Source organism: Spea bombifrons, chromosome 6 (assembly GCF_027358695.1).
Source record: "Spea bombifrons isolate aSpeBom1 chromosome 6, aSpeBom1.2.pri, whole genome shotgun sequence".
NCBI lineage: Eukaryota > Metazoa > Chordata > Amphibia > Anura > Pelobatidae > Spea > Spea bombifrons.
The window spans coordinates 38,412,440-38,691,752 of record NC_071092.1 but is presented as its reverse complement, the minus strand read 5'-3'; the positions used below and the strand labels follow the sequence as shown (position 1 = coordinate 38,691,752).

Sequence of the window (279,313 nt, the reverse complement as noted above, 5' to 3'; positions counted from 1 at the left end):
CGGCATTTTGCCTTGGGCCGGCCCTGTCCCCAGTTTCTAACAAAATCTAAATAGAGATGGAGAAAACTATCAAGGACCTGGCCCTGTCAGATGAGCCTGTGACAGAGACTGAAGCCCACGCTGCATGTCCACTTGATGAACTCCTAGGGCAGTGATTATAGTTGTGGTGATCTACATTCTTGGAAAAAAAGCTGTTGTCAGAACAGTTGTGATTTCAACTCCCTAACTTCACTTTTAAGTGAAAAAATTCTCATTGCTTTTAGTATACACTATACAGGGCCAGCTTAACCCTTCCTGAAGCAAAAGCTGGGGTTGGCCCTTCATGGTGTGTAATGAAGTCAAGGAGTCGAAACTTCTCCAAATCCAAACTCTTCTGCCAACTTTCCCTTTAGTGAACAGATCTCAATGACTATATAGAAAGGATGTTCCCCTTCTATCTCTTTATTTGTTATTGCTGTGTTCCAATGAGTCATATGAAGAATGCCATTGAAGAAGCCTGGCGCCTCATGTGTTGTGTTAAGGATGCCTTGTGGTTTGCTAGGAATGGCCTAATCTAGAGTAGGGAACAGGTCACTGTCCAAGACTGTCACAGGCTGATCCTCAGCTTGCTTAGAGACTATTCCTTCATGGACAATCTTGAGGAGGTGGAGGACTGGTCCCCTGTTGGACATTTGTCATATCCGTTTCTACCTACCTTCCTCACATCCCCAGGTGTTATTCCTAGTTATTCCTGATTTATTTTTTTTTGCTCCCCTGAAACTGTTTATTGTTTTTGCTGTTGTGTCATGATTACTGTTGCTCTTTTGTTCTGTATTTATGTCAGTGTATTATTCATTGTTTGATGTCTCAGGTGTACTGTTTCTGTTGTTGACTGTGCATATATGCAATGCCTGCGTAATCATGGTTAAATGATCCATGTATGTTTTCTGTGTTGAAGTCTTATATATGTAACAAAATGCAGCTTAAATAATTGTGTTTAAAAAAAATCTCAATTTAGCCAGGAACGCTTATAGATTGTTGCCATAGAAACTGAAGGGGCTTCTTTCTAGTTACTATGTTACTTTTATGTGATTAAAAGTTGCAGAAATCTGACAGCTCAACTAGTGTTTATTTGTGTAAAGAGATACTATAGCCGTCGTTTGCACTTATGCATATAATAACTGAGTATCCCCTTCTAAATTATTTGTTTCTGTCTCTGTGCAAATACCTAGATGTATTTTGCATTCTGAATTTGCTGTTTTCTTTACCATCAGCTTCTAGACATCTCCTGCCTGCTAAAGCACCTGCACGGTATACTCACCACCAACCAGCTCCAGCACAAGAGTTCTGTGCAGTCTAATGAGACCCCCCAACACACATACTTTAATACATATTTCAAGAGTAGCAGGAAAATAGGACCACAGAGGGGCTGGTGTGCCGCCGCTTCTCCTAAAGGTAATTGGTGTGACTGTATGGGGCACTTTTAAAATATAAATTCCTCAAAACATCAATAGTCAAAAGGCTTCTAAAAAATACATTCCCTGGGGCAGCAATGCTCATGATGCAGAAGTGCAGTATATTAACAACATGGACAGACTCTCGCCTTACTGTATGATTACAGCCTTAGTATTAGGCTAACGTATGCCCTATGGACAAATAAAGAGCTGGCTCGGAGTAATAGTGTCATACAGAATTAATTTGTTGTGTTCCAAGTTAAAGGAGCCATCTGGTCTGACGGATCCACAGCTATCCAATCCAGTCTGTGCGGCCAGGTTTTTAACAGTATATGTTTGAAGTCACAAGGTTAATTGCTTGCTTATGTGCTAATTAGAGATATTCCACAACTCTGGCAAGCTAGAGGACCTTAAGGATCAGGCTGGGCAGCCCTGACTAAGGATATTAAAAAAAAACAACAACATAGAAGTTTTCTTTTCTCTTGCTTTACCTATGTCTTCAGGGTAAGCAAAGAATTGAACAACCTTTTACACAAAGGGTTAAACAATAAAGTAAATATATATACATACTAATGTGAGTAAGTCGTGAAATATGCAGGACTTCCTCTAGGCCTCTCAGAGTTCGACATTCCAAGATTTTTACTCACCAGTTGTCTTAGAAACAGGTCCCTAAAGGTGTATGTCTGAGACCAGCAAAATGCTTGATATCTTTTCTCTACTCAACCAAACTACCCGCAGGAGGCAGACAGTGCTGTCGCTGTTTACATCCAGATCATAATAAGCCCCATAGCGAAATCTGTATGACTATAAAGACATGGCAATCTCCATACTACGGATAGCTAGTGTGCTCCTTGCCATACACTCTTAAAATGTGAACAATGCGGAATGTGTATTACCAGCAACATTGTAAGGCTTCGCGCTTTTTTCATAATACTATTAAAATAAACACAAAACACGACTTGGAATGTATAACTGTTCTAAAAGTCCTGCAATATAAAATTTTGTATTTTCTGGGCCAATACTCTTTAACAGAATTTCCTAACATGCAGTCCCTAGGGCAAGCAACAGTGTGTAGATTCTAGCAATATCCCTCAGTAAGGACAGATAGGCCAGTAAGTTTGGGTAAATAAAGATAGCCCTTTGCTAAGAAATGGAGGTCACTTACATGTCCCAGCTCTGAAACTGATCCTTTAGAAAGCCAGCTTTCAAACAGCTGAGACAATTTGTTTTAAAATTTAAATGAATAGTTAAGCATGTTTTTTCTTTGTTTTCATGAAAAAAATAAGCTTCTCTGGCCTTCCCTATAGCAAGAAACCAAGACGATTAGAAAATATGGAACCCAGCAACATGGAGAAAAGTGCTGGCACCTGGAAGCAGCTGCTGGGTATGTTACATAAAACATCCCTCATATTGGGTGGAGGAAGGATTGAGAATATTGTTACCACCTTTTGTTGCTTCCTGAACACTCTTTTAGAGGTTGCACCTGAGGGGGTGGCCATAGGCATGGTTCCAGCAGTGACAGCTAAAATGTTTGGTTTAGTTTAGAGAAACTAGAATGGTGACAAAAGAAAAGATACATGAGAGAAAGGAGAGGAGAGAAAATAAAAAAGACAGAAAGGAGAAGTGAGAAAAAGAAGAGGGTAGGAAAGAAAGAGGGATGAAATCAGAGAGAAAGGACAGAAGAGAAAAGGTAAGAGAGCAAGTCAAAGAATGAGAAGACAGAGAAAAGAGAGGAGACAATGGAGTGGAGAGAAAAGTAAGTCGGGTGAAGAGACTGAAAAGATTACGTCTTAAAAAAACAAGAGGAGTGTGGGTCATCTCCACAGTCTACAAATCTCTACCCCATGTACACCTTGATACTATAGTTCAACCTTACTCCTCCCCATCAACACAAGCAAACACATCAACTCTCCATGTGAACAAGCATACATGCTAGGTGCAAGAATCAGCCTCTTTTACTTGCCCAAAGGCTGCCCAATTAGACTAGACATGTGCAAATGGGCCAAAAACGATTCAGACAAACTTTTTAGTTCTTTTTGGCCCATTTGTTTTCGGCCAACGAAAACTAAGCTACGCTCCCTGCCCATTCGGTTTGGCCAGAAATTCAGGGGTATTTTAAATTCTGGAAAGAAATTGGTTGCCTGGTGCCCAAATTCACTCTCACTCTCTCTCTCTCTCACACACTCTTATTCTCGTTCATCATCTTCCTCACCCTCTCTAAATGTTTCCCTACCTTCTCTGATCACTTACGCTTCTGCCAACCACTTCTTCTTTATCTTCAATCTTTTATCTTCATCCGCATCTCCGTAGACATACCCAGGCGGGAACTTCCACCAAAATGATGTCATCTCCCCAATCGGAGGATTGGGGAGAGGACATCATCGAAAGCACCACCACATTGCCCTGAGTTCAAGTTAGGACAAAATGACTTCGGTGACACCCTCTCTCCCATTATAGGAGTTTACTTGGTGGAAGACAATACTGTTAATTTCTCTTAACTATGATATCTAGTAAAGGGAGGTCTATTTCACAAATAAATAACAAATGTATAACAAAACAAATCAACAAAAATAAGAGATATTGTACTGGGAATTCATTACATATGAGTGTCTACTGCCCAAATGAAAGATATGCCTCTCTTTTTTATTTTGTGAAACAGGCCTCCCCCTCTTGGACTAGTTCTGGCACGCTCTATAACATATACTGAAAAGTTTTGCAAATTACACTGATTGCAAAAATGAAAATGTTTACTAATAGGAGGATCTTTCTTGGAAACAATGTTGTTTAAATGCTCCCTAATCCTACATTTTAAAGGTCTGCTAGTGCGACCCCCATATAATACTTTTTAAAGTACATTTTTAAAGCTGATTACATAAATTACGCTTTTTGTATTGCAATTAGCATATCCCTTCCAAAAGCTGAAACAATATTATTGGAACTATGTATAAAACGACATACCTTGCCTATGTGATGGCCACAAGGATAAGTGCCATTGGCTTTCAGCTAGCAAGGTTTCTGTTTCTTGTTTTTAAAGTAAAATAACTTGAGGATAACTTATTTTATAGGGTCCTGACTCTTCTAGCTGTGAACCTAAAGCCTGACTCAATTGCTCTCCTATAGCCAGGATCTAAACGTAGCAGAGGTAAGTATTTCTTAACGATTTTGACGATGTTATAATATTCAACACTATATTTAGTACTGAAAGTGACAGGACTAGATGCAAAGTCATTATTTTCAATCCCATTATTTTTATTTTCAGCTCTTCTTGGTGTTATGGGATCTTGACATTTTTCCTTTTTCAAAATATTACTTGCTCTAGAAATCATCCATGGCTTATAGCTTCAATTTTCTAAGCAGTGTTCAAGTACGGCTGCTTGATTTTAAAAACATTCCTCTGTTGTACAATTTCTTTTAAGTCTAATGTATTCCTACTGGTTGATTTTGTATTATATGTTTGGGATGACAACGGGATGCATGCAATATCGTATTTTTAGCAGTTGGTTTTCTATTAGATTCGGTACAAATAGAATCAGTAGATTTATCTATGTACAAATTTAAGTCCGGGAATATATATATATTTTTAATCCTATTGCATGGTAAATGCAATGTCAGTATCACAAATTAAAGGAATTGTCTTGTCAAGAACGTTCTTTGACTTGATAGGTCCTTTTGCCTCATCTATCAGTTTCCCAATGCTCCCCCCTTGTTTTGCTGAGTGTTTCTATGTGAAACACTCCGCAGAACTGCTTGGTTCCTCCTCTTTACTTGGTATTAATTTAGCCTGTTTAACGAGCTAATTTATTGTTGTGTTGGACGCAAGCCATATGTGCATGATCAGTACAACTGGTGGTGCTATATGCCAGGAAGTAAGCAACAGCCGCTCAGAAAAGTGAATTGTATGTGAAACACCACTCAGCAGTAAGAACAGCTGTAAAGAGAAACATCAGTTGGCAAAGGATTACTGCCTCTTCATGTACATATACTTTATAAGCATTTCACTACCATACTCTGTTTCATGTACATTATGTTGACAGCCTTCATGGTACAATTTATACTCCAGCGAAGAATTCACAGAATTTATCTCAGCTGGTTGAAAAAAATGTCATGTCTATAAGTCTGACCTGTGTTGAAGGATCAAGGCATTCCATATGGGCTGGTGTAACTGACATATGCTGGATTTTTTTTGTTCATATGTGAGCAGGAAATTCTTTAGCGCTCAATGATGCCATTTAATTGGCCGAAAAAGCAGTGTTGATGTACTATCAAAAAGAACAGTTAAAAAAACAAAAAAGTTAGAATGCTTGCTATTTGGTCACTTTTGAGGATAAGCCTCAACAATTCTGCACTATATGACCAAATGTATGTGGACACCTGATGGTCACACCAATACAAGCTTGTTGGAATCCCATTCCAAAACCATGGGAATTAATATAGAGCCCCCCCTTGTGGCTACTCTTTTCCCATAAGATGTTGAAGTGTGTCTGTGGGAATATTTGCCCATTCAGCTTGAGGTTGGGTACTGTTTTTCAATTAGAAGGCCTGGCTTGCAATCAGCTCTACATTTTATCCCAGAGGTGTTAATGTCAGGTCTCTATACAGGCCACTTCACTCCAAACTCATCAAACCATGTCTTTATGGATCTTGCTTTGTGCACTTGGGCACAGTCATGCTGGAAAGAGCCTTCCCCAAACAGTTCTCACAAAGTTGGAATGCTACACCCGACAGTTTGTATGCTGTAGCATTAACATTACCCTTTACCGGAACTAAGAGGTCCCAACTCTGAAAAACACCCCTGGACCATTATCCCTCCTCCACCAAACTTTACAGTAGGCACTATGCATTCTGGTAGGTAACGTTCTCCTGGAATCTGACAAACCCAGATTCATCCATCAGACTTCCAGATAGTGACGTGTGATTCATCACTCCAGAGAACACGTGCTCCCGAGTCCAGTGACGATGGCTTCACACCACTCCAGCCGACACTTGGCATTGTGCATATTGACCTTTGGCTTGTGTGCAGCTACTTAGTCATGGAAACTGATTTCATTAAGCTGCCAACGAGCAGTGCTTGTGCTGATGTTGCTTCCAGAGGCAGTTTGGAAGTCTGTAGTGAGTGATGCTACACAGAACAGGCAATTTTTTTACGTGAAACGCTAAGCTTTAACATATGTTAATATAAATAGTTTTATGGGCCGTTGAACAATGTTTCATCTGTGTAATATTTCACCCCCATTTCAGTTCATCCATCCTTGCCTTTTTCCCCTTTGAACTCACTCTCTTTCCTCTACTGTTGTCCAAGCTTCTCATAGATAATATAGGTATAATGCTCAGAGAGCTATTTATCTACTTGCCTCGGTCTCTGTGCTTCTTCATTGAGTATGGGCAACTCAGTTCTTCCCCATCATCTATTTAGTGGTGGGCATCCATTCTGCCCTTGCACTGGTACGATTGCATATAAAATGCCTCAAAGTTAGCCATGGGATGACTCTATGCGGAAATTGTTTTTAATGCTCTTTGCATTGGGTTATATAATATCAATGATATTGCTTATTTTAATATGTGAATAACATTATGCAGGCTTTATTTTGTGTGTTAACATTTAAGTAGGCTTTGCTAAAGCATAATATGTAGATAATGCCAAAATACATTAAAAAATGCAGTAATACCCACCATCTTGGTTAAAACTTTTACCAAAAATGTTCTCTACAGTTCTTTATCATATTGTTTAAACAAATTTCCTTCACGGGAAGGTCATTTAGGGGAATGTTACCATCGCATACTGTCATAAAGTATGCAACTTCAGACCTACGAATAGTAGTTACAGATCACCATCCAAGTCTGAGAACAGCAGGGTGCCTTATCTCAATATCTTCAAATCAGCATAAGCCACGTAATTAGCTTCTTATTTAGAGATTCTAAGAAAACTTCTTGTGAGTTTACATCCCAAGAAAAGCAGACAATATGAGTTTGCCAACCTGCACGTACAGACAAATTTATCAGTTAGGTTGTCAGTGCATGCTGGATATGTTTAAGACTCAGTGACTCCAACATCGGGGGAAATGATGACAGACACAAAGGATTCCATCCAAACTAACTCAGCCCTTTTAAACCAATTAAATGTTCCTTTGAAATGTGAAAGCTAGAATAAATGTTTTCTCCCCCTTCATTCCAAGCTCGGTATTTAAATATATTCCCATCAAATTGTTTTTTTTTTAAATAATAGAATCAAATTAATAGTCTGTATTATATTCAACTAAAGCACTCGAATATTCAGCTACTAAATATTAAAATAATGTACCACAATACTATAAATGGAACCTACCAGTCTACAAAGAAACTGATCTCATCGGGCAAACCCTTAGTTTAACAGAAGATTCCGGCTGGCAAACAGACAGCCATAGATTTGGAAATGGAGAATCTCATCATGGGAAAATGGTCCAAAATCAGAAATACTTAAATATTGCACATGCAATATAGATGTGTTTTGTATCTACTTCTTGAGGGAATAAGTACCTTTGTCTGTATAGTTACATCATGGTTAGATCTATACTGTAAGAGCTGGCAGATTTAGCGAACAAGCATATGCAGGAAGTGCCAAGAAGATAGTTTGCCTATCACTAGAAACCCTAGGGGCCAGCCCTGTTTGTCTTTAAAATATATTTACATAAATAACATGAAATCCGCTATAGTTTTTCTCTGCATCTCTCTTTTCTTTGCAGAGCAATTCATGTTAGTATTCTAACCCGATCCAGTCCTTTTAGACTTTCTCCTTTTGCCCAAACACGCTGATCCAGATCCGTCATCTGCTCAAGCCAATAATTTATGTCCCTTTTTTCCCGGCGTTGTTCACCTTTGCGACTTGAGCCATTATCCTCTTTTCACTCCCCTCTTGCTTTTATCCCATGTCCTCATATGCCCATGCTTCTAATGACTTTACTCTGTCTCTTCTGTCTTATTTGACTACTTCCCACCAACCAGTTAAGATGTTAGATGAAAAAAAATCAATAAAACACACTTGCACACTTTACTTTGATTTTAAATTAATATTTTATTATATTCATTAAAAGGCAGATTACATTGTGTAATTGTCTTCTGTGTGCTATATATATATATCTATATATTATTAATTTAAAACCACCGTTCTGCATGTAATTGTCTTATATTGATTTTTACTTTTATCTCTCTCCAACTCTGATGCATGGTCTTATTTAACTCTTCCGTGCATATCCATGGTGGTGTTCCTTAATATTGGGCAATCTCATATACTATTGAGCTGTCTAAGCTATATCGAGGCCACAATACATTTTTGTTAATTTAAAGGGACTTTAATACCAATATTTTTACCCTAGTAAATTTACTGTATGTTTTAGTGCTGTATTATTTTTCACCGTGTGCCTTATCACAGTGTTTGTTGCAAACAGTCATTGTCTTTCCTCCCAGTCTTCCTTTTCAATGCAGCCAATGCATGTCATCTTCCAGCAAAGGGAAGGGTTAACCGAAAGGAAAAGTAATCAATGCCAAGGGGAAAGGATGCAATGCATAGCTTCAAGCTTCTGCTGTGTTGGCTGGTTCCTTTCTCCTTTTTTCTAAAGATTTTTGGTTTGGCTTAGCTTTGTGCCCCTATCCACCATACAAACTTTGGTGTGTTGGACTCTCAAAAGAGCACCATGATCAAGGTAACATGATGTGCAGACGTGTTATCAAAGGACTGATTGCTCAAAATCTTGCTCTTCCTTCATTAGACCTACAGAGGCCCATATATAATATTCTGGAGGCTGTAAGGTAAAATGAAATTTCATGGTCTGACCACACCGCAAAGAATTGTGCCTTCTCACAATTGATAGAGGAGAAGACCCAACCCTACTCTTTTTTTTTAAAAGCCTTTGCAGCGGAAACATGGGTAAGGATACTGTCCTGTTGGCCACCAGCCCATTGGGCATCTGACCTGTGTGCCAGATAGCCAGTCGGTGCCTGGCACCAACAAATGCATCATACAAACTATAAAAGTCTAATGAAGAGGAGGTACAATAAGTGGAACCGTTACGTAGATGGTTATGATAGTGGATCCAGTGGGTACTTTTACATTACGATATTAAGTGCTTGCCCAGTTGAGCTTACTTAAGTGCAAACTTAACACTGGACCAGAGTAGAACAATAGAGCCTCTCAAAACAAGTCAGACTATAGAGACATCTAGCAAATAAACAAATCTCTTTATTTTCCATGCAATTAATTAGAACTATCTATAACAAACACTGTCCCTTTCACGGTTAGATCTTTCAGGTTACATTGGAAATCCTAAAATCTTTGAAGCTGTCATAATTAATCATTGGACTTCTTTCTGTCTTTCTTGTCTATGCTTTTAGGGTTAATGTACATATGAATTATTAGATTAATACCGCGATTGTTTCAATTATGTAAATTAATTATGTAATGCCAGCATTTTTGCTTCATTCAGTACCATGGACAGGGAGACTTCTGTTATGTGGGGTGCAAATGACATTTTATAACTTTCATGAACATCTAGGTTAAAATATTGTTAAATATTGTTCAAACTTAGGACCCTGGAAGAAGAAATGTGTCTTTGATCTTCCTCTTGAGAGCACTTGCTGAAAACACCTTGAAGCCCGCAAGATGAAAGAGATAAAGAGATGCAGAACATGTAAATATATTTGGGGAAACTGAATACATTATGTGGTTATTTGCATGTTGATGTAGTGTCCTTCTTGACGCCCAAGACAATGAGATTTCTTCCCGGATCAGCGTCACCTATGATTAAGTTACCTAAGTAAGCTTCTAACCTTTTTTCATCTAACTTCAGAGGATGTTCCAGCGTCGTCAGCAAAGTTCTGTTAATGAAAAGATCCTCAGACATGGGATACAGTTTCTTTCCATGGTTTCACCAAGTTTTTATTTGATCAGGAATATATTTAATGCAAACAGGGTTACCCATGATCCCATACTTTTGGTTGCTTTGAAAATAAAGAGGAATATGGGTTCCCACGAATATTGTACATTTGTTGGCTGATGATGGCATTTGATAAATTTGACACCTGGGGTCATTTGGATGCATATTCACATTTTCCCTCCCCTCTCTGTATACCTTCTTGCCATTACCATTACGATTGATCACCAGAAATGGACACTCATTTGATTAGAAATGGGAATGAGCATCACATGTTAAGTTGCAGAATATCATATTGTTGGAAAAGTAGCTGTTTTTCCCCCAAAAAATACAAAGACATCCTTTACCAGTAAAACACATAGTACCTTTTCATCAACCTTATAATACATCAGTATGTTATATAGTATAACTGTTCTTCTTTAGAATGCTAATATAAACCATATGGCCAAGGAAACCAAAGTGAAGTTTAATAAATCCTGCAATGTATCGGGAACAGTCTACAGGACTCCTGAGCAACTACAAAAACACTCCCCGCAGACAATACATGTTAGCAGTGGAGGCTCAGGGTGGGAATAAAATAGCAATAGAATGGAATATTTGTGGGGTTATAACTCCACCGAGCAAAAACAAGATTTTGCCAAGTGAACTTCCTGATGGACCTCCCTACACACACAATTGTATTTCTTTTCTGCTAATGGAAGGCATGGGTCTCACTGTTCGGTGAATTGTTATGGTTTTCAGTGAGGTTTAGTGACATAGGACTAGAGGCTATAGCTAGAAAAAATAAATAAGTGGAAAACTCTGCACTCGCTTTGCTTCAGGTTATCATGCTTACAGGGACAGATGAATAAGGAGGATACATGCCGGATACAGCTTAACGTGTTTCGCGCCCGTGCTGGTGCTTACTCATAAGCTAAAGTGCAAATTGAGCTGTTTATATCGTATTCTCAGTAAGTCATGTATTATAAGTGAATGCACGTCATTAACAGAAAGAGACATACATACATTAAACATATTTTAAATTATGGAGAAAAACTGACTGTTGGAAAGCAACATACGAAAGAAAAAAATATATCGTCATGTGTTTCATAGTGGATATTCAGCCCTTTCTATATCTTACTTAGGAAAAATATGGGCTATTTCACAAAATATTTAAATGTGACAGAGCGAAAATGAATAAGGAACATTGATAATGTTCATACAGTGAATTGGAGTTAGTAATTTTAATTAATTCATTCACTTTTTGAAATATATTTGGAATTAATATTGCTCTGCTTGCAGCATGGATTTAGTAATCACATGATTTGCTAGAACGCAACACATTGAGGAGTTTTATATGAATAACTTAATGCACCATATATTGATAAAAGCACACAACGTAAATAGTTAATGGAGAAATGGAGATCAGATAGGATACATTGCTAGGCTATATTATGCGATATAAATAGTTCTTACAGCTTCCGACAGGAGAGAAGTGGTAAATGTGTTCTTAGATTTGATTATATTACGATTGAGAAGAGAAGTGGTAAATATTTTCTTATATTCGATTATATTGTGATTGGGTAAATCACAAATGTCGGTGAAATGAATAAGCCACAGAAGGATTTTGGGGCAAGCAAAAATAAAACATATCATTAGTATCCCATTTTTCTCCATCTGCATAAGTTAGCAAGATTTAAAATAAATAGTGTTTATCCAGAGTATCATGAAGTGAATGTCAGGTGTTTTACAGGGAAGACAAGAAGGAGGGGTAACGGGGCAATTTCCACCAAGGCCGCTTTGATTTAATATTCTCGGGCTACGGCCCAAAGCTGTTTAGCATTTTTGATTTGCAATTTCACACAAAACCACCAGGGTGCCTAGCGTAACAAGGATGCTAGGCAACAATTACATAATGACTGGATCTGCTTTTTTATGGGTTTCCGTGTATTAATTTTCTGTAGATGTGTGATGGACAGGACTGGATGGTGCACATATGCATGCTGACTGTCTTATTATTGGCCCATATAGCTGGCTTTGGTCCACTACTCAACATTTGCCATCACCTTCTTGTAGATTGTAGTGTACTAAATGACACCAATCAGAAAAAATGCTAAAACATGAAAAGAATACAAAATACATGCTAAGTTGAAATTGTATTTTCTGTCTGTCACGCTCAGCATACCAGAGGACACAAGTTCCCCAAAAGAGAGCCTGTGAATTCAGAAGAGTTCTTTGCCCTCATGTTGATCCTTTTGGGTTCGAGTGGCAGTGGGACTTCATGATGATCTTCCAAGACCGGGGACAAACTCCAAGGGAGCAGATGCAGGATAGCCAGAAACAAGCCATAGTCAGGAAGCCCGAGTTCAGGGTAGACATAAAACAGAACTGAGGTCATGGAGCCAGAGAGCAGAGTAGTCTCGGTCAACCTGGTCAAACTCAGAATCAATACTATAGGAACGCACTAGGACAGGATACACTATGACTTGCACAGGTTGGGGATCCCATGGCATTGGTGGGAGGCCTACCCAGGTGGCGGACCTGCTGGTAGATGACATTGTCCTGTGTACGTTGGGGTCATTCATATAAGGAATGCGTTTTTAAATTTGTTTTAATGCAAGGAGAGGTAAGAGCAGGTGCAAATGGCATCTTGATAAGAATGCCAGTTTTTGTTAGCATTCAGTATGAAAGTAGCAAAGTGCAAAACTAGATGCTACTATTTCCTAAACTGTTTTTTTTTCTTTCATTTTTTAATGCCCTTTATTATGTTTCATGCAGAAGTGGCCAGGATAAATTTATTAAAATATTTTAAAACTGCTGAACAATTTCAAAGCATTACAATAAATATAAACATGTATATTAAATTATTAAATTCTATTAACTTTTATTTTATAAGATAACTGGTCTGCTTTAACATATGTATGTATATGTATATATATATATATATATATATATATATATACACACACATTATCATGAACAATCTAATATTTTAAAAGACATTTTGACAGAAATACGTTTTCTGAGCTTTATTCAGAAATAACACTTTTTCTGAGCTTTATTGAGTGAAGCAATATTATATAAAAGTGGCGGGTACACTTTTATAGTACATTGCAGAAGAACTCAAGCGTACTGAAGAAGAAAATTAAAATGAGATTGCAAGAAAGGGTCATCTATATATACTGTTATACATAAAGTATATTGTAGGAGAGACCAGGACAGGCTGCAAATTCTCACCCACAGATGATCTTGTCAGGCAGTTGAAAAAATGATAGCCACAGGCAAGGAGAAAAAGAATATGGCAGTGAGTAACAAAATGAGGAAAAGGGTGAATATTCTGTATATTGTCATGTTTATCAGGATTTGTCAGAATGTTATGAGGTTATGGGGTCTCTTATGTCATTTCTGCTTATAAAGTCAGAGTCCTTGTGATGACAAAGTTGCAGGAGTTGCCATAATTTATCAGCTATGGGATACGCTGTATTTTTTTTATCACTTGGGGTGACCCTGAACTTACCGAGCAGGCAAGGTGATAAGCTGTTCATTTTAGAGGTCATATAGCAGACTTTATTACACGTGACCATAGGAGGATATGAATATTTTGAGATAGGATTTTAGAACGTAAGTGTTCTGTGAGAAGTGGGTATGGATTAGTTATAACATTTACTTATTAGATCATACTGTAGACATACCGTACTCAACTTGGATACATAGTAACTGTAATTTAGGTAAAAAAAAAGAAGGACCATGGCATTGATTTTGTCGCAACTGTGGGACCGGGTATGTAAGGAGTCTCTGTGCAGGGGCAGGGATCAGAACCATGCATGGGGCAGGCAGGAGTAGATACACGTGGATGCAGACGGCTGTCTGCTGCAGCTTTGCTCTTTTTCATAGGCCCCATCTACAGGAACAGGACTGACAGACTGGGGAGACTGGCAGATGGCAGCAGATGGACTGGGCAAACTGGCAGTTATAAAGGCCGTATACTGACTGATGGGCCTCAGCTGTGTCAGGAACCAGCGACAAACCGGACAGTGACATAGAAGAGACGGGTATCCTACTGGTACGTGCAGGGTCTGCCATGTTAAGGGTCACTGGTTTAAGTCCATAAGTCCCTGATAGATCTAAAGGAAGTAAAAAAAACCCCCTCAAAATTGTAGTGATTGCCAATTGTACTTCAAACAGGGGAAATATTCCTTCTTGAATCTTAAATGGCTGTTTTCTCATTGGGTCAACAAGTTGTAACTAACTATGGCCTTATAACTTGTTATATCCCTGGATATTCTTTGGTAAAAAATCTATTGAATTTGATAACATAACCTCTGTAGTTAATGAATTGCATACCTTTATTTATATGGCTAACGAGCCATTTTCGCTGCTTTAAGTGGAAATTGCTTAGTTCACATTTAAGTGGACGACCTCTTGTCCTTTGTACAGTCTTATTAATGAACAGGTCATTAGAGAGTGGTTTGTATTGTACCCGTATGTATTTGTACAATAAGATGCCTTTCATCCTTTTCCAACTGTTTGGATAGGTGCGCACCAATTGCTCTATATATTTTTTTCAAACCTGGACATTCTATCTTTGACCCCTCCATTGAAATCTATTGAAGGGCAACTTCAAAAACACACATTTGCCCATAGCCTACATCTTACCCCTGTTTCCTGCACAAACCTCAAACTGTGGGTTTAGCACATTTTGTATAATAAATCTGCGTTTCTGACTAGTGTGTGGATTTACATTCCTTAATTTGGATTTGAGTAACACTTTATCTTAATCCATCTAATCCCAGACACTGTCTGTTTTCTCTGTTTATGCCTCTTGAATTCATCACTCATCAGTTTGTCATGACATCTGAAGAAGGGATCCTTGAGGTCATCTGACTTTGTGAATGTTATTTCACTAAACAGTCTCACCAATTTCTTTGAACTGGCTTCTCTGGGATAAGTACGGCTATATCCATTTTTGTGTTCTCAAGTCAGAGGGACGGCCATGTCTGTTTCTTTTCCCTGAACCAGATAAGTTAACTTCACTGCCCAGTTCCTCTCTAATTTAAGCAGTGTTTCAATGTAAAATATACTCTATCCAGAACAAATAAACCTTTCGGATTTATGCTTTTTTAATTTCACACCTGGAAGCCTTCTGATATCACACATTTTTGGTAAACCAGTCAAACAACAAAGAAGAATTGGAGGTCCAGGCAGGTGGTGTAGGTAATAACAATTAGGTGACTGCCCTAAAGCATTTTGCACGAGTTCAGATAATTGTTGGCGCTGCTTATATCAGCTTATAGTCACACTTATTATCTATTTTACACAGGCACTTATAATGGAAGCTATTATGTTCTAGTTATTGATCATATAAAACAGTTTGTTCTTCACAAAGCCCTCTATATCTACACAAGGTTCTAAATGTATTAAGTATTTCATATAGATCCATGAATGCCTTCCTTCCCTGTGTCCTGAAAATACTCGGACACCTCAATACTACATACTTAGTCCGTACCCGTGAAACCTGCATCAACTAGATCGTAAACTGGCAAGAGCAGGACCCTCTTCTCCTTTTGTATCAGTTTGGTATTGTGTGTGATTATAGACTATTCTACTGACAAATAAATGTAATGTATCTATAAATATGTGTTTGTTCATCAAATTAACAGTTAGACGCTGTTTCAGTTTGTGCTTTTCAAATGCAATATCTTGTTAGAACAAACATTCCTTTCTTTTCAGCTGATTCTTTTAACTTGTAATATACAGATAATAATGGGAATCTGTCTCCAGAAATATTGATATTTTAGTAAGATGCTGTCCCTGGGTTTCATAAATGTTTAATTAATTTGCCTGAAAAAATGAAAGTGAAATCTTTGGTTAACCACTTCTCTGTTTTTTTCGAAGGATCTAGGGTTCCTTCTTAGACCTACACTAATACTTGTATGATAATAATAATAATAATTGTATAAATATTGATAAAGATGTATAATCTAGTTCCCTATAACTAGATGAGATATGAGATATCTCAGGGATGAAAATGAGGAGCTTCAGGAAGCCTATAAAAGACTCTCAGATTCATATGAATTTGAATTTCAATTAATTTGTATGAATGTCCGAAAGCAAGGACAACGAAACAAACAAAGGTGAATTTTTTGTTTGAATTTTGTTTTCCTCATTCACTTTCTGTCACCCTCTGTCACACTCTCTCCTAATGTCTCTCTAATTCCTCCTTCTCCTTTTTAACAGCTCCTCATCTTCTCCTTCGTTTTGTTCTACACATCTTGTTTTCCTCTCCGGTGATCCACTGCAATACTCCTGGAGCACTTCTGCGTCACGGCGGAGCCCCGGAGCACACCACGGGGACCACCTCCAATCGGGAGAGCTTGTCCCATTGGTGAGGGACGAGGCTCTGCCCTGATGCGGAAGTGCTCCAGGTGGTCAGGGTGATTGTCGCAACTGCCGTGACTCAGGAGCGCACACGCAGGAGTTCTTTGCCCTGCTACACCTAGCAAGGGGTTGATCCCCAAGATGACAGGGACTTTGATGATTGCAAAGAACAAGAAGTAGAGTAGAAGGTAGGGAGGCATTGAGTGTATGAGAGAGAGAGTGAGAAGGAGCCTGACATAGAGTGAGTGAGGGTGAGTGACAATGAATTTCTGTGAGGGTATGGGTCTCATCAAACCCCCCCAGGATGATCACCAAACAGGCGTTGGAGCTGATTGGCAGTAAGACTATCACGTGTCAGAAGATGTGTTCAGTAGAACACATCTTCTGCACTTAAAGTAGCTGGAGAGGGGAGAGAGGGGTGAGAGGGGTGAAATTAAAATAAACAATCAATATGTACTGAAAACCTACCCTTTGTAATGGCCATGTTGTAATCCATCTTTATGTTCTGGTCTCTGCATGATTATTCCTCCTGTTGTCACCCCCTATTGTGACATTGTCCTAAAAGGGGGGTAACAAGAAGACAATAACTACAGGACAAAAATACACTGTAAGCTCTTGGACACAGGGCCCTCTTATTCTTCTGTACCAGTATGCCTTATGTGTGTTACTGTTAATTTTATATATTGTTAATTTTGAATTCTCTCTCATTTTAACAGCACTACATAATCTGCAGGCACTATAAAGAAAATATAACAAATGTCACAATGTGGTTTTAAGGCTGAATCATGTTTAAGCGTTTCCTTTTAAAAAAAATTTTGTTTTCTGGGTAAATCCAGAGGAAAATATCTTAGTTACCCCAAATATAGTGTCTGTCAATATTTCTTAATTTTATACAAATTCCTGCAATTTAATTGAATTGGGTGCAAAATAGTTTCAACAGTAAACAAAGACCTAATAAATAATTTTTATTTGTAAAAATCCGAAATTTTATTCTACTCTAAACCAAACTTGATAGCGCTGTAGATCATTATACCCTGGCTATAAGCTAGGATAGATTTTGCGTTGTAACATTGTTGACAGGTTCTATTTATTTGCAAGCAAGACAAGCCTTAATTGTAAAACTGTGATAGTGCCAATCACAGCGAGATGACTGCGACATAAATTAAAAGAAACGTCCTTTGTCTTTCCTATGGAGATTGACAACGTAGTGGCTTAATGAACACAGCTCAGTGCGTGTCTAACCATCACTCACAAAGATAGAGTGTGTGCTGTAACAGCTATGGAAGGAACATTGATATTGGGATAATTCAACAAGTCCCTCCCTCACCGCCAAATAATGCTTTCTACTCTTTTTTTCAGGCAAATTGATAATTGTTATCTGATATAAAGACACTATAGCTCACACTTCTCTTTTGAGACCAACCAGACCAGCCTAAGGAATTAAGAGTTCCAGAGAAAAAAATACCGTTACAAAGTTAGTGACGACTTTTGTAACTACTGTTGATAAATACGGTTTTATCCTTTGACCCATCTTGTTAACACCACGGATAGCATTTTTGTGTTTATTTTTTATTTCATTATTTGCCTGTTTTTCTTTTCTTTTGTTTGTTTTACTTATGCTCGACATGCTGACATCATTCATTGTAGAAAGAATGCATACTTATTCGATTTCAAGGCCAAACGTTTCCCACAGTGCATGCTTTATAATCTTTCATCATCTTGTATTGCGCATTTTGCATTGTATTTCTTTACTTTCTAATCTAACAGTCCCACGTACATCTGGTCTGCTGTCAATACATTTCATGAAGGAGATGCGTAGAAATAATCATTATTACATTGTATCCTTTACTAACAATTCTAAATGAGTAAAACAAATTTCAACATCATAAATTGCTGTAGTCTTTCGAGACCAAACTATTACACTTCATAGATATCATATTTTTCTGTTATACAGCTCATAGGCATAATCCTAGATCTTTGCTTTTTATACAAAATTTTTCTATGCTAATCCTCTGTTCCATGGCAATTGGCTTCATCATTTCAGCAGTACTGAATCCCACTGTTATTGTAGAAAAGGCCAAGATAACTGTGCATTTTACCTGCCTACGATGTGAGTCAGGTAAACAACAGTGGTTAATAATGGCAACTCCTGCTGGAGACCCCTTTGAATCCTTAGGGTCACAGGTCCTAAAATATGTATGACAATGTAGCCCTTTATTCTTTAAGGTTAAATAGTTAGTCAGCTGAGGTAGATCTACCAACATATATGTTATTCCTCTTCATCAATGCCATTTATCATAAATACAGTAATACATGAATGATGAATACCAACTATGGGTAAAGAAGAAAAGCCCTATACAAGCGTTTAGACCCTGGGCACTGATTACATGGAGCCCAGGAGTGAAGTGTCAGATCGTGGCTGGTGTTGATGACGCTTTTCTGTTTTCTTCCTGATATAAACCTCTCATTTATATTATGTTTATATATTTGTTGCCAACTTTATTAGGGTGAGAAGCGCAGACAGTATTTTGTTTTTTGTATACATTGTACAGCCAACACACTGTATTTGCAGCATGCTTACACCTGTTTGGTAGGCCTCATATTATACATTTGTATTTTTTGAGCCTGAGACTAGCTTAGCGCACCGACATTTTTTCTTTTCTTCCTGATATAGCACAGAATTAGACCAAGTCAAGGTCAGAGATCAGGGCAGGTGAAAAAAATATAATTGGCTAAGATCAACTTATCATACGTGCCCTGTCTAAATTCCATGCGCGTCAAATTAAAAGCAGGATACAGAAATGATGCTTGAGCACAGACTCATGGAACGCCTTGCCTGAAATAGAGTCTGTAAAGGAAACCTTGCACCCAATGAGGGGCAGTGGTCACTGAGTCATCTTCATGTTATCTACGCTAAAATGATTCTTTCTACCCCTGTCCAGTGCAAATTCACAAAAAAATGACTAAACCCCTTAATGGAAACATACCTTCTCTTTGTGTAATTATTACTTCAACATGCATGGCATAGGCATGTGGTTATCCTGAATATGAGGCAAGACCAAGTACAAATTATGGTTTGAGTCTTTACATCAGGTTGACCCCATCACTAACTGATAAATGATCTAAAACTCTCATCCCTCTCGGCAAAATATCAGTTAAACAAATAAGAAGAGAATTCCCTAATTCAAGCTCTGCTCTCAGAGAAGTGAATGGAACTCAGAAATAGCTGTCACGCTATCTAACTAAAGGGCCAGACTAATAGGTGTCCAGGATCAGTATATGTACATACACCCTATATGCTATTTTCTCTGTATTTCATGAAAACCTCAACCGGCTTCCTTTGCGCTCACTGCCAGTAAATCCATTTGTTTTCAACTACAGGATTTTTGAAGCACAGGAAAGCGTGTTGCTTAAAGCTTGTAAGAAGTGCCACAGGGTCATGTTAAAATGCCTCTAGTTCATAGATCAGCAATATAATAGCAAAATTACATAGCACAGTTAAGACAAGAAAATGTATTATTTCTTTGAATATCTCACCTTGTATTTTTGCTTTCATCGCGATCCTATTTTTTGCCTTTCAATAGAAAACATGCACACAGTGTTCCGTTATAAATGTAACTGTCTGGACTACTTTGAATTCACTCCAATAGTCCTGGCATCTTATTCTCAGAATTCTAAATATTCTTTTTCTTTGAGGGTCAGAATGTGTCCTGACGAGTTATGCAGTTAGCACTTATTGTGTTTTGGGCTATTTGTTTTTTTACATTCTATATGCATTATTTTATTGCTTAGCCCAATGTAAACTTTTAAACGCTAGGTTACATCTGTGTTGCTTTTGATGAGTAATTTTGCTTCTTTTACAAGAAGAGCAGGACCTGTACCAAAGAAAAAGGCCTCCTAAGTTAACGCTTTTGGATTAAATGTGCTTTACATTTTACACAGAACATTAATCGCACTCTCTGCAGGGTAGGGCTGGCACCTTCTGGTCCTCTGCCCTCCCAGTAACGAACACACTAGCTCACACATACTTACTGTAAAACACACTTACACTAAAACATTTTCACTCCATCATCTCCCACACCCCTACATTGCCCCCCCATGCCAGCCCACCCCTGACTATACAGCAAATAAATATTAGCCAATTTTATTCCCTCATCTGAAGGTTTAAAAACACAACAATGAAGCAGAAACTTTTAACTTGTAGTGGAACAACCTACCCTATTTATGTCACATGACAAATGTTCTTAGAAAAATTATGAATGAGGCAAAATGTGGCATGATTAAGTAATTAATTCTGGGAAGGCGTTGGGCATTCGAAAATGCATAACAGTGTTAGATTCAGCAGAGGTGGAAAAGTGGGTACGCATTATGCGTACGCCAGAGGAAAGTTTGAGCTCAGTCTGTCCTTTGGGGCCTACAATAGATAAACATCTCATCGTGGCTCTGAAAGGATAACATAATGATTGTATTCTTCGAAGGGTTGGTCACCTTTGTTGCAGATCCTGGTCAAAAAGCCAACAAATTAAAGCTGGCAGCATGTTCCCCATGTGTTATATAAGTACAGGATACATTTACCATTCATATATTTACATTTCCATACGGAGTGCATTCAGTGTATTGTTTGCTGTGGAATATACTCAAGGCCACGGGCTACCAAATCCCATACATTTGCCTCTGACACTGTACTATAGTTTTGGCATTTCTTGATATAAACCGACTACAGTTTGTAGTACTTTTTTTTTTTTTTTTTAGGGTCAGCCACTATTGCATTGCTTTCATCATCCAGATTCCTTTGCTGAAGTGGAAACACTGTTCCTTGTGTGATTCAGTCCAAACATGTTGAGACATGTAAGATGTGCGTATGTTTTTCTTTTTCTCCACCTTGAGTGCATTTATCACCGTAATGGGGAAGCTATAGTTTTTTTTTTTTTACAAATAACATTTTCAAGATTACTATTAATTAACGAGCCAAGCAGGATCGTGGGAAGAAATAATAGTGCGGCTCATGCATTAGACACGGAGACGTTCTGAGCTCACACTCGACTGAGTGTTCACTAAACTGAATTTGTATTCAATTCCTCTAGGTTTGCTGACTGTAAGCCAGCATCCATAACGAAATTCAAAGGAAAATGTAATAAGATGCCGAAGGATACAGCAGAAGTCACTAAAAAGTTTCACCTAGTAAATTAACAGATTATTTTTAAACTTAAATCAAAAGAACCGTAGCCAAACTCAGCACTGTCTTTGAGGAACTTGATGCATAGGAACACATCAAACACTCATCAAACAGTGTGGCCAAATGTTCATGTTTTAGTTCCCTATCATGGTAGCTAAATATCACAGATCTATTACTTAGAGAACTACGCAATCTTTCACTTTTCAATTTCATCCAAGTTTGGGCATATTTTTGCCAGTAAACATCATCTCAGAAAATAAGTTTTGGTTAAAGGGAACCGTATGTGGCAGAAGTATGATTTCTTGAAGAGAGATTATCCTGTCTCCACTAAAACCAAGCCATTGGGCTTTATGGAAGCGGGCCCGTGTGGATCCAGTTGCAAACAAGTCAGTAAGAGGAGGAGATACACTTTAAATGCTCTTTGTAAAAGCTTCTTTATCTATCAATTAATTCTTGATGGTTCTATATAAATATATTTCTTCCTCTTAAGTGTTCCGGAAACCCTTAATGGGAACTGCTAGCATGGCGCAACACACTTTACCGTTAACTCCTTCATGTTTGATTTGCTTTGGCATTACACGAAAAACAAAAACATTTTAAAACCCTATTTGCCATTTTAATGCATAAAACCATCATCTTGGCATTAGGTAGTCCTTTCAATATAGAATGGTCATCTTCTCCTATTCCGCTTCATGCATTTCAATAATATGTAGACCTCACTGGCAGCCAAAGAGTTACATGGGTTTAATGACCACTTCATTAAGAGTGATTGAACATTTGACTAAAAGTGTGTCCTCTGTAGACATTTATCATGCTATCAGACTATGTTGACACCAAAGTGACTTTGAAAATGTCACTTTGAATTTGCTTCTCTTTGCATGCTTTCTGTGACTCTTTGCAGTGCGTCGTTTAGCTAATGGTATTGAAGGTTCTGTGCGCTGTTAAGAAACAAGACAAATTATGGGAGAGATTACATCATTTACATTATGGAGGTCATTTATCAAGGCTCCTTGGCAGCCAAGCTGGTAAGATAAAAAATGCAGCCGAATGGGATCTATAAAGTAAAATGGTTTTATAAGAATAACATGTGATAAGAATTTCATACTTTATCAAGTCTGACTTGTGTTAAGTGGTAAAAAGATATGACTCCTGGGATTCCCAACTAATATATTTAACTTAATATACTATAAATATATGACTTGAAGGGGTTCCCTTAGTTACCCATCATAGTTACACATAGAATCACAGCAATGGAACTTTGGAGGCTTCTGGGAGGTAATCAAGTTCTACAAATTTTCTTCCCATAATCAAGGAAGAGTCATGAAACTGAGCTTATGCATGGTATGGCCCATCTTTCTTCGGCCAGACAGTCATATAGAAGTTGGAGTTGTCTACTTTAATTGGGCTGAATGGCTGAGCCAGCATAGAAAATATACACATTTTGATGGATGCTTTTTGAGAATATTTTTTACGGAATCGAAAGATTGTTAGACCACCATCTAATGCCATATCAACAACATTTTAAGGTAGGCTTTCATTATGTGGTGTCTCTTTTGTGTTAAATTTAGTTTTACACATCCCCAGTTATATCTATTGTGTGTTCTTGGTCTACGGAAGCATTGGTACATTTGGTTTAGAAGGAGCATATCCAAGATATCTGAAGTGTTTGACAGAATGGGTCTCGCGTAACGAAAAACTAGCTAGACAGAGAAAGAGAAATACGAGGGAGATAGGCATGATGGGAACCATTGGGAATTAATGTTGTTTGCTTATATAGCCCTACAACCGATGACATATTCCACTTTTGTTTAACTACAACCCCAAACATTCAACACTGAGGCCTAACTTTTGGGGTCCAACAAATTGCACTCAATAGTAAACCTTAGCAGATCATTTTTGTTTTTTCTCTAAAGGTTTAAATGTATCAAAAAAAAAAAAACCTTTAAGATGTTTTCATTTCCATGGCAAAAGCCTATTAGTGCATACTTACGCGTCATTTGATTATTGCCTGTTTATGGAAAAATTATGAATGTGGCAAATTTTAGTTTAAAGGATTATTTCAGGGAAGGGTTTAGGTATTCAACAGGACCAGAAATATTGTTGCTAATGCTGCATTTAGTTACATAAGAGTCTTTAACCTTAAAATACCCCTTTATCACCTCTTTATAGCCTCTAATTATTTTTATTTATTGGTTTATAAAGCGCCATCATATTCCGCAGCCCTGTACGCTGGGTAAACAGGACACAACAAATAGTACATACAATTTCCACCCTTTATTCTTTATACCCTAAAATGCCATAATTATATAACATACATTAATCAGCAAGTCTTGCTTGATTGTAAAATACCGCTCTTTTCCTAAATCTCCAATTTAATTGGATCCACTTTAGCGATTAACATTTAAATGTGGTGATTAGCAGTCTGGCCCCCATATCTCTTCAATTCCCAAAGCAAATATTTTGGCAAGTGATAAATCTGTACCTGCGAAAATCACTGCAATTTACTAGAGATTAGGAGCCATTATGCTGAATGTTAAACCTATACTTTTGCCTTGTTACCCAAGTCGCATGATGCTCTTGCCTTCAGTATGTCCTTACTGATATTTTGATATAATATTAGATCCCTTCTTGATGAATGGGCCCATTAGGGCTTAAAATGCGAAACATCCTTTATTTGAATTAATCTTAAGTTATTTCTGTTATCTCATATTTTTTATAATAAAATAACAGTAGTCAAATGACTATAAAATGCTTTGGTTTACTCCTATCCTTATTAAAGTTAGCCAGGTGCCCTGGGATATGAATAATATAATAAGAAAAGAAGAATTAAAAAAATAATAATAATAATACAAGTTTGTGACCCAACATTTTTTGGCCACCCATCATGGAGAAGCGAGGGACTTAAAAGCTTGGGGGTCAAAACACTCAGGGAGCATAAGAGAGGAGGAAAGGAGTTACGCGACTCCTCCTTGGAGAGCCTCTGGGTACATGACTTGGAATGGGTGAGATCCTGTACCCTTGGATGTTCAAAAAATGTTTACCCGTTAATGACAAAGCCCGTACATGTACGGGCTCAAAATGCATTGTTTTCAATGGGTTAGGGACCGCCCATTGTCCTTAACACCTTAAGAACAATGGGCGGTCCCTAAACCCATTGAAAACAATGCATTTCGAGCCCGTAGATGTACGGGCTTTGTCATTAAGGCGTTAAGGGGTTAAAAATGTCTTTTTTTTTAACAATCTATTGATGTGTTGATATGCCCTTCCTCCGCAGATGCATCGCAGTAATTGTTGGTGGAACTTTAATTGATCATGTTCACCTGTGCTTCAGGTTGTTTAAGCAGTCTGTTGGCAGACCGACTTTAGCCAGGATGAAGCCGTTTATGTGGTGAAACGCAGGTTGACTTTGCAACAATTCATATTGAGAAAGGGATAGAGAATTTGCGACATTGTAGTAGTTTAGTTTTGTGAGATGCATTGTGGAACAAGCAGGTCCTCTATTAGCTCCAAGAGGTCTATGCAACAATGCCTAGTAAACATAGCCTGAAGATGGTGCGCGACGTAGATCTATACCGATTGGCACCAATGCTATTCAAGTGAGTGTTTCCCTTTCCTAACCCCTATTATCTGGATCATACATGGAAAGGGGGACAATCCACCTGGGAATTAAGCCCTCATGAGAAAGATTCTCTATGGTGGATGCCTTTGGTGAATTTTGGTAACTCTGGTAGGATGGGACTCAGCATTGGATATATTAATGACTATTACCTATAAGCATTTGGATGGGATTCTAATGTCCCAAGCACATTCCTTTTAGGAATATCATAACAGCATGAGGACACAATGCTTGTTTTAAAAGAATTTAGTGCACTTCGTTTTCCAGTGGCTATTCTGGTCTGTGCAATGTGAAGTCTGTTCACAGCGAGAGAGTATATGTTTATATACTTGAGTGTGATTGAATTATGACAAGATGTGTATTTTTTATTTTTTCATACATTGTTTGTACATTCCTTCAGTGCCATTTACTGGATTTCTTTTTTTTTTCTTCTTTTTTTCATCTTGGTTTTTACACTAAGATTTCCACAATACAATTCCTTGACCTTAACTACATTACATGCTATATTATATTACACACACGCGCTACTGTATTATGTGCTGCTATGTGATTTCTTCAGGCATATTTTAAAAAGACCTCACCATCCTAAAACCTCACAATTACCAATAATGACTAACAGAAAAATAGCAAAAAACTGTTTATTCTTTCAAACAACACTTCTCAGTATACAGTGGAATCCACCTCTTCCACGTTTTAATAATGTGTTATACTGTAGGTTTAATAGGCTATACTTAAAAAAGTAAAACATCTATAAATTTATGTATGTTCGTATCAATACGTTTGGGTTCAAACCACATTTTTGTAACTTAAAGTGTAAAATGTCCTGTGGGTTATGTTAATGTTGGCTTAGGATTCCAGGGTATCATAAAGAAACAGACCTTGCAATTTTCTGGTATGCAATCTATATTCTAAGTGTATTTTTTTCTACATATTTTTGGCCATAGTGGGATGACTGTGGATCCCTGGCTAGTTAGATGGGTCGTACTGGATGTTTAAGATGTGCCCATGGAACACAGGTGAAAACACAGACAGCCAATAAGGGTACAATTACAGCCGCTGTCCAGGGTGCTAAAAAAAAGGTCTGCCCATTGTCATCAGCAGTTAAAAACATAAGAAGAATGATTTACATCTTGTAAAGAAACCCGTCAAGCAGTGATGCGGAACTACAGCTGTCGTCTGTTTTAGATATTAAAGGGTTAAGTCCAATCTTCATATCCACCCCCACATTCCATATAAAATGTTAACCTTGACTTCTCTTGATTATAGGTTTTGTGCCAAACCTTTGTTTTCTTTCTCTCTCGTATTCTCCCCTTTCCTTTCTGTCTTGAGTTTATTCTTCAGGATATTGCCAAATCTGTGCCATATTTCATTTCACATTTGTTTTCTCCCTTCAGCTCCCTCTCTGGTTTATTGCCAGAAGAAAAATTACCAGCCCTGCCAAGCAACATTGTTCTCTGTGAATCTGGCTACAGAGTCACCTCTCTGTACTCTCCCAATTCTGAGCGCTTTCACTCACTTACTATAGTTTTTTTTCCCCTCCCTGATCCATATAACCCTTGCTATGCCATTAGGAGTGGCTACATATTGCAAGTCCTTATAGTAACTGGGATACCAATGTATTTTTTTGTTAATTTTACCTTTTAAGTTTTTTTCATTTGAATTCCATTCTAAGTTGTTTGTTTCTCATCTGATTTTGCCATCTCCCATACCATTCTTCCTCTAAAACCTAAATCACTCTAGAAATGTAATGTTTTATGCATTCTCTGTCTTTTGTTTTTACTCTTTCTCCCCTAATCTCTTTTTCTTGTTCTTGCAGTCTTGTGTCTCATTTTATATCCCTCTAGATTTTTCTTAACCACCCCCCTCCTGCCTCCCTCTCTCTTCTTTGTTACAATTCCTGGCCCCTCTTATTTTGTTGTATAATTTGTTCTCTATTTCTTGCAGCCCAAAAGAGACTTGATGGCTTTTGAGGTGGAGTCTGGGGTTTAAGATGTATGGAGCTGCCATATTTTGTTATGTTTTGGCAAATGCCTGGCCTTAGTATTAAAGGATAGTTAACAGAAACATTCTGCTTGATCCAGCCAAATAATAGCTGTCCAAACACACAGGGCTCAAAATAGCTTTGAGGCGATAGAGGGGTTTGACTGAGATTGAGATCTGCTGAGGGTGTTTGTGTCATAACACACGCAGAACATATTAATATTTAATAAACACAAATTATACTTCCACAGAGGATTACGGGGCAGACAAAACACTCCAACACATTGCTAATTATATTTATTAAGTGGTGCTAACATACAAGGTGCCCATTGATGCCAGATCCATTCCAACTCTTTTACTCGAACAAACGTAGGACATATTCTGGTCAAATCCGTCTCCTTTTATAGCAATCTACTTATTTTTATATTGTATTTTTTTTTCTTATTTCCTGTATGTGCATATGGTTTATGGCTCTATCCTTAGAACTGTGGTCCGTGCAGCTGATTTTGAAGGTCCCAGCTCCACTCAATAGAAAACTCTACTGGTTTGTTTTAAAGAATGGCAAACCCTTTTGTGTTGAGTCTTTTGCCGGTGATAATGCCCTATGTTCTATGCACTCCTAATGGTTTTAATGGAACTCTTACACTTTTGTGAATGCTTAATTCACATCTGACTCCAATCAATATATTTTTTATATATATATATAACATACCTCAAACAACAATGGTCTACAGGAGATCATATGATTTGTCATACTTTTAGCGGTACAAAAAAAGTATAGGGGGTCCAGCCAGTATACTCATTTTGGCCCATATATATTATTAATTAAAGGGGAACTGTTGCCATCATAGCTTTTAGAATGACTAACTTAAATTAAAACTGTCTCTAGCTTTGGTCTATTTTATTTGGAAAACAGTTTTATAGACATATAGTCTTAATATTAATGTCTTAAACGATAAGATCTGTGTCTCAATGTGGCAATGCAAGCATTATCTAATTGATTTCCTAAAGTTCTATCCCTTCTCCCCTCCTTATATTTACAAAGACTGTTTTAATCGTCAACAATCAGCAGCTTAACAACAGGTGAGATATAACATAATGGAAGGAACAGTCATTCTGATAGTGAGAAAAAGTAGCCAGGATGCATCTCTCCAATTTAGGTGGAGGTTTAATATGTATGCTGTATATTACTTACTCCATGGTGTAAACATCGTTAAGTGGGTTTATTTGGTATAGAACTATAAAACACAGAATTTAGGAATAATGATGTACTCTATCCTTATTTTCATATTAAAGGCATACTGGAGTATGTATGGTATTACGCAGTTTACTTTCCATGCTGTAAAACACATTGAAGTCCATGCAAAATGGGAAAAACATGGGAACTAGACTGTTACTTTAAGTGTAGCACTGCAAGCCTAGGGTACCTAGTCTGACACCCACCACAGGGTTTTGTGGAATCTTAATGTTATTTTCAAGAGGTCAAGAATCCTGTATGAGAAAACAAATCTAATCGATTTAAATGAAAACTGAGTAATAGTAATACAAATAAATGTAACAAATAAAACTTACCATAAGTTTACTGACAGTTTAGCTATTTTGTGTGTTGTGCTTTGACTTAGTTTTTTTTATATACGAGAGTAGGATATCTGATTCTGATTCACTTAAAAGAAGAATATGCTCTGAAGAAGAGTCAGTTCATTATTTTTAATTTCAGGTTGGCTCATGAAGCAAATCCTTCTTGCCAGACAGAGGTCTCCCTAACCCACCATAATGGGAGGATGTGTGTGTCACCAGTTCCTCGCGTTCCTCCACTAATGAAGAGCCGGACAAAGTATATGGCTGATGTCTGCACCCGCTCCTAGTGGGATGTAGTATTTTTTACCCTGGCCTCATGGTCCTGTTACAAGTTTAGGCTAATCATATTAGGACAAGCTCCAAAAGGTATGTCACTATTACCACATTTGCAGATTTATTCCCCTTTGTGGGGGTGAGATCTTCCATAAGGGTATTCACCAAAACCTATGACACTAAGAAACCCTGGCCATTGTAAGGAGCACCATAGGGCACCGCTTACTCACCATGGCTCCATATGTTGTGAATAAAGCATACCATAGGTTAAGGGGGCTTAAATTTGTACTGCATCTAGAATCTAAGAATCCAGTTCTATATCATAGCGGATGCTGCTTACAGAATAACAAACCCATCTTGAGCTTTTTCCTAATCAGATAAACTTTTGTCACCCTAATACAATCCTTAGAGTCCACACCATTGTTTTGGTTTGTTGTTTTTATACAAAACACATGGCTTGAAGATCTTGTTTATTGCATTGGCGTACTATAATTTTCTGCTCAGAATGTTTCCGTGTTTTTTCACTTGCATATTTTTTTGTACCGTGGATTATATTCTAGTTTGTTCAAAACGGGCCTTGCGTATGTTTACTGTTTACAGATGCCCTGGAAATGAATACATTTTTTTTTCTAATGTTAAGCGGTAGTATTGTCAGAGAAAAACAAGATAATCACTGATTATAGAAGACTACACATTTGTATCTTTCACAAGGTCTTCGCTTTTCACAGCAGACCTAATAAATCAAATGGGTGCTTTGCTTTTTTAAGCAAACCAACTCGGCATTGGTGGTTTAAGCGAAGACTCAGTTTAGGAGCTTTCGTGTCTCTTATGATCAGTGATCAGTTCAACAAACTTTGCACCACTTGGTACATTACCCACACCAATCGGGACAAATACATATGGAAAGATGGTCATTTTGACGGATTAAAGCCTTGTGGCTAGTAAGCGACGTAATTCAGAGCACACTGCAGTATGCTACTTGCTTCCAGTAGAGGTAGTCGGGGGATGAGTTTTATGCAATTCATTGTATTAACATGGCAAAAAAACAAAACTTCAAGAAAAGAACCTCCATATATTATTATGAAGTAAGACAAAACTAAATCCCCTCTATGCCGGAAGTCATAGTAAGAAAGGTGCTTTGGATATTTTGAGCAATAGTTCAGCTTTGCTGTTGGTTGTAATAGTTAAATAGATTGTTCGGTGGATTACCAGTCCCATCATTCACTTGTGGTCCACAACAGCCACCTTTCCATAAAGTGCCTGTCTGTTTGTTTGAGATCACTCGGCTAATTGCTGATGCAACTCGATGCAAAAAATCCTTTACACAAACATGTAAGACCATTACTCATAAGGATACATTTAAACATTTACTATTTTACCTCCCTAGAGATCACTAAGTTCTGGATAGGAAGCACATTTTCACACTGTTAATTCCAGATGGGTGTTTGTGTCTGGTGCATTAATGCTTACTGAATATCTCACCCTTTCTGATTAAATTGATTAGTAATTAGCCCCCTACCGGAGTCATAGAAGCTTTTACTACTGGAAAGCCATTGATCTTCCGATTTTGCATATCTCCAGAGACACTTAATGCTGGTGACAACATGCATTCTCTAAGCACTGCCAAAGACCTCTATCTATCACAAAGATTACACATTTCGGTAGCAGAGACCAAATAAAATTACGTCCCCCCCCGCCAAAACATCTACAGCAAATGACAAAATTATTTTTTATACGCTCATTTTACCAGAAATAAATGATTCCTTTTAATGCTTTAATAGCATAAATAAATTTAACCTCTTCCAGGTACTGATGGGTCCGGCATCCGTTCTAACGTTAATCTTGACTTGTAGCCAAAGTTGTCACTATCATTTCTTCAATTTCCATTAACCTTTCTGCACGTTACAATATATTCGCTTACCGAGTGTGTTTCGAATGGAGAATAAATTATGCTAAATTTTAGTAGTAAATGCTCTCAGCATCTTGATTGAAAGGTGTTTTGGTTGGTTTGTTGAAAAGCAAAGCTGACTTCAGATAGATTTGGAATTTCTCATGGCCTACAATCTGTGTTATTCTTAGGAACTCCTGTTTGTTCAAGTGCTAGTTCACTGGGGAATGGAGTTTCCAGTGTACCTAGTAGCTGGCAAGACACCAGTCTGATGTTTATGGAGTCCATTAGAAATCCCCAGTGAACTTTAGATGAGAAACGGCCTATATTTTAAGGTAGGAGTTCTTCAAAAAAATATAATATTCTACACAAAATAGCAAGTTCATAAAATTATATAAATATCTATGCATAACAGTTCGTTGGAAATGAAATACTTAGAAACACTCTTCTTGCAAAAAGAGTGTGCGTTTGTTCACCAAACCGTGAGTTGTACGTGGGTTTATTAACTCTGCAGTTTGAGAAGCCAACTTCGGCGGATCTCTTTGGTAGGGGCCAAGTTGGCCTGGTTAATTTCTCATCTTATGTCAGCTCACCTACAGTTCACTGTTTAGTGAACTAATACCTGTCTGAGAGATTTACAACTGAGTGTAGATTTTCCAGTAAGACCGGGACGAATCGAAGGTCGAATGTGACTTTTTTTTTACAAGGGATCACTGGTGGCCCTGCCTGCTTATTTGCCACTTTTGCTAACTTATGGTCCATGTTCCTTATGTCCCTCGCATTTTATATATAACCCAGGACTGTAAAGCATTTCAGAACACTGTCGGTGATGGGGGGCAGTGGTCTTTGTCCCTAGGTACATCTGGAATGTAAATCTGGTCTTGTTTACAGCTTCACTTAGCATTTACAAGACACACGAGAAATCCTTCTCCAGTGAAAAATACTATGCCTTTAATGTTCTAGATAAGTGTTGTCCATCTGCTGAACCATATGGGGCATTCAAGATTCGTGTAAGACCCACAGGACACATGAAAAAAAACATCTATTCAATTAAACCACAGATATAAAAAGCTCCTATGATGATGAATGATATACTGCCTTTCGGACTGTTCTAGGTCAACCAAAGATCTGTTCCATTAAAGTAACTCTGAACGGTATTTAGATCTCCCTAAAACTATATAACGTTTTTTTTAATCATATTTACTTGATTTTTTTAAAAATAAGCTTTTCAGGCAATCAGGCCCATTGAGCTTATCTCTAGCCTTCTAAGTTCTGTAAGAGGTCAAGGTTTTGGCCCATCTATGCTTAAACCAAGATGAGCAAATAAGTAAACCCTAACTGTGTGTCTGCAATGTCATTTTCAATGCTTTAAACCATTTTTTGGTTCTTAACAACAAATTCTGTGTTGCTTTTATGAGATTAATCCTAAAGAGGAAAGAATATAATGACAAATGTGCTAAAGCTTATTTACTTGATACTCTATAAATTACAATTAATGTCTTGTCTTAGTGGAACAGAACCCACAGAGTATTATTACAGTCTAAATAGTTTTTTTTACATACATAAATAAGGTGTTACAGAGTAATCCAGTTATCCGAGTCAAAAGGGGCTTGTTTTCATAAAGCACATCTGTTGTATGCTAGTTTAGGATGTGTTTAACACTATTGTCTCACCTGTTCTACTGTTAGGACTTTATACTACAGCTTAGACCTATTGATAAATCACGAGCTTCATTTTAAACGATACTAAAAGTGCTAAGGTACACAATACTATACACTTTCATATAAACATCTTTTATATTCAGAAAATGCCAAGCAAGTTCACTTGTACGTAAGGCCAGCAAATCAGCATATAAAATAAAGTGCAATAAAATGCAACTGTTTTATTAAAAGCTACAACCCACTGATCTACACCGCAATGAATTTAGTGCAAAACTTATCCCATGATAAATGGCATTTTATCGTTATGTCTCTTTTCCATGTACCACGGAATCCCTTGTGGGTCCAGCATTGTGGGTCCACTTTTGCCCATAAGCGTGTGTTTTTGGTACTTTTCACTGGCTGCGTTCCCTTCTCTACCATGAGATAGCGTTAGCCAATTAGGTATACGAAGCAGAAACACATTAGGGAATCGCTGCAGCCAGCCGTTTAACCCATTCCCACCTGAGGCGAAACATGTCATGCCTGTGGTTATCGTTTTGTGTATCAACTGGTTCTGCAGTGCTGAATGGGTTAAACACATGCTTTGCGTTCGCTGTACCCTATATAAGCAGAATATAGCTCTGATCATAGCAAAGAAGCCATTTTTCCTTTGCACGGGGGCTATGTCGTCTTTTAAGTTGTTTAATGTCTAGAGTCATTAGTGCCCGCAGTCCCCCCTCCCTTATTAAAATCCTCTCCAGATCTTTCGTAGTGGCCTCGAATCCTCCCCTCTCTCCAGCATGCGCTGGTGGAAGAGCTACGACTGGTACCCTGCAAAGGGCCCCTAGCACTTGCTGGCAGGTCTGCTCTGCTCCGATCAGTACAGATAGTGCTTCAGAGAGGGAGAGAAAGAGAGAGAGAGAAAGGGGAGGGGGAATCCAGGAAGAGAGCCCAAGATGAGAAGTGAAAAAAAGGGGGGAGAGAAAAATAATTAAAAGGGTCTCATCGGGGACATCCTGGCCCACCATCCTCTGTGGACTCCAACTCCTATCAGGTGCAGCCTTGTAACGCTTTATAGGAGTTGGAGTCCACAGAGTTTGCCAGTGCCTGGGTTTTTCATAGAGGGACATTAAGCAGTCAATATAGAGAGGAGCGCAAAACGGAGAATGAAATGAGAGTTGAGGGGAAAACATGTTTTCTACGCGTGTTTTTTGCACACATGGAAAACCAAGGAGGCACGGGGAAAGAAAGGATACATGACACGTGCAATGTGTTAGGTGTAAAGTATGTACGGCAAGATGGGTGAGTGACAAAAAAAGTGCAAAATAGATCCTACGGACGAAGACCTGATTTTAAATAATTGTTATAGAAGGGGTTCCGGACCTAAATACACGCCATTTTATTTACAGAGCGCCAGCAGTTTCTATCGCCGCATTACAAGAGGGGAGAGCGAAAATTATGAATAAAATTAAAATTTACAATAACATGAACACAAGGTCAGAGTGGGCATTTCCTGAATAGAAAAATAAAGGTGGTATACGTGAAAATGTGAAATACTCAAGAAATGTAAAAAAACAACAACACACTAATTTAACGAATTGATTCGTCACATGACATTTACATGTTTACCCTCGGAAATTTTCCTATACTGCAGCATTTGATTTTTTTTGGGGGGTTAACAGCTATTAATGGTTGGTTTTCACCTATAAAACTCTTCCTGGTGCCTTCTTGTTGCAAACGCTGTACAAATATTCACTTACCTGTCCTTTTTATCATTTCTCTATAATGCTTAGGAAAAGATGGATAATCTTTGGGAGGGTGACAAATCCACTTTATGAAAGTTCTACGCCAGGGGATAAGCAAAGTAAAATAATGGTAAGAGTTTAAATATATCACTTTTTGGAGTATAACAAGCCCTTTTTTCTTAAATTACCTCAGACTTGTCAGCAAACACTTGTCAGTTCAGTGGATTTGTTCCAGTCATATTTTTATCACATGGACGATGGATCTTTTTCTCCAAAACTCATGGCCTAGAATGTTAAAGTTGCACCCAAAGTCGTAAGACGCAAACTGAATTTACCTCACAACGGAAGAATTTGCGGTTTGATTGGGGTGTTGAATAGTTTTGTTATTTTCAGATCTTTGCTGACATGACCATTAAGAACTTTTTTTGACTCCATTTATTTTCTAAATGTACTAATAAAAACTACTAGCTCCCTTCCCTATACAGTTTTTATTTCCATGGCCTTCACCAAACAAGTAAAAAATCGTGTGGTTTCTATGTACATCCCAGTATTGTAAAACTAAACTTTTATTAGGATAATATCAAAATGGAAACAGTAACCAAGAAAATAATCTCCCACGGATACCTCTAACTAAACCAACAAAACAAAAGAAGAATGGCTTTAGAATTAGGGCATTTTCTCCATTAAAAATGCAATGGCTTTATTATAGTTCAGCCATACTGAACACCAGGCAAATGCCCAGTGGGCTACTTCCAATATGGCTTTATACACACTCATCTGCCCCTCCAGCAGCAGATTGGGTGCAGAACTGTGTGGACACTAGCCTTGGGCCACAGTGATTGTGCCCACTGGCCTTAAAGTGCCGGAGCTGCCTCATTGTCCCCAGGCGGGCACTCTTGAAAGAAGGAGTACCTTGATTAAAAAAAAAAATAACTGGAAAAACCAAGGACCTGAGAAGTGTTTTGTTGATGTCTAAAATAATGTTTCTTAGGGAAACCAGAATATCCCAAGGTTTGAATACTTGGAGAAAATACCACCGAGAGGGACAAAAGAACTCAACTGGTTCTCTGTCAATCACCAACCCATGTTCTTCCTTCTGCAAAACTTGTGTTTGTACTGAATTTTGAGATCAGAACAGCCTCAAAACAGGCAACCCATTGAGGCATGTGGGATATATGGTTTCCAGTCCCCGGAGAAACAGTTCTTCTCGGCTATAATCCAAAATGGGCATTCAGCATTGTTGTGGACATTCCAGAATGGCTGCTATCTGGCACCATCTACAGTTGACCTAAAAATGTTCCTAAACGATGCTCTGTAAGGAGATAGGAAAATGATTTAAACCAACAGGTGTATTTTCTTTTCATTTTGAGTTGGGCGTGCTTCAGAAACATATAATTATCCACATTGTATCAACATTTTAGACTTTTTGGTAGCTGTTACTGTGCGAATTGCATACTTCTAGATCAAATCTATATTTTAGGCTTAGATCATGACTATATTTATGACAAGTAAGCAAAGAGCCAGAGGTTCGATACAGTATAAAGAAATATATCATTTCTATCTATATTCTATGAAATATCATTAGTAACAAAATACAGTACAGACTAGCATCCTACAAAGTAATAAAATGCACAGAGATACACAAAAGGGAGTGAGATAAATCTCCGATGGTCGTCAGGCATCCAGGGTGCCAACATTTTACTTATTCTAATCTTTAAATTTATTATATACTTGGACTATTCTATTTTAGCAAAAGTGACCATAACTAACCACAGTTTATCATGACACCACTAAAAGTAGAGGCTTTTCTGTCACAGCGACCTTGTTTTTTTGGTCTTTTATCACAGGGTGTATGAGTTGCATTTTGACACAAACCAAATTGATGTTTTAATGCAGCATCAAACTACCTCTTTTTCAAGGAATGCTGCTGGGTATTATAGAAGAACATTCTCCTAGGTTTTCTTGAAAGGATGAGGAATTGTTGGCAAATGCAATATCTGCATAAAGGAACATAATGTATAACAAACATACACAATCTGCGACTCTCATCTAGAATAGAGAAAGCAAGCTGTAGAGGGTTGACATTTCTGGGGCTTAGTAGATGATCAACAGTTGAAGGCTTGGCTCCTGAGTATGGCTTACAAATGCTGATCTCTGCAGGACACTCCGTAGCTGCAACATGTAGTTTTATGGTTGAGAATGTTACAACTTCCTAACAGAGCTGCTAAGACTGGCCGTGGAGGCCAGTACGTCTCTGTAATGCAGTTAAGGGAAGCGATGTCATGCATGACATCACCAGGAAGTGCACTTGTGCACATGACACTGATCAGTTACTTCTGCTTCCTGGAAACAGCAAATGTGGTTTAATGTTTAATGTGAGCTTTAACATTCTAAAGTTTACGCCATCCAGAGTTTTGTTTTTGGCTTACGTTACTCTAATTCAGCTACCTCTAAAAACATAGTTTTTGAAGACCAATGTTCCTTTACTAAATTTAGTTTCTACCTTTTATTTTATTTGATATAGTGTTATGTATAGTCTAATATTTAATGCTATTCATTCATGTTGCTTCTTATTTGACACAACTGAACAGAACAATAATTAAATTAGATACTGTTAGACTATCGTGATGTTTCTTTGATAAATAATCATACTCTGTCTGCAACGTTTTTTAGCAATATAAGAAGGATCTGATTTTAACTTTTAACAAGAAGTAATTTTCTCTTCTAGCATAGACCTTTGAAGCTCCAGAGCTGGAACCTCATGGCACGAACACTATGATAGTCCAACCTTAGGCCTGGCAGGCTCAGTAGACTCTAGAAGAAGAACGGCATTTTGACCTCTTAATAGATAATTGTTTTGTTAATCACCACATTGTGTGGCAGAATGTTCAGCATTGCTAATGTCACAGGACATTAACGTGCTGCTCAGGTCCATGTACATATAGTGAACATCAGACATTAGCACTTGGTGTAGCTGCCTACGTACATCAACAGAAAAGTAGAAAACCTAGAGACCAGCTTAAAAAAAACTGTAATCCAGCTTATTCTTTGAACATGCTGAAGCCATTTGCGTATCTTACTTTTGAATTATATGTTCAACGCAGATTTCCTTGCAGAAGAAATACTTTTCTACCAAGACAAATAGATACAGAATAAGGAAACAAGCTATCCCCAGCCATCACAATTTATACTTTGGTTACATTTTCACAATTTTACTCCCTGTCGTTCACAACAGCGCAGCAAACCTGATTTACACATCAGTAATTGATTATTCTCAAGGAAACAAAAAGTGCCTACAGTTCCTGTCCATAAAAAAAACATTTACGCTGGGATGCATTAGATGTGTCCGCACTGCATTTCTTTTAAAGGCACAGTAAATTTCAGGCAGTATTGATCGCTATTTATTAATAGTGGCTCGTTACGCGGCTTTACATAGTAGCCTTATCTCCACTCGAAAAGCAAGGGGCCATTGGTTTGTTAAATTTTCAGTGTGCACATTTGTCTCCAGTAGTGCACAGTTACGGCACAACTCCTGTTTGGGACAATGTCACCAGGTTTAAAAATAATTCAGAAATGTGGGTTATCGTTTACACTGTTGTTAATAGTGTCAGCAATGGATATTTCTTTTACGTTTTATAATTTGTGTAAGATTACATATTTTTCTCTTTCTATGCCATTTAACCTACAATTAATAATTTTACTACCTGTTAAATAAACATAAAATCACATAAATAAAAGTGACTAAAAAGAGAATAAAACCCGAACAGTCATAATTAATGTATCTACGTAACATATATATATATATATATATATATATATATATAATTAGCACTTTCTATTGCCGAGAAGTGTCTACGCAAAAAAGCAAACATCTACTAAATTTATTTTCCTAAGAGTAAATATTTGATTTATGACCTCAAGTGTGCTTCGATGGTTAGCAGAACAGCAAGACTAGACAGTGGCATTAGATCAACACATTAGTACACACGTCCTCTCGTTTTTTGTTTTTTTTCCACCTTAAGGTCCACTGTTTATTTATTTTAGTAATTTAAACTGCCAAACTCATAAGGATCCGAAGGGAAAATAGCTGTTTAAAAAGAACACGAAAGGGTAAGGCATTAACAGGGCTAATTAAATAATGTGTTCCGTAACGCTTAGTAAGATTACACTTACACTTAATAAGTGTATTTCTGATTTTAAAATCAGTGCTGAACGGGAAAAATCAAAGATCACTCAAATAGAAAAATATCTTAAACAGATAGAAAAAGGGAAATAAAAATCAATAAAATAGGGCAATAAAAAAGGCTAGACAGGGAGGGAGGGAGGGGGATAGATGTGGCGTATTGGTGGGCAGGATTATGATGTAAGAACTAAATTACTAGATGAGGAAAACACTGAAATGGTTCAACATTTTTTTTTGTTGTTCACTTTGGGCTGCCAAAATTTGAAGTGAAGAGTGGTGAGCTAAGGAATGAAAGAGAGAGAGAGAGAGGGAAGGGGGTGGAGAAAAAGACAGGGAGAAAGAGTCAGAGTCAGGGAAGAGACTATACAAGCCCGTGATCTTGATGTGGAGCGATAAAACTTGTTATGAATGGATTAACAGCACTTGCAGCAGAAGAAGCTGTTTCGGAGGACAATGTGCCAACGTAGGTAATCTAAGTGCCTGCAACACTAGGTAGGAAGCATGCTGTTGCTTTTATGAATGAGGTGCTGTGCATACACATGTAGCTGACTGACTGTGTCTGTGAACTGGTGACCCTGCATCTATCTTCTGTGTCTTTATTTTCCAGCTCACCACTTTATACAATTGTTTTCGCTCTTCCCTGGCTTATGTTTTTTATCCATCTAATCCCCGTATTTCCTCTCCTATATTTTTCACTACCTGTTTTCTTTTTCTGTATTCTATTTTTATTTTGACTTAAGAAACTACCTAGTAAATTTGAAATCCAAGCGCCGAGGTCCTGAATTGACCCTGGACAAGTCACTTTAAAGCTGTGTCTAACAAACACCAATAATATACTGTAAGCTTTTGGGTTCAATAACTGTTTTTTTCATTTTTTTTAATACATGTGCTAAAATTCCAAAATAAACATGACTTGTAGTATAAATTAATTTTACTACTGATGAGTCTAGAATTACATTGTATTGCTAAACAGTTATTGTTTGCAGATGATTTATGTTGAATTTTTTTATAGTTTTATTTTTTTTTTGCGGAATGTATCATTGTATTTCATTAAAATATACTTTAAAAAATAGAATTTCTGTCTTTTCCAGAAACATGTAATTCTTCTGTATTTTTTTTTTTTTTTAAGGAAAGCGAATTATATAGTACAGTATGTACAGACCTGAATCACAGCTTAGAGTGGGGGGTCTGTTCAGGGGGTAAAGAGATTTTGTTTTAAACATTTCTAACTGTGTGATGTCCTTGACAGGGCAGGCAGGTGTGAAAACAGACATGTTCTCTGAGATTTCAAAAGCATGCAGCAAAAACAAGGTCAGGATGAACACACAGTAAATATGCTCGCTCTCTCTCCTTTTTTTTTGCCTTTTGCAGATAAAGGCAAGAGGGCAACATTTCTTCTTGTATTAAGGAATGCCTACCTGAATAAGGACCTGCAAGCAGAGAGGGGGTTTCACAGCAGGCAAGGAGGAGCTAGAAACCGAAAAGGGGGGAAAGAGATGAAAGAACCAGAGGAGATTAAAAGCATGAATAGGAGAAGGGGGGCAAAAAAGGGAGCCAAGAAGGGGGGTAAGAGAGGGGGTCATAGATAAAAGATGAGGGATGAGGCTGGTGAAGGGACAAAGAAGGAAAATAAAAAAGGTTTGCAAGAGATAAACTAGAAGTTACAGGTAGGTCACTGGACAGATGGAACTTGTGTGCAACATGATGCCCTTGCCGTTGAGTCATTTTCCAAATAAATAGAGGCAATAGTGGTTATTCATGGGGAGCTTGTCTGTACTCAGATACATTGTAGTCCTCTTACTGAGAAAATGTTAGGAGTTGCGAGATACCTGACATTAAGAAGATCTGTTTCGAGAAACATACACCCACAGGTATGTAGACAAGCATTCCAGAAAAAAAGAACCGTAGATAAGTTGTAGTAAGACGGATGGACATAAATAGACTGGTGATATTGTATAGAGAAGCGTGTGCTGCTGATAAACAATACTATTATGTAATAATGTAGGTAACTCTGAGAAGACACAAATAATAAATAAGGTATGGAAGATGCTTCAGGAAGCTCTGGTTGATAAAATAATGCACATAAAGATAGATTCAGAAGATTTGATGGTAAAATAAGCTGTTTTTTTGTAACCTGCCTGCACCTTGTCTAAAACGCAAACTTACATTCTGATCATATTATGCTTACCCCAAATAATCAAGAACGTGGCTATCGCATTGCAAACGGCAGAGATATAAAGATAAGATACCATAGGTCAAATATTATACAATATTGCGTCATGGTATACCTGGGTGAAACATTCATTTTTATGTTATGTGGTATGAATTTCCCAAAGCACATGTTTGACTAATATATTATTTTAGTCAATAATTTGAAGGAGTATTTGAAGGAGTATATAAAAGTATTTGGATAGAAAAAAAACCCAGAGATTTTACAAGCAAAGCTGAGAATATATTGAGAAAAGTGTGAGGCAAAATATACAGTAATTAAGAAACTAACAAATTAGATGACAATTGTAAGATCACGATGCTAAGAAAATACACTCCAACCTCTGATACTTCCCGTAAATTGGCCAGGATTTTGTTGTGTTAATAGTTGTTTAACTTAACGTGTGCCAAAGTAAATTTTGCAAAGTATTTCCATATAGGCATCAGTGTATGGGTTTGTTAGCAATGCTGTAACATTGGTGGAGCGGGATATTAATGACTGACCAACGAAGCACACATTTTTCTAAATGAATGACCTCAGATACTGAACAACCTCTTGGGGACTATTGATGATCCTATTCCAACTGTGGATTTCCATCCACGCACTATATTAGGTCTTTATTCATTTATGTCACTCCATTCCTTAAAATGCAGTGGGCTACAGCCATATCGTTATGGGTCTAGGAACCCATGGGGGGATGGGATGGCACAATGCCTCCTTGATTACTCAGGGGGTTTGGACACAGTAGCGGCATTCCCAGCTGAAGTACTGATTGTATCATAAGATAACAGAATGGGGTAAGCTTTAAACACCCCAGAATGCTTTGGATTTCCTTATTCCTTTCCTGTTGGCTACAAATACTAATTTGTCAATTAGTCAGAGAGATGCCAATTTGTTCCAATGCCAATGCTTAAATTTTGCAGTGGTAACCAATATATCTGGAAAAGTACACCAAGTCTGAACCTATACTAAATAACATGAAATACAAAGTAATGTGAATGAAATGTGCAGGAACCACTGGAACAGAGAGTCCAGGGCATTATTACAATCTGATTGCTTGTACGTTCTGTAATGATAACAACAGTGACAAATACAGCATTTTAGTGAGTTTATTTTCCATTTATATGTGTTGCTCCTTTCTCCACACTCGAGACCAGACATCCTGTTTTTATATTTCTTGTAGGGTTTTGAAGATTCTCAGATCCAAGTGAGAAAGGAAGAAGAAGGAGGGACTGAACAACATTTACCTTCCACCTTATCCCAAAATTTAACCACACCAATGACCACTCAAGGAACTAAAAGAAGAAGATAAACTACAACTTAATCCAGAAACTCCGGTGCCCATTCCAATTCCAGATTGTCATAAAAACCTAATATGGAACTTGAGCTCATATAACGTTATCTATATATAGAGTCATTAAGAAAGAGTTGGGCTTTGTTATGCCAGCATGCAACCTCTAAGATGATGATGCTCTCTTTCTCCAGTCAATGTTTGCATCCACAACTATACTTTACAATGGCGCTTTGCTACAATTCATGTTTGCTTCCCTGCTGGTTCACTCCAATTCCCTATTGACTTTAGGTTTACACTATTTGCTTTGTTTTATTACTGTCACCTGTATATACAACACATAGTACTTGTCTTTTTTTGTACTTTGCTTCCACTTTAGTGTAATTCCACTTTCAGCGCTTAAGTATCAATGCCCCTTCAGCACACTCCCCGCAGCATAAATATTCCTACAAGTTTTGTCCTGTACGGCTTGTTTCACTGGTTTATAGACCATTCCCAGTGTTCCCGTCAACTTACAGTTTCTTCCCATATATCCATTTGTTGCTTCTTCTCTGGGATTTCTTCCCGTAATTATTGAACTCCGGAGCCAGCAGCCTAAAAGTGCAACTTCTAGTTACAGTAGGAATGGGGAGGTAGGACTATTAAGGAGAGAAAAGCTGGAAGAGACTATGTGAAGCCTGTAAGGTGGAAAATATGGCAGCAGAAAGCATGTGGTAAACATATGATACACATGTGTTAGTTTAACATCTGGCCGAGAACATATGTTAGGAATCCATCGGGGGCTGTAACATCACACATCCAAAATTCTGGACTTTTTTTTTAGCCCGTGGCTCCTGCAATACGCAGGGAGACGGATGGTCAGAGTATTTGTTAGCATAGACCGAGAAGAAAAGGCTACGCTAGGAGCTACTATGTAGAAGAGAAGGGCTATCAGATCTGATAAAGGAAGAAAAAAACAATTAAAAGGAAAATACTTCTTGAGAGATTTGGTGGCAGTGGGCAAAGTCCATGAGACAAAGAACGAAGGCAAGAAACAAGACTTCAAGAGACATTATAACTAAAATCCATAGCCCTGAAACATGAAGGAAAAGGATATATATTTTGTATATAAAAAGAGATGAAATATTAAGTACATTAAGTAAAAATAAGGCTGCTATCAAACAGCCTTATATGATCACACAGCCAGCTTCAAAGTAACATCAGACATTGCTACATTGATCAGCTGGAGTGCCTATTTTCTGGTTTAATCATAGGCGACTTAGATTAGTAAAGCCAAGATGGAATGCTTGTGGATACCTCTTTTGACCATTTTCTTTCTGTCGTGTCGGGGCAGACCCCAAAGAGAAGATTCTGCCTTCCAGCGGAAGCAGGAACTGATCTTAAAGGCCGAACAGTTGAGGGCACTTTCTCTGCAAGAACCTTGTTGGCTGGGTAGAGATCGCAGGCCTATAGTTAATCCTCAAAACCATCCCCTTGGGGCCTACCCTATAAAGCATCAATGGCACAGGTACAAAACCACACAAAAGGAATTGGACTGCCAGGCCCATGGATCGGAGACCTGTGGTGTGGACAATCAAAAAAAGGAGAAGAACAAACACAGGAAGAGCTTAGGTGTCATATCCCAATTGAAGGGTAGAGCTGCTTGGGAAGCTAGGCACAGTTCTAAGAACCATATCTTATTTAACAAACACATGCCTAAAAATTCTAACAAATACAAGAGAAGTGCTAAGAAAACAGCAGAAATATTTAATCCAACAGCAAAGAAAGGACGATACCCTCGAGATGCTGATTTTAATGTCTCAGGAAGGATTTTACCTAATTTCTCTTTACCTGCGTTAAAACACCAGAAGTTGTCCAGTTATGGCTCCATCTATTTTTCCGGGGTCCGAAGTCAATTGGTGTTAAATCCAGACGGAGAGCTGCGAATCCCCCGTGAAAGGTTCACTCTGGAGCTGTGGGTGAAGCCTGATGGAGGACAAAATGATCCGGCAGTCATAGCAAGTAAGAACCCAGACGTTCCCCATGTTTACGTTAATTTCTATGTCTCGACAGTTTGGTTGCCATCTGTTAGTTGTAAGCTTAGAACTGATAGTTCCAGTAACAACTCAATGTTTTCATCATCGTATGGTTGTTAATGTGTGTCACCAATTATTCATCCTTTCTCTAAGAATTCATGAAAGACACGGATTGTGTTGACAGTGCCTGTGGGGTGTATTCCCTAAAACAGATGTTTTTAAGTAAGTAGCATATTATGAAGGGTCAACGGTAGACCTCCAAGAAGGGCTGAGCTGGCCTTGTATAATGCATAGGACAACTTCACCAGGGTAATAAATAGTTAAAATAAGCTGAAATGTTCAAATCAAAGTAAACTCCGCATCTAGTGAATGCACCCCTATTCAATAGGATTGTAGACACCCAGGTCATGTTTGGCTGTCCGTATTAGCCACTAGGCGTTGAAGTAAACTTCAAAGGATTTCTTGTATGGTAGGTCCCCATTCTGCAAGACAAGCCCATAGCTTCTAGTATACATCACAAAATGAAGGGGCGTACCTGCCTTTTAATGATACCACTGGAGTAATTAATGTAAGTTGTTTTTTGTAACGTTCAGAGAGACCGCTATAAACTGTCTCCATATGCCCTACTTTTTTGAGAATTAGTAAGTCTACAAATGGAGACATAAAATAAACTATACAGAGTATGCCCCACATACAGTACAGCTGCCTGTGGACACAAATAAGCAATGTTTTGAACACATGCAGCTCCCACCATGTTGAAACTTTTGGGTGCCTACAGCGACAAATATGTGTTTCTTGCACACACAAACTTATCCATATTGATCCAGGTTATGGAGTACCTCGTTTCTGCCTAAACACAAAGGAGCACAAGGAGCTAACCACAATCTCCTATTGTACCTACAAACTGTGACAATGAAGGGGGTATGCAGTCAATTTTCAGTAATTTAGAAAATAACTGTTCTCCCGGGACTAACAAGAATACTTATATGCATCTTACCCTATCCAGCTGAGCATCTCTTATACAGAGGCTACCCTAAAGGAGCATGATCTAGGCTGGACAGCGGTATCAACCTAGGCGGGGTAGTTAGAGTGAAGCAAGTCTACAAATGGATGCAGAAAATGTAAGGGAAGAGGAGGGACTAAGTAGGGGTTGGGGTTAAAAGGACTAGAAAGATGTACAGACTAATGAAACATTGAAGCTTTTTTCTCCCCTTCCTTAATACTCTGCTTCCAGAATACTGCCACTGTCTGTATTCTGCTTCACATGCCTGCCACCTATGGCTTCCATCGAATTACTATTTTACTATAGCATAGCTCCCAAGTGTCCCTGCTTGGTACCTACCCCCCCCCCAATGTCCCTCTTCTAGGATTCAGATCTCAGAATGCTTACTAGGTTTGAGTGTGTTCCATGGTTCTAAAGCCCTAAAAGACACAGTAATGCGTATTGAAACAAAAACTAATGTATTTATTAATATATTCTATAATATAAGTAAGAAATGATATATTTTCAAACACAGAGATCCATGTATTTGCTTTAAAATAACTATTTCTTTATCCTGAATTGAATTGTGAAACACTGCATAGCTGCTTGGTTTCCTCCTTTACATAAGCTTGCCTAGCAAGCAAGACAGAGAAATACTCGACCAATCTGTATCTCTTTCTCTGGTGTTAGGCTGCAACATCAATAAGCGAATTTGAATATTTAGATTGTGCAGCTCTGACAAAGTCATGGGAGCCAGTGTGTGTGTGTGTGTATGCGCGTGTGTGTGTGTACGCACGTGTGTGTGTGTGCATGTTGTGTGTGCATCACCAGTGCCTGCACAACACAGATGCATTAATTCCTCCCAATGGCCTTAAAGTGGCCAATTTTAATCCCCAGTGCGTTTGTGCCTTCATTTCTAGGATCTCTGAATGTTTGCTGAGTGTATCAGTATGCTACATCCCTAAAAATCACAATATAGAGTGTGTAAATATATTTGTAAATTAAACGGTGTGAATAAAAGCATGCTCTGTGGTTTAAAACACAACAATAAAATCTTAACTACTAATGAACGCTAGCTTTAATTTTTGTGCATTCGCCTTTAATTTAGACGGTGCATAGTGGTACTTTGTTGTGACATGGAAATACAGGAACACATAGAGTCAAGGTGAAACTTGTATTGGTTAACTGGATAGAATTGTAGTTCAATTGAAATACCACCTTTAAAGAAAACTAATGTATTTTCTTTGGGGAAAAAATATGAATGAAAGACACTTTAATTTTACCTAAAGAAAAGACCTGAGTTGTCCTTCCTTGAAACAACAAAAGACTGTTAAGTGGGTAAATATCTGATATTCACCAAGGGATGATCACTGTGTGGAGATAGATACTTTAAAAGTGATCATATCACTAGGTTGCTATGGTGATAGGCAGGGGCTTAACTAGAAATCACAGGGCCCCAGTGGAAACAATTGCCCTGGGGCCCCCAGCCTCACAAAGTCCCACAGTACCACATTTGTCCCCAAACAGCTTGTGAATACCACATCTGCCCCAAGCAGCTTATCAGTGCCCCCAAACAGCCTGCCTGTATCATCTTTGCTCTAGCTTGTAAGTGCCCCCAAACAGCTTGACTGTACCATCATTGCCCCTTCTTCACCCAACTCTGGTACAGATATGTAAACATACTTACACAAATTTACTCATGCTAACACACACTTACTCACACTTACTAACACACACGTACACACTCATTCTAACACCACTCATGCTAACACACACTCCATTTCACACCACTTGCACATCTATGCTCACACACACATTTACACATCCACATCCATGCTCACAAACACTTAAACATAGATATTCACATGCTCACATACACTTTACCATAAACATACATGCTCTCATAAACTTATGCATGGACATCCATGCTCTCATACACTTATGCATGGACATTTATGCTGACATACATTCATACATGCACATTCATGCTCACATACATACAAACATATATACACCCCTCCCACACCTCTTTTCTTCTACTTGATTTCACCGCAGGGTCATGTCACATGACGTAGCATAACGTGATCTTACTACTTTCCTGTCTCTCCGTGCCGGTTTCAAATTGTTAGAAAGGGCCCTTGCAACATGGACCTTAACTGCCAAAGAGGAAACTGAAAATAGTCCTTTTGGGTATAGAGGATCAGAGGTCACTTGTTAGTTATGATCCTATCCCAACTACATACACACAGGAGAGTGATTTAGAATGGTGTAAATTCTGCCAAAAACCCCAGAACTTTTTGTTGAGCCGAGTAAAACTTCAATCCAACAGAACTGGAAAAATATCTTACTTTAAAATGCAGTCTTGCTGCAGTCCTCCTCATACATGGTCTGACTATTCCTGTCACTGGTTGCATGAACCAGTCAAATAGTGGCAGAGAAGTGCTCTTATTGAAATCAAAGGCAGCACGTTACACGCATACGCACTGGGGTCTGAACAGGTGTCCCTGAGACCGTGCTGGACCTGACTAGGCGAGTATATCATCCCAACTCATCTCCTGCAAGGCATTTAGCTGGAGAGTGTGGAAGGGACCAACACATATGGGTGATTCTGCAGAATCCATCTTTACAATGGCAAACCAGACAACATGAATTCAAAGGCTATAAAATATATATGATGACCTGTTTTCTCCTTGTGCTGCAAACTCACATTTTTGCATGGAAAGTTCTGCGTTTGATTTCACTGGGATCACTTTCCAACCCACAAGCACTCACAGTTTAGTGAATAGACTCCATCGTCTATTGAGTAAATAAGTAAGTAGATTGAGGGTCCCTAAGCATCATCATTGATTCTATAATATTCCCATACCACTGACCACCAACAACATTAAATTTGATCCTAGTTTTGTCATATAATTTTTTTTGCTTTAGTGGGTCAGGGAGTGTACAGGAATATTTGACTTTAAGAGCAGCCAAAAAAATAGTTTTAAGCATACACGTACGTGCCTTAATGAACTTAATGGCCAGCTCCTGGGAAACAGCCTGCTGCAATAATTCTAATTACACTTGTTTACTTGTACCTATCGACTGATTTGATCTGTTGGGCTTTCTCACGGTATCCCACGGGGAATATATCAGGCCCTTACTGATTGAACCTTTATGCCATTCATTTGAAACCTTTAGTGGGCACGTCCCATCTAATGTGAAATACCTGTGTGCAGAACTGGTATTGATGTTCATCATAACCCTTTGTATTCTGGTGACATCAGAGCTACCTGTAGTTTGTCTTTGCTTGTTTGTCAATTTGTGTAATTCATTTGAAGACATTAAGGTTACAAGTAAAAGACTATAGTTAGTGGTGTGTTCTAGGGTGTCGGGTCTAGGGGGCAGATGCAGCACACAGTCATGTTCACCTGGTGATGTGCATCTTAAAAGTGTAGTGCCGAGATATGACATCATAGGCCAGCGCTCAGCTGTAAGGATGGCGGCGTGAAGGGGGACGACTGGTGGTGCTGCCCTGGGATAGACCTTCAGGATAAGGTTAATACACTGACTTTTTTTACTTCACATAAGTGGCAAAAAAGTGGCAATGCTAGCATCTAATCCTGAACTTATTTCCCTTATCTTTACCACAACTTTACTAAGGCTGCTTTAACCAGGTCCCAACAATGAGCAACTTAACAAAAGGAATTGATAAACATTATTGGAAGGAGTAATCATGAAGATCCTAAGAACGGGAAAGTATAGGAATTAGGCAAACAGACACATTCACGCCAATCCAATAGATTTGAAATGTCAATGAATGAAGTAAGGACATCTTTGCTGTATAGTTATTAATAATCTCTACACCCAATGCTCTGTAGTTCTATATAGATGAGAAAGCGGTTCTAAATCTCTTTTTTTCACTATCATTGCTAATCAACTTACAGGTTAGTTTACAATCATGCTGCTTGTTCCTCGTCTTACCATTCATGTTCTTTTCAATTTGTCTTGCTCTCCTTGACAATCAATTTTTCATTTTCTAGCTTAGTTAATCTGATTGCTGTTTGAAGATTTTCTTTGCGCCTGTGAAGTCTTTAAATCAAGCCGTTTAAATGGACCATTTGCTTTATACATTTTAAACACCCTTGTCTTACCTTTCTGCTGCTTTCTGTTAATAAAACACAGATGACAAAGTGGGATTACTTTCACTCATCTGGATACAACCTTAGATTTCTTTTGAACAGCTGATATTTAAAAAGTCCAAATCAAGTAGGGGACTTATTTTGCTCATCGGTTGCAGCTCTCATGTTGCAATTTTTTTTCTTGATTTCTTTATGATGTCATATCCACCGATCATTCTCAGAAAGGATAGAAGAAAGCGAGGCAGAAAATTTTAAGTCCCAAAGAGGGACTGACCCTCCTAGGTACAGACACATGGGAGGTATTGTTAAAAGACGTTCATTTATATAGACTTATCCTGTAAAGATGTTCTCAGTGTGTTAAAGTTAGTTTTCTAAAACTAGAGGGGTTTTAAACCAAGCTCCTTTATCCTGTGATATGAGCAACTGAGCCTTCCAAACATCCCTAGACATTTCTCTAATTAAGAATATTTTGTTGATCTGACATGGTTTTTTCATCTACATAACAAAAAAAAAAAAAACAGACTTGCTGTGGTCCCTGTTCACTAAATGCTTTCGGACTTTGTAGTCTGATCCCATTAATCCAATTAGTTTCACGGTCATTTAAATCTCCTATAATTAAAATCTGACACAATTATTTTTTTTTTCCACGCAGTGTTTTTGGAAGTATGGTGGAGCAATCACAGCTGTGGTCAGGAACAGACCTATTTACCTTTGGTATTGTTCTAGGACTGACCCAGGGCAGCGCTCCCAGCCTCCACTATCCCCAGTACAGAGCACCGCGATATAATGTCATATCCTAGCGCTCTGTGTCTCAAAATATATAAAGACCTGTGTTGGCTCTGCACAGTCCTCCATATTGTAAATGGGTTGGTTGGAGAGATCAGATATCTCTCCTGTGAACGTCCCATTGAGCAACAGCTCTCTGCAGTGCCTGATTGCCCAAGAGGGTGATCAGCCCCTGGCTTTTGCTAACACCCTGGACCTGCCAGCCTTGGGCAGAATATGAGACCCCGCTGGTTGCCTCAGTTACTGGGGCTCCAAGGTGTCTTGCATCCACTTCAGCCACCCTAGGGCACCCCTGGCTTGGGGGTTAGCAGAAGAGCAGCAGGGCCCTGAAGGACCACCCTCGCAGGTGAGTCGGCCCTGCATAAGTTTACGTATTGGCCCCTAATGTTTTAATCAGGGCGGCCAAGGGAGCATCCCTTGGTGGACCTCTATGCTCCAAACTATCATACCTCCTCATTTTTTGTGCTTCGCTTTCCATCCCTTATGTCCCTTTTTTACAAGTTCAGAATGTTTGCTGTCTATAAGTAAATCATAGTGTTCCACGGCTCTAAAAGTGACGATAGTGTATCAACAACAGCAGAAAACTGATCTATTAATCCAACTGTGTAAATAAAGCACATTATTCTATATGTCTTCCTTATTTACATAAATATCTATAGATCCCACATATCCTATTTGAAATGCAGGGGCATGAAATTCAGAGTTAACTCAGGTCAACCCAGATTTTAGTGAAAAAGATACTCAACTGATTGCACACGTCTGTAAGTATTTACATATTTGGTATTAATGTGTGGTATTTATCTCTGCCAAGATTTTGGTTTATTGTGATAACCTAGTATTAGACACTATTGTGTAAATGTTCATTTCATTTGCAATTTATTAAAAAAAATTATTAAAAAAACACATTGCTTAACAAAAAAATGTGTGTCTGGATTATGTAGGTAAGAAAAACATGTTGACCATTTTTGTTGTACTAAGGATTTTCTACTTTAACAAAAGCATATAGTGTTACAATATTATTACGAGGTTTTGGGAGGAAGATTTACTCTCCAAGACTTGGATGTCCATTTTGAATGAGCAATTTCAAAAATATTTCAGCTTTTACAATTTTCGGTTATGTGGTGCTCATATATTTATGTGCATCGGTACATCTTGGTATTATTTTATTGTGCATTTTTACTGCGCTGGCCCACTTAGACAAAATATTAACTCTACTTTGTAGGATGTTTAGCAGATAATCCTTGACAAATCTTATTTCTTCTAGAAGTTTCACTACATAGGACCACAGACATTTTTAAGAATGTTTTCATTTTCTATAGCGACAACCTATAAGTGCCCTTTATGTCAAATAATGACAACTAAGAATTTCCCGAAAAATTATAAGTGATACTACGTTAAAACTGCTTGAAGAATAACTTTGGGCAATCAACAGGACTGGTAATGATATATAACTGCATTTAGTTATAAAAGTTTTAAATTCAGCAGAGTAAGTGGAACAGCACCTTTAATTTTCTTTCTTTCTATTTTATGATAGGGTTTTTTTGCATAAATGTGAATTTTTTAATCCATGAGTTTTTTTTAAGGGTCCAAAATGAAAAGGTTTAACGCAACACCATTAGAAGTGGAAGATGCTAATACAGTAAGGGAATTTAAAAATGCATGGGAAAGGCATATGGCTCCTGAATCTTATATGAGGCCGAGGACTAATTAAGGTCTAAATCTCTACATTAGGAAAAATGGCCCACATGATTATTATCTACTGTAAAATGCTATGTTTCTATGGACCCCATATTTAACACATGTAATTAAATAATTATATTGTTATTAATTAACACGTGCAATAAAAATAATGATATTGTAAATATTTAACATATGTAATAAAAATAATTATATTGTAATTATTTAACACGTGTAATAAAAATTATGATATTGTAAATATTTAACATATATAATAAACATATTTAAAGGTATTAAAAGTTGTGTTTATGGCCACAAAAGTATTTTAAAAATACATTGCAGGCATTTCTATTGCCCTTGTGCAGATGGCTCCTTTTCATTCTCTGAGGAGCCACGTATACTGCCCACTGTGATTATATGGTAGCAGCAGGCTTAATTGTAATATGTTTTCTCACTTAACCCAGGTCAGATATTGAGCCACCTGTTCACAATCAGGGTTCTCACAAGTTTTACTGAGAATTGATGAACAGAGGTGGAACAGAGATGAGTGGGGACAGGAATGCACCTTTCTCATTAGGGAGGAGTAAGGGATAAGATTTATTTATTAACCTCATGTCCATTTTTATATTTTTATATGTTATTCTTAGTTTCTTGTTAACAGAGCAATAGCATACTAATATGCAGCATGTAAGACAGCTTCTTTTAGCAGCAGAAGTCTTTTGTGCATTCTTTTCCACAGTAAGTGTTGTCCCAAGTGTAAAATGTATTAACTGGAGCATCTTAAATAAGGGGAAAGGGACATAGCACGTTTCCCAACATTTAACATAAATAATGAGTGTAATACTGGTATTTTTGGAAATAATAATCATTTTGAGGAAGCCAAGATCTGAAAGTGACATAATTAGCATGTCTAAGACCCATTCGGCACATCATGTCTGCCCATTTTTCCTGATATAGAGTATATACTCGGACCTTGATCTGTCCTTGGCTTAGATTCAGGATAGCATTATGCCTATCCCATGTATGTTTAAATGATGTTACCACATTAACCTCTACCACTTGTGATTGGCTATTCCATTTATCTATCACCTTCGTGATGAAGTAAAACATATATCCTGTCTTGAAGTTCTCTCCCTTCTCATTCCATTCTTACAAAGGCCTCCTGAACCAACGAACAACAACCAGCAACTTAACAACAGGGGAGAGATAACATAATATAAAGGAATAATGTAGAACGTGAAAACACAAAGTTCAGTTGCATGCTCCTATGGTATACATACTTTTTAATTTCTATTTGTTAATAGTAAGATTCAAACATATTTGAGGTTTCACGCATGAAGCCTATCCTCTCTCTTAACTGCATTTATCATACCATTCAACCAGCTTTTATATTCACTCAGCTGTGCAAAATTAGAGCGATAACCTCCTGCCACGGTTGGTAATGGCATATGATTAATTGTCGATCTATAAGTTGCCAGGTTTGTGCTGTTTAATGGAATATACAGATTCTTTGAAACTCAGTTTGCCCTTCCTGACACTTTTGTAACAATTGAATGGTACTGGTTATTTCAATTAACCCTTGCCAGTTAGCAGTACTCAATTTCTGCCACTAGAGGGGATTATTGTTTCAAGAAACACGGTTATTATATAGAGCTATTTAAAGGACATAAGAAAGAAACGCGCTTTGCAATAGTAATGCGAATAAAAGCAGAGCATTTTAATGAGTCTGTTGCTTTGCTTTGACCTTTTTTTCTTAATAGTCATGATTATATATGCTTACCATGAAGTCATGTTTCCTTGGATGTCAACAAAATCTAGTGTTCCATAATCTGTGGAAAACAGCCTTTGTATATATTTAAGGGCCTTATGGTCTTCATTGGGTTTTTTTAAATGCTTAAATTATACTTTCTTTTGCACATTTGCACTTTAATTGTTGAGTCTTTTAATCACATAAATATTATAGGAGCTTATTATTATTATTATCTTTTAATTATATAGAGCGCCAACAATCTACGCAGTGCTTAATACAATACATACCGTATATTCAAGGGGTATGACAGACCGATACATTAGGTGGAGAGAGCCCGGCTCGCAAGCTTACAATCTTATGTTTAGGATATTTATATATATATATATAGATATATATATATATATATACCATATTTTTCCATGTACATACAATATGTAGTACTCTATATTCCTAGAATAAGGAATGTTATTACATATAATTAATTACTTTAAATAAGTTCTGTATGGAATGAATACGATAAGGTATTTACTGAGAGCCGAGTAAAATATTATTAGGGTAAATGACTAGTTTTTGAATTTCTGGCAGCTTCAATGAATCTCATTTACAAAGTAATACTAACGTGACGCTGAAGGAATTGTCACATCTGAGATAAAACCATATCTAGAATTGGTTATTCCCAGTGTTTTTATTATTACCATTTTAATGTTATTGTAAAATAATTTAGATTCTCTGAAATCTTGTCTGTTAATGTATTTAATGCAAATTTCCCTGCTTTTCCTATGACCACATATCACTTAGCCGGCCACTTTGTCAAAGTACCCCAAGTATGGCGAGTCCTATGCACCTACGTAGTGGAAGCTAAGCAATATATGGCCACAAAGTGTGACAGAATTCCCAATGTTTATGACTCAGATTGGTGTTTTTTGAATGGTATTTGGTCAGTATGCACTGAGTGTTTGCTTTTTTTGTGTACTTATTGGTCATTATTAATCTAACAGCAACTCAGAATGTTGTATAAAGTACCATCTTGAATTCTGCATATTGTAGGAAACAATATTCTGCTCGGAGGCTGCCAGGCTGAATGAATGAAATTGTGGTGCTAAACTAAAAAACTTGTTTTATTTTTAGATCTTACTGTCTAACTCAGGGTTCGTTATTGCTCTATAGGGTCTTGTTCCTTAGTTCTTAGTGGAAGAAGTTTCTTTCATCTGACGATGTCTTTGATGCAAGTAGATGTGACACAAGAGATGACCCAGAGGATAGTTCTCATACTTGGAAGTGTGTCTCCATTCCCCTAAGTAACTGGATAGAGTTACAGTGGACCATTACCTTGTCAACCCGGATTAGACATCATTCCAGACTTGCTAGTGATAGTATTTATCACATAGGAGTTTAATTTCTTCCTTTTCTAGACATAATTGCACATTGGTACATAGATATTTCACAGGTGCACAGAAAATGAAAATCATTTTGTGTTATGCCCCCCTGTGTGGGTTGTTGAGTTTAAAAAGTAATTAGTAAATCATATACCTTCTAGATGATTAAGGAGGACATATATTCTTTTATTCTGTTCTAATCGGAACCCATTGGTTGCGATGGTATAATAAGGGTTTGTGACATGATCTTCTGTATTCCGTAAACAACCCCACCAGTGGAATTCTTCCTCACGTACGTTTCTGCTCTTATTACTTTTTCCAAAGCTTTCCTGAAATCTGGGATGTATGAAAAACTCCAGGTCCCTCTTTCAATTGCTAATAATTTGAAATAATCCATCCGTGTGTTGTAGACGCTTATTTTGAGAAAGGCAGAAAGCCTTTCACCTTGGGAGATGCCGTGATAAAGTACCACGCGTGTACCGCTTGCTACAGTCAATATGCCACGACATTTTCATCACCACACACAGATATGTGCTTTCATGGTTGAACTGAGTCTTCATAGAGCTGTAGTTCAGGAGAGAGTGTGTTTCTAAAGGCCATAACTTAAAGTTAGGGTATCTAGCTCGAAGGATTTAGAGGGTCTCTAGCACAATCAGTGGATTTAACTTTGCGTAAGCTTAGGGACATAATAACACAAGCTCAATTAGTTAAGATTGTAAGTGATTGCGATGTGACATTGTTATAAATCTCTTGCTCATTCCTCTCCACTTCATTCTCTGATAAGGGACCCCAAACAACTGCTTAATCTTCTTATGTGAATGCAGCCCCTATATGTTCCGTGTCTTAATGCATTTTCTCGGGTACAAACAAGCAAAGATCTACCATGCTCCAATGACTTTACGTACATGCGTTTCACATTTACGTCATTTCTTTCTCGAAGCAAAGATGTTTCTGTATTTTTTTTAAACACATCTGTTAACTGCTGATTTCAAGAGTGATCCTGATGTTGAGAGAAACACAACACCTGAAGCTTTTTTTTCTCCCCATTGCATCTTCAGTGTTCTTCTAATTCTTTAAAGACGTTAAGTGGTGTTTCTGCTTGTTAGACAGATCTTTGAGTTTCCCAGTCTGGTGTTTGGCGGTGACATAATATGTTAGTTTGTGCATGACTGTACTTAACCCCTTAAATACAAAGCCTGTACATGTACGGGCTCAAAATGCATTGTTTTCAATGGGTTTAGGGACCGCCCATTGTCCTTAAGGGGTTAAAAGTCAAAAATTTCCTTTACAACACATTTAGGTCAATGATTTTATTCTCTATGGCAGCGAGGGCATAAAGTTCAAACCGTATTAAATCAACAAGGGTCACACAATAGAGCGAAAATCACTGGTGTTCCTTGGCCTAATCAAGAAAAAAAGGGTACTTTAGCGTCGTTAGAAATGGTCATATGAGCATACTGGGTGTTTAACTTTCAGCTCATACTTGTTCGTAAGTCAGGGTATTAGCCTTCAACACAAATGTGTATCTTGATAAGTGAAACCACATTTGCAATTTTCGTATAATATTTTTAAAATTGCCTTTGTTTGGGGTTTTGGCTTGAGTAGCACTACTATAAAAGTATGTTAACAGCAATTGTAGCGCTGTCAACTGAGATATTAAAGGTTTTGTTTGACCTGGCAAGGGGTCTGTACTTTTTTTTTTTACAACAGCTGGTAGGCCTTTCTTTTTTACCTCTTAGTCCTTTACATAGGATGACAACATTGGCAACTTTTTGCTAAGACACATTTATTTTTGACAAATTCCTGGCCAGCACATGTATAGGGCTACCTTACAGTATATGGTTTCTAGAACTGTGTGAAGTTATACATACACATACTGCAGGGAGCAGCACTTTATAAGAACTTGTAAGCAGCTTGTGACATATATATATCTATATATATATCTATATATATTCAGGTTTAGACTGACAAGGCCCAGGCCTAGAGTGGCAGGTCCAGGTTTGCTGCATAACATTATTATTATTATTTTTTATTTATATAGCGCCAACAGTTTACGCATCGCTTAATACAATACATATACTCAAGGGGTCTGACAAGACAAGAATTTACAGACTAAGACAAACCGGCTTGCAAGCTTACATTTATGCGTGAACTCCCTGTTGAGTGATAAAGCCCCTACTCAATGAGCTGGTTGAAAGGGAGATACTGATCTCCCCCAACCCATGAATACTATGGAGGGATTTGCCGAGTCGGCACAGTGCTGCATCATTTCCTTCCACACCGCACTTCCTTTAAAATGAGAGCATCGAGATAAGATACCCCGATGCCCAGTAGAAAGGACAGGGGCATGAGAGGGGTGGCATGCAGCATAGATGGGCCTAAGATAAATACGCTACTATATATATATATATATATATATATATATATGTCCTAACAACCATAAAACATATCTAGTCATATGGGTTGTTTGTTTCATTTCATATGGCCTTGCTTTGAGGACATAACCTAGACAACACCGTGACAATAGCGTTCTGTATTACAAAGAGTAAGCTTTAAACGCTGTAGGATAAATTGCCTGACCAGCAGCTAACAATTACACGTGATTGTTAGGTAGATGTAATACTCAAAGGGTTATAAATTCAGCAGTTTGTATCTGTAATTCTATGTAAGGCAGGCAATGTATAAAGGAAAAAGTAATTTAACCCCTAAAGGACAATGGGCGGTCCCTAAACCCATTGAAAACAATGCATATTGAGCACGTACATGTACGGACTTTGTCATTAAGGGGTTAAACTGTTTTAGAAGCATATTGTGTGTATATATATATATATATATATATATATATATTCACAGTGCCGCTACTTTAAATGTTCAGTGCCCGGTGCATTCAAACAGCATCAAAATATCCACCATTAACTTGAAGCCCTCACGGGTCTTGTATCAATAATAATAAAAAAATATTTTATTCACATAAAAAAAATAAAGTTTCGGTCCCTTCCTTTGGTGGATGGATCGAAACATTGTTTTTTTTATGTGAAAAAATGTTTTATTATTGATACAAGACCCGGGAGTGCTTCAAATTATTGGTGAATATATATATATGTATTTAAACTTTGGAAAGCATATTCCATGTTTGTTAGCAGTATGACACGTTGTTCTTTTTCTGATATAATGTTTATTTTATTTAATAAAATGGAAAATATATGTTTCAGAGATGGAAACGTTTGTTTATTTTAAATGAGATGGTACCATAGTCAATTCGATTTGGAGATCTCTTTCTTCCTATCTGTCGCTTCCTCCTTTTTTCTTACTTTAATATTTCTGCTAAATGATTTGTAAAATTGCATTTGTTTGTATAACTAAAGATTCTAAGAATGCCGTAAATTTGCCTAAATTGCATTAAAAAAGGCAGTATGGAACTGCAAAGCTGGGTGGAAAATGCATAAAAACGTTCCAATTTCATGCTGTTTGGACATGCAAAGAAAAGGTTTATTAAAATCAGCAGAATGGAATTGCTTTTTTTTCTCTTGCTCTGGCAATGCATGTTTTAATAGTTTGTTGATTAGGTCCTTATGAGCGTTCTGATGCTATGAAATGTGGAAGCGGACTGCAAGTGCCTGATAATTGACAGAGAGGCAGTGTTATTATCTGCTTAATGTCTAACATGAAAATATGGTTTACTGAAAGTGGAGAAGTCTTCCTCCCTGTAGTTACTGGGTGGTCTGTCTTCCCATATTTCCCAGGTTGAAAACAAGGCTATACTGTATGTCCTTAACTAAAAAATAAAAGGTTGTTGATATTTTGTGATGCTTGCGTCAGTTTAAGTAAAGCAAGCTTTCCTACCCCATTGTTTACAACTCACACGTTGAGTGCCAGAAGTTGGTCATTCTCTATATAAGCAAGCGGTAAAATATTAAACCAGGTGGTTAGCTGATGTGCTAGCGCCACTTCAAAATCGGTACTGAAAGCATTTGGTACGAATACCTAGAGAGCTCAGTATCTTTTAGGGAATGGTAGGACGCTGAAGGATGTTTGCAGCCCACAATGAGTCCTGACATTGTCCACAAATATTGCGTTAGCTTTAATGAAGACCATTTCTCCACTGATATGTGGAAGAGCCGATATTTTTGGATATGTCAGCTTAACCTTTATTGTGTGTTTTCGTGGGCAATCTTTTGGATCATTTTTTTGTTCATCATCAGTCATGTAAGCTTTGTTATGCAATAACCTTATCCTTTGTGTTTTTTTCTTCAATACTAGGCATGTTTGACAATTGCTCTCATACAGTTAGTGACCGTGGTTGGTCTCTCGGGATACGTCCGTCTGTGTTTGGTGCAAAGAGAGAGGCACACTTCTATTTCTCACTTAGGACTGACCGTTCTCCCAACGCTACCATCTTGATGTCACCACATCGATACAAGCCAAATATTTGGACCCATTTAGCCGCCAGTTATGATGGGCATAAGGTTCTATTTTATATAAATGGGATTCAGGTTTCGAAAGCTCAAGGTCAATGGGGTTCACTCCATAGCCCTTACATTTCCTTATGCAGGACCCTCATGCTCGGGGGAGATAACTCAGAAGCTGGCCATTGCTTTCGTGGTCATATCTTCTCTGTGCGACTGTGGCCAGAACCTAGAACTCAAAATCAGTTGAGGGAAGAAGCCCTACGGAGATCGACAGATGGCTACTCAGAAACGCCGTTATTCATGAACTGTCTTTCCACGCTGCTAGGTAATCTCTGGATTCCTTTTAAAGAAGGTGGAACTACAGAGGTTGTACCAGAGCTTGTGCCCGAAATTCCCTTGACCTCTCCTCTTTTGCTTCCTCCTTGTGGAAGAACCTCTTGTGATTTGCCTGATGTGACTAATACTTACAGCCGGTCTGAGGGAAAATGGAAAAAAGAGGTACATTATCGTGTGGTTAACCTATGTGAGGATGATGGTTCCAGGCCACTGGTCAGTGACGAGCAAATCATGAGGCAGCATCAGGCCTTAATTGAGGCCTACAACCCTCATGGCATCCACTGGCAACTTAACATACAGCGGATACATAACTCCACACTAAGGACTCGAGTAGTTCTCCCAGGGTGTGAACCAGGAAGGGTAGGCAATGAGCACTGTGACCCTGAGTGTCGCCATCCACTTACTGGTTATGATGGAGGAGACTGTGGTTACTTCAGGCCTTGCAACCCACGGAAAAAAGGAGATGGAATATGCCACCTGGAATGTAATACAGCAAGGGATGATTATGATGATGGAGATTGTTGCCCACCTCAAGAATCCGGTAGGAGCTCAAAGACCTGTTTTGATCCAGATGCAAAAGGAAGGTAAGAACCTATATTCTGTGCGCTTTAATTGTAATTATTGCAAAAACCTAATAAGCTTGTACATTTTCATTGGGAATGAAGTCATTTTGAGATATTACTGAAATGGCTAAATTATAAGTAGATTGCAGGAGTTCTAAGTCATGTTATGGCAATATGAGAAGTTTCTGCTTACTGAACCATTCCATAGTTAATATGATGACAAGACTTTGAAATGTCTTTTTATATATAGCCTGCAACGTGTTCATTACATTTTGTGGATTTTTACAGGTTTAGGAGTTACTTCATGTGTAAATTACATTTATTCAAGCACGCCTCTCCAGGGCAGCCCTTAATTAGCTACACAGGTGCCCCAAGATTCCCTTAAACTATCTAAATATTTAGACAAAAATACTTTTCGGTCATGGCATACAGACATACCCAGGACCTTTAAGGCTCTGGCTACCTGGAGCCCTCCCATTGTGGGATACGGATGGGCGATCCCGCTGATGTCAGTGGGTGATCACACTGATGTTGTGTGTGGAGGTAGTCCTACACGCAGGAATAAAGCGTCATCTCCAGAATTAGCTGAGGTGTTCCAGGATGGATGAATATGGTTATAAAGTATTTTCCTAATGCATCCTGCAGAGAGAGGGTCCATCAGTTTATTATTAGCAGAACTAGATGGAGGATAACAAGCAAATACCAGTGGTTCAGTAGGGAAGATCACAATACCGTCATTTTAAGATCTCCAGCACAATCGGGTGGGAATGATGACACCTAGGTGCTTGCTTTGAGTTGTACAAGTTGGAAACAAAAGCTCTCTTCAACAGAGGGGCACACTGGAGATACCAAAGATGTTCTTCACTTTAGCATTGGGGACCAGAACCTGATAATATTTTTTGTTTCTTTGAAGGAACATTCCTTATTCTTAAAATACTGTTGCAAACCTATTAATATTCTTTCAACGGTAAAACCTTTTTTTCTCAATGTTTAAATCCCCCTATCTCCGTTTTGAAACATTATCCTGTTTAGATTATGGTTGTTTTTTGAAAAAAAAAATAGAACAGTATTATAATTCTAGCTCAAGCGACAAAATAAGTTAAAAGTCTGCTTAGGTTATCACTACTTAAGCAGCCTTCCATAAGTCTTTAGAAGTTAGTGATAGCATCATCTTCACAGGGAAACTGTAGAGTCTGGTAAGATCTCAGTGTTACCTTATTCAGATATAACAATGAATATTATTGTTTCCATTCAAAATGGAACTCCAGATCTCCTGGGGGGTTTTCACTTTACTAAATAGTGTCATTTTTGTATGAACTATATTATTACCTTACATTTATTTATAAAGTGCTAGCAGATTCCTTGGTGCTATTAAAAAAGAAGAGAGCAAAAATTGTCAAAATTGACAATTTACCACAACATTAACATATGTTTAGATATACTAGTACAGAAGGAGAAAAGTGTACTTCTCGTGCAAGCTTACAATTTTAAATGGGCTAAAAACTCTGTTGTGCCTATCATCTTATAAGCGATCAAATGGGTATTTGATACCAATAATGGAGTTTATGGTGGTTCTCCAAAGTTGGTTTCTTGGGATATTCATTATGTTTTCTTTACCTGGCATCATGAGTTCACAGATGTCACTTTTTTGTTTTTGGGGGACGGTTTTAAACCTCTCTGTAAAGCAGGAAGACTCACCTTTATTTTATTAAGGTGGCAACTCAAGCTCTTACTACCCCTTATAACATTTGATGTATGGGGGAAATGGGGGTTCCAGTGGGAACTACTATATCCCAATATCTAAAAAATGAATCCTTCTTTAGCCAGTCATCCAGTCCTACTGTAGTCCATCACCGTGCTTTTTGTGCAACACCTTAATACTACAACGTAGTGCATTGTTCATTAAAGCATGCCCTGCGTGATGAGATTCTGTGCCTATGGACCTCCTTGCAGGCTTTTCCGATAAGGAGTATGTCAGACCGAGGTATTTCTGTCAAATGTTGTCAAAGGTAACTGTCCCCAATAGATAATGAAATCTCAATCCATATTGCTAAATCATTCACATGGCCATTATCTAGCGCAGGGTCTTCTGTGATAGTGGGATGATTTATTGATTATAATACTTTTAAGAGACGTTGTTTAAGTCTAATATGGTAGACAACAATTCTCTCAAGTCTACCTATACTCTAAGTTTTCTATTTTTTATTTTTTGTTTTCGATAAACATCAATTCGAAAAAAAAAAAATCAGATTTTATATAGGTAATATCTTCGTTTATTTAGTTTTATATGTTGTTGCTGTTGTTTTATTATCAGAAACCTAATTTTAAGTTTAACTTTAAGGGGTTTTCATTTCACTGAAGAAACTGGTGCTGTGATTAATATTTTTGTCTGTTTTATAGCAAAACAGAACATCATAATAAAATTAAAAAATAAAATATAAAACACCCTGACCCTAACATTAACATCCAACAAACTTGAACTCCGTAGCAATACAATATATAAATGCAATAATTCAATTTTTATTTACTTTATATTAATTTTGTAAACTGTATTGCATACACCAACTTGTAGCTATAGTGTTCCCTCATAGTTACAGTTAGATAGCCAGGTGAATAATACCCCCCAAACATGAAAATGAACCCCATCAGGGCACTCAATGTTGCCCCCTATGGGCCATTAGTCAGACAGTTTGTCTTTTTATGGATATCTTCAATGCCAAGAGTAACAAACAGCCACTTTTTTATTCATATAGTGCTTTTTTCAATAGGATGCCTGATCATTAATGATGTCAGACACAATGTGCTATACAAGGAGCTACAGATAAAGGCTCTCCCATTACACAGTAAGCCCCATTTGATTACATCACACCAACTCACAAGAGTACACGCGGTGAGAAAGCAGACAGCATTTCTACCTTGACTGTAGATAATCACCTGGCTTCCATGGATTTGAAAGTGAATAAGGTCTAGGGTGTCCAGAGAAGAAAGGTTTGAAGGGACTTTGGATGAGAGTTTGAAAGCTGGGGCTTTTTCTCTAAGGACTTGAGGTTTTTTTTTTTATCATTGTTACACCATTATTCCCCTTTTCTATATTTCATCAACCAGCACAAAATATACATTGTTTTGTTCAGGGCAAGTAGGACTTTCTTTTAAAATCATAGAAATACATGAAGCATAGTAATTATTAGTGGTAATAGGAAAAAAAAACCCGAAATAATGCTAATAATGCCTCTCTCTATAGAACCCAGCACCCTCGCTATATTTAGATGCCACAGGTTTCCTCCAAGATAACATCTCATATTGTATCTTCATCAATACAACATCATTGCACATTGCACATAGTGGGTAAATCCCTAAAACAGGACAAACACTCCAAAATTCTATACCCCTAAATAATGTAAATATAGCACTGGTAACCTTCTCACTTTGTATGTCTTTCCATTGCACTTTTGAATGGGTGGTTCTTTAGACACCACTTGGTGATACTACAAAACTATCACCATAAATATATAGTGTACTTCTTCTAATATACATCTCCATTTATAATCCATTCTCCTTTTATGTGGCATTATATCAATACAGGTATTTATACTTACACATTGAGATATAAACACATGATTTGCAATGCTAATTTACACGTACTATAACTGAACTTCAATCTAGCATGAAATGAATATATACGGCAAATATGCTGATGCATGGGTTTTCGTTTCATGCCAGATGCGATTTCACTGACTTTTCATATTTATTAAATGTAAGGCTTTTTGAAAATTTAGCTGAACCAGGAAAATTATTAATCAAGTCAGTGGTGGTTTTCAGCCAATTGCTGTGAACTCAACAGTTTATGAATGAGAATGAGGTCTTTGGGTAAGGTTCACTTTAGGGAACACGTTCCGTTTCCAGCTAATTGTCCTTAAAGTGTTTTTTTTTTATGGGTAGGGCGGATCAATGCAAGAAAAAAAATCTTTTTATTTAAACAGCTAGGGTTTTTAGTTCAAATGTAGAACCTGTTAAACACAATTTCAGCTCTCCGTTCTATGTTCCACAATACAAAGCTTCTTGGCATACTATTTAAAGGGATACTCCAACCATCATGCTCTTTAATGTATTTGATGACTGAGAGGTCCCTTTAAATTTACAGGGTGCCCTCCTTGCAAATGCAATGGCGAAATCTGCAAAATCCCCATATGTATTTGCACCCCCCCCAGTCACAGCCATTTATTTAGCTGTGTTGTATATTTTTTACCTTTTTCAAAGAATTTATATGAAATAATTAATATTTAGTCCCTGTCCCTTAATTAAACTGTCCCTTTAAATAGCATTTAGTATTGAAAAGTTAGTGCTTTAATTAGCTGGTTATAGTTATAATTATATTAGTTACAATTGTTCACCAGTCTTCCTCGAAATGCATTTAGGCATTAAATCTAATCCAACACTCCCTATCGCTTATTAAAATAAAGTTCACTAAAAGGATTTAATATTAAAGAAAATCACATCTGTGAACCTTACTGCTTATTTCAGTTTACCCTTGTGGTGATATTTGGAACTGCAAGCAAATGGAAAAGAAGACGGATCCTTGGCCAATTTAACAGTTGTTCACAAAAGAAAATGACCGTTTCTGGCTAGGAAAAAGAGCGTTTCTTTACCCCATTTATGCATTTTATTTTAATTTTCCGGCAAATGTGAATGGATCAATTATTTATGTTCTGCAATCAGGCTTCCCGTATTTCAGTAACTATCTAAATTTAAATAGTCATTTTCTTTCAAAGGAAACAGCTTTGATTAAGAATAATTGCTAGTTTCTGACCTTTACAACAAACTGTAATTATCCAATTCACTAATGAACACACCAATAAACAGTGAAAATATCAGTGGCCAGGAGATTTCTCCTCAGTGATATTATCATTGAAATGGTTGGGTGGGATTTGTTTAACAAATTATTCAATGCTGCATGAAAACTCTGTACTATATGAAAATTACGTTCATTGATTTATTTAATGATTAAATGCTGATAGCACAAGGCATTCTTGTCTATACAAAAATAGAAAAAAATCCTGTTTATTAACATATTATTATTTCATAAAAAATGTCCTATGTCTCCTTACATTTTTCACCCTGACAGAGCATACATGAGCGTGAAAGAACTTAGAGATGCCCTGCACCTGAACGGCTCTATTTTCCTCAACATCTATTTTGCCGGCTCTGCGGGGGAGGAGCTAGCCGGAGCAGCCACCTGGCCCTGGGATAAGGAGGCCCTCAGTCATCAGGGTAAGTCGTAAACTTGTCGCACAAGGGTAGTCAACTGCAGATCTTTTTATACTTCACTAATCTGACTTGGGGATAATGGGGGCCAAGGTCCAGACCCTGAAAAATATCTATTTATTAGCCATTCTTGATTATGTGATTACATTTATTTAATTGTGTGTCTATTTAACCTGTTTGCATATAAACATCAATGGAGTCTAAGATCTTTTACTCCGCTGTAGGGCACAGGGGAGCCTAAAGGATACCTATACTGGGAATCGGAAATGGTATGTGTCAGGCTCCCAGGCTCCGCGAATGCTCCAGAGTTTCCTACCTTCCGTGGTTACCCCTGCTGCCTCCACCACACACCATGCTGCCGCTCCATCGCGAGTTAGGCAATCCGCGAGCACCTCCGTGTTAGTGACGGCAGGGGGGGCTTGTCCTGACATCCGCAGACACTGCAGCATTGGTAGATGCGGGGGAGGCAGGGAAAGAGGCTGGCAATCCCTTAGGGGATTGGATAGTGTAGTATGGAGGAGACAGAATCACTCTGGAGCTGGAGGGAGGGGCTTTACCTGGCAGCCCCTATAAAAACCCTGCACACCATTCATTAGGTGCTTAGTTATTGAGCTGACTAGCTGGGTTTTTTCTGCTCAGTCCCAATTCCTCCTGAAATCTACCTACTCTGCTCGAAGTACTTCCTGGCATCCGACCTTGGCTTGTTTACTGGACTCTGTGCATCTCTCGTATCCTGCCCCGGCTTATTACCCGTTTTGTGCCTACCTGACTTTGGCTTTTGCCTTTGGCCCTTACCTTTCGGACTCCCTCGAATACCTGTTGTCCTCCTAGCTCTCCACCCTGCTCTACGCTCCCAGCACGTCCCGACAGTCTCTATCACAGCTGTCTTGGCTCATTAAGGAAACTCACTTCTGCACCAGACACCAGGAACTCACAGAATTAGCCTTCGCTCCTATCATAAGAGATAAAAGGAGATATTTATGCTGGAACACACATCTAAGGAGTTTGCTTGGAATGACACATAAATATATAATTATTTTCACCCTATCAGCGCCAACTTTAGGACAATACCAGACCTTTACGTTTAATCAGCACATGCTCTCGCTGTGAGTTCACGCTGTGGTCTCCCCACCGTCCCACATCACTGTAAATCTATTTCAGGATTCAGACAGATCCACAAACCGGTCCTATTTGTTCTGCTTACTTCCTTCCTTTTTTTTTCTTTTTTTTTGCAACAAACCTATTCAAATTACATCCACTTTGTTTAATTTTGTATTTCCGAAACCATTGCAACCCGGCTCTGCTGTAATTATGACTGCTTGAAAGGAAGTTATTGGAACATGACCAGATCGGTGGGCAGTGCAGATAAAATTATAATTACATCAACTGTGAAATGCAGGACACATTAATCATTTCATTTGTGTGCTCAAAAATCACTTTACCTGGTCACATGTGATAATACTACATGGGAATAAAGTGCATTGTGCTGTATTTTTCATCATTACCAGAGAAGTGATTTCGGAGCATTCAGAAACATCTTCCATATCACACAATATGGGATTGGTTGTCTTCTAATAAATGATATAGAGAGGTCCTAAGATGCATTGATCGGATGTATCTATCTCAGAAAAACATCACAATATAGACCCCGGGGGGATATATAAGCTCTGGAACCAGCTAGTAGCAATAGCAGAACGTGTTTCATAGAATTTGATGGCAAATAAGACCCATTCAGCCCATCTCGTCTGCCCACTTTCCATGATGTAAAGACTCCGACCTTAATCAGTTTTGGATGGTGTTATGCCCATACTGTATGTTTAAATTCTCACACTGTATAAGACTCTGCCACTTCTGATGGGAGGCAGTTCCATTTATTTGCCACCCTCTCAGTGAAGTAAAGAACTGAATTTAACACTTTTCTAACTAAGTGCATCTGTTACCATTGAAAGCATCCCCCAAATTTTAATGTTCATTTGATAACTTAAGCTAAAAAAAATACTTGTCATGTGACTGTGTCGTTGTTGCTATAGAAACAGGAAAATGTCCTTAATCATTTTTTGTTGAATTTGTGTGATTAAGCCGTGAAAGAAAATGAAGAAAATGGTTTAAAGCTTATTTGCTTAACATACTAGAGAGAGAGCAATGTATACCAGACCGCCTCCTCTGGAAAGGATACTTCTCAAAGTGCTTTGTATGGTAAAAAAAAATAGATTACTTAACTTTAGAAGAAGCTGCAGCTCTAGAGCTGTAGTGGAACACCCGCACCCCACTCTGTGTTTGAGTAGCCACTCAGTGGCAAAAAAAAGTCCCATTGACAAGAATGTCTCACTGAACTTTCCCAGATCCGTGAGGCTGATATTTGGGATCTGTAGCAGAGCTTGCACTCGGTTGTTTTCTGGGGTCCTCCGTTTGAGTTTTTCCAAGAACTGCATTAAATCTATGCTTGCTCCTGATTAAACTCGCAGGCATAGACACACAATAACAGCACAAATATCTTCTACGACACCATTGTTAGCAGTCGGTTCTAGCACCAATGTGTGTTCCAGGCTCTGTCCATGGTGCTGACAGTAGTTGGGACATGGGATGCAAAAACCTTTATCCCAATAAACTGAATGGATGCACCATGGATACGACCCTTTTCTGTAAGTAGTAAGATGTAGCTGCATTGCGCATGATCTACATACCTGCATGTATACAAAACAGGATATTTCACATTATCACATTGTTTGCTTTGTAGATTGGTTTATTCTTGTATTGCTCGATTAGTTTATAAGAGTACATTAAGATAAGTTTTTTTGGGGGGAAAACAAAACATTTTTTACAAATGTTTAAAAAACTTTTATATTCTCATAAATGCATACATAACGCTATATGAAGGGCGTCAGATGATCTGTCAATATGACTTACCATATTCTTTGCAGGTGGCGTAGTGTTGAACCCTGCTTATTACGGCATGCCAGGCCACACCAACACCATGATTCATGAAGTGGGGCATGTGTTGGGTCTTTACCACGTTTTTAAAGGTGTAAGTGAGCGTGAATCCTGCGACGATCCATGCAGTGAAACGGAGCCATCCATGGAGACAGGGGATCTGTGTGCCGACACAGCCCCTACACCGAAAAACAAGCTCTGCCGAGACCCAGACCCAACCAACGACACGTGTGGGACCATGTTTTACACAGGGACACCCTATAACAACTACATGAGTTATTCAGGTACGTCTTCACTCAATCACACTTAGCATCTGTAGCGCAGGGGCATAATGCAGAAATGGAAATTAACAAAGCTTACATAAGTTTAGAAGGACACATTGAAGACACCCAATAAGATCTAGAACCTCTGCTTTGATTATCACTCATTGGGTGTACTTGGAGCTCTCATATTCAGACAAAGACATCTGTGTTTATAAAGGCACTATGGGATTTCCGTAGGTGCATATATTGAATGAATTACACCAAAACCACTCTTCCTATGAGCTTTCTTAACCATAACAAAATCATCAATTAGAAATTCACAGAACAAAAGCTAATTTCCAAATATAAAATGCACAAATCTTCCATTTATTGACCCTGGAGATATTTCAGGAGTGCATTCAAGATCTGGATGTTTCATTTGATTATACAGAGTATCGTCTTTTCAATAGATAACGCTTCTTTCTTAACTTTCAGATGATGACTGCACTAATAGCTTCACCCCAAACCAAGTGGCCCGAATGCATTGTTACCTTGACCTGAAATATCAAGGCTGGACTAGAAGTCAGAAACCGTCACCTATTCCCCTTCCACCTATTGTGGTTAAACAGAGCTTAGATTCCCTTACCATTCACTGGCTTCCCCCGATAAGTGGAGAACTGTTTGAAAGGTAGGACTTACACCATAAGAACTCTCTATGGTAAGAACAGGCTAATGGTTGAGTAGGCTCCTGATATAATGTGCAATACATAAAAAAAAAGTTTTCACCCCAAAGAAACATTTCTTTTAATGTTTGCATTATTTTATGGATTGTGTGTACTACACTGCAAGAAACTGCGAATGACAGAATAACCAAGGTAATGTAATTACGGATTGGCATGGAACATTTACAAACAGTCAGTAAATACAGTGAAAGAAAGGCAACTTGGAAACATAGAATAGAAGCATGGAATCCCACTGCAGATGGGAACCATTTGGCCCATCTCTTCTAACCATTTTTGTCCTGCTGTAGAAACCTTAAACATGATTCCGACCTTGATCTTATACTCATGATAGCCTTATGTTTGTCCCAATCATGTTTATTTTCCTACACTGTTTTAACCTCCACCACCTCTGCTGGAAAGCTGGGACTCCTACCCACCACCCTTTTCTTTCTGTTACACAGGGAACCAGGATCGGTTTGTGCATTTTGTGCGGCTGATGGGTCATTTCAGCAGTATGCGTACCAGGCGTCCTCCTCCCGTGTCTGTGATTATTCTGGGTACTGGACACCTGAAGAAGCAGTAGGTACGTCATCACTTTTTCCTGCAGGACGCTTGTAGCCTGTGTCCAGGCTACCCAGGTATTGTTTATTTCACAGGAGTATTCACTAATACTTCATTGCATGTAATTATAGAGCATTAGCAGATTCTTTAATGCTATTACAGTAGGGGAAAGTGAAAATTAACAATTACATTCAAACTGATATAATTAGCTATAAAGTTGACACATGTTAAACTAGTACGATACGGGTAACAAGAGCGGAAGACAATCTATTAACCCCTTAATGACAAAGCCCGTACATGTACGGGCTCAAAATGCATTGTTTTCAATGGGTTTAGGGACCGCCCATTGTCCTTAAGGGGTTAAGAGTTTGCCGGGGAATGAGACAGAAGATGAGGGACTGCCTCTTTGAACCGGTGGGTTTGTAGTGAGCATTAACATTTAGAATTAGAAAAGTGTGTAAGAAAACAAGGAATTCTAGAGAATAAGTTCAGCCCAGGTAATATCCTGAATGTGTGAGTAGGAAGAAGTGATAACGATTATGGAGAGCAGAAAGGTGTGGGCAGAGGGTGGTTAATAAAGCTTTTGGAGACAAGATCAGGGATATAGGGGGCACAATGGTGTTAGGGGCTCTATAAGTAACCGTTTAAATTGTATCCTGGAGGGTATGTGGAGACAGTTGTGACAGTACTGACATAGTGGGGCAGCAGATGAGGAATTACGAGATAAGAAAATGAGTCTGGTAGAACAGATTGGAGTTTTGAAAGAAGGAAGCTGGTTAATAGGGAGTTGCAATAATCCATACCAGAGATCACACGGGAATAAATTAGTGTTTTGGTAGTGTCTTGTGTAAAGAAAGGGTGAATTTGAAATATATTTTGCAGGTGAAAGAGGCATGATTTGGTGAGCAAATGGATGTTAGGAGTAAATGAGAGAGCAGAGTTGAGTATAATGCCAAGACAGCCAACTTGGGCTGCTGGGTATATTGTGAAATTCTCAACAGTGATGGAGATCAGTAATCGGGGAGAGAGCGGCAGGGTAGTAAATAAAAGCTTGTTTTGGAGATGCTGAGCATCAGATAATGAGATGCCATCAAGGGGGAAATTTCTGAGAGACAGTGAGGCGAGCTAGAAGAGAGTGCAAGAGGCCATGAGAGGAAAGGTTTATTAGTCACTATTAATTAGTGTGTTATCAGCGTAGAGTTGGTAATGGAATCCAAATTAAGAGATTAGCTGTCTGAGATAAGAGGTATAGTTAGAGAAGAGTAGAGACACCCAAGCCGAGCACTGGGGAACAGACAGCGGTAAATCAGCTAGGTATCGTCATTCCAAAAGATACTTTGTGTCTGCCCTTAATAAATAACATATTTAGTTCATTACAAGTTCATATCTTATTGATTATGATGTATGGAAACATTTTTATTCAGCTCATTGTTTTCTTTAGAGAAATACATAATCCTTGGCTTTTGGAACAGTCTTAGCCATTGAGACATAATAAGAAAATCTGGTAAAGATACCTGTATTGGTTGACTAGCATTAGATTGTATGCTTTCACGACTGCTTAGGTCTAAAGAAAAAAAATCATAATTCATTTAGCCAATAAAGGTATCATCTTTACCAACAAGAGATACAGATTTAAGGTCACGACAACCGAGAGGTACAGATGCAGTAAAAATAGTATAGTGCTAGTAATAATACTTTTATGTATTTTTCCATCCAGGACCTCCAGATGTTGATCGGCCCTGTGAACCAAGTCTACAAGCTTGGAGCCCGGAGCTCCACCTGTACCACACCAACATGTCTGTTCCATGTCCCCAGCCCCAGGGATGCATGTTGGAGCTCAAATTCCAAAAACCTGTCTTGCCTCAGACCCTCACTATATGGATAACATACCTCTCTCACAATTTAGCTGGTTCGGTGTCAGACATTGAGGTCTTGCTGGACCACGGAGAAACTATTCACATGGGATCTATGGAAGCTTTCTGTGACATGCCTTTAACCATCCGGTTGGCCACGGAACAGAATGTCTATGGAGTTCGTATTTTTACTTTTGATGAGCTAATGGAAATAGATGCAGCTCTTCTTGTATCTATGCCTCATAGTCCATTTTGTTCATCTTGCAAACCTGTGAGATACAGGGTGCTCAGAGACCCACCTTTCCAAAGAGATCGCCATGGAAAATGGACTCAAACCCACCGTATATTTACAGACAGGTGAGTAAAGACCAATATATCAACATAATCTTTGTGCATTTGAAGCTGTGGAGCAGGTAAGTACTTTAATGTTCATTCATTGTTGGTGTGGCTGTTTGGAGCTGTAGATAGTCCATATAAAGGACCATAGTCCATAGTTGGTTAGTTTCTTCCTGACACATAAAATTATCCTCAGATAGAACATAGTTCAAAAACTATTGAAACATAAAATATATGACAAAGATAAACGCATGATTGTTATTAGGGTTATATGTGAGTAATGTGCTTGTGCGTGAGGGATAGAACACGACACAGTGGGTGGAGATCTGGGATGAGCGTAATAAGTCATTATCTTTGGTATTAATGAACCATACTGAATGTAGGTGGTTTCATTTTTAATATAAACACTATGATTTATTTCACCTTAGCAAATGATTGCTCATTGTGTAAATAATCCAAAGTGCAGGCAAGAGGGAGATGTTTTCTAAGTTGTGCTATATTTCAAAATGTCTTGAAGAATGCGATACTCAAATATATTGTGGAAATCACTTTAATGCTCAGAACGTTACATGTTGTAACGTTACACTAATCAGTGAGAGTGTTTTCCACACACAGGGGTCTCAATAAACCTCTGAACACCATATACCTTTAAGAAATAAAACATGGTATTGTCTTGTAAAATATAGATTGTTCTGTCGTTAATAATTTTGGACAAGGCAAGGAACAACACGTTACAGATTTAATCCCTTTTTTTAAAAGATTATGCACTTCAGGTCCTATGGGGTTGCCACATCTTGCGTCTATAAAAAAAAAAATGCATATTTACTTGGCTAACATTTTAGGACACCATAAAACTTACAGCATTTGGCGTTATTGATTGACACGTAATTAATGTTTAAAGGAAATTAACAGCAAAAAAAAAAAACCCCCTGAGAATTCAGCCCATTCCGTAGTAAACAAAGCAAGTTTGGAAAGTTTACCCTAACCGCTAAAATATCATATTCCCTTAATGACATCTGTTGCCAGTTTCTTAATCCTTTACAGCTCGAAAAAAATCATGCTGTCTACATGCAAATCGTTCACTGTACACTGACTCCCTGACAAATTAATAAAGGTATATATGTATCTATAAATGCATAACCTTACATTTTTTGCAGTTAAACCTTGTAATATAACCTTATAAAATATTAGTAGATAGATAGATAGAGCCAGAGCCCTAGATAATAAAAAAATAATAAAAAATAATAAACAATCAGTATACTACCCTAGCTCGACAAAACCTATACGACCTTATCACCTATATAAATGTCGATTTACCCTTCATAGTAAATTTAGAAGTGGGTTATGGGCAGATCCTTCAATGATGAATCAGAAAATCTTCAGTTGAAAGCAACTGTCGGCTGTCTTTTTCTAAAGAGTTACCTAAGCAGAGTTCAATTACTGCAGCACCCTTTGTGGTCTATACTTCTGTGTATTTATCCAGAGAAAGCAAATAAATTAATTTTATATGATCTTTTACTCAAAAAGCTCGCTGACTCCCACTAATGATATTGTTGTATAAAAAGTATTCCTCAAGAATATCCCTTAATAATAACCTTTCCAGTAACAGTCCAATTATAGATGTTAAGCATACACATCTATAATTTCCACCATGAGATGGTATTCGTTTTTGAACTATTGCCTACATCTGCTTTCTCTCAATCCAGTGGATTTCTCCAGATGAAAGCAAATCCTTTATTGAAAAGTTAAAAAAGTGGCCTGGTTATTATTGAGCTAAGCTCTTTAAGAACCCATGGGTATATCCGGTTTTGTACGGGAACTATTATTTTATCTGTATTCAATCACTTTTAGACTTTTTTTCTGGTGTTAACCAAGGACATATTGAGGGTTCTATTCTTCTGTATATATTAATTGATTTTGACCTCTTATTTTTGACACCTCTTCCCTTACTCGGTTTACTCATTTCTGTGTTTTGTGGTCCAACCTTTTCTTTCCTAGATTTCTATGCCTTTTTATTTGGAGGGTTGTCTTACCAGATTTTGCAGTCCAACTAGTAAATTAATACATTTTCCACACTCTTGCTTTTTTGTCACATTTTTTGCCCTTTCTATAATATTTTTCTTGTTCATTTTTTTCCCATTTGTGTATTTTATGCTAATGCAAATTCAGCTTGTGTCTTGTGTCATTCTTATGTCTTGTGTCCCGCGTTAGCAGGTACTTGCGTTGCTGAGATATCGCTTCATATCAGTGGTTCCCATGGAATTCTGCACAGCCATGGAACGGGTTACAGATAGAGAGACCTGGACCAATTGTGTTGCCTAAGAATAAGCTCAATATATACACCTCCTTCCCTTTTGCTTAGGAAACACATAAGAACACATTCTTTTTATTAGTATAGTATTCTTATATGGGGTGACATCTGACATTATAGAGCACACTCTGTACACCTGGCCACGAAATGACGGTGGTGTAGAACACGTATGTGTATTAGGGTTACAAATGATCCATCCTTTAATCCGTAGATTCTTTTTCTATATTTCAAGTCCAAATTGTTATGTTCAGAGCTGGCCTTAAGTGTTCTGGCGCCCTGTGCGGACTACTCCTCTGGCGCCCCCCCCCCCCTGCCCCTTCTCACTGCTCCTTCTCCCCGCTCCTTCTCCCTGCTCCTTCTCCCTATCCTTACTTACCTCGTTGCCAGAGTCCTGCGGTGGAAGCGGGAGGCATCCGTCTTCCCGATCTGCCGCGGTGCGCGCTTCACAGCTGAGCGCTGGAATAATTCCGGCATTCAGCATGAAACGTCGGCACCGGGACTTAAATTGAAACATCGTTTTTTGTTTTTTTGTTTTAACTTTATTTAACATCCTCCATGTTAAATAAAGTTAAAACAACTTTATTTAATATGGAGGATGTTAAATAAAGTTAAAAAACAAAAAAAAACAAAAAACTATGCTTTAATTTAAGTCCCGGGCAGGCACCCCTGTTGCCATGGCGCCCTGTGCGGCCGCACAGGTCGCACACCCCTAAGGCTGGCCCTGGTTATGTTACACACTACTGTTTACCCATTGTACGGGGCCAGAGAATATGATGGTCCTATGTAAATCAATAAAAATAATAATATCCAACAATATTATACCATCTTCATCATAATTCTGTGCATCTCATTCTCTTTTTATTTATTTTTATTTTATTTTAAAATGATTTCCCTTTGCCAATAAACTCTTTTTTTTTTTCTTCATCTTCAACAATTTGCATTTGAACAGTTATTTTAATTACAGACCACAACGTATTACAAACTACACATATTGCATATCAATTTCCTCGGAGGACACAGTGGAGAACGTTAGAGAGTGCAGTTTAAATGAATAATAAAGAATGTTATATATTTCCGGAACATATCTAAGGGATGCAGTAACGTTTTCATTTTTAACCACATTTGCAGGATTGTATCTTAAATAAATCATGCATAATCCACTCAAATAAATAAATAACTACATAAAACAGCTTGCACTGGGGAAAAAAACAACAACAAATAGAAACCAAAATCTGCAAAGTTTGCTTTACGGTTTGTTCAAATGAAACATTGATTTCGATATACATTTTATAAAGCCAGTGATAAGCGCGTCGATGCAGCAGGTAAAACATTAACTGTTTCAAAGTATGAGAGATGAGCAACGCATTTGGGTCTATTCTCTAAATGATGAGAGACTGCAAATTGGCTGCCAAGTTGACTTGCAAGGGTTCAGAGGCATTGGCTTTGCCACTCGCATCGATGCATAAGTAATTGCATCCACTCCAAGGCAACTTTTTGAAATTGGGAGCTACCATAGTGCTTGGGTTTTGTGAGTGCTTGGCATGTAAGTCGAGTCACATCAGTTGAGCTAACCCTCTAGCACGACGAATGATCTGAGTTTTTGGTAAATCAACTCCGATATGTTTCATGTCCTTTTGATTTAGATACAGGGTTATCTTTAAGACGAGACAAAAAAGGAGGATCTCTCTGGACCCAGGCTAATCTTAGGGACCCACTGCTCGGGATCAGGAACCAGACGGACAGAAAAAGTATAGTGCATTTTATTGTAAAACAAAAACAAGCAAACAAAGCCAAATTGTGATCAAGGAGCGTTTACCATGCCAGGGTCAGGAACCAGAACATGTAGTCATTTGGGCCTCCTCAGCAGCCACCATACTGGAGACGGAGGTCTCTGTAGCCGCCAACAGACCTCCATTAATGCTTCCTTGTGGTTGGTGTATCACCTGGTACTGTGGAGCGCTGGGATATGAGGTCATATCCTGGAGCGGTCTGTGTTGGCAGGTCTAATGTACCCTCTTTCACGGTCTGCATGCCTCTTGCTGCTGGTATGATTGGGCCTGGAGTGGGGCATGGGGCAAGATTACCCTGTGTCTATTAGTTGTAAAGATTGCCCTGCTTCTATAGAGTTAAATAATGGAAGCCATGGGATAGCTTTGGAAAAGTAAACCACATTCAACAGCCATAGCTGAGAATTTCAGTTTTATCATTCCACTTTCAGAATGATAATTGATGGATAGTTGAAGTTGCTCTCAAAGCTTCAAATGCATTACCAAGTTGTTTGATGTTGCTATGGAAACTTCAAATGATTTATGAGGCTGTTTGATATTACTATGGAAAATAGCAAATAACTTGTGATATTTTCAAAGAACTACTCTGTTTGATAAACCTCTTTGTCCGACACCATACGTTTCTCAGATATAGTCAATCTCACTTAGACGCCATGGAATATGAGCTGAATTGAGCAGATTTTTACAAATATCGTACCATTTCTTTTGATTTTACAAAATTCCAAAGAGCGCTTTGACTGAACTCGTTCTATAAAAATGTAATCCAAAAATTAAATAGAACCTAATAAGTTGTGTGTATGTGTGTGTGTATATATGTGTATATATATATATGTGTGTATATATATATATATATGTATATATGTGTATATATATATGTGTGTATATATATATATATATATATATATATATATATATATATATTGCTATTTTGTCCTTATGTGAGTAGCATACTACTATTAATACTTTTGTGATTATGTCACTATAAAGCCTTTCTCTTTCATGTTACAATTCTGTGTTGTCTGAATGGGGAACTCTTGCTAGCTAAAATTTAGGTGTTAAATAGACCCAATCACTCTAAAAGCTAAAACTTTGCGGGGATGTGTCTTTAAAGCAAACTTAGATTTTAAAGCTGAACGTCATGAACAGCATTTTAGGAAAATATCCTACTACATACAAATAACACTACTTTACTTTCAGACGTGTGTGTAAAATAAAGGGCTTTCTGCAAAATGTTTAATGTAAATGGCCTCTTATATCTGCCTGTCTGTCTGCACAGGGAAGTCACGCCGGGGCACAGATACCATTATCAGGTACAGGTGGTGACTGGGACCGAGGCCGGGGAGCCATCACCCCCACTTATCCATGTACATGGAGACCCCTTTTGTGGAGACGGAGAAATCCATGAGTAAGTTGTTTTTTTTTATATGCGTTTATATGAGTCATAAAGGTAATAATACTAGAGGTAATATTATTAGAGGTGCAAATATGGCATGAATATGCAAAACATATGAAAATGTATCAATATCCTGCTTCTTGCATGTGATTCTCCTTGATGATGTCATCAAATAAGAAGCCATCATATACCACCCATTTTTTTTGTTGTGATCTGTACAATTGCTTCCACTTCTATATTTTAACATTCACAAAAAAATATTTTTAATTAGAATATATTCTTATATTCGGTTTTTATTATGTTTTTTTGTTCCTGAAATGATGTCTTGACTTGAGATATATATATCTGTAATTATGATGTCAGTTAAGATACCACGTAATAAAGATACGTCGTGTAAGCAGCAAACAATCATTTTAACAAAAAGTAAATTAAATGTAATTAAAAACTGAAACAGGGCTGCTGATCTTATCTTGTTTGTTTTTTTTTTGGAGCATTTAGAAGCAGAATAAAAATAGTGTGAACGTCCCTACAGAAGCTGTATTAGTTCAGCTAGTCACATCATTATAAACGATAGCCACCTGACCCTTTATTTCAGATTTTCAGTAACTCTAAAGACTGCCCGGTCGACAGGAGCTTCAGTTAAACACCCAGATTTATTACTAGAATTATTTATGAAGACCCAATATATTTTCCAGTCAATTATAATGATGAGATTAACGGTTACAATGTCACCCTTCTGATTGAACTTGCTGTTCCATTGATTGTAGTATGTATAGCAAATACTGTCACAGATCAGTCCTTTAATTTGTTCCTCTGTTGATTTCATAATAGAAAGCTGTGTAAGAAGCCTTTTTGGTTGCCATGACAACAACTTACACCAACTATCCCTGGTTTTGTATCACATGGCAGTTCATATCAGGGCCAAGGAGCCCAGTTGGTTGTAGTGGAGGCCACTTGCAAGGAGACACTCACTTGTGCAAGTGACTGAGGAGGTGTAGAGAAAAGACCTCCTAGACGGTAGACCACTGCGCAGGGGCTGTTCTGGTGCGAAGCACAAAGGGTTAAGGCAAACAAGTAGTTAAGAATCAGGAAGCCAGAGGACAGAGTAGTAAGGATGCAAAGCGAGAGTTGGCAGCAATAATGAAAGCAGATAATGGATAGCTTGGTTGCTGATGCAGGCTAAATAGAATAAGTGAGCAATGATCGGGGATGAGGCAGGTTTATATATCCTGTAAACAGGCAGCAGGGGAAGGTATTTTAGCGATCATTCTCAACAAGTTTTCCAGGCATGCAGGTAAAGCAGCATAGCTGGTGGAATAGTGCTGCGGAATATCTGCCGTACAGACAGGTGGCAGACAGACAGCACAGGTGGCCCCCGGCTGCATTGTCTTAGCGTGCGGACAATTAAGTGTTGCCACTAAAAATAATATTGAATGAGGAAAAAAGTACTTTAATAAATAATTATTTCTGGGAAGGTTTTAGAAAAGTGTTAAATTCACCAGGGTAAGTGATATAATAGGATGGGGTGATGGAATTTTTGCACATTAGGTGTATTTCCTTAAACCCCCAAGGCTGTGGCTGTGGTGGGTACCGTAGAATGCAGCTGGGAACGAAATATTCATATTCTGAATGAGTATTTGATGATTGATATATTACATAGAAATAGGGAAATAACTTGAAAAAAAGACCGAGCCTCAACCTGTAAACTCTGGAAGCTTCCTAGGAAGCCGTAAAGCCTTCGAGAACTCTTACTCCTTGTACTATAGTTTTTTTTAATGTTGTGTCCTGTTTTCTATGACATTCATTTAGTCGTTGAAATAATTCCCCTAACCAGCTGCAGTTTACCAGCAATAGTCTACCTAATCTTTTCCAGCCACTGCACTCCTATTCACACAGCTCTCCACTCAATCTGGAGGTTGTTCAGGATTTTTGGTCTGATATTACATATTTCTAGGACGATACTAAGTGTCATGCAATGTAAAGTCTCATGAAATGGTTCTTATGTAAATATTGTCTAATACTGTGTCTGCAGGGAGCTGGGAGAAGAGTGTGATGACGGAGCACTGCATGATGGAGATGGTTGCTCTGCAAAATGTCTTCGCGAGCCAAACTATAGCTGCCATGGTGAGTTTTATATTCTTGAGACAGTCAAGCTATATGTCTTAAGGCACCTTCTTTAAAACCTTGGACATCTGCTGCTAATAAAGAGCCGGTTCATGTCACATTTCCATATTTCTGCTTTAACACCACAAAACTTATTTGGTCCATGGCTTTTCCTTAAATTCAGGATGGCCTGTTCACGCAAGCTTTAATTTACTGGGTCTTTTAACCTCTACCATGTTTGCTTGAAGGTTAGTCCATATATCAACCACAACCAAGTTCAATTGTTACAGGGGCCAGTTGTGAACACCTGAAATTTGTTGGCCTCTGGTTTTTGCCTATTTGGTGCTCATTGGGAGTATACATTGTCGATAAGGCATATTTCTGATAGTCCGTCTGGTTGTTTGAATCTGATTGGTATGGACAGAATCTGATTTTCTTGGCAGGGGAGCCTAGCTTGTGCTTTTTACTCAACGGCGACAGTACCACTGAACTTGCAGACAGCAGAATTGAAGTATCAGCTAACTATCTTGGGCAAACCTCGCATAGATATATTGATCAATGGGCTTTGCAGGCTACATCTTCTCTCCAGGATTCCAATAAATGTCCAGTGTTGGCTTTATCTCACGATCAAGTCCAGAAGGTAATTAAGGGTACTTTTTTTGCTTTGCAAGCTCTTACAATTGCTCTTTTTTGTAGAGCCACTTATTGGTTGAAATAAAATGTTTTGCTGCCATTCTTTTCAATATATGAAGAACATTGTTCCCTGTCTGGCAAAATGGTGCAATTAGATTAACAATATTACCTTTTCTTGTAAGGTGAAGTTTATAAGAAAAGGCATAAACTAAATGTTATCAAGTTAAGATCTTCTACTCTTTACTACTTTCATTTGTTCATTTTTTTATTTTTTCCTGTGTATTATTATATTCATTGGTGGAAGATGCCGTTTATATTTAATGACTGTATTTTAATCTTAATTCCAGGGCTGTAAACCTCTTAGAACATTATCTGGAGCCAAGAACTTATCTGCATGGTTTCTATGTTCAGGAAAGGTCAACGTGTCTATGGAGCAAGACATATGGTTAAAGGTAACACCACATCTGAGTATTTCAGAGGCAAGCAGCAGAGTAGGTGTCAGGTAGCTGAAGAATTTACATGATCCATTGGCTGGGTGGAAATTTTTGTATTAGTAGATTATAAGAAGATTTAGAAATTTGTCTTTATGTTGTAATCAAATACAAGGTAACAGATTTGCTCCTTTGTTTTTTGACAAATGTTTAGGTGAACTTTGAAAAACCAAGTCTTGCAGACATGTTCTTTGTCTACCTGGCTGCAGATGGTTCCATCCCAGGTAGTGCTCACAAATCCACAGTCACCGCTCATCTGACAGATGTGATGGGGCATAACCACTCGCTTGGTAAGTGAAGCTGTTGGCAATAGGGCCTCAAGCTGGGGTCCTGTTATAGGTCAGAAACATTCTGCTGTTCCCCTTCCACAGATTGCTCAGTGTTTTAGAGTGTGCCTAAAAGGAATGTCTTACAATTTCTACCGACTGTTTCATTTATGTCAGCTGCTTTACTAATTGCTTGTGGTTTCCCTTTAACAATGTAAGAATGCAGGATTGTTTAATTGATGGACCCAGGCATGTGTGAAAACATATGCTTTATTTATGATTTCTGTTGATGATATACAATTTATAGACAAAAGTATTGGGACACCTGGCCATTACACCAACAGGGATTTTGATGACATCACATTCTAATTACATAAACATGTAGTTGGTCCCCCTTTTGCAGCTGTAACAGCTTCCACTCTCCTGTGAAGGCTTTCCACAAGATTTTTGGTGTTTTTCTGCGGAATTATTTACCCATTCATCCAGTAGAGCATTTTTGAGGTCAGGCATTGATGTTGGACGAGAAGGCCCGGCTCGCAATCACCATTCTAATTCATCCCAAAGGTGTTCGATGGGGTTGCTTTGTGCACCACTATATGGACAAAAGTATTTGGACACAGCTCTTAATTATTGAAATCAGGGTTTAGGCTAGGCCCGGTCAAGGAACTTTACTGGCCACAAAGTACCCTGACCTTAACCCAATCGAACATGTTTGGGATGAACTAGAATGGAGATTGTGAGCCAGGCCTTCTCGTCCAACATCAGTGCCTGACCTCACAAATGCTCTACTGGATGAATGAACATCTAAAGTTAATCCTGCTTGAAGTAACAAAAGTGAAAAGTTAAAGCCATTTAGAGGGTACTTTAATATGTGGGTATTTTAATATATATGAAATTTTGCATAAATAAATGACTTCCCTTATGGAGAAGCTTCAGCTCCAGTGCAGTAGGAGAATCTCTCTATGGTCCAACGATTGGCTACTTTGTGCCACTGATTGGTTGAAAAGAGCTCCTGCACAGAAAATAGCTGCAGGTGGGCAAAGTGGTAAATGTGTATGGGGGGGAGGGGTCTGCAGAATCCCTCCATGTATTTGCAACAGGGACACAATGTAAATGGCCCCTTTTGATTTCTTCAGTCTTTTTTTTTGGGGGGGTGCATTTTTTCTTTCAAACCTAACTAGAAAAGAATTTTGAAAACTGGATAAGAATGCTTGAGTTGATGATGAGGATTGCTAACCTGTAATAGGGTTAATTGACTTCATCGAACCATCTGGTGAAGCTATTTTGAGTTGATTTTTGTCATGCGTATTATAACTATCTAACAGTGTTGTGAAAATCGCTTATGGATATATCAGTAATAGAATTTGTCATTGTCATTAAGAAGCTAATACTTGGTAGCATCTGTTCTCTCTGATATGAATGCAGTGAATGCTGCAAGTCACTTGCATTCGTCAAAAAAAAAAAAGCTTTTTATTATATTTATGCAGATTAAGTATGTCCCATTATGTTGTTGTTATCACAACATACTCATATTAATAAGGCTTTTGACTTAATTAGCCAGAGACGTCCAATGAAATGTGGGTGCCTCGGATCCTAACATGCAACTTTACAGAGAAAACAACATATTTCTGTCATTCTGATCTGATTAATTAGTTGAAGCCTAGAAAGTCACCAAGCATAATCTAAATAATATCCTCCTGAAATTTGCATCTCTTGTATCAGTGCTGGAAGACATATGTTAAAGGAATAAGCATCGAATGCTGGTACTCGTTAAGTCTTTTGTTATGCATTTGTTTTTGTGTGGATGTGTGAATGAGACTTTTCTCTTTCTCCTTTTTTCTCCTCCCTTTCATCATTACACATTCTTCATCTCCTATTCCTTCCCTGCGTCTATTTATTGGACAAAGGGAAGACCACAGCTTACGTTTTGAAAGGAGCTTCACGAGACGAGTGTGAAAGTGCCGATTATTAATTAGTGAGGACGGTTGACAGGGGCAGCACCGTGTCTGTAATAATTGTAGAATAACAGATATGGTGTGAAAGTAAATTTGAGAATCTTTTAGGTGTCACTTTCAATGTGTTTTTAGACCAGTATCTCGGTTAACATTCCCTAAGAGATTAAATGTACAACCTTTAGAACCGTGGTGTCGAACTCGAGTTCTCTAGAGCCAAACACAGTAGGATTTCATCAGGGTGCAAGCCAATTACGCAAACAAAATGTTAATTTTGTCATTACATGCTAATTAGACAAGACTAAGCATCAAATAAGGTCTGAAAGTGTAAAAGTAGGGAAAAAACTCCATTTCATATAACAGCAGCCCTCAAGAACCAAGTTGGACAAGTTGGATTTTAGACTGTAAGCTCACTTGATCAGGGCCCTCAGTTGTTCTATTTTCAACTGTTCTGTTTAACATTCACAAAATGCCCACTCATGTGTAACCTCTAAATGTTGCACAACTCTTTCTGATGTGTTGGTTGATCATTCTGCTCTAAGACTTTCTTTTATCTAGAAAAAGCACTATAACATTGTCTTCTTCTGAGCACTGCGGAAACTCCGTGAATATTTTTATTCAAATGTTTAGCTTAACAAAATGTTAACTTTGTGTCAATGAAATGTTTCTACCCGTTACAGACCTACCTAGTGCAGGTCCCACTAGGAGTAAAGTTTTTAGAAAGACTCTGCTCACAAATATGAAGAGCAGAGAGCAACACATCACCATGGGGCTTGCTTACCTCCAAAGTTGTGACAGCACTGAAATGTGTGTATCTGCCTTCCCTAACACAACCATTTTTACATATTTTATTTTTTTCCCATCAAAACACAGCACACCTAATGCTTTGTACATTGTATTTCAGGAATTTCAGAAATGTAAGGGATATTGCGACGTTAGGAAGCTCATCTTATTCTTTTAATACAATAAGAACATATCGATTGCCTTAGATATATGTAAAATACATTTTAGGAAGCGTTGTTAAGTGCATTTCATTGTGGTCTGTTTTTTTTTTTCCCAAGGAACCCACGAGCTGAGTTGTCAGAAGAATCCTCTGGTCTTGAATAGGACAAGTGACCCCAAGAACCCAATGTACAACACTGCGTCTGTCACACTGAGGTTCTCGTCACCACTGGTGGGGGTATCTGGAGTAGCAGTGAGGTCACGAGCTAGCAGCCAGCCCCGAATGGGATATAGAAGCAGGTATGGACTAAAGTGCCTAATTCTGGCCCAGTGGTATGTTAACAAACAAAACAATCAGATACATGTCTAAATATAAAAGCCTGGGAGTTGAGGTTAGTGAATACACCCTAAAGTCTCTCTAAGAAGCTATAAAAAGTTTTCATTAAAAAAATATACAGTGATTAAGCATGTTAAAGAATGTTACTAAACAATACATGTGAATATATTTGACATCTATAAATAAAATAGATTTACATTATTTCACATTTTCATGTTATTTCAAATAATTTAGCAATACAGAGCACTAGGGTGATGGTCAAACAGTTATATTGGGAATAAAATGACTAAATGACTCATGCATGTATAATCTGTTTATAGTACCAAGGAAAACTTAGATCCATACACTAAATTGTTAGCACATACAAGTTGGCTATAAATGCAAGATTTTAGCAGCAAACATAGTGCAAGCTACAAATTCACTAAAGCCAACTGACATATACGCAGGACTCAAGCTGGTACGAGTTGACTACATAAAGCTACAGATTCAGGATAGAAAGGGGTAGCATTTTCCTTTGAGAAGTGGGAGCCCAGAACACGAGGACTGTGCCTCAGGGACTGATCCATTTTCCCCTACATCTTTTTTAACAGCTCATGCCCTACTTTAAATATTCTACATGGCTCGGCTCATTGCTCCCTGGATGGGGATGGTGATACTCAGTGTACAGTCACATGTGACAAAGGATATGCCATACTTGCTGTCAGCAAGAGGGAGTCTAACGTCATGCAGGTGAGGGATTTTAAAAAATATATTTGTCATACATCAGTGTTTACATCAACACATACACAGAATAATACTGTTATAGGAAAAAAGTGTTGTATAACAAGGAATATCCTCAAATACTGGATGAAAGGAGAGCATAGGAAATATTCTCAAATCTCAACAGCACTATGCGGGGACAGCCCCATGTCTCCTCTCATATTTGTCCCAGGGTTGATTTCTTTCCAAGGTAGAGAAGATTTAGCAACAAGCCAATTTATCGAATGCATTGAAAGCATACTAAAATATACCAAGTGTACAGTACTACGGAATATGATGGCGGTATATAAAACAATAAATAATAATAATAATTATAAAATGGATTGTGGACAAGGTCAATTATACTTGCCAACCTCTCCCATCTATAGTGTCTTCCGTCTATACACAGATTTCTTGTCTCATTCCATTTTCTTTATCATGGAGAAATGTAAAGAAAGTCGGCTAGGCTGAATGGGAAAATGTACCCGACGCCAGCTTTTTATTTCTTGAAGGGGTTTTGAGTTATGTGATATTTTTTCTCACGCTCCTAAAACAAGCCTTGCACCGTTACTGTCATAAAGTACAAAGGGTAATCTCATGCCTACAGAATAGAATACATTGATTATGTGGTGTGAAAATAGATTCCACATTCATAGAGTGCATGGAAAAAAAAATAAACTTGACATACTGGCTACAGCAATAGTAAATAATATTAAAGGGTGGAAAAGCAAAAATGATAGATTTCAAAAGGTGCTAGATTTTAAATAAAAATAAATAATACATGAGAAAATCACTAGTATAATGGGTTTGAATAGATTATTGTAATGTATGTATGTATACAATGTATATTTTGGGAACATGATTATACATTTTATGTAATGGAAATACACTTAGCATATTTTACTCAGGCGTTTGCAAAAGAGCTCATTAACGTAAATTGTGTCCCGACAAATGGTTAATTTAATTTATTTGTACATGAAAGGTTGTTTAAATGCAGTACATAGTTTTGAATATGTCTACCTATTGAATCATACCATTTAACCCCTTAAATTAAAAACCTACTTAACCTCTTAAATTACAGTTGATGGGGAAGAAAATGTATTGCCTAGGTAGTGAAATGGCTATAAAATGTGATTTAACTATGAGTAGCATTGTCATTTTAATGGGATTTTTTTATTATTAGACCGCAGTGTTAAAATGCTCATTCGGGCACTGGAACATGTCGGTGACTTGTGAACCTTTGGATTGTGAGTCCCCATCTCCTTCTCTTGTGTTTCATGCCACCTTCTCATGTCCTGATGGAACAGGATTAGGCAAACGCTGCTCCTTTCATTGCCTTCCTCCTGCGAAGTTCCAAGGTACTTTGCCAAAATAAGGTGCACCATAAGGTTTATTGGAGTGACATCAGGAAGAAACTGCTGTGACTTCATGGTAGCTCCTTACAGTTTCAGCAAAACAGACCTTTAGAAATTGTATAGAGGCTTCTGTAAAACGTTTTCCACATCTAGGTTATGTCATATATAATGTTGAATTACATCATTGCTCACCAGCTTTTGCAGAAAGCCAAGAACCTCAGTCAGCTCTTCATCGTACAGTACTGTACTATAAAATACAGTATACAGAGATGTTATATGGTCATATATAACCGTAAATAATTCAAAGAACTGTGTAGGAAGTTATTATAGAACTAATAGATTAAAAAACTAAACTATTCTCTCTCCTCTCTGTTGGGTTATCAGGAATGAGTCAGTGGGTGACTTGCATGTGGGATGGACTTTGGTCTCTTCCTGAGGGCTACTGTAAGCTTGAATGTGAAGCGCCTCCTGCCATTGCCCATGGCAAGCTTCTCACACCCCGTTGTCTTCTTGACCACCACGATGTGGGATCTATGTGCCGATACAGGTGTAAGCCTGGCTACCATGTAGCAGACACTGTTGAGCGTCGGACAAAGAGGTCAGTTAAAAGTTCAGTGCCTTGTTATTTCAATGGTTACTCTTAATGTCTTATTTTCTACATGTGCATTTTTACTATATTAGGACAGATTCTACAGTTATTTTGTTTTTATTGTTGTGAAGCATCAACATATGGGGTGAAAAACAAAATGCAAAATATAATAAATATATTATCAATGAAAATATTTACCAGTTTGCTTGGATATTGTTGTCAATCTTAGTCACAGATTGCCTACTTCTATAAAAGACTGACGATGCCCACGAATTAAAATAAATACATTGCATTAAATGCATTTGGGGCAAGAAACATTGGTATCGTATTACCTCATTGATTTAAAAGCCTCTAGCATACTTTGTTGTATGAAGTCCTTAGTATTAAATGGTTGGACAACACGGGTTTACAAAAATGCTAAAACTCACTTCTGAACAACTAAATTTCTTCTGAAAATCTGCGTAGAAGAAAAGAGAGAAAATAATTAAAAATAATAATTAAACTTAAATCTTACAACAGATAACCAATAATGTATCTTAATAATGAATCTTCGATTAAGGGCAAATATTAACATACAGTCATACAGGGTATAGCAAGCACCACAGGTCAAGTAAAGAAGCAGAAAAGTTGAGTTCCCTTTTAGACAAAACTGTTGTTATATAGAAAATCATCAACAAAAATTAAAAACAAACATTGAAACAAAACAAAAAGACACTGATGATCAGAAACATGTCTTCCTTTGGCATACCACATGTGACCTTATAACAGGTTTTTTTAAATTGAACATGATCAGTGTAATGTTTGGTGTACGTCTACACAGACTTAGAGATGGCCCCATAAATGTGATGTATATACTTCTTCATCCATGGAGATATCTGGAGTAAATAGTATCAAAAACTCAAAGGATTGTCACATTTATATGAAATTAACCATTTTTCATAGTAAAGATACCGTGAACAACTTTACTTGCAAGACTTGTCAATGGAAAGCCTCTGTACACACGGTCAAATCATTTTGAGAAAGGCAGGTATAACAAAGGAGATATTCATGTGTCCTTGGAGGGGATATGAATTAAACACCTCTACTCAAGGCTGACATATCTTTGGGCCATTCTAGAGAAATTACCACTGAGACCATATAATAGACAATGACGGCTCAGGCTAGAAGACACATTTTTGTTATCTCTGGGCCATTTAGGGAGAAATTACATTATGTAAACGATCCAGCTTGGAATAAAATTGTGTATCTCTGGGCCATTATAGAAGAAGTTAACTTTGAGACTTTTACGGGAACAATGGCAATTCAAAACAGAAATCAAATAAACTAAGCCAGAGCATCAATATAAAATTTCATAACTAAGATGGCATGGAACTCATAAACTGTCAGTGGTGACGGAGTCCTACGTTAAAGTGTGAAGCACTATCCAAAGAAATGTCATTAGCCGCATAGTTTAATGGTTAAGGTTGGGAACAACTAAACTCTGAAAACTAAAGAGCTATAAATATCTCTGACTAATCTTTGCCCATAAAGCTACTGGATTCATTTCATGAGCGTGATCAACGGGACACAAGTAACAAGATTTGGAACAAGAACTGACCTGTGATCAGCAAGTTGGAGCATGGCAGGGAAATCATTGAGACTATCCAAAAGCTCTGGACTGACAAAACAATATTATAGCGGGAGAATGATCCAAGTTGCGCAGGCAGCACAGCTTGGAAGCAAGTTACTAGTAATCTGGAAAGCAGAAAGACACGGAATCACAACTAGGAATTTAGATATTGTATTTCTTAATGGGATGCATTTTTGCCTGTTGGGAGTTAATGGTAAATGCTACCCTGTAAGTGGCACCATAAGGGGTTACAATCCCCCAGCCCCAATCAAGTTTTTCACAAAGGCTTACGCATTCAGTCTCATTACAGATTTCAAAGGAAAAAAAAACACTTCAACTATTCAACTGCTAGTGCATTTGTGGTCAAGTTGAGTGCTATTGAGTGAGAAATTATGAATCACAGTTGAGTTACAGTTGAGGTCAGCCCAGATGCTATCGGGTTCCACTCAGGAGCTGTTGATTTGGCTTTCTAGTCTGTAACATTGTCATGCAAATCTGAAGTTGGGTTAGTCAGCAAAGTCATCATACAAGACAGCAGTTGAGTCTATTGCTCCAACTCAATTTAAAGGGGGTTCCTCCTGAACAGTTGACTTTGGGTAGTTGGGAGCTATCTTTGCTCTTGAGTGCCACAATTACTCAACATGCTTCCTGTTAATAGGCAGGTTCACATCCCGTGAATTGGTTTTTAACTTCGGGAGTAAGCACATTAGTTGAATGGGCCATGGAGAGTTGAGCTGAGATGGGTTTTTAACTGACACTTTTCCCTATAATAATAAGTCAAAAATGTACAAAAAGATCCTTATTTGATCCCAAGTATCTGAAGCTTCCCAATTCAATGTAATAGATCATCAAAGAACAGAATCTGATTAGTTTGAGGAATTAGTACAGAATCTAAATCTATGTAACCACGCATCTTCCATAATTTCTTGTATTTAGATATACAATTCTGATATCTAAATGGTAAAGGATGAAATCGGCATATAGCATTTACACGAGCCTGGCTCATCATGTGTGTTAAGGGGTTTCCTATCAAATTTTAACTTGAACACCGCTATGAACTTGATAGAGTACAGATGATAGTTGGGAGCTAAAGAAGAGAGCATCCTGTATTCCTTTCAGGTCACTTACACCTTGGCGCAATTATCAATGCAAGTATTGTTTTTTAATATATACCAGCATTGAATTATTTTAAATATTTCCTGTGGCATATAAATTGATTGTCTTAAACGGTGGAGGAAAAACAGATTGGGACAGGTTACAGCATTATGCTGCTGAAATGTGCATAAGCCAAGAGGAAAGCATGAATATAAATGATAAATAATGCACCGCTACTTTTGTCTGCTTGTGGTTCTCTGCAATAAATAATCTTAGCTGAAAAAAAAAGTTTACAATAAAACATGCACTCTGCCACAAAACAGAATCAAACAATCAACCATCCAGAGTCGCAACAAAGGAAACAACGGTTGTGAAATCCGAGTGTTGGATAAGGAACAGAAACAGGGAATTTGATTCCATTAAGACTAACGCAACTCAATGTTTAGTATTTTAATTTTGCTTATATTCATGAAATACTTTTTTTTTTCTTTTTAACATTGATGGAAATGTGATTCTTCCTCTGTGTTGTAATATTGTGATTGCGGAGGAACACCTGCTTATTGTGCAGAAGACAGCAGATGGTCCTAGCAGTTTTCTAATTCAAGTGACTTTGTTAACCAGGTGTCACATCTTGAGTTGGGTAACTGCAGACAGTTTCTCATATATACGTACATGTGTATACCGTATATATATATATATATATACAGGGGCGTAACTATAAACCTCAGGGCCCCGGTGCGAGAATCTGTTAAGGCCCCCCCAACCCATCTATCCCTTTCTCACTATCTCCCCTCTCCCTCCCTTACCCCACTTCTCACGATCTACCCTCTCCCTCCCTACCCCCCTTCTCACGATCTACCCTCTCCCTCCCTACCCCCCCTTCTCACGATCTACCCTCTCCCTCCCTACCCCCCCATCTCACGATCTACCCACTCCCTCCTTACCCCCCTCTTCTCACGATCTACCCACTCCCTCCCTACCCCCCCTTCTCACGATCTACCCACTCCCTCCCTACCCCCCCTTCTCACGATCTACCCACTCCCTCCCTACCCCCCCTGTTCTCACGATCTACCCACTCCCTCCCTTCCCCCCTTCTCACGATCTACCCACTCCCTCCCTACCCCCCTTCTCACGATCTACCCACTCCCTCCCTACCCCCCCTTCTCACGATCCACCCACTCCCTCCCTACCCCCCTTTGTAGTTCACTTACCGTCAACTCCTGTGTTGGAAACGTGAGGCGTTTGTCTCGGGTGCCGGCGCTTCACTGCTTATGCCGGCGGTCAGCGTGAAGCGCCGGCACCCGAGACAAACGCCTCACGCTCCCAACACTGCACTCTGGGCAGCGCTGAGGCAGGCAGCAGTAGCAGCCGCGGGGAGCAGAGGAGTCCTGGATTTCCGTCAGTCAGGGGGGCCCAAGAGGTGCCGAGTGGTCGTTTTCAGCAACTGCTCGGCACCCCTTGGGCCCCCCTGACTGGCAGAACTCCAGGGCCCGGTCGCAGTCACGACCCCTGCGACCCCTGTGACCCCGGTAGTTCCGCCACTGTATATATAGCATCTTTTTCTTCAGGTCCAGAGACATAACAGCAGTAATTGCATAGCATATTATTGATGTCATCAGGAAGCACCATAAAAGTATCCAAAGTATTGGTTTGATAAATATTTATGTTGTGTGTGTTAGAGGAGACACCCATTCCCACTTTTGGACCGCAGTGCATTTTACTGAACACATTCTTTCTTTACAGGAGTTTGAAAATAAGTTAGTACATATGCTGGAGATCTCCCTTTGAAATGAATGGCAGTTCTACTCACATACTTTCTATTAAATGTATTGCATGTGTCATTTTCTAACAGGCATAAAAAAGACAATGCTTGCACCCGTAGGCATGCAGTAAAATGTATTGGAGTTCGTGTGAAATGGACTTCAATATGCATTAAAAAGATAAAAAAAGAAATGTTTGGGGACTGGAGTGTCCATTTAAGAAAGCTAACTTAGTAGATATTTGTCACTAAAAATTCTTCAACCACTTAGTTAATAAACCCAGTTTCTTTTCAATTGATTAGACAATGTAAATGACATCACTGAGTTCATACGTTATACGGAGGCATTATTAAATAACGCCAGAGAATTCGCTGTGCTCAGAGAAGAAGCCAGATGATTAATCCCGTTACGGAACATAGCAGAAACAATAGATTTTAGAATGTAATATATTTTTAATGGTTAGCTGCTACAAAAATCAATTTATGTTTCCTTTTTAAAATATTTAAACTATAATAAAAACAAATGTTAAAGAGGCAGAGTAATAAAAAAAATTATCGAGAACAACAGATAGTTTATTGTAAGCGAGACGGTGGCTTTCAGGATAATTGCATATTTATCTTTTTTTTTTTTTGTATGTGAAATCTGTTTGCTTTGCAGGAAGTTCCTGAAAATACAGTGTCTCCAGACAGGTCTTTGGTCCGTCGGTCGCTGCATTCCTGTAATGTGTGACCCATTACCACCCATCTTACAAGGGATGTACAACTGTACCCGGGGACTAGAAGTGGATAGCAAATGTACCCTGTACTGCGGATCTCACACGGTATAGTATATAGGGCATGCCATAATTAAAATAGACCCCTTATATTTCATATATCTATCTATATAGATATATATATATATATATATATATATATATATATATATATATATATATATAGATATATATACTGAGCCAGTTTCTGGAATGCACTCATCCAGTAATACCATTGATTCAGTTGACGATGCTATTGCTAGCAAACTAACCACTCACACCACAAACCGGTCTTAGTGCTATTGATATCAAGCCGGCAAGCCTGACCTATCTGCGTTAAAGCTTGCTAAATTAATCTCACCCAAGCAATAGCAGATGATTTAATACAAGACCTTATTTCCACCAAGGCACTGTAGGACAAAAGACGCATTATATTAAAAAAAATAATAAGTATGATTATTTTAGGTGGAGAAAAGGCCGGTCTATAAAATGATTAGGTTAAAATGTTACCTCTTGAGACATGCGTATTGTTCGGTGAACATGTTCAATTTAGTCTCATGTTTAGTGAACATGTTTTCCTTAAGCAACAAAAAAAAAATCGCAAACTCTATTCTAATGATGTTTTAACCCTAGCAGCTTATTTAATATTCTTCCCTATCTCGTGAACCATTTAAGTTCTATGAGCTTATCTAAATGGCCCCTGGGTTTTTCAATTCTGCAGGTGCAGAAAATAAAATAATACAAAAATGTGTTCTTTCTCTGAATTGCTCATCCAGCACAAAATATTACTTTTTTCATATTCGGAAAATGATCCTTTCGAATGTCCTCGATGTACATCACAATTTAAAAATAGCGCATGGAAAACTTGAAGCGCGATATTCCTGTGCTTCTGCAAAATGAGTAATTTTGATTGTGTGCCGTTATAGTCACATTTCATTTTAACAGTGAAACATAATTAACACCTAATTAAGTTGATTATCTGTGACAGTGATGAGACTGTTGGAATAAATTTGTTTTTCACACCTTTGCTAGAAGTGCTTAGTGCACAATGTGCCGAACGAGATTTTTAATTGAACTTTGTGTCCCTTGCCTGGTTTAAAACCATCAGTCATTTAAATCTTTAAATTGGATTACAAATGCTTGTTATTCACAAAGGAGATGTGAGCACACACCTCTCTGTATAGCACAAAACATTTTATTAGCTATTTTTTAAATATTGTTGTATTTAAATGTTCTCCCTGTTAAATCACCCGACTGCAAACGTAAAAACAGGTTTGGGAGTTTATAGGAAATGCAATATGTTTTTACCGTCCTCCAAATATTAATGAGACACCTGTAATAAATAAAAAAAAAAAATCACATACCAGATTCCAGAATTATAGGACTGTATGCCAAAATCTCCTGATGTTTGAGCTTCTAATGAGAAAGAGAGGCCTAAGGAGCTGTTATTTTCTGGAGAGTTAGTTATTGAAATTCTGTCTTATTAGTTGCTCTTGGACAAATACAGATTTTACGGTTATACAGTGGCTAGAAATACAAATAGTGTTTTTAGGACATTTTCCAAAAGTTCACTTATATATATTTATATATATATTATATATATATAATTATAACATATAGCGTTGGTAAAGGTTTTTGAAAATACTAGTATACACATGTTAAATGCATTTAATATGGACTGATTTCCTACAAATCAACTCTTCATATTCATTATACTTTGTGAAGGGCGAGTCCAGGCTCGTTGTGGTTCGCCCTTCAACGTGGTTAATGGAGATGATGACCTGAAAGGCTGATCTGAGCTGCAAACTCCTGGTTGAGCGTATCATTGAGGTTTTAATTCTTCCACAGTGGATCATTTCCTTGTACTAGCATTTAATACAAAGAAGGGTTAATTATATAAAGTAATTCTGGTGCAAAGCATGAAACGTGGCTATCACCATAGTATTCAATGATTGTGGATGTTATGGTGGTAAAGAACATCGAGTAGTGTAGAGCCCATATTATTCCACGAGAGCAAGAGTATACATTTTACAATCTCCTTGTCTTGCTTTCGTCTTTATCTTGGGCCTTCTTCATCTCCTTAAATCATTGCTGTTATCATTATTTTACCCTCCACTTTCCTTCAACCCTCCTCCATTTTCTTGTCTGTCCATCTCTCTTTCGTTTCCTTGAATCTCCCTTGAACCTTATCTTACTCCTTGTAACATTTCATCATTTTTTTTTCTCATTGTGCTTTCTTTCTGTCGTTCTCTGTACCCGTCATTCAGCCTTTGTCCTTGCCCATCTCTTTTCTCTATAATATATTCCACCTCCCTCTCCTGCCCTCTGTCCACCATTCTGCTTCATATTTTTGCAAATGCAGGACAAATGCAAAATAAATCCAGTTTAAGAATATGGGCCTTATGTATGATGCCGTAGGTGCAGATTGAATTATTCCCAGAAAAACTAGCTCCTTCTTTATTATGGGAAAAGTTTTTATGACCTTTTTGGTGGCTCTCAGGCATCACTAGAGTTACTGTATTTGTGGCTCTTTTACTCATATGGTTGGTTCTTGCCTTGCATATTCTTCTATAGAAAGAGCTTAAAAATGTAGACTTTTTTGTGCAACCTCCAATATTGCACCCCAGTGCTCTGCACGATCCAATTATATAGCGTTCCATATCCCAATAGCTTTTATCTATTATGTATGAATCTATTCTGCAGGACAGTACAGAGTATAAAATATACAAAAGAGGGGAAGGATTTTTAAAGAGTAAGTAACACAATTCCCAGTTAAAATACTTGTCGTCTATGAGCCATGGACAGTAACGGGGGAAGTTGTTTCCAGTGCATATAATTTAGGGCACATTCTGAGTGTACCCATTAGTGGGCAATAGAGTGAGAAGCATAGAATACAAATCATGCTTCCCTCGGCATACAGAAGAGCAGCACACATGTAAAAAGAACACCTTTAAGTTTCGCTGTAGACAGTAAGCCTACCTTAAAACTTGATTTATGTCTTGATATTGCAGCAAAAAGATTCTGATGTAGTGACTTAGTAATGGTTCTTATAAATGGCATTATCAAAACCATTGCCGATCAGGTAGAAATATTCTTAAGTCATCTGTATTCAAGCAGGGATTCTAACTGTTGATATACCAGTGAGAAAAGCACCAGCTGGAATGGGCAAATATATAAATCAGATCAGAATATGAAGGATCAGCTTTAGACCCTCTGACCCTGAGATTGGTGCAAAAAACCTAAGGCCTAAAGCCTATGAGTTCCCACGTAGGACAGCGAATTATTGGAACTCCACATAGTCCCCTTCTACACCCTAAGGTAGTAATCCAGCAACAATGAAAAAAGAAACAGAACATCTACCCCATTAAAAAGGGAGATTTCTAGCCTAATTGATTTAAAAATCAATTAAAAACTTAAAAGTATATAAATCATTGGTGTAAAACTAAGCGTGGGATGTAGTCTCTCTCTGCCGAACCCTACTCTTTTCCCCTCAAGAAGCTTCCATTTCAGGGGAACTACCTATGACATGTTCATGAAGGGTGAAAGGAAGACTGTAATTACTATATTACTTCTTCCACATGTTGATTAAGTCTGCGGGTTGGCAGCCTGGGGGAGACTAGAAGGATAGCCACGCGGCCATTATTGTTTCTTACTAACCCTCTGATCGGGGAGTTCCCAGTAGCACCTATTTAAGACAAATAGAGAACATTTTAATATAACTAACACATGTTTCTTTGTTTCAAACTACAGTTAAATTCTAAATCCCCCTTAATTTTTTTCTGTTTTTGTGTAATACATATGAATAAAATAAAAAAAATTAATATATATATATATATATATATATATATATATATATAAAGTAGTATGTGTGTGTGTGTTATATATCCCTTCTAAAATACTCGCGATACGGTTTCTTTATTGAGTGTACTTATCAATCAAAATATTAAAGGTCATTTTTTGTAGGTAATATATTTTCATAGTTTTCCCTGTAAGCCACTCGGTAGTGATCTGTACCTGTTGGTTGTCCCGCTGTCATATTCGGTGATGTCATTTTGGTGACACGGGCCACTTAATAACAGCGGGAGGGAGGTGTCCAAATGGATGTGATTTTAATATAACATTTTTAGCACTTATGTGTCACCACGGTTAGACATATCCGAGCTTCTAGATAATTTAGTGCCGTTTTTATCATCTTGTCATCTAAGGAGAACTGAGGGTTATGTGGAGTAATATTGATGTTTATGGTATCCCACTCCGGCTGTGACATAAATTATATTGCTAAAGAGACAATGTGGCAGACGTATGTTCCGCCATGTAAAAGCTTCATGAATAATTGTATTCTAATATGTTAAAATAAAGAAAAAAAGATGAAGCATAAGTACTAGCCGGGTTTTCATTTGGATGAATTCTTAATGCTCCTGGCATATAGTCAAGGTCAGATAATTTTATTAAAGAGAAGTAGTCAAACATGTTACAGTAATCAGGTAAAAGATGGCACTTTAAGCATTTTTATGCCCACATAAATATCCGACCATGTTCAACGACCACGTGCAGTTATTTACTTCATATGGGGGTCGATTGACCCCGCAGTTGGAATTTTGTGCCTTGGCCGAAAATTAGTCCTAAAATCTTCTTATCATTTCAAATATCTGTTACTGGGAATTTTTTCTCCACAATTATTGTTTTGCTAATTATTTGGCCCCTTACTTTTCATGGACATATGGCTGTATGTTCAAGGCATGCGTTCCTATGTAGACACTGTAGATGGCTGGCAGGGTCAACATTATTTTTTACAACTAGTGTTGATAACATATGGCTATTGAAATGCTTTTAATCTGAAGAGCAATGCCAGGGGGGCTTTGGCTAACATAGCAAACACAAATAAGATGGTAAACACCAGTCCAGGACTGGCCATCTGCCACACCGGGCAATTGCCTTGTGGGCTCTGGCCAACAGTCCTCCATACTCACACGATCTGCCATTTCAGTGGAAGGTTGTATGGCTGGCCGCACACTGCATGAGTTTAGTAACATAATGCGGGGCCGCACATATCCGGCAGCCACCTCGTCATCCCCAATCAAGCCCTGGTAAACACTAATAATGAATACTCTTCAATTGAGACAAGCGTATGGCTGGGTTTTCCTAGACAAATACCGGGGTGTCCAGTTTACATATTGACATCGGCAACTTGGAATATTTATTATTAATTCTGTGTCTTCAACTGGGTAACCTTTCTTTATCTAGGCTTTTAACACAGTGCCTTCCCTGGTAAAAACTCAAAACACTAAAACTCAAAAATGACATTTGTTAGAAACACCACTTCATGTTTTGTAGTTTCATGAAACATAGAATTAACTATTTATGTTCCGGAACTCTACTGGCAGGTTTGCGTTATGAGCATTGCTCCCCTATTGGATCTCTTCATATGCCGCAGGGTTTTATCTGTCTTTAGAATAGTAACCGAATGCTGATTAATTCTTTATTATTAGACATTTTCACATATCAGCTACAGCATGTTCTACAGTACATGTATCCACTAAATATTTAGTCAGATAGCGTTGAGGTTACTTTAAGGACTTGTGGGTTAAGTGACTCAGCTGGAGACTTGAGTGTTCATTAGTGGAAGTGGGGTGGTTGGTAAAATACATTTATAAAACACTGACCAAATAGTTTAACAAAACAATGTGATCTCTTTTATAAACTCAATGGACTTGCCATGTAAATTACTGCCATGCTAAGTACTATCCTGAAGAAGAGGGGTTTATTGCAATTTAACTTCAATTCAGGTGCAGTGTGAAAACTGATATTCAGCTGCTTCTGTCTTTACTCAAGGTATCTACCGTCTGCAGTAAGGATGGAACCTGGACTGAGCGGCTGAGTCTGTGTGAGGGTCTACAGGGGACATGTAATCCACCCCTAGAAATCAACAGCATTCATTACACCTGTGATCAAGGACACACAATTGGTGAGCTTTATATGATAACATACATGCTATAAATATATCATACACACTTACATATATGATTTTAATATGCCAAAAATACACCATCAACGTGTAATTCAGATTTCTATCTTCATGTCATAATTCTTATAGAAAAAGAATTGAAAAGTGATCAGCCTATGTTTTATAACATATTCTTCCTCAAGATCAGTGTCTGGACTCTGAACAAAGCCCTGATGATATTTTTTCAATGCTCTTCAAATATGACCCAGTATCTCTATATTGTGCTTTGATCTTGAAGTTTGGAACCTAATCAATTTCATGTGTTCATGTTTAGGTTCTGTCTGCACAGCCTCGTGCATTTATCCTCCTAGTGATCCGGTTGTTCTGCCTGAGAATATTACTGCAGATACAATGGAACATTGGATGACCCCAATCAAAGTTCAGGTATGGAATGGCAAATTGAAGGTGAATGTCACAACTTCAAATCCATGTATTAAAGTCTAATATTATTTGACTTTCGGAGATGTTTAGTTTAAACATTAGCCTCATGGAAAGAGAGATAAGCAGCTTTCGTGAAGGCCAACAATACCAAATCACTTTTCTGAAGTTCTCTTACTTCTCCACACCCACCCTTACAAAGCCAATCAATAGCAATCAGCAACTTAACAATAGGTAACCTTTCAGCATGGTATATACTGTACATTATGGGGTTTGCCTACAAAATGTATTCCTTATTTTAATACATAAAATTACATATTTTTTAAAAATACATAGATTTATTAAGTGTATGGATGGTTTAGGAAACTAGATTGAAGTTATATAAATTACAAGCAGAGAAAAAATATAACCAATAATGGCCACCTTACCCTGCGAACAAACACTGGTATTAGTGATTATGTTGGGGTTCTGTTACTGAAGGGACGCTCCTGGCAAAGTTTCATGTGGAATGCAGATTTTGCATGGACTCTGATTTGCATTTAGTAAAATGCATTAGAGGGTGCAACTGGCATACATGCAGTTGGCTACCGACTCAATGGGAGAGCTACATGGCATTTGCAGGAAACACATATTTAAGTATGCTTCCTACTTTCAGGGAGGCAAGAAAGATCAGACAGAACTCAAGAATGCTCCATTTTGCATTAAACAAATTGGGGAATAGTTGGTCCCTTTAACAATGGTTGTGGTCCAAAAATAACAAATTCTTCACTTTATTTACAGAGTATAATGTGCACAGGAACTTTAAAGTGGCAACCAGACCCTGCATCCCTCCATTGCATCCTCTCTTGTGAGGTGAGTACCCAATCTAACAGTCCTGTAAAATAATCATGAAAATATGCTAATATATATACAAGGGAAAACCTCAAAAACTGTATTAATGATGATTACATTAACAATGATGGCACAAATAAGAATAAATAATGCAGACAGATCCACAGAGAACGAGAGGTGCAGAAACACTTCTCTCTCTCCATGGATCTGTCTGCATTATTCTGACTTGGTGTAGTACTTCTGCAACAGGGAGGAGCCTCTTCCTCATTCCTCCAATCAGGAGAGAGTATGTGCAGTGAGGCTCCTCCCTATTGCGGAACTACTAAACCAGGCCAGAATAATGTGGACAGATCCACAGAGGAACATAAGCATCTCTGCACCTCCCTTTCTCTGTGGATCTGTCTGCATTATTCTGGGCTCTTGGAGTACTTCTGCAAAAAAGTGTAGAATCACGGTGCGCCCCACTGAGACAGCTTCTCCCCCATTTCTCCAATCGAGGGAGAGGGTTTGAGCAGAGGCTCCGCCTTTTTGCAGAAGTGCTCCAGGAACCCAGGGTAACCAAGCAGATAGCAGGGAAAAGTGGACCAAGAACAAGAGCTTTTGAAAAGGAGACACGGAAGCGGTTGATGGAGAGGGTAGGGAAACATTGATAGTGAGAAAGTGTGAGAGAGAGAGTAAATAAGAGTGAGTGAGAGTGTGAGAGAGCGTGAGTAAGATTGAGTGAGACAAAGTGCAACAACAAAATGCAAGCGGAGATTCAGAGATCTTTACTTTGTTTCTTTGGGGTCCTCTCTGGTTTTAAGACATAAAAATTCGTACGAATCTGAATGCACAAGACTTTTCTGTAGTGTTGCTAACATCACGTGATAAATCAAGTTATTGCAATTCATGGAGATCATTGTCTTCCAGTTGTGCCACTGATATATTTTTCACCTGTAGCACTTTCGATTGTGAAGCTATACTATGTATTCAGACCTGCTCTGTTTTCTACGTATTGTTATTCAATAATGCCTTCACATAATTGCCTTATCATTCCGGTCCCATGCATTTTTACTGAACCTTAAATAGTTTTCTATTTCTTCTGCCTGACACTCATTTTTGTGTCACTCTTTACATATTTTTTCTGTGAAATTCTTTTTGAAGTCAGTGGAGAGTCACTGCTCAATTTCCAACCACTGAATTTCCAGCCAAGCATCTTAAAACTCATGCATTTTACATAGGCTGACAAATGCTGAAGCCAACTTTATCTCCACCGAGAGTTTTTTTATATATATATATATATATTTGTAGAATGTGTTTATTTTTTTAATTGAGTCTTTGTCAGTGCTTTAAGGCTGATGAACTCCAAAACTATCAATACTGACAGAGATGAGACTTTTTGGCAGACATACCGCCTTGTAACAGCGCAGCCATATGTCAATAGAACTGACGGGTTTATAAGCACATGTGCTGGGATTTACTAAGTGTCAAAGACTTCAGTGCCAATTTATTTCCAAATGGGGGTGTGATATCTCTCATTAGTGCCTAGTGATTCTGTAGAGAGTGATAGACTTCATTAAAGAGATCGCTGGAAAAAAAAAACAAAGTAATAAGCAACCCTTTTCCTTGATAAAAAAATGTTCAAGTATTTTAAATGATACATGCTTATTAAATGTAGCTAGCGTGCTAAATATATTAATGTTAGCTGATCAGGCATAAAATTACATATGAATATGTGCCGACCAGATTCAAACGATAAGATGATTAAAATCTAAGTTTTATATGTAATGATGATTATTGAAATGTACCCCAGTCTCAGCCAAGTCTCTGTAATCTAAATGATAGTTATTAGTTCTGGTGACCAGTCAGGCAGCAAGAGAGAGCTGTAAGCAATCACCAATTGGCACACATTCACGTCATCAGACACACAGCATAAGGTCTGTACTTATATTGTGAAATATCTGTGAAGGGCTGCATGCGCAGAACTAATCTGGTGGCCAGTTCCAACTCTATTAAATTACTTTTCTTGTGGACAGTTGGTGGTCTGATGAGGTGATAGTCGAAACTCAGAAATGTGGCAGCCCATCTTTTCTGGCCACTTTTCAACTGCTCTAAGATGACAAGCCTTACTCGATCTCAGCCCCTTTCTTATGTTCAGGATAGCCAATAGTCATGATGTATGGATTTGACATATCTGTGTGTCTGCCTGGTGGGCCACTAGCCGATCATGGACATCATGTCAGCTCTAGAGCTAAGCTTTATATTCAATCCCTTTGCTGCTTTGTCTTATACTGGGTGAGTTTAGTTTTCAGTCATCTTATCAGATGAACAATGATCACAATATACAACTGTATGTGAGATTTGAAAAACAGAGGTCTGTGTACCTCTCTTGGGTCCCTCTACTAATTCAGAACCTTAGACCCTCCATACCTGCTTCATGAAAAAGGTGAGAGTATCCCACTGCGCTTTCTTTTTCAAATGAACAGAAGATCAGCGTGTTTGTCACATACATGTAGGGCAAGCCATGCCTAGGACACAGACCAGAAGGAGGAACCACTTGTCACATTTTCCCTGTATTAGTAAGATTGCCCTTGCAGGGGAGACAAAGCTTGCCTTGGGTGTGAGAACCCCAGTCTTGCATAGCTCTAATCCAACTGTCCCTAGAAGTCATTATGGTTTTAAGGATATATCATAAGGTGTGACATTATTGACTGATGAAGTAGCTTCATAAGTGAACAGAGAAGACTGATCTGTGCCTGAGACATGGATCTCCTGCCCACCATGACGAGTCACCAGGAGCATGACGTGGGTTCTCTTTGATTATATTGGCTCGTCTGCATACCCTCCGCAGAGTTCTGCCACTACTTGAGACTGGTGCAGGTATCAGCTGTATGTTTTCGCTAATCGTTTGATGCATACATAATATTTTGCCTAATCAAATTTTCAATAACAGTACAGATGTTATCAGTGAGCCAGGAAATAGACAATTATACGCTGGATTGTAGATGAAATAACAGGAATTCTAAATTCTCCATTGTAGCGACTGAAATAATTATTTTTAAAAATACACTACCAATGCATGGAAATTAGAACATGTGTGCAATCAACAACCAAGAAAAGTGAAATAGCGAACAAAATATAAAATTTGTATCCATTTAAATCATTTGCAAACACAGTCTTGCAATTTACCGGTTCGGTAACTTCAAGGTACTTACTGATTTCCTGAAACCTAGCTCTTACTTTCCAGCCATTTGCCCTTTAAATATCTTCTATACTTAGCAGCTGATTGTGATAATTCATTGGTCTGGAAATATGTTTTAAAAAAACTTCAGTTATTATTTTTAATAGAATTAAATATAGAAAAATAGACTTGCACAGACGGCATGGTAGGAAGATATGGCGAGAAATAGGTTTATTACTTATTGAGGTAGGAGAAAACTGAGCTTTGAGGAGAGAGCGTGGAGTTGGGGGGAAGGAATTAATGCACTGGGAAGAGAAATTAGGAAAATGGCCATCGGACGCTTATCCTTTTTTCACTATGTTTGCTTCATTGTCCAGGTTTTCCTTGTTTTTAAGTGGCATTTCCCAACGATCTCTTGATGAAGTGGTTTCAGTGAATGAACACAGTTAGTACATGTACCCAAGGCATTGTACCATGAGTGCTGACATCAACGAGTGCAAGGATTTTGTGCATGCTGTTTAATACATAACCGCTAGAGTATGTAGAGACGTTGTGTACGTTTCATTGGTTTGTTAAGTGTTTTTAAAGAGTGTGTTTAATTCTATAGTAGACCTAAAGTGTGTATTGGCTGTTTGCGTAACCCTGGTCTTTACGTCAGGCTGGAATTAGGGAGAAATGATACACTTTGAGTTTGCTGTATCTGTTTATAAGATCTGTTCGCTTTGAGAAATGTAGCTACCAGACAGAGCAGCAAACATTTCATCTCAATCTCACGCAAGCGAAAACGGAAAAGAATGTGTTCTCTATACCCTTTGAGTCAAAGCTTTAAAGGTTGCAGACTGTGTATTGATTTCCTTGGTGTATTGTGGTGAGTGACTCTGTGTTCCTGTGTAGCCTTTTCTAGCAGATGGCTGGTGTGACACCATTAATAACCGGGCCTATTGTCAGTATGATGGAGGGGATTGCTGTGCCTCTACCCTCTCTTCTCACAAGGTAAGGGAAATAAAGTAACTTTTACCGGAATCAAAGACTACCCAATCTGTGATCACATTGTATACAGCAAAACATCACCAGCTCATTGCATGCAAATACAAAATCAATATTGTTCTAAAAGCCACCTTAATTGGTCACCCGTTGGTTGTGATCATCATTTTTTTGAAAAATGTGCTGTTCCACCTACGCTGCTGAAAATAACGCTTTTGTAACAACAATGCTGCATTAGAAGCATCATTCCTAGCACAGTTGAATGCCATCCAATAAATAATTCTTTACGAAAGCTACATCAAACTGCTTGAGTTCACTTGAGATCTACTCCATTGACCATGGCGTTTTCACACCGATCTCTTGGATATTTTTTTCACTTTTGCTTTGCATGCATTGTAACCATTTTGAAATCTTTTCCATTTAAACCCATATTTGTACCTTTATATTAGACAATTTCATATCATTTTATATATATATATATATATATATATATATATTCCACTCTGTTACTTATTAACTTATTTTCTATAAAACATCAAATTAGAATTCTTACTAAGCATCATCCTAGTACATAGTTTTGGTAGTGAGTTGAAATGGCAGCTTAAGAAGCTGATAATAATACTTAGTAGGACATTCTATTTTGAAAGCAAGATTTTGATATAAATATGTTAAAATATAAATAAATATGAATAAAAGTATGCATTCCAGGATGAGAGACATTTGCAAAAGTTTACACTATCTCTCTGTGAGAAAGCTTGTCCACTAAACACGACCATAGTCTATGAAAATTAATATTTTAACTAATAATTTGTCTTATTATAGTAATGCTTGGTTTGACTTTTACCCATTTATATTTTAAATGCCAAATGCCAAAGGAAAAGAGGAATATGGATAAGATCGCTCTGGAACTGAAAAAAACAATCCAAATGGGATGTTGATGATGTTTTTAATGTCATATCAGGGCCAGGTGATCCCCTTTGCAGCTGACTGTGAGGAAGACGAATGTACGTGTCGTGACCCAGATGCAGAAGAGAACAGAGCTCATCGTAAAGATCTGAACTAACTCATAGGAGCTCAAAGGACTTCTGAACCAGTTCCTCTGGGGGGGGGCAGTCAACGCCCCCGTTTGGAAACTCCACCTGTACTACAAAAACTATGAGGTCTTTAGTGAAGTTATCTACGAAACGGAACTGTGAATTTGAAAAATCTGGATTAAACACCACTTTATGGGAACATCAGTTTGGAACATTATGGTATTAAAGCAGAGACTGTGTACATGGACGCTCAAATGAGACACTGAAAATATCACCTTTTTATAAACCAAAAGTAGGCTGATTTTCCAAAGCAACGGTAAAGATTCTTATGGTAGAATATTCTGTGCTCTGAAAAACAATATAAATAAGGTATAATAATAATAATAGAGAACTAGAGCATATACTCTACGTTGGTCAATATGTGTCCTGTCAGCTGCATGATCAGAGTATGTTGTGTGTAACAAGATTGTATCAAATCAGTCCAAGGTATTTTATAAGAGTATAATATATATTAATAAATACCTGGGGTTACTGTAATGTATCTAGTGTATGTTATAGTGTTATTAATAAATCAAATTGGAAGTGTATATATATATATATAAATATATATAAATGTCAGTGTTCCGAAGAAGAATACTGTCCAGTCAATATGAGATACACTGGGGTTGAGTTATTTTTTGCTAGAGAAAAATGTTTATGTATAGAGCTATCATTTTGATATTTTGTTGCCTACTTAACTTTTTTAAATTTGTTTAGGAGTTTTCAAATTGGCATTAACAACACTTTTTTCGGCCCACCACTTGCAATAGGTTCTCAATGAGTGACCGTTCTCACTGGATCAAGTAGGGAAAGACAACACCTTCAAGAGTCTTGAGCCTTCGAAAATGCACATAGCCAGGAATGTCTTCTGTAAAAACTAAGTGATTCCAATTAGTAAAAAGGAAAATATCTGAAAAAAGCTATTTTCACTTATAAGTACAGTTGAGCATGTTTTGTGTGTGTATTTTATGAATGTCCTTATTATGCTTGATGGATGGGGAACATGGTTTGATATGGAGTATCACTGAATGACCTGCAGGGCCTAGGATTTAGCCCGCAGTGCCAGATTTTTATATACATTGCATTAGAAGACAAGGTGTTACCCGATGTCCTTCATCTTCAAGAAATGCTCTTCCCATTTGTGACCTGTCGCACCTTTATTTCTAGCTATTGAAGGGAGGTATCGCTAGAGGCCGTTTGGATATAGTCGTTCTATTTATCAGTTACCTTAATTTTCTGTTAGTGGTCCCCAACTATGCAAAATACTAGGAATGCCCCAAAATGTGGCTGGATGACCCAGTGATATCTGCATAAACCTCAACTTGTCAAATAAACTGATTATTTTGGATAACAGCAATGATTTAACAAGACTTTGGCCACTAATGCACTATTAGCACTCGAGATCCCTAAATCCCCCAGGTTCTTCTAGTAGACTCGGGAAATTATAACAGAGCTGGTGATGTGAAGAGCTTCCAAACTTTTATTTGGAAGTGGCCCTTAGCACATGTTTTCCCACCGGTCCTATGGAAAGCCTTCTACGCTCTATCCTACAGACTTCAAAAACATGTAGGAATTTCAGAAGTACCATTTAGGAAGTATTTTGTGATAAGTAGGGACAGGGGAAGGAAGGGTGTAATTTAACGATCTGTAATGCTTTTACTATGCGATTTAGTATGTAACAACCCCCAACTGATTGCTCTGTCACTGAGCCTTCAGTTTGATATTTTCTCTGCTTTTTCATTATCAGGCTCTGGAGCCCGCATGTCTTAAATTTCCAGTAAACAGCCATAAACATAGACGCAATTTATTGCTTGTGCACGTGAAAATACACCAGTGGCTCTAATACTTTATCGCTTTAAATATTCAAGAGGGGACAGAGTATTCAGATATTTATTTAAAGATAGCAAATATACAATAATATCATACACTTTTATAGATTATACATTAAACAATCAAGATTATAGAAATGATGTAGTACGCTAACAGTTAGTAAACATTTTAAACAATAGAGAAAGATATGGATAAAATAACTCAAAGAGCCTTATTATATTATGGAAATAGATTCTGTTAACATAAATATTCCGTTAATTATCATTCATAGCAACCTCATATAATTAATATAATATATTAAAATATGATCTTTCAATTATACAGGTTTATAAACTAATCGACATAGTTTTTAACTTTATCACAGCACTGAATTCCCATAATATAGTGAGGGGAGAAAAAAACTTCATCTGTTTATACCCGTTACACATAAAGCTTTGCGAACACTTGGCCATAATATCCATATGAAAATTGTTATGAATCTCATTGTATGGGGAATAAATCAAATGTCAGTCATTCTATATGGTCTCTGTATCCAGGCAAAAAAAAAACCGCTACTACGAATGTACGTATGTCATTGTAATATTAACACATAAAGTCCTCTCTGCTCCTGTCATTGTAAATCTTATTTGTCTGTGTATATATATATATATATATATATATATATATATTCTGATTGTAATCAGCTCTCTGCGTGAAGAATCTGCACCTTTACCAAAAAAAAGAGCAAAACTATGAAATACATTCCAACAAATATTACAATGTTTGCACCATAAGCATGATATGGTGTATTGACTGTACAACTGCTAGAAGTACTGAAGGGAGATTCCTTGTGGCGACCACCAAGAACATGAGAGCATTGTCTACGCTCAAATCTTAGTTACCTTATTTTTTTTAGCATTTTCTTTTAAATAATTTCAAAAAACAACAAAGGCAATTTCTTTTTCCATAAAAAGAGAGTCCAAATTTATAAAAAAAAATCCTGTTATACATGAAAACTGAATTAATATGTATTAATTGAAATTAATTGATGTCCTGAGTAATATATATATATATATATATATATATGAATATATATATATATATATGTGTATATATATAAATACATATATATATATATATATATATACACACACACACATATATATATATAAATATATATATATATATATATATATACATATGTATATATATATATATATATATATATATATATATATAGTGTATTTATTTAGCTTAAGAAAGTTCAACCTAGCGGCACTGAAATGCTATCGTCAAAATTGTTTCAAACCTATTTTGGTAATTCTGTGTGTGTTGTATTAATTACACCTATATTTCATAATAAAACCGGATTAACAATAATTAATTATTCATATTGCTATAATATTAAAGTATAATTTAGGCATTAATATTAATGCCTGCCTAAACCAGCTTCGTTCCTTTTCCTTTCAGCAAAAGAGGATCTGCCGTTTGTTTCAGTTAATACTTTCTTGTATAATAACTCACCAAACGGAGTGTAATGAGACGGATCACTAATGCTAATTTGTTTGCTATTCTCAAAACATGGTTTTCAGCCGTTTTGTAGTACTGCCAAGAAAGAGAAGAAAAACCCTCAAAAAAAACAGTGAGAGATTCGTTCTCTTTCTGGCCGTACCAGGGGTTTTAATTCTTGCATGCAGTTAATTCACAGTGTTTTCTCTAAAAGAAATAAAATCATCCTGGATCTTTCAGATGAAATCAAAACGTATATTAAAGTCCACACTCTAACCTCACTAGTGAGTCACAAGGTCCATTATCCCTTCTCCATTAATAAATCCTTACAAAGTTCATCTCCATCTTCTTTTGCTGTAAGAGCTTGTGGTTGAGGTGAGGGGCTCATATTTCCTATACGATCAAGAGTGTCACGCATAGGAGATATGCTCTCTCGCCGTAGAATCCCACGGAGAAAACAGGTAAAGGTGACGTAATAACCCAAATCATGGATAAGATGAACTTCAGAAGGCTGCATCATGGAAAACGTTATTTCTTTGGGGCATTGGTTTAATTCGCAATGCCTTTCATATATGTTTATATTTAGTCTTGTTTATAGTTTAACCTTAAAAAGTTATTTTTATAGCAATGTCCTTACATGCCCTTTCATTTCCGTTTAATTCAAATAAATTGAAGGTCACTGGTGGAAGAGGTATTGCTTCTGCGCTACTGTTGGTAAAGGTTCAAGGAATGCTGCTCACAGTCCAAGATGTCCTCCTCTGAAGTCAGACAGTCAGAGCGATGGGTTTAGGATATGAGCTTTCCTAATATATTATTGGAAGTCTTCAGTGTCTTTATAATTGTGTTCTTCAGTGTTTATCCTCAAATAACTTAGGGTTTTAGAATCAAAATACCCATGTCCCCAGGACCCATGATGAAAGAGACAGCTAACGGAATAGACAGTTTACATGGAAGTACCGGTATGTATTTTTTTTAACTAAGATACTTTGACATTTTGAGATACCAGAGGGCCTACACTGAAAAAAATCAATTCTTATACCATTAACCCATTCCTTGTATGAAAAGTGTATCATGCAGGAATGAACTGGAACAGAATGGAGCTTTGCAACTATTTTAATTTAATGAAAAAGCTTGGAAATAAAATAGCCCCTAGTGCTAAATGCTAGCATTAAGAAGATGGTTCTCAACCACCACAAGAGAGACCACCAGAAGCAATATTCACCTAATGTAGTTGAGAATTATGAATACAAAAAAATAATAATAATAATAAAAAATAAAATAAAATATATATATATATATATATATAAATACTAAGAGACCTTTGATATACATAAAAACTCAGATGATATAAATTAGTAAACGTGCTTTCATCCGGCTATGTGAAATTATTTAGGGAAACAGAATTGTAAAAAAAATGATTACCAATGATTAATAATTGGGTTTTTCAGGTCAGCTACACATTCATTGTACATTGTGAAAGACCACACATCAATGTGACCGTGAATACGTTATGAATGAAATTTCCATGTTGATGGTCTGTAAAGCAATCTTATTGCTTATATATGGGACCTATTTCCCACTTGAGAATTGCCTTGATCAACAGAACGTGCTTCTTATAGCGTGCATGAGCTGTATATGCACAATACACTCATGGTACCTCCGTTAAAGTGGAAGTAATTAACAAATTTGACCCCCCCCCGATAGGTGTACGTATGCACAGTTACATAGTACTTTCCCCCATTCCGTAATGAACCCAGTGGCGCATGTCCATCTTAAAAAACTGCTAGACAGGCTAAAAAGGGTAACTAACCAGAAATTTAAGTGGAAATCCTACATTTTCTTACGGGAAAATAAAAAGAGTGAGTCAACAGAATCAAGTATTTTGTGTTTCAGATAAATATATATATATTTATGTTCCAATATGTTTCAATCCTCAATATATTAGTCAAGGATGGAATTCATTATAAATTGGCTAGCGGGGATTTTATTTATTACCAGATTAACCACGCCAAACAAATTTAATGATATTTATGGCAAAAGACTAAGTTACGTTTGGAATATGTTTTCAATTTAGGCTTAAATGTGCGGCCCCACTTCAAACTTTAATTGCGCTCTAGCATGTTAAACAAATAAAATATAAACCCTTATCCTGCTCTACAATAAACAGCCCACCGAGTTACCATCTCCGGTGATGTTTGTACTTGACCCCCCCCTTATTGTAAATGTTTCACGATCTACGTTTGTGACAATGAAAATTGGTTTTATGTATAAAAGTGATTCTACAGCAAATTATATTAAGTGATCTTATCGCCATAGCAACTAATGGAATGTTCTTGCATTACTTTGGCTGCTATGGTGAATACTTTCCATCCTTTGCACTAGGATGGCTTCTTTTATGTAAACTCCAATGTGTTTTAAAACATCAAAACAGGTACAAAATTGTGCATGCATCATGTTAGATTATAGGCACAGTAAATGTGTTTCACAGTTTAACCCCTTAAAGACAATGGGCGGTCCCTAAACCCATTGAAAACAATGCATTTTGAGCCCGTACATGTACGGGCTTTGTCATTAAGGTGTTAAGAGGGCGAGAAAGTGAGTGAAAATAACTGTGGATTACACACAATCCTAAATTAACATCTCAACACCATTTAGAATATATAATATATAATAAATAAGTACAGAAACTGTTACGGATTAATAAATAAAAAGGTTCCTCCTATGCGCCAGTGCCGTGCACAGTACCCCCTGCTTCTTCTCTGGCAGTGATTATGAATATTTGACATTAAGCAGACGTGAAATCTGAAGGATTTATGGGGAACAAAAAACACTATTAGAAATTGCAATAATTCCGTGAATTTCCCAGAAAACTTCCTTGTATTTTCTATATTTAGCTCACTAGAATTTTCCTCTAATCGTTTCATCTAAAAAGTATGGGTTTGTACAATTTTTTTTTTAAATTTTTCTTGACAAAACAATGAATTTCCTATTGGAAATGTCTAGTACAATCATATGATCACAGTGTCGGCTTAATTGCCCTTTTGGGATGTGTGTCCCGTGCATGCTAGGCTTCATCACAGTTATTTTCATGCGTCGTACCACAGCTGGTGAGCAGCTTTGGGTGCCATGTTTATGAATGAGCAGTATTTTGTTGACTTGAACCAACTGTAGCCCACGTTCCTCCCCTGGAAGTTGTCCTTAGGCCTACTGGGACCTGTGTCTGCTGAGGGGGATTTAAACTGGTTAGCATGCTGGCTCCGTAACGTGGTTTGGCCTGTGCCACTCTTTAGCCGGCTTGCCCACCTCTAGCTATGCACACAGTCTCCTCGTCGATGCTATTGTGAAGCTGTGTCAGGAGAAGTCATATTCAGAGGAGAGTTCTCTTTGTTTTAGCTACTAATATAACCAGATTACAGCCAGGGTAATTCAAGTGCTTTTAAATTGAACTTGGCAGACAGAACTACAAAATCACTAGTCTTCACGTTCCTCAGACCGCAGGAAATTCTGCTCGAGTGGATTCCCGCACTGACTTGGAAACGTTGGTTTCTACCAAGTACAGCTGGATCCTGCAGCTCCACATTCTGAATTTTTAGGGTTAACTTTTGTGCTAAGCTTGGTCCGTGTGCTGGGTTAACACGGCTACAAAATTCAATTTTCTTATTTTAAAAGCTAGTGAGAGTTGGAATAGCGGAACAATTCGCAGAAGACGTATGCTGGCCAGCAGCCAGCCCTCAGTATTAGCTTCTTCGTTTATTAGAAATAATATCATACACAAAGAGGCGCGTTGGACCACAGGGCCTCCGGATTGCGGTTTCTCGTAACTTATTGGTTATGCGTCAGGAAGTATAAAAGTTATGAAATACAGTATATAATATATAACGGCTTTTGAGCAGGCATGACTACTACACCTTAGTACTGGCCGACCTGTTGTTGCACTTTGTCCCCACGTTGTATGTATTATACTTGGAGGAAGATATCTTACCGGGGCCATAAGCTTAAGCAATAATCATGTCTTATAACACGGATCTGACTCTGAATAGGGCTAAGGAGTACATTATTTTTACTGTATGTGTTTTATTAAAGCAACTTTTTTTTTACTTTTTTTTTTATTTACTTAGAGGGTGGTAGATGAACAGAACAGCCTCCTATGAGAAGTGGTAGAGGCCAATACAATAAGGGAATTTAAACATGGATAATATAGCCATAAAACTATCCAGAATCAAGATCAGGGACTAATTAAGACATGAGTCTTGCATTAGGAAATATGGGCAGACCAGACGGGCCGAATGGTTCTTATTTGCAGCCAAATTGTATATTTCAATGTTAAGTTGCTTCAGTCACAGACATGAAAGCAAATTAAAGAGTTCTGAGAACAAGGGAAACTTAAAAAGAGATATTCATTACGTTAATGTGCCTTTAGAACCACAATGTTCCCATATTATATAATAATAATATACCCATGTCAATCACATCAAGGGGCAACAGAGACCTCATGTGCTACTGACCTCTAGTGGTGCACTGACCTCATTGAGTTATTGCTAGTAGGGTATCATGTGATACACTTATAGGGTTTAAAATGAATTTGTCCCTCTTCAATGGCATCACTTTCAGTAAACGTGTTACCCCTTCATTGTAATGTAACATTCTGACATGGCCCAATGCATTCACCAACATTTCGTGAGCAGAATGTTGCTATACGATAGAGGACGGAGTACGATGTGCAAATTTACCCTAATGGAACTTACCCTAATTCACCAGCCGAAAAAAAAAAAAAGTCTTGTCACGGTATCAAAGTCTTTGCATGCTGAATTTTCAAAAGCTCTTTTATACAAATAAAACGCATTTGATGAATGAACAGTCCGTGGAAAGGATTAAAATAGAAGGGATTTGGGTGGCACTTGGATGCATCCAGAAAAGACATGGCACCCAAGACACCGATCTTGCTCACCCTGTGGAATTTAAAGAGCTGGCCTACATATTAACTGGAACAGACTCACTAAGTCACAGGATTTTGAGACCAAATGCCAGAATCCCTACTTTGAACATTTTAGGCTGTTTAGTATTCTCATCTGTCTGTTCAATGGATTATTCAAAAGGGCATAATATCATTCATTTTTTTCTATGTTTTTCACTGTTTTGTTTAATATATATTTTTTAATATATTCTCTCACAGCTTACTTTTTACAATGACATCATAATCATGATAAAAAAAATAATATTTGAGCATTCTTTCAGTCTCAATCTTTGCAAATTTGGTCCTTTGGTAGATCTGTTCTTAAAAGAGTGTGCATGAGAATTTGTGAATGAATATACCACTTCTGGCACTCAGTCGGTTAATTACAGGTCTTACTTGAATTTTCCATTCCTGGACCTTTTTTTTCTTTTTTTTTTAAAGCGCAGAGATACATTTATCATGCTTTTAGCATCAATGCACTTGTTAAAACAAGTCGACCACGTTGCAAATTTGTGATAAAACATAATTTCTTAACGAAGGTGTAAATCACTTCTACAGTATACACAAAAGGTGCATTGTCTGTGCTTTTCTCCTATAAATTATGCTTCAAGTGTAAAGGTGTAATGACTGTATATCCTGGGGGCGCAGAGCTAGAACTCCAAACTGTGTTTAAGGAGGAATTATACCCTTTAGATTACAAATTAAGTAGAGAACCCTCTTCTCTCTTCTTGAACCTGGCATTAATAAACAGGCCAATGCAATGATCTCCGGTGATCCAGTAGCTGTACTATCAATCACAACCCCGTCAGATCAGGGTGACTAGTACGTACACACGATGCAATCCCAACTCTGTTCCATGTATCAAGAAGCCGGCATAGGCAAACAAAGCCGCCCGTGTAACTGTGGGCAAAGAATCAAAAACAGACATACCCTTCATCATTATCAGCATGTCTAGGAATCCAGGAGCACATTGAAAACGTTGCAACTTTAAAAAACATTTTTGACACAAGTATTTTCTCTTAATTTCAATATATATATGTTTTGTAATATTACTTTGTCAAAAATGCCGACTTTTAAATCCACGTCAAGTAAGTGTTTTTACGCCACTCGGTGCCCAAGAACCTTTTGGTCCTGGCCATGCAAGCTTTTGACGTTTGGGCTGCTCAGATCCGAGGATAGTGATGTTAGTAATCTCTCGGATCGGATATGGTTACGTGGTGCAATGGGATAAAGTGCAAACAGGTTTTAAACAATGTTTCAGAATTGTTACTTCCTGGGTTTTTTTAGTAGGTTTTCTGGACATCCTATATAGCAGCTGGAATAGCATTAGAATAATTTGGGTATTACTAGTTTGACCAGGTGGCGTGCTTCTTCGTTCTATGCCTAAACTACTTCATTGGTCTTCCACCTCATAATGAGAGCTACCAGTCTACCCCAGAAAACATCTTAAATGGCCCGTTAAAGATCAGAATTAAAGGATATCCCTGCTTGAGCACAGGAGAACCTGTGGAAACTGGTGAAACATTGACACACCTGTGCTTAAGTAATAACGTTAAAGTTTGTCCTGAGTTGCGAAACATTTGTTACTCGGATTCTCATTTCAAGTATTGATTCTGTGACGTTGATTTTGACATTGGTTCTGGTGTACCTTGCCTTTCAGTGAAATTTGTTTGCAGATGAAGGTTTTGAAGAGTTCACTAAGGATGTATGAAGGCTCTGCGGTAAACAGAGTATGAGTACAGAATAAGGCTCACCTAGATCAGTATGAAACTATTGAGCTGAAGTAGGTGGCTAGACACGACTTGGATTCCTTCTGGCGCAAACTCATAGCTGTTTATTATTCCAGTTTTGCACCTGGAAGACAAGGATAAGTTGACCCTCCCGTATGAGAATCAGGCACTGTGTGAACTGCTCTGGACTGAAATAGGTTGTGAGAAAGCTAGAGGAGAGCAGAGCCGGAGAAGCTATTGCCATTACTTGCACTTTGATAGAAACCTTAGATGAAACAGAGTATTTAGTGCAAACAGATCAAGACACTTGCAAGCATTTTCTAACGCACAACACATTTCTCCTTCCTAACTTCAGCTACTCAGAACACTGCTACCGTTTTGTGCTGCAGGTGATATTATGTACCATTTTCTATGTTTTTTCACCCTCCCGCCACCAGGGGGAGCTCCTAAAAACCCCAAAGGCAGTGAAAATGGTGAACTCCTTCCGGTGACAATATCTGATACAATTTAAATACTCATGTCCACAATCAGGAAATGTGTAGTTTAAATACTGTAGAATATTTGAGATTCAAGAAAGGAGTGACAATCCCCTTTTGTACAATTCAGAACGGTGTGGATAGTGATTTTTCATTAATTGCTTGCAATAACCCTAATTTTAGAAGCCAGCCTGGCCAAAATGGATTCGTTCATCGAGAGAGATGAGAGTTCAGAATGAGGCCAGTCCAGCAATGGGTCTCAGGTCTTAAATCCTCTCTCTGCTTTATATCCAGTCGCATTCTGTACCTGGTATCGAAGCGCTTTCCTCAGTTATCCTTACTGTCTCCATAGTCACTGCTCAACACAACAAGCATTTGCTCTTCGCAGTTTTTTCTCAGATCGCGGCTCAGGTCAGTCCAGTTCATTGCATGAGACTTGACTTCGCTGTATCGACACGCCAGGTAGCGCAGGGATGACCGACGCAGGCTGATCCTGGGTTCATTGAGAAGGTGAATACACCAGGGACTTAATGCGTCCAACTGCGACAGCACCAAGGCCGCTTTTCTTGGAGAACCAGAGAAAGACAGAAGTTAACCAGGGCATTTAGAGAACAGTTAAAAGAAAGCCATGACCTTTGACACCTGGAACGTTCCCGAGTTGTAGTAGTTAACATTATATTTCTCAAATCTAACCGTATTATTACCCTTTAGCCGGATTAACGTCTAGGCAATTTATGACATTTCTATTTTTTTCCAATAATTTCAAGTCATTCAGGGCACTTATGTATATAGTATAAGTATAGTATAGTATATATGTGAAGGCTGATGTATATAGTATATGTATATATTACATGCATTAGTTGTCATAGCCAAAATGTACCGGTAGAGATGTGATAATTCCACTAAAGAACATAAAATGAAAAAACACCCAAAACTAATAATCTTTGAGATAAAATGTTTCAAAATGTTTCCTTTAAATCCCAAGTGGACATGACATCACACAGATGACACTGTGATTGTGTTACCTGGGTCCCAGCTCATCTTCACATCGCCAGGTGAACTCTCCAAAACTTTGGAAGTGCAAGTTGTAGTGATAGCGCACCCGGTGCAGGTTGGGGGGGCCCAGTTCCAGCAGCGTGTTATATGCCGTCTGCTGCTCCTTTCCGCTGGTGTAACCATTAAACAGATTGTATACTTTGTCAGCTACCTCTGGGGAAGGATAACGTAAGTAATTTAAAACGAGGGGTATAAGAATCCAAGTAAAATGTACATCACTTATGTAATGGTGCATGATCATTTCTTTACTCGACTGCAAGATAATAACCACAGCGCCTTGTGCAGTGACTCAGGGCGCCGCTAATTATTTCCAATTATCCAAAACCCATTATTTTAAAAAAAAATAGGACTTAAAAGCACTTTACGTTATATGGCAGGAATGCAGAAAGACAGAACTATAATATATTTAAAATATTCTCTATCATCTTTAACAGTTGTTAAGTTTAGTCTTAATTAGGTTTAATTGGTTTGCCAAAACAGCCTAACTGCAGGAACCTCCATAACAAATATCACTGAATATAGAAAACATAGCAGTTAGGGCTGTGTTTCCAAGAAAAGAACATTCAAGCAATTTATAACATTTAATTAATTAGAATTACTAAGCAATTTGCTTCTGTAGCGACAATGATTTTAGGTTTTTATGAAGGGTTTTATGAGGCGTGAATACTTCTGGATTGCAAGAAAATCTCTATCAAGGACCTTTGTTACCATGAGCTCAGGCAGCCATTAGAAATCTATTATATATGCTCCGACTCCCATAATATATATAGCGAGAGATCAGCATCCCATTGCCATAGTATTGTGCATTCTGGCGAGATACACGAGTGCAAGTGCTTGAGGAAAAGCTACAGCATTATCCTCTGAAGGACAAGCTTGGGGTCTCTGGAAATAATTGTATTGATATTATAGAGAATGAGTGGTTATTATATATGAATATCAGTTCTGATGGAAAGTGGTAAAGTAGGGGATTTGGGAAGAACATTCCATTAGTTGTCACGGTGACTGCACAATACTTATTACTTGGTACCAGAATTGTTAATTAGATAGGAACGGCAATTGTGTTTATACTCACAAAGATGAGAGGTACTCATTAGAATAGGCACACTTCAGGATACACCTGCTGATAACATAATATTATATTGTAGAGAAGCGCAAGCTCGCTGGTACAGAGCCGGACCCCTACGCTTTGTTTACTGCGTGTAAGCAGAGCTGGACACCCACAGATCTAGGAAACTCTCTGAAAAGGTTTGTATGGATGCTTGCAAGGACCAAAATAGTGAATAATAGGAGGATTTTGGGGAGTTCTACCCAACTTGAGCTAGGTGCAAGCTAAAGCCGGGTTTACTACATTGGTGCTAACTTACCTTGAGATTTCACATCATCCACCTCTGGGCAAGGGGTTTTTACTGTCACGTAGCTTGGCTCAGAGCGACGGCCTGTATTATCCACTCCCCAAAGCGTGAACCTGGCCAGTAATGGAGAGAACAAAAGATACTGCTGTGTCTTTCGTGCTGAAGTATTATCATTAAAAGAGCATTTGCAATTATTATTTCAGAATTACTAGAACTGACAGAGTAAGACAAACTGATACGTTAGGAAAAAGCGTCCGCTCGAAAGCTTACAATGCCAAAAACAGTGGATGTCTCCAACTCCTGATCAATACAGCCGTCTAGACTGCATACACCTATCATTTTAACCACAATGGAAAATGTCACTTTGGATGCAAAACTAATACAGAATTAGATTTTTGATGCTGTGACACTTTTTATGTGAACCCAGGGCTGTTCATCCCAAACATATAAGGACCTCATATTTACATGATCAAAAGTATAATATGTGGCATGGAAATTACTAGTCTTGGGTGTCGGCGAAGTCTTCATGTTTTTATTTGGGGAAAAAATCTTCACATTCGTCCTTTCCCGTGTTTGTTTTGGGCAAATATTTGTATACGTTCTTTGTATTCATTTTTCTCTTGGTTTTTTGCTGGTTTTCTAGCTCTAATTAAGTCTTCCGTGGTATAGCAGGGGTTAATATGGGAATCCATAGGATCATGTCAGCTGCATTGGTTGATGCCAGACAAGCCCCCTGCCGGCGACCAATATAGTTGCTCTTATAGACCTTTAAATCCTGGCCATTGATCTCCCCAGGCCAAGTTGCCCCGAGGTGTACCTTGTCCTGCCCTTTGGCAGTGGGACATAAATCCCTGTTCCTCGCAGGCCAAGTTGCTCAGAGTGGTTGTCAGAGCTGCCTTTCATTGGTTGATACCAGATGAGCACCCTGCCGGCAACCAATAGAGTTGCTCTTACGGACCATTAAATCCTGGCGCGATCCTACTGATTCCTGTATTAACCCCTTAAGTCTATGACAGAAGACTTAAGATATGCTAGAGGCAGTGACTTGTATGTGAGGAAGGGACCAGGGGGATTAGCTAGGAGATATTTAGGGATTTTGTTTTTACTATTGAGCTAGCCCAGTATAAATATACATACAAAGACGAACACGAAGAAATGAAGATTCTTTGTGTTGTGCGTCTTCGTGCGTGTTCATCCGCCGCCATGTTTGTTTGTCTGTTAAAACGAAAACACAACATTCGTGTTCGTTTTCATGTTCTCCTGAATACAAATGCGCAAGTCTAATAAGACCCAGCCATGTAATATCCCAAAAGAAAAGGCAAAATATCTTAACGCACACTACAAATAAATCACTAATATTTATGTGTGTCAAAGAGCTGTCCAAAATATGACTCTATTTATGCAATGTATATGTCAATACAGACTAGCACAGACTATATGTTTGACAATATTTTATGGCATGTTTTTGGCAGCATTGGTGCTTTTTATAAAATGAATACTTTTTTTTTTTTATTTAAAAAAAAAGCAATTTATCATGGTAAAACTAGGGAAAGGTAATAAAACCTGGTCCCAAAGGCATATCACAAAACAGTTCAATGGTCTGGAAAGGGATACTTTTGTTTTAAGAGGTCTGGTTACGGTATTTTTCACGTTATTTTCACTCGCTGATGGATGATTATGTAATAGAGCAAATCATTTGTTAGAAAAACAATACATTTTATCTATACAATGTAATTTCTAGTCCCTTTTTCTATATGCTATTTATGTACACAGTGTTATAACCTCTATGTGTGCGGAATACATTTATACTCCGCAAACATTCTGAGCTCCTAGTAAAATTGGACATTAGGGAGCAAAAAAGATCAAAAGGGTTTAGGTCCCAAAGAAAGACACACGTGAAGTAAGCCCAAAGAAAAGAATTTTAGACTTTTCTTAACTAGTTTTAGCAGCTTTGTAAAAGCCTTTAGCAACTGTTGTATTTGTTATTTGTTACTCCAAACACTTTTCCTCCCAAGGTGTCCATTGGGGTCTCTATGGTCAAGCTTAAGAAACCATAGATCTGTTTCAATGTCTGCCACGTACAGCCCAGGCTATCGCTGTGAAATTGTAAATATGTGAATGTGTGTCCTGCGCCCTTATTCGCAATAGTGAAAAACACAATATATAGCAAACAGGGTGCTCAATACACCTACAGTGCCTATAATAAATAAATGGCACCTTTATCTTTGGGGATGCTCCAAGTAAAATAAAAAAAATACTTATTTTATCACTTTAAGTGTCAAGGTTTGGAGCACAGAACACAGAAACCTTATGGGACAGTTGACGTGGATAAAATGAGCAATTGTCTGCTCTATTCAGAGTGAGTGGTTATTACCGCTATATATTGTGTTATTGTACTATATATACATTTCTTTTGTATTTTCATGCTTACCTGGAGCATCTTTATGGCCCTGAATGTAAAGGTGCCATTTATTTATCAAATGCACTTTGGTGAGCAACTAAAAAGTTTTTTTTCAGATAAAGGAACTGTCACTGGCCAAATAGTTCTGACACATTAGAGATTTCCTGTATATGCTTTGGGTTTGTTGTCATCTCTGTTTGTTTCTCACCCATATTTTAAGAGAAACTTAAAATAATATATGAGGAAGATTGTTAATAGCTGTGTGCTGGAAGAGCATTGACATCAACATCATCAATGTTTATCAATATCATCGAAAATTCATTCATTCACCAATAATAATTCCATATATAGGTCTTTTCAGCATACATTAAAATTTAAGATGAGAAGCTAGCATTCCTTTACAATGCCATATATATCGGTCCTTGCAACATAACTTAATATTTAAGATGAAAAACTAGCATTTCTTTAATCTTTAATATTATGTTTATCGTCATCTCTTTGCAACAATGAAAGTTAAAAAAAAAAAAAAAAAAATCCACCATAAAGAATAGAAAAATGACATCAAGCAGGTGTCATTAAAGGGACATGTTGAGAACAGAAAAAGAGAAAGAATGCAGTGTCAAGGGAAGCAGATCATGTAGTACGGTTATGAGGCAGATGTCTGTATAGCATGATTGATAAGCTTGATCTTTTAAAATGTGGGTTAAATATTGTAAGGATGTTTTGTTGCCTCCATATCTTCCAGTACCTCAACTAATGCAGGTAAGATAACACCAGGGACATGAAGCCAATATACAGGATTCTTCAGTAATTTTGGTCTTCTCCCAGAAGACATTTAAATTGTTCATTTTGAGTTTTTACTCCTTCTGTCTATTTTACAAGTGAGAAGAACAGCCCCGGGTCTTTAAAGTTAAGTTATAACCTATTTAGATTATAACCCGACTCTATTTAGGGTACAACATGCTACGATGAGGGAGTGTAGCTCACGTGTAAGTAGTGTCAGGCTCCAGGCAGCGAGTAATGAGTGAGATGGTTGAGGAATGCTTGTCGGGGACTTGAGCCGGCATCACACATGGAGACTTCGCTCCTGAGATTATATCTTCCACAAAACTCAGCACTGTCTCTGAATAATGAAGGTATGGGGATAACATGAAAAGAAGGAGAAAGACGTAAGAAAGAAAAGGGGAAAAAAGAAAGAAAATTAAATCTGTCCATCAGAGAAGGAAGTCCCTCTGTTAGGGTTAGGAAAGCTATAGGCTCTCAATTGCTTTATGTCTACAACTCCTATCTTCTGTTGGTTATGGCAGTTTTGTTTCATAGCTATTTTATAGTCTAAATCCTGTAAAGTGCTACAGAGCTTAATAATATTATCTATCACTAGTACATATGCCTTGATTCTGTTGTCTATGAAATATTTAATGCAGTAATTAAGCTAGAATTACTAATTTAAGAAAGACAAAGTGGTGGATTTTTGTCTATCCATAGTGCGTATAATTTTGCCTACAGTGTATGTATCAGAAATTGCAAAATGTGAACAAAGGAAGATACATCTACTCATATCTGCAAAACAGTGAAAAAAAGGGCACCAAGTAAGTATCTCTTGATATCATTGTATTCAAGGTATGTTTTCTGGATCTTTTTTTGTGGTAGAAAAAAAGGAAGCCATGTTTTGTTTAGTGAATGGGAATGAAATGGTTATGCATTCAAACCTGTATCCACTTTGGAAAGGTCCATTCGATCGGAGACCTTTTCTTGGCTGATAAGATAGTCAACAATGCGTGCGCCAATAGGGGGCTCTGTGTGTTGCCAGTCCAACACCAGGAGGGAACTGCTAGGTTCCTGCAGCACAGATAGATGAAGCCTGAAGGGAAGGGAAATTATGTGACTTGTAGCCAAAGGAAATTAAAGAAGCTCACAAAACAAGTAAAGGCCATGGTATCCATTAAAAAAGGCATGCAGCACACAACCCATGAGGAAGGAGAGGAGGAAACACTGAACTTGTTAGAAATGAATGCATGCTAACAACAACCTACTGCATAGGACAGCATACAGAAGAGAGCACAAGATAGACAATGAGAGCACTCACACAACTCGCGGGTATACAACCAATGAGATGAAAAGACAACACGGATTCAATGAGGAACAAGACCTCTAGAACGCATTCCATGAAATAAAAGCAATGGCACACAATCTATGAGATTCTATGACACACAGCTGAAGAGCATCAGCACATCAAAGCTAACCAGTTATATAACATAATATAATATATTAATATAATTATATAATATAATACTCAGTCCTGTACGGTACAGTTACTTTCAGTGGCTGCATTGTTCACAAGTATTACACAGGCAATATTTCAGTCCAAAGGACCTTTCCCAAACTCAGCCTTGATAGCAGTCCATTGGGCCAAGACAGTGTGTTTGGTAATTTGAGCCTTACGTGACGTACATTGCTGCTTCAGAATGCTGTTCAAATGTACGATACACAATCCCTGACAGATCAAACGTTCCCTGATACCCAACCTGCCAGACTTAACAAAGTGGCTACGAAGAAATAAATCCTGTAACATGCAACCAAAGGCAGGATAGCAGTTTTTAATATGCAACATTGTGTGACAAAAACAAGATTAAAATTAACTTCCAATAGCATAGGATCTATCTAAAGTAGTCATTCCAAAGTCAAACTACTTGAATATCAGATAATTGTAATTGAAGATACTTTCTCTTCTGAGACCAATAAATATTAACCTTAGAATATTTTTCATTTGCAGCAAACTCACTGGTTAAAATGTAGTATTTTGCCAAAGAAAAAAAGCAAAACAAAAGGAAAACAATCTTGAAATTGAAATTAGACAAATATTATGTAATCTGTGGCAAATTCTTATTATATAGGAAGGTAAGCCATTTATAATCAATGGCATATTTATCTATCCCCTCTGCTCCGCCGTTCTTACAATTGAGCATCAGGATATGATGTCATTATCGCATTATATCACATCATTGATTTTAAATGGTCCACACTGCAGTGGTGTTACAGGGAGCCTGATGCCCCAATACATTGTAATGAGTGCAGTTATACCATTTAATTGGACTGTTCCTGTGAAGATTGAGTCCAGTGTCTTGAAATAAGAATCGTTCTCCATCTTAACTGTATTCCTGATCTGTACATATCGGAATGTGTGCAGAAAACTGGTTGTAGGTGTTGGTAAGTGGGCAGAAATTCCCTTTCTCTTCCTCTATCAACATACCTATTAGATGGATTCCCACATTTGTTTTGATCTATGACTCACAGAGCCCAAGAAGTGTGCGGATTTATCAGCAGCGGGGGTTCATCTGAGAAGGGTGGTAAATTCATTTAATACATTGAGATATTAAATGTTAATGGTAATCCAAAAGAGAAGATATCTCACCTTTTAACTTTGCTGGCCATTGCAGAACACTTGGCCAAATGCAACACTGAAGGTTCTTTTTTTTATATACACAAGATAAACATATAATTCAACATATAGAATGGGGCTGTAAGTATATTATATATGTATTTGTTTGTGGGATTTTCCAATTCTAAACCTCTTTACCCCAACCCCCATTGTCACTTATCATGCAGGTTAGGAATTGCACCACCCATGATGTGTTATCTCATGTAAAGCATGTTTCATTTAGTACATTTCATTCATTTACATCAGTGGAAACAATATCCAAATATATATATATATATATATATATATATATACTGTAATCACATTCCCTGTTTGCTCACTGATGTCACATACATGCTAAGATATTGTCTATATTTTAAGAAACATAGATTTCTAGCGAGGTTGTAGTCAAGTAGGAGTAGAGATCTCCTACATACTTTGGCAGTCAAATACAGAGGAACAAGGTATTTAACCTAGGGTTGGCAGGCCAGGAATCAATAATGACTCATATCCACCCATCAATTTCCATGTACAGGTCCAAGTGAGTTGATTTACTAAAGTTAGTGCTCCAGTTCATATAGTGTATGGCATAGGAAAGTCCTTGGGGAAAGGGGATTCGGGTTGAATTGTGATATGAATTGGAATGGGTTTACATTAATTAGCAGAATATAATTGAGGGAGATAATCAAAATAAGCATATTACTTCAAAATACAATAACTTCCAGCTATTATTTAGAAGTATCCAAAGTGACCCTTTGCTACACCATGTTGGTGGTCCCCAGGTGAGTAAGCAGCGATATCATCCACATAATGTTGCCATTTATCACTAAGGTCCGAAGTACTTTGGAATCGTAGAAGTGTCATTGAATATATAGGCACTGGAAAATGAATTAGAAGAGACTTACACAGAAAAACTTCTAGTGAAATATATGGGATGAACAATGTATCAATTAATTAACAAGGAACTATACAAACCCCAATAACAAACCATGGATGCGATGTAGGGTCTTCACAGATTGCTTGGAGAAAGGCGTACTAAGTAGAACCCTTATCAAGCCATTATATTGTTAAATAATAACTCTATTATAGTTGAGATGAAGTCCAAAATATAACATGTGGTTGTTGTCTGTTTAGGAGGAGCACACAATGGTTTCAAGCATTGCTTTCTTCAAGGAGGTGGTGTCCACTGAGTCAGTTCTGTATCATATCCAGTGGTGGTATATAGCCAAGTTTCAATAAAAATCACCTGAATCACGAATTGAGCAGGGTCTGCAATGGGGATGGCAGATGCATAACAATGTCATACGTTAGGAATGTATTCCCAAGTTAGGGAAACCATTTCACTTTCCATGTCTTCAATTTATTGGACCTAGAATTGAATATACACTAAAGAGAGGGCAGGCTGGTGTGTTTGCAAGAGAGTTGTGGTTTCAGCTCCCTCACCTCATTATTCATTACAAAGGGACAACAATCACAGCTTCCTCTTGCTAGAAGGGCTGGCCTGGCCTGGCATAATGCATAATTTAATGGGTGAGAAGAAATGTCACTGATTTAACTACACATTATACAGAGCCAGCCAGCCAAGCTTATTTACTATGCATTTTCATAATACTTAGTGAAGTAAAGGAGTTAAATCCACATCTCCCCTGACAACTCTCCTTTTAGTTAAAAAAATCCATGTATTAAAAAAAAACTCCACAGAGTAATAGCTTTTCAACCTACTTTATATCCTCCCAGGCATACTTGGTTATCTTGGGAGTAAGACAGAAAGGGACAAGTAAAACCAGGAACTCTAGTCAGGGTACAAGAAATTCTAGAAACCACTGGAAGATCCCTTTACTCACTGTGAACATTGGAGGAGTAAATCTGATCAACCCAGAATTTCTTCCAAGCTCTTTAGCCAAAATGGGTATGAAAACAGGGCCTGTAAATTGTCTTCCACCATTCATTCACTCTGACAAGTGCCATACTAATAGAGGGCCATCAACAATAAACTTTCTGTAGAAAAGTCTTGAGACTGTTTTACATTTAAATATTTGTTCAAATAGATGTGCCTAAAACATAGAGACAGAATTTGATGGGAGATAAGACCCATTCGGCCCATTAAGTCTGCTTGTTTTCCCTGTAAAATCCAGAAAAGTTATTCAGTCTTTGGTCTTGTCAATGGTTTGGGATAACCGTATCCCATGCATGTTACATTTCCTCACTGTATATGTTACTACTTACAGTGTAACTGATTAGATTGTAGTGGGAAGGGGAACATGGCTGTGGCTCCAATCCGCAACATTCGCAAGATTGTTCTCAACTGGTCCCAATGAATCATAGTGTGGCATACTTGTTTCAGGGAACTTGAGTGGGTATTATAAATGTACAAGACTGTTTTTTACATGTAGTCTATGGGTATAATGATAAATGCACATGTGTGTAATGTATTGCATATGTCTTGATCATTTCTGTACACTAGTACTCAATCTTCATTGTAGTTATTGGACAAAATGTGATTTATTGAGCTACTTCAGTTTTACTCCAGAGCACTGAACAGATTCTGGGTTTCCATCAAACTCGTTTCAGCCTGTAGGGCATGTATCTCTGGGAGTAAATCCATCCCTGGTATGGAAGGTAGTGGTGAATTCAAGGGTGCTGTGATGGGTCACAAACTGTATATAAAAATGAGGTCCGACAATCGATGAGGCATGATCCAAGCCCCCATAACTGCTCTGTTTCATGTAGTTGGCCTATTGCTCTTTACAGGACGGTTGTCGCCGGCTGCCACCAGAAAATGTGTTATAATGTACGGTGTCTTGGGTTGTGCAAAAGGTCCTCGTACCCACTGAAGGAACCATGAGTTTTTCAAACACTGCATAAAGTTATCCTTGGTAATGGAGTTTTATAACTTCTAACTTCATTAGCTTATACACTAAGAGGTGCTTTTAGCATGCAACTAAGATTTCCCTCTTCATGTTTGCTTATGGTGGTCCTTTGGAAATGGTCTGCATGCTTTATCATGTATTGTAAAAATCCATGCAAATTCACACTCAACAAAAAACTTGACAATTCCATGTGATCGCGCACAAAGATAAGAGCCAATCTCCGAGATATACAAGCATATTTTAAAATCAATATGCAAGATGTTGTGAAACATAATGTTGAGACACATAGCTGTGAACATCTAAAACCATCTTCTAAAACCATCTCTAGGGTTTTTTATGGCTTTAAATCTATAATATCAGCAGAATATTTGCCATGTTTACTAGATCTACTGTAAAGAACATCACCCCCTTCGTCACAGGCAAAAGGTTTTTTATTCTCAGGACAAACTGATGCTGTTTCTATATCTTGACATGCTTTTCCTTAGGTACTTACTGTATGTGTAAGTTTTAGTTTTAGGACCTGCAGAAGGTAAAATTATATATATCTAGGGTATTAATACAGTATATTTTAAGACGCTAGAACCCTGTGGCGTGAAATATATAGGTCTGGCAAATACTGGTTATTTGATCTGTGTAAATTAAGTCTTTTGAGTCTTTTGAGGTACATAAAACTGGCACATACAGCCTCTGAAATATACAGAACTGGGATATAGAGCCTATGAGAAATAGCTGTTCATTAGGCTCTGATCCATAACCTAATAAAATCTAAATTATTACTCATATCCCACAACACACAGAAATCTGTGACACAGAATATGAGACAGAGAATTGTGAAACATGATCATCAATAAAATCATATTTTATTGCAACATATAAAAGATGAGAAAGCTATAAAAAAAAGTCTGTTAGGGACACAAGAGCTCTGACACGCCACAACTCACACGAAGCAGATGATGACAGTGATAAAGGAGATGGGTTTGAGGGTATTTAGAAGAACATTCATCCAGACAAATGAAGAAGGAAGCCAAAGCTAATTAACACTGAGCTTTCATACATAGACATTACTTTTAGACAGATACAGTGAATACACATACAGTGCATGCAGGACGGTTAGAGTATGCTGGAAAGGAACACTGTAGAACATAGCTGAAGGCAGAAACCCTGATTGAGAACGAGGAGCCTTACACAGGTTGTGGTAGAGGAGCACAGGTAGGGAGGCCATCTACACCGAAAGCAGTGGAGTCACACCGACACCAATCCTCAATTACATCTCCGCGCCCAGCGCACCAGAGACAGCTGAGCACAGCTTCCTGTAGTAACTGAGACAGACAGACAGCTGAGCATAGAACCTTGTAGTAACAAAAGGAAAGACAGAGCATGGAACCCTGTGAAATTATAACAAGAGGACAGACACCTGTGTGTAGAACCCTGCACTGATGTAAACTCTACCATAACATGATGACGCACAGCAGAATGCGAAACTCCGCTCTGGCGAGTACAGGACAGAGTAGTAACAGCATGACAAAGAGATATGGCCCAGTAGCAACCCTGGGACGTAAAGCTCAAATGAGCACAAGGTTACTAACGCTATGGAATGAAGATGGATTCTCCTGGATTTATAACTCCAAAGCACAGCAACATATGCACAGCGGAACATCCTATATTACATACAAGACCACATTCATCACAAAGCATAGAAAGCACTTTCAAGGGCCTCAGGAAAGACAAATGAGGTTGATATGATGATGCCCCTGTCATATATCTCTATCTGTTTGACAATAGCGCATTCATTTTTGACCATGCTCCACATATGTGCCTAGGGGTTTCTAGCTCTGATTACGATGGAATTTAACCCTCAAGCAGAGTGGATTTACTTGTAAAATTGTGGGTTTATCTCAAGATCTGATAGCGGTCAAATGCTCTTGGACATCTAATGTGTTACCGTTAAGTGTAGCAAGATGCATTAACACTAGCTGGAAAAATGTGGTTGTGCTATATGCAATATCTAAGCAAGATGGAAATATCTTGTAGATGTCTGATAAAGTGGCAGATGAGGTAAATAAAGTCTTACGGGTAGGTAAAATAGCACCCTAGCTACCCACAAATCTCAGCTTAAATAATATATCGTGGCAACTCACTATGCAGTCCTGCAATATATAAGAAACATATGTATTTACGGATTTGGCAATCACTAACAGAAACGGCTAACAATAACTTGCTTCTAAGGAATTATCTGGTGAGGATCAGAAAACAACTATAACAATCATATTTTTAATACAAATTTTATAAAGACCTTATTTTATATATATATATATACAGTACAACTATACAACTGGTCATTATAAGTCTGGCCTCACCTGTTGGGTCGCGTTGTTGTTTGTAACTAGCTCATAGATGGGGACTGCTTTTGTGACTTCTAATAGCACAGGTTCAGGTGGGGCATCAGGACTGGATGTGACGTGACACAGTTGACAGTAGGAGGAACAACGGCCTTGGCTTTGACACTCCATGCGAAGACCTTGTGCCAGACGTCGGGTGCCGGTGTCCAGCAGACTGTTGATGTATTCAGGGAATGTGAGCACCTTGGGCTCTCTTTCTCGTTCCTCTGATTCGTCCGATGGGGTATTTCCTACAGGTGGGGGGGGGATGAGAAAATGAGGAAAATGAGGATAATGTGATGAGGACATTTCTTTGTACTATGATCCCCATTTAGAAAGCACAATGACAAAAGTGTTCTCTGGGAGTAGACCCCTGTTTCTAGAAAGATCCCCAAAAACAATGATATATAGTATAGTAATGCACTAGATATATTTAAAGTAGCTGGAATGTATCTGTGGATGAATTTATCCTTTAAGTGTCAGTGGAGTCTTTAGTCAACTAGAGTCAACTAGATATCTTTATTGTACTTTTGTCCCTTTTCTTTTCTTTTATATTTTTCATCACTTGCTGGCACAGGCGTATATTGAATTTTCCATAATAAGTACTTGTCCTCTAATCTACAATAAAAGCTCTGAACGTCTTCATCTCGAAAAGAGATTTGTCTGTGAAAATATTTAAATCGAAGCACAAGGAATGCAAGCAAAAGATATTGGGGCACAATCCTTTTGGTGGACAGTCCTACTAGAAAAGTGTCACAAATATTTTTTTCATCTGTATTCTTTTAATATTGTTTTTTGTGATCAGTGGATAAAAAACAGCTATAATTCCAGAACATTCCGATTCCCCAATTTAGCATTTTGAGATCTTTTATATGGATTACTGTTTTTGCTTTGTATGTCTTAAGGAGCCGGGCTCGACAATGGCCATCAGGACTGGACTTACCATAAGGCAAATACCTGGTTGGCCATTGGCTCTGTTTTTCAGTTGCTGTGTTATTTAAGTGCTAGAGCCTATTTATCCCCAGTCCAGGGTTTCAACCTGCTGTCTTGGACATCTGCATAGATTGCTCATCCCTCATAATTAGACTGGTCTTTAATCTGTGGATAATGCAGAAGAAAACATCTTTCTTCTTCTATCCAGAGAGAGTCCTCCTATGCGCATAGAACCCACCCAACTAACAGATGAAGAAAACTAAAGCAGGTTATTCCTTATCATTATTCTTCGCCATGAAAAAGATGGTGCATAGATCACAGGTGCCCAAAAAATCTAGGCGCTGAATAGTGTGGTCTACAAATCATGTTAGGTGTGTCTGCTCTACACCTGGGCTCCACTTTAGATTAAAGCGTTCTGATTACCTATAGCAGTTAATTTATATCTATAATTACCCTGTTGATTAAGCAGCAGCACCTGTACCTAGTCTGCCCCCAAGCATAGTTAACCATCTGGATTTAACTCTTACTTGATGTGATTGGTGTTATTTAGGAATGCAGCCCTACATTTTGATCACAGTCGTTTAATGTTTCTAGTGCCTGTGTCCTGCACTCTGATTTCCTAACACATTCCCACGTACTGTGTCTCTATTGTGTAATGAACGCTCCCTGTTCTGAAATTTGTTCATCTTCTTACTTCAAATATTAATTGTAAAACTCATAAAATATTCAAACCACAACATTTTCTTTCTTGTTAAGATTCCAGCTCCCAAAGAAAATATTTTACCACATGCCATCGAAAAACATCTTGGCAGGTGTTGGCAAATTCTCTCTAACATGAATAAATTTTGCTTTTAAAGGTAAGTTTTAATAATTTAAAGCATAAGAACATTGTGAATACATTGTTGTTGGTCTGGGTACGGAATATAAATGAGAAGTGCTAGGCAACCCCACTGGAAAAAAAGATGTCATGAAATATCTAGTAGGAATACTTGATGTCTTTACAGCAGAAATGATGGCCCTCAAATTCTATGTTTCTATGACTGATACAAACACCGAACCATGGTCCTTTGTGTTCTGCCCAGATGGCCAGAAGGCTTGTTTATTTCCTCAGAAATCTCATGGTGCTGCCACAACCACAAGGGATTCTGGGTAAATGCATGCAAATAAGGACAACAATTATCACCTTTTGCCTCTATATCCACTTTATACATGGATCCCTTGAGAGTAATTGCCCGCTGTACAGGACAGCCTTTAGACAAAACTCGGGAAGAGATGCAATAGCCAGATCACCATAAAATTAAGGGGGTAGTAGAAGTATTATTAAACACTCATCTACAGACACCAGACAAGCCAGAAGGCTTGTTTTTTCCTCAGAAGTCTCATGGTGCTGCCACAACCACAAGGGATTCTGGGTAGGCACATGCAAATAAGGTTAATAATTATCACCTTTTGCCTCTAAAAAACAAGCCTTCAACCCAGCAAACGTGTTCAGTGAGCTTCAATACTTTGGCCTGTTTTTTAGGAGTTCTCTATGGTATTTTCTGTTTGGATAAAGCATCTATTACCCAAAAGAAATATCATTTACTCGAGGTAGGGGGTTCAAGCACAGGTCAATGAATAACCACCATGTATACATAAAATAGCATGACTATTAACTTAGTTATGGATAAAAGATATCTATTTCAACCCTTTGTCTTTGAAATATTGAGGCAGGGCCAAGCTGTAAAACTGTCTCACTCTCCAATCAGCACAGAGGTAGCAATTTCTTAATATGATACTGTTTCTCATAATTCACGTACCTTGTGATAGAAGATGCAAGCCTGGTTAAAAATGGGCACTTCAACATAATAATGAACCACATTATGCCTCCAGGTCTACAAGAAATTATTATGCGTACTCAAGATCAATAGAATTAATTGACCATAGCAATTCCTAGACCTACATCCAATAGCAAAATTGTGGTTTGAACTCAAGGAAGCACTTAGCAAACACAATAAAACTGAAGGTGAAGAATTTCTCCCTGGAGGAGCATTTAATAATCTACGAGGAAAAGAGCAGAAATGGTCTTCCATGCCCTGGAATGCCAAATCTGAGCAAAACGTGGAACCACAAAATGCTAAACCACTTTCTGTCTATTTGTATCTGAAATTCCGTTACTGTTAGCATAATAATAAATCTTCGGTGAATTTGAATTGTGTGAACACCGTGTAAAACAAGACAAACACTTTGCTGTCGGTACCTAAGAGGAAAATGTGGCTCCTAAGTTCATTACATTCTCAGGACCATCTTTACATTCCAAGTTTCCCTAACCACAAAAAAAAAATAAAACGGTTTGTATGCATAGCAGAAGTCATCAAATATGTTACAAAAACATGGTTCAGTATGGTTAGAAAGGCGTACTATGTGTAAATTAAATACCTTAAAGCACCGCTGGCCCCGGAAATGTAACTTTGGCCCAGCAAGGCTCAGATCTCAATACTGTCTCTCTAGATACCCGGGATGATTTTGATACTTGTGCTGTCACTCTCTGCTTAAATCTCACATCTTACAGCTCAGTCCACTTAATAAACATAGGTAATGACGTTCACAGGTTTATGTATACCACCGGGTGCAGATACCCTTACGCCCTTAGGTTAAGGATATCGTTAATTAGTTCTCCATTAATTAATTTATCCCCTTCTGTAAAATGCATGGTGAGGTCTGTAGAAGGGAGATAAATTAAGGACCTTTAAATGTCCAACACCGTACCCTTCTGCTTCATGGGAGGTTCGAGTCCTTCCTTCCTTAATGGCCCCAAAAGCTGTGCAGGTTAGGTGGTCGTTCTACAGCAACATTAAATGTCGTTTTATCTGCCTGACATTTGTCATGAGGTTAACATTTTGGCCTGATATGCCAATTTTATCAGGTTTTATTCAGCATGATTTCTGCTGGGCAAGACCCCCGCTAAGACAACAATTACTATACTCCACATGGCAATTACTCTGTGTAGATAAAGGTTCAGCCAAGCAGAAAGACACATATCTCAACATGCTTTGCTCTAAAAGAGAAATAACTATTTTATTCTTTCATTAAAATTGTCAAATTAGCACAAAAAACATAGTTTGTTTTTTTCTATTACCCGAGTATAACTGAACGGTATAGGAGGATCATATAACTTGCCGGTTACCTAGCAGCTACATACTTGACTAAGAAAGTTTCTTATATCAAAGAAGAGATTTCTTCCCCATCATCTCTAACAGATAACAAAAAGTATTGTAACCAGTTGGCAAGGACAGAGCTCCATTGACACTCAAGCAGAAAAATTACACAATAATGCTCCCTATTTCTACATCTATAAAGTATGCAGAAACTCCGCTGCCCAGGCCATTAAAAGATATTTAGTTCTGTACAGACCATTAATGTGAGCTAGGGTGCAATATTATAATTGCATACATTTTAATTTAATATGTTGTTTGAGCGCAATATTAACGGGTGGGCGTGAGAGCCAGCACATAAACTTGGCAACTCAGTAATCCCCCACTCAATTTATTCATATGTCAGAAGTTACAAAGATACATATGTAAAGGCTTTAGTTATCAAAATTAAATGCAGCAACTACGTTCACTACAAGCTCGGGATCTTCTTTACATTCCCGGTTCCCATGAGAACAAAAAAAATCCTAAAAAGGCTTCTCCACAAGTTCACCAATGGTCAGCAGACATGGTGGAATTTATTTAAGTATTTTTAATAAATATATTGTATATTATTTCTATATGTATTGAATCTAGGATTCGCCATAAGGTTACTTTGCTGGAGCTTTGGATAGATGTACAGGAAGTGCACGTTTATGTTAAATCACACCTCAGTAGGTGTGCTAATATTTTCACACAAAAAGTAAGTGATAATTAATGTGTCTCAGCTTTTAGGGACTTTTATATTTGAAGAAGAATGCAATATTTGCTTAATAGCTTGGATAATGGTCCTCCACCTGAGGGCACCACGCAATGCTCTGATCTGATTCCCTCAGTCACGGCTGCTACAGTGAATCGAGATAAAGTCCCTCTACAACAAGTCCTGCGGGGGCCGAGCACCTATAGTCAATCTTAATAGCAGGGCCTCTATGGTATATGAAAGAGTAAATGATGGCGGCAATAAAATTGGTTTAAGAAGAAAAAATCATGTGAGATCCCAAATATTGTTGCAATACATCTAAATTTGTGTGTTAATAAGACAGTGGCTGTGTATAGTTTTTCTGGAGCCATGGCTGCCTGTAGATGTATATGTTTTCAATGGCTGTGATCGTGGTGGAACATGTTTGTTGTATAGCGGAATCCCTCGATATTTGTGCATTGTCTGGTTTCTTTGGGTGGATAGTTCGGTATAAGGCTATATGCTAATCTTTATTTAAGTCAAGTCATCTGCCCTTCAATATGGAAATTTAAGTTGCCCTATACCTTTAGTGGATCTAAATGTAGGTAGGTAATCTCAATGCACACCAGCTATAGTGTCCCTATATTCTTGTTTTTCATGAAATCCGTCCATCTGCACTTTGCACCAAGCCTTCCTACCTTTGCTAATATCCTCAAATTCTAGCCAGACCTGCTTCTGCACTTGTCGGTTTGGGTACCAGATGGAGCAGGTTTCCTCGAATCCATATACTGCCTCTTGAATATAGTGATTGCCAAACTGTTCCAATAAAGGTGCAAATTCCATCCGTGATGTAGCTCCGTCCAGAGAGTGAAGAGCCTGAGTGAATGCTGATAGAGACAAATGAAACAGAAACATGAATCTAGAGGATAAGTAGACACTGTTGGAAGTAATTATCCTTTACCCTGCACATAATCCACTATTCGCACTGAGCTAAGTGCTTAGCAAAAAATATGCTTAGCAACAGGACTCACAACAGTAAAAGATTATCATTATTATATTATGGTAATATAATATAAATGCAGATTGTCATATGGAAGCTAAAGTAAGAGTCATAAAAAAGCCATATGGAAAAAGGTCAATGTCTTTCGTCCTCTAAAATTCTTTCTGGAATTTGGATTTTAACTGTTTGTGTTCTAAGGGGGGGGATGCACTTGGTTTTCCAATGGCTTAACAAGAAGAGCCTTATAAAAGTTTTGGATGGTATAAAATTACTGATTTGATATATATTTGGGGTGGTTTATGCCATACTGCTAGCACAATCCCTAAATGCATTCAGAAAACCAATCGACAATCTTTATATGTATTTTTGTTATTCATGTTTTATTTTTACAATCCAACGTTACAAAAAATCTCCCATACCTTAGAATGAGCTCCATTTGGCATATTATTATTTAAAGACAAACAGCTGAATCCCAGCACAGCTGTATTATAATCATTACTAACTTATTTATAAAGTGTTGTACAAAAACACAAGTGCATACTGAACATACTGTAAATATGCCAATTTATCTGCAAATGCTGGCCCTGGTTGTAATAATGTCCTATTATGAAATGCAGTAATTACTTTACAGGGATATGTCTAGATCCATAATCAATTTACCTCGCATTTGCCAGTATTCTCAATAAACTGAAAATCCTTTGTTATTTATCAGAAGCGATATGAATATTTAGAAGAAACCACAGGATGAATTAAGAAAAACAAATATGTATATACTGTGATGTATGTTTTTAAAATTATTTTTATTTGTTTAAATTAGTATTGTTGAATCTATTTGTCTTGGAACCTTTGCGATGGGATCCGGTTCCCTTGGAATTAAAGGTTCAAACATCTATTCCATAAACTACTCCTTCTGTAGGCTACAATTTAAATAAAGGCAGAGTAACTATATGCACTCATTCAAGATACCTGCACAACTTTGGATAACCTTAAAAGTTTCTTAAAAGTAAGGACTACAGACTATATTGGTCCTTCTTTTGTTTGTAAAATGTTACATTGGTAAGCGCTCTGCTCGTGTTCCTGCTGTTAGTGGCTAGAGGTGGTGAGAATGAGCTGTGAAACATGTATCACCTCACCAGCAACACCCAAATGTGTTTGTAACATTCTTCCAGGTTGCGATGTAACACTGGTGGTAGGTAGACTATAAAGTGTACCTTTGATAAACCTCCTGGAGTGTGTGAAGCAACAGGGTTCCAAGATGCTGTAGAAGTTACTACAGGGATCAGCACAACTAAATCTGGAACAAACCCAGCTAAAGAGGTATTACAAAAAGGGATTCAGCCATATAAATGTTTTGCAGAGTAATCTTTATTAAACATTTTGCTTTAGCTGCATAATTAGTTTTATCCATTAGCAAAGCATTCCTGTTTTTAACACTTGCACACATTTGTTACACTCATGTTAGTAGACTCATGTTGTATATGTATAATACGACATGAATAGTCACCAGGAAGAATATCATCCATCAGCAATGCAATTTATACAAATATTGTATTCTACCTTATGTACAGTTTTTGGTTAAGGATAAAATTATTTTTCTGTTTCCACCTCTCTTACTATATATATATATATATATATATATATATATATATATATATATATAAATATATATATATACACACATATATATATATATATACACACACATATATATATACACACACATTATATATATATATATATATATATATATATATATATATATATATATATATATATATATATATATATATATATATACATACATAAGGGGGTAGTAGAAGTATTATTAAACACTCATCTACAGACACCAGACAAGCCAGAAGGCTTGTTTTTCCCTCAGAAATCTCATGGTGCTTCCACAACCACAAGGGATTCTGGGTAGGCACATGCAAATAAGGTGTATATAGAGGCATAAGGTGATTATTGTTAACCTTATTTACATGCGCCTACCCAGAATCCCTTGTGGTTGTGGCAGCACCATGAGATTTCTCAGGGATTCACAAGCCTTCTAGCTTGTCTGGTGTCTGTAGATGAGTGTTTAATAATACTCCTACTACCCCCTTAATTTTAAGTGTAAGGGTTTTCCATCACCTTTACCCACCATAACTTATGTAATATTTAATTTGCTTCACTTCCTCATGTGAAAAGTATGCTCCAAAAGTAGTAGAGCCACAGTGGTGACCGGATGCCCCTTTTCCATTCTGGTGCTATAGTCATGCATGGGGAAATGTAGCCATTTGTTTGCTGAAGTCTAAGAAGGGCCAGATCTTCTAGGACCTGATCTGGAGAGGGGAGGGTACCATAGTCTTTCTGGAGAGTTGGTCTTTTGGCTAAGACTTAAGTAAGTACCTGTGAAAGATTACTTGGCTTTAAGGTTGAGGATGAGAGCAAGTTCAAGTATAGGTCCACCTGGATGCTCACCACATGTTATGCTTGTTGAGGGGTACTACACGCATGAGTTGAGTTGGTAAATGTACCATGGATTCACAGACCCTTCTTTTGAACCAGCCAGTGGCTGGTTGGTGGTGGGATCACTTTTATAATACCAGCCATAATCTGGGACCTTAATATTCCTTTAGCACTTTTTTGTGCTAGTATGTAATTTTTTAAAATGTGATTGAGATTTTTTACGCACAGAAATTGCACTCACTGGGTCCATGAAGACTTTTTACTGGGCAATGTGCGCTGACCTTATGGCTTCCATATCTTCTTGAAGACTTCAGTGGTCCCCTTCCAGAAGAAGAAAACTGGTGACCAGTGTCACTTATCTTTACTGACAGAGAAACCTCTGGCTTTAAACAAAAATTACACTTATGTCTGCAAGTGAAAATAAATACCGTAGCTGCAAACTAAAAAGGCGAGCTAGATGTGCTGATCATGGGTTACTAATATATTTTTATTATTACATCACTAAGAGCAATTCATTGTGTAATACATTGTGTTTGAAGTCATTTCAACTATGAACAGGCAAACCTTTATACTTTATGCTTGCGTATACTAGAGACTGAACAAAGAGTCACCTCAAATGTTTATAAGAAAAAACTCTTCTACATCATATTATAGCTACCCATATGCAATGTAAAATACAGTGGCCACAGCATGAGGTAATCGGGATCAGACTCCTCCATGGGAAGCCCAAATCTAAAAAGGGAAATCTTCCATCCACAAGAGAACCGCGCTTAAGACGTGCATTCCACCGTAGTTATTTAAATGGAAGGCATTCAAGAGCCTTCCTTAGACAACACAAATGTATTTACTACCATCGTATCCCCCTGAGACTAAAAGATCAGACAAGACATGGAAAACCATGCTTACTGTAGCTTATGTGTGTGTGGTGTGAACAAAATGGTTTAGCCATCTAAGGCATCTAGGTTAGAGATCCTTTCTGTATCAGACACTGCCCACAGTGCATTGTGATGGAGGAGACTTCACTACAGCTGTTCTGGCACTGTCATTTTCTCACACTTTGTTTCCATCTCTGGAAAATGAACTCAAAGAGTCTGTGCAGAGGAAGTTCCTACCATTTGTTTTTTTATGGACTCATCTCAGGAACCCACATGGAAGGTGCCATATGGCACCTAATGTGTTGTGTTAAGGACGGTTTGTGGTTTGCCAGGAACCATCTCATCACTGCCCAAAACTTGCTCAAAAAATACTTCATTGACAGTCTCGAAGAGGAGGATTAATCCCAAAACCTCACTCTCCTGATCCCCTCAGCCCTTGGACAGGCGTCATTTCCGCTTCCAATCCTCAGGTGTTATTCCTGCCGCAAGGCCACCATTTCTCTGTCCCTGGAACTGTTAAGTGTTTTACTGTGTATCATGATTACTGTTGCTTCTTTGTATTTTGACACACTCGTGTGTGCTCTTTGTATTATTGATTGTACACAAATGCTTCTATGAACTTTGTTAAGCTGCTGTGTTCTGCACTGCATCACAGTTTGCCTTGTATCTAACACATGTTCTCTTCTTAAATAAACGCATTGAAGCTTTCTGTTTCTAGTCTGTAGGTGTAATTAGAAGCTTTCCTCTTCAGTGGTAGATGTCATTAAACTGTTTCTTCAGGTGCTTCTCTGGCTCTGATATCCAGGAAAGGCACAACTTGGTCAATTTCCCTTTGTTCACCATGATCCCTGAATGAAAATCACATTTAAATCCTGCTATATACCCAAGTAGGAAGCAGTGACACGTTTCCTGCATTATTTAGATAGATTGTGCAAGAGTCTCCAGCATATTTTCATATCTGGCCAGCAGATGGAAGTGCAGAATCATCCATTCATTTGCCGGCATGTGTGCTACTTATTGGGAACAAGTGAAATCCATCTATATCCGCTGTGTATTTTTAAATATATATACATAATAATATTATGCCGTCCCTGATGTATAATTATTGTACCCATTTACTATATTTATGAGGATGGTAACTCATTGATATAGGTGTGGTTTTCTACTAAATTTCTTTTGTGTCCTTATCTCATCCTTAGTAAGCCAATCATATAGTTTACAGAAAATTAGAGGGTTTTTCGTTTTTTTATTTTATGGAGCTGTATAGTTATATGACAAAACTGGAATATGCTGTATATGGCAATATTAAGGGACAGGCATACCGTCCAACACTATATATTGTTGTGAGTCTAAGAGATACTCTGGTCAGCACAATAATTGGTATGTAAATGGCCATGACAATTGTGAATGCTTTTTTCTCCCCTTTCTGCCATTGATGATTGTTTTTTTTAAAAAATCACATTCCCAAAACACCCCTGTGGTTTTGGGCCACCCATTTCCAAGCTTCTGACATGCCATGCTGGAGCTTGGAAAAGACAGACTTTTATTCTAATCATCATTGTGTTATAAACTGCCCTTCTAGTGCCCATCATCATGTCCAACCCGGCTTACCTGTCACAGCCATTCTGTAGATCTTTATCACAGATCATGGCCCGTGGCCGGTTTGATTATGATACATTGTATTAAAGAAAAGGTTGATTTAATTTTATGAAATGTGTAATCTCCAGCAGCCTTTGTGAGTGCAATCTATCCCACCTCAGCTTGCACAGGCCACGCTTTGATAGGAGATCAACATAAAGATATGTATATATTTTAGTACAATGTATTAAACATCAAAACGAGCTGTTTGAAGCTGTTGAAGGATACAAAGCAGTGTTTGTAGTGTATTGTAACAAACAGCAGATCAGGTTATTTTGTGATCATAGATTTAGACTTTTAAAATCACAAAAGGAGCCAACACATGGAAAGGTGCATGAAGCAGTAACACACGAAGCTGTTGCAGCTAATATGGTAAATATTCAGCAATCACGTCCATCTGAGCTTTTGGTTTTACAGATCAAAGCAATATGGGAATAAATACTCTCAAGCCTGCGTGTGTTCTTACAGACGAGCACAACAAAGGCAAAGTCAGTAATGGTCATGAATGCCATGATTTTATTTTGTTTAGCTTGGGAACACCTTTGGGTTCTTTGACTACCTGTCTGCCAAGCGTTGTGGCAAATAATATCTTAATGCCAAGCAATGCTCAGATGTTATTATCAAAATGATGGACAAAGAAGGGTGGACTTAAGACTAGAAGACACATGAACATAAGTAGCCAAAAGGCACTAAAGTCCATGGGCTGCCACCGTGGCATTCTCCTCTATGATGGCAAGAACATGCAGGAGAGTGGCAACAGAAGCATAGTTCACTAGGCCTCTAAAACCCCTTGGGCAAGTTCAGCTTATTGATATTTGATGTAGAGGTCTACTCAGGAACATTGGGCAAGCGAGAAACTAACCTAAGCAGGGTTGTCTGAAGGTCCAGTGTGAAGGCAACAGCTCAAGTGCACAAAAATATTTTCATATATGTTGATGATGGATGTGCCTCTCTTGAAAGTGTTCCTCAAAACGTATTAGAGCAAGATGCCAGGGCCTCATTCTAATCCTCCCAATAGATTCAATACTTCAAGTAATACTATGTAAAAAGAGGCAATTCCGCTCTTTGTACCAAGAGAACATTGTCACAGCAAGACACTAAGCCTTTATTTTTCCCATAAATTATAGCTACCAATGTTTTGTAGGGTGTTTCTTTAAATCTTACTTACACTATTTCGTGCAATTTATCTTTTTCAGACAGTAAACTAAGTTCCTTATATCACAGAAGGGGTTTGACCGCTTGCATTAAATATATAATTTTTTAAGCTCTGACTTTTCTATTACACGCTTAAAAGGATAAGACCAGAGATAAATATATTAGGAAGGATAGGAAATTACCAAAAAAGGGCAACATTCTTTAACTGAATAAACTGCACCTATTTTTTTATATTATATTATTTTTTATGTTTTTTTAGATTTTAAGTTCACATAAAATATATCGAAGCACACCTTTTTACCAAGACATTTGCTCTAAAGGAAAAATACCTGTATTTCAGCAAATCTTACAATGAATGACTAGGATCATGGAATTAAGCTTGCTAATGTGATTTATTCTGTTATTATTTTTTTGCATTTGTGCTATATAATGTGGAATATTATGTCATACCAAATAGATGACGACCTCCAATCTTCCAAATTAATTTTCTGAGGCTGAACGGATAAGGGGGGCCACCAATGAAATCAAGCATGCTTAATGGCTAAAATGCGATTAAAACCACCGCTACACAAGTCCTATTCCTTGATATTTTGTATTCTAAAATGTCATTAACATTGGTCAGGGTTTAACAAGCTAGCTAACCACTCCATGTTAGTGCATCGTTCACGCAGGTTACCTGTGGTCAGGCAGTTATGTAATTAAATACTCAATAATAGGATTCAAGTGGGGTATCACCAATAGAATAGAATATCACTGATTAATAATTATGCATTTTATATTATTTTTACTGAAGCTCAATGAATTATTAATTTAAATCTCATGATTTGGATTTAAATAGGGAATTACCAATATCATCTAATGGCACTGAGGCACTGATTAGTAATGATGCTTTTAGTGAATGTTATTATTTTACCAAAGTTCAATTTATTACTGTAGCATATGATTTAATTTCTTAAATAAATTTGACATGTAATGCCCTTACCTTGGGAAACAGATGGCTGATTAAGACGGACATGATACATGACAGATCTTACAGTCCAGTGCTGAACTACCGGGTAACCAGTCACCTCACTGAAGTTTACCATTCCTGGGGAAAAAAAAAAAAAAAAAAAAAATGTGATTTAAAAAAAAAAAATCATCAACAAGTCTTTAAAAATTAAATTATTGGAAAAACATTACAAGAATCAGTATAAAAACCTAGTCTGAATATTGTTAGTTGTGAAGTGTCTTTATGTTGAGGGACATCGTATCAGTGGTCTCTGTTATAAACTAATTGGAAGGCTTGTTTTTCCCTCAGAAATCTCATGGTGCTGCCACAACCACAGGGGATTCTGGGTAGGCACATGCAAATAAGGTCAACAATTATCACCTTTTACCTCTATACCCACTTTATACATGGATAACTTGAAAGTAATTGCCCTCTGTACAAGACACCCTTTAGACAAAACTCAGGAAGAGATACAGTAGCCAGATCAACACTCATGGACAGCTTTTTTTTTTTTTTCTCTCCTTGAACGTCATTGGGGGACCGCCCAGATCCCACCATCCCACCAGAAGGCCAGGGCCCAGCGCTCCCCCTTGAACTTGAAAGCCCCAAGGTTCGTGCTTCGCTGTGAAGAAAAACAGAAAAAAGTGCCAGTGCCAAAGTGCCATAAGGCCACAGTAGACACCAGGTCCCCTTCTTCGTTTTCTTCTGGTTTCGCACTCCCAAAGGATATGCGACCCCTTCCTTCCCTCCTCGGCCATAAGGCCTGCAGGAGAGCCGGATCTTCTTGGCCCCTTCCCACAAGGGTTGGGGCCACTAAAATCTTCGTTTGGTGGGTGCTCAGAAGAGCTACCTAACTCCCCTCCTCACCAGAAAAGCCAGACCTTTAGGGGATCCGGCTCCACCAGGCTTTTCAGCGTCGTGTTCGAGGCCAGTCCATCAAATCATAGCCTGTATCAATAAACTCAAAATACTAAAATATATCAAAAAGTAAAAGCACACATGCATTGTGAAATAAACAATGCAATCATATGAAAAAACTATATACAAAAATGCTCCCAAAACAAGCCCCAAGCCTTACCGGCTGGTGTGACAAAAATTGTTCACATGCACCGCACACCGAACCAGAAAGCTAGGGCCAGTCCATACAAAAATAAAAGTGCATGTAGGGGTCCAAGGTGCTATAAGGTGCTTCCCAGCATGGGACACATGAAAGGCTGCAGCACACTTAGAGCCACACTAACACCCGGTGCGCAATACCCAGTCCAGGACCAAAGACTGGGGACCGAAAAACAACACAGCATTATACTTTCCCAAACCTAAGGCCAGAGAACCAAGCTTTCCCTCTCTCACAAGCACTCACTTGATGTTAACCAAAAGGCCACGAAGCATTCAACACTCATAAAGTACTGTTTCTTCCTTAATGGGGCTCATCATGATGAGGTTGTAATACTGGCTTAATATTTGAGGCTTGGGGTAGCATGAGAAATACCATTACATAAGTTGTGGTGGGTAAAGGTGATGGAAAACACTTCAACTTAAAATTAGGAGGGGTAATAGAAGCATTATGAAACACTCATCTACAGACACCAGACAAGACCAGAAGGCTTGTTTATCTCTCAGAAATCTCATGGTGCTGCCACAACCAAAAGGGATTCTGGGTAGGCTCATGCAAATAAGGTCAACAATAATCACCTTTTGCCTCTATATCCACTTTATACTTGTATGATTAACCTTATTTGCATGTGCCTACCCAGTATGTTATGTTATTAATAAAATACTCTCATTCCAGCTGTAATAAAGTTTGCTGAATATATATATCAAAATGGTTGTCTGCATTTGTAGCATAGTTGGGAACATCCAAGCTATGTTCTTTATCTTGTTTCAAGTAGAAGTTGAGCTGAGCAGAGTTTAATGAGGTATGGCCAGCATGACCGACATACGTGGCTACCTGCAAATAGTAAGAACCTGGGGGGCTGTAAGGTGAGTTAGATATGCCCTGAGCACCCCCCCCCCCCGAGATTAAAGGTTTCCATAACTGCAATACCCCCAGTCTTTGGGGCAGACCCTCGCAGTTCTCAGAATTGATTTTTAGGCAGATAATCTGATAATTTTTTTCTATTCTTATATAAAAGTATTTGAACAAACCAATGTTATTCATCTGCTCTCCCCACCTACATACTCTCACAGTGGAAGGCTGGGAATAATCGATCAAGAAAGAAAAGATATTGTATACATAAGGGGTGAGAGATTTCTTCAATAAGAAAGGACCCATACGAAAAGCATCCATTCTCCCAATTCATTTATCATATTAATGGAAAATTGACCTCATCTGTATAAGTCATGTTACCAATTTGCATAGAGCGGAGATAATACTTTTTTATTCAAAATGTGAGTTAAACTGAACAATTGAGACAGCTGTAGTGATAGGTGAGAGGAGAGTGATGACAGCTCTAGTTTATCTGTGAAAGCTGCTAATTAGAGCGTTCATACAATATCTTAAAAAGTCCCGCTATGCGGCATATGTTGGAACCGGATAAGAAGGTGTCTGAAAATAGCATAATGCTTTGATAATGTCACAATGCCGAGTGTAATGGCTTCAGCTAAACTCCTCCATACGCTAGATGTGTGAAATTCCTAGACATAAAATTGGGCTTTAACCCATTCCCTCCCATGGCATCTTCACATGCAAACTCTGGGACTCCGGGTAGTGTTAGGTAACTTTGAGTCTCTGTCTGTTCTGGAACATAGTTGCGGAAGGTGATTGATAACTTTAAGTCCAACAGGTTATATTAAGGAGATACCCCGGCGCATCAGTGGACTAATCTCAAAAGTTTTATTCTCCCCCAGTATTTGTGCTCATTCATGATGCCAGTGGTGGAAGTTGTAGATCAACAACACATTGTTGTGTTCCCTACATTTAAATGGTACTGGGGGCCTCTGTTTATTTCATGTAAACTCCAGTAGTCCATATTATATTCTGCTATGTCGTTATTTCACAGGGATTTTGTCATATTATGGCAGCTGTATATTTGCATTTGTGTTTAAGCCTGTCTGTTATCAGAAATCCACTTTTACTCTGTGAAAACTAGTCTTTCTTTTCATCCCAACTATTGCTTTTGATACAGTTTAGATTGTTCTGCGTTTTAGAAACCCAAGGTGATAATTTACTTTTAAAACAATATAATAAGGTGAGAATCGCTATTTTTAATGTGTAATCTCACATTATTGACTGGTGGTGTACTGATCATTTGTTCACAGAAACATACATCTTTCTACTTTATGATACACACACACTGTTTTATGATGTATCCTGTGCGACAACTTAAGAATATAAAATCTCAAACACAATGACAAGATCACTAAATGCTGTATATATAGTCATTATACCTGACCATTACACCAACAGGGACTTTTCAGCCATCTCATTCTAAATACATAGACATTTAATACATGTCCCCTTCAGGATACCAAGACATTTTGGACAATCCTTTGCTTCCAACTTTGTTGGAACAGTTTAGGTTCTATTCTGGCACAACTGTGCCCCAGTACACAAAGTAAGGTCCATAAAGACATGGTTGGATGAGTTTTGATGTGGAAAAACTTGACTGGTCGCAAAGAGCCCTGACCTCAACCCCATCGAACATCTTTGGGATGAACTGGTACGGAGATTGCGAGCCAGGCCTTCTCATCCAACGTCAGTCCCTGACCTCATCTACTGGATGAATGGGCAACAATTCCCAAAGAAACCCCCAAAATCTTGTGAAATAGCTACAAAGGGGGGACCAACTACATATTAATATTTATGTATTTAGAATTCAATGTCAAATTCCTTGTTGATGTAATGACCAGGTGTCCAGATACTTTTGTCCATATAGTGTATGTGTGTATGTATATATATATATATATATATATACATACATACACACATACACTACCATTCAAAATGTTGGGGTCACATACAAATTTCATTTTTTTTAAAGAAAAGCAAATGACTCTCAGCAAATACCAAGCTCAGATTAATATATTAGCATGTTTTTTTTTTAATTGACCTGTGAGAAGAGACCCAGACCACAGAGCACACAAGACACAATGTATGTGTACATCACGGTTTGGAGTACTGTTACTAGTAAGAGAATCGAGCCCACATGCCCCTCCATATTGGGTGTTTTTGTTGTAAATGTGCACAATCATCCAGCGTTTGCGAACAATAACAGTGAATCACTGTTCTCCCTCCTACCCACTTTACTGTTACTCATTCTGATGTTCGTTTTTCTATGTCTATTTTATGTAATTTGTGATTTGACACAAGGGCCCATCACCTTTCATATTAAGGCTTGTCCAGTTGAGTTATTTGCAATGCTTATGTGCTTTCAGAAGTGAATCGGCAAAACACAGCATCTAACGTATACCTGTTAAGGGACTTAACATCATGAATTATTTACAAATATATGATGGACGGAGCTTACTGACCTGTCAAGAAATCCGGGTCGGGAACAGGGTCAGATATCTCCTCACGACACTGTGTTTCTGATGGTATTGTTGCTACGAGCAAACTGTCTGGTAGCTGATGTTCCAAACCACGGGCAAAATTATTTTGCCTACAATGAAAATTCAGAAGAGTGAGGCCGTCAGCATTCAACCACGATTCTTAAAAAAAATGACTATGTTCTGTAAATTCTTTTATTGCAGTTTGTGAGCTGGTTTATGGTCAGCAAAAAATAATATACATAAGTGTTTTACCTAAAAGTTCCCTTAAGCAGTTGCCCAGGTGCCAGTTCTTTGGTTTGGTTATTGTAGCCAAAAAAGAGCTCCCCAAAAAGTGTTTGATTCATTGGTATCTCTGGACCCTCACCACAATGCATGCCACCAGGACAGGTCTCCGTGATCAAATGACAAGATAGCCCATCTGGACCCAACTTATAGTCCTCGATACAGCTTTAAGAGAAGACATACAATTTTAGCACAGAATTTAAAAAAAACTTAAAATCCGACCCTTCTTATTTCTTTCATATTTAGGACTGTCCATTCCAGACATCCATTGCCACCAGAGCTTACCCCCTCCAAAAATGATATTGCTAAAGATGCTGAAGAAACAGCATGGCTGGAAGACTATATGAATCACCAGAAACTGCTAAATCTAACAATAACACCATGAAACTCTATGAGCAGCAGCCTTGAGCGAGGTAAAACCCTCCCTGATTTCTTCACATATGCGTAGTTAGACATTAGTCATAATGTGTTGATAAAAAGGCCCTATGTACTTATATTAGAATAGCCTAAAATAATGCACCATGAGTGAACCATGCAGTGAATCACATAGTACAGACAAGAGAAGAGTGCGTGCACACATAGCCTGTCACTATCCTCATCAAGGTTCAGTCTTCTTCGAAGAAGTATGACAAGAAAACTGACTGAGGACACAAAGAATAAATGCCAGAAGCAAAGATAGCTGGTCTTTACTGTCATAGCTTCTCTCCCTAAATAGCTGATCCCTAGGTCATTGTGTCCAATGACTGTGTGGGCTTCATACCAATGTTCCATAATGTAGCACCAAGGGCTAAACGAGAAGAGAAGTAAAACTTGGTGATAATGTCATGAAACATTTCCAGAAGTCAGGGCAAGCTGTCCAGATTCCCAAACTAGCAAGGTTGGTTCAAAAGGTTCAATGGAAAATAACTATGATAACACCACGAGAGAAGGATTACGGATGCTCTACCATGTCCAACATTCTCTAAAAGGGTAGCAGTGTGATACAAACCATAATAAAAGAGAAAAGATGTGAAAGAAACACCAGAAGAGCCTGTAGTACAGGTAGGTTATCCAGACATACTGATATGTGCACACATGCTCTGATACGTGTCGAGTACGTGAATGTTCCAGTGCTTTAAATGACATGTATAAATATTTGCAGATCTGTCCAATAAAGGTCAATTTTGGTCCAGGTTCAGTAACTTTCGCAATACAAAGTTCCAGAAGCAAGTAAACATTTTAAATGCATTCATGCGCAAGACAAAGGTGAACTCTACTCCGATATTTGAAAATGTCTTTTGGTTGCAAGGAACTCTAAATGCCATGCAAATGTTCAGTGATGACTAATATGTAAAGGTAATGTTTTCAGAAACACAAAGGCAGATAATGTATAATATATAACAGACAAGGTACTTGAAGTCTACTTCTCGAATTTTGACTTTTAAAGACGCAGGAACCTTGAGGCACCTACCCACAGAACATCAGGATGTTGTACATGTCTGAATCTTCAGATAGAGGGACCTCTTTCTGAAGGCACAGTTGTTCACAACCACCATTAATCCCATCGGAGCAATCTACCCCTATCTGGCGATCGTAGCAGCCTGACATGTCTTTCATCGGACGGAGTCCTGGAGGGCACTGTAAAAAAAAAAAAACACAATAAAAAACTGTAAGACTATGTTGTCTCTTCTCAAGGTTACCTGATATACTCTTTTATGACACTTCCAATCCCATAGATTATTACCAAAGCATTGATTCCAAAATTCCATGTATAGTTCATGATAGTGTTTGTTTTTTAGTAGGCTGTAGGCCAGACTTTTTAAGAGCTATTACTACAGATCCCATATATGAGAGAGAGATATTACATATACAGATATAAGGATTTTTTATTTGTCATAGCAAAGCTTTCCACATTCAAGTGCTATCCAACTGTCACTTTTCTTTTTGTAATTTTTTTTATCTTAGTTTTTATCATAGTATAATAAAGAACCAACAAAATACAAAAAACATCATAAAGAAAAAATAGCATTTAATTGGTTAATTACACTAGGCATGGGTTTATGGGTTCTCAGTGATGTTGAGACCAAGACCCAACTGCATCCCAGGCAAGAAAACTATTTGATGACTATCCCCCATTTTTTCTATTTGAGATACCATTATGTTTTCACAGTAGGACTAAAACAACTAATAGACTTAATAATAATAAAAAATAATCATTATTGATTTGTTGGTGGTTTAATTAGTTGGTCTGGGTACAGCACACACTATTTTATTAAAGTTAAAGTTTAACTTGGTTCAGACAGATGCTACTTTGGAGCTGTTTGGAGAAGATGTGCCAGACTGCAGGCTGCTGTAAGGTATGTATTAACTCCCTCCCACCCTTCGGTCTGATCTGGTCCCCGGTCTCTCTCTCTCTTATCCCATCTACTCAAATAAAATAAACTCCCTCCTACCCTCCAGTCTGATCTGGTCCCCAGTTCCCATCATTAACTCCCCTGGTCCCCTCATCAACCTTCTTACACCCTCTTGTCTGCAAATAAAATGAAGTCCCTCCTACCCTTCGGTCTGATCCGATCTCCCGCTCCCATCATTAACTCCCCGGTCCCCTTATTAACCTTCTCACACCCTCTGGTCTGCAAATAAAATAAACTCCCTCCTACCCTTCGGTCTGACCCGGTCCCCAGTCTCTTTCTTATCCCATCATTAATTCCCCAGTCCCCTCATTAAATTATTTTAAATAAACAAAGAAGGGCATTTTGTTCTAATTAATCGATTTATCGAAAAAATAATCAGCCAACTAATCGAGTATGAAATCGATCATTATTTACAGCCCTATTTCACACAATTATTGTGTGTTTACACAAGGTATCGTGACCTCTTAGAAATGAGGGACATCAGGAAAGAAATTAAGGGCACGCAGATTCCTAGCAAGAATATCCACTGCCCAGCACCTCCAGGATTCATGTGTCCCAGGCAGCTACCTAGGGTGACTGGTGCTAAGTCTTGAATAATACAGGTTGCCCATTCTGTTACTGGTTGGATCAGTGACGTGTTACTTTCTAGAGTGAATGAAAGTAACAGTGGGCTACCTAAGGAGCTGCCTTTTATTGGGGTGCTTGACATGAAAGACCTGCTGGCCTTCTTAACAGGATAGACAATAGATCTAAACTTTGGAATCACAGACTGTAGTGTTGTGAGACATGGTACAGGCTTATCAGTGTCAAGTAAACTGTAGGGATTTTATTACACTGAATGAGAAACCTAACAACATTCTATTATGGCCCATTTTTATCTTGATTTGGACTTGGACTTATCTTTGAAGAGCCTTTATAAAATATCTAACAGTTTGCTGGTACTTCCTCTCTATCTCATTCATCAGCAATAAGCTTGATCATCCATGTAACTTGCAGTATTGACCTCTCATTACTAGGATGAAGCATCTCTTTTCATAAAATACACAATACATATGAAACTGTTTGGAATTTGTAAGCTATTTTGTCAAAAACAAAACCAACCTAACTTTGCATGTCTGTGTAGCCCTACAGTTTTTTCCATCAAAAGGCAATGGAGTTAGAGGAACGGTCATGTTATTTTTTTGACATTCTATTCCTTGAATAGATATCTATAAACTCTCCATTTGTTGCACACGTCTGCATGCCCCTAATGCTAGGTATAAGCTTTTAGTGAAGGAGTAGGCAGAAGGCATATCCCAGTCATCACCCTGAAAAGACAAACATCAGGCAGGCAAGCATTAAGGGGGCATTTCTGCCTTTGTATTCTTTTTTCTCCATTCTGCAGGTTTGCATCGGGGTACCTAAATAATATTTATTGTAAGCATACGTACAAAAATGGAATTTGGCAGCAGATAAAAAGCACTCGGCCCATCTAGTCTGCCCACTTAAAGTCTGATTTAAAGACTAAGACCTTAAGCAGTCCTTGGTTTTGCCTTAGATTCAGGATAGCTTTATGTCTATTCCATGTGTGTTTAAATGCCTTCGCTGTATTAGCCTCTGCTACCTCTGATGGGGTGCTGTTCCATTTATCTTCCACCTTCTCTGTACTACCTAACCATCTTCGTTTTTTAAGCAACAAAAGATCAGAACAAATAGCTTTTATAGATCTGAACAGAAAAACAGCAAATATCACAGCATTTTTTAGCAACGATGCCTTTCCCCCATATGTAGCACTGGTTTCTGTGCCTTAAGGGCCCCTTGCATCCCAGCCTAGTCTGCATGAGGCTAAATTGGTTATCCAAGTAGCTGTGAGAAACAAAAAAATATATAAATAATAATGAAAAAAGATATGACTTTGTCTGTGAAACGCATTAGCCAAATAAAAGCACAATTCATACGTTCATGGATGATTTTATATATTTTTTTTTACGCTGCACCTGCCACTTCCTCTATCTGTGTTCCCGCTGACATCATGTCACTTTGCCTAAGGCAGACACATATTAATAAAAGAGCTAGATTTTAGGCAGGCGTTAACCAAGGGTAATATATAGCCTGCTGGGCTTAGCTGCTGTGTCTTTATCAAATATTGCTGTGATGTCAATGGAAATGACTAATTTAAAGCGGCACCGGTACAAACAACATCATTTCTAGGTCATATGGTGGGTCAAAATGTACTGTGATGGGGCTTTAACAGCTGAACGCTTGTCACAAGGCCTATCAACTATGAACGTCTGTGCAATAAGTTAAACTGTATTTCCCTTTAACGCCATAACCTCACTAAGGGGTATTATTCACACAAGAACTGAACAATTCCGCTCCCTGGCTTCACCATGCATTATTAAGATCCCGGTACATCATGCAGGGCCAACTCAGCACCTTCTTGCAAGAAAATCTCCCTGGGGTTTTCCCTTTAAAATATATAGTGAAATATTAAACTCTCCTGCAAACGTCCATATAAGTGAATATACCCCCTGAATAAAGGACACACCCTATATTAAGTCTCTGAGCTCAAATTCCAGAACTAATATTGTTTTTTTTTGGATGATTCTACCCATAGTTTGTCTAGTCTCTTACCATAGCAAACTGGTTAAGTCTGTAGTAACTACATAAGGACATGTTAGTATGTATCCTGGGAATATTGTGTAGGAAATTGGGGTTCTTATCTGCTGTCAAATTCTATGTTTCTACATTTTGAGTCACAAGGCCCCATTTTTTGATTAGCATGAAGCCTCGGCACAATATCTACCACTGTGTGCTCTGCAAACCAAGAAACCCATCATATCACACATAGGGGTGTGCTGTGCCTAACCTTGGGTCTGTAGGGATGTGATGACCAATACTATAAGTCAAATTGAAAAAGGAAATCAGGTTGATATTTAAGAGCCCCCATGTCACTGTGTATAATAATTTAAACAAAAACTTAATGCATATTGTTTCTCTTTTTTGGCCTGATTATGTGATTTTTTTCTCCCTATGACTGTATTTTTTTTAAAGTGTTTCTTATAGTCCCCTCTCTCTCTTTCTCTCTCTCTTTCTCTCTTCTCTCTCTCTCTCTCTCTCTCTCTCTCTCTCTCTCTCTCTCTCTCTCTCTATATATATATATATATATATATATATATATATACACACACTTTTTCTCCCTGTTCTCCTTACAATTCTCATTCTCACCTCCCTTTGCTATCCTGTTCTCTGTTTCACAATCACATTCTGCTTGTGATTCGATTTCTCTTGTTAACAGATTTGATCTCCTCTGAGGGGAACAAAAAGCGCTGCCACTTTCCCTCCTGCATTCATCTGTCTTTGACAGAGCAGGTGCACCGAGGTGTCAGATACTAAATAAGGGGACGTGTGATCACAAGTCCCCCCCCTAAACTGCCAGTGTCAGCGCAGAATGCCAGGTGCTGCATTTTGAGTCAGAATTAGCGCACTCTGTTCCTCAAGTGCCCATATTTTACAGGGAACTGGAATGAATTGCAGTGAGAACATTAACCTATGGTAATGTATAGAGGTGCAGATCATGAGCAAGATATGCACTTTAAAATAACAAAAACACTACCAAAAGGATTCTAGAATTGTGGAATTCAAGGTCACGTTGATAGGCCCACCAAGATTCCAAGTGGTTAGAGGTGTGGCTATCGATGGCTATTTGACCTATCAATGCATATTTTAGGCTGTTTATAGGCTGATTATTATGACTTTTAAAGCTTTCGAACACTATGAGCCAGTCATACCAAGAGGAACATTTGGAAGGTATGAGTTAGTGACAGGTTGCTAATTGAGCTCTTCATTACAAGCACCCCTTCCAGATTAGGGTTTGATGATGCATCCACATCATGTTTTAACACCTAACGTTGTCCATGGAAAATGATAAAGTCGTTACCATGTTAGTAGCTAAATCCCAGTGTCCCTGTCTATCTCCTTTTGTGTCACTCTTCCGCCTCTCTTGTCACATTTTTATGGAGGTCACAGTGTTTTCTGCGTATGAGTATCACAATGTTCTACAGCTCCAAAAATCACATATGTGTTTAGAAATGTAATGTTCAAACCAATATATTACTCAAAAGAGTGATACTACAGTCACAATGTAAAAAAGGAAATATTTGGTAAAGTATTGCCACTGGTTTCCTATCTGGCAACATTCTCAGGACATTATAGGGGGTTGAATGTTGTCCGTATGCCAACAGCATACTTAAATGTTAGTATTTTCAGTCTTGTTCATAGTGGCTGATTAAAGTACAGAAGGTATGAGGTTCTGCGTAAATTGTTGGTGCTATATAAATAAAACATAATAATATTGAGCTCACCAAAGACCGAGAGCTCAAATAAACAGAGAACCCCAATGCTCAATACGTTCTCTTAGTTGGGCTTCCTTAAAACTTTGAGTCATCAAATACTAATTCAAATGAAAGTGTGGTTTAGTAGGGAATACCCTATTTATTTAATTGATTATTGTAAGAAAAGGAAATGTGAAAGAAGAAAATATTCATACATATTCATTGTCAATATTAATAAATACTGACTGACTTCCAATCTCTACATTATTATTATTACTATTATCTTTTATTTATATAGCACCAACAATTTACGCATAGCTTAATACAATACATATATTCAAGGGGTATGTCAAGATGAGAATTGACAGACTAAGACAAACCGATACATTAGGTGGTGAGAGCTCGCCTCGCAAGCTTACAATCTTAAGGGAATGGGGTGACAAAATTAAGGCACAGAGAAAGGTGAGAGGTAGTGTGGCGGTTGTATGAGTGACAGGGAAGTTATGGTGCGGCTTCTCTGAAGAAGTGGGTTTTGAGAAGTTTCTTGAATGTTGGGAGGGAGGATGAATGCTGAAGGTTTGGTGGAAGTAGATTCCAGAGATATGGGGCAGCTCAAGGGAAATCTTGTAGATGGGAAAAGGAAGAGGTGATAAGTGAGGAGGAGAGCCTTAGCCCATGGGCAGAACGTAAGGATCGAGGAGCGTATTTGCTTACTTTCTGCAAACAACAATGAATCTCTTTAAATCATAGCAAAAATACGTTCCATCGTCAGAAAAAAATAAATGAAAACAACCATGCTACGTTTCTTTTCTGCCAATCATTTTAATAAAAACAACTATTTAGTCTCTTCTTCACTTTCAATCATTTTTATTTTTTATGTAATTTATTATTTATTTAAAATCAAGGTTTATTGGAGGTAGGGTATATTTGCTAAAGAACCAATCTAAATGTGGAGCAATCACCATGGACACCATTTGAGTGTTCCCAGTGATTGATTCATATTTAACACTTAGCCAGTTTTACCTTACACGTATGACTCTATGTATATAAATGTATGTTCAACTTCTAGTAATATGTATGTTAGATAAATTAGATATTCTGCTACAATATGTTTCAAGCTGATTTCACTTCAGTTCCCTGCTGAAATAGAAAGACAGATATTATTATAGGATGTCATGTCCCTGAAGGAAGTGAAATCAATCATCAGAATGTTTTTGACTTTGACTTGTGCTGTATTCTGAGCCTCACTAACCACCGTATTAATCTTGTCAATTAATATCTCATGCCCTCACATTCTCTCTGGAAGTCCGTAGCCGTATGAGCAAGGAAATATAATGTATGCATTTACATTTATGATTTACATGGGTTGTGTGGAACACAAACAATGTGTTAGTAAAATTGCAAATGCATAATACTGCTTTTGGATTATAAAATTATCTTTATGAAACTTGGATCATCTAAAAGAACACTGTAGCCCTATGCGTCTGGTTAAGCTGCCTATTGCGATACCTCATAATAATATGCACTTTTATTGTATTTAACAGGGCAAAAGATGAATATTGGCCACTGTCAACATTTACATAAAATAAAAACACTGTAGAACATAAACAAAAGAAAAATAGTATGCACTAATGAAACAACATAACAACCATGTATTAACTGAACACACTGAATGATTTTCACTATTGTTCTTCAATATGTATTCTTTTTTTTTTTTTTATAATTAAAAGTGACTTCCTGACACATATAAAATATCTTACATTTAGCAAGATTACTGGTAATTACTGGTATTAAATGATTTTTGCTGACCTACCATTTAATTAATAACCGCAAACTTTGTAAGGTTTTGCCATCTTCCCACCCATGTTTTTTTTTGTTTTGGTGGCATAGACAGTAGGGTACCTAGTGTTGTGTGATTAGTGGGTTAGTGTTAGGGAGGGGGAGATCCAAAGCCTGATTTTGGGAGGGACACACATTAATGACAATAATCAGTCCAGAAGTTCAAGGGCAGGCAGCACATGATCACAAAGGGTTAACAAGCTGAGGTTATGAAGCAGGAGATAATCAGGATAACCATGTAACAAGCCAAAGGTCAAAATAAAGGTTGAATAAATAGAAGGCAGTAATGATAATAATAATAATAACACTCACAGCCAGACACTCATACTAACATGCAGACCAACACTAACAAACAACAGACAAACATACTCAGACATGCTAACACATACCCACCCAGACACTAACACAGTCAGGCACACACATTGACATTAACGTAACAGGACATTTATAACACACGCTAATGTACCCAGATAGACAGACACACTAACAAACACTAACTAACATATCCAGACACACACAGTCACCACACTAACATACCCAGACACACACTAACATACCCAAATGTGCACGCAGCAAGATTTGACGCAGCTCAACCCCCGCCTCCTACTTGAGGAGGAATACAGAGGTAAGTCTGGATTTATTTGGGATTTTCTTCTTTAGGCCTATGACCGGACCATGCTGTTGTCTTTCTACGCGAGGGCAATTGCCCCTTTGCCCCCCATGTATCCACTTATGGTGTTAGGTGAAGCAGTTCCTTGTACCAGCTGCATTTCTGCAGACTGGGATTTTTGCTCAGTCTTGCCGCCTAGGGGCACTCTTTCAGTCTGTCTCCTGCACTTATTCATTTGTCACATTAATTTACAAATTAACTTCTTTGACTTAAGCCCGGACTTTAATATATTCCCTTTTCGTTTAGTTCAGTGTTGTAAATTCCCTGCGACTCCAGGCTTACATTCAATCACAATTTATTCTGTTGCATGCATTTTAAATAAGACATGCTGTTCTCTCCATGGTCCAGTGTGCAAAAGAACAATATCCAATTCCGTAAGGAATTATTACGTTGTTTAAAGTCACTGTTATCTTAACTACAGGACAAACACCCTCAGGGGCCCATCCATGCCTGCCTTTCTACTGTGAAGGTGCGACTAGAGTAAGAGAACATTAGGTAAACCTGAGAGTAATATATTCCACCCCCCTTGCCTGAAGTGGTTTGTTCCAATGACACTTCCTGCATGAAGCTGAACAGTTAGTGCTTCCTGTGACAGGGTGTGTATGTGGAAGGGCTTCCTACTTCTAGGGGAATAAGTAAAATATCCCTGTAACAATTTATTCTCTGTACCTTAAATTATGTGCTTATCATATCTATCATAGCTATACACAAATGACACATAAATGGTGTCTCCCTAAACCAGCCATGAAACTGGATAGATGGACGCAAGGAAGATTTTCTAAAATAAAAGGTCACCCAATTTGTAGCCATCACTCAACGTGTAAATTAATGTTCCTCCCCTTAATCTCTGGCATCCCATGTACAGTAACATGTCATGCACGTGGGGAGCACATGCATGCCTTGCTGGGATGAAGGGAAGGACACTGATGTCCTTCAACTGCATCCTCTGCGGTTTGTAGATTTTTTTTTTAAATAACTGTGAATGAGCCCTTAAAGGACATCAGTCAAATTGCTGTTATACACTACTTGTAATGTCCTCTCTACCCATTGTACAGCGCTACGGAATTTGATGGCGCTTTATAAAACAATAAATAAAAATAATAATGGCCATATGGACAGATGGATAGATAGACTAAATTGAGAGAAACAGCTATTTTGTAAAAAATATTAGGAACAGCAAGTCAAAAGGAATGTAAATGTTGCTTGCTTTATGTAGTCCTACATATTTGTTGGCTTTAAGTCACAGAATAAACATTTCAGAAAAAGAATGGACGCTTAGTTCTCATTAAATGGGCGAATGCATAACAGACTAGAAGATTACTCCTAGTCCATGCTATATGACCCAGTTAACTGAACTTGTTGACTATGATGCATTAAAGCCATTAAAGACCCATACTGCTCTAGGTTTTGTAAATCTCAGTGTTATTAACCTATTCAGTGTCAAGGGGCCAGGCAACAAATTGCTCTGCTATGTATGGCAGACCTCTTGACACGGAAGGGGTTAATCATATTAATCATTTGGTGTAGGGCCGTGACTGCTCTATCTGTGAAAATAGCCACAACGGTCACAGAAACTTTCTGTGCAAGGAAAAGCAGCTTTTCACTTCTATTTCACTCCATTTCACTTCTATTAATAAATATATGAACAATATTCTTTGACACATCCATTGGCTGCATCTCACACCCCCACAGTGTGTTGTATATACAATTTCCACATTACCAGTCTGTAGCCTAACAAGTCACCTTATTTATAATTCAAGTAGAGGAAAGCAAAAGGAATATTTGTCTCTGAGTGACTCCAATTAAATATGCATAAAGGAAAAGTTTTGGGAATCATGGTTCACAGAAGTGTCCTTTAACCTTTCCTGCAATTGGCTTTATACCGTAGAGTAAATTTTGGGAGAAGATAATATGATTCTGTGATGTAACTTTTATAATAAAAAAGAACCCGTGGGTGATCTAAACTAAATCAGAGAAAGCTAAATATGTCTCTTGCTTCTATAGCTACAGATCTACGTACCACGCAGCCATTAGAGTCCAGCTTGCGGTCAGAGACACAGATGAAGTTCTTACTGCATCCCCCATTACTCTTGGAGCAGTCACGGACAGGTCCAAAGGAGTCTAGGAGAACCTCAAGGTTATCAAATGAGGAAGAGGCCATAAGTTCCTCTCTATAAGCAAAAGAGACAGAAATAAGAAAGAAGCAGAGGGCAAAGGGGTTTGGAATTACAGCAAAAAATAAATAAAACAAACAGCAATAGAAAAATAAAAATCAATGGGTTGATGAATGAGAGTAGTCGGAATGAGTAAAAAAAAAAAAGCATAAAGCGCGATAAAGAAAGAATTGGCTGATCACAGCTATACAGATTAAGAGAAAATACAAAGCGTTTGGTAGAAATGATGCTTTTTTTGATAACAATTGTGTACAAATGCTATTTCGGACCGTTTCAGTTTATCCACAAAGCACAGCAAATACTGTATAACCATTAGTTACCAGAATGCCTTGTCCCTGATAGGAGCCGGTACATTAATCAGAGCAAAGGATGTGGGTCTTCCATTGACACTCTGTGTCCCTTGTGTATTTTCACACACACCTACCTGACCTCCACTGCATCCTCCATGACAGTCATGTCTGTCTTACACTTGGCTGATGGATTAATAGCGAGTTCAGCCGGTGGTATGACAAAGCTTTTACTGAGAGGAAGCCACATGCCCTCTCCTAGAGTGTAAGTAAACCTGCGTAGACAAAAAAAGAGACCTCATTATTCTGCACATGCATCTTTATAGCAACAGTCTAAAAATGCAGTGATATTTCAGACCTGGAAATGGATAATGTAGCCCTGAAAGATTTATAAGTGGATCACCACGATGCAGAAATGATAAATTTACTATATAAAAAATGGATTAACAGAGGTTTGCACCAGCATATCCTAACAGGCCACCATACAATCTAGAAAGTCACTATATGACCATTAGCGTGTAAATGAATACTAAAATTATGGGGCTAACAGACCGTGTTGCCCAAAATACTACCTATTCTTACTCATTTGTACTTACAAAAACATTATTAGAAAACACAAAAGTATATTTCTTGCTCTAAAAGGCGTTTTTTTTTTTAAAGAGTCATTGAGAAGACTTTTGGACCCTTAGGTCAAGAGTAATAATTTACACTTTCATTTCTGACAGCTTGTGAAATGCTTTTAGGGGCAAATGTGGCTTTTGAGATATTTCAGCCAGTGGATGCATGTCCCCTTGAGCTGTAAAGGTCATTAGCTGGTCACAAAGTATAGCCCAAAGTTTTGAAATGTCAGCTGTCACCACACATCTTCCTATTTACAATGAGGTTAATATACACTGCTGCGTTAATACCCCATTCTCTGGTTACCACTCTGTGTACCTGAAGATTTTATCTGAAGGCTGTTCTCCCAGAACCAGGTCAAATCCTCTCTGGAACATGGTATAAGGCCACGGGCTAAACGGAAGGACAAAAATAGTTGAATGTCATCCCTCCATTCAATACCTCGAGGTAGTCTATATAATATTGATGTTTTTATTCTTTACACAGAAGCAAAAATAAGGTGAGATAGGCTGTAGTGGAGTTTAAATTCCATAGTTTAATTAATGGGTGTCCTACAAAACAAAGAAATGACCAATTCAAACACCTAATATGGCTCAGTTGCAGTAATGTTAGCGCCTTGGCGCATTGTGCTGTGATGAGATGGAATGTTTTCCCACTAGTGAGAGGAACCCCCATGGGCAGATCTCGAGTCCCGGACATTATACCCCTAATTTCAAGAAGGGAGTAACACAGAAGCTGAAGATAGGGTTAGTGAGTTCTGTGTGTCAGTCTTGGTTTGTGTGTGTCTGTTTGACTATGTGGGTGTGTGGTTATGTTAGTGGGTACTTTCCTTTTATCCAGAGCCAATACGTTGTTTTTAATCCATTTTTATGTGTAAATATTTGTTTGTTTTTATATACGTTTCTTTGACTATGTGTTTTGGCAGTTGTCTGTCGGAGGAAGGTCAGCATCCGGTTAACGGATAGTCGTCTATCCTTTGTGACAGCTATTCGTTCTTCTATTGCTGGGCCAGGGAATTGATGTTGATCAAGTGGTGCCAGGGTGAATTGGGCATGAATAAGAACACAACTTATCGAGATCAACGACAGCTAAGTGTAAGAATAACGCCAATCGAGTGTTTCCTCAGCAGCGGGTATTCGGAGGAATTTGTCGGGAGACCTGCAAGTACTTCAACCTTAATGACGGCAATTTGGGAAAATACTGAAAGAGGCTCTATCATTTAATGCGATAGTTGGCGTGCTCACAAGACAGAGGAAAAGGCTGGATTTGAGTATTTTAAAGTCAATAATTGCTACAACTTCATTGATTCGCATACTGGCGTCCACACACAGAGCGTTAAGCGAATGTGGGGATCAGCTAAATGGCGCAACAAACACAGAGGAACAGCATTTGGAGTAATATTTGGCCAAATTAATTCGGAGGCAGCACGTGGGACTCGAGGGCATATTTGAGTCTTAATTATAATTTTTATTGTGTCTCTATTGTTGCATAGATAATGTATTTTAATTTAAAGTTTTTTATGAATGGCTCCGGATAACAGGAAAGTACCATCTAGCATTCATTTTAGAAAAAAACACCTTTTTTAGTGATATTTGTTAACAAACATTTTGTTTTACAACAGGTTTTAATACTATATAAATGTACTTACCCCTGGTTGGTTCCCCATTCATTACGTATACAGAGGTGTTTGTGAACTGGATCCCTCATATAACCTTCATGGCATAAACAGTCCCCTACAGAAAAGTGAAAGACCAAGGTACTATTGTATGGTTCTCTTGACTATTTACTGATAGCCCAAGGCTAGATTTGTAATCTTATATACATACGGTAGATGAGATGAAGCAAAATATTACCCAGAACTCAAGGTTAAGTAGCACTATGGATGGCATAAAACATTAATGGATAAGCGTTGTATAGGCAAAACTACATGGAATGTTACTAACACTCATACATTCTAAGATACATGAATTGTTGGAAGTACACTTGAGAATAAGCACGTATTTGGTTTTACCAGTGTCTGGGTCGCACAGATGTTCACAAGGGTCCAGAATTCTCCTTGAACACAGGTCTACTGCCCAGGGGCCACTCGAGTTCATCTGGGAGAAAAGGAGGACCTGGGCTGGATTCAGCCAGTCACTTGCATCCAGCTGGCTGCCCTCAACCAGGATGAAGCGGCTTCCTAAAAATAAAAAATCAATGGAGAAAAAACGTCTAATTCCCTATGATAATAAATACTTTTTTGTGAATTTGGTTAACAAAGATTTACAGATAAGAGTCCCCAAAATGCAAAATCCAGAAGTCATCCTTAGCATCATAAATGTTATTAAAAAAGGAATTAATACATAATAAAACTTGTTTTAGTTGGTATCTATAGTAGCTGTGATTTTGAAATGCACCAACAATTATTCCACCTTTATCTTTTTTTAAGTAATTACTTAAGTAATTCAAATTAAAGTCTGCATCCATACCATCAGCAATGAGGTGTTCTGGAACATGAAGAGTGATCTTCACTATCAAGGGACAGCTGATGTGGGACGAATAGACCAAGCTAATGACACAGCTGGTCACACCGATGAGTGTCAGAGTCATCTTGCTGACAGGACTGCGTGGGGAACCCACTGCTGAAAAAATCAGGCAGAGGAAAGAAGTCCTCAATAATACTCATATCATACATGTTAAGTCTTTGCTGTGTATCTTTACATAAAGAATGATTAATTAAACACAGGAGCGTAGCCCTCCAAACCGACCTCGGCTGCGTCTTCTGCTGCGAGTGGGATCCGTATAGAAGGTTAGCTGAGTTTCAGAGTCCATCTCTGCTGCACATTCTCCTTCAGGGTTTAGGAAGGCTGAGCCTGCTGCAAGACATAATTCAAAATCTTTTGATAAACACAAAGAAGATGGGACATCGGGGTATGGAGAACTCCGGATCAATGCAGTAATCTAATGAAATATAAATAAACCTTCACAAACGTATCCCATTGCTCTAGGGACCAGTAACAAATTGCAAAACTACATACTGCCAAAGACTCTGGCAGTCGAACGATTAAAAAACTACAAAAGAACATGTCAGAAAATGGTATGTAGCCGATAGTGCTAGTCTTCTCCTTTGGCATCTTGGGTTACATCTAATTTCTAAAAGACTGTGTTTGATGCCTTATGGCCAAGCGGATCATAGACTGAAACGATTTTGGGATAACAGATATTTTAGACACTCCATTTCTTTATCTAATCTGTCATATATCAAATATTAAAGGGAAATAAAAGTACTGCATGGAACATTGTGTACAACCACAAAATAATATAAAGAATCTCTTAAGGCTGACCCAACATATGTGCCGACTGAACTTTCTGTTGAAGCTGCTACTAGTGATAATGCACATTCACACACATACACACAATAAAAGGTATCATCTACGACTAGAGACTTTGGTCAAAGTTTCAATAATTTAATTGATCTCTTATCATAGTACCTTCTCCCCTTTTTCTTATAAAGGACAGCCTAATGATGCACATCATCTAGCTTTACAGACAGTAATGATCACTGCAACATATGAGTAGCATTCACAAACAACTGCTATGATGCTGGACCGGGGACTGTAGGGGCAACGTGTCCCTGCTGGACAGACAGATTGAAGGCACTACCACCAAAAACTCCAACATTCTTCTTAATGGCTGGTGCATGGACAAAGGGCGATATCCCTTAAATGCTTGCACAAGTGAACGTTCACCTTGCTTTCACATTAATTAAACATGTGACACTAGAGCACCTTAAGTCCTATTAGGAATTTTTATTTCTTCTTGTGCAACGAGCACTGTATAAAGTAATGTAGGTGAGCATTAATAAAAACTTTAGCTCATTTTGCTACTTGGCTTGCAGACTGGAGGCTGCCATTATTGTCAATCCCGTGATATTTGGGATGACTTTCCAGAGTGTCAGGCTTGGTGATTAGGTCTGAGGCATTCTATTATTTTCCACAGGCAGTAGGATAATAAGGAGGATAATATATAGGCTCCGAGCGCCCATCTAGTCTACCCATTTTCCTGATGTAAGACTCAGCTTCTATGCATTTTTAGGATATTTGTTTTACTCTTTAACCCCCCATCGCACCAGACATTAGATGGGGATGAGGAAAAGGCACATGATAAATTCCGTGCCCCCCCCTTAGGTATATTAACATATTTTAATAACTTGGGGTGGAGGAAAGGGAGGCGACTCCCCCTCCTTTCTTTTTGAAGACGTGCTTTTACCATTTTTCTATATGTTTATTGCTGGGGTTGTGTTTATAAAACACATTTTGCAAGTTTAGGATGAGATGAGCGTGGCATATATTATTGGATTGATTCAAACTGAATTTAGTAAAGTCAATTTAAAATTAATTTAAACTTCAGCAATGCTTATGACTCATCATAAACATTTGTTTTTACCTGCATTAACATGTACTATTGATTCACAGTACCCTAAACAGGTTTTTTTCTTTTTACTAGCGTAGGTGCAATTCCAAGCAAACCATTAGCCTGTCACCTCTGCCGTCAGTTTTCCTCCCAGCAGAGCTCAGTTCTATTGCCAGCAGACCATAAAACATGAACACATACAGCTGCATCTTAAAATAAAACAGTGCAAATGGAAGCATTAAAACAAATCCTGGTCTTTATCCACCGGACCACGTCAATCGATTGTTTATTCCTCATGCTTAAAACCCTTCGCCACTGGAACGGAACATAGTGTTATCAAGTCTGTTTAGTTTATTTTACATTTAAGAAACACTTTGTTGGTAATAGTGATATAAACATAAGTAAACATATTCGTTTCTACATTACATGAACCTTTCCATGTCCATGACATCATACGATGTCATCTACACTGCAGCTGTGAAAGCTTTCCATTTAATCCAAAGTACAGGAGCCTGTCTAGCCTAGAGGAAGCCCACTGTGACGGGTGAAACGCGTCGCCGACTTGTTCATCATTGCTGCTGATTTGATGCTGCACTTTTTTCCCCCTGCAAACCCTCATGTAAGGTATTTGCTACTATTAAATTATATACTGCTTTCATATATGCTGATTTTGGCTCTTTCATTATTTAGAGACTCTCATTAAGACACTGGGAAGCTTTCAAGATATCTACTTGGGATCCCTACAGAGACCTAAGGAAAGATAATCTATATTCCATTCAAGGCTCAACATTAGCCTATGTTTAGGATTTTTGCAAATCAGAGGACTTTTCCAAGTCCTTTAAAAGGTTGTACCTTTTTCATGCATTGTTGGACACCTCCCTTTCCTATATACTTGGTGGGGACACCAAAATTCTATTGTATTTTATGAGAAGCACATCTTTACCATTTGTAAGGTTTTTTTTTTATATGTTTATTTGTGATTATCCCTGAATACGCATGATACTTCATTCATTACTCCATAAAGAAGTAGGAAAGAAGTCTTCTCCATCCAACACTCTAGACTACTGGAGATAGCAGCCCATGGAAGCCCATGACATATATAGGATGTGCTGCACCATAAGCGGTGTCCTATGGAGGCTGCCATTAAAGTTTGAGAAATATCAGCTAAGGCAATTGTAACCAATTTACCACAATGGGAAATATAATATTGTTTAAGCAAACAAGTATTTGTATGAGTGACGCAGCTTTTTAGTGTATCAATGGATGAACCATTACTTTTAGATATTGGTCTCCTACACATTTTGCTTAGAGCTTCTAAAAAGCCTAGAGCAGATGACGCGTAACATTAACCTCATCAGGGTAAGTAATTCTAGCTCTGTGAGCCTCCTCAGGTGCTAATAAAACGAACAATATCCACAAGCCATGAATACTTCTGTGCAGCTAGTATCTTATATTGGAAAAACTACAGAAAAACAAACATTTCTGCCAGCACCCAAGGTCTTCAATTAAATAGTATATAGGAAAATATATTCCAGCATTGTTTTAATTTAAAAGTAAGCGTTTTTTTTCTGCTGCAGTCATTGATTTTGTGCTCAGGAATCCCAACTTAAAAACTTTATTTTCTTCTATGCAGGAAAGTGTAAAAAAAAATCAAGTTATCGGTGCAGCAATCATCTGTTCCACTGAGCCACAATGATATTATCGCAAGTAAATATAAATCACTCATTCTCTTTCATAATAAAATGACTTGTAAAGTGTTGTGTAATCAAGGAGAGAGCTGATTTTGCTTTGTCTTTGATGTTGTGTTTGACTGATGATGCCAGTAAAATCAAGTTAATGTGGCAAAAGAACATTAATAACCACATTGATTCAGTACAAGAGAATACAGATGTCCTTCAATCCCAAAGCACACACTTGTACTTGGTTGTTTATTAGACTCTACAAACATCTGGAGCTCCTGTAAAAAAAAAAGTTACTGCGGATTATTAACTACATGGTTTCAGGGTAAAAGTACCGGCCATGTACTGCAAATTACTATTAGGCTGATAGATTGTAGAGCAGGGCTTCCTTCCTCTTCTGTTATGTCTGTGCATTTGTGTTATTATTATTTTTGTATATAATCAATTTGTATATCATTGGTTATTTTGTATTTCCCTATATTTTAATAACACCACGGAATCTCCAGGATGTTTATTAATAAATGATAGTAATAATTAGACTTGTGTATTCGTCTTCGGGCAAACATGAAAACGAACACGAAGAGTCCATTTTTTTGGTTCGTTCCGAAGAAACGTAGAAGAGAAGACAGTGCCGGTAACACGTAGGCAAAGACGAAGACACACAGACGAAGAATCTTCATGATCGTCTTCTTCTTCGTCTACTAATCTCCCCGGTCCCTTCCCCATCTAGCCTACCTTATCTTCACGGCATGGCGGGAGTTGACTGAAGCGGAAATCCGCAGGTTCGCCGTCAGGGGTTACAGGGCAGTGCGAGTGGTTGCTGCCAGAGGAAGACCCTGCAGGTGACCAATAGGCTCACTCGCACGGAGTTTTTAACTCCTGATTTCCATTCCCTTTAACCCCTGCGATGCTGCGTTGGATAACGGGAACAGAAATACGTAGGTTAAATGGCCGTGCAAGCAACCAATAGGCTCACTCACACGGCCCCTTACCACTAGTTGCTATGCAGAAAAAAAGAAAAGAAAAACCCTGGGACCCTGCTGCAACAGTTAAAAGTCCGTGCCAGCGACCAATAAAGACGCTGGTACGGACATTTAACTGACACAGCGGGGCTACTCAATGTATAACCGACAGAGGGCAGCATTCTGTCCGAAGATATATTAGCCATATGTGGCAGTGTGCTCATTTTCATTTATTAATTATTTAAATAAAATATATTCCCATGATCCCCTGGTCTCCCCGCTGCAACAGTTAAATGTCCGCACTCACGGACATTACTAGCAAACTCTTTTTTTCTATTTATTTGGTTTTTTTTTTTTTTTATTAAACCGTTACACGACAGGATTATGGGAATATATTTTATTTGAATAAATGCAAATGAGCACACTACCATTTATGGCTAATATATGTTCGGACAGAATGCTGCCCTCTGTTGGTTTTACATTAAGTAGCATAATAACTTTGGATTTCAAGCATATGGAACAATGCTACTCAATGTATAACCAACAGAGGGTAGCATTCTGTCCGAACATATATTAGCCATATGTGGCAGTGTGCTCATTTGCATTTTTTTCAAATAAAATGTATTCCCATGATCCTTTTGTCTAACAGTTTAATACAAAAAAACCCCAAAATAAATAGAAAAAAAAGAGTTTGCAAGTTTGACAGAATTAATGTCCGCAAGTGCGGACATTTAACTGTTGCAGCGGGGAGACCAGCCGATCATGGGAATATATTTTATTTAAATAATTAATAAATGAAAATTAACACACTGCCACATATGGATAATATATCTTCGGACAGAATGCTGCCCTCTGTTGGTTTTACATTGAGTAGCATAATATTCTGCCCGAGAATATATTAGCTATATATGGTAGTGTGCTCATTGGTCGCCAGCAGGAGGCCCCCTGCTGGCGACCAATAGAGTTGCTCATACAGACATTTAAACTCCTGGCGCCAGAGCTGCTGCAGTACGCGTTAACCCTGTATTAACCCCTTAACCGGAAAAACAAAGAAAAACCAAACACGAAGATGTCCACGAATATTCGCCCGAAGAGAAGACAGGAAGATTTTTTTTTTGCCGAAGACGAGCACGAAGACGTAGAGCCCCCTGGTGCCCAAGTCTAGTAATAATGATATAGCAGTTACGCTTCAGGGTTGGTGGACCCCATGTTTCTGGACTAGATCCCAAATCAGATAGAACGTTTTAGGACTACTTTACTAACAACTTACACATATGACAAAGATAATACAACCTTTTACACCTGTCTCATTCCTACCTTACGGAACTGCTAATGGCATACTATAAGTACAGATGTTTTAGTCACTTGTTAAATATGAATACTTTTCAGACCTAAATAAACCTAATTTGAAACAAATATACCCCCACCATAAAAGTGGAAGATATGTGAATTAAAGACGGAGTGTTTTTTAATCTATTGGGCAGCATGATCATTCTTGATCTACATTCATTTAATACATGGCACTCCATCACAATAAAACCTTTTTTATCTCACAAGGTTGGCAGAGAAAGGTTGGTCATAGCACAATTCAAACATGAATCACAATGATCACATGGAGTCTATAAGGTTTGAGGCACAATGGAAATGATCAGCGATGTAGTCAGGGGCAAAAGTCTTAAATCAAGAAAAAACATTCTGCTCCAATCAAATGTGAGATCACTTTGCAGTTTACCTAAACGGCGATTCACTTGTCAACTCGACCTTAAATAAATCAGTGGCCGCGTCTCGGTATCATCTTAAATCATTCTGCCAAAGGTCCATACTTTATGGCTTGCCAGTTCGATGTACTTAGTCACTGGACAATTCTAAATTCCCAGACTCGCCTTTCATCTCAAGTCTAAACCTACCTTTCACAACTAATGCAATAAAGCCCTTCTTTCTTTATCCTGTGTTCTGGTCTATACCTTTCTCTTATGTTTTTGCCAATGGCTGAAAGAAATGATCAAACTCTTTTTCCTGCTTTAATGATAATATATAACACGTGCTGTCTCTGTCATCGGCAATACATGCCACCTTATATTTAGGTCTTCATTTCCCTTAGCGCATGACAAGGACAGATGACATCAGCTATTGTGGGCCACAAATCATATCACATTCAGCCACTTGGGTTTGACAGGATCAGTATCTGAATTGGCAGAGGACGATCACCTATGCATAGTAATCCCAGACATTCACCGCATCAGCCCATCGCAATGCTGCCAATTCCAGTACGTCTGTCTTGATTATAATATTAGAATTGAGTGCTTATGGTGTAAAAGCAGGGACAAGGTTTTTCATTGTTAGACCAACATTTTTGCCGAATTCTGCACATTCTCTGGACTACACAAGAAATATATTCCAGAAGTGTTAAAAACTGACACCTGTACTCATATGGATTAAGAGAATAAATGGAATTCACATTTGCTGGACCCATAGAATTGCGTGCCATTGTCACATGGCATAATAACCAAATTAATTTCTACAAATGACTAAATTATGGGAAAATTACAAATTGGTTCTAGCTATCAACAGTTCTTGCCAAGATTTAGGATAGCCAGCATGGGACCGAAAAAGGCTTGTAACAGCTGGGCAGGGTGCATCACTCAACTGAGCAGACATGCAGAGTTGCCTGCCACGGTGTGGCATACACACACGCAGCCGTTAACAGTAAAAGTGTGCCATGCTGATGATTGCTTCTGAGCATGTGAAATAATATGTCTATAACTGACATAGAAGAGAGGCAACCAGGGAAAAGATTTTTATATATCAATTTTCTGCCAAAAATAAATTGTACTACTTCTCAATGCCTTACTCTCACATACAAAACTGTATCAATAAATCAATGTCAGTGGAGCCCTGTCTTTTGCCACACCTTTAACCATTCCCTCTTTGGCCATTCAAAATGTAGAGATTTGCATGAAACAATTATTACCGAAAGGGAAACATTAAATGACCAAAGTGGAAAGATAATCATACAGAGGAAGTCTCTAAGGTTGACGCAGAGTCTCCTGGTAAAGCACCAGTTCCCTGGGTCTCTGAATCATTTTCCTCTTTTTTTGGGGTAGGGAAGTGTTCGGTCATGCCCACTCTCCACCTACTTAAGGCATTAACCTGCCCTTATGTGTGACTAGCCCCGTTCTACACATGGTGAGGCCACTAGGGATAGCTCCGCGTAGCCTACCCTGTGAAGATCTCAGGTATGGAGATAATGTAATGTGGATGATTTCTAATATACAGTATACGTCTTGTTTACAAAGCTTATCCTAGGTGTGCTCTCCTTCTTTGAAATTATATATATACAGGCAAGAAAATCAGCAGATCAACACAAGCCGACAGCTTAATAATTACTTCTTCCACGCATATACTTCTTTCAGCATATGGAGATAAATTAATGAACAAAAACAGATATTTGAAGGAGCTGATAAATACACCTACACACTACCTCTCGACTTGTTGTTGATGCGTTTGTGCTGGCTGCTACTTCCACCATGGGACAGCAGTGTTGTGGGCTGGTGGTTGGTGTCTAAGGGACTGGAGGCCATCATGCTGTCCTTGTACTTGCTCATGAGAGACATTTTGGCGTTGTCACTTCCCGATGATGCAGAGTTCAAAGCAAACACTAAGAAAACAGGATGAAAGAGAAAAAAACACATTTAAGAAAATGCAAGATGGGTTTTTGATGATTTACAAGAGTTAGTCAAGATCTGTCAAGCACTGTAGATTATTGAACCTGAATTAAGAGACTAAACTGTGATGCTTGAATAGTTAAATAGAACAGCCCCCCTTCCAAAAAAAACCCCCTGCAAAACAAGAATTGCTTTCTAATTAATTTCACAGTCTGACTAGTTTGTCTAATTAAATTTAATAACACTGTGGAAAAGGTGCGGTTGCTTTAATTGCCTTCGTAAATTAGCTAGAAATTCTGATCCCTGGGGATAGCTCTAAGATTTTCTTTTCCGGGTTAAAATAATAAATATAGTAACATATTAACATAGTAATTGGGAGAGAAAAACGTCTACTTCTGTATATGCAGCTACATGCTTCTGTTTTTGGACGTTTTCCTCTAGAATATGGACTGTATACATTATACTGGAACATATTAATGACTGTAGGGTTTACATGACACCTTACATACAATGAAGCATTCTATCCCTGCTTAAATCACAAGGCTTCGAAAAGAGTTGTAGCCATAGTGGGGCTATCCAGGTTATGAACACTCTGGGAAGCTGATAATAGTTGAAGATCTTTAGTTTATAGTCCTATAATATATCAATGGACTACTGGACTAATGGGTATGTACGATGTTGATGCTGTGGCTTTAGTTTGTAATAATCTTGTGTGAAAATATAACTTTTCTATACAGTACTAACTAGAATACATTAAAAGATATCTAAGCTAGGACCAAATTCATTGATTTCTGCCCTGTCCCTCCACACCTTTAGGACCCCCTTAATTTCAGCCAGATCTATCGACTTATTAAATCCCTTTATCTTGTTTCTTTAAGTCGAATAGTTATGTTAATATCTGGGAATTCTCCGGGTTTGACCCGGAAATTGTCGGGTGAGCACTGCTTCTCCGACACGCCCCGCTCCTTTTTTTCTTTAAATTGGGGTGGTGCCTGCTGCCATCAGCGGGAACTCCCCCCGACATCAGCGGGAACTCCCCCGATCTCAGTGGGACCGCCCCTGATGTCAGCAGGAACTCCCATTAACTTCAGCGGGACCGTCCACTGACATAACGGGACTGCCCACCGACATCAAGGGACTGCTCACCGACGTAGCGGGACCACCCGCTGACGTCAGTGTGCAGTCCTGGTCGCGTCCTGCAAGGGAAGGCTCCAGGTAACCGGAGCCCAGAACTTCCCAGGTATGGTAATGTTATTTACTACTTGTTATGTAATGTTGAACAGAGCTGCGGAATATAAAGGCACTATATAAAACAATAAATAAAAATACCACTTCTTTTAGTTTAGTTTTCTACTTCCCGGTTTCCAGCTGCCGTAATGTCTTCAAATAGCCCTGAAAGATCACTGGGCAAAATTAAAGTGTTTGAGGGGCAGTTGTCGCCATTTGCTCTTGATTTCAGAGACATATGGATCCAGGTATGCAGCTGTGAAGTAAACCACATAATGCCAGATTCCGCATTCTTTCTAAGGCATTAGCATTCCTTTTAAACATAATTTGTAACATTGATGCATGATGAGTATAGCAGATACTAAAGGCATTTGCACCTGTGTTCATGACTAAGCCGGGGTGTTTAAGACCCCACTGTGTAATTAAACTCTTTTGTGCATTGCTATTTTTGTTGATGTTGGATACACCCTACATTTCAAACCTTATTTTATTGAAACAAGAACAAAAACCAGCACAACAAAAATTAGCTGTCTAATAAAATATCCGTCTCTCTCGGTGACTGGAGTTAATGTTTTAGGAGGGGACTCAGAGCATCGGAAGTCATAAACGTGGCTGGGGGCACAAATTAGAATTAAGACAGCCACATGTAGGCTCCAGACAGACAGTTTGACAAGCCTCTCCTAAGACAAATGCAGACAATCACATGCCTTTCTTACCTTGGTATAATCAAGGAATGATAAGATCTAAAGAGTATAATTGATGGAGATAAGCACCACCCTTTGGTTTTTTCCAGACAGACTCTTCTCTTATCTCCCGTCAGAATCCACCAATTATTTCCGACGTCTCCTTTCACTTCACAGACATTCATTACAAGCATACCAAAACAGCAATGAATCAGCAGTGAGCCAATGACTGCCGATGCAATGCAAGTTCAAAGAAAGATTTTCGGGGATCCTGTATCAGAGAATGATGGCAGCATGGTGGCTTTAAGGCACTGATTGGCCAAAAGCAGACTTAAAGTATAAGTAAAGTAGCTCCATGCTCTACTGCGGTCTCAAACAGGACTTCCCAAACAGTATATACATACCTGGGTTCATTTGACAGCATTTAGGAACAATTGGGCCCATCTAGTCTGCCCATCTTTCCTTCTATAAAGACTCAAAGCTTATTCAGTCCTTGGCCTCGTCTTAGATTCAGGATGTCCAGTATGTTGCATAGTAAACAATTAGGGCGCATCTCACTGGTGACTATGGCAGGATACACTTAAAACAAGCATGAGCTCGACATATGGCTACCCTGAATCTAAGATGAGATCAAGGACTGATTAAGGTCTGAATCTTTACAGAAGAAAAAAACTGCTGTCAAATGTTATGCTTCTATCAATAAATCTCTTTGTGACTTTACTTTATTGCATCGTTAAAGTATGAGTTACTTAACTAGTAAATTAGCCGAAAAAGATCTCTAAGGTCTCTAAACAAATACTGCATTAAAAGTAGTAATTCCATGAGAAACCAACAAAAACATGGCTCTCAATAAAATGAATTCCCACATATACTGTATTCAAATGCAGTAAAACATTTGAGCAGAACTTAAATATACAATTATAGTTCTGTACGTCACCTATCATATAAAGATAGAATAACATTAAAATATATATATATTTTCATGATAGATTGAACTATGCTTGAGTGACGCTTCAAAGAAAAAAATCAGTAGCAGATGTTAGGCGATATGCATATAGGCTATCATTACTTGTACTTTTTCTCGAGTATGGTATTCAAGATCTAATTGCTGGCTAAACAGACTGTGTAATAGGTTGTGTTAAGATCATTTTGAATTTCAGAACCCAATGTACTCAATATTTCAAAGGTAATGTTATTGGAACTTCTAATATCACCGCCAGGCAACAGAATCATGGTAAACTCTTGCGATAAGCGGTACAACTTCTGTCCTTTCACTTGCCCTTTTACTAGAACAATTTTAAAGGTTCTCAAAGCTCTAAGCAAGCTGTTACCTAAGTGGTACTTAAAGTGTTTAGTACAAGGTAGTGGGTCATAAGTCATTACCTACTTGTGTATATAAGGAAGTAGTTAGCATTTAAGAAAGATTATATATACACTACTGTTCAAAAGTTTGGGGTCACTCAGAAATGTCCTTGGTTTTGAAAGAAAACGCTAATTATGTCCATTAGAATAATGTGAAATGGATCAGAAATACAGTATAGATGTCGTTAATGTTGGAAATGACTATTGTTGCTGGAAACGACTGTTTTCTTATGGAATATCGTCATGGACCCAGAAGCCCTTTATCAGCAACCATCACTCCTGGGTTCCAATGGCACGTTGTGCTCACTAATCCAAGTTTACATTTAAAAGGCTAGTTGAACGTTAGAAGATCATTTTGCAATTGTGTTACAGCTAGAAATTTCCTAGTTTGCCATGAAAACAGCTACGTGACCCCAAACTTTTGAACGGTAGTGTGACATGCAAGACGCAAGTGGATGAAAATAACCATGTTTTACTCCATGTCGTGAGTTATCAAGACTGTAAAGGCTGTGAGATGATGTCTGACCTCCAAACATTGCCAGCAAAAAATTAATGTGTTTAACCCCTTCAGTGTCTTTTAATGTCTTGACCAAATTTTGGGTACATGTAGGAAAATCCTGAAACCTTTCCTTGTGACTACCAATGATCAGACGAGAGATTAGTAGCGTGTCCAAATTTACCCTTTATCTGGGGACACATATGGGCTTATGTCCTGGCTACCACTGTCCTGGCAGATGTCCTGATTCTTAGGACTGCCAGCAGAAGAGCATGCACAAGGTGCATATAAAATCAAATGAAAATGGGACTTTCTAGGGAAGAAACAACTTGGGACTTTCACGTTGTCATTATAAAAATGAATTATTGGTAAATGACCTTCCTGACTGCACCCATAACAGTATGTCTCAGAATGATTTGAAGTGAGTTATTATTTTTTGGAATCAACACCTGTAGATGTCAGAGGAAGGGGTGAGCTTAGGGCTCATTATCACATAATTTGCATCTCGTTAAGAGTAACATCTGGCAATTCCAAGCCTGAGCTTGTTACATGATGCTCACCCTACCAACAGTGCATTACAGCTAATTAGGGAATTTGAGTTTACCAATGGTATTCTACATCTTAACACAGTTTAGTCAATATGGGCCATGTTTTTTTTCTTATTTGCAGTATATTTATGCCAATTAAGAGCAAATTGTATCCAACACAATATAATTGTAATACACGATACATTGTTGATACACCTTTGTACGAATGGTGTGTGACTACCTTTGATAGCCTTTGGAAGGATCATGTAACTATGTAAAATCCCATGATGCTCAGCTAGGTCATGGCTGACTGATCATGAGATTCATAATAAGACAATAGTTGTCTGTTCGTCGTGTAAATATATCCAGTAATCATATAATACAAGGCTACATATATTTATCTTTAAATTGCCATACTGTTACCCAAAAAACTTTCCTAAGGAAATGGAAGCGAACAAGTACATCTCCAGTTATCAAGGGCCAGCCATTTTTAGATACCCCCGGTTTAGCAGAGGGCAAGGGCATACCTAGAGTATTTGGCACCCAGGGAAGATCCTATTTTTGCTCCACACCCACCTTCCCACACTTTAAAACGTAAAAAAACCCACACTCGCTCTTACTCACACCCTCTCTCAGGCTCTCTCTCATTATCTCCCTACCTTCCCCACTGACCACTTCCACGTCCCTGTCTACTTTACTACAACTCAGTTTTTCTCCTCTGTCTTCTTTTTCTCTGTATCAGCACAGCTGACCGGGCCTCACAGAGCGCTTCCTCAAAATGGCGGAGCCTCCGCACACATCCTTTCTCCTGATTGGACGGACAGGGCAGAAGCTGTCCACAAGGTTCGCGCCCCGGCTCTGCCATTTTGCGGAAGTACTCTGGGAGGCCTGGTCAACCGAGCTGATGCCAGTGGGAAGTGGACGAAGAATGAAGACAGAAGAAGAAGAGGCAAGAGAAGAAGTGGAGCTGCGGGAAAGGAGGGATTGGCGGAGACGTTAAGAAAGAGAGAGAGAATTTCTGGGAGATTTGGGAACTCTGATGAGTATCAATTATTTCACATGGATCTCAATAAAAAACCAAATGAAATCCAGGCCTATTTGCGGTCCTTGAGGGCAATACATTTGCAGCCCTGTTTTAGAACATTGGAAGTGTAAAAACAGGTGTTCCCTTCATGTAAAGTGTGCAAGGTGCTGATGACACACACATTAAGGCTATAGAGCCATCATTACCAAGGTGCTAAAGACAGGTTTACAGTCAATTAAATGTGTCCCAAACTAAATAAAAACACAAGGATGATTAGCTGTGTAGTTATAGATAGGGGAGACTATGTAACATTTTATACTTCCAGGTAAACCCATCTGTTTTTTTCCCACAAAAATGCAGGCATCAAGTTAGAATAGTCCTAATTATTGATTTATTTTTTGACTGAAATGTCTACAACTGATTCTATTTGCGCAGGATCAGTAGCACCTACACAAAAGCATAAAGGGAACGGGCAGCGTTGCTGGGAGGTTGGGTTTTTTATAATTATGTCACTATTATTACTTTGGATGAGTAAATAATTATTACTTATTAATGAATAATATAATAATATAATATAATTGAAATAATATTGAAATATTGAATTTGGGCTGATGAATACTATAGCCGTTGCTGCCGCCCAAGAGTGATGGGTGTTTGAGCGCAGGGCTTTCTTCTGTGTGTTAATATAATAATATTACTTATTAATTTAGTTTAATACTTTAATCTAGTCTTTGATATATGCATTCCTGACATTGGATTTAAGAATTAGACAATACAACATAATATGTAGGCTTGGTTTCCCCTACTAGGAAGACTAGAACACCAGAAGGTGTTTGTAAGCATAGGCAAGCCCAGTGCCACCTACACTCCACCAATTTAACCAATTTCCCACCCATTGCTATAAGAATATGTTGGTGAATTATTACTGAACAAATTAAAATATACAGCAACTATCCTAAATGATACCCAACCAAATGTGCGATTAAAACCTAGGTCAGTTATTCCCACCCATCTGAGTCATTGTTATGTGTCCTGCTGTTGATATCGCACCAGGAGTAAGGTCAATCGTGTTCTTTTCTGAGCAACCCTGTAGAGAATCCATGGCTCGTGAAACCTGGCTTCCAAATTCTTCTCCTCCATTCATGCACTCGCGTTGAAGGTGATGACGAAGCTCTGTCACGTCATACTCATACCCATCCAAGATTGGTGTTTCGCGAATGCCAAGGCTTCCACCAGGATGAGTGGATTGTCCACGTGCATTCCGCAGACTCTCTCTCCCGTGACCACCACCAATTAGCACCGATGGGATATAATGGATCTCATTGGCTGCCTCTGCACTGGCGCTCTTCTGGGGCTGTGGGGCACGTCTTCTCTTGCACCAACGTCTCCTCGTATACAGGATAAGAAGCAAGCATAGGATGCAGAGTAGAAGAGCAATCATACCTCCCTAATAGCACAGCAGAAAGAAAAAAAAATCATATGAAATAAAGAAAGGCAGAACTTAATACCTTGAAAAAAAAGAAACAAAAAATGTTATTTCTTTCAGGAAAGCGGGCTAATCCGAGCAAAATAACACATGCGGAGATAAAGTTAAAAAATACAATAGAGGAATGTGTAAACAGGTTTTGCATAATAGGGGCATAATAATATCCTCTGATACCCTGATGGAATAAAAGTATCTAAAAAAAGGGATAAAGTAAAGACGACTCAAATTGGAAAATTATAATTTCATTCTATTTGTGTATTGCACATTAAATTACACTATAGAATTAATCATACATTGTACTCTCTATGTATCAAAAGCTGTGAAAATTAAAATAACAATGGATGTATTTTGTATGCCGAGCCTACTTGAAGAGAAACCGTACATTTTGTACATTTTGTACTTTTCTGTCTATCAAGGTTTTATTTTTTTCCCCCTTCTTAGACAAAATTCTTTGCGGAATGTAAAGTCTTCCAAAATTCTCTGCATAACAATGTCCATCAAATGTAAGATTCTACTGACAAGCGTGACCCTTCAGCGAGCGGAACAAAACTGTGGGCCAAATGATGCCTGGACCTGGTATGGTTTATATTCACCTTTACGCTATTCTTAGAACACAGACGCGGGGAGTAAGGAAACCAAATGCAAAGTTAATTAAACATTTTTAATTGTTAATCAACAGGATTGGCATATAATAAGCCTGCAGTATGGCTGGAATAAAAGCATAGGAAATGGTGTGAAGCGAGGAGGAAGTATCGGAAACCGCGAGGAATGAGGAGCTGTCCCTAGCCGGTGGTGCTGATCTTTTTTCTATAAGTGTGTGTGAATTACACAGGAAACACTCAATACAAAATGTTTCAAAATAAAGAAAATATATATTGTGTTGCGCTGTCTTGCGACACAATACTATTATGTAAAGATCAATTTTCACCACCGATTGACACGTACTGAAGTGTTTGTGCTGAAACATGGCCGCTTTACTGGAGTAAATGGCTGGTTTGAAGCATACGCCAATAAACACTACCTCAAGGTTTACATTAACCAGCTACAAGGTGACAGTCAGTAAGGCAAGGGTTGCTGATTATTTGCAGCAGGGGGTCAGGCCAAGTTACCATTTAGCTGCCATGAGGTGCTTTCAGGAAAAAAAGCAGTTTACAAACTAGATTGGGGGAGGACAGAGAAACAAAAGAGGAGGCTTACAGGCTCCTCAAAATGTAATGTAGTTATTTTACATATGTTTGAAAGTGTGGAGAATATGTTATCGCAGCATAGCTGACAGCCGCGTAGGGGCAATACCTGCCTAACAAATGACTTTTCTTTAAAAAAAAACCCATTTCTTCTAACAATAATGAGTTTCCACAAACGGGGAGGAATTAATCAGAGGATATAAGAATCAGCAGATAAATTATGTGACTGCTGCTTGTATGATAGATGGGTATCTATTATATACTGAATGATTACATTCAGAATTTATGATACATATATTTTTTACTTCGCAGAACTGAATAATGTGTGCGGCATGATGTAGATATGACATCATATCCTAGCGTTCCACACAGAGCCGTGAATTTGAAGGCAGATAAGAACCACGCCATGTATCTAGTTCGCCATTTTTCCTGCCGTAAAGAGTGGTGAAGACGCGATGTGGGCCTGGGGCTTGGGGCACGGCCCTGGGTCAGACATAGGAGATAGACCTCTATAAATACATCACTGAAGTTAAGCTCAATTGCAAATGTCTTCCCCTCATCCAGGTTGCTATAGTTACCTTAGATCTTTCCACACTTTCTGTTTCTGGCTGTCGTATCAACGGCTGGCTTGCAAGAGTGGAAATTTGAGAGTTCCCTAAAAGACTGAATTTGTTTTTTTAAAATAAATTGGGGCACCATAAGGGGCCATTTGTCCATCGCAGTGGCTGCTACTTTAAATCCCTCAGCTACTGTGTAATTCCTTCTGAAATCACGCCGTCAATCACCATTCCGTATCACAAAGTTGCGCCACGTAATAGGGCAATCTTACAAAGTAAAGTAATTCTTCCACTTGCTGTTTCTGACATTTGCAGAGAAAAACAACCCTTAGTCGATTATGATACATTTCTAAAGACAGCGTGTCAAATTCATGTGCAGCAGCAGCCCAGTTTATTAAACAAGCTTTTGCTCATTTTTTTTCCCTAGTAAGGAAAAGCAATATTTCACTTTTACAGTAAACCAAATAAAAATCCCACTACTAAAGACAGTAATGTTTAAAATAATAAAATATACTGTGATTTGGGACTACCAGCTAAAACGCTGGAAATAGTAGCTAATGGTACATTGTAAAGCAGTTTTTCCCCTATCGGCTTTGCCGTTTGCATGCGGAAGGAGATGTTTGTTCAATAACCATAAAGTTGAGCTGAATGGACAATTAGACCAAGAGTTGTTGCCTTCTCTCTTCACTATAATTAAGTCCTACCAGCCTTTCCTAACTAATCAGATCAATTAACAGGGTCAATACTGTTTGAATGGGAAGACATCCGAGCAATCTTCGTGACTTGACCAGGACCTCAAGTTAGTGGTGTGCTTACAGCTCCATTCATCGCGTGTGCACTCAAGCTGAGCTGAGTTCAATCTGAGTGGTGGAGCTTTGGGATAGAGTGAGGTATGCCCAATTTAGTATGGATGCTGGCACATTTTGCTATTTAGTAGTTGTGTTTATAGTAGCCTCACAATCATCATCATTATTATTGAGAAAGAGCCCCCCACTATTCTGTCCAGGCTAATCTGATACTAAGACATAGGTCACTACCTGAAATATATTTTATGTTTTGCACATTCACACATAACCACCAGCACGGCACAGAATGTATGCAACATTTACATAATGGCTGAATCCTTTATGTGCTCCTTTTATGGTTGTATTATGCCTTCTGTGTAGGACAGGACTTGTTTGTGCACATTAGAACATATATACCATCTTTTTTCTAATTGTGACCCATTATTTTGTCTTAAGTTCCTTATATCAAATAATTTAAGATATAAATACAGACGTTTTAAAAAGATGTACCTTCAAGTTATTTTGACACCCAACCATACTAATGCACATTAATTGGCACTGCCTAAAGCAGAACCCTTGAAATGCAGTGCTTTCTTTTGACATCCAGCAATATGCCACCAAAGTGTTGGAACAATGTGACAAAATACAATTCAGAACCAACAAAGGATTGTTGGATCGAGACAGAAACAAGAAGTGATCCTATTCACTCTTATAAGGACCCGAAGATGTGTTGACAGCTCAACTCTTTGTTATAATTATTCACATAACATATTAAGATGTGAGCCGGGCGTTTAATGCATCGTAGGGAGGACTGAATGTAAAGTGGGGGAAACAGACAGCTTGTTATCAAAATTAATTACTCAGGAAATAAATATCCACCGAGAATGCATTGGAAGACAGCGACAAGGGGATCTTCCAGCTTCATAAGGAATACAGAAAGTCAGTTAGAAAACCCCCAGGCTGTGACCTGTTCTGTAAATGACAATACTCAGTGTCCCAATTTATTATATGCAAGAAAGTCTACGGGGCATCCATCCATCAAGCATTCACTGCCAAGAGATTACGGAAGATTATTAATTCCATTAGTGTCGTCACCCACTCATAGCAAATGCTGCAGAGGCTTCCGACGAGCATGTGCTTAAAAACTGGCTCAGACTGATTAGAGGAAAAGGTGGGCAAAGGTGAATAATTAATGTTTTAATTACGGGTGCAAAGTAATAGATTAATAGAGAAAGCTCCCATTTTTGGTTTTCTATATGTATTTCCCATTAATGCACAATGCTGGCCAGTTTAAAAATCAACAATGTAAAACTACTTTCTACGGCTCATTTAATTAACATAAAATAAAAATAAGAGAAATAAGAGGGAAAGCTTGGCCCTCTGGCCTTAAGGCTTGGAGAGCTTGAAGTACTGAGGTTGCTTGGAGCCCCCTGACCACTGTCCAGGTCTGGATGCATGTCACTGTAAGGTGAATGTACGTGTTACACAGTCGCCTTGGATCTCCAAGTGCTTTTCACTTTTACCTGTCACTAGCGGTAACCCTTTAGGCTAGGTGTGCACTTATTGTGTAGCCCTTGCAGGTGGCCCCCTCAGATGACTCCAGTAGCCATACCTTGCTGGGAAGTACCAAGAAGATCCAGCCATAGGCATCGCTACAGGGAAGCAATTGCCCCCCCTAGATTATTCCTTACTCTCCCTTTTGCCCCCCCAAATTCGGAACCCCCATATATAAAGTATGGGCATACTGGTCAGTTGCCAAAGTGCTCTGCATTCTGGGGGCCCTGTGGTGAAAAGAGGTAAAAGCTGAGATGCTCTCAAGCAGGGATGTAGTTGGTCCCCCCTTTGCAGCTGTAACAGCTTCCACTCTTTTGGGAAGGCTTTCCACAAGATTTTGGGGTTTTTTTGCCCATTCATCCGGTAGAACGTTTGTTTGGTCAGGCACTGATGTTGGATGAGAAGGTCTGTCTTGCAATCTCCGTTCCAGTTCATCCCAAAAGTGTTCGATGGGGTCAGGGCTCTTTGAGGTCAGTCAGGTTCTTCCACACACAACTCATCCAACCATGTTTTTTTAGACCTTGCTTTGTGCGCTGGGGCTCAGTCATGCTAGAATAGAAAAGGGTCTTCCCCAAACTGTGACCACAAAGTTGGAAGCATGGCATTGCCCAAAATGTCTTGGTATGTCCCCTTCAGAATGCCATAAATGCCCCTGTTGGTGTAATGGTCTGGTGTCCCAATACTTTAGTGTATCATCTAGTGCATCACATAATAATTTAACAGAAACAAAAGAAAAAATCCTGAGTTTACAATTTTTCCGTAATCAAAAACTGAATCCATATTTACTGGTCATTTATTAATGCTTTAGCATTCTCAATTCCACGATGATAAATAAAAAGTGAGATAATCCAGTTTCATTAAACAGAATGTCACTATATAATGCAGCAGCTACAATACATAGGCTTATTATTATTATTTATTTATCATTATCTTTTTTTAATAAAGAGCTTTAATAGTGTAATATCCCAATTTAAACACATATGCAGAATGGCAGCTGCCCGAGGTCTAATTAACGTTCCAATCCTAGATAATTGCTTGTGTTTGAGTTTCTGCTCTTCAAACACAAAAAAAAAAGAGTTTCCTTCCATCCATTCTCTCCCTTGTCCTTTCATGGTCAAATAAAAGAGAAACCCATTCTAATTGTATCTTTCTGGTGGTTCAGACTGTTGACTGGGGCTGCGCTATTAGCTCAGAGTCTCATTAACCCCTTAATGACAAAGCCCGTACGTGTACGGGCTCAAAATGCATTGTTTTCAATGGGTTTAGGGGCCGCCATTGTCCTTAATGGGTTAATGCAAGCCGAATGGGCATACCTAAAAGGTACTACGTGTGAAATATGAGTGGTATAAATTATTCTGAAAACTGGTATCGAGAAAAAAAGGAAATAAAGGCAAATCCTTTCATCTTAACACAGATGATAGATTTGGTAACTATAAACACAATGAAGTCAAGAGACTCTGGCAGAAGGAGTTCAAAGGGAAACCCGCTAATGACGGAATGAAAAAGAAGCAGATTCCCAATGCATGTTTATTTTATAGTTCAAAGATATCTTGGCGATATCAAGCAGTAAGGTGCCATTTCTTTTTCTTCTTTTTTTTTTGGTCCATCACTTCTAGTTTTATTCTTTTCATGTCAGCATTTTAATATCGAGAAATGATGTTAAATTTAAATAAAAGGAACATTAGAAGCAGAAAAATAAGTCATCTTCACACAATGCACGGCACTGTCAGCGATTGTCAGGCCTTTTTTTGTGTTTGAAGCCGCAGCCTCCTGATTTATAGAAATAAATTCAGTAAATTTAGGGTCCAATGAGCAGTCATTTTTCTCTTGACTTTTTTTCAGTGGGAAATAGCACAAGGAGATTGAGTATTGGTAACACAAATAAAACAAACTATAAGAAATTGAAATAAAAAAAACAAATATTTTGGCTTGTAACAGCTAATTTGCCGCATAACTGGAATCAAAGCAATATCAAGGACTTCTAGGATCTATACATCAATTTATAAAGAATAATATCACAGACACTTCCTCTCTAATTACAAAAACAGCCTTATTTCTCTTCTCTTTAATAGTTGGGAGGAGGTGTACAAACATAATGGAATAGTATTGTTTTTGTTCATGAAATTGGCCCATTTTTATACATTTTCAGTTAAGATGTCTTGCTAAGGCACTTCGGTGCTATGATTTCTTGAATTTTAATTAATAACACAAATTTTATTTTTATAAACAATTAGAAATCCATGTGAAATTCACACCTGACAAGTTCCTTTTTGTGTCCAAATGGGCTTGACAGCAATGCAGTCTGACGGGTATGCATATGTGCAATATTATCCTGGCCGGGGTTCATTCATCTTCTCCACGTCTTTCATTTTACATGGATTTTTATTGAAAGTTACATTTTAATCAGCATTCTGTCCTGCCTTTTTGATCTTTAGCCCAGACAGTGCTGAGCTACATTTTGGTTTTACTGTTTGATCAGATGTAATCTTAATCTCAGAGCACCGTTGAGTACTTTTGCCTTGGCTGGACTCTCCTAATGATGTTTTTGGCTATTGCCAATGGGCATCCCAGTTGGACTAAGTATTGCCAGCCACCTTGTCTAAACAGCGATTTGCAACCACGCCAAGAGAGGCTTACACCCTGAAATATTTACACAAAGAGGAAAACATAGAATTGCCTTTTTTCAACCTTCAATACTTTACATTTATATTTTATAATGCCAGCAGAATTCTGTTGTATAAACCCCTGATATAATCTGATTTAAGTATATGTCTTCTACAACTACCCCATTCATTAACTACCAGAGTGTTGCAGCTAATTATAATCTAAATATCGGTGGTAGATGGGAAATTAGCATTTTTTTAAAAAGGATGTATACCCCACATATTTTGGGTGCATACGTTTCCTTTAAGGTAGTTGCTAAGCGCTTCTTATTTAGGGAGAAGTCACTACATGAAAAGATGTTTTTTTTCTTGTACGGAAGACGTCATCAAACAAAATGTAGCAAATGTTACCATGTGAATACTTTGGTTCCATTCCTAGGCTTTTTATTTAACTAGAAGAAAATGCTGAAATGAGAAGGGAAAATGAAGGATGTTTTCCTGCAAAGACGCTCCGCATTGTATGCATTCTTAAAGTGGTTTACATCAGAGAAGCAGAATTTTAAGTGCATTTTAGGAACCGGTATTACTGGTTTAGATCCCAGTATGATTAAAGGCCTATTGCATTTTTAGAGTACAGAATGTATCAGCTAGCTATTGACAATGCTACGTAAATACATCAATGGAGGGAGCATGGAAAAGATCCAGCCAGTGCTGGAATGCATCATGAAGAACTGATTGGAATGATCCCAGTAGCAGATGATTTCTCCAGCTGCAAAATGGGGCTCCAAATGTGGTCCAGACTTATTTAAAGTAGTCCAACACTCACACTCAGCTCAGCTAGTCTGGGTCTGACACTGGAACAAACAGTTTTCCAAGGACAGTGAAGGACCAGCTCACAGATCAGCTAAAAGAGCTGTGACTACTGTATATATTTACCAAACGCCTAAGTGCCTCTAAACATTGTTAATCAAAACTTGAGCTGCCATAAGATCCGTGTATGAGCATCAATGCTTAATCATGCACTTGGAAAAAAAATTGTCATTACACATAAAATGTCTTAAGAGCTCAGGCTCTTAGTCAAGTGCCAGACAGAATTTCATAAATCTTTTGAGCCAGCATTTTAGAACAAATATATTAGAATATTAAACAAATACTATTAAATGAACAACATAAAGAGACCAGGTCATTTTTTTTAAATTTTGAATGTTATCAGCTACAATGATCAAGTGAGTGTTCTAAAACATACATTTTTGTTATAATTTATTTAGTTGTTAGTTTATTTTAATAGTTATTCAATGGCAAAACAACCTTTCATTCATGCCAGGCTTAATTTCTCAAACGGAAAAAAATCTATGAAATACAAGATAAAGTTCATTGAAATTAAGTTCTATCCCCCATGTGCTTTTGTTAATGATATCAGACATGGCATTAAAAATGACATCATCAATGAGACAGTGATGACAGTGCTTCCTGCTGAAATGTTAAGGGGGGTTCTTTTGGAACCGATTAATTATCCCCCCCAAGCACATGTGGTGGGGGAAGAGAAGGGGCAATGTGCATGCCCCTCCTGAAATTTTGAAAGGGTCCCCTAGGTCAGTGCCAGAGCAGTGAATACAGCTCTCTGGCACTACAGGCAGGGCCGGCCGAAAACTTAACGCCGCCTGGGGCGAAGTTTAAAACGCCGCCCCCCCCGCCGACGCCGGGGGGGGCATTTTAAACTTTGCCGACGTCATAATCCACGATCCCTCCCCCCCGGTACTTACCTTTAAACAGTCCTGCGGCGAGTCTCCCTGCTCTGCCACGGTGCCGGCTTGTAATGCTGAGCGCCGGAAATTGACGTCACTTCCGGCGCTCTGCATTACAAGCCGGCACCGAGACCGAACAGGGAGACTCGCCGCAGAGGAGAGAGAGAGAGGGGCGCCGAGCGGGTAAGCGAAAGCCACTCGGTGCCCCTCTCTCTCTCTCCTCCGCTTCAAAAAAAAAACAAAAAAAAAAAAAAGCGCTTGGGGCGGCAAAGTGCCGCCCCTTCTAAAGTGCCGCCTGGGGCAATTGCCCCAGTCTGCCCCATTATAGGGCCGGCCCTGACTACAGGGGCTACCTGTAATGAATGAAATCTTTACAGCCTAACATGGGGAATGATTGCCAAGTCCGTGCAGTTTCTTTACGCATGTGCAGCCAACACGTTAACTGGGGTTAAAACGCTTGTATTTTTTTAAAATGTAATCACAAATATTTAGATTTTGGTGGCAGTCCATTCACAGGGTTTGGCTGTAGATCTGACTAATGTGCTTTTAATAATACGTGTCTCATAAACGACGGCACATGTAGGTTACTGAAAGTAAATGGTACCCTGGTGGCTGTAAGTGGACCTGCAAGTCTGGTCTAACCATGCTGCAGGCAAATATAAAAAAGGAATGAAGGGGAAGCCCAAACACCAACGATCTGGGAGAAAATGTCTACAATGTACAAAGTTATTTGTTAGTTATTATGTTGACAACACTTCACATTGTATTTTCTCACATATTTTCAGCTCTGTGTGATGGGCAAAAGAGCCTTGCATAAGCTATCATGAGTGATACTTGTTGTGAAGTGCATAAGATTTACTCAAAATGTGTAATTTCTGATGGAACCAGTTCTCACCACATACTGTAGCCAAAGCAGATTAAACAAAAGGCAAGCAAACATGCAGAGTTTAGGAGACATTCCATACACTGCCCTGCAAGCTTACGGGGGTACCAAGGAAAAAAATATAAAATACAGTTCTGTATACAGTAACGCAGGATAGCGCAGACAAAATATCTTCGAGATTAATTTACCAAGGACAACTGCTTATTACATAATGGCAGTCCTGACATAATAAAGTAAGTGCCTAGAGGAATGCCGACTGGACCCCATAGTTGAGACCCATGAAGACTAAACATAGATCTGGGGTTGTTGGTTCTCTTCCATCTAGAGGAAAGTTAGCATTGACAAAACCTGGTTTTCTTTAATTGTATTCCAATAAGCATTTTCTTATATCTGTATCTTAACATTGAGGTCAACATTCTCTACCCAAGCAGTACGCTGAGCTCGTTCTTCATGACAATGCTAGTTAAGTCCTGGCTGTACAACTCTTCCTAGACTGTCATTAGTCAAAATGTCAGGACTGGTGATTAAGAAAAGGCAACACTAGGCAGTGGTCTGTAAGGGGTCAGTATGTTTTTACACAAGTGACTAATATGTAGCCGTCTGGCATTGTATTTGTAATTTGTAACTAGTAATAACAATAGTGGGATTCCCACTTAAGTTAGTGCTCTGTGGAATATTAGTCCCATACTATAGCCATCTTAGAATTTTAGGAGATGCCTCCTTCAGCCATCTGGAGAACAAATGATTAACTATAAAAGATACTTCCAAACCCTGAACTCAGAGCTTTTATGGAAACTGCACATTTCAGCAAGTGAAGAAAGATAATCCCTTAGATACACAATTCTGTCATCCTTATTCTACTACCTGTAATCCTTCAAAGAACAACAAAGATATAAAGTGATCTAAAGCAATAAAGATATATAACTTGGCTCATAAAAAGTACAGACTTTTACCTTAAGATGTTTTATGGTTATAGGTCATTTCTTTAGCTTTCTAAAAACCATACATTAAATTGTAGGCTTTCTGGAATACTAAAGTGCTGAAACAAAATACAAATGTCCTAAAGAATGTTAGATGATCTTAGTACCCATAACATGAATGAGACTCTTTTTTGGATTTGAATAGCCCTATTTCTACAAAGTCTGCTATACTGCTTTGAAATATGGAAACAGAAATAATGGCCGCCTTACTGGTCAATGGGCACTGAAACATCACTGATTCAACAAAATCTAGAGGCATAGTAAGATATGGAATACCCGAAAATGTAAATTTAATTTTGAGGAGACAAAAAGTAAAAAATGTATAGTTCTAAGCATGACTCCCATGCCTCCTTGAACCCAAAGCAGTAGCCCCCGTCTTGAATAGCAAGCAAAATCTGAGGTTAGCAACAGCAAACTTGGGCAACCAAGAAGTCAGTCCAGTTGGGTTAACCAAGGGACCTAATCAAAAGGTTGTATATAATAACGTCCGCTAGACTTGTGCATTCGGATTCATAAAAAAAATTGCTAATTTATTGAAAGTTAACGACTCTACAAAACGGACGGAAACTAAGCAAAAAGTGCAGAATTTTGGTTATGTCTGAGAAGATGCGGACAAAGAAGAAAGAGAAAAGTGAAAGGTGAGAAAATAGAAGATAGAAACGAGGAGAACGAAAAGGAGGAGAACAAGACACGAAAGATGAAGTGGTTAGCAGAGAAGATAGGAAGAAATTCAGAGAGCATGAGTAAGAGAATGAATAAAAATGACAGTGTGAGAGAGTGAGAGATTCTGAGACAGTGTGAGAGTAAATGTGGGTGTCGGACAATGAATTTCCTTCCCGAATTTAAAATGACCCATGATTTTCATCCAAATGAATGGGTAGGGAACAGAATTCATTGTGCATAAACTAATGGAATAAAACCAAAAGGAAAATTTGGACCATTTGCACATGTCAGCTTGCTATGTTACAGTGTGATATATTGTCCGGGCTCTAAGTTGGGACAGTAGCCCCAATATTTCTTATTTCCGGGGAAATGATTCACTATCATTTGTAGCTGCGTTTATTGGTTACCACAATCCTGGAAGAGAGTGATGCACTAGATATGTTTGGAAAATAAAAGTTAGTACTTTCAGATAACATACATTTGTTTTTACCTTGGCTATTGAAAACATCAAATCAAGGTTAACCCACATATATACACACACAATATTGTAAAGGGCAAAAGTACTGGTTCATTGTGTATCAAATACAAGGCACCAGAGCACATTACTTAATAAAAAAACAGACATTTTACAGGTTTTCAAACAATTCCAAAGCAATGTGATTCATTAGAAAATAAAGAATATAACAGACGAGCTATGCTTGAAAATGTATTTTACAATGGTTCAATACAAAAGATGGTGAAACGCATGTCTATTATATTGGGCTCAAGATTAAAAGGGTCAACTATATATATATGTTTATCCTTTCCCTATGTGCTTGTCACAAATTGTTTTACAGTGTTATAAAAGAGTTGGGCGATATGGCAATCTCCATTTGTAGTTGGTGCTATCAAATCATCAAATGAGCCAGCCAGGTGTGATTTTGCAGACTGATCTCAAATCTGCATCAAAGTTGTATGTATTACCAACACTCTACATTGTCTTTTTTGCTGGACCATAACTGAAGTCCAACAAAAGGTGGCCAACTGTGGAATCTTAACTTACCATGACAGAGATATGTAGTATCCTCAGCTCTTCCTCTCCTGTCTCTCCATGAGGAGCTTCGGTGGTTTCTTGACCTGGAATGTTGGGGGATCCATCTTGATGGTGGATGTGGAACAGAAGAGTTCCATTCTCAAGCCACTGCTGTCTCCAGCGAACCAGAGGAATGTCTTCTGTATTGCCAGCGATCTCTGTTACGTGGAAGGAAGAGAGGGATGTCTGTTATTTTCTAATTGTATTCAAGAACTCAGCAGGCCTTCGGTAGCAATTTAAAAAACCATTAAAAAAAATCAGATTGTGATAAACAATTACTATATTAGGAACATTTTCAATAAAACCTAAAAATATATAGACCATAATTAGCACATGACTCATTCCTCAGCTGTTTTTATGTTCATTTTCAATCAATGAAATAAAAAATCTAATTCTCAGATTAATTACATGTTCTTTAGTTCCCACCTGGTCCCTCGCTGCACACACTGACATCATCATGCTGTCAAATAATATGTTTTTTCTTATAAATTAGAGGGTTGCGAAATCCTATTCGCCTGTATAGGTCAAAAGCATTTCCCATAGAGCCATTCATAATGGAGAACGGAGAAATGAAACTTTTGAAGATTTTTTAACAAACTGTCAAGAGGAATGGCGGCTCAATTAGCACCACGGCTGCTGTACGAAGAGCTTTATTTTTTATCCGCTAGGGTGTCTAGACAAAAAAGGGGTTCAGACAGCAGTTGCACCATCACCGGATCCATTATTTGATCCTGATACAGGATTTCTGTGTGATCCTGTTTGGATGAATGGCATGCCGGACAATACTAGATAGTTCTCTAATTTGCTTGTAGCCACACTAAACTAATGTATTTGGTTTGACTTGGCTTCTGGTCCAGCGCCCCCTTTACTGTAAAATAGTACATTCCAGCTTTATCAGCTTATGTGACAAGAACACGATTTTTCTTGAGACATTGGACAAAGGCGATATTAGTTCTGGAGACCTCTTTTATGTACAGTAATTATACGATACAGTATACCCTATAATATATGTTGGTCTTGGCTATATTATTTAGCAAGTAAATAGAAATAAGGATGCAAATTTCCAAATAACACAATCTCGGTGATGGAATTTTTGCTTGAGTGCCAATTTTATGATTAGTTTCTAAATGCTAAATTAGTCCCTTTATGTTCAATTCATTTGAACTGCACAATTTCATATATATTCGGTCCATTATGTTGCCAGAGTGCTGACGAGCCAACCAATAAACGCTAATTTCGGACAGTGGTATAATTAAATATACAGGTGTATCTCAAGTTAATGGTCCATCTGATGAAAATAAGACCGGGAAATTGAATAGTTCCAAAGGACTGTGTTAACTTGTCCCGTGAGGGTACCTATTGTATGAATAATAGTCATAATGTTTTGATGCCCTTTAAGTACATGTATCTTACAAATTTACACGTGCTAGTTTATAATATGGCAACATATTTCAAGGAGATGTTCCTTCAAACAAATGCCGTGGGTTACGACGGATAACAATTATTTTTCTGCAAAATTAAAGGTTTATATCATGCAACAGCCACTAAAAATGGGGAAATTGTCAACATCACGTTGTACTTTATATGATATTCATGGACGTTTGCAAACCATTAAGAGCAGTCAAAATGGTATGGACTGCATACATGGTTTATATAAGTAAAATTAACCCTATCACCTGATAAACAACTTAAGTGAATACACCTTATTTCTTGAGGTTTTAGTGCATTATCCATTCCATAGGGTCTGCTTTCAGCCCTCTCTCTCTAAGAATCCTAACTTTAACGTAAGCAATTATTACACCTGTCAGGAAGACCAACGCTTACTCCAGTGTTGCATGCAGCCTGCCCTGACTTGAATGCTCTGGCTGCGCGTCTGTAGCAGAGTAATAGTTTGACTGCGACATTCTGTGCCTCGCATTTGTTGACACTGTTTACCTTATAAAACACCTACAGTATCTTCCAAGTCTACTGCAGCCAAAATCGTCCTGATTAATAACAGCTTATGTTGTTTACCTTTCCAAGCTGTTATGAAGATAAAGTCAAGATACACCGGCGTATTTTCCGCACCCACTCAGTTCCAGTCTTTCCAAAGTCTAATACAAAATCAACAGCGTTATTCCTTACTATATATATGTCTCAAACACAGTTTAAAGATCCTAGTTTCCATAATAACATGTGGCAGCAGATTTCACGTGTGTGCTATACTACAATATACATTCATTAGACTTGTTATCCACAGAGAAAAATATAAATGGAAATAAACTAGATGTATTCATTGTGAGTAGATTGCGGTTTTAGGAACAGAGCCATCGCCTCTATAAGAGTGAGTCCACTAGTTTTCAGGACAAATCTTTTCAAGGTCATCCATGTAAAACAGTATGAACTTTAAAGATTCCAGTCAGACCATTCTAGCCCACTAAGGGTTACAGCAAACTCCATAGGTTCATTCTTCACCGGTGAATGCCGGATCTCCAACAGCAAAGCTCTCTAGGTTTTGATGAATGCTGAAAGCTCTTGCCACTCGTTACCTGCATCCATATCAATCTCCATCAATTCGTATGTTTGTCATGTTCCCAGACCTCTTATGATTATTTATTCACTAGTTACTAGACGCATAACACATAAGGAGACAAAACCAGATGGCTCATAGTTAACAGCTTACGACCGGTTTAATAATGAACAATTGTTTACTATACTATAGACTATATTCTATAATGCAGTACCAGATAACACATACACCTGAACTCAATTACAGCTGGTCTGAAACGTAAGAAGTAGCGGGTCCTTAGGTTCTCCAATGGTTAAATAACTATAATTCCCATGGGTCCTTGGAGATATACAGTGCCTCTCAGTGCCACGGGCGTAGGAGAAAGTGAACTCTCCGTTTTCCTCTGGAGACAGGGTATTATTCCACTTATAATTTTCTAACTAGCTGATCATTTGAAAAGACAGGTGGTTTTTAATTTTTAATGCCAGGCATGTGTTAGGAGATGTGAGCCTGAGGGCTAATTCATGGAGCTGGCAAATGCCCCCAGGTATTTTAGAAATATGACTCCTTACAATTTCATGTCAGAGTGCTGGGAGCTTCTCTGCCTTCACGGTACATTACTGTGGCAGTGGAGGAAGATACATTTTGACTGATATCATGCAGACGGGGACTAAAATACCCGCGCCTTTTAGTAAGGTACTTGCCCAGAACGTACAATACTCCCGTGATCACAGAATTAAAATGTCACAGAATGTCTCATCATAAACTCACTTCATATGCACATCATTTACTTTATTATCACCCACCCCTGCATTTCACTCCCCAACATCACGAGTGTCTTTCAAGAATAAATCTCTGACTCAATTTTGAAATTAAACTATAAGTCTGGGATCCATCCGCGAGGATTTATTCACCAAAATTCCAGTTTGGAAGCAATACTATGCAATACCATAGACTAACCCCGGTGAGCTCCGGTTACAAGAAGAGGTTTGAATGATCTGTATAATGTATAATTAAATCAGGTGTTCTTGAAAGTCAACTTATTTATTGAAATAGGGCGTACCAAAAGCCAGCTCAAACCTTGTTAGAGAATACACTTTATATCCGGGATACATTTCCTCTGCTGTCACTAATTTCGTTATATGAGAGATGTTTCCTTTCTTTTTTTTTCCAGGCATAAAGGATTTGATGTGATTTATATGGGATTGCGGTTGTTCTGAACAAATGGTTAACAAAAAAAGTTTGGTCCTCATTGTCGTGATAATGTCTTGCTTCTCTGTAGGGTTCGGTCTTTATATATCTAGTTGGTATGGGTTAGCAATATAGTTTCATGGACTGTCCGGCTTCTTAAATAAAAAGCCAAATTTCCCTATTTGCTAAAGTCAACGTGCAAGCTGCCGTGGCTTGCTGTGGTCAAACTTAGCTTGCCAGGTTGACATTCAGTACATAGCAAGCTGAATAAAACAGCTGGGTATCCATTGGCCTCCATAAACAGTGGAGCGGCCTAGTTAAATAAAGTACACAAGGGCCCAAAGACTCGCTCTTTACCACAGTAGGGTCTGGTTTAGCCTCTCTCTTCCACTCGCCCATGCATGAAGGTTTAAAAGACTGAGCTTAAGTCTGGTGGCCTCTCTGTACTATATGCTACAATATACTATAGCATGTATATGTTGTATTTCATTGTTTTTTTTATATATATATATTTTTCTGTGGCTTTACTGGCCCATTAATGCTGAAAAATCGTATCATTAGTCACTGGTTATTTTCCTTGACAGCTTTCAATGACAAACAATATGAGTCACTCACCTCTGAGTATCTTAAAGTGTTTCCCTCGGTTTCTTTGTGCCATGCACACGGTTATTTGTATGATAGAGATTCAACCAAATTACACACCCTGCGCAATCTGAGCAAAGTGTTTTGATCGCAGCTTATTCCAGGGCAGCGACTGATCACTTATATATTTGATATTAAAAATCTCATCTCTGAACGATGTAAAAATGATTTGAATACCAAACATTCTTCCAGTCGTGTTTTAAGAAAATATCGATATATTACATTTCTTAATTGAATAGGAAATGGAGAAGGTGAAAGTATGGGATCGGGTCTTTAATATCCTTGATTTCTTTTGCTGAGATGTAGTTTGACAACGTAGTGCTAATGCTTTCAGCGTGACTTGACTCTCAATGACAAGATGCAATTTAACGTAAATTACACCATAGCACAAAGGACATCCCCTGACGTAAGTTGCTTTTTTTGTGGAGTATACAGCAGCTTGGAAATAGGTTAATTTACCCAGACATTTGCACAAAAATGTATAGTAAGAAGCACATTTATTAGCATGTCTTGCCAGAGCCTTCAATAAGTCCTACAGCGATTTTTGGCAATACATAGTATTTTGCTATATTTCTGGTCCTTTGTAATGCGTAGTTTCATGGTTGAGGTGACAATCTAGAAATAAGTTAACTTATGACTTATGTGGGGTCTTATGTAGCTCACTCAGCCCACTTTCCACCTCTTTAAGTACATCAGTAGCCCCATCCCTGAAGGCAACCCCAAGAAAGGGGAGCTCTGGGAAGCCAAGCTAAGTAGGGGGTAGGGGGGCTTCATTTTCTATTATTTTGAACAGTTACATAAAAAAATTTCATGGTTAATTGTTTACGTTTCACCATTAAAATGTGAGATTCTCCTACCCTAAATTTCCATTCAAAAAAAGAATACAAAAACGAAACACAACGAAGGACTCGTCAAAAATAATAAAAATGTAATATAATATTCGAGTTTAAAAAAAGAAGAGGTTCAGCATATTTCTGGTGTCGTGGAGGTTTGCGTAATGGCAGATATTATTTTGGAGTTACGGTTAAATGCCAAGGTCACTTCTATTAAGAGGCCGTGATATGCGAAAGGAGAATTGAGGAAAGGTCGTGGCTCTTTTAGATTCAAATGCTATTGAAGGACGGTTTATTATAAAAAACTTAATATAACAAAGATTTTTCTAAATATACATAATCACCTTATGGACAACAGTGTCAGAAGACCACCAGTCATATAGCTTTAATTTAACAAGGCAGTTGTAGAGCAGAACTGACAGGGATAGAGAAATTCTACAATGCAAATTAGCAAAGGCTGGATAAAATGCGTGGGGTTATATTATTTTATTAAGTGGTTTATATTTATCGGATATGAAGTCAGATGCTGTATAAACATGGCATAAGTGGTATGAAGAGCTAGGTGGCATGTTTAGATTCCCACGGCCTAGCGATGAAAAGTACTGTGCTGCTTTGTGAAATCATTCCTTGGGTGCTACTTGATGAAGCAGAATGGTGATTGAAAAATCCGCTTCTAAAGTGGATTTCTGGCATTTGAGGATTTTCGGTTTGACAAGATGGTCCTTTTTGAGAGGATTAGGGAGTTTTACTACCCACTGCACATACACTATGGAAAAGGCCAGTGACAGTAACATCTGCCCCATTAAATACTTTGCCTCTTGAAGAACTGTTACCACCGGGAATAATATTTGTAAGAGAAACCTAAGACACAAAAAGCTATGTGCACATTTCTTAAATATTATTTTTAAACCAGCATGTCAAATATATTTTAATATTATATTTATATTCATCTGCCTTGGAGCTCTTTATGCTAATATGCATATTACTCTGTCCAAAGGAATAGGCTTCATAAGAATCGTGGGAGTTGTAATTCAACAGCTACAGATCAAAATTTTTTTGTAATAACCCTACCTGTATTTGAGAATAATAATACAAATAATAATACGTATTATTATTATTATTATTATTCATTGATTTACATATGAATATATGACTAATATTAGCAAATGCTGTAAACAGATCTACAAAAGCCTAACCGTAATATTTTACTTTTTTAGACTTAGGGTGATGTGCGTTATTTCTAACTAGTATTTACATTCAAATATATCTTCCTCTTAACCCCTTAATGACAAAGCCTGTACATGTATGGGCTCAAAATGCATTGTTTTCAATGGGATTAGGGACCGCCCATTGTCCTTAAGGGGTTAAATATATCCACCAACTCTGGTGGTGATACTTCCATTTTAATAATAACAGCATGCTAAATGTGTTACAAAAAAACAACAAGGAAAACGTTGTCATAGTTTAATGAAAAGAATCTGATATAGGGCACCAGTTCATTTAGTCGGATGTACAAAGGTCAAAAAGTCACCACTTATGACTGGGAACAAAATGCCATTTTAAGCAACATAAGGGTTTTACTGTAAGGGCAGTAAAGGTATATAATTCACTGCCTGGAAAGGTCATATTTTCAGATATTGCAGACTCTGGGAAGAAGAGAGCTGGAAGCCGAGTAAATACAAGTTTACAGTTTTTTTTTTATTTAAACCCAGACACAATATAGCTTCGGGGGAAAAAACTGATTGCCATCTTGCAGTCAGAATGCATTTTTCTCCTCCTTTTGAATCAAAATTGGAAAGTGCTCCAATGTTTTTTTTTATTTATTTACTTCTCCTGGATCAGCATCAAGAAAAAGGTGATTGCAGAAAGGTTGAACTTGATGGACACAATAACCGCGTTGAAACGCAGACTAAGCTGCGCTAACAGTGACTATATAGCAGATAAGCAATGCATACATTACTGCGGGTGCACCTCTCATCTACCGTAGGATTCATTTTTTACATCTATTGTTAATATAAAATCCGCTGGCTCTGGTATGGTGTACATTTCTTTGGGAAACAGGAGCACAATAAATATAAAAAAACTCCATTAACAAGATTCTTCCATTCTGTGCAGACACAAGCACAAATATATGATTTCTTGTTGTAGATGTGCGTTAAGATCCCTATATCTCATAGGTAATAAATAGACCATTGTAATCTAGAGAATAAGACCTGCTTGTTTCTCCTTGCCTTGTCTGTAATGAATAATCTTAATTCCAGATAGCTTCTGGTACTAATGCATTTAGTACGTAATTTAATTGTGTTTGTGTGAAAGAAAAGAGCATGGGATTTAATGTGTTTAAATCTGAAAGTTTCTGTTACCATTAGGGGGTCTTTATGTACCCTGGAAGTTTTTAGGGGTGCACGGAGATGCACAGTGAACATTTTAGACACTCAACAGAACAGAACAAGATCTTAGCAGGACTTTTGGAACGCTATGTCTGGACATATGCTCAAGGCATCCACATTTAAAGTAGATGGAGAATCTCAGAGGCAGGATGTTTGTTTCCTAATTTGACCAAAGAGCTATAAATTATGTTTACTGCATGACATCATAATTCAGGGTCATTAGTCACTGGCATGAAAAAAGAAGGTTCATGCTACTTCCCAAGAAATAGCATTCCTCCTTCAATACAAATAGTCTGGAGGAGGAGGAGAAAGATGCCCCGGAGTGGTTGGACATAGGGTTTACCAGTCCCTACTGAACCGCAGGCTTGAGAAGATGTATATTATTTCGAATAAATAAGGGGCAGCGGAAACCTGCAGACCATGGTTAGACTTTTACTACCGTGGGGCATCTAGTGTGATGTTAGGACCTGATGAACACCATTACACATAACCCTTGGGAGTAAGGGCTGCTTGAAAACAATATATTTGGCATTGTGACCCCTGCAAACACGCATGAACATATATTAACTCTTGAGCTAATATTTTGTTCACTTGTAACATAGAACACCGATTGTGAAGCGGAAAATCTCCCAGCAGACACGGTAATTTCATATACAAAGCTGAAACGTATAAATGTTTTTGGCATTTTACACTTGCTGACACAGATCGCATAAACAACCACAGAGACATAAATCAGTTTCCATGTGACAAACATGATATACAAACATTAAAAAAACTAAAAGATATCCACGTTCAGGGAAGGCAAGCTAGATACATGAACCAGTTCAGCTCTTTTCATACCCAACAGATGTGCCCTGATTTGGACACCTGAAATGTTGGGGGTCATGTTATTAACAATGCCTATGCATGATCAGGGCCTTCCTGGGGATGACTAGGTGCAGCCGCACATTACATTTGTAATATTGATGGTAGTGGCCGATCGGTTATGGAGCGCAGTCAGATAGCAGACCACCGATCCAATGCCTGGTGTGCCAGATGGCCGCCCGGGGCTTGTGTACAATCCTTATTTAAAGCACAAGTCCGATTTCCAGTCGGAGCTACTCAAAACCTGCTTGTGCGCCAAAATGTACTGCAGAGTAAAGTTGTGTGCGTTCAAGTATAATAATGTGAGGTATTAAGTCTGAAATGACACTGAACTTGCCGCTAAAATTTGGTGAGGAATATGAATTCCAGTCATTCCAGTGAGTGAAACTCTCATCCCGAGAAATTCAGTCTGACACATCTGAAATGTCCTTGCCACACCAAGGAGAATAACCCTCCATATTTGACATTGAGTCCGTGCTGCTTAAGGGCACACTTCAGCCATTATATGCACTTTAATGAACATGATAGTTGAGTTGCCCCTTAAAATTTAAGTTTTTTTGCCCCCCTTGCAAATTCATGTGAAGATTCTGTGGGGAATATATGCATTTGGCCATTTTGCCACCCTTCAGGTTTTTGCTGTGGTCAGACATATCTCCTGCCATGTGATTAAGATGGATTCTCCTTCATATTCCTCACCGCATGCGTGGTGGAGTTGGCTAACAAGACCCTGTCTGCATGCACCATAAGGTCTCCAATTGATGTTATAATATTTGGCACAACTAAAAAGTCACTAAAATTAAGATTTAATAATGGGCTTGAGTCTCAGGGTTTTGATTTAAATATCTGAATCCCAGAAGGAATGGGTAGAATCTCATGGTCACACTGTTTGAAGAAGACTCACTTCATCTTCTGTTCTGATTTAATGTTACCTCAGCATTATAATCGCTTAGGTCACCAGTGTGTTTGTATTGCTAATACATCATAGTTAAAATCCCTTCTTGAATACAGGTGATAGTTCAGAATAACTCCAGTTCCTGACAAGTAATAGTTGTCATACCGACTGTTATTAGAACCGTTTGATTACCACCATTAGTGACTCAATATAATGTTTTTGGTGGACTTTTAGTTATTACATAAAGAACTTCATGGTTAGCTCATTTATAAAGTTCCCCGGAATGGCTATTAAAGAGGAAACATTTGAAAGGGTCTTGGGGTCAGTTTATTTATTGCTTGTTATAGACGTTGCCCGAGAAACCAAAGCTTTATAGGCAACAAAATAAGTGGAGGTTTTTAAAGCTACTGGATCTGCAGAAAGCAAAAAAAAAAAAAGAAAAAGCACAACTCAATTGCAGCTCCATCGAGCGACACTGTTCCACCATGGTATTAGTTATACATATCAGCATCACAATGTTCAATTTGCTTCGGTGATTCTCTAAAAAATGTAATTTTATAACAACCGTAAATCAAGATTTTCTACAGTTCAACAATATTCTGCAATGTGCATTATGTTTGCTCGTTTATCAGGTTGAACCAAAATATATTACCCGTTCTGACCTTTAAATGTGTCTTCTCATCCTTGTAAAAAAAAAATACCAAAAAAAACCTTATCTTTGTGTTTTTCAGAATTCTGTGTTCTACAGCGGCAGGTCAGAACAGGAGGAAAACGGAATTAGGATTTCAAAGATAAGTGGTTAGCTAGTCTGCAGCTAGAACTAACAAATTACTCAAAGTAAAGCCATTTAGTTTTTGGGGTTATTTTGAATACAAAATGCATGGCTTTAGATTTAGGTATTTCCAGCCTGTAAATCAAGAAACGGAATAATCCCGTGCAATCAGGCATGTAGCGCTATTAATCAAGGAGAGTCTTCCATTTATATATATATACTTACTAAGTAACCACATATTGATTTGATTTAGCTTTAAGTCATTGCATATTTGTATGAAGAATAAAGAGGCATTTAATGCAGTTGTCTCAAGATTCCGCTGGGTTCTACGCTGAGTGCTTGTGCCTTTCCGAATCGCTGATGGTATAGGGCCCTCTAATGTGAAGCACCACTTAGCTTGCCATGCGCCATATATAAGCTGGTGACCAAATGATCCTTTTAACCAGGAATGTTTATGGAGGATGTATATTAATGGGATGTATTAAATTAAGTGCAGACGCAGCTAGGTTTTCCATAAGCATACCCAGAACATTCTAAAAAGAGCTCCACCTGAGGCTCATCAAATATTGATTCTTTAATGGCCTGTAGTGAAGATTCTATGTAGGGACTCGACAAATGTGTAAACCAAATGCCTCAAATAAAAACGTCCTCGTGGAAATATTGACTTGCCATTATGCACTTATTTGAGTCACCTGCCTTCAAGCAGGGACATCAACCATGACATACTGATAGTACAAGCACTAATTCGGAGGCTCAGGTGTCACCAGATCTGTGTAGAATTGTGTGGCCGTGAGATTCTTCATCCTGAGGTTGGAGGTTGAGAATTCCCAGGTTCTCCGTAAGGCATGTTAGGAATTTTTGGTAACTCCTCATCCACGCACAAAAATATTTAAGAGGCTACTTTTGTATCACATGACAAGTAATATGAATGGGGCAAAAATTGACCTAATTAAATAATTATTTCTGGGAAGGGTTTGGGCATTCAGTATAAATGATGTTTCCAATGCTGCATTGAGAGGAGAGATCTTTGTATCTGGAATAAAAATCCAAGGCTTCCTTCATGATGATTTTTTTTATGGTTTTCCTAATTAATGAGAAATCTGGCCCCTTTTCCTTGAACAATAGACTAGCCTTCCCCCTAGATTTAACCTTATGGGGTTTGTTGTACTCATATCCAGTATGAGCTGTCCCCATTATGAGTTACATTATAGCAACGCTTTACAGCCTTATAATAAAATGTGATTTAAGTATTAAGGGGCAGGTATAACATATTTGTTAACATTTCTTTACGATTTAAAAAAATAAGTAAAACAATATTACAGATTTTTTATATGTAAAATTGTGGTTTAACAAACCAAGCATTTTATTTAACGAGGCCAGTTCTTATTTTTTTTTTGTCTGAACAATTTCTAACAGCATTTGAAAACACTTTCATATTTACTAAATCAGCCCTGGCTGGACTTGAAATTCTGCCACATCTGAAGTTATGTGGATTTCAAGCGAGACGATTCATGGAGCATCTAGGAAATAAATTCCCATCGGTGGAACTCTCGTGCCTGTTAGGAAGCTCCAATTAGTGGTGAAAGTGCAGTCACTGCTGTCGGCTATGGGTATTTACAAGTTATTGTAGCTGGCAATACACAGTTTGTTCGTCTCCACTTTATAAACAACTCCAATGTCCGTTTGTTAAAATGGTACAACTTCTCCTAATTTATTAACTGAAGACACATCCCGGAGCTGCTAAAATATGCTTCACCCATCAAAACCACGTCGAATTTAAAGAATAGGGGTTGAGGCCAATGAGAGGAAATATAACACAACTTGGAGCCGAGTCACAAAATATGATTGAAAAAAATCACAGCAGCTGATGCTATTAAGAATTATAAATTGGCATGGGGATATATTGATTACAGAAAACTGCTTGAGGACACCGTGACATCCAAGTACAGATAATTAGGGGAAAAAGCCTGTTTTGTGGATTGCATTAAGTTTATTTTAGCTGAATAATCATGCGTTGGTTACAAAGCTTGCCTAAGGCTGCAGCACCTCTTTGTCTGAGTATGAATAGACAGACACAGAAGATGGAGCATCTAAATATATATAAATATATGTATATATAATATATATGTGTGTATATATATATATATATATTAAAAGGAGACACTTTGTATAATGTATACAAGGAGACATATTAAACCCTGAATATTTTCATTCATTTACTTTACAAGATACTAAAGACTCTCTTATATCACCCCTGTTTGTGTGGGTTGTAAGGGTTACACTCCGGGTTCTATTATCCTAGTGGGTTCATTCACTAAATGACAAGATGTAGGTAAGTTGCATTATAAAGGGTCAATTCCACCGAGCTTTTCCTGTAAGAAGGGACTTGTTGGGCATGCATAATTCATGAATGTCACTGTCTAGTTCATAAAGCTCTGGAACAGAAGCTGGACAGAGACAAAAATCCAAGCATTTATGTATAGATGGCACAGCTGTGTTTAATATATGTGTGTCTGTGTGTGCGTGCATACGTGTGTCTTTTCCTCTTAATATCACATGGGCAGCAAGACGTCAATGTACTGCCTGGTCATGGATCCTATCTCCAGCTCCATAATGGATAGATAGGGTCCTATTTGGGCATTGTGTACTTGGCATGGATTATAGTCCCAGGAATCTATGTATCCATCTACTGTATATAAGACCAATTCGTGGCACAGTTTTGTTAATATAATATCACACTTTGTAGATGCCATGTAGTGTGTTGAACAGTCATCTACAGGAAAAAAAGAATTGTGACTGCTGGGTATATTGCAGGGAGCAGGAGAACAATGAAATGAGGAATGAAACGTAACAAAAAAGATAAGGTTAACAAGGCGATCACAGGGAAGTAACAGACACAAGCGGAAGTAGGAGATAAAACACACTCGGATGGAGAGATGTAATCTAGGGTGAAAATCCTACAATGCTAGTAAAACATCCAATAGGATGTGGGGATAGGAAAACATGTTATATAAAAGGAAGCCATGACATACGCCTGAGCAATTAGACAGAATAGCATATCAGAATTTCGGTTCTAGGAGTTCATATTCTATGTTTTTCAAAAAGGAGCCCGTTTTGTGTTTTTTGTACTTTATTTATATATTGCTTTCATTTTTGTGGGCGTTTGGTATTTGTTTATTTATATGCTCCGCTCGACTTTCCTTGTTTTCAATAAATGATAGCACCGTCATCCTCTTACTACGGGAATTAAAAACCCATGTAGAAAAAAAAACATTTAGAGCATGGTCACCTGAGGGCTGTCCCGGGTAACAGCTCTCTCGGCGGAGATATAGAAACATTACCGCCAATAGCGCCCATCGCTCGTCTTGGGACAGCTCGGTGCAAATCATTTTAATGCTGGGTTCCCTCTCAGCTCTTCTGCTGTGTTAGATAAGTGTTATAACAGTATTTATCAGTACTAACACTCCTTAACTCCTTAAAGCCCCAGAGGGGGGTACACTACATGGCAAAACCTACAGCTTTTAAAAAAGCGCATCCATGTCTCTTGAAGGAAGTGGCCGTAGTTATTACAGTTATGGCATTTTAGATGGAGTTTTTAAAATAACATGTTAAACATTAATTAAAATATACATTAAATTCATTCCTCACTTAGAAGTCCTTTCCTTTTTGTTGTGCCCCTTTGACCAGTAAACTGAAACAGTAAAGAGACAGTAAAAGGAAATTCTGTTGCCGGATAAATATACGGTGCTAAATTTGGGGCGATCGCCAGATATATTCCTTTGTTGTCTATGGTGATGCCTTCTCGATCAAACCTTTTTCCATAAAAGCTCTATTTAATTCAGAAATAAAGCCAGTTTCAAACAATTATTTGCCTTTAAGGTTGTTTGTATTCCAGTAAGTAGTGAAGCTATTTGCTAAAATGATAATCAATATTTACCAAAGATGTCACAAGATGATTGCTGATTTCCAATGTGTTGCTGTGTTTTTTAAATGAAACAGAAAAGGCAATGCAAACGGAAGATTGAAAAGATGAAAAAATTCTAGCTTTTAATAAATATTGGCCAGAAGACAGCATTTGCCAAAAGATGACACATCTTGTCTGGAATAAGCAGAATCGTATTGCTCTCTATCCTACAGGGTTAAGAGAAAGTTTTACTGGTTGATAACTTTTATAACTACCAATTAACAAACCAATAAATCCATTTTATCTGCACTTGATTAATTAGCCTCATAGATTAATATTTGATAGGTAGCTATTTATGGTAGCCGCGATAAATATCAGCTTTTGATGAATATGGTAGGAAATCTGTCTGGGTTATAGGGAGATGGTGTCCCTACTCGCTGAACAGGAAGGGTATGAGGAGAGCAGAACTATCGAACAATACCCCAGCCAGCAATTATCACTGAAATATGTCCATATTTTCACTAATGTAGAACAGGGCCCATATTTGAACGACAGCAATACTTCAAATTCTGTTGTCAGCTTGTCCTTTGGTAAGTTACATTATCGTGTGAACTCTGCCTCATCTGTAAAGCTGAATTTAAATGTCACATTCTATCTCTTCCCCGTCTTCCGCCTTATGGGGTGATTATAAGGAATGAAATTCCGAGCTCGGAAGGCAGCTATACATGGTCACGTTCACAGCTCTGTACAAGGACACATTTGCAAGGTTTTTTGAGGAGCAACCTAACTGCTGTAAGTTCATCAAAACAATCATCTGTGTTTCCCAGTGACTGCTTGTTGTGTTCTGGGAAGCAGCCGTGTACAGGTGTATTGGCAAACCTGTTGAGGATCAGGATTGAACATCACTTTGAGCCACCTGTGCCATACCTGGGAACTCACCGAGTTTAGAGCTACTTTACTCTACCCTTTCTCTGCAGAAGGGAAGCTTTGTTTAGCCATTCTCACTCTCTGCCCAGTTTCCATCCTACTAAATGCTTTGGCCTCACCCCATGCATGGCTAACCACACCCACATGGCAGGTTAGCCCCACCCTGATGTGTGGTTAGCCCTACTCCAGAGGCGGAGAGCTTCAGGTAGCCTGCTCTGGGACGTTCCCAGGTATGGCCATTGGTATACCAACCTGCTGAACCAGGTGGTGCCGCTCATCATGGAAAGGGAAGGGGCCGTGCGGCTTTACAGAGTGTTTTACACAAAACACAACAAGGCACAGAGAGGCCATGAGTAGCTCAATATTGAGGGGGGCACTCAAATAAAAAATAATTTGGCATGAGTGATCTGTGAAATTAGACATTTGGTCAACCAGCCATGGTTATGAGTTAGCACCCATCCTATATCCTGTTTATACAAGGAGCCATAGAAGTACAGTAATCCTGGGTCCTAATGAGATGACAAACTAATGAACTTGGTTATAGAATATGCCGCCCAGAAGCAAGACTAGTTTCTGTAATCTACAGATTCCATAAAGCTTGTCTTCAAGCGATTTTGAGGGCTGAGACATAAAAGAAACATAGCCCTTTGCAGCCAAAATGGCCCAATTAGCTATATATTGCTTGGAGGTCTTAGTTTGCCGATGGAACACCCCTTACTGCTCGTCCCTGACGCAGATGCCCTTCTTTACAATGTCACATTGTTTCCTCTTATCATAAGTAAATGCATCTTTGCACTCTAATAACGAATAATAAGGGACATTTTAAATAAGAGAACTTTCTTTTGCTTTGACGACAATCACTTTCTAATTACAACTCTAATTAATTCTAATTGAAGGCAGCCATTGCTCAAGAAGGTAGCAGTAAAAAAAAAATGGTTTAATACACATTCAGCTGCAGCGGTATAGTCCTTTTGGGCTAATTGCTTATAAATGAGCGTGTCTTTAAATCCAGACTAAAACCAATGACAAACCAAGGATACGTGACCGTATGACCCGACACAGACACGCCGGTACAAAGACGCTCTATAAAAACATTTTACATCTTATGTCTTTATTCGTCGAAGTACAATCACAGATGGGGGAAGAATAAAAAGAGGTGACAACAGCTTGCTCCGCCACTTTAATATAATGAAAGCAGGTGTTTAGTGAAAATTGGCCATTGCACCAAATCAGAAGAGGTGGTCATCAGTCTGCGAACATCTTATGCATGCAGGTGCGAGTAACACTACAAGTACCCCATAAGGTACCCCATAAGGTGGGGGTGTATTCTCATTATCAATCCCTTGCAAATACTGACATAGCATATTTACGGCATACCTGGTTCTCTCATCAGTCTTTGAAGTGTTAAGCACTTATTTGCAGAATGCACGGTAGCCAAAACGTTTTGCTGGCTGGTTCTTTATTAGACAGAATGACTCAGAGGATGTGGGTAGACAAAGTAACATTAATAGCTTTTTACAAACTTAATTTAATAGAATAGGATACAACAGCGTGTGAAACAAACCTATTACAGTATTATTTATCCATCAGCATTTTTCTCTCCGGGGGGTCTGTGTAATAAGGCAAAAAATGGTTTTTTTTTATTTTTAAATGGTTGTAAAGAGATGCAGTTTCATCTTTGCGGGCTGCTAAACATGGTCTATGGTTATAAAATGATCTGCAATTGAGTACATTAGTTCATTAAAAATGAGCCGAACACAATAGAGTCTTCAGTTCATAATTATTTTTTTTTTACTTAACACAATACCCTGCATAAGAAAAACTGTGAACCTCCAAAAAAAAAAGAAAGAAAGAAAAAGATTTAGCTACGGAGTATCGTAACATGAACTCTAGCTGCGTTTTGTAGTAAATAGTGATTTTTTTTTTGCAAAATTAATGCCAGAGGCTCCTCCTGTATCATTAAGCTGTAATAAATAGCACGAAACTGCAGTAATAAAATACATTTATCATGCATTTAGAGCAGTCGGCTTTAACCCTTAAGTGCCTGTGGCAGGGGCTCATTTTCTCCCTGGGAGACCATTCCAATTCCGGGTTAAGGTATTCATTAATGTCTAGTTCATGGTAAATTATGCATCACGTAAATGCATCAAATACATTGTATTTTAAGTGTAGTGGGGGGCACAGTGATGTACAGTATAAAAGTATGCTATATATATATATATATTACAGCACGGATATTACACAGGGCTGACACCTAGACGGTAATTTATCCACACACTGTTTAATAATACCTTTAGAGGAAAAATAATATGGATGGTATTTTTATTATAAAATGTGTGAAACCTCTGTACACTCTCACTTGTACCATTTGACAACAAATGCATTTAAATTGAATACAAAACCCTTGAAAAGCATAAATCCAAAACGACACATGTAATCAATTTGTGATATGTCCAGTGCTTCTGGAATACACCATTTTTTGGCCAAATTTACATTGACCTCTGAAGTGTTCAAGAACAAAAATATATTTTTGGGCTATTTCTACTGTTAACAGAGACCCCCTGATTACCATCATCCAATGGATATGACTAATAACACATCGCAAGCAACACTCCAAGCTTTTCCCATTATCTTCACATTCAAGACAGATCATACATTTTTCTATTTTGCTACAGTATAAAAATCATTAGATTTATCCACCCAAGTTCATTTTTATTTTTATTGGATGGTGCAAAGTTGGAAAAATCCATCGACCTATAATGTTGTTAACGGTAGAGAAGCAGAGAGGGTAAATCCATATATCAGAGCTTAGCAATATCTATAATGTTTATAGCAGAGGAAAGCTTCTGGGAGGATAAGCCCATATGTCAGCATCGAATGTTGTGAAAAGCATTTATAATGCATAAAATACCAAAAACAAGCCTTCGCCTCGTGGATCAGCAGAGTGTATAGTGTTTGGGATGCAGTTGGGGAGAACTGTAGATAAATCTGTAGCTTACTGCTAAGTGATATGCCTAGAGTTTATAATGCAGAGAGCCTCGCCTGAGGATAAACCCACATTGTGTAGTTGGGACTGTGTGGTCAGGCAGGAGCCCTATAAAAGACTTAGATAGGAAAAGACAGTAGATGTGATACGGAAGCATGAAGTGGACATGTGTCAAGTCTTTTAGAGTGATGCAGGAAGAAAGTGCCCCATGGAGTAAAGCGTCCAGTTAGACGCGTCAAACTGATTAACTACAGTGTGGATGATCAGTCCGAGAGTGACAAGTCCCCCACCACCCTCCACAGGACCTACAGGGCACGTAAATATTCGGAGGAGCTTATTCCTCCACTTTATTAGTGGTTTCCACTTAAAATTTAATTTACTGTAAAAAAAATGAGTACTGCACAGTCTTCAGTGGAAATAGATGGTTTTCACTTGAGGTGTTTCAATATCGCAAAACGTTTTAAGGCATTTTATGTGTAGTGGTAATAAAAGGGAGAAGGTCCAGTAGGCTTCTCTCGTACACTGCAATTACTCATCTGCAATGCAAAATGTTTAAAGGCTTTCAAAGGATCTCTATAGTCACAGTCCTCTGACTAACTCGACACAGCTTGGCAAACCTGGAAGATCCAACATGCTGTTTGTTAGGAACATTAGAAGAATGTAAGTTGGAATCCTCAAGCTGCCTGATTCTCATTGTGTGTACATGGTGTTCTAATTTAGAATTCTCATTTATATCCAAAATAATGAATTCAGACCAGAATCATCTTTGTATTTCTCAGCTCGGTAACTCTTGGACTTTCACAACAATCCAGAAACATCCAATTTAGAATCTGACCTCAGTAGCGTGGTTAGCAAACATGTTTTCCTTGCGCTACATGCTATGTTGTAAAGTAGTCATAGTGAATAAATGTCCAGCAGCATAATTACTATAAATCTCTACAAAATGAAACAGAGTTTGTTTAGTTTGGCTGTTATAAGGTGACTGCTTTATTTAGATGGTAATAAAATGACTAATTATTTATGATAGTGTTCATGAACAGTTCATGATAATAAAGTTACTGACACAGATACATTGGGACCTTGAAATATTTTTAATGGATTAATTACAAAAGAGTTTCTCTAAAGAAGAATACACATAACTTGACATAACACTGTTTCTGCGCATGGAATAACACAACATCTTAAGCTTTATTTATGACTTGCCTCACTTATAGTCCTTACTGGTGACACTAGGTTACTATAAACCACAAAATTAAAAAATAAAGTCAGTGTTAATGCAGTTCCACTGTTAAACAATACTACGTTACCCATACTACCAGCAGACCATCCATTACTGTGAATTAAGTTGGTATGAGTGGAGATGGGACCATAACTTATTTTAGTGTCTCCTTACGTTCCATTTGTGGGTCTTCAAAAGGACTAGTGTGTATGGAAGACAAGTCATGCTTAGCCTACAGGTCAGCCTGGTTCTGGCTCGTACCCCATCATGGTTGGCTCAATGACCCATATAGATAACCTTCAGGTAGTAAGCCTCGCTCCTAAATGAGAAATCTAATTAACGTCAGAGATCAGGTAAGTGCCATGTGTGTAAGCTACGTGAATTACACAACAGCTGGTTCTTTTGTGTCTTCACAAAAACTAGCTCTAAAAGGGTGACAGTAGTGCAAATATACTGATGTGCATCAAGCTAGCAGACATTATCAACATGGCTGTAAAACGATATCCAAAAGAAAATCTGTAAGAGGCTACTGGTGCACAAATTATTATTTTGCATGTTCTATAACCTAGTGATTTTTTGAGTGAGCTAACCTTGAAATCTCTTTAAATTGGTCTCCATGACAAACGTACCCCCCCACACAGCACTTTATCTTCTGATAAGTATACAAGTATGTGTGAAAATCTGCCTCAGTCACCCTGTGATGATATATAAGTCCTGAATTTCCAAGTCAAACTCGAGCATCTGCTTGGTGTATTTCTTGGTAAAGCTCCAACTTCACTAAGATATTCTGTAGACCTATATAAACTAAAAGCCAAGCCAAAAACACATAACTTGAAGCACGCTCTAAGAAGTGGTATGGTAAACTTTGCTTCCTAGAGTACTTAACACTCCTACACCCATATTTATCCTAGACAGGACTTCCACAGCTGATGTTTTTCCGATGGCACATATTTTATCTCTCGCTACCACGTGTGAATCCCTATCCTGCAGTGTGTGGGACGTACAGACAAAATTAAAAACCTAATCCTAGAAAAAAAAATGTTATAAATGAATGAAGGTTTTCATCATGAAATTGATGAAAGAGAAAGCAGCAACCACATGGGTTTGCAGACAAATTGGCTTAAGATTGAGAAAACAAGTGGATTTTGTAGTTGATAAACTTGGAATTCTATGGAATATAAAAAGTTGCAAAGAATCATAGGAAACAAAAAAGCAAATTGTAAATAAAATGGCATTCAGAGGCAAAAAAAACAAGGGGAATTGAAAAAGAGATTTGTTTTCCTACAACACCTGACGGACAGCTGCGCTTGACAGCCTAACACTGATTGAGTTCCCCTAGGGAGCTCTTCCTATCACTGCAGAGCTGTTTGCTGGGAAGTTAAGCAAGTCTCTGATTTAATTAGAAGTCACACTGAAGGACGGGTACTTTAAAAAGCACTGTTTTACATATCCGTTTTATCGGAGCCTCTGGACTTCTACACCATCTCGACGTATGACGTCACAGTGAAGTCAAAAGTCACGTCTCCTTTAACAAAGATATTGTGTTTTCTCATGAATGCCAACAATATAGAAAAATGTACCAACTGGATGGATTCATAAGACGGTTGCAATTTTATTTACAAGACTCAGCGGGCCTTTCGTTTCTTCAACACAATTACTCCTATTCTTTAAAGATAATTGCCTTTTTGTGCTCCTTTTGCACTTTTTTGTTTCTTTATTTTTGAATCCAAAGTTGTAGTTGAATGCCAACTTTTTCGCAACTGTAATAGTGGTGAAGTGCAATTAGCACGTAAGTGGGAGCTGCAGAAGAATGGTGCTATTGTTGACTGCAGCATCTTAGCGACTCTGCCTTGTGGGGAGTCTTTAAAAATTCTAAAGCAGTAAAGAGGTCAATTGATACATAAAATAAATTCTGGCATTTTGAAAGCAAATATCTCCACTGAACACTAAGATGAAAAATCTTTGTATACAAAGGGGTATAATTCCTTTAAAAAAAAAGATATAATTTCTTTTTTTAATCAGGAACCATTTAAAGACATTTTTCTTTTTAAAAGTATTGCATTAAAGTCAGTGCTTTGTCATTGCGAATATAGCTACTGGAGTAGGAGCAAACAGGTAAATCTGCAGGAGCTCTAATTTCAGCTTGCCGACTATAAAATATCAAGGGTCAACTACAATGAGCTTCTTCTGCAAGAAGAGCTTGGTTGGCCCAGTATAATGTATAACTAAATTGCTCACTGAGAATCCTTGGAAGTCATCTCAAAGATTGAGGCTAGAGGAGAAACCTGCCAGGACTGGCACTGTGTACCACCAGAATGAATGCACATAGTGCTTGTGTAGCTGGTTGGCAAGGTGTGTGTTAAGAGATCATGTCCTCTATAGCTAATCCTCAAACTCACTAAATGGATATAGATCTAAAATGATCCTTATACCTGTATTCACATTCTTTGTAATTTACATTTCACACCTGAGCGTGAATGAAGTGGTAAAAAGAAATACCATTGTATGGAGTAAAGGAGGCTAACCTATCGATTGGAAGACATGGAGGAGCTTAGAGGTTGAAGAAGAGCTGCATATGCTGGACTGGTTAACAATTACACCAAGCATGTGGTTCACATTTATTATTTTCCATAAGCATATAGCTTAAAGTTTAGGGGTTTTGGTAAAGTGGCTTAATTTTAAGAATCACATGGGATGTTGGATCACCATATGTTGATGATCTAGTTTGGAAGCAGTGAGATTTGCGGCAGTGATTTCTCCATTTATCCTTACTTTCTATGTGGACATGTTTTTTCCCTAATGTAACGCAGCACCTTTACTATTTTCAATATTTATAGAGCATTCGCATAATTGGATTGTAAAGTATTTCTATTACAAAGAACTTTGACCTAATATTAAGAAGTTAATGACTTTATTTGGTTGCACCATTCAGTTCTCATATATTTCATGCAATATTTCCTCGGCAAAATCCCAATAAAAAGTGTTTGTGAAGGGAATTAGCTCCGTGTGATTAATAATGATGATAAGTAGAAAATATTCTGGGTGATTTTTAATATATCAAGGCCAAGCTCTACAATTTCCTTTTAAAGAAATATTGTAGCTATTTTTTCTAAGAGTAATTCTAGATCTGCATTAATTACTTCTGAGTATTCTCCAACTTTAGATAGATTTTCCGAATCTTTAAATATTATCCTATGATCCAGGTGCCCTATTGCATAAAATTTCAATTTATTTGACTCCCACCTATCCCCTCATCATTACTTGGACCTGGTCCCATAAAAAGAGGAAAAGGCAAGCTACATAAGGTGAATGTTCAAAGGTGCAGAAATGTACCCATAAAATGTAAAAATATTGACAATTCATATTATTAGTGGTTTAGGGTTCTTGAAACCTTTGGTTCCCATAGACCAAGATCATCATATTAAGGTAACGTGAAAAAAGAATGTAGAGATATGAGAAGAAAAAGGCTGAAGTCGGTTACAGTACAAATATATAATTACAATGTCTACTAGACATTTCCTTACATCACAACCCTCTCAGGGACCCTGCTAGGCAAGCAGATATAGCTTGATTGCCATGTTGTATGTGCACAAGGGACACTGTTGAGGAGAAACTTGCCAGATCTGACCCTTCATGCCAACCCTATCAACTTCTGGAGTTAAACTGTCTGTTCTCCTGCAACCTACCACTTTGGTGAATAAACTCAATAGTCGCATACTGAGCTGTCTTAGAATATTCACTATACAGTACATGGTGGAGTTTTCTTTAAAAAAAAAATAATTTGATTTTTAGGCAATGCCACTTCCCTTGTCATTGGAAAGGCGCATTCTAACCTGAAATCCCAGGAACACAGTGTTATAATATTATAACAATGTGCATCGATAAGGGTGGCACAACCCTAAGGTAGTTAGTATTCTGTTTTCAGTTGAGTAGAGTAGAGCCTCAAATGCCTGATCTGGGAAAAAGAGTGTTTCTAAAGCCCACAGAGATGGTTTAGAGGTTTATTTCCAGGTAGCCATTAGTAGCCATTATATTTTTCTCTTTATCTCTCCATTTTCTTACTATATCTCCTCTTTCTCAGTATCTCTATCTCTTTCCTTTTTTCCTCATCTCTTACCTTTCTTAATTCATGTGGTTGGAGCGCAGTGTCGGTTCCTACAGACCTCTGTTTCTCTGCTTCAGCGGGGTTCGCCCAGTCTCAGTACTGAGCGCTGACCAGCATGCTTTGCAAAGGAGCGGTGAAACAGAGATCTGTATCAACGGACCTCACACTCTCTTTATTTCGGGCTGGATAGAGGGAGAGCCATGATCTTCCCAAACGGCCCTGTTGAGAGCTGTGGTGGCGGCCACCAAATCGGGCCTCCCAGAAATGACTGGACCCAGGGCAGCTGCCCCTTTTTCCCACATTAAAGATGGCCATGGGTGAGAATTTAGAAAATGACTTTGAAACATTGAATCTGATTCCAACTTAGTGGTAAGAACTTCTGATTTTTGAACATATAATGTTTATTTGCTTGTTCCATCTCTTTTACCCATACGATAATCCCTAAAGTTGTTAAATTGTTTTAAATTTAGTCTATAAGCTGTTTACACTTTTAAAATTCATTCTTAGAATAAGCCCCACTGACTCATTACAAGTGTCTTTCTGAAAGAGGTTAATCAGAAATTCCTTAGAAAAAAATGTCTCTATTTCTATCCGCTTTCCCAATTTAGCTTGAGCTGACAAGCTAAGTCACACTGGAGCATAAGCAATATGCAGTAACCATGGTTACCCAAAAAGTAGTTAAGAAGACCTGCGTGGATCAGCAGAAATCCCAGAGAGACACACTGCTGGTTCTGCTGCTTTCCCGAAAGCTGGGAGAAGCATGTTGGAAAATGTAATTATTTCCCTGCAATTTCATTCTGTGTCACCTAGCGCTTATTTACAGAATTAACTGTTCTCACATCTGCATCTCCACATCTGTTTGTGACTGGTGCCAGAACAATTACGCTTCCTTTGCCCACCCCTCCCAATACACAAATAACATTTAGGTGAAACATTGGAATAATGAACAAGAGACGGTAACTTTGTTTCCGAGTGTTAACATCCAAATATTTTCTGAAGATCTAATCTCCGCTGTTTGGTTACATACTGTCAAGTTCAACTGGTTTTTATTATTTTATGAATTCCAGCAAGTAAATATTCAGAAATATCCAGCTGAATCCAGGTCAAGAGCGTTATAATGAGCCCGGCAATGTTCTGTTCTTCCGTTTGGCTGGTGTGTCAAAAAATCAGTAAGACGCTTGTATTCGTCATCGCAGCGCTCAGTTGCTGACCATTTTGGCTTTAATTGGAAACCAGGCCCATGCATCGCAAACTGAAGTGGCAGACGATGCCAGAGTAAATCTCTCCAACAGAGAGATATACAGATGCAGCACGAGGGATTACAAGCATCTTTAACAAAGCAGCCGCTATACGTTTGTGTTACATTCAAAAAATGTTATAACGCTGGGCAGGGAAATGCAATCAAAAAAGCATTTTTAACCACATTTTAAATTTTCTATTTTTAATGGGAAATATAAACCTTTCGAGGTGATATCTGCCTTCACACCAACAAAAACAAGTAAATGTAAGTGTTTCAGATGCAATATAGATCAAAAAGACTGAAATGCGCCTTTCGCCCTTTTTAGTGCCCATTTTTGTAAAATAATAGTATAAAGGGAAATATACTTTTCAACAGTTCATACACTATCGTTAACATTCCTTTTTATAAAAATAATTAGATTTACATAAAGTACAAACATATTCAATAAAAGGGGTTGTATTATATAAAGCCATAATTCTCCAGATATACACATCAAAAAAAATTGCCATTTTAGATGGAAGGATCATATTGACTTCTACGTCTACACACCTCACCCCCATGTGTATCTCTAGAAACCCTAAGCACACAACACCTAATAGATAGTCCTAAAATAAATCCCAGAGTTCATGCTTTCATACTGTTTTTTTTCCACTTGTGTCATTACAGAGTAAGGAAGTAGTCAGCATTTTAGACTGACCCCAGCCAGTCCAGATCCAAAAGTCTCAGATGCTCTAAGGACTTTCCCTACGGATAAAAAGGATCATCCAAACAGAATCAGACAATGACCCAAGACAACCTAAGGGGGATAGAGATCTGTGCTATTAGACCAAAGATATCCTATCCATGTGTTCCTAAAAACTAGACCTTAGGAAAATGAGATCCAGAGGATAAAAAGCTTCCAGGCACCTTTGGATCCTGCACACCAGGCAACCACCTTATTATTCCTCCACTAATTTTGGGCTATGCATCATTATGTTACGGTGCAAATCGCTCCTTTGATTTATTTATTTTTAAATTAACTTGGCTTCTGTGATGTAAATTCAATCAAATCTCCTTTTTTTTTAGCCGTGAATGTGCTTGATTCTCAATATTTCACACTATCTAGCCTGGTTACTCGACGTAGCAAATTTCATCAAATTAATTTGCAAAATTCAATTTGCCTAGTTCAACCTACCGAGACTGAGCGAAGAGATGTGGGTTTGCCACAATGAAATCAAATGTGTTTTATTTATTAGGCACTTGATGGATTTTCTACCTGGGTGCATAGTTGTCTATTTAAAGAGACAGTACATGTTGTTTGTCATGCTACCTGGGGATGTCTATTTAAAGAGACAGTACAGCCCCAGGAAGCATGTCAAGGAATATGTATCTTTAAAAAGTACTGTTTGACAAGGTTATTTAAAGCTGGAAGAGCCTGGATAAACCTTTATCCTATTAGTACACAGACATCCAATAACACATATGAAAAGACAATAAAAAAATTAAAGGACTGTACAGACATACAGAGCATTCTAAAAACATTACATGTATGGGCGACTCTTTAAAAGGATGCCCTGTGGTAGCCTAGAACTCACATTGAGTCTGGGAAATAGTAATTGCAAAAAAAAAAAAAGTGTGATTCGCTGTATGATCGTTTCAAAGTCACAGGGTCAAAAAAGCACGATTTTTCACACAGTTGCCAAATCTAATTTTCCTTTAAATTCACTTGACATTTGCACAGCTTGCAGTAGATTTAAACCAACTGCTAGATTCCAACAGAATCTAATGTGTATTCTCTTTGAACATTATCTGATTGTACAGGACTGCAGAATATCTTAGTGATTTATAAATAAATCATTAGGATGTGAGGAATGAAATTGTTATTTTTTTTACTTTGCTTTTTTACTCCCTCACCCTGTGGGGGCCGATGACAGAAGGATACTGGCCTCTAGAACTGTTCTGTGTTAAATATTTTAGGATGTTTCTTTCTTTCTTTCTTTTTTCCTAATTTACTTTCAATCATTCATATAGCTACCCCTGTGAGTAGGGTAACATGGATTTTAACACGCTGGATCCTTTATGTGCTCCTTTTGTATAGTAAAGGAGAGTCCAGCCCACCACAGTAAGAGGACCGTTAGGGTCCTGCATTAGGAAAAGCTACTCTTACTGCTGCTCAAACAGCAAATCCAGTCCTTAAGTGTATGGACGCCAGCTGGATACACGTGGCAACACACTGTGAGAGTGCACATCATTTAGGGGCTGCTGGCCTTAAAGTGCCGGGGCTGCTTTTCATCCCTAGTTTGACTCTGACATCATCTCACATTTCTAATATTTCTATACCTCTGACACAGAGGTATAGAAATATAGAGACCTATCCAATTGTTGACCAAAGCAGACTATATCACGGTACACTAATAAGGAGAATAGATCTAGTCTAAAAAGCCTAATTGGTCCAGAAGAATATATGGACGAATATATTAAGGTTCACAAATTTGGCCACTAAAAGTCTCATTAAGCCATGTGCACCAAGGATTATATATAAAAGGTATTATAATAGTCTCAGCGAGTGCAAGGAAGCATAACATGCATTCTTTTACATGTAGTTAATGCTTGTTTAAAACCTAACTTACATTAATAATACAGAACTGCCTTCCGGCAAAGCGACATGGCTGTGAGGAACGCATAGCACTGCAGCGTGAACAACGCCTAATGCCTGCTACATTTACCTATTTTGCACTAAAACATATGGAATAGTATTATCAACATAATCAACAGAAATAATCAGCTGTCCACTCGGGCCTCTATTATGTTAGGTTCTGTCTCATTAACCACAGCGCAAATTGGTTATCTGGAACACAAGGGGGATTAAGACTAGGAAGAAATGAATATCTTTAAAAGAACAGGGACGCCGTCGAGGCACATTCATGTGAACAACTCTCTATTCTAAATCTCCTTGTATGTCCTTGCCACGTGGAATGTACGCTATGATGTCATGCCAGCATCACTGATTATGTACAAATATACCTGCATTTCTCACCCATTTCTCCTCTTATTCCTAACCTTTTCAATACTATGTGGGGTTAGCCCTGCCCTTGTCATTGGCTAGACCTGCCCCAAACAAGGCTCATCATGCCTCTTGGCTAGCTTGCCCTGGGAAGTTAACAGATGTGTAAAGTAGTGAGCTATCTTGAAAGTCATCTTAGCAACTGAACTATGCATTATCCAGGGCCAACAAAGCCCTTCTTGTTAGAATTGACACTTTAAAACGAAGATGGTAGGAATTATAATTGCAACCCCCTGTCTTCACCCTGTATTATGTAGGGACAAATGGTAAGTTTATCCTGGAAGAAGGGCTGAGCTAGATATTGTGTAGTTCAGTTGATGAGATTACATTAAACAAAATCTGGATCAACTTTGCCCTTCTAGAAAGATGAGTTTAAGTTACTAGACCTGGTTCTTGGTTTTAAAATTGGGGATCTGGAATAGCAGCTTTGATGCAAATCCTTTATTGAATAAACCTATATATAAGGCACACTACTAAAATCAAATGACCTTCTTCCATATTTTTACTCCCTAAATATTAGTAAATATATATAACTTAACTTAATATAAGTTAAGCAGCTAGATCAACCAACCGTATGCAGAATTCCACTGAAATGCATGTATATTTTATTTAAAATTGCACTGTTTGTCATAGACATGCTATGCTTTATTTCATTATATAGACAAGGTGACATAGCTTCTTCCCTCCTATTACTCTCAGAATGGCTTCTGTGTCCTGGATTCTCCCATTCACTGCCTACTTGATATCTCTATTATATTCAAACCTTTGCACGTGTAACAGTGTTTGAATAATTTTTTACTGTAAATTACCATATAGACAATTAACTGATTGGAGATTAAAAAAACCTCCAAGGACCAAACTCGGTGAGACTTGATTGAAGTCTATGGGACTGTTAAGAGAATGGAATAAATTAGCTCTAATAATATTGTCCCTATAGCAACAAGCTATTAATGAGAAAATTAATTAGTGATAGCTTAACTACTAAAGTTCAGGAAGACTTTTAAATGGAGATACACAAACAGCTGTTCCGCAGTCTCCATGCTGGGAGTTGGGAACAAACCTAGAAACAAGGCACGGAAATAGCATTTTATGCCGAACAAATAATATATGCAGTATATCATGGATAAAAATGGAAATGTTATTTTTTAAATACATAAAATACATTGAAATATTAGTTTGTAACAGTACTCAAGTCTTTTGGAGACTCTTTAGACCAAGTCATTAAAATAATTCTGAAGATAATTTAGTAGGTAAGGTTCTAGACCTACAAGAGCTAAAGGGGCATGGGTCACCTGACTCTAATTTAATGTTTACATGTATAAAGTGTTAAAGTGAAGAATTTTTACATGGGTGGAAAGCTTTACTGATCGTCTCCTGTTTCTCATAAAAAAACCCTTCCCTTATTGTGCGTTGCATAAACTGCGGAGAAAGATGGACGCTTGTGCTAGAAACGGCTACAACGGTTCCTCATTTAAAAACAGTGGGAGGCAATTATAAAGATCACCTTGAAACCTAATTAAATGTTGTTTTTCCGCAGTGTTTATTGAGATCACTTTTCAAATAATTAATTCTATCACGTACCTAAAGTCCAATACTACATTTGTTAATATTTAGTTTATATTTGAAATTGTAACCACAAATTAAGGCTCTGCTCCCCTTAGTTTCGGTCTTATATCCTAATGGTTTTTTAACGTTTACAAAGGAGAAATGGACTCTAGTAATTGTTTGGAAACCAAAAGGATATTTTATCATAATGGATACAATTGATAATGGATACAATTGATGGGCCTTTTTGGCCAAACACACAAACCCCCTAAGAGAACTGGGGGTCTTTCTACCTCTGTATGTCAATTGTTTTACATATGTTTTATTTTTTTCTTATTTTATTTTCAATTGAGCAAAACTGAAAATCTCTGAATTTGGTAAAAAAAAAAGAAAGAAAATACATATTCTGGTAAAAGGTGGAGACTTAGTTATTGGTACATGTGAAAGAGAGGGCCCAGAAATCCACAATGGACTGAAACAAGGACCTACTCTCCAGTTAGCAACAAGTGTATAACCTGTATGATTATGAAGCCAATCTTCTATCATTATTTATTGCTAGAAGGGCAACTTATGGACAATGTTTTATGTGTAATTCATAAGCAAGCATTGAGCCCCTGTCAAAATGATCGGTCTGCTCTTATTAAAGAAGACTTTACCTACTAAAAATTCCCTTTAAACCAAGCATCTCTTTGTACTGCCAGGTAATTGGCAACACGCTCTAAATATTATTGCTTGAAGATCTCAAGGTGCAGGGATCTCGAGTTGTATTACATTATCTTTCATCTTGTGTTTTGCCCGGTTATGCCATGTAAGGCAATATGAACATGTCCCCCAACTGAGAAATGAGATCATTTATATTACTTTTTTCAACATTCTGGAACATCTCATGGATGAGTTAAAGGGCAGTGCTAAGCTGCTAGCTTTGCAGTCATTTGCCACGATTCAACATATGCTTGAATTTGCCACAATCCAACATATCATGTTTTTTGATCCTTTCCGTCCATTAGGTAAAATTGTATAAATGACAACATTATTATTACTTAAGAAACATACAACTAAAAAGAAATGTGTAATCTGAAAGAAGACAGAACCTGGCTTTGGATTTATCATATTAATAAATGTATCTAATATGCGGTATCCTAGACTAGAAATAGAAGTTGTTCACTATATAAGCTCGTTTGAGCATAGGCTTCCTCACCTGTTGTTTCTGTAAGTCTAATTGTTATATACTACTTGTTTACCCATTGTACAGCGCTACAGAATATTATGGTGCTATATAAAACAAAAATATAAACTTGAATGTGCCCTACGCTTTATTGTCTCCAGAAATTAAGACTTGTTTTATGTTACGACCTAAATAATTTTGAAATCTGTCAACACTCACAACGCTCACAGCATAATTAACCATATTATTTCCACTAGTGTACATCAAGAATAAAAAATGTGATGTTGTCATTATTTCAAATGCAATTATTTGGATCTGTTCACTAAGGTATCTAGTGTTAACTTGATTGGCTCTGTGTTCAAGTAGATGTAATGGGTAGTACCGTATTTATCTTAAGAGCTGCCCCAGGCCTAACCTAGGGCAGCGTCGCTCCCTCTGTGCCACGGCACTTATTGCTCAGAAGTAAATGATGGAGTTTGTGCTGACTCGGTATGGTCCTCCATAGTGTTGATGGGCTGGTTTTGGAGATCAGGGATCTATTTTTAAGGGTTCCGTTGAGCAGTAGCCATTGGCTTCACTATACGGCTTCCACCCCTGGACCTGCTGCCCTAAGCCTAGTTGGCCAAAGCCCAAATATCCTACTACTGGAGGTTTTTACAAAAATATACATAGAGCACTAAAGCCAATATCTAACATACTATAAAAGATTCAAAACAATCTCAAAAGTTTAATATAAAGAAGCGTAAGTAAAAGAGATTGATATATATATATTCAAAGACGTTGACATCATGCTCCATAAAGTACCTGAACAGAAAATGCCAAGGGGTCAATTAGTGTTTGTCATCTTTGACGATCTGTTAAAAATGGGATGGAAATATTCTGATGTTGTTCTGTATTTACTATTTTTTTCTGAAACTTCTTGCCATTAGAAGCAGTCGCTGCATATTTCAGTTACATTCCAAATTCAATTCCAAACCCGGCACTGAGCTGATTCTTTATGACACTGCTAATGAAGATTCAGACACTACAAAGCAGTTACAAACATGGCATTTTGCGAAAAATGCTTTTTGGCAAACAAAATGGCGCTATAGCTTTTAAAATTACTTTTTAAATGATACTAGTCTTAAGAAAAAAAACTTTTATGTTGCTTCCATTTCCAGCAACATAAAAAGGCGCAATTAATTCCTAATTTCCGAAACCATAGGGTAGTACCATAGACGTATATTATGCCATAGTGATAACGGCAATGCGGTCTCTATGGCGGCGTCTTCGTGGAACTAACTCTACCTGGCAGTAAGATCTCCAGTTCTTTATACTAAAGGAAATAGAACAGAAGGGGAGATAACTGCCGACAAACAATAACACAAACTAAAAAAATAGGTACTGTAAGGTGAAATATTATAATATAATAAATTATAATTTGAGGATGAAAACAAACAGGATTGCAACACTTGAGAGAATTCTCATATATTCTGCTACCAGTTGTGTGCATTAAAAATAATTTATTTGGTGCAAAAGCAGTAAAATCTGCCCATAAACTTGATTTTCCCATGAATGTATAAGCAGCCATGCGTGACCATTTGACATCTGTTTGCTTATGCAAGCTTATAATGAATGATAAGTATAATGGATGCAGTAATTGAAGTGAACTGACAAACAGGCGATAAGAGTCTTTGTGAAAAGAAAAAGGGGAGTTGTAATCTCAGAGCAATTATCTGCTTTAGTTTTTATTAGTTTTTAACAAGCTTGATAACCAAATGTGGTCACTCCGGCCACTTATGATTGTTTTCACATCTAAGAGGCAAGCAGGTTTATGATATATTTTAGGAATTAATAGATAAATCTACTGGAAGCGCCAGGAGGTACAAGAATATCACACTTAATTTTTTTTAGAGCAACTTAATAGTTTAATCATGTGCTCCAGCTCAAGGAGGGCATTTATTCCCATAGACTAGTAAATTCTCTATTTATTCCTAAAAAATAACCATGGGAGGGCAGGATGGGAGGTATACTTTAAAGAAGCAGTTATATGATTTATTGACTACAATGTTACCTCCATCCACCCACCAATGATCTATTCATTTTTACCATTGTTCTAACTATTTAAGTCTAGACTTAGTTTAGAGCGGGAATACCCAGCAATATTCTAGATACCTTGAAGCCTCGGTGCAGTTTAGTTTTGCAACAGACGACTGTATCAGTTGAGAGAGCCTATTAAGTCAGTGATAAAATACAGTTGATTATTTTTTTTTAAAAAAAATTTAAGAGCGGAAAAGCTTTTGGAACATATTGGCCACCGCTTGGACAATTCTGCTCCACCTGTGATGAAAAGCATGTGAATTTATTCTGCAACCTGGTAAAGAAAAGCAATGAAAGCATAAAAATGTTATTTATTTTTATCTAGACAGATTTTGTACGAGGTAGCAGCACGGATGGGATGTTTCCTCACTCCCACAAGCATTCAACCTTATGTACCAGAAAAATATCAAATGTTTGATTTAGTTTTTCATTTTGTAGAAGGTTAAACTATATCTCAGTACTGAGGGTATATAAACCTCCAGGAACTAGGAAACAAAGTGAGAATATGGTTATAATCTAAGTTATATTACATCTGATAACCAGAAAGCTCATCATGTCATGGCCAACATCTCAGAATGATGGGCTGCCCAATGGGTTTAAGGGAAAATGCATGGTCAAGAATGGTCAGTGACCGGATAATGTCCAGCTCCTGGCACTCTTTATCTCCTTCAACACACCACAACCCAGGATCAATACGTGTTTCTTCTTCTTGGCTGTGCTCCACTAATCAATAACCGCTGCATCAAAATATTCCACAAAATAATACAAAGATGGAACACCGATCTATACGTGATGTAGCTGTATTCACCACAGCATGATTCTAGTGACATTTCTGCCCAAAAAGTGATGTTGGGGTGATTACAGACAGGTTGTTGTGGCCTCTTTGCATTATTTCCCGGCACCCCCTAAATAAGACACACAATAGAGTAATTAAAGTTACACAACATATGTATATCTTTCATTTAAGCTAAATGTGACATTACACGTTTGTGTCTCTTTACTTATACCACTAGATATTCTACCTATGAACCATCCCTACATTGACTACAGTATAAACATTTTACGCTAATCTAATTTTACAGCATTTTTTAATGTTCTCCACATTTAAAACAACTATACTGACCAATATAGAATGGACCATTAGAATCCACAGCAAGAGTTGGTGAGTGGATTACATCTGTAAGAATTCCCTTAGGGAGCGAACGGGAATGAGCACATATCCCAAGGGAGAGCCTTGACGCAACCACAAAGGATGAGACGAGTAGATGCGGAGGTGTTGGGAATGGAAATCCTAGCATAATATATTTATTCCACTGGGATGGAGTACATCTGTCGTTTTCTTGCCTGTTTAAATGTCATCAACTCCATCAATATACAGTATAAATTCAAAACCAAAATTATAATTCATATACTTCCCCTTGCAACAGCAACTCTCAGGATTATGTTGGCTAGAAATGTATTCAATGAACCCTCCAGTTTTGCAGAGCTAAATTTGTTTGGATAAAGCAAAAGCAACAAAAGACAGAATCCAGGCTCCTTCATTCCCCTATCATATATATATATACCACAAGGCCAGGCAAGAGGCAAAACAAGACAAAGATCCAAAGACCAGAGTAGACCATAGTAGACCATAGTAGACCAGAGGAAATAGACAGACTAAGTGGGCTGAATAATTCTTATCAGCCATCAAATTCTATGTTTCTAAGTGAACTACAATAAGCTGTGCAAGGGAATGTCCAGTAATAATAATTGATAACCCACTCAGTCTAACTAAAAAGAATAAATGTATAGAAAAAGTCATTGGTTCGGCTATATAGCCTCATTAATTCAAAAGAACTCTGAATTCAATGCGGCCAACACTGCTATAACTTGGTAAGCAGTGCTACGTCAGACTACATCTCCTACAGGTAGTTATCGACTGCTTATTAGAGCTCTATTATTGGTAGCGGCATTACTCATAATAAAGACAGAGCTGCAGTGTTTACATTTTCTCCTTTTTCCATGCTACGATCGCTGCTGCTTTAGGGATAAATTGGCAAACCATCAGGTTTAATGCTTCCAAGCCCTGCGTTTTAATTACATCTCAGATGCAAAGTGTGTCACCCACAAAGCCCCATAGGAATTCTCTGCTCTGCAAAAAAATACATCTAGCACCGAGAAAGAGAGCGGTGGGTAGGTAGAGATAGCGATGTGACAACAGAGATGCAGGTAAGAAGGTGCAGGCAACAATGCGTGGCAAGAGAACCCCAGCATTTGTATCCGTCTGATGGCTGCTGGTTGTTATAACAATGCTACGTCAGGAGACCTGCAAGCAGGTTCACCGACTTTTACTCGAGGGAGCAAAAAACATGTGTGATGACGTCTACTGCTAGACAGTATCTGCCTTGGACTGACACGAGGTTGGCCGTCAGCCAGCGAAATAATGTTTTTCCATTTAACATCTTCTACTAGAAGCTCGATCAGACAATCTCTTCATTAACCGACAACTCGTTCTTTCACTGAACATCATGCCGCCAATTAATACCTGCTTATCAACACCAATTAATACTTGTATATCAACACCAATTAATACGTGTTTATCACAAAGAAAAACCGAGGAGAGAAAAAAAGAGCGAAATAAGCATCTTTGATTCTAGAACAGTCGAAGGTTGGTTAGGAACAGGACAGTTTCAACAATAAAGCCTGCAGACATGTGGTGAAAATTATAATAACGAATTATGGCAAAGAACGGTTAAAATTAAGATAATGATACATCACAAGGTGTAATGCATTGAATCGACTCTACACAAACATTATTTTAGTTAACATATTATTTTATACGTACCATAGCCATAAGAGTATCAAAAAAAGCTACTTTAGACAAAAAAAAGTTCTACCGTAATTAGTGGGTGAGACGTCCCCTATGTGTTTGGGCCGTTGAAACGAGTTAGCAAGAGAGTTTGTAAGTTCGCCTCTAAAAAGAGGGATGCTGATAGTGATGGGAGTTGCAAACAGAGAACAGATACAGGCAGTTTAATCCTAGTCAACCAATTGCTGAATGGGAAAACTTGCATAAAGAATTGGCAGATCCAGCGCTTGGGTGTATTACCAGACACAGGGATTTTTCTAACGCAGATTTATGTTTTTTGGGAGTTTTGTGCTGGCAAATATATAAGATATGAGCTTTTACTATGGTTTCAATTAGTTTCGCATCAGCTTAATGCAAAGGGCAGCGCAGAACATAGCATGTCGCTGCCAGAAATGACAAATCATAAAAATTACTTATTTGGTGAAATTATCCGGAATTCAGTGGATCCAGTATATTCTTTCACATATTCTTTTCTCACATTATATATATATATCGTTCTCTTGTCAGTTTATGTGCCTTCAACTCCATCAATATACTTTAAACAGAAATAGATAGATAGATTTAAAAATAAATTCAAAACCAAAATTATAATACATATATCCCCCCCTTATGTTGAACTGAGTGGATGAAGCACAGGAGACATTCTGCCGAGTATGAGTTATACTCTCACATACATTATGCAGCATTTTTTACCTTTACCCCCCCCCCAAATATCTACTAATAAAACTTTGGATGGTTGTTCCACTAACAAAAAATGAAGACATTGTATGTTCTGTTGTAGCTCTGAATCTGCAGCTTCTCTCTAAGGTAAGACACTCCAGTGGCAGACTGGCTCCTGGACTTCGTGTATGTTGCACGGACTTCATTAAAAAATACCAGGGTCACTTAGCCCCATTCTTGCCCGAGTATTGGCTTGGTGTATGCCAGTCCAATGGGCATCTATTAGACAACCAAGCAGTCCCGCTCCATAACAAACACTAAAACGTATAGCGGTTTGCTCAATACAGATGATACGGTGAATTATATCATGTGCATAATATTTGCAGGTGACTAAGGGTGCTGCGCAGTTCATGATGTAAACTGGCCTTATTTGTGCGGTCATTGTGGCTGTTTCTGGTAATCTAGTTATGTTACACATCATGGTTTGTATCCGTTAGTCTTTAATAAAACAGAGGCTCCAGGCCTACAATTCCCATTATCCTCAACCATCTAAAACCACGTCAAAATCTACTTCCCATTATAAGACTAAACATCACTCAACTCTCAGACTAAAAAACTATTTTTTTTTTAACTGAGAGAATAAATTACTATTTCTTTTATCCAGAGAAGCCCTTTGCTAGGTGGCTATTTTATAGCTAAATGGGAGGGAAAGAGATCTGGAATCCTTGATCATATACTAGTATGTAAATATCCACGATCATTTATTCCAAGAGAGGAGAATTTAGTATTATTCACGTCATGTGCTTCAGAGATCAGTAAAGCAAAGCGTTACGTGTAAAGAGTATGCATCACCATCCATTCCTGGAAATGCTAAGCAGCATCTGCAGTCTACTGGTGGTTCCCCACCTTCTATATGGACCCGCATCATATCTGCACCCCAGAGCCTCACCCAGAGTCTCCCTATATTTATACCCTTTCGGGATGTACTTATCAGGTGTACCTGTACCTAAACAGGTGCAACTCTGGTGCTAAATGCTAAATTTGGAGCAATCGCCTTTCAAATGTCCAAGAAAGACTCCAGTTACAGTATATCTTGATGAACACGGCCTTTAGTCACTATCCCTCTAGTGTTACAATAAATGAATTCTGTGAGGTATTATAAGCAAGTTTAATATTAGGAACTCCCAAATGCGTCACGTCAATTCTCAAATGTTATTCATAAATGAAAAGTATTAGATTTTAATGTTTTGTAATGATTACCAATTCTTAACAAATTGCACTTCAACTTTTATGTATATGATGATTTTCACAATGATTTTCATACATACAATGAGCTTTTTTTCTTCCAAATAATGCCTTCTAGATTTGTTTCATTACAACTATAACATATCACCAGATCAGAAAAATCTGAATCATTTTAAATATTTTTATACCATGGCAACAAAAATCACCCCTGCCTCAATGTCTTCTTCTCCTGCTTCTTAACAAGTTGAATGGGATAACGTGAATGAGGTAATAGATGGGGCTGGAGCTTACCCCAAATACACTGGAAAAGGGCAGTATAGAAGGCAGACACTAGGCATGATTGTGAATCCTATTGATCCTCCTCTGCAAAAAAAGGCCTCAGCTGGCATAATACATACTTAATGTGGGCAATTGCCTTGAATGCCATCTCTCTAATTTAACTATGCAATATACAGGGCCAGATGAGTCCTTCTTGGAGAAGAAACTCTTGCGGGTGGTCCTTCCTAATGCACAGAGATGACATTTTCGGCTCTCCTCTTTGTGTGGTGAATATACCCTCTTGTAGGCATCAATGGAACACCCAGTTAAATGAAATAAATGTCTCATTATAACTAGCAACAGATGTATCTCCTTCAAAGTCAATTTCTCGTGTAAAATAGTTCACCTGGAACTTAAAAGAATATTAGGCAACAAATCTCGGCAAAGAACAGTAATGAGCCCATGCAGAAAGCTTGCCTTTTGGCAATTAGAGGCCTGGCACTAAAATGCTTATATTATAGAGGGAATAGGATGAATGCCCCAAGCACATTTTCCTTAAACCTCACTTATTTATGAGTCTGGTCTATTGTAATATTCTCCCCTTCAGTAAACAGGATGGATTATTCATGTCAAATACAGATAGTTCCAAATCCCAATGTAATCACCTGGATTATAGTGGCCAGATGGGATAATATTCCTTGAGCTAACAAGTAGAAAATGTTCCACACTTCAAGCTATAATAAGCATTGTCTTAGAGTAAAAGGCATAGATCCCGCGCAAACAGGCAGTCTTACTGTGGATGCACCATTACTATAATGAAAAGCAGCGTGTATGTGGTATAATCAGGCTACCATCAGGGGTGGTGCAACCAGTACCCGTGTATTACATAGGTAGCCTCCCTGATTGCTCCCAGGGACCCTCATTGACCCTGTGAGCCTGACACCCGGGACTGGGCCTTTGAAGGCTTTCCAGGAATTGGCCTGATGGCCCCTGTCTGGGAATTGGGGCTTAGTAGCCTCAGTACAAACTTTAGGGTCTGGTGGCCCCATTGCAAGCATGGAGTGAGCAGTACGAGGAGCATGGGGCAGGGCAGTTGGAGAAGCACGGGGTGGCGGGGAGCCCTGTTCTAAGGTTTGCGCCGAGATTTCTGCTCTGATGTATGATGGCTGCTCTGTGACTGCAAATGTTTGCTGAGTTTGTAACGTAAAGATGAGTGGCATATTTTGTATTTTTGATATTACACCATTTCAAAGGCATGCGTCACCTTCAGAGCTTTTTAGCAAAACTGTTTTCAGGTAAACTGTATGATGAATTCAATTGTTTTTAAGAAATTATTTAAAAGCAAGAGAGTTTAAGCTAAGACGGTATCGGCAACAAAACATGCATTTTAATAAGTTTCTCTAACTTATCTTCACACATCTTTGTGGCTTGGCCCCTGCTTACTCGTTATTTGGACCTGTAGCTATAATAACCACAATCAGCCTTAACAACTAGCGCAAATCAGTTTGAACATCTCCTAAAAACACAACCTGTTGGCTGCCAGCAGAGCACTTTAAACCCCCGAGTTCCAGGAGAGAAGATCAGCAGAGCATTAAGTGTCTCCTAATTCCAATTCACCGCTGACTCTCAATTAGCACAAGCATGCGCTGGCCAGGTATAACGTATACAGCAGCAAAGGGACGGCGGAGTGGAAGCTTGAAGTCTTCAATGATGTTATTTAGGAGGAAGCGCGGACCTTACTATGGCGCTGTTGTGACAATGTTGGTGGTCAGTGGCACCATTGTTGTGTTCTTTCGCAGGCAGAAGTCAACAGTTCCACCCCCATCGTCTCCACACTGACACACTACTTCCCCAACTATAAATTGTTTTCTGTACATCTCCCAGATTCTTTGGTGGAATATACTTGCACTTGGACTCCTGCAGACTATTACATCATACTTATACATCATAGATCAAAGCCAGGCAATACAAGATCACCTATGGAATATATGAAAATTGGCAACATGTTTATTAAACCAGTATATAATCCGTGGAACAGAGCAAGAATTAAGCACATACTGGGTACGCATTGCATTTTTGCTTTGTTTTGTGTACTTATTGGTCGTTGTTATTTACTTTCATGCTCTTTCTGTATATTGTTAGGTATTTAATCCATGCCTAGCTACCATCAACACAGCTGCCGTTAACTTCTAACACTACCGTACAAGGGTTTAGCTTAGTTTATTGGGAGTAGGGAGGCAGGAGTATTAGCAGTTAACTTTTGCATCTTATAGTTTACGGTCGGAAGCATAGAGAAGAAAATTGGCTGATCAAACCCTTCTATAGTGTTGCCACGATTTTACGTCAGGCTCATAACTCTTTGAAATATTACAGAAAGTATTTCTGCCACAAGATCTGCAGCAGATGACCCCACACCCCTACAGGTTAATAGGAAAGCATGGGAGTGGAAGGGAGATGCGAGCATGTAATGGAAATATTAGTACACATTAGATAGATAAGTACCTTGTTAAAAAGCACTCAGGACCTAATGTGCATGCATAAATGTCATTATAGGTAATGATAACTGAAAATGTAAAGCGACCTCTGAAAGTGACATATACATTTATATCATAATTCAATAAGAGTTAACAGAATGAAATTTAACCATTTCCAGGCCAGAAGGTCATTGCAATGCCTCACATCAGGATTATGTAAATATGGGCATCAACAACCATTAACTCATTAAGCACAAGCAGGGCATGCAGTCATTTATTTCAATTTAAGTCAATGATCAGAAACCCCTTATGGCAAAAACAAGGAATGAGGCAAATTCTCATAAAACAGTATTGTTGTATACATGTAGACTCCAACTTACTTTCACTCTTTGCATGCCAGGTTAATCTGTTCTAGAATCCGATCTATGCACTAAGCAGGTATTTAAATAAATGTTTTTTTGAAAAAGGTTAGTTTCTAGCTAGTACAGTACAGGAGGGTCCCATTTAGCCCGGCAATAAATTGTGCCCATTTAATTGTGGCTATTAAAGAGTTAACATTGTGTTTAAATGTTGCAGTGGTGCGCGCAGGCTTACCCAGCTAACACTTGGCTGGTCCACTTAAAAAAATCGAGATGAAAGAAAAGATGAAAGATACAGTGGAAAAGCTCCTAATCTGATAGCTATTGATAAGCGCTGACTCCTACGCGGTAGTGCCAGTAACAGGATAGATAACTGTAGCACATGAATAGAAATGCTCCTTCCTAGAATTCTCAACCATACATGGTATTTAATGGATGTTAACAAAAAAAATGCTTCCTACCCAGGTAATCAAGGTAAAAAAAACCTGAAAATTAAACTACTTATTGAGTGTTCTAGCCACAAATAAAAATAGTGGCTATAACAGGTAACCATAGAAAATGTCACCTCTTAGTAGAGATCAAAATATGTACCAGTCTGTTATTGCTTGTAAAGCCTATGGAATCTGCCGGCGCCATATAAATAAATGTAATATATAATGTGTGATAATAAACAATATTGAACGTTGAGCATTCAAAATGTTCAGCATTGGTATAAGTAAGATGTAGGCCAGGGGAGCTGGTGAGGTACATCCAGCTAACCTGTAGCCCATCAAATGCTATAAAGATGCAGATTGTTATTATTGTGATGTATTAATTTATATTGCATCAGCACTGTACAATGGGTAAACAGTACATACGAGGTAGTGCATCACAAAGCAACTTGGACTCAAGCAACCTTACAGTCTTGAGAGTAAATAAGGGATCATAATATCGATGTTGTCCTAATCAATGTATGATTGTGCTTAGGGGTAATTAGCATGATTTACATATTTGGCAATAATGTCACCTAGCGTTCTGAGTTGTTCTAATATGAGTTGTGTTGTAATGTAGAATGAAAGATAATCTCTCCTGTTTCTGTGTTATGTATTAAAGTCACCTTACTGTGTAGATAACCTTTGCTAAATGAAAGCTATGAAAATACCATCTCCTACTTATCTCCATTCATCTGTGAATGATCCATAGACCGGGCTGATTAAGCAATATTATTGCATGAGCTTTTTTGTTGCAGACGAAGGGATGAGCCTTTCAGGGATAACAATCTTATACGCAGACATTCCACAAAACGTATTATCAATATTTTAAAGAATTACAATGGAAAAACTTGAAAGCTGAGAAAAATTCCCTTTTTCCTATGATAGTTCCACATATTATAGGGGTGGAAAGAATCATGGTGCTATCCATGGTACTTAACAGAAACATTGTTACATTAAAGGAAAATCCATGGGAAAAGATGTCAGACAAATACAGTATAACTTTTTTTTTTTATAAATGTTTTTTATTATTTCATTTTGGCGTGTTGAACTTTTTATCTTCAGTTTATTCCGTTAATAGAAAATTATATATTCCATGCTATTTTGCAGTGTTTTAAAATTAGTTTATTATTGTATTATTAATGTTATTGTAGTATTATAAAAAGATTCTAGAGCTTCTCCTTTAAATCGTCGTTTTCTGAGCTCTTTTATTTGTTATTAAACATTTTTTTCATGTTTAAATTTTTCTCCCGACACATCTGAAAATGTAGGTGGCAAATGCGGAATTGCCGTATTCTACGTCTGTCTGACACAGATATGTTAAAATGTGCGAGATCTATACAGCACTGCTTACCCCTCTGGCGTTCAAAGACTTTTTCTTTGAATACATTTATGCAAATATCACCAAATTCATCAAAGGATTTAGCACTGGCTGGGTTTAACCAATGCCCTATGGAAATACTCCTTTCTTATTCCTCCATAATATAGCTGTGGGATACTAGCCTATACAGATATTATAATACCGTATATATAATGTGTAATATAGCTGCTCCAGAAGAGATATAAATGGCTGCCCACTTAAAGGAATAGTAAAGCTTGATAAGAAGTAGCTCCGTGTCTCATGACTCCACCATCCAGCAAAAAGAAAAATCACCTTGAGGCTACGGCTATTTCACACAGTTATTTAAGACTAACTGCTCTTTTAATTGTTAATTGACTAAAGTGTTTGGTTACTTCAAAATTAAGACAAGCAGATTGTAATATTGATTGCATGAATAGAATCTCAATATGTTTGCACCTCACAGGCAGCCTTAAATTCTGCAACGGAGACTGCGTTCCAGCACAGTCTGAAGTTTTACCCAAATGCCAGAAATGGGGGGCTTGGTCTTATACACGTAATCTGTCTGGTCCTACAGCAGACTTTGACCTCATCTCATCTTCAGGTATTTGGTACCTTGTCTTTCCAACCCCCCCTATGCTTCAGTAGATATCCAGTGCCACGTTAGACGCATACACCATGCCACGATCAGACTCTACTACCTGATGCCTTACACAGTTCTTGTTTAAGCACTACAGGAATACAGCCATTGCTATATTGATCCCAGTATAATTAGTGCATCTTAATACTCCGGGACACCTATGAGAGGGTCAACATTCATAGAACGAGAAGTAAAGGGACCAGATGTCAGGATCTCATTGATGAATCAGGTTGACGCTAACTCATTAGGATAAGGCTAAACAAAAGACTTCTGAGGTCTTCTTAGCTTATGCTATGCTACACCTTATTCCACGATTAGCCTATCGAACAACATCACTAAGTGCAGTATTACAGACACGCATTCCCATTTCTTATAACCTTGGCCTATCATCTACAGCGCATTAACATTTCTGTTGCCTTAAAACATTTCAGTATAATCAATCAGTTTAATGTAAGGTAGTGAATTATTTCTCACACCTTGGTTAGATCAGTACATCACTGTTGTCATCTTGAATATCTGAAAATAAATATCTTCAAATACACTCCTCTGCCGGACTACATTATAGACTTTTTAATTAAGCATCAATCCTCTCTTCACTATATTCCCCGTCATTTAGTAGAGACGCACGCCGATAACCTTCCAGTCTGTAACTATATACATATAGAGACATAACGTTCTAGGCATATCTCCCATAAAGATACCCGTATTCACCTTTGCGGACTTTGAGAAGTGGAGATCAACAGCGGTAGCTACCCAGAACTCACTGGAATCTTATGATGTCATAATAGGGCACCATGAGAAATGTGTTATTCACTAAGAAAACGAACATACATTCAAAGATATCAGTAAGGAAGAGGACCGCTCACATTTCAATAAATCATACAAAAAAAGTAAATGAGAGCTTCTTCTTTATTAACCTGTTACCCATGAGATGTATATAGCATGTACTCATACATACAGTACATCACATGTGTAATTGACAGGAGAGTCTGCAAGAGAGTTTGTAAGATATTGGGAATACCATATCTTACCAGTATAGGTTCATGGTGAACTGTAAGTTTGCAGGTTAATTGAATACGTTTTGCTATCAGATGTCCCCATTTATTATAAAATGGAGAATTTACTTTATATAAGGTGTTGAGTTAGCCTAAATAATGTATGATAAAAATAACGTATGATAATAAATATTCAAGGACATATAATATGTAAACTATGCATTATAGGGGACACCGACACCCTACTTTTAGTAGGCAATCTCTGGGGTTGATTACATTGCACAGGTAACAGTGTGAGTTAAAATGTTTCATCAAATCGCAACACTGAAAGCTCACATTTTAGTGGCAAACCCCTATATAATAAGTATATTTATAAATATGTGTCCTCTAATCACGTATGTCCCTGGGTGATGAGTCCTGTGCTGATTTATATCATGATGTTTGGCAATTTGGCCTTTGAAGAAAGCAAAAATCACACTAAAATGGTAAAGCGGACCCCAGCACAGATCCTGGCATGATGCTAATTAGGGCTTTCAACTCTAGTTTATCTAAAATATTTTTACACTTAGCCAGAATGTATCGTTACACTTGCACACGATGTATTTAGGTTTCTCAAGCACATTCTGATGTGTTCCTCTCCCACCAGCGCACCAGATGACATGGATTGACAAATTCCATCTGTGTGCCAATGGCACGTTAATGTACATTAAACAGAAAACCTTTCTGCACCGGGGTAATTGAGCACAGCAGACAGGCCTCCCATTTTAAAAGTATGGACCTAGACTGTAGAAAGAATCGTAAGAATGCGGAGATCCACTTCGATGATGAATGGAGAGCACTGGGATATTTACCAACAGATTGTCGGGAGGACATCTATCTCTCTGTAATGACTTAACTCGATACGCAAATAATCCGGTGATTGAGGTTTTAAAATGAAACTTGACCCTTCAAGCAGGGAACCATTATACCTCATTGAAAAACCTGTTATCTGCTTGACTATTTTATTGAAGACATTTAAACGTCTACTTTATTTAAACGGCTACTGACATACCTCTCTTCTTGCCCCTGAGAAATTCAAGTTGGTTACGAAACGTATCTGCCAGTGTCCCTCTCTCTGTTTTATGTTCTTGTGGACTTTGCTTTCCGCATCCCTCTAGATGTTCTCTATAAATCTGTTTTCACTTTATAACAGTTGTAAAAAATACTGGGAAGTGACATTTGTAAGAAAGTGTTATTAGGAGATGTTTATACCATCAGGGAACCTATTAAAGATGCAGTTCCACCTATCCTGCAGAACACACCTTTGTAACAAAGAGGAGCATTCCTAGTACTGTTGAATATCCAAAGTTTTGTTTCCTTCACCGTTGCTGCCAGGAAAACTTAATTGTCATGTGACACAAAAGCTGGCACTGATAGGTTGTTGCTATGGAAATCAAATACGCTTCTTTATGCCTATATTAAACCTTACAGAGGAAAAAATATAATCATAGATCTGCTAATGTTTAATTAATTAGCATTCTGAAGAATATTTTCTTTAGTTACTACCGAGTGGTAATATTTATGGAAAGGGAAGTAGTCAATATGTCCTATAATTTTATGACATTCGTGTTGCTTAGTAACAATAATAATAATAATAATAATACTTTTTTAAATTAAAGTCTAACTGTATTAAGTCTGCATGCAGTAAGGGAACGGGTAGCCTTTCATTACTCACACTGTAGTAATACTTAGCTTATGAAGAATTTAATTTTATTTAGGTTGTATCTGCTGGCATATTATATTTCTTCCAGTGCTTCATCTTCCAAAATATGCAAATATAATTTGTAGCACAAGCTCTTGAAGAAAATGTCATCTAGGCAGGTGTAAAAGAAAATATACTAGACAGCGAGGTGTACTTACAAAAAAAAAGTCATAATAAAATTTTAGAAACATAAAAACAATTATTTTTTGTTGCAGTCATACCATTTATCTTAAATCAGCTACGTATTCTGGCCAAGGTCTAGTAGGCCTTAGCCTAGCGTGGCAGGTCCAAGGGGAGTCCTTCTGTTGAAAAACAGTCTGGCAGATCATATATCTCGGCATTGAGGCCCCCCGCTGAGCGCTGGTCAATGGGACACTTATAAGGGAGGCCACTGATCTCTCCAACCGTCCCGTTTACAGTATGGAAGAGTCTGCACAGCCTCCTGAGGATGCAGCAAAAGGCTCTACGCGGATACAACGTCATATCCTTACTCCACAAAGAGGACAGCAGCCAAGAAGAGAGTGGCTGTGGATGCTGCCCTGGCCAGGCTTGCTAAGTATTGCAACATGCCTTTTGGCCCACCTAGGGGTAGCTTATGCCAAAAAGCATCAAAACTGTCTCAAATACACATCAAGTATCGATATATTTGGTTTTATATATATTTTTTTTATTATTACTGAAGAGCAGTAAGATGTGGGACGTTTTTTTCAGAAGGTGAAACTAGTTCCAACTTGATGGGCCCCACAAGCTTCATTTGTTTTAATTTTTCATCATTTGGAACCCTTAATAGTTCGTCAGAAGTCACTGCAACACTGAGCTGGACATTCTAACGTGATCATGGAGTGTGTTCTACTGCAGAGCCATCAAGACGCAAGCAGTGAGGGCAAGTAAAGCGGTGATCTGCGTAGCCACGTTTCACCAATCTGTAGTAATTTAGCAACTCACAATATGGCAAATGTTGTACATAAAACTATATGTACCAGAGGAATTTGGAATTGTGGGACAAACGGTAAGACTTCAAGACCGTAAACAGAGGAAACATTTAACTGGTGATCACCCCAGATATGGGACCATGGCAGAGGACTGCTCCATTTCTACCATAATTACCAATACAGAAAAGGGTTAATTGTGACACATGAGATAATGTTATGGTACACCTAGGACTATCAGCTGTCTGTCACCAGAACAGGTCTCAGCTTTTAAAAAGTCATTAACATGGTTACTATATATATATTTTTTCATGAAATACAGGGGTCATTTGCGCCGTCTCAAAACCTGACCCAAGTCCTGAAAGTTTCCAAAAAAAAGCAAAACTAGAAAATCTGCTGCCAGATGCCTCTGATACGGAGTCGATAACTCAAATTTTATTACCTGCTGTTTACGCTGATCTGAAGGAGCATCAGGATTCAGCGCGCTATCCCTTAATGCATGAGAAATTAGAACGCAGCTTTACTGTTCTTTTATCTTATTTGTCAGGTCACAGCGTACTATGAGACTTGCGAGGATTTTTATTAAAAGTGCCATGTTTTTTAACTTGAGAAAAGTGCTTGTATTAAATCTAAAGAATGCAGTTTCCAGGATAATTTCATGTTATCTTATCCTGTGATAGTTTGTGACAAAAGTAAAAATGGAAAGGGTACAATTTGAAAGGGATAGGAAAATGCCCCATTGTTTAAAATCCAGACAAAGCGCATTTGGTTTTTTAACCCTTCCAGGTAGACTGGGAAGTACAACTCATGGTACACTCAACTGGCATTCAAGAGGTTAATTTAACGTCAACTTTTAGGGCCTAGTAAAAGCTCTTCCATTTATTTCTCAAAGATTTCTAGCGGCGATGTGCCCTTTTAAAAATACTAGCTTTTAAAAAGAATTTATTACAGAATATTTGGGGTTGGACAGGTTGTACTATGGAAGTCGCACTCACCCAGCACAAAGTATGGGAGTTCTGTGTTCTCCAGGTCATCGGCTACAGCAATCTCTCCCGGGAAGTCGTTTCGGACGGAGAAAAGCAGCTTTGGCTCGTTGGCGGAGGGGCTGTGCATGATGCTGAGGTCGTTCTCCCGGAGGAAGGGGAGAGCAGACACCGTGATGCTCTTCATCTTGCACTCAGCCTCTCTGGAGGAGTCTTCTTGCCCGGCACTTCTTGGTAGCAGGAGGCAACCGGTCAGCAGCACCCACAAAGCACCGGTAGAAGCCATCTTTAGTCTTCCAAGAGTTCCTCCTCTGCCTGCGTGCTTCCCTGCTGCAGGCACACAGAGTCTGTCGGTGCTCTATAAACACACACTGGATCTATATGTGCCTCTACCTCACAGGATCTATATGTGCCCCTACGGCACCTGTCTGTGATCCCTGCCACATCCGCTTTATACCCTTATGCACACAAACCATGCAAGTGCAACAAAACCCGTGTATTTTCACCCCACTCTGTATTGCAGATAAACCCATGCAATTCTTATACCCCATGCTTCTCCATGTCAGCGAAAAATCACCATTTACTATCAAAAACACACACAATAAAACTGCAGTCCCACAAACACTATTTTTATGCCACGAATGCAATCCCCATCATGTCATTCATGCTTGTATTGAATACACATGCTCACCGTGCCCCCCCCCAGCACACCAATACACCTAAACCCTTTACCGCAGACACATACATAGAGATGCACATCTCCCTCTTACCTGGTCGGACCTCCGTGTTACCCCTCGCTGCAGAAATCCCACGGTAACACACGTATGACCACACAGAGCTCTATCCCCTCACTGCACATGCAGGCAAAGCATCATCCCACCCTACACACACAGACCCACGGTAACGCGTTAGAAACCACGTCTGCCTATCATCTCTGCCCATCAGTCTTCCTCTTTCGCTTTCTTCCACTCCTCTCTGACTAGCACTTCCCCCTCTCCCTTCCTACCCTGCTTCTTGTCTTTCCCTTGCAAAAGGGAGCAGAAAGAAAGCCCCCTTCTTCTTCCCCGGGCACAGCTAAAGAAGCAAGGGACGCAGCACGGAGCCGCCGAGACCCCGAGCCCAGCTCCGATTCCTTTTGTCTGTAGGCAGTAGGAATTGGAGGTAGATGAAAGGAGGATGAGAAAGAAAAAAGAGATGGAAGGAGGGGATATACAAAGAGGGAGGGATGGGGGGGAGCGTGCTTCGACTGAGTCCGTGTATACATGCAGCATAATCCTGTCTCTTACAAGGGCTGCTGAATGTTAAGTGCAGGGCAAGGTATTGGAAGAGTTGTGGCTGTGAGCATCGTCAGGGATACCCCGGGTACCATTTTCCTCAGTGACTCGCTCTTATCATATCGCTCTCCTTCAGCATCTGTCACCTGCCAACTTGGATTTCAACCACAAAGTCCCATAAGGTCTATTACATTAACTGGCTCTTATGGTTATTAACAGACTGGTTTAAGAATTTGTACATTGAGTTAATGTAGATCAGCGTCACTATCAGATGCATTAGAGAGTCCTATATTCATATGCTTCATACGCTTTTACCGTGGACTTTCAAATTATTAAATAAACTAAAATGAAGAATATTACTTGTTCTTATCATCTCTTCGCCTAAGGTTATTTGCAGGTAGTAGAGTATACGTTGCCCAGTAGTTAATTCATAAATTAATGGTTTGTATACACAGTACGATCAAAAAATGGCTTCTTTAAGTATATCTTTACAAATAAACCTCCACTGCATTTGTTTTGATCGCTGTTGTTACCTAAGCTTGTGTTGAGCCAGACCACAATACTGCATGGAATTCATTCAGCTCCTTGCAAGGTGATGATGATGATGATGATGCATGTGGTTTTTCTCATCCGTTCATTGTTACAAATGTCAGGTCATCTATTCCTTGTACAAAGATTCTGCCCGTTCTTTTCATGAGATACTCATTTCGAGTTCTTTCTCCCATCGTTGTAATGCTAGGAAAAAGGATATTTTGTTCCAAGGGTCTAATCAAGTCGTGGCATTTGGAAACCACCGGGAACATTTTACAGCGGAAAAGCCAGTCAAGGTAAAAATTCTTCGTTCAGGTAAAACAGTTTATACCCCAAATGTAGTTTAAAAAAGATATTTTTAATATGTAAGAATTATCATCTTGTCAACTTTGTCCCTGACACCAGGGGCTTTATTATCTAAATAAATAAATAAATATATGTATATATTTATATATATACACACACACACAGTATATTATATATATATATATATATATATATATATATATAAACAATCTCAAAACAAGAAGATTCTGAATAGTAAACATACTAATGACAGTAAAAATGACATTGACAGGGTCCCAAAATGAAATGAACGTCACGCGAGTGAAAAGAATGCTGTCGTATGAAACGAATGTCTTTTCTTCTGCCACTAACACCCTCTGATGCTTATAGTGTAAACGTAAATCAATTTTAAGTTTTATCCGTTTAATTCCAACATCTACAGATTCACAAATCAAATTTGGCCAATTACAGACGAGAGGACAGAACGCCGTTCTTTAGTCCAACTACATTCCGATCTACTAAACAGATTAGTTTAGGAAATAAGCCCCTAACTTAAAAAAAATACACTAGTAATTATATGAGAAGGATAAATGAGCAGACATTTTTCACCTTGTGGTACCCAATGGGGTGGTTCAGATTGGATAAGAAGGTTCTTAAAAACGGCGTTAATTAACACAGATAACACAGGTGGGCCTGCCAGGGGTATATGGTCTTTGTTCACTAAGAACATGTGGCCGGTAAGGGAATGTGGCCGGTAAATGAATGTTGACGGTAAGGGAATGTTGCCGGTAAGGGAATGTTGCCGGTAAAGGAATGTTGCCGGTAAGGGAATGTTGCCGGTTAGGGTGCAGAGCCACTGATGGACCTCTGACTGGGCTGGCAGGTAAAGAAGAATTTTTATAAAGCCTGTCTGTGGGCTGGAGCCTCAGTTTTCCTTACTTCCCCTCAAGTTTTGCACTTTTTTATTTTGCGCAATGCGCTGATCATTTTGTATATTTTTTATATAGTTTTTTTTGTGAGAGGTTATCGTTTTGGTGGTAAATGTCTTTCGGTTCCCAGTATGAAGGACACCTTTACTTTTGAGATTATGGCCATTTTTGGGAAAGCTCTCAGTTTGCCCCGGAATTCTCCGATATAAGATCTGATTGCTGGGCTTTTGGGACAGATTTTTTAATTCACTAGTAAGGGGCAGTTGCTTCTGGTATTTCCCACTACCCACCCCACTTATCATGTGATAGACTTAATCATACCCCCATGCACCGCATTATCTACCCTCACAGGTGGAATATAGCAGAACACACAAAATAGTTTGAAGACAACAATGAGGGAAATGTCCCCTGCACAAGAGAACCAACAACCCCAGATGTGCATTTCAGCCTCCTCAGTAGCGTGCCGCTCATATCCTTCTAGGCACAAGTGATCAAGGATGTCCCTGTCTGGGCTCTTTCCACTTGGGGTGAAACCCGAGAGATCCCAAGGGGTGAAACAACACACAAAAAGGTTTGCGATCAACTCAAGGGAAAATGGACAGCAGCATGATACGCTCTATGGTGCCATTATAGAGGAAAAGATCTTCATTGGCATCAGTTGAGTTGTCTTCAAACTTTCTTTTATGTCATATTGCCCTTCAGGTGAATCTCTTGGGTCCTTCTGAAGTATATATGAAAGGGACAGTATCTGTACCGAGTTGATGAGACCTAGGGGCTGAAAGCTATGCCTAGGGTTGCTGGTTCACTCATACAGAGTTGCTCTGTATGTTATTTGGACTGCCATTGTGGAGAGGATTCAATTTATATGCTGATGTAGATATTTTTACTCTGTACTGTGCTAAACTTGAGATGAATCTAAGCAGGGATGCCCCAAAGGCTAGGCTGTCAAGTAGCTGGTTTTGGTTGAGTTGTTCTCAAACTTTTATTTATCTGAAAAAAGTCAGTCTTCCTTGGAAGGTCTGTATTATCTAGCAGTCTCGATGTTGCTGGGGTCACATGTTGTACATTAACATTTATTGCCATTTTCAGCTATTTTTTGTTTCCCATCTCAGTGGCAAGCAGCATTATCCTACCAGGGGATCGGGAGAGCAGGCTGTCTCTTTAATTAAACATGGTTAATAAGTAACACATCCTACAGGGCAGCCACAATTTTAAAGCAGCGTTGCAAAATAGTTTTTCTATAAATGTCTCTACATTATAGGTGACATCTGGTTACCTATGTATTACTAAGTCAAGGGGTTTCGCTGATTGACAAAGATATTTTCCCAAAGTGCAAGCCGTCTCGGGGGGGGGGGCTCATGCAACCTTATTACTATGATGGGTATATACCGCCGCAGGGCAACTCTTACTGAGCTGCCAAAAAGAAAATAAAGATTAAGAAAGAAGCTCCAGGGAGATCCTCAAGTTGTGCATCAGTTTTAATAAGGCAATTTTATCTGCGAAATAATTTCCTTTTTAAAGATATGAGCGCCAGAGGGTGTACACTGCATTAAACTGCATGCTCCACTAATACGCAAACAGATAAAATGATATTATATAATACAGAGATTATGTGTATGTAATAATGGATGACAAATACGGACATTTTCAGTCCAGTAAGAGAAAAAAATACATATTCAGCAGATGTCCTCTGCTGGATATTACGGTCAGGCCCAGACTGCCCAATGCAGTCGGATAGAGTCACAGCTGGGCTTCTCACTTGGCAGACCGAGCACCTGCCTAGGGCGCCATTTTTTTTAAAGCAAAGTGAAAGGGTTAGGACTCCAATGTAGCCCCAAAAGTCTTCTATTTTATGTGCAGGGGATCTTTGTGCCTAGGAGTACTAGGAATATGCGGCCCTGGTTAAAGTGCCACATTTTGGAGACACAGGGGCTGCTGGGCCACGATAGTCATGCCAAGAATAGCTGCAGAACACAGACGTTACCCTAGCCCAGCTGGGTCCATCCAATCCCTATATCCATCAGTAACAGAAGTTCAGTCTAAAATCCCTATATGCTATACCTAGCATGAACATCACTAGAAGGGAGTTTTTACCCTCCGTTAAGGTGTTCAAAATATAAAAAATTGAGTTTTAGTTTCCTTTACTGGTGGCATAATTTGGGGGATTAGCTAGCCTGAAATTCCAGACTTGTTTCACAAGGACTATTTTTGAAAGTGGTACTGATGGCTGTTTATTGAACTGAAACTCTTCTAGTTAGTTACAACAAAATATAAATTATTTCAGAGCAAAATGCAATAAAGGCAATCAAAAAAAGAGTTATATACAAAGAGCAAATTAAATGAACCATATGATATTTTACACTTTCCTACTTTGAGAAATGTTAGTTACTGTGAGTTAAGCGCATCTTTCTATTATCACATAAGACAGAAAATAACTATTGACTGAAAGTAAAAAGTCCATTTGACCAAATCAGGTTGGCACTATTTGAAGGCATTTAAGTGCATGCTGATGGATATTAATGTGGTCACTATTGGTTGAAGAATGGATAGACCAAATATTAGGGCTGCGTAGCTTTTCCATGCTACATCTGGAAGAAAAGAAGGTAGAACGTGTTATGAAATAAGATACACGAATGTGAAAATATACAGAGTGCAGAAGCAATTAGGAACAAGGTGTCAAAGACAATTGGTCCCATTCTGGCGTACACCATACAGGTAAAGTGGTGCCGGCTGCCTGGGGGCCCATCGTGAAACATAAGAATTTATATGTGTGTCGGTCTCTTATCTGAGTGAAAACATGATAATATACTCAATTCTATTGCAACATATTCTTTCACCAAAGAATATATCTCACCTAATATAAGGCTTTGCACAGTAAAGAGCACCTTTCAAATGTATGTTATTAGGGTGGGTGCATGAGTTGTGTGCATGAATGAACACATACCCACACAGCATGTTTCAATAGGGAAGAAAACCAACATGTTTGGCAACACAATGCTTGGAGAAACAAAAAGCATTTTCTACTTTTTTTTCCCCAATATCCGTGAAATTCTGCATCACACAGGTATATCTAAAATAAAAAAAATATGAGTGTGATGTTTGAAGGGCAATATATAGAATCCTGGCGGTAAAATGTGTTAGGGAAATGCGGTTTGCTGTAATTATTAAAGTTTAACACGATTATTGTTTATTTATGAAGTGCTAACATATTCCCCAGATTCTTAATGCTATTATGAAAATTACATACAAATTGTCATACAGATATAACATATGGCGGGGAGGTGCCTATTGTGAGTTTGTGAGGAAAATTGCAAAATGTCTCTGTTTAAGACAGATTTGGGTAGCTAAGTGAGTAATGCAGTATGCCATTGCATTGTTTTCAAATAGGAGAATTCATTAACTTATTTAATAGCTTTTTAAAGCTAAATTAATGGCAAAGTGGCCAAATACCTTCAAAGTAAAATACACTGTTTAATATAACTGATTGATAATGCCCTAGAGGCAATTTTACTAGCATTTTACCGTAATTAGCCCTTTAGGCGTAAAAAAAACCCTTCAGTCGTAAGATCCCAACGTACATTGTTGCAAATGTCAGGTAATCTAAATAATACAGAACCTGCGGTCGGCGACGCTGTTGCAAAATCAAGGGAACAGCAGGTCTCTTCATACAGACCTCCATATCCTGCTCCACTGTGATGCTTGTCGCGTTCTGATGCTGAGCACCGGGACATGATGTCATATCCTGACACTCAGCACTGAAGCCATGCCTTCCACCCTTGTTCAGAAGAAGACAAAGAAGAGGCGAAAGGAGAAGAGCAAACAGGGTGTCCGTAGTTTGTATTTTCATGAAAAACATGGAGGCTTTCACCAGCAATGAAAGGACTATCCAGCTCTGGAGCCCTTGCGTCCCAGGCCTAGGGAGATCCCAACCACATCTCTGTGAAACAAGGATGTTGAGGGTTGTTAGTGTTGCTGGTTCTCCCACACAGGTGAAATTTGCTGCAAATGTTCCATGAAGTCACATTGCCTCGGTGGGTAGAATCAATTAAAGAGTTGGGTCACTGTAGACCTACTGGCACATCACTGGCTGCTCATAGTATAATCAACTTCAAACAAATATTACAACTAAAACATGTGTCTAGCATAACCTGCACATTCCTGGTACTATACTGAATTCATATTTCAAAGCTTAAAAAAAAATAACACCATACAGTTACAAAGAAGAAAAAAAATCACCCATCTGATACAAAATTCAAGCCATCTGGTATCACAGACCTTAAACACACAATCCGCTTTACTTGTAGAGTTTAAGAAGAGCTTCTCTTAGGCTGTTTACATACTCGTCATGCGTTCCTTAAACTTTTCAGGTTTCTGTTGCTACAAGTGTTTTCCCAAATCCAGCAAATATCCGCTATTACGGGCTGAACTCGCGGATGGCTTCTTTTTTAGAGTATGCATGGTACAGTACGGCTTCCTATTATTGTTGGAATTTATTGCAGTTAATTAAACCGCTTACATTAACATTACACCCATGCATTCATTTATTTTTTTCTGTACCCTTTCTGTAATTGCACTGGTCTATATTTTATAGAGACATTCATTTTAATCTAATTAGTTTGTAAATTTTAGCCAAGTGTTTGCTAAAGACAATAAAGAGTATAGGTAAATCACGGAATCGTTATTTAAGGCGCAGTGTATATCTAATGTGGCTTTTAAAATGTAAAAAAAAAAGTTTCTTACTTTGCTCTATTGTCATTTTTATGGAGAAATCTTTCAAACTGCTGCGTCTGGAGGTGGGTTAGGTTCTAAATCACTTGCCACACATAGTTTCATTACCAAACAGGAGAGTCATCCTTATCATGGCAAAGCAGTTGTATGAATTAAGGTATCTTCTTGGGACAGCTCCTCTTGCTCCGATGACTTACTAACAACACCACTTGCTGTAGGAAGCTCACTCCAAAAGAGTGTTATAGCCCATGGTAAACAAAAAAAACCAAGGCACCAGTGACCCTCAAATAAAAAAACAGTCCACTTGTGCTTATAATGGAGTATTTAGACCCATATTTCTCAAGTGCAGCTACCATGACTATATCTGGGAACTCTCGGGGTTCGCCCCTTAGTCTCGGGCTGAAGGGGCCGATTTTCAGGGTCATCTGACTCCTGATTCTTCACTCCTGTGATCAAATACTGTATAAGACTCTCAATTGGTGATTGTGCTATCAGCATGTTATGGTTGATATCTCTGCTTTAATGCAGGTGGCTCAATGAAGCTTATCTTTCAATAATGACAAGTCAAGGTTTCCATGCGGACCAGTATTAGAGCTATTTGGTGTCTCACTACACAGAATATTCCCTATAGGCTATTAAAGTGTTAATACTTCAGCCTCAGGGTCAGCTCAATATGGCTATGACTACATAGATGTGGCTGTATTACTCCAGTCATTGTATGTACTTTACTGCATATGATAGCTGGGTAGCTCCTTTACATTTTCTTTAAGCAACCAATCAGTAGCAAAAAAACACTGGACCAATGAGGAGGCACTCCGTTGCAGCTCTGGAGCTGCAGCTTTTCTTAAAGGTAAAGTAATTCATTTATTTATTTTTGCAGGTTTAATAAATGCAAAGCGCTTGAATATGCATTCTCTGGAGTTTCCCTTTAAGGTGGAAGATTCAAGTAGCAGAATATCATATTATTATTATTATTATTATTGCTTTATATAGAGCCATCATATTCCATAGCGCTGTACAATGGGTAGCAAGGACAAGTAGTATATAAAATATTTTGACTTACAGAAACAACAGGTGTCTGTTTTAAGCCTTTTACACCCCAAAAAATGGTGACTGTACGGCTCTAGTGTACACCTACTTCTATACAATGATATAAATATATGCTTAATCGCTGGGAAACGGTCCAATTTTTTCTTTTTGACTACAGTGTCAATGTTTCAGTTGCCACAAGTATCAGCAAATAGATGGAATAACTGACATTTTGGTTTCATTTCTTCAGCTGTGATTCAGAACTAGAACCAGAACTGTCTTCTGCCATAAAGTATATTTGCTTAACTGTCCATTTAAACTCTACGGTGTCTACTGCTGCAACCAGCCATGACAGATGAAATGCCGAATAAAATGAAATGAAAATATGTCCTGATACAATGTGAAGCAGAGATCTGCCAAATATATTCTAGATTCATCATAACTTATTCCTAAAGTGTGTGACTATAATTAGCCCTGTAATGTGAAACACCAGGATTCTATACATTACCATTGACAGGATAATACGGACAGCTTGTCTAGCGAGACAGGTGGCTAACAAACACCTATTAATTTAAGCAGAATATTAAAAGCTCAGACTGCATAACTTCAAAACCATTGTTTCTGCTCCATTGAACAAAAAATACCAATTGTTAAAAGCCTACAACTCAATGCCGCAACAGACCAAGCTGGATGAACAAAATACTCTTAAAGTTGCTGCTAATCTGCTGAATTTAACCGGTTTGAAGCTAACTGCAGCTTTAGAAACGTCATACCTAGTAAGGCTGAATTTCTATACTTTCCCATAAATAATTCTTTAATGATGTAAAAGTGCTGCCGGGAACACTTAATTGTTATGTGATGCAAAATCAAGCACTGATAGCCACAGAAACTGAAAATGCTTCAAGATTCTGCGTTGCCTTTTATGTGATTAAACCATCACAAGAAATAATACAATATCAAGTATTATTGGTGCTGACTGGTGCCGGGTAAAACATATTAATATGCATATTCAAACACATATTCTGCAGCCTCATCTATAGAAGACAAAAAGGACGGAGTTAATACAAATAGGTCTCAGGTACCAGAGTTGCGGGACATACAGGCAAATAATTAATGAACATTGCAGCGCTGCAGCACTACTGACTCTGTATAACAGAATTAAGAACCCTTAAGACCTGATCGCCAAAAGATGTTGAAGGTGGATTCATAACATTGATTCTTTTAAGGAGAGGCAAAATAGAGCAATTGGGAGTCTTCTTTGGCAACCACCACTGTTCCCCCGTTTGCCGTACAAAATGAGGATCCAAAGCATTAGGAACTAAGAGGTCAAGAGAGGCAGAATTCACTTAAAGGTAACAAACTAAGGAATAATCAACTCAAAAGTGAGCGAACCTGTGATCTGAATGCAAAATCTGTCAAACTGAGGGTTTACTCAATTAGCTCAGGCCGCCATGAATATTAAATATAACATACCATGCCACTGTACCATGTAAGTATACTGTAAATTTGTAATACATCGTTGTTCATGTTCTTCAAGTAGGACATGGACCTCCAAGGCCTTCTGAAGCCCATAGTTTCTCATGCATTTCATTACATCAATGTAATGTGTCCGGCAGTTTACGTATTCCAATGACATGTGGCCCAACATTGTAATATATTATGGGTCATCAGGCAGTGACTGTGTTGCCCTGGGACTTCTTCAGTTCTTAAGACATTTTCAAGGGTTATTGAACGTTTTAATAACAGCTTTTACCATTGTAATAAAAAGTAGAACACAAAGCCGGAACCTTATTCCTTAGTGTGCTAGAATCTTATTTCCATCAACTACTGGAAGCCTGAAACACAATATATAAACACGTGAAGGTTTTGCCATGGGAGGTTTTAGCCAGTCTGTTTAGGATCTGAACTTTTAAACGTCTAAAAGCCTATATTTCTTTAGCAGATGATACCCAGATGACAGCTGGGCGAATGTAAGATTTCCTCCTTCAGGAGTAAATGATGAAGAATGAGAATCCGATTTAATAAATGCAAGGGAGTCTGGGACAAGCTCCATCAGGAACAGCTAAAGCTTTATAGCTTGCCTTATGGGGTCTTAAAGACATTTTACACATTTCTGTAGAAAAATCAATGGATGCATCTGCCCCCAAGTGATAAAGAAAGACCCAGAACACAAAGCAAATTTCCTTTCCAAGCCGGACCAAGAATCATGATGTGATTTAATTTAAAAAGCCCAAGGTGTGATGTTTTAACCGTGTTGGTAAAGATGCATGTTCCGTCGTAAGTCCACAAAGGAACACTGGTCCCCCCAATCTCTTGCCTGTGGCTACATCCCATGGATGATCATGTAAAACCAAGGGACGGCTAGATCATCTTGGGTCCCCTCTGGGTATGTAGGAGCTGGGTCTTCAGGAACTGGCTCCACTTTGGCATTTTTTCAGTGCATGCAATCCTTTAATCGCACTAAAATAAGCACAGATGTGCACACAAAAGTTCCATAAAGACCACATCCCATAACAAAAAAGGCCCAGAAAAACTAAACGCCATAAGGAATTATCTTCTTTCCAATCTCTTGGAGTGTTGGAAAGACCCTAGACAATAATGGATGTCCGAACACTTTGAAAAGGACCATAACCCTACTAGAGTCTTGATAAGCATTGTGGTGTTTGGTTCCGCTTGTATTTAAAATGAAATGAAAATATATAAATAAAAAGGAATAAAATAAAAAAAAAAACAAAAAATAAAAAACACCATCATCAACCCAGAATCAAAATATTAACTTCCTGCTTTCTTTTAGCTACTCTTGTAATGCATTAATCATAGGTCTGTAAATAATTCACAACTATTTTTCGGTATTTTACATTTTGTATTTGCCGTAGGCAGGAGGAGTAAGCTTTGCAGGAGAAATACGATTTATGTTTGCAAAACACTTCTGAAAGTCTTCAGCTTGCACGCAGCCAGCATTGTACAGAAATGAAGCATTGGAGCCCAAAACTAAATAAACTGCAATTAATTTATAACATTTTTTTTTTTTTCTGATGTTAATGATTTTTATAGACTCCGGTTATTTAGTAAACAACCCTCATATAACTCCAGCTCTGGATATATGTGCTGATCAGAGCGTACGAGTGTTGTTTTTTTTCCAAGAAGCAGTAAATACTTGCGCTGTGGAAAATGGCTCATGTGCCTTATGCTGTGTAAAGAGTAAATTAGGTCTGGCAGTTTTCACCTGTTCATTTCCACTGCTGTCAATGAGAGTTAACAGGCTAAAGCCACATGTTCCTCTTTACCCCTCGCATAGAATAAAGCATGGTTGTATGTTACATGCAAACAAGGTTGTCTACATGAAAAGGCCAAATCCCTGGGGTTGGTATGAGAAAAACAAAGGACGAAGATTTAATATGACTTCTTGGATTTTATTCTCAGGCCTTCAAAGTTCACTACCCCTCTCTACCCACCAATCGCCCTATTGTATAATTTGGGGGTTTTATCCTAGTCGCTACAGGCAAAGTGAGAGATACATTATTTAACTAGAAGGAATACTTGAACTATTGAAGCGGAAAAGGTACAGTTTTCAGAGGAATGTAAAATATGAGTGGAAACGGGGATTCAAAGCCTCCAAGCCATAATACTATTAAGCCCAATTGAGTCTAATTTAGTTAAGACTAAGCAAGGGTTAATACATACTTCTCAGCATATGAAATGGCCAACAGAAACTCTTGTTTTAGGGATATGCTTTGAGATGTGGCTAGGGGCAAGGTTGTTTGCAGTCGAGTAAGAGATTTAGAAGAATAATAATGTATTTTATGTACAGAATTTAATTTAGTCTGTGTGTATACCCATTACATACCAGGCAGAACATATATGTCAGCAGCTTAACCACATACAAACAGCACTTGATAGCCTTTGTGTACCGTAGATAACTAAAACAGTATACCTGAAGCAGAAAGTAATACAAAATACAAAGCAACAATAATTACACCATGCACTAAAAAACATACAACAGTTCAGGGGCACAGAAATAGTGCTTCGGGAGTAACTCCTGAGGATGGATGTGGGGAAAGGGGTATGACGGTTGTTCATGGGCTAGGGGGAGTGATGACTAAGGATTATCATCCTCCTCAAGACTGTCAATGATGGAGTAGTCTCTTAGCAAGCTGAGAATCAGCCTGCGACAGTCTCGGACAGTGACCTGCGCCCTTCTCAGGATCAGGCAGTCCCTGGCAAACCACAAAGCATCCTTAACACAACACATTAGGCTCCAAGCTTCTTCTACGGCACCATTGTGTGAGTTCCTGGGAAGAGTCCAAACAACACCAAGAGTTGGGACAGAACTTCCTGTCCACAGAGATGTGGAGTTCATTTTGCAGGGATCTCAACTTAGCCTTTTAATAACCTTAGATAATTTGAGCAGCAAAGAGACAATTTGTCCTTAAAAAGTCTATCATACTATACCCTACAATATATAAACACATCCAAACTATCCCTATCTGTTAGGGAGAGGCATGAGGGTTAAAACCACTACACATTAGAATGGGCAACGTTTGCTTTGGTGATGAACGTTTTATTATTTTATTACTATAAAAAACAGGCATCATATAAAATGTAAATGCATGCAAAACCAACTCAGCTGTGAAAAATCAACTTCTAACAGGTTTCTCACTTTGGAGTTGCTCAGGCATTTTAACACTTTATTCTGCCATTACAGTAGAAAACTCTACCCCAACAAAAGAAGACCAAAACCTTCCAAATTCAAATTGCAAGTTTTCTCTACTGAATACAAGAAAACCAACATCTCCACATCTACAGGAACTAAAGGCCTGCTTCTTAGATCAAGTGAGTGTCTGCGAGAGAGGGAAACCTGAAAATCTGGCTTGAGGCTGAGTTAGCGTCAGAACGCTTGTTATAGCATCTCCAGGTTTGGCCCACGACGGCACTTGGCATGTGAGTGGCTGTGTGGAGGCTCATTTGTCTCTTTACTTTGGCCCTTCGTTCTGTACTTTAAATTGCCTTGGTCTATGGCGGTAGAGGGGTATTTTTTTCAAAATACCACCCATGGGCTGGGTCTAGAAATACAACAGTAAATCACACGGTTCACAAGCATAATGTTTTAATTTGTTTTGTCCATGTGCAGATTTTTGTTTCTAAATCACTGGTTATGTTAAAAACCCACAGTGGAGATGGGTACCTGATAACAGGGCTTTTTGGTGAGGGGGTGGGCTATACCCTCTGGCTGACCAATAAGCAACAAACATATAGAGAAAGTGCTCAAGGTATACCCTACACTGGTAAGTTTCCATGCACCCCCGTGTCTCACTGCATTATGACATCATACCGCTTAGCCATTCCAACATGACCACACACATTAGCTATTGCGCCAAAGATCCTGTCAGCCACAGATTTTTTGGATCATAATTTATATACAATATACACCTGCTTCTTATGATGCTTTCTTGTTTCCGGCCTCTTATAGCATACATAATTCTTTCACCTACACATTGCCATACACACTAAGAGCTACATATGTACAAAACTTCAATTTGTGAATAATATTCTCAATCTCCTTAAATCAAATGAAATAAAAAATGTTTGCATAATGCACGCATTTCGCTTCTTGAGACTCTAAACAAGTATCAGACACCGCTGTTCAAGTTGCCGTGCATTGTATTTTCCAATGTCATTTATTAATAGATCATGTCTGTGCATCCAATATATAAAAAGGAAAAAAAGAAAAACATTCACATACGTACAAACACAGGTGTTAAGAGCAAGTCAACTCTTTCTACCATGAAATGAAATTGTTTTAGCCCAGAGACCAGTGATATAAAGGCTGCAGCTGCTTTATTACCTCCCATGATATGGCCGTCACTCACCATTGTGTTTCTGGAATTTATTCGGCCAATTTAATGACATGCAGTGAGCGTTTTCTCTTTAGTGTGTGTTGCTGATGTGCTAGAGAATTTCCCCCTTGTTTATTTAATTTCCCTTTCATACAATCTCTCTCCTTGTTCTCTCTCTCTCCTCTCTCCATTGTTTCGCTAGTATTCATACATATCCATCTGAAAAGCCAGAGGATACCGCATGTGGATTAATGGCTTCCAGGTAGTGAAGAGAACATTACGCCATTTGTGACAATTTACAGACACAAGCCGACAGTAAAATGCAGCCCCATAGCATATGATTATTGTCTGATGGTAAAGGTGGCTCTGTTTGTGGGAGTTAAAAGCATGGTGTTTGTAAATAGGAGGTAACATGTATTGCGTGCTGCTTTACCATTTAGATAGGAATATGTTACTGGTCACTTAGCAAGAGGAGGATTGATATCCAATGTTATTTGTTTAAAGAGACCATCCTAACAAAGAACTCACAGCAACTTCATAGCCTGCCCTATGGTACAAACCCTATCAGGAGCATCTTATGTTTTAGGAAACATCTCCATCAATATTCTAGGCTGGGGCAGTCCACAGATATTGTCCACCTATTGGCTATAGTGCCTAAAACACAAGGAACATTTTCTCTGTATAAGGAAGCCAACAAACCCATACATTTGTGTCATTCTGTGATTGAATTTGTAAAGCCCAATGTATCATGCGTTAATAATATCATCTAGTGAAAGAATGGTGATGGTGACTGAGCTCCATGTAGGAACACAGAGGACACCTGCCTTCTTCTGAGGTTACATTCTAGCTAGGGAATAGCCCTCTTCCCTCTCAGATAAAAGCCAGATATTCCCTGCCTACAAGGAGAGGAACCACTGAAGTCTCCAAGTGGATATGGCCCATTTCATATGAGAGCCAAAAGATCAACCCATACCCTCCACAAAAAAGGCTGGCTCCATTGTGACATTTCCAGTGAATGGTCCCATTTCACTGCCATGCTAATGCTAGGACCCCACTAAGAGTCCATCTGGAAACAGTTGCCTGTATGGTTACTGCTGTTGCGCACTCCCACCAGACCAAACTGTAAATCTGTAGGTAAGAATTTCACGTCAAGAGACAAACACTAGTTTTTTCCTTGTAAGAAGGGCCGGCGTTAGCCCTGTATCATGCATGGTTAAGCAGGTGAAATGGCATTCACTAATTTACAATCCAAAAATGGATGATGAGATTAGAATTTGCAGAGTAATTTAAGGCTTAGTTAGGAACCAGTTGGATTCATGTGGAAAGGGCTGGGTTATATCAGCAATATTGGAGCATAAGCAGATAATCAAATTGAGCAGCAGGGGCAAATTAGTCTTGAAAAAGCAGAGGGGCAAAGAACGACCAGCAGCTTAATTTATTAACAGGTCAGACACTCAGTGGAACATAATTAACCTGTTGATCTGCTAAATAGTAAATGCTGCGAGAAACATACCGTAACTAGTTTCACCATTATATATAAATATATATATATATATATATATAATATTAATAAATCAATTAACTTCTGGAAATAAAAGGAGAGGAGAGCCTTGTTCAATAGAGTTTACAATCAAGAAATTAAATGTCAGCTTTGCACCATTTCTTTTGTAAGTCCTTGATTTGCCCTGACATAATCTGAGACCTGTACACATTTGGAGAAACACAATTAACATTGAAGGGGTGGCAATGAGGGAGGCATAGAGCAAATTACTCAATAGGCTGCTCTAATTATAAAATTAAAGAACATCATCTGAAGCGTCTGTTATGTGTTTTACATACAGGGTCATTAAATGAATGAATGATACAATAACTAATCAAGAAGGAAGGGATCTGAAAAAAAAACCCCATAAATATTAAAATAAGTTATTACCGGAAGGGGTTAATGACAGAGACAGGGAATTAGAACAGGGTAAATACGAGCATATATTCAAAATAGCTTCAGGCAACAAGAACAGAGATAGAAAACTACCTTATAACACAAGGGATGTGAAAAAAAGTCATGTATCCTGATTAATTACTAGATTACTAGAAATACTGTGTGTATTTCACCTGAATTCTTATGTACGTCTCTCAGCTTCAGAAAGCAGAAATAAAAGCTTCCTGATCACAGGGTGGCAGGTCTTAGCTGTACCCTGCAGGTGGCAAGTGAACAAACGGGTACCCACTTTTCATGGCGATGCATTTTATGTATGTGTCTTGAAGGCAGTTCTCATAAAGTGCCAACAAATCTGAATACAAAATTCTAGTTCTTAAAGAATTCCAAACATAAACTTTAACCAAGAGTCGTTTTATTTATTGACTTTAAGCCATATATTATTTTAAGAAAACTTTTAAGTAGATTGTTCTATGTTATTACAAAATATGTATATATGTATATATATTATATACATACATCATAGAGACTCTGGGTTAGATTCAATGGCCTATCTAAACCTACATTGGCTGTACCAAATGAGCTATAATGAGCTTCTGCTGTGGCACTGACCTGCCCCAGCATAAGTTTTCCTTTGGACACATAGAGGTTTCGACATGGAATCAGTGTACATCGTGTTGTATTTGTGAGACAGGCTTGCTAAATGTGTATGTGCTTCTGAGCAGTTACCATTTATGTTAGGATTGTGACATATGAGTTCATTTGCTTAATTCGAGTGAGTATGAGTTTAGCGAGTTAGCTTCATTTTGAGCAAAAGTCTGGATTTTAGATTCAATTGAGCCCTCCCCGAATGTATATGCTTTTACCGTGTCTACCTGAATTTAGTGGATTATCTCAAAATATGAAAGACTCTTACATACATATATGGCATACAGCCTACAAAAGAGGCACCGGAGATTTAAAACATAAACCATATTTCAAAGGCAACATTAGCACATGCACCTGCTCTCACACCTTCTGAAAAGCGGTTATATAGCGTGCCTCCCTTCTATCACTATGGTATTGCATCCAAACGGGATCAAAGCATTCGTAACACAGATGTGCTCAGATATAAGATGTCTCAGCTGCATTCATCCAAGGAATTTGGCTGCCACAAGCCATTGTTTGATTTACTACATCCTCAAATACACAATCCATAGCATTGCATCAATATAACTCCAACCCTACTCTATATGTTATTGTCAGATCATTGTAGACCATCATGTCTAATTAATTTTAGGTCTGGCTTTCTAAGCCATCCTGTCTTCCTAAGGATGTGTAGGGGAGGCTAACTAAATGAAAATAGTGAGCCTGAGTCAAGAAATGAAAAGTAGGGAGGGAGATTAAAGAGAGAGACTAACTAATGATATGCAGGAGGACAAAGAGACACATGTGTTGAATACTTTACTCACAGTACCATAAGCCCCATTGACGTGGACTCCACTGAACAAGAAATTGGGATCACTGCTCACGAATAAAGTAGACCTCTGACCCAATATACTTAGTGTGATCTGTAAACACCATTACATACATAATTACAGTGAAGGATGGGAAAGCTACAAATCCTGGAAAAACTGGAAAATGCATTTCCATCTTTTACATTTTCTTGTTCTACTCTCCTACTCTTTCACTTGATTTATAACTATTGTACGCAACGTTATTCGCGTGGTAATGCCATTGTTGCTGAAAAAGTCACGGACATGTATTTTGTTTTGTTTAAGTTTTAGAATGCAGTGTGATGTGCATCATTATCAAGGCATGTTGACTTCTACACAAATCCTTATTACTGTTATAACTTGCAGCACATTGATTCTCATTATTGTTAATGAGTGCTTCCACTACAATATATAAGTATATTTACATGTTCAATCAAGCATTCCTCCTGCTTATATGTTCCGCTAATACGGTATTTTGCCTCTTTTCTCGAGTCAATTCTTAAGGATCACCTGTGGCCTCGGATTTAGGGATTACAAAAATCATATTCCGATGGAGCAAATCCTGCACCGTTGCTCTTTAACGCAGATCAGTCACGTTTCCATAATCCTACATATCACATACAGTTCTGCACACTAAATAAATGCAGGTAACTGCGTTTACAAACAATAATACATATTAAAAACCCACCTTACGTGTATGCCATGGAGAATGGTATTTTAAATTACTTTTTTTTAAATCAGGATTCAGGAAAATTTCTATATACAAGTATGAGGTCACCAACCATTTCAGTATACTGGGATTTGGGGAACCATAAAAGTAACTCACGGACTGTTCTCTGTCATGTTCTAGTGGTCTCTTTACATTTGCCACCTGAGAATACCAAATTATGTCAAGAAGTCCGTATTCTTAGTTACATCACATCAGAGTACAATTCCATGAAAGACATGCAAAGATCTGTTCAGACTGTATTATCATATATACCGTATATCATAACTAGCAGATACATCAGACATTAACATTTCATTTCACTAAAATAAACCAAATAATGTCATTTCTTATGACCACATGGACAGCTATTAAGAATAGTATTTAAACCATATTATAAAAACTTGAAAAGTAATTAACAATCAGATTACAAAATGACAAAAGAATATACCAAATGTTTTCATTAAGGTATTTAAGCCACAGGAAAGGAATTAGATCAACATCTTTGTTAAATCCCAAGAGAAATCTACTTGAAAATGTAGTGATCCAATACTGCTTTCTAAGCAATAACAACTTATCTACATCTCCCCCTCTTGGTAGTTTGTGAACATTTCCAGACCAATACACTAAAAATCAGTTGGAGTATATTCATTCTTTTGTTTAAAATGTTTTGTAGTTCATGAAACCTTTTTGTTTCGCTTTAAACCTGCTTCCTTCAGAATGTAGAAAAGAGAATTGCGGAGCACGGAATGATATAACCTAGCAGGTGTGAGCCTAGCGTTACTAGTTCCCGGGCTCAGGATTTCATTGGCACCCTCTGGCAAGAAGCAGATACACCTACACTAAAACATACTAACATGCAAACTCACTCTAACACCCACACACACTTACACCATATATAAACACACAAACTCACTCTAACACACACACTTACACCATATATAAACACACAAACTCACTCTAACATCATGTACTTACACTATAGGCCTCTACCATTTCCCCATCATACCCTGTCCTGTCCCCACCAGCCCTGTTTTTTTGTGATCTTTCCTTGTCCGTTTCTCCCCGGTATCAGCTCTATTAACCAGGCCTACCAGACCACTTCTGAAAAAGAGCGGAGCCTCTGCGCACACCCCTTGCCTCTCCCCTTTGCGCAAGTACTCCAGGAGGCCACAATATTGTAGACTGATTTACCAAGACGTTTCTGCACCCTTTTTCTCCCCACCCTTGTCTGCATTGTTCTGGCTTCTTGGAGTAATTGTGCAAATGTTTGTTTGTGAAGGCTCAACCCTGCGGAATATACAATCCATAGTATTGCATCAATATAACTCCAACCCTCCTCTATATGTTATTGTCAGATGATTGAAACGTAGACCATCATGACATTTGGGATTTTCTATCCAAACTTATGTTCTCCTAATTTATTTTAGGTCTGGCTTTCTAAGCCATCCTGTCCTCTGGGAGGTCTGGTACGGCGGAGAAGCAGACCATTTGGTCTATTTGCACAAGTCTAGTAAAAAAGGATGGAACTGTGCACAAACCCATAAGGGCTGCATCATCGGTAAATGGACCATATAACAACGACAATAAAAAAAAAGTTCTTCTAAATTCACAATCAATTATAATGCCTTGCTAGAATTTCTGTGACAATTGTACTTTTTTTATAATTATCAAGCATCAAGGACAGTTCTTATTCTTTCGGATTATATAAAAACCCTCTGAAGCATGAGGATAAAATTTAGATGAAGGGATTGTACTTCTAGACTATATATGGCAATTATTAATATATTACTTTGCCACTGTAGATGTTCTAATTCCCTTATTTTACGATTGTTTTATTATTAAAAAGCAAAACAGAGATTTGTTCAAATGTACTCTGCAAAAGTTCCCATTATGTTCAGAGACTATTGTTATGTTCCTTGGTTTAATATGGAAAAATGGTTTGTTCTAAACATATATATATATATATTTCTGTGTGGATGTAACTATAATAGTTCAAAGAACATCATCTATACAAGAGTATGCAAGAATTTGTATTAATGTGTTTTCTTGTTTTGTTTTCCTTTATTGCTTTAACATTTTTTTGTTTTCTTAATCCCACTCCCACCCGTTCCAGCTGAATTTCTGACCATTACCGCCCACTCCCGCAATGTGTGTTCCACTCCCGCAACATATGTGTCCAATCCGGCAGCTCCCGCAACATATGTGTCCAATCCCGCCCGCTCCCGCAAACACCATTCACACACATTCCTTCACTCATTCATATACTCATTAATTTCTTCATTCACAGATACTCATTCATTCCCTGATTCATGCATACTCGTTCATACAAACTCCCCCACCCTCTTACCTGAACTGCAGATTTCAGTTTGTTGACGGATGCGGGTGGTTTTTCGGGTGTTGTGGGCGGGAGCGGACAGTCAGACAAAGTTCTCTACTTTGCGGCTAGCCCCTTCTCCTATGTGCAGCTATCGCCACCTTTTTCCATCTCAAGTGCATTGGTTTATATTTATCGACATTTACATTGAGATGCTCACAGTTCTTGAAATTTACTTGAATCACTACTTTTAGAAAATATAATTCAATTTGTCAAGCCAACCAGCAGTTTGAACATTTTCTTAATCAGTGTATTTGTTTTGGAAGTGTTTAGTTTAAATTTACAGGGCAGTCTTGCCACAGGGAAGCTGTGATCTGCGTGAAATGTGAAAAAAAAATATCTAGCATTATTTAATTGATTTTCTGTCCCAAAGTTCTCTCCTTGTCCTCACCAAAAAGGCTTAAAAAGGCTTCCTGAACAAATCAGCAATAGTAATAAGAAGCTTAACAATAGTGAGTAGTGGTAGTAAGTAATAACTAAATGGAGAACAAAAAACACTAAAAAAAATGCAGATCCTTTGAACAGAACCTTAAGATGGCTATTCCTAGAGTATACTCAAGGTGATTTTGTAACATATATATTTATAAACCAAGAATTTAACTCTTTGGTGGGCTAATACAGCCATGTAAGATGGATAGAACTCACCAAACGTGGGATACTTTGATGTAATGGCGGCCAAGCAATATATGGACCAATATAGTGTGACGGAATCCCCAATATTTATGCCTTAGGATTTGTTTTAATGGAATTTGCTGGGTATGCGCTGAATTCTTGCTTTGTTTCGTGATTTTATTGGTCATTATTATTCTAGCAGCAATCAGGCAATATGAATTTAAATGCCTTTTATGCTTTCTGTATATTTTTGTGCTAAGGAATCATACATTGCCTGTTTTTGGTTGAGCTGGCCTCCTACCTGCATATTTTTAGGCAACTAGGAGCTCTCACTAAAAGTAAAAGATAAGGTCAGATGCGGAACTCTGCTCATGGTACTGTTGGTAAAGTAACATTATAGTTCATATGTTCTACAGAGTCATTGTAGCTGGACGTCCCATAAAGCTGAAGAGTTCTTAATGAGTTAGACTTAGAAACAATATTGGTTTTACTGAACCTTTTACTAGTTATATTTGTTATTTTGTGTGTATATAAATCTTTGATTTCTTAGTAACGTTCCATGCTAAACTGCCCGTGTATTTCTTACTCGGTAATCCGCCTGCTCAGCTTGCCTGAAAGATGTCAGAACATACAACTATGGGATGGACCGTCCTTGAAATCTGCAATGAAGCAAAGGCACAGTTGCGAAGTTGGCTAGAATACCTTATGTTTATGTATTATGCATTCAATATATGTGTCAAGAACAGAAAGTTATATTTTAGAAAAAAAATCAATATGTGAAATATAAAAAAATAATATGTGAACCAGAAACGGCACTCCACAGTGAATGTATCCTTCTGTTCCAGGTTTATGCAAATGCTTAGCTTTTATATGTAAATATATGAGAACGGACAATAAAAACTAAAAGTTCAAAATATATATAGTATAGGATACTGTAACTGTTTGACCTGGAAGGAGTTTATTTCAGATGTGGAGAAATGTTAAAACAAGAGGGTCAGAGGCTTAGATGTAATGTAAGGGAGTTTAACTTTAATGAGAGAGTGGTAGATAAGTGGAACAGCTTCCCAGCATAAGTGGTAGAGATTAATACGGTAAGGGAATTTAAACAAGCGAGGGATAGGCATACAGCTATCCTGAACCTACAAAAGGAGGAATGATTAAGGTTTGATCTTCAGTACAAGAAAAATGGGCAAACTATATGGGCCGAATGGTTCTCACCTGCTGTCAAATTCTGTGTTTCTGCCTGCATGGGCATAAACATTGTCTTTTGTTATGGGATAGATTGGGGACCAAATAATCTCTTAAAACATAGAAAAGGAGATTAAAAACACATTTATTTTAACACCCATTCATATCCACAACCCCAAATGTTAAGGCAGATGTAAGCTTTCATTCAGAAAGGCTGTATGATTAAAGCAGACTGCTGATGCAGAAGTTGAATTATTCAAATGTGATTGCGGTTTCAAACACCACATAGTTCTATTGAGTTATAGGTTCGTTGAACTCCGTTAGCTCCCATAAAAAGAGGGGAGAAATTGCAAAATTAGTCTTACAATGGGGGTTTTATTGAATTTTCACACTAACGTGATAGAACATTAAGGATAATGATGACTTACTACAAAGCATACTAGAGAATTTGAATTGCAGCTTGCTCAGCGCCCTGCTTATCTAACACCCTACTTTTAATGCAGGACACAGGGGTGAGCATAGATTTAGTATGCCTGGACCCAGTATTTTTGGGGTACCCCCTCTCTGCAAACAAAACACACATGAACATGCACATCTGGAGTCACCTTTTGACTTATGGTGACTCCTAGTGATTCCAGAAGGGTGACATGCCATACACCAAGGACAGACAGACGGATTATAGTTTGTCCCACAGGTTCATCTCACACTTTTTGTGAAGTCAAAAGACTTGCACAGAGGGATGCTAACTGGACCCTACTGACAAGGCCCTTGAGGGAAGAAGCACACATCTGGGGTTGGTTCCCACATGCAAAGGAAGATTGCCTCACATTTTGCTTCTGGATCAGACTGGTATGCCAATGGAATCCTTTCTCTCAATAATGGCATGAGAGAGCTAAAACTTGAAATGTTTCTATAGTTTTTCTATCAAAAAGTTCATCATAAACATGTTTTTTTTTTTTGGTACATCCATCCATCCATCCAATCTCTTTCTCACCTGTCCCCCCTCTCCTACCTCTCCCTCGTGTACAGAGTCTGTATCTTTAATGCAGTTCATGCTCTGTGTTTGAGCCGCAACCGACTTGCCTTATGCCCCCCCCCGTTACTGGGGTGCCTGGGGGCCGTGCATCTGCCTTAGCATGCCCCTTATCCAGTGGCGCTCTTTCTTTATGTACTGGGATTGACTGAATGTTAGTAAATAAGGCTACATATATGTTACATATATGTAGACACAATAGTGAACTGTGTATAATACTGTGATGCACAAACCTTACAAATGAATTGTTAACCAAGTAACCTCATCTGCATAATGCATACTTCAGCCAATGAGGTGACGCTCTACACTGTGTATTATGCAAAGAGGAGGAGTTCACCGAGGTTGGGCATTTGTAAGGCATAGTAACCTGGTAAATTGTAACTTCAGTTCTTCTACTGCCCTTCACCAGTCTTTTAAACGTCATTCCAACTCTGAAAACAGATGAGAAGCCTTTTTTGGATATAGTGGTCATGGCTAGTTGATGACTGGTTTGACGTCTTGGATCAGCTCACTTTGGAAGTTCCAGGGTACCATGATGCTGAACATCACCAACGTAACAGCACAGTGGCCCTAGACCAGCAAAACAATATATGCCACAGCTTACCTGGCAGTAAAAATGGCTAAATATGTGTATTTCCTCCTCCAGACTGTGTTATTTGGTAGAAGGATAGCAGCAGAAGAATATGGTAGGCGATCAACATTTTCACTGATGAAATTTACAGCATCACTCCTAGCATGGAGAGGCGACGAAAGCGAATGTGATTTAAGAGTTGTTGAAGAGATGAGGCTTATTGCAGTCAAACAAGAAATCTCACTTTTCCATTTTTTTACTTTTTATTATTATTTTTATTAGAACTGCACAGCATCCACTGCACATAAAAGTAACAGAGTGTATTTTTTCAATTTTAAATGAAAATCTTCCTGAATCAGAGAGACTTGCAATTTAACTCCTTGTGCTTTATTCACTAAAGGGAGCATTCACTGTGTTTGATCCCCTTTGACTATATATTATGAAGGTGCAACCCGCATAAGTTTTTGCTTTAAGAAGAATTTTTAGGAAACTTTACCATATTTTTTTATTCCGTGGTAGAGTCTTCAACATGTCCTTTCTAACATTAATATTCTTTTTGCTTACTGTGCTCTGAGCTGTGAAAGACTTCTGTCATGTTTGTTTTCTGCCGTACGCTCAGTAAATGTGTGGCATGCTGTCATTTAACTGTTTCCATGGTTTAATGTCTAAAACCATAACACACTGTACATGGACACCTGCTGCAGTGGAGCCAGATACCCGAAGACTTGGCTTTTTGGTGGGAGATGCTGGTCTCCTCTAGAAGACATCTGGGGCCCCACTATTTGGCAGGAGATCTTGAAGTAAATAGGTCTAGCTACCTTTTCAACAATTAGACCTTGAAGTCGGTCTACTGTGACTCTTGCTTTTTACATTACAACATATATATATACACCTATGTCCCCCATACTTCTCAAAGAGGAACCGTTTTGTTTCAGAGATTGTGGCTAGAACAAACAGCTGCTTAATAGTCTGTCCAATGGTGCATCCTTGCCCAGGAGCATTACAAATTCTAGCTTACTTCTGCCATAACCAAGAAAATCTCTATCAATATAATGAGGGTTCTCCTGAACAAATATGTGAAGTAAATTTCCTTTGTGTGAGACAGCCAAAAATCCATCTTAGGCCTCATCAGTGGGGGGGTCCAGTTGCTATCACTCTGAGCACAAGTGAGCAAGAAGGTGGACCCCAAAATATTAGGGTGGGTGAACAGACAGCTGCTTAGTAGCCTGTGCTACGGTGCACCTCCACTCGGAGGTGTCTCGTATTTTAACTCATTTGTCCTATTACAGAGGAAAAATCTTCATCAACGTATCAGTCTGACTCTGCCCACAAGGCAGCACAATTCAAAAATGCAAGTCCAGACACAGACTTCGGCAATAAAGAGTACAATATCAGCATGTCTACTCTAGCCCAAACTGAGGACGAAAAGTGTCCCTGTCACTTTAAGGCCAGCGGCTGCTTAACGGGATGTATGTGTGGCTGCTGGGTGGATGTGTACGGCCTCATACTATGTTTTTTCCCTTGCTCCCCTGCCAGCGGAATGTATCCAGCACTCAACCACACATTAAAGCACTGGATCTGCACACAAGCAGCAGCAAAGGTAAGTCACCCAACTGCAAATTGCCAGATGGCTATCCCAAGCCTTTGTGTATTGGTACCTGGCATATCCCTTTGGTCAACAACCCTCTTATAACAACTCATCAAATCAGTAAACAAAACACACCACAACACACTTACATCTGTCTGCATAACTAAAGCACAATTCACAACCATGAATTGGACATAGCTGTGTATTGTTACCTGCACTATCATTATCCATATAATTACCAAGTGCCGACACATCCAACAGAGCTATACAATATGATTGCAATAGAAACAAATGGACTCGGAGTGACCATTCCCCGAAATAAAAGATCCAGAGGAGCCTGCATGTGAGACATTAGTATAAAGATTATTTCTATACACAGTCAGCTTTTCCTGGCTATTCATCTGTACAAGGTAATTGCTCTAGTTGCCTTTATTATGGTAAATGTCTTCTGGATTAGCCAATTTAATTGCAGTGATCAATGCCAACTTTCCATACTAATTGGGAAATTATAATTCACCGTCCTAATGTCTGAGAGTGGACTGCACCTGATGCTATCCCACGCATATTATAGAAACGTAAACAGAAATTACAGTCCAAACTCGGACACATACATATACAATGTTACAACAGCCATAAATAATATCACCAATAATTACTTGATTGACATCATCTGGAACGGACACGTACTACGGCAAGAAGACTTCAGCTGACCCTGCACAATGCATAGTTCAAGAACTCTTGCTGAGTTGAATAATTTATAGTGAAGTCTGTGAAGAATTCAAACTGCAACTCTCCTGCAAACTCTGATTGTAGTAAGACACCCAATAGGAGAGTTAACCCCCATATCTGGCCCACATGGTGGGTAAGCTCTGCTTGCCCAACGTAAAACCATATCCCCCATTTTCCCAAGAAAGCTAAAACTAAACCGTGCTTCCTGTCCTGCTCTTTATAGAAGGCAGGAAGGGTTGTGGTCAGACAAAGAGCAGGGCTAGCCCCAGACTTTAAATAAAATGGGAAGTGGACCCCACACCTAGAAACTAAATACAGAGTTGCCAGGTCAATATGGCCCGTTAGGTAGCCATAAGGGCTACCTAACTCCTCCCTTACCAAAAAACAGACCTTTTTTAGGGGCCCCAGTTCTACCATTCAGAAAAAATATGCTGTCTGCTATACTGATAATGTTCAAATGATCAAAAAAACAAGAAAAGAAAATGTGCCCACTTGCGTATCAGGAAGGCTTGGGGTACATTTTGCTCAGCATGAGCAGTGAGGGCCTATGCAGCTGCCTGCAGCCATATACCAAGAAAGTTAAGGGATCTTATAATAAAACCGCATGTGACAACGACGCCAGGCCAAAAAATCAATGCCAATAATGCCAATTCCACGAGATTCTGATTAGCACAGGCGGCCCAAAATTCTCCTATTGTTGCTCATTACCCAGGGAACAAATCTCATCCCTGTCCGTGTGTTTTCCATTTTACTCTCTTTTTATATTATTATGTTTCGAAAGGCTTATTTGCGCTTCTGCAGGATTATTCTTTGGACTCCATCAATAACTCTATATTGGTTAAATTCCACACAGTACACAATCTTTTCTCTGGGCACTCCAATCATCTCATGTATTTTGCTGACAATGAAAATACAAATAGATAGTTGAATAGAGAATAGATACAAAAAAAAGTGGAAGAGATACAATATTTATTGAAACGAAACAAGCAGTTGGCAAATTGGTGCTCTAACATTTTTCCATGTTTAAAGAAACAGTCATAGTAGTAATTCTTAAAAAAATAAATGCATTGGATGGGCATAGAGCTATCCTGAATCTAAAGACTGATGCAGGTCTGATTCTTTACATCGGGATGGAAGGAATGGTTCGTATCAGCCATCAAATTCTATGTTTCTATGATGCTCTAAAAAAATGCAAAACCTAACTTTACCGTGAAAAAGGTTTACATGTGAAAACTTCAAATATTAGGTTAACTATTCGGTAGTTTTAACAATTTCCTAATAACACATTTGCACTCATTGTCTTTTTTTTCTCCGTTGCTTAGAACATTTCCTTACAAAAATACAGAAATGTTTGCAATTACTGCCTCTTTAGCAAAACATTAGTGCTACATCACGTCTAAAGGGTGAGTTATACCCTGCTGAGAAACAGGTTAGCGTAGAATTATCAGTAGGTATAATATATGTCTTCTACCAAAAGTACAGTAAGGTTAAAAGAAAAGTTAAGGGGTATTTACGTGACGTTTAATCCTATAAAAGCCTTATTGCTAATCCTGTAAAATAACAGCTGTGCTTCACAATATTCTTAAGGATGTCTAAACCATTAATACACGATAGGAGAACTTACCTAACTCCATCACAAAGTCTCAGGGTGGGGCAATTTTTTTGGTTCTTAGAGGACTAGTAAATGTTAAATTGTACTCGCCATCCTGCTGTCTAGAAAACAATGTAACTTGTAATGTCCATCAGTAAATATATTGTCCAAATAGCTACCATTACAGCAAAAATACTACCCACCACCCAACTTGATAGGATAGATCATTGAAGAGTATCAAGGATTATTGCCTGTTAGACCCTTATTTATTTATTTACTACACTTGGTTTGGTGCAGACAAAGAATCTACATTAATATACTGTAGATTATGTATATATCATAACACTTAGACTGACATGGGCACACTGTTGTACAGCGCTACGGAATTTCATGGCGCTATATAAAACAATAAATAATAATAATATTGTATATGCCATCATAATTCAGGACCATGGACAGAGCACAGAAACTATACTATACGGAATACAGGCATCGCTTCCATGTGAAGAATGCAAGGATAACTCAATCTCCAGTCTTCCTTATCTAGGGTCACACACCCCAAAAAAGATTTGTCAGCCCTTCCTCCCAACTCCCCGAGGAGAGGAACCACTGAAGTCTTCAAACGGAGCATGAGTCTTTATGGTAGGGAATGTCTTTTATGGCAGATTAGACAAAAAGACATACTGTGGCATTATCAGCAAAAATCCACATAGCATTCATCTGTATATATAGTATATATGAAACGGAATAAATAAAATAATATATAACTATATATGTAAGAATAATTTGCCCACATGCACAACAGTAAGCGGTGCAATATGTGAAGGAAAAGGTTTAAAAACAATGCCATTACATCCATAGCCCTCAGGCTACCATTATAACAATTATCTTCCACCCACCAGCCCACAGGCCAGGTGAAAAAGAAGAAGGCATAGGTAGAAAAAATCAAGTTCCTCTGTGTTCTTCCTGGGATCATACCCATGTGTTGTGATGGGGCTTCATGGGGGGCTTAGAAGCGCCTCCGGTTTCAAGCTTCCTCATCCTTAAGGCAAGAGGACCAAGTGTTTCCTTCTCTAGTCCAATACTAGATAAGCGATTGTGTCCAATACATTTAATGTCAGATTATTAAATGTTGGACAGTCATATCCCATGTAACACTGCATGTAGCAGCAACGATTTTACGATATTCTTTCTATGTATCACAAGCTAAAGGAAAAATACTCAACTCCTACTTCCCAATCTTTCCTGTTTACTTCTCTTAAGCATTATTATCTCCATTCTCTTTTTCCTTTTATGCTATAATTGTCCTTAATCTACCATGTTTTTGTTTAAAGGAGCACACCCCCAATCAGTTTTCTTACTGTCGTTATCATGCCTTTGACAATATATTATATTAGGGGACGATTGATAATAGAAGCCGGGAAAGCCCGTGACACATAGTGCTTATTGCTGAAGCTTACGTTGGATTGTATCACACAGGAGGCATGGCTGATGAAAAGAGACATAACAAGAGAGGGTGTATGGCAAAGAAGAAGCACTAAGTACTATAGAGAATGGTGGTACTGCGTGGCTTTATCCATTTACATATTTTTAGCTTAAAGAATCCATATTAAAGTACCGTGTAAGTATTTTAATACGCATTACTTAAAACTGAAAAAAATAATGTCAGCTTTCAGTAGAATCTGCCGCGCTTCATCTTCTTAGGTGGTCCGACCTGTTACCTAATAAAGTCCATTCCTCCACTGACATTAATTAGTCAGAGGTTCTGCATGGTTGATTAAGGAATCCTATTTTCTACCCCAAGGCAAATATGCAGCAGTCTAAAAACATTATATTATGAAAAATAGAACTGTCTTGAAACAGAAAACAATACAATATTTATTTGATACTAGTAATAAACATTTTTGCTGGAAGTTCTTCTTTGATGGCTGCAGCGTGGCAGTATTGTAGCTATGAGCAAAGACATTGAAATCAATTGGGAGCTCCTTCTGCGCAGGCACACTGGGGGCCTCGTTATATTGCCCCCCTTAATCTTTTGCGCAGGCCAGTGCTGGAACTGGCTGTTGGGAGGTATAGGCAGGTTGGGGCAGAACAGAGAAATAGAGCAAATTCATAGAGAGAAAAGTGATCATTTTGATATTCATTAAAAAAAATTGAGTGCCTATGACAACTGGAGTGTCCCTTTAACTATCCCTCCTATGTTTTTTCCATCCACAATCATGTGACTGTGGTCAAAATCATTAACATGTCTTTTTATCTTTGTAAACATTGAATTGTATATAGAATAACAATGACTATAGGTTCATAAAACAAAGCAAGAATCCAGCGCCATCATAGCGACTACCATTGAAAACACCTATCTAATGCAAAAATATATGGGATTTTGTCACACTATATGGCCATATTTTACTTAGCCCGCCACTACGTCAAAGTACCCCAAGTTTGGCGAGTCCTATCTAATTTTTCATGGCTATATTGCTAAAGGATAAAATGTTTGTCTGGGGTTGTTGCTTCTCTTATGTATTGGTTCTGGACTGCCCTTCCGGCAAGAGCAGATTGATACCTCAGTGGAGATTTGTTTTTCTCTGTAATGGCACAGCAAAGCCCACATTTGAAAGATGGCCATCCCCGATGAGTTAATTTCAAACATCTTTGTATAGTATGTGTAAAGATGTAATTTGTTTGCTAGTTGTCAGTGTAGAGCAACCTATAACTACAATCAGTCAAGGTGTGTTTTCAGGTAGCTATGTATAACAATTATCACGAGAAAATCTGTGAGTAACAATAACAAAACAGCAGGAAGTTAAATGTGCGTATGGAAATACCTTCCCCCAAGTCATATGGATACCAACATGTAATTTTAACAATTTTAACTTCCGTAAACCTCTCGAATACTTATGAACATTGTGGGTTATATAGATCCAACTTTATTGCATTATTTCCTTCTTCTCATATTTACCAACGAAATAAAAATCCTCATTACACATACAACTCGCTGCCTGGTAAAGAAAACAGGAGGGAACATATTCAGCGATTTATGCCGTATTTATAAAAACTACAGGGATGTTGTTTCACGGTTTTCAGATCTGTCAGATAGTAATCAAGTCTTACATGGAAGGCAGATTAAAGGGAACCTTACATCAATCACATGAGATTTTTTTTTTCCATTATGGCTTCGAAGAAATTGAAGAAGAAAAAAATGATAGACAGTGATAGGGAATTTTATGCATCTCGGTAAAATTAGTATATCGTGTAACTGTTTCCTAACAGTCTCTAAACCCAGAGGTGCTCCATGGGTGGGTAAAACAGCCAGGAGCTACTTGTAGGATCTGTCAGAATCTATTGATTTCCTGTGAGTTTTACTAGTTTGATGCCACTGTCTTGTATTATATCAGTATCTATAGGCTTCAGGGGTATATCACAAAAAAATAAAGCTTTTGGTATGAAAAAAAATATTTTTTGTATTAAGGAAAATAAACCTAAAGTGCCATTTAAGCCTCATAACAACTCCCTGCGATCCGTAAACAGTAAAAAACATGTACAAAAGTGAATGGGTTTAAAGACATTGTTGATGGATAGAAATAAAAACATACCAATGAAACCCAATGCACTCCATCTGGGCTTTCTTTCTTCCATTACATTTTAAAAATCTATTAGGTAATCATTACTTCTTAAAGTGTTCAGTGCCTAGTTTACCTAAAGCACTTATGATCACTTTAAGTTTATTGCAGATGTTGCCTGTGCGTACGCGATATCCATAACTAGGTTCATGTATATATAATGAAAAGCTTAGATTGTTGAGATCGAGAGTGTAAGTTTATTAATCATTCAACATTTCTGCCCCACTTGAGATGCTGACCTTTTAATTTTTCTACTCTCTGTCCCATGGCTCGTGTGCTGAGACAGCTCGAAGTACTATATTTTTTTTTAGTTTCTTGCATGTATGAATATATATGTAGGGCAGTGATATTTTTACCTACGCAGGCATCCTCTAGAGTTCTTCTTGTATCCAAAGGTTATATCCATGTTTCTATAGGGTTAATAAATATCCACTGTGATGATGTTATTAGATGGGGCACCAACACAGGCTGTTAAGACATGGTTATGCTGATATAAGTGTTCCTGGGGTTTGACTGTACTTTGGAATATACTCTAGGGTATATGGTTATAAGGGATAGATGATGGTAGATAAGTGGAACTACCTTTCAGCAGAAATGGTAAAGGTAAACAAATTAAAATAATTTAAACGTACATAGAATAAGAACCTGGGTTTCCTGAATCCAAGACAAGATGAAGGACTGATTAAGCTCTGAGAATTTAAAGCAGGACAAAAATAGGCTAGCTTGGCCAAATGGTTCTTATCGGCCGTAAAATTATATGTTTCTATGACACCCAGTCAGTGATGTCTTTGTGAGGCGCGGTTTCCATAATTCCAGTGTCGAGTCTCAATCTTTAGAAGGAGTAGTCCGTCTATGGGACCTAAATTCTTCTGTCCTTCTATCCCTGATGTTTCGCTTTTCTAGAAGCTCAGCATGTCTGTGGTGTATGAGTGCGTCGTGGTGTTCTACAAACCTAAGAAGCCATAGTGCTCTGCATATGAATAGCAGAGAATGTGTTAAAAAGTTGACTTTTGTAAATAAAATACTTTGTTTATCTTCTAAATGCCCTAGTCAGTTACATTTAAAACTATGTAAAAGTTTCTAGGAAACACTGTATAATCTACAAAGCCAATGTTTCTGTACATATCAATAGCTATGTATCGTCCGTTTTCGGATCTCATAAAACCGATCTAAGAGACAATTCAGTGTTTTGGGGTCCAGATGTGCTAAGCCCTGCGTATAGAAGTATGTCTGCCCATGGAGCCTTCCTCTAGGTTAGACAGATGAATGCCTTTATAAAAGTAAATGAGACCAGAAACACCAACCTCAAAGAACATTTTTAATGAGAGTCACGAACTCTGAATACAACCCAACTGGGACTATACAAAAACCTTTTAACAAGCACATGTGTGGAGTCGGGAGAAATACAACAGAGGAATATGGCTGATACAGTATCTTTCATCTAGAGAACAGGAACTGAGCCAGTGATAAGAATTCAAAATACTCATTATAAGCAATCAGAAAAAAAACTATTGGGTATAGGTGCCACTGTCATATAAGTATCTGAAATAGAAGCTTAGAAACCTCAATTTCTGTTACAAATTATACTTGTTTCCATAAGTTTCCCAAGGGATAGCCAAAGTGTGAGTACCCCACATACCAGTGGTTTGGAAGGAGCTTCTGAAAGTCAGTGGTGCATATGGAGCCAATACACACCTGTTGCTTCCTATGACTGTATATGGCAACCAAATCTGATGTCAGCCTATACGTTTTTCAATAGACTGGCCAATTAATAAATGGAAACCCTCTATATTTCATGGGATATTATTTTTTACTGGTGCAAAAGAAAACAAGAGATGTCTTCCTTTTTTTTTGTACACTTGAACAGTATAACTGTAGGAACATTAACATAGGAAAACATTCCTATGCACAATAAGTACTAAATGTAACAGTTGTGCTCCAAATCCTTTGCCCCAACCATGAAACTATATACGAAATCGACAGCAGTCAACAAGTAAATATATATACAGGACTGGATAAAATTGGCAAATTTCCTTGGACGCATATGTGAAGGAACTGTTTTTCTTTAATGGGAAGTAGTGATCGTGGGCCAGTTGGGGGGGTCTCCCAAGACCACCCCACTGTACGGTAAAAATGAGTGAGGACAGCACAGACCTCGTTCACAAAACGAACATATCATGCCATATCCTGGTTCTCTGACTCAGTAGCTCACAATACAGCAAGAAACACATATATATTTAATTTTTTATATTAACCTGGTCCTCCCTGCCTTCAGCCCTATATCTAAATACATCCCCTTAATGTGTCCCCCTTCATCCTCCTGAAATATCAAGGGGTGTCATCTATGGAATATATCTGGAAAAGCGCAAGAAATCAACCTACTAGATTAAATGCAGTTTAATAAAATCCACCACAACTTCATTACCATACGTACATGTCTGATCAGGAGTATTTCTCTATACACAGCCAGAGCCTTCATTATGTCAGCGCAAATTACATGGAGCATCAAACTAATTATTAGTACTAGGCACAAATAAAGCAACTTACGAGGAAATTATACCCCAAAAAGTACCACGTGAGGCTTAATCGTCTGCTTGATATGAACAATGAATGCGACAAAAAAATAAGGCTGAAGACAGGTGCCACCCTGCTTTTGTACCCAAGTACACAACAGCCAGCTTTCGTGACAGTACTGCCGGAGCGGTGATCTATGAACCGGGATGGTGTGTGCGCTTTTTAACAAAACACCTTGCAATTAGTGCTCCTACATAAAGTAATAAACTTTATCAGCATCCTTACTTTTCTAACAATATTCATGTATCAGCAGTTGTCCAAACCCGAGTTCTAAGGTCACAATTAAATTCCTGAATTAAATTACATATTCCCTGAACAGATTCTACATTAAAAAAAAGGCATCCGAAAGCAGTTTAATGTGTCAGGTGTCTACCTCAATACAGCATAGAGTGCACCGGGACACCACAGTAACCACAACCAAATTACTCTAAATTCTCAAAGCTTAGTAGAACAATATATACGTTATGTTACCCCCTTTCTATTCAGAGTGTGCGCTGTTAGTTGTGGCGACAGTAATAAGACGGAGGCTACAGCATAGTTACCAACATTTGGTTCCAGTTGCCGTGTGAGATGTTATGAGGCTTATTTAATGTGCTCACTGTATGCGCCACCCATATTATAAGGGAGGCATGATATAACAAAATGCTCTTCCCATAAAACACCCCTTCTCTGCCTAGTTTTGACACATGACCAGAAACAGTTGTCCCAGCAAAATCAGGATTGTAATTACGCTTATAACATTCCTAAGCTGCCAGGACATTCTCCGGGCAGAATCTCAACCTTCCAAGGAAAACAACCTTCATATAGTCACAGTTCACCCATATGCACCAATTCCTTTTTGGTCTTGTATTTTAGATCACTTTCTTGAGGATAAAAGCCCACTCTGAAGTGGGCAGCAGTTGGTGAAATTCACACTGGGTGCTGTCTTTTCTTTTGCTGGTCTGCCTTTTTCTTGGATGAGTTTGGGGTGGAAGAACTTGACTGGCCCACACAGAGCCCTGACCTCAACCCCATCAAACACCTTTGGGATGAACTGAGATGGAGAGTCAGGCCTTCTGGTCCAACATCAGTGCCTGACCTTACAAATGCTCTACTGGATAAATGGGCAAACATTTAAAATCTTGCGGAAAGCCTTCCCAAAAGAGTGGAAGCTGTTATCGCTGCAAAGGGGGACCAACTACATATTAATGTCTATGTATTTAGAATGCAATGTCATCAAAGTCCTTGTTGGTGTAAAGGTCAGGTGTCCCAATACTTTTGTTATATAGTGTATCTTAAGTTCTGTTTGTAGGGATGGCTTAGATGCAAAATCTTTAACATTTTAGACACCTTAAGGTCACCTAGTCACTTTAAAGTACCGTTTTAGGATCTAAATGTTCTTCTTATCCTAAATCTGCAACTAGCCCCATTCCAATCAAAGGGGCACCTTTGATTGGATAACACTATTTTTTCATGGAACACAACTCAATGGCAAGGCACAACACCGTTTCTTCAAAATTCCCCTGTTTTTGTCAGAGAAAGGTCCCTTAATTCTTTAAGCCTCAGTAGCTCTTAGCACATGATATAGGCATATGTTAGCCTCAAGGTACATATTACGGCACCAGCCGCACGAAAACCAAGAGACCATATAGGAAAATGTAATAAAGTCAGGGCATACCTTCCTACATGAGAATATTTAAATGCAAAAGCCTAGCAAAACCTGAAAGGTAAAATATATTGATTTCAATGTCCAAGGGAAACCCTGAAACGTTGGTTCCATTAAATCAAAGTTTCCCCCTGAACATAAGATTGTGGAAGTGCAGCGTTTTTTATTCTCTGCATTCTCTGTACACCTTCATCCGTGATTTATTATTTGAGAGCACAGACCAACTGATCTGCATTTCCTTCTTGGAATTTAGATGCCCGTGGGGCTAGAAGTGCCTTTATCATCTTTAAATGGGGAATCCACACAACAGAACCTAAAGTGATTGGGGGTCCTTCTGTTTTATTCTGTATATTATAAAATGAGTTACTTTTATACTAGGCAGATGGCACAGAACACGTAGGCTGATGCTTAAGGTATCATTGGGGTGTTCTTTTAATTGCCTACAGGCGTGCATAGTGGAATAATTGGTTAGTTTAGGCTCGGAACCTTTACTTATTCCCTGTGCTTATATCACCTTATTGCCCCTCGGAGAATGCAGACAAACATGTACACTTTGTGGAGCTTCCCACACCTGGCTGTCAAACATGACAGATGGCTTTTGCTTTGCTACAAGGACAATTCATACAGGAAAACAACCTTATCGCCCAAATGGCCCCGATGTGCTTCAATATGTAATAATTGCTGCAACAACCTTTTTTTTTGGTTACTCTGAGAATCATATCTAAGTAATATATACCTCCCAATAAGGACATATGCTTAAACACATTAATCTGTTTTCTGTCTGAATTATTAGCATTTCTTATACAAAATTGATAGGAAACACTGCAGTGAGTTCCTGGATGGTTTATGAAGCATAACCCTTATGTTTTAAATAAATCATGATAGAGAGAAAAAACATACAAATGGAAAAATCTGACAACTGGAGTATTTGATGTTCAATCCACTCGGAATGTTTTATTTATAAATTCACTGTGCTTGGTCGGTGTATTCAAAACTGACCTCCTAAGAGTTTCTAAGAGTTGCTGAATGACAGATAGAGAAATTATACCCTAAAATACACTTGTTTTAAAGGGATATTTTGTTAACAAATAGGTGTGGGTTTATCCATCCTTCCATCTAAATGGAACATGTCATTCCATTCTATTTATGTCCAGTATTATGGCGTGCGTCTTTAATTCTGGGTTGGGTCAAGCCCTAAATGATTTTCCTCTGATTTCACACAAAAAAGCAGTTTTAGGGAACACACATGAGATGCTCTCATAAGCATTTTCACTGTCCTACATCATAATAATATATATTTTAACAGCAGGAAAATATAAATGCGGCTAAAAAATGCCTCATTGACATAAATAGTTGTGAAAGGCTCACAAAATTGCATAAATGATATGAGGAAAGCCTAACCCCATAGGCACACCTCAGACCACATCTTTTGCCATTCATAATGTTGGGAGGAATGATAAATCCAGTTTTGCCCCACTGTAACTTGGAAATATGTATCTGTACAATCAGGCCTAGACTGGCCATCAATGGCCAATCCCACCCTAAAGTTACCCCTACTGCGGCTCCAGAGGCAGAGCAGGCCCTGCAGTATAAAACAAGCTTATGATGGTAGCCAAGCACTAGAAAGTACAATTTTTAACACGAAGTTTGCTTTCGTGTTCGGATTAAGTGGATGTATGTAAGCCAGTAGTTAAAATGGGAAGTGAATGTGTGTTTTTAAACAATTATAAAAATAAATAAGCCTGATATTATATTTTGATCTCTTTCTACAGATTTAAAGCAGATTTAAAGTCAAAATTAATTAATCTAAGGCAGGTATTTCTCCGTAAGGCAGCTGGGCCATGTGTCCAGAGCAACAATTTTTTGTTTTTTTGGAGGGAAAGTGTGTAGTTAAATCTCTAACCGTAGCCCCACCCATACTGCCTATGCCCCACCCATTTTTACTAATGCCCCACCTACAATCCTTTGTGCCTATACGGTGTAGATTCTGTTCTGGCGTTGCATAGGCCATAGGAAAAAATACATAATGTGGCTACAGAACGGTTATCAATGGTAAGGGTCCAATCAGTAAACACAGGTCCAAACACGGCAACATCACCCATTCTTCAGTATACATAAATTCATTTGTCTTAGTCTTAGAATGGTTAACATGGTGACAGTAATGCTTACAGTATCCTAATTAAATGGCTATTCTTATAAAATATTACGCCGTACAAGTGGTTCAACGCAAATGTTTCAGAATCAAGCCTCTGCCTTGTAAAACGGACTGTCTAATTTTTGGTGCCTTGGGCTTATGAAGATGAATTACTGCGTTAGGATCGCATGAACAGAAACTGCGATCTTAACCCGGAAAGCTAGATTTCTAAGCTTTGTACGACATAAAATAAAAACCTTATGATTTTTTTTCTGTTTGTTTCATTTTTTTTGGTGACCAAGTAGTGTTTTAAATCCTACTGATATAAATACAGCCTTCACAATATTACTATGCGGTCAGTTGTTGGAAAAGACAGGATTAAGCAGCTAACATCAAGCTTACAATAAAAAAAATGAACTGTTTAGTGATTAAATAAATTAGTTATAATGATGAACAAAATGGTTGGCCAAATGGGGTTGCTCATTGAAAGGACTACGCTATTATCCCACAGAAAAAAAAATCATTACAATTAGAGAAATTCTCCCCTTACAAGAACATATCCTTGCAGCTCTAATGTGCTTTCACCTAAGGAATAATTACAGTTATTAAAATGCTTACATTTGGAGACTGTATCCTCATAGCCACAATGCTCCAAAAAATCACGGCATTAATAATCTTTCTTTAAAATAAAAAGGAAAAAAATGCTTGTTGCTACAATGTTCCCAAAAGAAATAATTCCTGTTATTTGACTACTTCCCCCTAGAACAGTTTCTCAAAGTCTCAAATACACAAAGCTGAAAAACTATAATATCTTGAATACTTACTGCACAGAAATGACTCCCTGCGGTTACAATTTTCTTTCCCCAAACTTATAAGAACATCTTCCCAGGACTGCACTTTAAAGAAATATTTTCTAATGTCAAAAAAACGTACCTAATAAATTCCCAATATAATGATTCCTTTGTAAAGAAATGATACATTGATATGGACTTTCAGAACAACTTTGTGTTCTTTCGACTTCCAATGATTTCATAATAGAGCCTTGACCTTAGAGATCACATATCTATGAGCTAGAGGGCAAATGTATTTGTATAGGGGATTATAGCGTGTAAAAAAATGATCCAGTAGGAAATGTTATTTTTCTGATGCTGCTTGCCTACTATGAAGTACAATACTTTTGAGGAGCGTAGGGGTCAATAAATTATGCCTTATAAATCTTCTCTCTACTGTCTGGTTGATATGCATAGCATAAGGGCCAACTATAAGCACTTACTCTCTGACACTAAGACGCCGAACAGCCTGAACCACATAATGTCAATCACGACCCATCAACATATGCCCCACGAATTTCACAGGTGGTCCAGTGCAGTGAAGGCATAATGACCCCTTTGAAGGACCTGTAAGTGTGAGCTGTGAGTCTTACATCTCAAACCACAATCCATTATAGGAAATTACAGGAAATAAAGCAAACAGAGATGTCTACAGGTGAGTGATGGCGGGGTGGGCTTGTTATTCCTCAAACGTTGTCAGCCATGGTGCCCGAATGGCCTGAAATTTGATCATTCTGTCTTGGATCTTTGCAGTTATTCTTCCCATGACAAACAAGCTCCAATTGTTGCTGAGCACCTCAGCCTTGGATGGTGCGACCCCTTTCTACCCTCTTGCTATAGCTTGCGCGGTAGATGCACAAATTCGGAAATAAATCTTCTCAAAAAGCGATAATTCAGGGAAAACCCCATTTTGTCGCTATAGAGTCTACATAATGTTCAATGTGCAAATATCTCAAGGAGACTTCAGACCTGCATTTTCCCACTATATAAACTTCGCTACTTGAGAGGTCGGAGAAAAAAATTAACTGTACGGTATGGGAGTAGGTCTGGAGCATTGCTGGGTGAGGGCCAGGGGGGCCCTGTATCTCCTACATATATTATATGCCATTCATTCAAATCATGAGTAGGCTTGTATTTTAGGAACTGTGAGCCCACCCCTATGTTTTGGTAAATACAATGTTTCCTTTTTAAGAGGTGGCCTTTTGTTATTCCAAATAAAAAGTAATATTGCCAACTGCAGATTTCTTATATTATTCAAATGAGTCATTACCGGAAGAGCCTGGATATCTGGAAGATACTCCAACTGATCATATCTGCCTTTAAAAACTTAAATAGAGGGAGGTTATTAGCCTCATACAGCTCCGTAGGGTCTAACGTGAGATTCAACCCCAAACACTGCGAGACAACAGTACATGTTTTGTCATTTTGCAATATAATAACACTATAATAAACCAAATTTGTATACAAACTGACACTAATGTCAAGCAAAGTTCTAGACTACATATCATATAACATTTTGGTGATGGATTCCCTTTAAATTAGAAAATTACCTGTAGTAGTTTCTATTTGTTTCTGTACTCTGCTGATTTCCCTTGGGATTCTGTTCTTCTAATAATCCACTCTCTGTTTCTCCAGGCCTCCTAAAGTGAAGGGAATTTAATGAACATCTATGGGAAAACACAATATTTCCCCCAAATGACCAGTTCACACTCCGGCATTACTGTAAACTAGGGATACACAAAAGCTATACTATATCTATATGCAGGGTTCTCAATAATAAACTGATCAACTTATTTGTCAAGAAAATAAAGAAGGTATAATATTTTTTTTTATAAATTTACACAATTTTGACTTTGTATAAATAACACAAATATTACCACTTTTCCACTTGCTTGCCGGCTGTTCAGTAATAAAGAAATGTGTTAGTTTTAATTGGGTTTATTTTTCTGGAATTGATATTTTCTTTAACTGGAAATGTGCTTATTGAGTCAAATGATTGTGTTCACATCAAGGCACCGATTTTGAAAACTACTCTTTTCTTTCCATTGTACTGAAGTGAAGAAAATCATCTCTCTTATCCTACAAACAACATATATCGGAACCCATAATTGGAATACCTTTAATACCTATCCCACGCATGTTTAAATTCCCTCACTGTACTAACCTTTACCATGTCTAATGGGAGGCTGTTCCATTAATCTACCACCCTCTCAGTAACGGACATCTAAACCTCTGACCCTCTAGTTTTAGATTATGACCTTTTGTGCTAACATTTCTCCTCCTTTGAAATAAACATCATTCTTGGATTTTTATGTCCCAAGTGCATAATTTTACATTTATCAACATGAAACTGCAGCTGCCACACTCCCAACCATTCTAATTTACTCAAATCACTTGCCATTTGGTTTCTTCTACCAGAAATGAAAAGAATGCAGACATTCCCTATCTTTAAGATCTTTTTTTGCATACCTGACAGTCACCTTATGTTTGGTAGGTCTGAGTGTATCACAGGGGTTCCACCACCCTAATAATGTTTAAAAAAATTGTAAGAAATTAGGTTTGTTTTTCTTGAAATTATTTTCTTGCACTTAAAAAAACTTTTCCCTAGCAATGTTTTTAACAACATCTTCTAAAAAAATGTCCCTTTTTTCTCATTTGAAGGGTTGAGAGATATGCGTTTCTCCAGGAGCCTGCCACAGGTCTTGATTTACATCGTCTATGCTAGTGAGGAATCCCTGTTTTAAATAGATAATTTGTATGTGGGTATAAGCCCATTTAGTGACATTTTATCAGCAGCAGAAGAGCTAATAAAGGCTATGCCAACTTGCCCCCAGTGGTGGTAGTTGAAATGTGGCATAAAGTCTAACTCTGACAAACCCATCTTCCGTGACCTTTGTCAGTATGCCAGAGTAAGACTGATATTTTGCTACATTTAGATTAATGCAGGGCTTTAATTAAGCACAAGCGCTGAAATGTCCAAAATATAGCAAGTAAATAGAATATCTTTTGACTATAATATATTGAGTGTAACGTTGCATGGCACAGGCATTAGGCTTAAAGAAAAAACAAGGAGTAACTAAGGTCGGAGGTCTTACAACAGGTGGAAAATGGATCCTTTCTGCCTTCAAATTCTTCAATTCAACAATTATTTGTTGTCTAAAGCTCTGAAAAACTAAAAGAGACGGCAATGCAGGCCGGCGTAGTTCAGGCACTTACATTTGTTGACCCAGAGGATGTCAGGAAATAAAAATAACCATTACATCGCTTCCCACTTTATAACAAATATGGCTGTTCTGTCAAAACCAGTTCTTGCTGTATTCACTTTACAAAAAAAAAAAAGAAACCATAAAGCCTCTAATCTCTACTATCACTGTGTATTTTCCAGACTCCAAATACCCAATGTATGTACCGGTGCTCAGGAAATCCATATAATGGGCAAAAAGAACAAATTTGTCATGAATAATAATCACGGCTAATTATCAGGACTTCCAGGACCTCTTTGATCTCACGGTATGGAGAGAGGCATTTGGCTCTGCTTGCTTCCTGCCCCTTCTCCCACCTATTTGGGTTACCCCCAGTCCTTCGCGCCACAAACCTGCCCCATCCCTATCTATAATCATGTATCATGGGGCTGTCATATTATTGTTCCAAATAAAGATAAGAGTGTGCCACTCTGGGTCTGCGTATTACCAGATGCTGAGTTTCTGTACGCATTATTAGCTTTCGCTATATATAAAGTATGGTTAGCGATGTTAGTCCTTGAATACCGTTAAAAGGTCAGATTTTTAAATTATTCATTCTTGGGAACAGGTCAGTTAATTGCTGTGCCAGTGACTGTTCTCAGTATGGATATAGCATAAAATACCAACTTGTTATTAATGCTTAAAGGAGACCAGTTATTTAAAAAAATATATATATATCAGTAGAAAATAAAATTGATCATATATGTGTTTAAATACCATACTAGGGATCTTCTCCCATAGCCCCTCGTATGCTATGCCTGCCAAAGATGTAACGGGACTGTAATGCTTTATACCAAGGAATTCTGCATATATATATATATATGTTATATATGTTATATATATAACAGAGAAGGTGCCCGTGAAATAATATTATTATTTGATTTCTGAATTATTTGATTTGTTTGCCCATATGTTTTGTTTGGCAATCTAAATGTTCGCATCTCTAAGCTCTGACCTTGTGACTCACCGATGGTCACAGTAAAGGAAATCTATAGAGAAAATGACGTTCTGCTTGGAACAAGTGGAGTGTCCGCATCAATCTTCCCTTATGTTTAACTCCTTTAGGCAATTACCAACAGTGACAGATGAAGACCCTCCAGGGCCCCCAAGGCACATGGATTTAGGGTTCCTTTCTTTAAACAAAAGGAAATAAGCACACTCATTCTCCCACATTTACTTACATTCATCCTGGCTATATGGGGGCCACTAGGCACAAGTCTAGTATGACTAATGGACAATTTTATTTTGGGGACGAAATTCTATATAATATCTGTGTATTAAGAATACGATGTCATAAAAGTCCCTGTTGGTGTCCCAATACTTTTGTCCATATAGTGCATGTATTTGATTCATTTCGTTTTTTGCTGGTGAGGGGTCCTTTTAAGAGGCAGCCTTGGATTTATTTGGCATGGAACACCTCTCGTATCTTTTTATTGACTGGCACCATTACCAGCATTT

At 38.2% G+C, this 279,313-nt stretch overlaps 2 protein-coding genes across 2 annotated transcripts; one reads left to right on the top strand and one right to left on the bottom strand.

The window, feature by feature from the left end:
• The first annotated feature begins 42,693 nt into the window (after positions 1-42,693).
• PAPPA2 (pappalysin 2) lies at positions 42,694-104,764 on the top strand. Its single transcript, XM_053469389.1, has 23 exons — positions 42,694-44,273; positions 59,240-60,308; positions 65,410-65,555; positions 68,471-68,764; positions 69,218-69,410; positions 69,906-70,027; positions 71,723-72,215; positions 77,569-77,697; positions 79,718-79,809; positions 80,232-80,428; positions 80,769-80,873; positions 81,067-81,202; positions 84,192-84,372; positions 84,938-84,955; positions 84,997-85,138; positions 86,331-86,505; positions 86,887-87,100; positions 92,213-92,375; positions 98,139-98,271; positions 98,585-98,694; positions 99,469-99,540; positions 103,574-103,672; positions 104,625-104,764. Exons 1-23 carry the CDS (start codon positions 43,550-43,552, stop codon positions 104,724-104,726), a joined length of 5,109 nt encoding a protein of 1,702 aa, XP_053325364.1. The 5' UTR covers positions 42,694-43,549; the 3' UTR covers positions 104,727-104,764.
• Positions 104,765-115,329: 10,565 nt separating this feature from the next.
• ASTN1 (astrotactin 1) lies at positions 115,330-236,314 on the bottom strand. The gene is made up of 24 exons (XM_053468591.1): positions 236,165-236,314; positions 235,407-235,724; positions 188,139-188,326; positions 175,707-176,103; positions 169,154-169,330; positions 161,387-161,494; positions 161,108-161,257; positions 160,651-160,818; positions 160,288-160,372; positions 158,958-159,032; positions 158,159-158,296; positions 157,581-157,731; positions 147,796-147,962; positions 146,316-146,510; positions 146,046-146,173; positions 141,570-141,674; positions 134,170-134,358; positions 128,669-128,940; positions 127,497-127,630; positions 121,733-121,884; positions 121,011-121,146; positions 117,635-117,735; positions 116,240-116,423; positions 115,330-115,779 (listed from the first exon to the last, which is right to left on the bottom strand). The coding sequence occupies exons 2-24, from the start codon at positions 235,678-235,680 to the stop codon at positions 115,542-115,544; spliced, it is 3,912 nt and encodes a 1,303-aa protein (XP_053324566.1). The 5' UTR covers positions 235,681-235,724; positions 236,165-236,314; the 3' UTR covers positions 115,330-115,541.
• Positions 236,315-279,313: the final 42,999 nt, after the last annotated feature.

Excerpts from the sequence above, each read along its gene's own strand:
- PAPPA2 (XM_053469389.1), top strand. The coding sequence starts at position 43,550 with ATGGAATGCTTGTGGATACCTCTTTTGACCATTTTCTTTCTGTCGTGT. Across the intron at positions 80,429-80,768 it reads CTCACGATCAAGTCCAGAAG|GGCTGTAAACCTCTTAGAAC; the intron begins GTAATTAAGGGT and ends TCTTAATTCCAG. Across the intron at positions 98,272-98,584 it reads TGATCAAGGACACACAATTG|GTTCTGTCTGCACAGCCTCG; the intron begins GTGAGCTTTATA and ends GTTCATGTTTAG.
- ASTN1 (XM_053468591.1), bottom strand. The coding sequence starts at position 235,680 with ATGGCTTCTACCGGTGCTTTGTGGGTGCTGCTGACCGGTTGCCTCCTG. Across the intron at positions 161,258-161,386 it reads CAGCAGAAGACGCAGCCGAG|TGGGTTCCCCACGCAGTCCT; the intron begins GTCGGTTTGGAG and ends TTTTTTCAGCAG. Across the intron at positions 147,963-157,580 it reads TGGACTCTAATGGCTGCGTG|TGCCCTCCAGGACTCCGTCC; the intron begins GTACGTAGATCT and ends TTTTTTTTACAG.